At 35.1% G+C, this 288,358-nt stretch overlaps 1 protein-coding gene across 2 annotated transcripts; it reads right to left on the bottom strand.

The window, feature by feature from the left end:
- Positions 1–61,473: 61,473 nt before the first annotated feature.
- Positions 61,474–183,342, bottom strand: LOC149541999 (GATA transcription factor 27-like). Of its 2 annotated transcripts, XM_089797049.1 has the most exons (8): positions 181,987–183,342; positions 164,687–165,061; positions 119,658–120,063; positions 119,442–119,493; positions 119,127–119,230; positions 118,687–118,912; positions 118,436–118,571; positions 61,474–62,352 (listed from the first exon to the last, which is right to left on the bottom strand). In XM_089797049.1, the coding sequence occupies exons 1-8, from the start codon at positions 182,024–182,026 to the stop codon at positions 61,808–61,810; spliced, it is 1,884 nt and encodes a 627-aa protein (XP_089653175.1). In that variant the 5' UTR covers positions 182,027–183,342; the 3' UTR covers positions 61,474–61,807. The 2 variants fall into 2 exon arrangements, with proteins under 2 accessions (XP_089653175.1, XP_089653176.1); XM_089797050.1 differs by lacking the exon at positions 164,687–165,061.
- Positions 183,343–288,358: the final 105,016 nt, after the last annotated feature.

Genomic DNA, 288,358 nt, shown 5'->3' with positions numbered 1-288,358 from the left:
AGGGATAAAACATGCAAGATCAACACATGACACAGTGGTTTACGTGGAAACCCAATTTGGGAAAAACCACTAGTAACATGCTACTTAATTTTCACTCTTCTAAAGTGATGCCCTGTTAAAGGCTTACAATACGCTGTTAAATTTGACCTTGTTAGAGGATTTCACCATACTGTTAGGAATGGGCTTGGTCAAAGGAATTTTGAACATTCACTTGGAATGTCACCCTGTTAAAGGATTTATAACATGGCTATTAAACCAACCTAAGTTCATAGGATTTAAACTATCTGTTACAACTGTTAGAGAGTAACAATAATAGCTTTTTGATATGATACAACTTACAACATATTTTTCAGATTTCAGATCACATTTTAGTTCAGTCCTTTTGCTTGGCTTTAATCACTTCAGCTTTGAAAGCTTGTCATCTCAAGCTTTGTCTCCTTAAGTCTTCTTACTCATCATACCAATGCAACCATATCTGTGGTCATCTGTTGAAGCAGAGTATCTATGCTTTCTTACTCCTTAGCACTTCCTTCAGCACTTTATGCTTTCATGCTTGGCCTCCTCTCTTCTACTTTGTGACCTTATTACTCCTTAAATAAAAATGTGGATTGCCTTTGCTGCTCGATTCTCCCTCTCCAACTTTAGGGTTTCAAATGGATTAGGTAGGATACATTGTATCTACCCCATATCTTGCTCTTATCTAGAAACTTCGTCTAAAGTCCAGTTGTATTCTCCAAAAATATTCTACATGGTGTTCTATGCCACCAGCTCATCACTCTTATCTTCTATTTAATTCAAAGAATTCTAGATAACAACCTTGTCAGATTAGATCTGACAAATCTTCGATCTTAGAAATAATGTGCAGCAACTCGGCATTATTGGTTTACTGATGCTTGGCACCTCTGTGTTACTCGGCACTTGTATCTTGCTCGGCACCTAAAGATCACTTGGCATCTGAAGATCACTCACCATTTGAAGTTCACTCGGCACTTACTAAAGTTCACTCAGCATCTGAAGTTCACTCGGCACTTACTGAAGTTCACTTGGTATCTGAAGATCACTTTCTCGACTTCAACTAGGAATCTATTCGGCACTTACTAGCTTGCTCGGCTCCCTCTCTAATAGACTTAGTTAGGCTTTACAAATGACTTAGCTAAAACCTTACATCTTTGATATGTTTCAGTGTGCCCATTCTCTGTGTCTTAGAGTATGTCGTCAATACACTTTTTCATCAATGGCTAAGCTGATCCTTGTACTTCATTACAACATCATAACTTCAACCTTTCTCTAAGTGTACTAGTTACATCTTATTGATTGCCTCCTCCTTGTCAATCAACCAATTGATAGTATTTGGATCACTAAAGCAATTGTCATTCCTACAAGTAGCAAGTTTGACATCAATGACAAAACAATGATTGAGAACATTCGTTACCAGTTCCATTACTTTTTATGTATGATCTCTTCAATCATTTTCAACAATCTCCCTCATGATCTTTTCAATCATTTCCAACATATCTAAGATATGTAGGTGATTCATTTCTATGCTTGAGTAGTCTAAAAGTACAAAGAAGTCAACCTCTTTCTTGTTCCCCATTGAAATTGGTCATTACCGATGTTCAAGCTACAAGCAGGCCAAGCTAGCACAAACTGCATTGTCACATTTCTACCTCAAACCATATGCTCCAAGAGAAAAAATTGATTATATAGGATTTTCTAGGGATAATTTTGGGTATGCATCTTCATTAGTCCATGTTCCTCATTTAGAAGATTACTGGGTCAATTGTCCTGATGAATTTTAAGTCAAAAAAAGATTATGGTCTAGGTTGACAGTCAACCAGATTAATATGTTTAAGGTGAACCTCAGCACACATAGGATAATAGAAGATGAAACTGAGGACATTATTGACCCATTCTATGTTGATCAGATTGAATGCATACCCATCCCTAAGCTTGACTGGATTAGAAGGGAAGAAGATAATATATTTTCTAGTACTTTAGAAATGTTAAAGAGAACTGGAAAAATGGTTAAAGTCAAAGAATATTGAATCAACCACTCCTAAAGCCCCTAAGAAATACTCAAGAGACAAGTACAAAAAGGCACAGCCAAAACCTAAGGCCATTTCTAACCTTGATATTGTTGATCCTATTGCAAGTTCTCCTAAAGCTAAGTCTGAAGTTGAAGTTGAAGTAACTTCAAAGTCACTTCAACTTCAGGTCCCTAAAGAGGTCCCAAAGTTTAGAAGATTAACTCACTCCAGCACTAAGAAGGAAACACCAAGCAAGGGAAAGAGGACAATCACAGTCGACCTAGATACCACTGAAAAGAAGACAAGTTTAGAGTAGTCTCATGTTACTCTCATGGTTTATAATACCCTAGACCCTAAGAAGTCTCCAGAAAACACTGGTGCTTAATCTGACACCTTGGCCTTAGCAAAAGTTTCTCCTATGATAGGTAAAGAACCCCCAAGTGGCTCAAAGTTTCTATTGAGAAGAAAAGGAGCTTGGTACCATTATCCATGTCTATCGATCACCTTGTTAGCAAATGTTTGGGAAAGACTTCAAAAATGAAAAGGGCTAAAACTGAGTCCAGGTTGAACGTTGATAAAAACTCAGGGCATTGGATAGCTGAAATAGCCAAGCCACTAGAAATCAGTTCACTTGAAAACCTCTCTCCTCAAGACTACCAAGTAACGAGAATTGATCTTGGAAAAGGGAGTCATGGGGTTGATATGAAAATTTTTGAAACTTCAAACAAGAAGATTGCTGACAGAGTCTAGAAAGATGCTCAAGACAAACAGGACATGAAAGAAGCAATGAAGAGCATGGCACAATACATTAATGTCATCCTACATCTGGAACCCAAACCTCTAAATGAGATGTCAACAATGGTAGATGTATCCTCTTTAGCCAACCAAAACTTTCTTGATAATTTACAGAAGTGCAAGGCTATTGTAAAAACATCTGAGGACTGGTTGCAATTCATCCTAAATGAAACTGAGAAACAAATCAAACTTTTGGACAAAGCTTCAATAGAGACCACTGTCATTATCAAAAAGGTGGAGTCCAATAATGAGGGTTTTGAAAAATAAAAAAATAACTAGGCAAAAGTGGTGCTCTAGATTGAGGAAATTCAAGGTTTCTGACTGCAAAAGTTTTAAAATGAATGCCTTGTCGCTAGTCTAGATGATAAAACCTTACATGTGATCAAAGATGGCATTGAATGGAGAAATGAAGCACTAGTCTAGGTAGTCATTGAAATCAAATAAATCTTGGACAATCTCAGGCTCATGGATAAAATTATCCAAGGTCATTTGAAATGGTTAAGAATTGCATAGGAAAGGAAAGTGACTCCATTGCCCCTATAGAAGAATTGATAAGAGAAATCCAAAAGAAGTTCCAAGAAGTCTGTGATAAAAAGATACCATGTAGATAGGATTTTTTGAACATTTCCCATACCAAAGCTATGTTGATAATCAATTTGAAACAATTGGAGATGCACAAAGAAAAGATAATAGAACTGAAAAGAGAAAAGGAAATCTAGAAGCAAAAGATTGCATACATTGGCTTACCTCACCAGTCAGTTATCTCCACATTTTCCACTGCATACGAGACATGGAAGGCCATAAGGATCGCGGCTAGTGTGGATGGTTCCTCTTGACATGGCACATGATCAATGGGCAACTGTTTTTCACTTTCCTATTTATTTCTTTATGCATTTTAGTTAACATGATTGTGTTAACTAAGAGACAATTTACTCCTAGTAGGGTGATTTTGCTAGCCCCATGCCCTATATATATGTAATAGATAATATTGAATGGGGTTAATCTCTCCATAGACTAAAGCAAAAATACTTTTGTTTTTGATACTCTGCACTTTGAATTTTGAAATAGAATATTTTTGAGTTAGCAGCAATTGAAGTAAAACTCTATAGTTTTATGTACTAAAAATTCGTGAAGTAGATCCTACTATCTGCTTTATGGTAATGTGCATTCCTGAGAGTGTATGCTATATGTGGAGGTGAAGTTGTATTTTACTGTACATTCTGGAATTATCTATTTTCAAATTTTTAAGGTTGTGGGAGATTGAATCTGCGTTACTTTACCGCCGATCTTTTGTTTTAACATTCAATCATGTGTATGATATTGATTGTTAAGATCAAATGGCTTTTCAACATTAGCATTTATCTTGTGTTTATGAGATGATAATGAACTTTTAAAGTATTTTTAGTAAAAATACTTACTGGGAAGATTTTCCCTCAGTTGAGAAAAAAATGATTATCTTTTCATGAAGGTTAGCTACACCTTGAATAATATCAATTAAATCTCTTAAGCAGAGAATTCCTTATCAATAAATAGGAATTCAATTTGTTAGTTTACAATTTTACCCCTTGTTCAAATTTTCAATAATCTTGGGAAATATTATTACTAACAATTTTTAGCGACTCTGTTGGGGAACTTGGAAGGTAGAGTTTTCCTTTTTAAGTTGCTACAAGTCCTCATGGTTTTGTGAAATGGTGCTTCCTAATCACAATCAATTGCCTTTTCCTACAACCTAATCTAGGGTTTCAAGACACACAAAAAGATATTGTCTCTGACCTTAAGGCTTGTACCTGGGTTAACAAAAATAGTAACCAACAATACCTTCTAGTACAATTGGTACTAGAAAGAGAAGAGGAAATAGTTGAGAGGATTAGAGTTTTTCCAATCATTCAAGAAGAAGATGTGGTAGAAAGAGCTGCCAATGCAAATCATTGACTAGGTCAAGCTGAGATATCACCCTGGCTGCAAAAAGGTATACACAGACCGATAGATTTTTTGGCTTAGTAGATGAAGATTTTGAAGCTTTAACTAAAATTGACTTCAAACCTGACCTTTCTTTGAAAAGAAACAAAGCTAAAACTACCAGTAGACCATCATCACCTCCTAAAAGTGGGAGCCATGTTACTTCTTTACAATCTCTAATCATCCCTAGAACTTTAATTCCTTCTACTATCACAATCCTTCCTATTAGCTATAGATTACTAGTAATAGCTCACAATCAACCCTAGGGTGTTGCGATAGGACCTCTACAAGTGGTAGGAAATTTGGGTAGATTGCCTAAGGGAACATGAGAAATCCTACCTAGATTCAGCGAGGATGGGAAGAAGTCACCCAAAGGAAATTTGAATGATTTTAACACAAAATGTGGAGTCTTGGTTGTAGCAATGGAAGATGTGTTATAAGATTATTTATTCAAACCTTGACAGACTCAGTGGAAGATTGGTTTCATCATTTACCTAGTGCATCCATTACTTCCTGGGATACTATGAAAGATGCTTTTGAAGCTAGATTTAAAGTAGTTGAAGATGAAAATTTGTTGCTTATGCAATTGAGTCAAATGAAGAAGGAGATTCATGTGCCCATGTAGGAGTTTGTGGCCCAATTCAATAAAGCATTGCACTAGATACCTACGGCCAGTGTACCAAATGGTGAAAATTAGAAGGTTTCCTTTTAAACACAATGCCTCCAGATATTGTTTTCCCATTGAAAAGAGTGAATTCTCAAATGCTCATAGCCTCCCAAACCCTTGATATAGAGTTATAGGATGACCTCATTATATCAAGAAAATGGAAGAAAGAGGTTCAAATTTCAAATTCTTAAGCCTCTACATCATCTTCGAATGATGCACTTGTTCAGAAGTTGGTCAATGATCTTATAGCAGTAAAGAAGAAAATTCCCCAAGGCCTCTTTTTCTTATAAAGATATCCCAAGAAAGTATTTGAATCATAATGCCACTTCTCAACAGAAACAATTCACCTTACCCCCTAACCAAAAAAGATTGCAAAGTGAGCCTCCTCCCAACAAAAACAACATGTGTGTCTTTCATCTTACTAATGATCATGAAGGAACCACGTGTCTTGAGAATATAAGACATTAGCAACTTGAAGCTGAAAGGTCAATAGCAGCGAACATAGTAATAGAAGAAGCACCTTCTGAAGAACCTGGTGACTTCGTAAAAATTGCTACCTTGAGTATGAATCTAACTCTAATAGAGGTAGTAACATCCTTTTAACTTTGGAAGAAGCTTCATGTTCAGTACTCACAAGGGGGCAAAGGATGGGAAAAGCTATTTTTTAGCCCAAAAATGCTATGAGCTCAGCTCAAGAAAAGGATTCTAATACAAGAGAGGAGGGCGAGGCTAAGTCGCCATAGTCACAACCTCATATGCCTCAGACTATGAAAAGGTCTGATCCTGGCTCTACATTTGATATAGTTGAATTTTGTAAAACATCTAGAATTTAGATATCTCCTGCTGAGTATTTGAGAATGAATCCTAATGAACTCAATAAGCTAATTGAATATGTTCACCAACCTTCACCTGATATATTTTCTAAACAAGCTAATATAGCCTATTTCAATGAAGAAACCAAATCTCCAAAGCTTGATCATCACAAAGACTTGGTCCAACCTGATAAAATCAGTCTAGAGTTGTCATATCGAGAAAAGCCAGATCCATTTTATGTATCCCTTTACCTCCATGGTTTTAAATTAAGCAATTGTATAATAGACTTTGGCACTTTTGATAACATAATGCTAGCTAGAGTAGCAAAGGCCCTTGATCTCCCCTTAACTAAAACCTTTGGCAAGTGTTATTCAATGGACTCTAAACAGGTACCTTTAGTAGGTCAAATCAAAGATGCCCAAGTTTCTTTAGTAGCTTTCCTAGAAAAGAGAATAAATCTCACCATCATAGTAGCTAACATCCCTACTAGTTATGGCATGCTCCTTAGCTAAATTTTCTGTCGAGATTTGGGAGGAGAAGTCAAAATGGATTGGTCCCAAGCCATTACACCCATAGGAAAGGAAAAAGTTACCTTGCTCCCTGAAGCCAAGTCTAAATACACAATTTTCCCATTTGATGATCTGAAGTCTCAAATTCATTATCAAGAAACTAATTTTTCTAATTACTTGATTATGCCTGAAATTGAAGAAACAGATATTCAGTTAGAGGTAGTGGATTTTCCTTGGATGTTGGAATTTGATGGAAGTTATTGCTCAAGTGGGTCTGGAGCTGGTGTTGTGTTGGTATCTCCTACAAGTCAAACTTTGCCCTCTTCTTTCAAGTTAGCTTTTGAAAATACAAATAATACGACAAAGTACAAGGCTTTACTTCCAGGATTAGAAGAGGCAAAAAAGAAAAATGTTAAGTTGTTGAAGGCCAAGGGTGATGCAGAGCTGATACTAAAATAGGTTAGAAATCTATTTTCTGTGAAAAATGGAAGATTGAAGCATTATATGAATCGTGTATGGGATGAAATTGAAGACTTTGAAGCTTTTTCCATAGAATCAATTCCTAGGGAGCAAAATTTCATAGCAGACTCCTTAGTAGTATCAGCTTCTCTACTAATCCCTCACCTTGATTTTGCAACTAATAAGTATTCCATGGAGATCACTCATAGGTTGAGTGTCCTAGACAACAATAATTCTTGGCAAGTATTCAAGGATGATGCACATATTAATGCTTTCTTTCAAAGTATGGAAAAATTTGCCACTAATAATTTTGAAGGCTCTGATTTAGAATGTAGAAAGTTTTGTCCTGATTGGGTAGATGGGAAAATAGAGGATACACTGCAATTGAAAGGAAATGTAATACCTAAAGGTATGATTGAACTTGAGAAACTTTTGATAGGTGAGATGCTTTCCTGGCTCAAAACTCAATTCCCAAGAAAGTTGAGACTGGTGACTATGAGAAGGTCAACCTAGGGGATAATCATAACCCTAAGATGATAAACATAGGAAGCTGCTATGAGACAGTAGAAAAAACAAGATTCATTAAATTACTGATAGAGTATATTGATGTTTTTTCTAGGTCATATGAGGATTTGAAGACATTCAGGAAAGGATAGTTCAAACATCATATTACCCTGAAGCCCAATGCTTCCCCGTTTAGATAGAAGTTAAGGACCTATAACCCAAAGGTATCAGATGCAATATTCAAGGATATTGATAAGATGCTTAAGGTTCATATAATCTTCCCCATACATCACTCCACTTGGGTGGCGAACATAGTACCCATGAGAAAGAGGAATGAAGAAATAAGAATATGTGTAGACTTTAGGGACCCAAATCGGGCAAGCCTAAAAGCTAACTTTGCTCTACCCATAATGGATCAAATTCTTCCAACAATAGCTTGCTTAGAAATGATGTCATTCCTTGACGATTTCTTAGGCTATAATCAAATAGAGGTTGCTAAAGAAGACCAACATAAAACTATGTTCACAACCCCCTAGGGCACCTTTTCTTATAAAAGAATGCCTTTTGGTTTGATAAATATAGGTGCAACTTTCCAATGTGCCATGAGCAACTTTTAGATACCTTTTAGACTAGTGCATCATAGTTTATCTTGATGATATGACTGTATTTTCAAGAAGATGAAAGAAACATTTGAAAGATTTGAGGAAGGTTCTTGAGAAGTGTAGAGAACATGGCATCTCATTGAATCCCAAGAAATCAATCTCTGTTCTAATAGAAGGAAAGTTATTGGGACATATAGTGTCCAAGGAGAGAATTAAGATCAACCTAGAAAGAGTAAAAGCTATTCAGCAGCTCTACTTTCCTATTAACCATAATGGTGTAAGTTCTTTCTTTGGCCAGATCAACTTTCATAGAAAGTTTGTACCTGACTTTGCTGAAACCATACAACCCATGACAAAGCTTTTAAGCAAGAAGCAAAACTTCAAATGGGATAACCCATTGAACAAGGCATTTGAAGACGTAAAGAAATTTATTGCAAAGGCACCAACTCTATTTCATCCAAATTTTAAGAAAGACTTCATAATGTATTGCTATGCATTAGAACATACTATGTTAGGTATACTTCTTCCAAGAAATGAAAAAGGTGAAGAAGTACCTATCTTCTTTATGAGTGTCCCTCTTAAGAAACATGAACTGTGTTATTCCCTAGCTGAGAAGCAAGCATTTACTATTGTAAAAGCTGTGAAACATTTTTGATACTATATTTTTCATTCATGTTCTATAGTATTTGTACCATCTATAGTGGTTAAAAGTATTCTTACACAACAAGATGTAGCAATAAACAACAGAGCTACTTGGGTATCAAAAGGACAAGAATTTGACCTAGATATCAAACCAACTAAACTAGTTTGCGGTCAAGGTCTTTGCAAGCTTATATCAAAAAATAAAGAGGAAGAAGCTTACCCTATTTTTTTACTAGTAGGCTTGAAAGATGAATGGTTTTCAGATATAGCTTATTCTCTAGCCTATGGGGAATGCCCTAAACATGTGAAAGGAAAGGACCGAAGGAGCCTTCAACTTAGAGCAACAAATTTTGTGATCATTGATGATATCTTGTATGAGAGAGGACTAGATGGCATGTTCTTGAGATGTTTCGATACTGATCAACAAGAAAAGCTATTCAAAACTTTTCATAATGAAGCTTTCGGAGGATTTTTTTCATCCACAGTGACTACCTTTAAGATATTAAGAAGTGGATATTATTGGCCAAGTATGTTTAAATCTTCCTATAAATGGGTAGGTAATTGTGAAAAATGCAAATTATTTACAAGTAAACCACAATTAGCTACCCTACCTCTAAAATTAGTTGTCATAGAAGAGCCCTTCTAGCAATGGGGACTTAACTTTATTGGCCCAATCATATTCTCACTGCCACTGATTACTTCACGAAATGGGTTGAAGCAATCCCTATGAAATCAACAACATCTAAGGTAGTTTGTAAATTCTTGACAAAAAACATTCTAACATGTTTTAGGGTTCTAAGCAAGATAGTAACTGATAATGCTCAAAAAATTTCATCCTAGGAAACTTAGTTATTTTGTTATGATCATGGTGTTAGATTATCACATGCCTCTAATTACTTTCCTCAAGGCAATGGGCAGGTCGAGTCAACTAATAAGAATCTGATTAATATCATGAAAAAGCTGGTGGATGAAAAAGGTAGAGATTGGCATAAATGACTATATGAAGCAATATGGGCAGATAGAACCTCTCCAAAAAGGACTATTGGTATGACCCCTTTTCAGTTAGTAGATAGAGTTGAAGCACAGTTGTATTTACCTCTAGAACTGGCTACTCTAACTCTATAGAAAGCAATTGAAGATGAAGTGTTCTCTAATTCTATTGAAAAATAGATACTATACCTCTAGAAGATCAAAGAAGAAAGGAGGGAAATAGTGAATCACATCACCAATCATCAGGCAAGGGTAAAGAAGATTTTTGATCGAAAAGCCAGGCCTCAAAAGTTCATGAAGGGAGATCAAGTGTTACTATGGGACATGAGAAGAGAGCTAAAAGGAGCTCATGCTAAGTTTGAAAGCCTCTGGAAAGGACCATTTGTTATATCAGCTGAGTTGGGTTCCAATGCACTCAAACTTAAATACCTTAATGGAAATGATTTACCTCTGTGATATAATGGATAGGATCTTAATATTTTTAAGTTTTAGGTATGATTTTTTTGTTCATCCTCATTGTAATTACCCATTTTCCCCTGCTTTGTTTCATTTTTAGTTGTCTTGTCATGTCTTCCTTGTTTTGTGTGTCTTTAGTTTCGATTTTTTCTGAGTTGGTCTACAAAACCAGATATTTTAAGTTCACATTTGATCCTTCTAGTCTCATTCCCCAGTTGGAGCAAATTATTACTCTACCTTTTCCTAATGTGCAATACTGTCAATTAATCCTCCCTTTTGCAACTTGAAGTTGAACTTGAAATTTGAAAACTTCAAGTTCAAGTTTGATTTCACTTGTCTCCCTTCATCCTGAAAAAGTTCTCTCTTGTCAGCCCAAGATCATTTTCTTGAAGTTGAATTCGAAGTAAATTTTGGTTCAAATTTCAACTTCAACTTCAACTTTTAGGTTTGCTGATGTTTTCTTGTTTTCTCGCAGGATGTGCGTCAGGAGATTATAAACCCATTTTTATAAGGCAAAGATATGGATCCCACCTCAGGGTGATATCAGAGATGTGAAGGGAAATAATTATGGTAATTATGAGAAATCATGCTAAAGTACAGTTACTTTATGGGAAAAGGTGGCGCGTAGATTTTGTGACATCATGAAAGGTTGAGCTTCACACGGATGTGATGGATATTAATTGCAAATAGCCTTGCAAGTCTTGTCAAAGTATAGATGGCACGTTAGTAATAAATTATTTCTATCCGCTCAAATCTTCCCTTGGATTTCCAAGAAATCATCCCCTATAATTACCTTATGTCCTGCATGAGTGCTCATTTAACCATCTTGAGCTCACGACACCAACTGGTAAGCCAAAAAAGTGGAAGTCTGAACTCTACCAAAAATTGTAAGTGCATTATCTCACACTCTGTCATTTCTATGTCTGGTTTTCATTTGAAGTGTTTTGGTTTAATTCTATAAATCTGTATCTTTCAAATTGAACCATGACGCTTTTGTTAGAGTAAATAATTAATTATTAATTATTTATTCTATTTACTTAAGCTTACTTAGGTAAATGCATTTATTAATTAGTTGTAGCCTAGGAGTTAGTCATAAGTTGTTGACAATACAGGAGTTTGTTCTATCTTAAGTCATACTTATCCTCTCACATTGTTTGAGGACTTTCCACCTTATGTGGATGTATGCTTAGTTGTCACACTTATCTCCTAGCATCTTCTAGCTTGTTCTAGAAGATTCTTGGAGCTCTGTATATTCGGGCTCCCTCATTGTATTTTCATATCACATCACTTCTTATTGTAAATACATTTTCATTGTGTTTCCATACTTGTGGTCTCTCGTGTCCATTTAGGGTTTTTCCCTTGCTCCATGCTCTTCCTCTCCTTGGCTTCTCTTTGATAGGTTCTCGCATGCAGGTGATCTTGGGCGTCTTCAAAGTTGGCTTTCATCAACTCCAATAGCTTTTCCACCTCAAAATGCCTACGCTTGAAAAACCTTTCTTATTGATTTCCTTACCCAAAATTCAAGATACTTTCATGGTAAACAAAAGCCTATCGGATATAATTGAGCAGGCAAGGAACATCCAGTTTGGTCCTATATATTAGAAATTAGTCAGTAGTGGGTTATTAGAAGCTGTCGCTTTCCCACTGGCTATAGAATGCCCTAAATTGGTTGTGGAATGTGCAAATCGCTATGACCCCAACACCAGGTGTATAAAGAAAGTTTTAGGAGAGGTGTTGGTTAGGGTAAACAAAAAAAGTGTCATTTTGGCTCTAAGAATCCCTCATAAAGAACCCTATGATCCTTGGACCTTTGAGGAGTCTGAGCATTTGTATTGTGACAGAAAGAAGAACTACGACAACATTGTAGCTAAAAATTGGCTTTAAGGCCAGTTGAAGGGGGTTCTAGATTGCCTAAGCCTTTGACAATTGAACATTTCATTAAGGAAATTGCAGACATTGTGTTACTTTTGAACAGGATCAAGGTCAATGACTATGCTTTCCATTGGGAAAGCTAAATATACCTTTTCATTCAGAAAATTGTTGAAGGGGAAAAGTTCATTGATTGGGTAGATTTAATAGCTGAAAATCTACATAAGAGTCTTATAGTAGTAAGTAGCTTCAACCCATTCTTTTTGTACTCCTTCTTAGTCTATATTCTAGTAGCAACCAAGGAATGGGAGGGACTTCCACACATACCTTGGACTGAGGAAATGGCCATCTACCATTACTACAAAGATCTTTAGGCAACCAAATCTTGCAAGGAATTTAGGAGTGTCAATGATGTCTTTCTTGGGAGTTTAGTCTTTGAGCTTCAAGGTCATGAGAATCACAGATTATCAGAAGAATCCATGCAAGTTATCAAAATATTTGGTTATTTCTATATTCAGTTCCCTAAATTTACGTATCTCAGAGTTGGGGGTTTCTCTGGTGAACCTCTTAAGTTGCCACGCTATTATTTAGACAGTATTGACTTATTTGAGATATGTAGGTAGTTTGTTTCTACACTTGAGAACTCTAAAAGTACAAAGAAGTCAACCTCTTTCTTGCTCCCCATTGAAATTGGTCATTATCGATGTTCAAACTACAAGTAGGCCAAGCTAGCAAAAACTGCATTGTCATGTTTCTGCCTCAAACCATATGCTCCAAAAGAAAAATTTGATTATACAAGATTTGCTAAGGATAATTTTAGGCATGCATCTTTGTTAGTCCATGTTCCTCATTTAGAAGATTATTGGGCCAATTGTCCTGATGAATTTGAATTTAGAAAAAGATTATGGTCTAGGTTGATAGTCAACTAGATTAATATGTTTAAGGTGAACCTCAACACACATGGAATAAAAAAAGATGAAACTGAGGACGTAATTGACCCATTCTATGTTGATTAGATTGAATGCATACCCATCCCTGAGCTTGACTAGACTAGAAGGGAAGAAGTTAACCTATTTTCCCATACTTCAGATGTGCTAAAGAGAATTGAAAAATGGTTGAAGATAAAGAATATTGAATCAACCTCTCATAAAGCCCATGAGAACTACTCAAGAGCTAAGCATAAAAAGACAGAGCCAAAACCTAAGGCCATTTCTAACCTTGATATTGATGATCCTATTGCAGTTTCTCCTAAAGCTAAGTCTGAAGTTGAAGTTGAAGTAACTTCAAAGTCACTTCAACTTTAGTTTCTTAAAGAGGTCCAAAGTTCAGAAGAGTAACTCGCTCCAACATTAAGAAGGCGACAACAAGCAAGGGAAAGAGGATAGTCACAGTCGACCTAGATCCCACCAAAAAGAAGATGAGTTCAGAGCAGTCTCCTATTACTCTCATGGCTAATAATACCCTAGACCCTCAAAAGTCTCCAAAAAACACTAGTGCTCAATCTGACACCTTAGCCTTAGCAAAAGTTTCTCTTATGACAGGAAAAGAACCTACTACTCCCAAGTGGCTGGAAGTTTTTGTCGAGAAGAAAAGGAGCTTGGTACCATTATCCATGCCTATCGATGAACTAGTTAGAAAATGTCTAGGAAAGACTTCAAAAACTAAAAGGGCTGAAATTGAGTCCAGGTTGAACTTTGATAAAAACTGAGGGCATTGGATAGTTGAAACAGCCAAGCCACTAAAAGGCTATTCACCTAAAAACCTCTCTCCTCAGGACTACCAAGTAACGAGAATTGATCTTGGAAAGGGGAGTCATGGGGTTGATATGAAGATTTTTGAAGCTTCAAACAAGAAGGTTGCTAATAGAATCTGGAAAGATGCTCAAGACAAGCAGGACATGAAAGAAGCAATGAAGAGCATGGCACAATACATTAATGTCATCCTGCATCCAAAACCCAAATCTCTAAATGAGATGGCGGCAATGGTAGATGTATCCTCTTTAGGCAGCCAACAATTTCTTGATAATTTGCAAAAGTGCAAGGGACTGTCGTCATTGTGAAAAAGGTGAAGTCCAATAATGAGGGTTTTGAAAAAGAAAGAAATAACTGGGTAAAAGTGGTGCTCTGGATTGAGGAAATTCAAGGTTTCGGACTACAGAAGTTTCAAGTTGAATGCGTTGTTGCTGGTCTAGATGATAAAACCTTACATGTGATTAAAGATTGCATTGAATGGAGAAATGAAGCGCTAGTCTAGGCAGTCACTGTAATCAAAGAAATCTTGGATGGTCTCAGGCTCATGGATGAAATTATCCAAGGTGATTTGAAATGGTTCAGTAAGAATTCCATAGGGAGGGAAAGTGACTTTGTTGCCCCTGTAGAAGAACTGATAAGTGAAATCCAAAAGAAGTTCCAAGAAGTTCGCGATAAATAGATACCATGTAGACATGATTTTTCTAACATTGGCCATATTGAACCTATGTTGATAATCAATTTGAAATATTTGGAGATGCATAGAGAAAAGGTAATGGAATTGAAAAGAGAAAAGGAAATCTGGAAGCAAAGGATTGCATACATTGGCTTACCTCACCAGTCAATTATCTCTGCATTTTCCACTACATATGAGACATGGAAGGCCACAAGGAGCGCGACTGGTGTAGATGGTTCCTCCTGATGTGGCACATGATCAATGGGCAACTATTTTTCATTTTCCTGTTTATTTCTTTATGCATTTTAGTTAACACGGTTGTGTTAACTAAGAGACAATATACTTCTGACGAGGTAATTTTGGATAACTATCTAGCCCCATGCCCTATATATATGTAATAGATAATATTGACTAGGGTTAATCTCTTCGTAGACTAAAGCAGAAATACCTTTGTCTTTGATACTCTACACTTTGAATTTTGAAATAGAATATTTACAAGTTAGCATCAATTGAAGTAAAACTCTATAGTTTTATGTACTAAAACTTCTTGAAGTAGATAATACTGTCTACTTTATGGTAATGTGCATTCCTGAGGGTGTATGTTATATGTGGAGGTAAAGTTGTATTTTGTTGTGTATTCTGGAATTATCTATTTTCAAATTTTAAAGGTTGTGGGAGATTGAATATATGTTACTTTACTGTCGATCTTTTGTTTTAATCAATCATGTGTATGATATTGATTGTTAAGATCAAATGGCTTTTCAAGATTAGCATTTATCTTGTGTTTATGAGATGATTCTAAAATTTTGAATGGGAAGATTTTTCCTCGATTGAGGAAAAAATTATTATCTTTTCATGAAGGTTAGCTACACCTTGAATAATATCAAGTAAATCTCTTAAGTAGAGAATTCCTTATCAATAAATAGGAATTCAATTTGTTAGTTTACAAATTTACCTCTTGTTCAAATTGTCAAAAATCTTGGGAAAAGTTATTACTAACTAACTAATTAACTAACTATAGAGAGAGAGAGAGAGAGAGAGAGAGAGAGAGAGAGAGAGAGAGAGAGAGAGAGATAATATAATAACTATAATATTATATCAACATTGTATCTTATGATTAAATCAATTTGATTGTAGCTATAATCTTAACACTCCCTCTTAGCTAGGGATGATTTGAAATGGAACACATTATGCTCTCAAGTATATGTAGAGATATCATCTCAATATGATATTCAAATCACTATAAGGCTAAATTTCTCAACACTCCCTCTTTAGCAAAAAAGAAGAATTGAAGTAGTTATAATACAAGATTTAAACACCACTTTAAGTGTGGTCTATGACAAAATTGAAGTTATGGTGTTTAGCGAAATCCAGCTCGAAAGACCATAATAATTGATTTTCATGGTATTTGGCAATATCCATCTCGAAGAACCATGATGAGTTGATTATCAAGGTATCTAGCAAAATCTAGCCCGAAGAACCATCATAAGTCAGTTATTAGGTGTCCAACAAAATCTAGCGCAAAGAACCACGATAACACTTGCTTCAATACATTTTGGTGTTAGGAGATAGATCAACTATTGCTAAAGTCATCACCTTACAATAGTGACCTCACACATATTAAAGATCATCACCTTTCATAACACACAATTGTAAAAGTTTAATCTTTCTGTGACAACAATTTAATGAAGTTTGTTATGATACATTTGTTATCATGACTTTCAACACTTTGGAACAATAACTTAATGAAGTCTGTCATGATAACAAGTCTACCATTTATAATATTTTCATCTTACAATGATTACCTTTTGTTTATATGTTAATGAAATATTGTCACCTTCATTACACATCATATGAAAAATAGTAATCACCATGAACCAAGTCAAAGGGTGGTACAAAGGGTTTCACCTCAACTCTCTCTCATAGAGAATAATACAAATTAATTACAAAGAAATTCACTTAGAACTTCTCCTCATAGAAAAGATATCATTTATAAAGGATTGCACCTTAAAATTCTCCCTCTGAACATCGATCCTAAGAAGTTAGGTCCTTTAGTTACTTTCTCAGAAGCTCTCTTCACCCAAGGATGCCTATCAAAATTACTCTAAATCTTATATCAATCTTTTAATTTTCTAGTGATAAGTCAATACTTCCTCATGATGCACTCAAGAGTAGGCCCATCAAAATCATGCAGTCATACACATGTATTTCTAGACTCCCTTTGAGTATTAATCTTCTAAGCTCCCATGTTGCCTTAGAAGAAGTTTCATAGTCCCTCTTAATGTAGAAGAATCTCATAATCTCAATCATCAAAGATGTTTGCTTCAAGAGCCTCATTTATCCATCTTGATCATTGGGGTCATTGGAGCTATTGTCATTAGATTGAGTTAGCAGAATATTTGGTAGCATACATAAAATGCCAACCTTCCTTTCCTATAAGAATATCCTCAAACATGAAGGAAAAGACCAAGGGAAATAACCCTTATAGTGTGTATATAGAATTACAAATAAGAGAGAAAGTACAATGAGTAGATAAATGTAAAAGATAAGAATACTTATCTGCACATGAAGATTTTAAAAAAATCTTCTTAAATTATTTGAGAATGGAACATCTCCTCTCTAAAGAAGGTTCAAGTGAGAATGAAACATTAACTATTATTCCCCCCATGATGTAAAATTCTCACTCATTCTTATATTGTTGAACATATTTGTATCAACCTTCTTTCTGCTTAATAGATCTCAAAATATTATTCTTTGATCAATATCTCATATGATAATCAGTATTCCTTTCATATTACATTCCACTTAGATTACTTCTAATTCAGGACTGCTAATAATCCATTTGATCAATAAAGACATGATCCATCATTGCTATTATTCCTCAAATCATCATCTCCTTGGTGTGAGTATGTAATGTTCCCTCTATATAGTTACTTTCATTCTATCTGATTTCCCAATTTTAAGAGGGTCCTTGTAGTTTCCTTGTAGAATATTTCTCACTTTTCACTTTGATATGTAGTAGGGTTTGCCTTGGTTTTAAGGAGATCATATATGTTTTACTCTTCAAAATACATGTTTCCTCTATTTTCTCCCTCTCTTTCAAGGTTGCCTCTAATGAAATGTCAAGCTCCCTTCAAATCTCAATCTCCCTCTTTCCGCAATAACATTCTCAGAGGAAATGATCAAAGCACATAACTCTTATAATACAAAATTAGAATGTTAACATTAATTAATGCTGATGGGCATTCTACAATGGCAGAATGGGTAGAGTGGGATGGTGTGAGTGTGTTAATGTTAACTTTCATCTTTTAAGGTTAAATTTGACAATCATCTACACGTCAAATTTTTTAATTTAATTATAAACATAATATAATAATTTAATAAACACCACATAAAATATTTGATAAAATTATAATGTTTGGAGATTTTAAATTCATCAATTTTCTTTACAAATTATAATAAAAAGCTTAAGTTAATGAAAAAATAGAGATAAAAGAAATATAAATATTTTTGGGTGTTACAAATTAAATTGTAATCATTTTTTAGTGGATATCTATCGATATTCCTTTAGATAGATTTATTAAGATATCTATACTAGTTATAATATTAGTGATTTAAGACCTATTACTAACAAAGACATAAATGATTATAACAATTTATTATTTTATATTTTCAATAACATAGTACTTAATGATATATAGAACTCAAAATATAACTATACTTCATCTTTAACTCTCTTAATTAACCTCTTTATGTTTAACAATATTATATCAAATTATTAATTATCATTCTCAATCAGAATCTCATCATATGTTTAATAATGCAAGGAAGTAAAATATATATAGATTTCATAATAGTATCAAAAGAAACATAATTAATAAACCTCCATACTTACTTGGTTGGAGGTGGGTCCCTAGTTCTCAAGAACTATACGTACCTCTTTCAAATATTAATGGCCTGCTTGCACGTCATTCCTTACATACGTCTCTCCTTTCAATGCATTGTATGGGTTCATAATAATAGATCATCTTAAAAGTATTTAGTAATCATTTTATTAAGACTAAAGATGTAAATTATCCTCCACCAATCATAGTGGATCACCTTCCCACTTGTCGTGCTAGGTAAGAATTTTTATGGTTACTTATTTGTCACCTTGACATGCCTTTGATTATTGGGTCACATGGTAAAACCAAAGAATAAAAAATCATCCAATGGATGGCCATCGAAATGTTTCAAATTTTTTAATATTTTTTCCACCGAGCACTCCTTGAATTAACGAACGGCTTAAACATCACACACTAAGGCTTCATTCCTAGAGTAAAAGTGTTAAATAGTCAAAGTTTGACTTACTTTTCCAAGCTTAATTTCTTCCTTAGTGTGTGATGTTTAAGGCTGGCCCTTGAATTATAGGTTGAAGCATGAAGAACACTTTGAATGTCTTACTGGGTTCATTTCCTTATGTCCTTGTAGATCTATTGGTAGAACTTGTGAGCATTATATAGGGCGGTGGCAACTCCACTATTTCTATTAAATATAGAATCAACACAAAAACACATGAGTGGTGGATTTTCGCTCTGTTGGAGTAACTTCCAATATAAAAGTCCTTGCTAGCATGTGCAGGGTGTTTATTTTATCTTTAGTGTATCTTTTTGCCACCTCGAGTTCATATCTTGGACGTCAGTGAGCCTACAAACTGTATAGTTGAACAATTTTCAGAAAATTGAAAACATCATGGATTTTTCCAAAAATTTCAGCATTTGATCTTCATGATCTGCATAGTTTGTAGTAAAAAACAACAAAAAAAATTGTAAAAAATCACTATGTTTTCATGAGTCTAGAAAAAAACAGTTTAACTTTGTTTTGTCTTTAGTACATTTTATCTGGAGATTAGCCTGTCTCGTAGATAACTCATGTGCATCATCCATGTGCACAGTATTGGAGGCAGCTTTATAGTATCTCTTTAATATATTATATGTAACACACTCGATAAATATTGAAACCCATAGTGCCTCCTTTGTATCATGCTATCAGGTTGCATTACATTATAATTTATTGTCTTTCATCACTGCTTATTCGAATATTGATGTCTCTAACTTAGTTTAACACAGGCTTGAAGAAGTTGTTTCATTTTCTAGCCAATTTGTCCATTTAGAGTTGTCATTTTGACCATAGCCTTCAATAATACGTTGGCCTGTATCATTTATCCCTGTATGGAGCAGAAGCTTTTGTCCATGTCGCTGTTGTGGATTTTTGAAAAATCTACTATCAATGTTCTTGAATCCCTGTTGTCTTTATTCAACCATTCTCTCTTCTACAAACTCTTCAATTTCCATCAAGTAGTAGGTAAGATATGTTTCCTGAAAGGCCTTGTCAATTTGAATGCAAATTCTACATCAAGATTGTAACAAATTTGACTGTAACATGCTAGATTGTATCAATAACGATCTCACAGGTGGAGTGTATTCTTGTATCAAATCCCAAGTCTTTAAATATCTTCAATTGCTATTTGAAACCATATCATTAATGAAAGTGGAGGCAAACCTGGAAATATATATCCAACATCACTAATTATAGTCATTGCTTGATCAAACCTATGAAGTCTATGATTTGTGCACAATTACTAACACAGTGTGAGCAATTTCCAGACACAACAAACATTAATCATGGATTAACAGTTCACTTTAGTGACTGTTATACTAATGAAACTCGGCTTTTACATCAATCAACATTTACATATCTTATACTAGATAGAAGATCACATATACTGTGTTTTTATTGGTAACACATATGTTATAACATTGGTCCATACTTTTATACTGGGCACACAGTGATTTGGAAACACGCAACTTAGTAATATAGATACCAATCAGCCTGAGCACACGTAGCACCAGCATATATAAGTTTGTTAGTAATCTTCGACACAAATGAGTGCTCATTAACAAATATGTCCAAATATCAACAGTCATCATATATCATTGTGAAGACATGTCATGATGCCAATATCATCATCTTATGGACAGAAGTTTTCCTTCACCAAACCACATTCTAAATCCTATATGTTTTAACCATTCATGTTATTTTTGGTGCTCTTCATCACATGTATTTGAATAGTTTAATACATTTGCAGTTGGCTCTAATTCCATGTTAGAAAACATAGATCGGTTTTTACAAATGTAATTGTACTGCCATGGTTATTGGTATGTTTCAAATGTAGATCCCAATCTCTTATAAATATAAAAGTAGGAGACATGTCTCTATGATTAATCATTATTATTTAACAACATAAATCACAATATAACATACACACACACACACACACACACACACACATACCATAAATGACTTTGATTCCATGAAGGTTCTAAGACCATTAGAAACATTGATAAGCCTTCCAAAAGCCTCAGCCAGAATGACAAACAAAAAAGGGGAGATATGGTCTCCTTATCGAAGACCTTAGACACCTCAAGGAAACCTTCGGGTGACCCATTGACAAGGATAGAAATCTTGGGGGATGAAATACAACTGAAGGTTAGATGAATCCAATGCCTTGAAAAACCAAAGGCCTCCATGCATTTACATAGAAATCTCCAATCCACCTTGTAATATACTTTTTGAATATATAATTTTACTAACATACAAGGGGTTTTATTTATCTAGACTGAATGAATGATTTTCTCAATGATTATAACCCTATCCATTATGGATCTACCAGGAATAAATCCAATTTTCTCTACTAAGATTATAAGTGGGAGAATGGGCTTCAGCCTATTGGCCAATGCTTTGGTTAGAATCTTATAGATTGTGTTACAAAAGAGTATAGGCATAAAATCTCCAAAATGTGGCACCTCATTCTTTTTTGGATGCATCTAAAAAAGAGCCAATATGATTTTTTCTTCGGTAAACTTCTTATTAATTGAAGCATTGTGTTCATTTGTTATTACGCAAGGAATATTGTTCAACAAGGTTGATTGGGCTAGGAGGTTATAGAAATTTTAATTATTGAGAACCTCCTCAAAATAGTGAATGGCTTCTACCGTAATACCTCTAGGTTCTTCCACCAGAATACCTTGTGAGTTACTAATTTTAGTGATTTTATTTACCAATTGTCTCATTTTGGAGCAATTATGGAAGAACTTGGTATTTCTATCCCCCATAAAGAGCCATGATTCTCTAGATTTCTGCTTCCGGAATCTTTTTTCTTTTCAAAGGAGATCAACTTTTTCTGTCAAAAAGTCTCAAAATACACATTTATCCTTCAAACTCAATTATATTTAATGTCATTTGTGCCCTATCTTCCAAAAAAATGATATAAATAGTGAGCCAAAGTTTGGATTGTAATACTAGATCTGATCATGAAATCATTTGCAATTCCAAACATAGATTTTTTGAACCAATCTCCAATCATATCCTCTCCAACCACAATTTGCACCAAAATATTTTCTAACAAAAACTCCCCCTTAGTTCTTATGTCCTAATCAATTTGATGAAGAAATGTTCACACTAGATGTTGGTGTGATTTATCTAATCGAGTCAAATTTTTCCTTCTAATGCAAGTCTTGTCCATTTATTTTCCAACTTCATAAATATCAATACCTTTCCCTTTAAAATTAAAATCAATTAAGGTTGAAGCAACATTATTCGTTTTCATATTCAAATTTTAGATATATAAAAGTACATAAATAAAGAATAAATATCAATTTGGAATTTTTTTATAAGAATAAAAGCACTAGCTACATGCATCAAACAAGGACAATTAAAATGTAGTGCAAGTAAAAAGTAGCACGCACGCACCTAAATTCAAATTAATGCTTGATAGTGGTATTTCGTTCTCATTATTTTTTGTATAATTCATGAAGATTGTATTGTAATGGATGTCCCATACGATTGTGATCATGGCATAGAATTTGTACTTCTATCAAAAAATAAATGTCACTTAATCATGAGAGATTTACTAAAAAGATTGTATAAAGACAATAATTAGCTATTTCAGTCAAATTATTCTGAACTATCAAGATCCTTTCCATTTGAAACACCTTAATCTAAAAGAAACAAATGTGGAATATTTTTTAGATTCATTGAAAATATAAGTCATCTGAAGTTCAATTAAGGGTAGGGAATTTGTTTAAATTTGTGTCACTTAACATAATTTTCAAAATATTGCACATGAGAAACGACAAATCAAGTTCAACATACATGCCAAGATTTCTAATTAGATGATGTCTTCCCTCAAAATTCTCTTATTGTGTAATTAGTTATTATGATTTTTAAAGTAGGTTATCTACTTTTTCCTTTGAATTATGTATTGGCATATAACACTTGACATAAACCAATCAAAAACAACTTTTAAGAAATCATATGTATATCCACCTACCCTCAAGATGTTCACTTTGAAATGACCATATTTGATGCCAGACTAAAAACAATTTTCACATACCCTAATTTTTCTACAACATAAAATAATAAGAAGAAGAAGAAGAATTGCCATCTCAGCACGATGTGCTAGATTGCACATGAATAATTATATATTTATATGACATGTATAAATTCATATTTATTTGTATATATTTTATAATGAAGTGAATAGATGCTAGGAACTTAGTATCAATTTATGATTTGTGTAATAATCTCAACCATCATAAATTTATACACGTGCTCACTATTAAATATGACTATATGATAGTATCTATGCATGGTTGTATATGTAGAACTCATACACTTCAATGATCACACACACACACACACACACACACACACACACACACACACACACACACACACACACACACACACACATGTATGTATGTTTACGCATAAATATGTATATAATTGAACAAAAGTGAATAAAGAGTTTACCATAGTTATCACTTTAACTTGATATGGAAGGATCTAATGCACTTAAGTTAGTTAAGGGTCATTAATTCTATTAGTAAACACAAAGATGAGAAAAGATGTCCAAAATGACATAAACAAGGCAATAACCTAACCCAAACTCTAATGAGTAAATATCTAGTTATCAATTCTTGCTTGGATGACATTGACCTTCACCACATATTTTTAGTCTCTCTCTAATGATATGATTTCAGCCTTTGTGGGGTTGACCATCTCCTACATCCTCTAACGAGGAAGAATTAGTCATCTTCATCATCATACTCTTATGAGCAATAAAGCATTCAAAACATTAGAAATCATTGTCCATTTTTTAATAAATCTCATATATATATTACTCACAAAATATTCCACATAAATAAAAACATGATCATATTAATTGTAGTTTCTTAATTAAAGAAACTAATCTACATAATTAAATTCATACATCACATGAAATAGTAATTACATTTATTAGAAATATCCTCATGAAAGGGATGTAACAAGGCCCAAACTATACTATAGATAGATAAAAAATTATAATAACCATAATCAATTGAAATTTAAAGTAATAAAGAAAAAATTGATCACAAACCACTACTTGAGAAGAAAAAACTCTTAAGTAATGTAGGATATGTTAGGAGTAAAAACCACCTCTACATGAGTTTATCTAGGGTAATTAAATTAATGCACATATATAAGATAAAATCTACTAATTAAATAAATGCAACATAGGCACTAGGGGAAGTTATAAGTAGACCAATTTCTCTCTATTCTTCAAGAACTAGAAACCTGAGATAGCAAACAAATGGCCATTGTGATAATCTTTGACCTTTGTAATCCATGACATTTCCACCAAAAAATCAAATTCTCCTATGTTATAAGTTTTGATATCAATCTTTTTCATATCCAAGTAACATGCAAGAGTGGAAAACTTTGTCCACATAATGCACATTGATGGGGTGTGTGTTTGTGTTTCTTTTAAATATTTTTACCACTCTTTAAGCCTTCCTACTCTCTTGCATGCCATTAATCATTCGAGGAAATTAGTATATCTGATAAAATGTAAAGGAGAAGATAATTCCTAAAATCTATCAAAATTGACAATATTTTGATCAATCTTTTGCTACAAGAACTAAAACATGGACGAGTGAACAAGTACAGGAACTTTGTAGCGATTGGATCAATTGTATATACATATCATAGCTCTATTTTGATATCTTATTTTAGGCAAATATTTTGTTTCATAATCTTAGGCCTAGACTGATTTTCGACCAAAATATTATATTGTTATTACTATGTTTGTTATATGGTAAAAAACATGTGGCCTACGACCAAGATAGCATTCGAAGAATTTAGACCAATGGCATGCGGCCATAACAATTCGATTCAACCTTATTTTGGCATTTTGGAAACTATATAAGCATGTGTATGATCATAAGAAAAGACAGAGAAATATATTGATGAAAATGCTATTATAAATCATCATTTTTGTGTTATTATTTGAATTGATTTTGGTCAATTTGGCAATTTCATGTTAATCTATTGCTCACCATCAGAATCAAAGGAAGGGCCCCCTCTTGGAAATCTTGGTGAGATCATTTTAGTTTGTATTGTGAGTTTGTGTATTGTTGATTATTTCATCTATTTTCATGATGAATTAATTACAAAGTAGAAATCAATTGTGTGTGTGGAAAGGTCTATGGTAAAAAGAAAATAAAATTTGTATAGTTCATGTTATGTGTTTAGTCACATTTTGATTTTTTAAAGAATTAATTATCTATTGGATTGTTGGTTTGCGATCATTTATGACTTTCCACTTTACCAATCATCATTCATCCATTTAATCTCCTATTCCAGCCAAAGCCAAATAACACAACTTGTTTAAAACTAGCATCCACCACATTACACTTCCTATCACTTTCTTTTATCTTCCCCAAACTTCCTCTCACTACCCATCATTCTTAGTGAGCTTCCAGTCACACATTGTTACCTAAAACTTCTAATTGGTATTAGAAATTTCCTGTTGCAACTGAAATTCCTATAGAAAACAAAGTCTAACTTAAACTTCATTTCCTTAGAACATTTAAAGATTGATTTTCAGTCTTTGATTGAACATATTCATGAATGATAATTCTTAATGTTTAATTGAATGGTGTGGCTATCATGTATTTTGATTATTATTATCGATAATGAATTAGTATAAGGATATGTTTTAGTAATTGTTTGGTTAGAAATTGTTTGATTACATATTTATTCTTCTTTAGTTTCATTTGTTAATGTGTGAATGCCAATTTTTTAATTAGAGGCCTCTTAATTTGATTTCTTAATATATAATAATTTTGTGTTCATAATCACTAGGATTTTTATCTCCATCCCTTGAGAAAATAGCTGTTATATCTCTCACTAGTTTATGAAGCTCGGATTGACACTCTTAGGGTATAGTAATTCAAATTATGTCCAAAATAAATCCATTAAGATAGACCTCAACTTTGCCCTACATTTTTGGCATAGTTCCTAGGGAGAGATATTAAAGGTGTGAAATCATAGTAATTCAAGATAGGAACAATGTGTCTATGGGCATGTTTGATCAAGTGTTGGAATTTCTTAGTCTAGTACCTTGGGTTTGCACTACAGTAGATCATTTAAGTGCATGAATAGGCCTAGGGATAGTCAAGGTAGGTTTGTTACGAAAGTGTTAGTAGGTAGTTCAAAAATTCAAAAACCATAAAAAGAGAAAGGGCCATTAAAAATCGAGCACAAACCAAAGGAAGAATTCAATTTAAAGCTACCTTCTCAATCACTCTCTTCCACTATACCTTCTAAAAAATTTCAAAAAATCAAGAATTCATACAAAGCTAGGTGCAATAAACCTGTAGATCCACCAAAAAAGCCTTTTAAGACATACCACATACCTTGGGCAACAAGAGTCTTGGAAGAAATCATGGCTGATAATACAAGAAATATAGCAATAGGTAATAATGGTGGAAACAATCGTAATGCAATTTCTCAACACAATATGACCTTTGAGTTTCCTATCCCACCTCCCCAGGAAAGTGCTCCTATGAAGAATATCCCTCACTCAACACTTCCTATATTTAGGGGGTTAACCTATGAAGATCCTGATATGTTCCTATTCAAATTTGATGTCCTTTGTAATAGTTATGATTATCAAAGTGATGCACAAAAATTAAAGCTATTCCTAGCTACATTGAAAGAGATTGCATTACAATGGTTTATGAACCTCAGGGACATTAGAACATAGGATCAAATGAAAGATGTTTTTCTAGCAAAATATCAAGATATTGTAAGATCAAGTATGGGATGATATCTTTCACATGACTCAATGCGAAGAAGATTTTTTTGAAGATTTCCTAGAGCATTTTTCCTTTAGTTTACAACATTCAAGATGCCCTAATTTAACTATAGGCACCATCAAAATGCTCTTCTTGAGGGGGATTTGAGATGAAACCATGGATGCTTTAAATTTTATTGGTAAAGGTGATATTTCTAAATAATCCTTCGATGATATTTATGATATATGTAGGAAATATTCAATGTCTCATAGATCTTTTCATGGATGCCCAATTAAGTTATCCACTATGGGTAATGCACTATGTATCTCCAAGCAAGAAATTGTTGATTTACTTAAAGACCTCAAACTAATCAATTAAATCATATGGGAAAGAAAATTGACACTTTGTATACTCATAGAAAACAAGAGGAAGATGAAAAGGCCTTGGCAGTATATTGCCCGACTTGCCACAAGAAGCATGGACCAAAAGACTGCCCCTATAACCGGACTCATGTGGCATCCCTCAAAGAAGCTAACAAAACTTTGTCACTATGACCTTTTCCTAAAGGGTTGGTTCCTATGAAGTATTTCAAAGAGCCAATTTACTTTATAACTCCAAGACACCAATTCCCACCTAGAGGGTTCTTCAATGAACATTTTTCCAGACCATATTAGCAATTTTCTAACCAATGTCCATGGTGTTAGGATAAACCACAGACAGAAATAAAAAACTACATGCAAATATAACCAATAACAGAAAATAATAGAACACACAAAAATGAACACAAGGCACCAAGATTTAACATGGTTCACCCAATCCCTGGGCTACGTCCACCAAACAGAAAGTCCGATCTTATTACAATCCAGTGATTACAACCTGATTACAATCCGTAATCCCTTACAGCTCAATACCGTCGCAAGAACCAATTTCGTATCACCACACATGAAAAATACCCAACCCTAAGCCCTTTTTATACAAGTATTAAACCGCTTTCAGTCACCACAATCTAACAATCTCCCACTTGGGAACTGATCAGGCTCCACACTAAACAACAATCTCCCACTTGGAGACCGATCCTGTAGCAATACAACTACCGCAGGGGGCTCCCACTGGACCAAACCACCCTGGACTCTGCTGTTCTTTTATTCACATTTAGTCTAAAAGACCAACTGAAGCTGAAGAGGAGTTCAGCTTCTCCCTTGTTACAACCTTTGTCAACATATATGTTGGATTTTCATTGGTATGTATCTTCTCCAGCTTTAACTGTCCATCCTCCAAAATTGACCGAATGAAATGGTACCGCAACTGTATGTGTTTGGTCTTAGAATGCAGAGCTGAATTCTTAGCAAGATGAATGGCACTCTAACTATCTGTGAACAAATAATTATCCTTCTGAGGATGTCCCAATTCTTCCAAGAATAACTGAAGCCATATCATCTCTTTGGTTGCCTCTGTAGCAGCAACATACTCTGCCTCTGTAGTGGAGAGAGCATTAATCTTCTGTAGCCTAGAAACCCATCTCACGGTTGCCCCACCAACAGTAAAGACATAACTTGTAGTACTCCGCCTGGTATCAATATCCCCAGCCAAATCTGAGTCAACATAGCCCTATAAATCAGTAGTAGAGCCCCCAAAGTGTAAACACTTATTGGATGTTCCTCTCAAATATCTGAGAATCCACTTGACAGCATTCCAATGCTCAAATCCTGGATGACTCATATACCTGCTAACGACTCCCACTACATGTGCAATATCTGGCCTAGTGCATACCATAGCATACATCAAACTTCCTACAGCTGAAGCATAGGGTACTTTGGACATCTTATCCTCCTCTTCTTATGTCTTGGGACACATCTCCTTAGTCAATTTCAAATGACCAAGTAAAGGTGTGCTGACAGCTTTAGCATTCTCCATAGAGAAACATTGCAACACCTTCTCAACATAATCAGCTTGAGATAGCGTCAATGTTCTGTTCTTCCTATCTATGCAAATCTTCATACCAAGGATTTGTTTTGCTGCCCCCAAATCCTTCATAGCAAATGCATGTGCTAATTGGCGTTTCAGCCCCTTAATATGATCCATGTTAGACCCAGCTATATGCATATCATCAACATATAAACATAAAATAATGTAGCTATCATCATCCAACCTCTTAAAATAAACACAGTAATCTGAATGACACCTATTATATCCATGCTCATGCATAAAACTGTCAAATTTCAGATACCATTGTCGAGGTGCTTGCTTCAAGCCATATATATTTCTTCATCCAAATCACCATGAAGAAAGGATGTTTTAACATCCATCTGCTCTAAATGCAAATCTTCAGTAGCCACAAGACTTAAAACAGTACGAATAGAAGTCATTTTAACAATAGGAGAAAATATCTCATCAAAATCAATTCCCTTTTTCTGTGCAAATCCTTTTACAACTAACCTAGCCTTAAATCTTTTCTTACCTCCTTCCTCTTCTTTCAACCTGTAAACCCATTTATTCTGTAAAGCCTTTTTACCTGCAAGCAACTTGCACAAATCCCATGTCTTATTTTTCAGCAAAGAGTCCATTTCATCTTTCATTGCAGACTCCCACTGAATCTTAGTATCCACCTGCATAGCTTCATCATAACTTTCAGGTTCACCAGCATCAGTAAGTAAAATAGAATACAAAGAGGGAGAAAACCTTTATGGAGGTCTAATTGCCCTTGTTGACCGTCTAACATTCACTGGTGTGTGTGGTATTTTTTGTTGCAGTTGTTGCACATCATGAGGAATGGCTGGAACATCAGCTTTTGGAGTATCATCCAACACTACATAATCATCTTCTTTCTTCTCATGTTGCTGCAATAGATCTTTGTACAACACTTTTTCATTGAATATGACATCCCGACTTCTTATAATTTTATGATTTTCAAAATCCCAAAGCCTATAGCCGAATTCATTAATGCCATATCCAACAAAGACACATTTCTTTGTTTTAGCTTCTAGCTTGGTTCTATTTTCAGAGTCTATACGAGCAAAAGCTTCACAACCGAAGGTCTTGAGAAAAGAATAACTCACCTTCTTACCAGTCCATGCTTCCTCTGGAATACCACAGCCCAAAGGAGTAGAGGGTCCTCTATTAATCAAATATACTGTAGTATTGACAGCCTCTGCCCACATGTGTAAGGGCAACCCAGCATGCAACCTCATGCTCCTTGCGCGCTCCATTATAGTCCTGTTCATGCGTTCAGCCACTCCATTTTCCTGTGGAGTCCTTGGAACAGTTTTTTGTCTACGAATACCATTAGTGGAATAATAATCTTCAAATTCATGACTACAATACTCACCACCATTATCAGATCTGAGACATTTTAATTTCTTACCAGTCTCATTTTCAACCAAGCATTTCCATTTCTTAAAAGTTTGAAATACATCATATTTCTGTCTAAGGAAATAAACCCATACTTTTCTAGTTGCATCATCAATAAATGTAACATAATAATGAGAGCCACCAATGGAAGATACCTGAGCCGGTCCCCATACATCTGTATGCACAAGCTCTAATTTCTCCTTTTTGTTTTCCTTCCCAATCTTTACAAAACTCACTCTCTTTTGTTTTCCATACACACAACTTTCACAGAAATCCATATTCACACATTTTAGACCTGGTAAAACTTTCCTTGAATGAAGTACTTTCATGCCTTTTTCACTCATGTACCCAAGTCTATTGTGCCACAACGCTGTATCAAAATCTACAGCAGCTATTTGTTCTCCCTGCTCAACTGCAGTAATTGTTCCTGAATATTCATTTTTCTCTGAAACAATCAAAGTAGAAGGAACAATATGACCTGTACAAAGATATAAGGTGCCTACTTTCACACCTTTTGCTACTACAAGGGAACCTTTTGAAACCTTCCAATTTTTATCATTAAAAGTAACTACACAACCCTCATCACCGAGTTGCCCTGCTGAAATTATATTCCTACTCAACTTTGGAACATGTCTTACCTCATGTAGTAGCCAATGATTCCCATTCTGCAACTTAATCTGAATTTTTCCCTTTCCAACAATCTGACAGGGTTCATTATCCCCCAAATAAACAAGCCCAAAATCCCCTTGGACATAATCAATGAAATAACCTCTATGAGGTGTAGCATGAAAAGAAGCACCAGAATCTAAAACCCATGAATCATCAACACTTTCTAAAGACAGAAGCAAAGCATCCTCTTCGGATTTGTTACTTACCACATTTGCCTCTTTGTCTCCATCTAATTTATCTCCTTCATTTTTCTTTCGAGTCCAGCAATCTTTCTTTTTGTGCCCTGGTTTCCCACAGTACCAACAATCATTTGGTCATCTCGATTGAGACCTCCTCCCCTTTGACTTTCCTCTTGATTTTCCACAATTTCCAGAGTTAATTCCTCTTTCAGTCGTTCTGCCCCTGCTTTGTGCATTTAAAGCACTTCCTGATGTAGATCCACCTGAGGATTTTCTACGAGTTTCCTCACTTAAAATAACACCGATCACATCATTATATTTTAGGGTACTAGATCCAGGAACAGAATTACTCACCGCCATTACCAAGCCATTCCAGCTTTCAGGCAAAGAACACAAAATCAAGAGAGCCCTAATTTCTTCATCAAAATTGATACCCACAGAAGATAATTGACTAGTAATTGTATTAAACTCATTTAAATGATCTGCAACAGATCCACCTTCTGCCACTTTCATATTAAATAAACACTTCATGAGAAATACCTTATTTGAAGCGAAGGGCTTTTCATACAATGTCGCTAGGGTTTTCATCAAATCTTCTGTCGTCTTTGCTTTTGTAATATTAAATGCCACCGATGGTGCCAAGCATAACCGAATGCTTCCAAGTGCCTTTCTATCCAAAAGATCCCATTCAGCCTCTGACATAGTTCCCTGATTCTTGGCTTTTCCTTCCAACGGCTTCCATAAATCCTTCTGATATAAATAGTCTTCCATTTGCATCTTCCATAACTGGAAGTTCTGCCCATTAAACCTGCCAACCCTCAACTTACCCTCATCTGCCATTGCTCCCACTCAACTGTGAGACTCCCACTTAACCGTGAGACTTTCCTGCAGAGGATAACTGAAAGACAACCAGGCTCTGATACCACTTGTTAGGATAAACCACGGACAGAAATAAAAAACTACATGCAAATATAACCAATAACAGAAAATAATAGAACACACAAAAATGAACACAAGGCACCAAGATTTAACGTGGTTCACCCAATCCCTGGGCTACGTCCACCAAACAGCAAGTCCGATCTTATTACAATCCAGTGATTACAACCTGATTACAATCCATAATCCCTTACAGCTCAATACCGTCGCAAGAACTAATTTCGTATCACCACACATGAAAAATACCCAACCCTAAGCCCTTTTATACAAGTATTAAACCACTTTAGGGTTATAACATGTCGGCCATATGTCGGCCATAATATGTCGGCTACTTCCCAAAAAAAAAAAAATCTGGGGCGATGCCCCGAACCCCACTATTTATGAAGTATGTACAGTACTTTCCTGATCAGTCACCACAATCTAACACATGGTATGGAGGTTGGCAATAACCTTAGCCCTATCCTCAATGGTCCTAAGCTTTTCAACCTAGTACACAACTATGGCATCAAGCATGGAGGCCACATGTGCCACAGTCCTCTTATCCATCTCCATAACCTTATACACAATCCTATCTTCCACAACACTCTTTTCCACTGCCACCAGTGATAAGTCCCTATCAACAACCTTAACAATTTCTTCCCCCAATACCCACATCTTCCTCTAATCATTCTTCAAATAGACCACCCAATCTAAATTCACATCCATGCCAACTCAACTAAAACCAAATCCTAATAATAAGCCTTCTCAACTTTTATAAACACAGTTGAGTTGGATGGTGTACAACTAAGATTAGGGAAGACTCTTAAAGGACCTATTATCACAAAGGTCAATGACAAACCTAAAGAAGAGCTAGAGAATGAAGCCCCCTTTCCTAGTCAGTTCATCCCTAAATAAGAGCCTAAATAAACAACACATTCAAAGTTTGATATTATAAATGAATTACGTAAAGTTAATATAAAAATTCCTCTTTTGTAGGCTCTTAAGGATATTCTAGTACACAAAAAAATGGTACAGGAGTTATGCACTTGATGACAGAAAAAGGAGGATCCAAAGACTATTCAAGTTATTGGACAATTAGTAGAATTAATGTTGGGGAATGTAATTATTCCAAAATATAAAAATCTTGGTAGTCCATTCATACATGTAAGTATAGGTTAAATTATTATTCCTAATACACTTGTAGATTTAGATACTGCTATAAATGTAATGACTAATGAAACAAAAATCAAATTATCATTGGATGGACTTAGATCTACTCCTACGATACTTCAAATGGTTGATCAGTCTTTAGGAAAACTATAGGGGGTTATAGAAGATGTTCTTCTTTCCATTGATACTTGGGATTATCTGATCGAATTATTTTTTTTCTTTTGGGGGGGGGTATCCTTTGATTCTAGGGAGACCTTGGTTAGCAACTACTAATGCCCACATCAATTGTTGGTCAAGTAACATGGTTATTTCCAATGGAGAACAAACAAAACAATTGGCCCTATATCCCCCTTCTAAACCCTTGTTAGATACAAAAGATCTTGTATGGTTTGACAGTTATCTAGAAGATTTTGTATCAGTCCTTACCATCAAATAGGCATAACACCTTGAGGAGCCTACTAACGACAACATTTTGGTGAAATTTATTCAAAATAGGTATGAGTCTAATGATATCTTTGAAACTATGGTTTTTCCTTCCCATGCATTGTCGAGTGTCCTTTTGGAAATTTTCCTCTAGTAAGCAATTCTCAATCTATCCAACACTTTCTCATATTACACTAGCTTTTCCCACATCAATATTGTACATGTCATGTCCCCTTTTCAAATAATTAAAAAATAATAATCTTTGCTAAGGCAGGCAGGCCCAAGAAAGTGAAGTTTCAGAAAAAGGGGGTTAATCTTTGGAAACCGTTGGACTAATAAATGAAAATTATTATTAAAATATGTTTCATTAACCCCTCTTGGACGTGATTTATGGTTATGCCCTCTTTAAGGGGTTTGGAGGCATTTTGGGCTGATTCCAGAACTGGATTTTTGCTCATTCTTTGTTATTCTTTAGAGGCTGCCAAACCTGTGGAGAAGGAGACCCAAGAACGGGAGTTTGCAGGTTTCCAGGGAGACCCAAGAATGGGATTTTGTAGGTTTTCAAGAAGGCTAAGGATAGGATTTTGAATCCATTCCATGTGCATGCTCATACAGAGTTTGCCTTTGTGCTGAACAGTGCAGATTTGTGGGTTTTGGGGTGTGTTTTTTGTATGAGTTTGGTGTTTTCAGTTGAGTATTTCATATCAATTTGGCTTTCTGTTGTATTTCATACTTTAAGGTGTTAAAATAGAGCTGAATATATGTATTGGGATGTGATTAAACTTCTGAGATAGATTATTAGTGTTTTTGTGGTGTTTTCGAGCATTTTTGTGTTAATTTCGGGAGCCCGATGAGCATAGTTTTTGTCCTACATTTGAGAACTGTTGTGTAAAGGCTACAAATATCTGGAAATGTCATTTTGTAGGATTCTATGCTGCTGAAATTTCTGTAAAAATTTCCACTTTTAGATTTATTAATAATAGGTGAAGCTGTGAAGCTTTTGGCACAATTTTCGGCATACCCGATTTGGGGTTTCTTGAGAAATTTGGTGGATCTTTGTGATATTAGTTGTTTGATCTTGAAAATCTGATTAGAGGTTGGAAATATCATACAAAATCAGAAAAGGGACATTTTAGTGGTATCAGAGCCATGATCTTGCCAGCCTGAGGGTTTGTAGAAGTTTTCATGTCAGTTTTGACAACTACCCAGATCTTGCATGTCAGTTTTGACAACTACCCAGATCTTGCATGTCATAATTTATGGTTGCATGTTGCTTCTAATCAGTTGCATCTCAAAATTTATGGTTGCATTCTACTTCTAATCATTTTCATGTTAGTTCTTGGTGAATTTGGTGGTTGTACAAGTTTGCATGTCAGTTTTGACAACTACCCAAATCTTGCATGTCAGTTTTGACAACTACCCAAATCTTGCATGTTAGTTTTGACAACTACCCAGATCTTGCATGTCAGTTTTGATAACTACCCAAATATTGCATGTCAAAATTTATGGTTGCATTCTACTTCTAATCATTTGCATGTTAGTTCTTGGTGAATTTCGTGGTTGCATGTTGCTTCTAATCAGCTGCATGTCAAAATTTATGGTTGCATGCAACTAAGTGAAAGAGAAAAAAGATATTTGCAGCGAGAAAAGAATAAAGAAATTTTGATCAAACCTCCAGTTGAAAGTAAAAGTACAAAATCCAAGGAAGGGAAAAGTATGGCTGATCCAGATGAGATGGCAAAGAAATTCTTCCAAGACATCCAAAATACTCAAAAGCAAACAGTGGATAGTTTGGCAGAAACTAGAGAGGCTTTGCGAATATTGACAGAAAAACTACAAGGAGTTGCATCTATTAATGAGAAAGGGAGCACTTCAGAGGAGCCAAGAAATCTGAAATCCACACCATCTAAATCAACCAAAACTATTTTCTTGCCTGCAAATGAGCCACCAGTACCAAATCCAGCCATTAATCCTGTGGAAGAGGTTACAGGTAACTTGATTACATTAAGAGCTACTTACAATGGCTTAGATGATGACTTTCATAGTTCGGTTCCTTTTAGAGAATATGTGGATATGATGAACACTTTGATGCCCAAGAAAGAGTACAGAAGGGAGCATGACATAAGTGGAATAAAGCTCAAAAATAAAATAAGCAAGTTTATAGCACCTACTTTTGATGGAACAAATAAAATTTCAGCTAGAGCATGGCTACAAAAATTACAAACCTTCTTCACACTTAACCCCGTGAAGGAGAGTGATGTTGTTCAAATTGTAATTTTACACTTGGAAGATGCAGCCTATGATTGGTGGTATCATGGAATGACTACTCAAGGTCATGATCAGGTAACTACATTTGATGATTTTAGTCAAAGAGTGATAGATAGATTTGACCTCAAGGATGATGATTATGAGGATGTTGTTGTGCATGATGGTGAGATACTTGGTAGAGATGAGCAGACATTGAGCATTCATGACTTTTTTGAGAGAGAGTACCAGGCACAGTTAGATGCTTCATCACATGAGGTTGAGGCTAGTAGTACTTCACATGATTTATCCCGCCAGCTGAAGATGAGTGAAGACAATATTGTGACTACATTATCTCATCATGACAGGTATGTGAAATTAGTTAGTATTGGTCATATTACTCAAGTGAAGATTTTTCTTGAGTTACCAGCTGATTATAGTTTGCGGATATGGACTCGAGATTGTTATATTGGCAATTGGGATTCAGTTGACTGGAAATCTTTAACACTTTTTGGTAGCAGTAATTTTTTGGGTGCTATCATGGATTTGAGTAGCAGATTGCACGGTGTTGTCTTTTCTTGTGCCAAGAGCTTATCCGATGTTGGTATTAGTTTTTATACACCGGTGTTGGGCTTTGCTCATATATCCAGTCGACCATACTTGTTGGAATGTGTTGATGATATTTCATGTTTGGTAGTGTGTACAGATGAGTCCCAGGATCATATTGGCATTGATGACATCCAAGAGGATGCAGTGGGTTGTTTTGAAGACTTAGTTTCCTTGGGTACAGAGGAGTTGGATAGCAGTGCTAATGTTTTTGATACTCCGTATGTTGATATGAGCTTTAGATTTGATTCACAGGATATGGATGGTAATACTCTAGAGACTAGTAACTTTGAGGATACTCCTTTAGATAGTGCATCAGAGGAGGTTTGTAGGAGACAGTCAAGCCAGTGCCATCATGTGTCTAATCAGTTGAGAGCTAGTGATCGAGACATTGCTGTCACTTGCCAGCATTTCGATGCTGCTCGTCAGTTGTTAACAGTTTATGGATGGGGTTCTCCTACTAGTGATGAGCAGGAAGGCAGTTATCTTTCCTTGATAGAGATCCACTCTTTATGGGAGGCTATTCGGATTTTGAGACAGAATTATATGCAGTTGGTAGCCGACAGAGATTATCTTATGGAGTGGGGCAGTACAGCATATGATGCATTGTTGGGAAAGGAAGATGAGGTGAGTGAGCTTACTGAGCAGCTTGAGGTGACTTCTGAGATTCTTGAGAGTACACAGTTGGCTTTCAAGGAGTCACAGTTTCATTTGGCTAAGGTGACCGTGGAGTTAGAGCAGCTACAGTCTTTACCTGATTCTATACAGTCACAAGCTGTAGTGTTTGGTGATCCGAGGATGTCCATGGCCAAGATTTTCAGAGACAGTGGAGATGGGGATGCATCCATCCTTGATACTCACATTGGCATATCAGGTTCATTCCCACTAGAGTCAAGTTCAGTTGAGTTGGGTGTTGTAGCAGATTGTTGTATGCCTGACATGGTGGTGGCCTCTAGTACTAATGGCACAGAGACTAGAGATGTATCAAAGATCATGTGTGATGTTGGTGAGTCGACATTTGGCATGGTTCTTGCTAGTAATACTACTCCCTTGGTGATATCTTTGGAGATAGTAGTCAGTTCCAACATGGTTAATGATCAATTGCAGTTAGTTTCATCTGGATTACAGTCTGAGCCACTGACTAAGATTGGCGCATTCTATCGGCATTACACTGTGAGGTACGCTCATCAATTTACCTTTGATGACCATGTTGATGAGATTATGATACAGAGATGTACTTTGGTTCCAAGTGCTTATCATTAGTTATGGAATAGTTCGATGCCTCGGGATGAGAGTTGTGATGGGCACGACATGGCGATAGGTCCTGCAGTTGATAGCTTGATAATACATGACTTAGAGCAGGAGTTTTGGAGTGATGCTTCAACAGGTGTTGTTATTGATTCTACTCCTTTGGCTATGAAATCTCTTGACTTAGCTAGTGATCAGTCACAGTGGGTTATATCACTTGTTCATGGTGAGTTGTTGACTGAGGTTGGTTTTTTTAATCAACATTATATTGCAAGGTTTGTACATCAGTTAGCAACTGATCCTTGTGTTGAGGAGTTGATGGTAGGAAAATTTGGTTTGGGTTCCATTTTTTGTTGTTTATCTTGTGATGGCTTTTCACCATTAGGGGTGCATGGGAGTTATGGTTATGAGACAGTGGCCGATGATCTACAGAGTTGTGTTGACTGCAGGAGTTGTACAGTGTGTGGATTCTCCATACTTGGTATAGTTTCATTTGAGAGCATTCACCATTGTTGCAGAGTTGGCATTTGAGAGCATTCACCATTGTTGCAGAGTTGGATTGTACATTCTGTATAGGCCAGTGGGATGCGTTGATGGTATTTATTGTGTTGGCAATTTGATTTGTCCACTTTACTTGGGTTCTAATGTTCTAAGAGTTTGTGTCTCGTGGGTTTCTAATTGTGGTAGTGGTGATTTTGGAGTTTGGTTGAGCTGTAATTGTCAGTTTGATTATGGATTCCTCTTGGTCATATTGCAGAGGATATTGCAGGAGCCTATGTTATTTGGTAGTAGTATAGTTCATGACTACATTTGGGATCCAGGTGGATTGATTGGTTTATTGTTCAGCCATTTCTTGAGGAAAAGCAATATTTGGGAGGGGAGGACTTGTCATGTCCCCTTTTCAAATAATTAAAAAATAATAATCTTTGCTAAGGCAAGCAGGCCCAAGAAAGTGAAGTTTCAGAAAAAGGGGGTTAATCTTTGGAAACCGTTGGACTAATAAATGAAAATTATTATTAAAATATGTTTCATTAACCTCTCTTGGATGTGAGTTACAGTTATGCCCTCTTTAAGGGGTTTGGAGGCATTTTGGGCTGATTCCAGAACTGGATTTTTGCTCATTCTTTGTTATTCTTCAGAGGCTGCCAAACCTGTGGAGAAGGAGACCCAAGAACGGGAGTTTGCAGGTTTCCAGGGAGACCCAAGAATGGGAGTTTGTAGGTTTCCAGGAAGGCTAAGGATGGGAGTTTGAAGCCATTCCATGTGCATGCTCATACAGAGTTTGCCTTTGTGCTGAATAGTGCAGATTTGTGGGTTTTGGGGTGTGTTTTTTGTATGAGTTTGGTGTTTTCAGTTGAGTATTTCATATCAATTTGGGTTGCTGCTGTATTTCAGACTTTAAGGTGTTAAAATAGAGCTGAATATATTTATTGGGACATGATTAAACTTCTGAGATAGATTATAAGTGTTTTTGTGGTGTTTCCGGGCATTTTTGTGTTAATTTCGGGAGCCCGATGAGCATAGTTTTTGTCCTACATTTGAGAACTGTTGTGTAAAGGCTATACAGATCTGGAAATGTCAGTTTGTAGGCTGTTATGCTGCTGAAATTTCTATAAAAATGTCCACTTTCAGATTTATTAATAATAGGTGAAGCTGTGAAGCTTTTGGCACAATTTTTGGCATACCCAATTTGGGGTTTCTTGAGAAATTTGATGGATCTTTGTGATATTAGTTGTTTGATCTTGAAAATCTGATTAGAGGTTGGAAATATCATACAAAATTAGAAAAGAGACATTATCGTCTGTAGATAAACTAAATCAAATTAAAGATCTCATAGGTATGCACAAAGAAAACAAAGATGTGTTTGTGTGGGAATATCAAGACATGTGAGGTATTCATTCAAAGAAAGAAGTTACCCAGTTCAACAACCACAATGAAGACTCAATCCTGGCTTGTGAGATATAGTAAAAGAAGAACTCAAAAAACAATTGAATGTTTGTTTCATCTATCCTATCTCAGATAGCAGGTGGGTAACTCCTTTGGTTGTTATACCAAAAAAAAATAGTAAGTGGTGTATTTGTGTAGACTATCTAGCTTTAAATAAGGATACTAAGAAGGATCACTTTACATTACCCTTTATTTATTGGATACACTTGTAGGGAAATAATTCTTCTCTTTCTTGGATGCATTCAGCGAGGTACAATCAAATTTGCATTGCCCTGAAAGATCGAGACAAGACAACCTTCACTTGTCCATAGGGAACCTTCGCATACAACGTTCTTCCTTTTGGGTTATGTAATGTCCTTGCCACATTTCTCAAAGTGGTATTAAGCATTTTTTTTATCTAGTTAATGATTTTGTCAAAGTTTATATGGATGATTTCACTGTCCATGGAAACACTTTTGAAGATGCTAGAGATAACTTGGAGAAAGTACTTAAAAGATGTATAGACACTAACCGACCTCTATGCCATGAGAAGTATCATATGTTAATGACTAAGGGAATTGTATTAGGCCACTTAATCTCTTGAAAAGGTATCCAAGTTGATCCTAAAAATATTCAAAAAATCCAGGACCTCCCTACACCTTTGACCCAGAAAAACATTAGGAGTTTCCTTGGTTATGTTGGATATTATAGGCGATTTAGTCAAAACTTCAATAAGATTGCTTCTCATGTGTTTTCTTTGTTAGTGAAAGATGATGTCTTCAATTAGACGCATGAGTGTCAAGAAGCCTTTGAGACTATAAAAAATAAGCTTGTGACTGCACCTGTTCTCAGAGGCCCTAATTGGGAATTGTTTTTTCATATTCACACCAATGCTTCTAATTTTTCTATAGGAGCAATACTATGACAAAAGGATGACAACCTCTTTTATTCTATCTACTACATTAGCAAGAACTTTACTGGTGCAGAATTAAATTACATGATAACTAAAAAGGAATTTTTAATTGTTGTTTATGCTACTAATAAATTTTGGCATTACATTACTAGTTTTAAAGTGTTAGTTCATACTAATTATTCAGCAATTTGATTTCATATTGATCATTCAACGATTCAATCTTTAATGAATAAACTAGTAGTAACCGGTAGGGTTATTAGATGGTTGCTCTTATTACAAGAATTTGATGTCACTATACTTGATAAGCCTGGCTAAGAAAATGTGGTTGCGGATTCTTGTCCAGGTTGTAGCAGCTAGATAATGAACCTATTCGCATTGATGACACATTCCCTGATCACCTCTTTTCCATCTCTGCAAAGAGTCCATAGTATGCTGATAGTGCCAACTATTTGGTTGCATGCAAGTTTCTGCCACATTTTTCTCCTAGAGAATGTTGAAAGTTAGTCGGCCTCAATGGATAGTACACCTGCATCAAAGGTCTCCTCTTTCGTATCAACATTGACAACATCATGTGTCAATGTATTTCTAAAGAGGATGTCTTAGATATTATATGTACCTATCACAATGAGCCATGTGGTGGACACTTTGCCACTCAAAGGACTGCTTAGAAGATTTTTATTGTAGGATAATATTGCTCTACGCTTCATAAATATTGCAGGTGTTATGTTCATCATTGTGAATAGTGCCAGGAAATGGGTTGTCCTACACGGTCTTATGAAATGTCAGTTCACCCTTAGCTATCTATTGAACCTTTTAAAAAGTGGGATCTCAATTTTGTAGGAGCTATAAACCCACCTTCTAACAAGGAATACATCCTTGTTTTCATAGATTATGTTACCAAATGGGTTGAATTAGTTGCACTTAAGCATGCTTCAGATACCAAGGTTGTTAACTTCCTATACTCCAAAATATTTACTCACTTTGATGTTCCTCGAGAGATTACTATAGATCAAGGACCCTAGTTCACTTCAGACCTCATTGTTGCATTATTCAAAGAGTATCAAGAAGTCATCACCCTATCGCTCTCAAGAAAATGGACAATTAAAGGTCACCAATCAAGAACTAGAGAATATTCTTACCAAGATTGTTGCACTTCATAAGCATGATTGGGCCACATGGCTTCCTGAAGCCGTGTGGACGTATTGCACTACATGGAAGACTACCACTGGTCTAACCCCTTATGAAATGGGCTATTCTAAGAATGTTGTTCTTCCTATTAAGTTCAAGCTTAAGACTCTTTCAACTGCACTTCAACTCAGTTTTAGTCTCTCTAATGTTAAGTGGAAACACATAACATGACTCCACTATTTGGATGAACTTTGTCAAGAGGCACTCCTCCATACTGAACTTGTTCAGAATCAATAGGCATTATAGCATGACAAACACATTCACTAACAATCCTTCCAGCCAACTAATTGGGCTCTTTTGTATGACCCTCAATTTTAGGATTTCAAAGGTAAATTTCATACTCGATGGTTGGGTCCCTATGTAATTGAACATGTATTTGATAATGGTGTTGTACAACTCTACTTGGTGGACTCTGTCCATCGTAAGCTCCTTGTTAATGGTCATCATCTTAAGTTGTATTGAAAGCCTTTGTTAAAGGAAGCCTTTTTTCTCATTGTAGCCAAGGAATTAACCATGGTTCCTTTTGGGCTCCTTTGAATGTTAAAAAAAAATCAATAAAAGATCTGACAATGAAAATTGGAGTCCTGACATTGTTGGCCAACTATGGGTTGACAATTGGCTTGCCAACACCTCCTAGTTGCAATAAGTCTTGATTATGAAAATTGGGTCACAAGCATAATCAGGTGGTCCTAGGTTGCCAACTAAGTCATCGAAGGCCTACCATCATTTTCAAAAATTAAAAAAATAAATAAAAACCAAAGCACCTCCTACCTTCTTTTTGTTGGGGATCCAAGATGTTCTCTTACTTCATGTAACCTCTTCCATTGGTGGTTGTTGCTTCCTTTTCTAATTCTTGTCATTATTATTTGTATTGCCTTTGTTCATGTCTCTATTCTCCTTTTCGTCACTAGGCTCATCGCATGGCTATCTTTATTTGTCCACTTTCTAAGCTCTCATCACTTATTGCGTTGTCCTATGTCGAAGTCATTATCACCATATCCTTCATATCATGGCATTAATCTTCACTGTTGCCCTCAAAATTGTTGTGCACATGTTTCAATGTTATCCTCCTCATGCTTTCCAACGACTTTAGGAAGTATTTTCTTCTTTTGCATTTTATTCATGTACTTTTCTTTTTTCTTTTAATGCTATGTGGTATGACCGAGATAGGTCATCCCTTTCCGTCGAGGGGGGGGGGGAGGTAGAATCATTTTGCACATATCATCACTAAATTATGTGTGCATATTATTATTCATTTTCACCTCATTTTCTCTCATTGATCACTCTCAAATATAATAGTTTGTGTGGACATTAACTTCCCATATTACTCCCTATCACCATACTTTTTCCTTATTTCTTCCTATCATTTGTGTTGCTATCCTTTTTCTATCACCATTGTTGTTGGTTTTCATACCTAGTTTGAAATCTTTGCTTCCCATTTTAGTGTGGTTGTTAAACACTATGGGAGGACACTACCTTCATTGTGAACCTGATTTGTTGGATAAAGTAAGGAATGTTAAGAAGATTATTAAACATGTTGAACATTCAGGATGGTTACGCTAGTGTGAACGCTTGTATGAGTAACCTTTGAATGATGTTGTGATTGTCAAATTTTCCATGAATCTTCAAGGTGAGGAAGTCACTATGAGAGGGTTACGATTCTATGTTAATCTTCAAACCATTGCAGCTGCCACTAGCCTTCCACAAGTTGGAGACCTTTATTTTCCTACAAGATCATCTTAGGTTATAGATTTAAAACCACACAAGAGGCAATTTAAACAAAGAGGTGAGTCGATTGAAGCTACTCAAGGGTAGGGGATTGTTTGTAAGTCTTTACTAGAGCCATGGGATTAGGTTACTCAATTCCTAATTAATTTTTTCACCAATGAGGGTTGCTACCAATATGTGTATGCTCACCATCTTTGCCTCATGCTACATTTATGATATGGAGTTTTGGTTAATGTTCCCTATTTTATTTTGGGTTCTTTGAAATGTTCATGCAGTCAATATGAAGAAGGCCATGTTGATTCCCTTTCCCACCATGGATAAATCATATTACTTTTCATTCATGCCCTTAGGTCTACTCAACCTACCTTAGAATGGGACAAGTTTGTTGATTTATCCCATATAGGAGACCTTGAACCCGCTACCATTGGAAAAGAATTTGCAACCAACTCTTCTAAAAAATGGCAAGCAAAACCCTTATCCACACCAAGTTCCAAAATTCTAAAGCCTTCAGAATATGTCAAACCCTCAAATAGAGAAAAACCAGACCACCTCTCACACGGCAGCAAGGATCCCTAGGTCCACATCTTATGGTTACTAGGAGGAAACAAAATACTTTTGATAAACTACAAGTACTTGTTGTGGTAGCCCATTCAATTCAATATTTAGTTGTCATAGGTGTCCACCAATCTCCTGAGAATGATTGTCTCCTCTGAGAGTTGTGATCACAATAGAGACAAAATAAAAACCAAGAAAAATGAAAGCAAATGGTGGAACAAGAGGAATTTCTCATAGAAGAAAAACAAGAATTTTGAGAAGAACAAGAAATTTAAGGGGGTGGTCAAGAGATAGACAAAGAACAAGAGGCTGAAGATGAACAAGAAGCAAGAGATGAACAGGAGGCCAAACATGAGCAAGAAGCAGGCGATGAACACAAAGCTGAAGAAGAGTAAGTATTGAATGAAGATGGCCCTAATAAAGGAAATAATCATGTTCCTAGAATACAACAAGGATGCCCTATTGAATGTCTTATTAGTTGAACAAGGAAAAATCAATAACTCGATTTTCCTAAAGAGTTTTCAATTGAAACAATGCCTAGTGCAGGTATAAAGCAATTCATCAAGAAAGCTAGTAGTGACCCTCTTAGCAATGAAATTCCACAAAAGGGGAGACATCATATGAATTTCCTTTCTCAGCTATTGGTTTACCACAAGAACAAGATGTCATAAAGGAAATGGAGTCTCCAAAGTTAGACAATGCATAAGTTTTCACTATAGTATCCCAACAGAGTGAAGATGCTTCAAGAACTCTTGAAGTTCCTAAAGAAATGAAGTGTTTATCCCCTGCACAATGGTTGCAAATATTCATCCAACTTCAACAATCTAATCCACAATTAAGGGAATAGATACAAGAACTATCTACCCCAAAGCTTGTTACTATTGAATAGGAAGAAGCTGCAACAAATGCACGGGTCTCCAGAAACCTAACAATTGAATTCACCAAAGCTGATTTTCCATCCAGAGTGCATGAGGACATGCATAATCCTTCAGTTAGGGGAATGATGGGGTGTGCACTTATGTTTCTTTTATATATATCTTTTATATGTTTCTTTTACATATTTTTACCACTCTTTAAGCCTTACTACTCCCCTTCATGTCATTAATCGTTAGAGGAAATTAGTATATCTGATAAAATGCAAAGGAGAAGATAATTCCTAAAATCAATCAAAACTGACAATATTTTGATCAATCTTTTGCTACATGAACTAAACATGGGCGACTGAGTAGTTAAAGGAACTTTGGAGCAATTGGATTAGTTGTATATACATATTGTAGCTCTATTTTGATATCTTATTTTAGGAAGATGTTTTGTTTCATAATCTTAGGCCTAGAATGATTTCCGACCAAAACATAATGTTGTTATTACAATGTTTGTTATATGGTTAAAAACCTGTGGCCTACAGCCAAGATAGCATTTGTAGATTTTAAACCAATGGCCCATGGCCATAACAATTCGATTCAACCTTATTTTGGCATTTTGGAAACTATATAAGCATGTGTATGATCATAAGAGAGGATAGAGAAATCTATTGATCAAAATACTATTATAAATCATCCTTTTCATGTTATTATTAGAATCAATTCTAGATCAGCTTTAGCAGTTTTACATTAATCTGTTGCTCACCACGAGAACTAGAGGAAGGGCCCTCTCTTGGAGATCCTGGTGAGATCATTTTAGTTTGGATTGTCAGTTTGTATATTGTTGATTATTCCATCTTTATTCATTGTGAATTAATTGCAGAGTAGAAATCAATTGTGTGTGTGCAAAGGTCTATGGTAAAAAGGAAATGAAATTTGTATGTTTCATGTTATGTGTTCAATCACATTTTGATTGTTTAAAGAATAAATATCTATTGGATTGTTGGTTTTTGGTTGGATTGTTGGTTTTTGGTCATTTATATCTTTTTACTTTATCAATCATCATTAATCAATTTAAACCCTTGTTCCAGCCAAAGCCAAATCACCCACCTTGTTTAAAACTATCATTTGCTACATTACACTTCCTATTGCTTTCTATTATCTTCCCCAAACTTCCTGTCTCTACCCATCATTCTTAGTTAACTTCATGTCACACATTGTTACCTAAAACTTTTGATTTTTATTGGAAACTTCCTACAACAACTAAACTTCTTGTAGCAAACAGAGTGTTAGTGAACAATTTTTCCCATTTTTAAAATGAAGTACAAATGGTAATGAACAAGAAAAACTTCTACAACAATTGAGTTCCTTTGATTGAAGTCTCTCTGTTTTGAGGCATAGCTCCCTCCTTAAATGATGAAAAATAATTTTCTTTATTTCAAAAGAATTGATCAAGTGAGATATTTTGACCAAAAAGAACTAAGGCTTTTTAGAAATACTTTTCCATCTCTTATGTAAAAGTATTGCAAGGATAATGTTGTTTCAATAATAAGCCCAAAGTCTTAATAAAATAAATATCAAAGAACAAATGAAAATAAGGATGATTGATTCCATTGACAATATACTTAAGAACCATTTAAAGAACAAAGCATATCATCATTAATCATGATCAAGAAAACATTCCTTATGAAACGAGTTCATATTGTTAAAACCATATGATCACAAATGACCAACAATGTATAACCAATATCAAAGGATTCTTATTTCTATTTCATGTTCACGTAAATAGCATTATCAACCAGTATCAAAAGATTCTTGTTTCTATTTCTTGTTCACGTAAATAGCATTACCAAAATGGTTCAGTCTGAACCTGCTTTAACAACTTAAGTTCCTATAGCAGAATCACCAGAGTATCAATCCCAAAATCATTTGAAATCTTACAATATATAGTTGTGCAAGGCTTATAAAACGGATATAAAACTAACTCCAATCAGAGTTGATAAAACTAAGTCTAGAACCATAAAAAAAACTAACTTATGAAACTAAAAGATTAAATAGTTGAAGCCTTAGTTCTAAGCTAAGCAATTAAAATATTGACTGGATTTTCTAGTTGTCCTTGCTCAAAAGTCACATTGTCACCTGCATTTTTCAAATCCTTATAGGCAACTTTGAAATCCACAATCTCCTTTTGTTGCGAAAATCCCAGTTGTTTTGTTCTCAGCTGTCAGATGGTGATGACTCGACGAGCGTGCTCCATCTTCTTAATTTGCAGCATCAAATGATCATCACTGATTATGATCATTGAATCTATTTGGGCAATGACTACAAAACTCATAGTAGAAACCTCCTTGGCATCCTTGAAAGCTTGTAGTTTATCCTAACAAGTCATTTCTATCTCCTTCAAATCCTTACTAGACTGATCTTTATTCCCTAAGATCTCAACATTGATACATTTCACATCATTGTGTAGGATTTCCTTCAAACAATTGAGCTCTTTGACTAGCTCTGAACACTCCTCTAAGCATTGTTCAATGACCATGTTCCTCCATTCCAGGTTAGTTCTGGAGACATATAAGAAATTTGCATCAATCCTGAAATTTTTCTCTTCAACCAAAAACTTATTTGCTCCATACTCCTGAACTTCTATAATGTGGGCCATGACATCCTCCCATCTCTCCTTTTCTTCATCCCATGCACTTAACTTTTCTTCCAAACTAGTTATCATCTATTCATCCTTCACCTTCATTTTGGCTAAGCAAGCTATGTAGTTCACTTCATGGGAAACTACCGACTCAAGCCATTCATCAAAGGCTTTAGAGACTACCCTATCCCTTTTCACTTGATCTATGAATTGTTGATTAGTCAGGGAATTCACATAGATCATCGAAATGGCTTGGGGTTGGCATTCTAATTTTTCATTTTGTAGATTATGGATGTACTCTACCAGCATGCGAATGGACTATTTCAGCTCTTTCTTCTCCTTCCAATTTTTCTAGACACGACTGGTGACCTTGGCATATCTTGCATGAAATATTTTCATATCCATGGCTCTGGAGGCTAGCCCGAGAACCCTTTTCTCTATAGTGTAGTTTTGAGGTGTGATATCCTCAAGAGTTTTATCTTCGGACAACTAGAACACATCAGCAACCCAATCCCGTATCTGTTCATCAACTCCAAGTATAATTTCTATCTTTGGCTTTTTTATAATGGTTGTCTTTCCCAGACATTTCCCAACCATGTCCTCTACTGAGATGCTTACGGACACCAAGCTCCTTTTCTTGTTCACTAACAAGTCAAACCAATTTGGTGCTGAGGAGGTACCTTTGGATGAAGGGGTTTGCAAGGTAGGGGAGGCATAATTGGTGATCATTGAACCTAAGGCATTAACATCACCTGATGCTAGTTTATCACTCTAATCCATGGCCTCCTGTGTTCTTTGTTTGGAAGGTTTTGGCACAGCTTTGACCTTGATTGGGTATATATAGGTATCATTCACAATAACCTTTTGTATTTTCTCCTCCTTGGTGCAAGAATGAGTATGCCTTGTCGGCCTTGCATGTTGAACTAAACTTTGAACCCCGGTTGCAACTTCAATTTCAAGATTCAAAATACCTACAGAGGAAAAGGTGACATTTTATCGATATCATGAATAGGTGGAAGTGAGCTAGAGCTTATGAGGGCTTCTTGTGAGGCTCGCTCTGCATTTTTCATTTTTGACTACCTTTTCTCCTTTAACAAGTTTTTAGTTCTCACTATGATTGGGTTAGTCCTGGACTATAAGTCATCTTCCTCGGGTGAATCCCAATCTATTTCTAACAAAGAAAAGACTTTAATCTGTGCTATATAAAAGGGATCAACCACTTCTCCATCTTTGTCCTCCCTTACCCCTGTTACATTCATCTGAAGTTTAAATTATTTTATCTGCTTCAAGGTAAGTCTAGACCACCACCTCTTCCTGACTTCATAATCATCATCACAGTCAGCCCATAAGTCTTGTAATTGAGGGAAATGTTAGAACTCTGGTCATAACTCAAATAGAGGTTGATAAAAGTCTTTGTCATCAAAATCAAGATGAATAGTATGAGCTTCTAGGTTCATCAAATTCAGTTCATGTTTGAGATCAAAGTCATCTTGTATAGTTTTGCATTTGTAGCGGCCAAGTTCTATAGGGAAGGTAGAACCAAAACCTCTTTGAACCTTGCAGCTTCTGTCAACTTTAGCTACCCATCTATAGGCTTCCATTAGAACATATTTGTCTAAGCAATGTCTAGGGAGTTTAAGTGGTTTTCCTTCATACCCACTGATTGAGATGTATGTGAACTTAGAGAACTAGCTGAAGAAACTACCATAGATCGATATGAATTGTATTGCCTCCTCTACCAATCTCTTATGTTCCTTCCCTTACAGCTCAAAGACCAATTTAGCAAGAAAAGTATCTTGCACTCTCTTGAAATCATCTCAATTCTTTGCTCTTTGCAAAGAGGGGAAATATTCATATGTAGGGATATCATTTACCCAACTGGTATGAGGAAGTCCAACCCATTCTTTACAACACGGCAAGACATAAAACAAGTATGAACTTATATAGAAACCAGACACTCCAAATGCTTCAAATAGCTCTTCATGCAATCTATCGACTATGATTTTCGCCCAGTCAATGTGTTTTTTTTTATCACTCAGGATGGTTTGGACAAAAAAATACATCTAGTTCTCCTAGTGAAAGGCATGTTGATTTCCTTTGACCCTATTCAAGAGGGTAATCACATCTTTGATATCAAGAATCATGTGTTCTCTTCTCAATGAGTGAGGAAGACAAGACCCCCCTTTCACTGGCTTGAGTAACTAGGTTTTGGCAATAGCATTGTAGAACATGTTTGGGTCTACTGAAAACTTAATGTCCCAAAGAACAATTATCCAAGCTTCATATTCTTCATGTGGTAGAATCCTTGAAGCACCCATGATTGTAGCTCTGTTTATATAGACAAGGACTTCCCCAAGATATGTCCTAATGCATCTTTGGGTAACATCATACCTATTTCTGCATTCTAAAACTAATTCTGGGCAAAGTACTAATTCTAGAAAACTGGCAGTGTGCACCAATCCACTATTAGCTATATTTTTAGTAATGGAATAAGGATTTGGCTTAGAGAACCTATACAATAGCTTGTTAATGTTCTCATCAGTAAGGAAGGTACCCTTTAGTGCAAGCAAAAAGTTGGTAAGGGAGGTGACAGGCTTTTCTTTTGGTAACTTAGGGCGAGAACCAACCATTGAAACAAAACTCAACAATCCTTTTTAAAAATAGTTAAGAGCAAATGGAAATGGAGGAGGTTAATAGAGTTACTTTCTTAAGTGAAATAAGTAATAGTAACCATTGAGAAGGTAAAAGAAACTCACTATGTTGGAGAAACAAAAATGTACTTCCACGAACAATTTTGTTGCAAACCGCCTATGGCTCTATACAAGGGTGATTATTTACCTTATTATTAGTATCATAATGAAAAATAAAACAGCCTAGAAAAGCCTTTAAGCTGATACCCACATCATAACTTCATATGGGAAGTATCAATTTGATAGGAGCACTAAATCATTTGATGAGAGTATTTGCCTTCGCATGTAACAAATCTTTCTGCCACACTTCGTACCAATCATTTATCACAAGATGTCACTTCAACCTTTTTAGAAAGATTGTGACACATGTCGTACTGCCACTTGCTAGTCTCCGTGAATTTTTTGACCTCATGAATTGAAACCTTGAACTATTTAGAAGTTAAAATTTCAAGTTCAAAGCAAACGATTATAGAAATTCAGGCGCATGAAACCATCATCGAATTCATCAAAAAGGACATGAATGAAAAACCATGAAGTTTGAAAGAAAATGATTGTTTGAAGTTCAGCTTCAAAAGTGCCAAATATTTGATAAATTTAATGTTAACATCAAGCCTAGGCAACCATTTGGACAAGCTAGTTGAACTTTGAACTTTGAACTTAATTAGTTCAGAGTTCAAGTTCGGGGAAAAGAAAAAGATTCGCACTTATAGACCCAGTGGAAAAAGGAACTAGTAAACTTGAACATGAACTCAATTGAGTTCAAGGTTCAAAGTTCAAAACTCAGGTTTAAAAGGGATTCGTTGAATATCATTGAGAAAAATTATATGGGGCATTTACGCAGGTAAAACAAAGCCTAACTTAAACTTCATTTCCTTAGAACATTTAAAGATTGATTTTTAGTCTTTGATTGAACATATTCATGAATGATAATGCTTAATGTTTAATTGAATGATGTGGCTATCATGTATTTTGATTGTTATTATCGATAATGACTTAGTGTAAGGATATGTTTTAGTAATTGTTTGGTTAGAAATTGTTTGATTACATATGCATTCTTCTTTAGTTTCATTTGTTAAAGTGTGAATGCCAATTTGATTAATTAGAAGCCTCTTAAATTGATTTCTTAGTATATAATAACATTGCATTCATAATCACACAACTTATTATCTTCATCCCTTGAGAAAATAGTCGTTATATCTCTCACTAGATTATGAATCTCGGATTGTCACTCTTAGGGTATCATGATTGAAATTATGTCCAAAAGCAATCCATTTGGATAGACCTCAACTTTTCCCTACACAAATATTGCCAACAGATTCACTATCATACATCTTACCAATACAGCTAACGAACCTTGCCTTCACCTCATCATCATGAAGTCATATAACTCTACTAGGCCTAGTCATGTGTCGCTTAGGATTCAATGCATAAGTAGCCATGTGCAAATGAGTGTTCCAACTTGTTCGGTATTTTTTGAATGATTGGTTGAAAATGTTCATTGTACAATGTTAAACTGGGATCCTCATGCAAAACTGCCCTCATTTGCCAAAGCATAGAATCAATGCACTCATTAACCTCTCCAAAGTTAGGTGCATTCTCATCCACATATCTAATGACCAAGAAAACTAGAAATATGATAGACTATATTTTTCATCACTCCATAATGTATCACTCTTCATATCTCCTTTACCCTCCCTACCCTATCATGTTCCCATCCTATCGATTTCATTATTGTATTATAACCATGAGTTGTAGTGGCTCTTGCAACTCAAGCATTTTCTCCAAAAGAATGAAATAGAATTTATGTATAAACTAGTTTCAAGATCTTTGTGAATCTCTTGAAGGGTGCATGTGCAGTGTGGTAGTTGTAGATATACATTTGCACGTCTCACATTTTTTACCTTTCTTCATATTCAATAAATCTTTGTTGTGTCCTTGAGTGCATTGTTCATGGCATTCACACAACATATAGTCCACTAAATTTGGCAATAGATTGCCTCAATAAGATTCTTTGAAGTTATGCACATGTGTTGCATCTATAACTAATTACACCACAGTTTGTAAGCCAGCCTCTTCAATAGCCTCCATGAGGGCCTGAAACTAAAAATAAGCATCTTTGTGATGCCTTGAGCAATCAATGGCCCTCTATGATTCCTCTGCATATGTAACCATGATGTTGATGAGTGATAAACGGCTAATCTATGTCCACCCATCTATAACAATGTAGTTTATCCAACATGCCTTCATCTACTGCACCAAAATATTGATCTTATACTTGTTATCCAAGATTGTAGTCCTCAATTTGTGCTTACCTAGTGGCACAAATGAAGTTCCTCCCTTTTCCACCATCGACATCATCTCCTTATAATGAGGAGATTGAGCTACATGCAATGGTATGTTATTGGCAAAGAAGAACCTGCCAATGAAATCCTTGATCTAAACCTTCAAAAGCACATTAAGCAAATCACCTATAGGATTACTTAAATTGCTTGCCTTGTGTTCCCCTTGTTCTCATCCCTTGTCTCTAACACAGGACATAGGTAGAAGTATGTGGCTGCCCCTATAACTGTTGAATTGCTTGAATATGTTTCCTAGCAAAGTAGTAGGCACTAAAAGTGCACTTTTATCAAAACACCATAAAGTTTGTTTATCTCAATTTTGTACTTGACATTTTTAGTGTCTAATAAAAAATTGCATGCACTCACACACCATCCTATCCATAAGAGAAAGTGTACATTAATGATTCTCCCAAGCCATCTTGCACCACAATTATTTCATTCTTCTTTTCTTATGCAAACACTTGTTGGCAGTGGGGTTGTTAATCTTTTTGTAAATTGTTTGAGACACTTGGGATGAAAAGAACCACCAACAAACTATGTCAAAATTTTCCTCATGATCAAACACATAATCTAAAAGACCTACACATTAAGACTGAACTTCCATTTCATCTCCACTGATACGATGAATATGAATGTGAGCTCATTGTAGCAATGTGTTTCACAAATAAAATATTTTAAAAAAAACAACCTAGTCAATGATTTGAATATAATTGTTAAGAAACTAGTTTCACCCTGGGCCTTAATTAGAAACAACAAGAGTGAAATTACAACAAAAGTGAAATCCCAACAAAAAAACAAGAAAAATGAACACTTACAAATTTGGACTAAAATTTAGATATTAGAAACAACAGTCAACATTTTAGAACAACGAAGATTTTTCTTTAAGAAATAAAAATATAAAAAATAAAACAAAAATTTTTTTAAAAACCCTAACTTGTGCTTGATGAATCTCTTCAAGGTGTAGAGTATTTCTCTTTTTCTTGCTCATCTTCCACTTGCAATCACTTCTTCTACTCCTACAATCACTCTTTGCACTCTTTTTCACTCTTCTCTATTAGTTGTAGCAGACAAGTGGAAATCCACATATGAGGAAAATGAAGCTTGGAGTTGAAGGTTTAGAGGGGCTTATGTAGGCTTAGAGTGGCAAAAATAGGACCTACCTCATATTAAGGTTTAAATAAAATCTTATTATTGAACCTTTAAAAAAAAATTGAAAACTTTTATTCCATGTTACACATACCAGCAATGAGGAATGTTTAAACATACCCAAGACAATTGAGGGACTCATGGGTGTCCCCCATACATCTTAGGGATGTCTAGATGTCTCTGCATCTCAATTGCACAAAGGTAGCACGAATGGTGGTGGTGGTGGTGGTGAGAGGGGAGGGGAGGACTTGGGAATACCAAGTCCCCATCCTAGGGACATCCTCAGTTGGGGTGCACAGGGGTTTGAAGGGGGAAATATACCCATGTGTTACATTGAATTGAATTGAAATTGTATCGTGGAGAGTCATAGCTCTAAGATAAGAGAGGAATAACAAAGTTGTTCCAAATAAAAACACCACGTCATAAAATTATTTACCTCAATCTAGTGAATTTTCTTTATTGCAAAAAATAATCATCAATCTTGATCTCAACTACCATGAACTTAAATCTAAGGCACATTAATGCAGCATGTGAAAACTAAAAATGCCTTTACCTTCTAGATATGCAGTCCTATTAAGGAAGTGTCCAAATGAAAGTTTTAGGAACTTTGCCTATATAAATTAATAGTGATGACAAGCATCAAAAACAATAGTTGCAAGCATGCAATTGGCCCATCTAATGATCCAACTTTTATTCTCTTATTTCTCTTAAATAATGAATCCTGCTCTACTCATTTTTACCTATGAAGGAAAATAAGTTCAAATTTAATATTTCTAAATATCATGAAATAGCAAAATGTCACATAAGTATGCTAAAGTTGACTCAACAAGTAATATTTGTAAAGTTGGAATTCAAATCAAGGATATGATGTTGATATTAAGGGGGATGTGAATGACAAAAATTAAGTGCCTTCAAATTGATAGCTAAACTTGCAAGAATATACCACTCATCAATATATTATTGTATTAACATGTTCTCATTTCATCAAGGAAGAGACGATTAAGTGGAAATAATATATGTATGTAAGATTGGCATTTGTATGTTAAGTCCATCATTATAATCTTTCATATACCTACAAGCTGTCATGATCAAAATCAAGACACGTAACATCTTGAATACACTCAATAATCATATTGTAATATATCCAATGATTTGGCTTATGATAAACTAAAATTCCAATATATATATTGGTAAGAGTAAGTAAAAAAGTGTGACAATACAACATAAAATTATTGTAATAGCATTCAAGGGCCCTTTTTGCTCCATCTTCCTAGTCGTATATTATTGTATTAACATGTTCTCATTTCATCAAGGATGGGACGATTAAGTGGAAATAACAGAAGTATGTAAGATTGGCATTTGTATATTAATTCCATCATTATAATCTTTCATATACCTACAAGCTACCATGATCAAAATCGATAGACACATACCATCTTGAATACACTCAATAATCATATTGTAATATGTCCAATGCTTTGGCTTATGATAAACTAAAATCCCAATAGATATATTGGAAAGTGTAGGTAAAAAAGTGTGACAATACAACATAAAATTGTTGTAATAGTATTCAACGGCCCTTTTTGCTCCATCTTCCTACTCATATTTATTTATTTATTTATTTATTTATTTATTTATATTTGTGGGTGCGCATGTTGGATGACAAGTGTGGCAAAGATAAAGTTTGAGCTGAAATTAAATAAATGTTCATAGGAGAAAATTGTCTCCTCTTGAATAATACAGCTAAATTGTATAAACTATGCAACCTAAGATAGCTCACAAAGAGAAGTCTAACATTTAGTTCATAGCATGTCTGAGACAGGGATTTTGAGAGATTGATTTTGTATAGATTTGAAGATATTCACATAATTATCACACGTAATGAAATATGATGGCAAATAAGAGACACGCGTAATGAAATATGATGCAAAATAAGAGATTAACTCATATAATTAGCCGATAGGCTATTATAGGTAGAGATTTCACTTAAAACCTGTCCGTTCATGTCAATACCATCAATTGTTTCAATGTTGTTTAAAACTGCTCAACTAATAATAAATAAAAATATGTTTGCAATCTCTTTTTGAGATTTTTGCAATCTTATTAATATCTCAACGAATCTTTTCACGATTCATGAAATCTGTCGGATCTTTTTATGATTCATGAAATCTGCACTTGGATTATATTTGGGTAGAAATTTGCAATGAATTAATTCAATGTTAGCTAGATCAGTGAGTAGATGAGTGGATTTCCATTTTCCTCTGCCCTCTATAAATGTCCTTTGCCATATCAACTAATTTATGAGAATGTGTTAGTCCAATTACATGGTTTGTTATTGAAGAACGCAAGGCAGTAGGGATGTTGTTCTTGATAGATTTTTATTGTCCCTTTTGCGTATTCTTTTCAGGTTTGGATAGGTATGGTCATTCTGGAGGTGTAGATGGTGAAGAATTTGGGCAGAACACTGTGGAGGAAGATTTGAGTAAACATAGGTTTTTTAGGCATGGGAGGATTGAGAGAGGGCAATAGTGGATGTGTTACAGGTATATTGGATTGAGCACCTAGATATTTCTGTGGCTTTTTGTTTACAGCTCTTGGATTACCTTTGATTGGAAGCCCAAGAAAGTTTGAGGATTCAAAGGTACGTAGTTCAAACCTAGGGTAGTGTAGTGGTGGAAGAGAGCTACAACCCTGGTTGCTTCTCTCATGCATTTGGTAGGGGATTGTTGTGTATTTAATTGATTTTTATGTAATATTTGTATCATTTTAGAAAATCTTATGATTCTTTTTGCAAATTTGTGTTTTTATATTTTTGAGATCTGTACTATTTTTTTCTAAAATTTGTGTTTGATGTTATGGTATTTTGGTGTAGGATTGTAGAGCAATGTGAAGATTTATGTGTAACTATACAATCTTCCAACAAAATATAATGAAGACTAGCTTGTGAATAGCCACTGCAATAGCCATTTGTTTGTCATTGAGGTCGCCATGCATCCTACTCTTTTGAAGAGCTTTGTGAGGGTTTTCAATTTCGAAGAAGTTGATTCCCTCTTTGTCCCAGTCTATGTTTTGTGTAATTTAAACATAAATAAATTAAACAATTAGAGGATGAGATAACATAAGTTACTTTGAAGAAGAAAAGAACCATTGTAAATGGGTCATAGTAGGGCCATGGTATCGACTTAGCAAGCTCCATAACCTTTGTTAACAGGAAGACATTGAAGCTTGACACGTTTGCACAGGTAGAATTAGTGGATGCATGGCTTTCCAAATGTACTTAAGTGAGGACTTCATTTGTGTAATGGGTCTCTAGGATTTGGTCGTAGCAATAACTAGTGAATATTTAATATATTCCAATTTGATTTGGAGTATTATTCTACATAGCATGTTAGACTGATTATATAGAAATAAAAATAATCTCTTTTACATAAAAAGAAGGAGAACATTTTTTTATTTTTTCCTCCCAACCTTCATGTTTGATCACTCTTCTATTGAAACTTTCTTCTAAATTTCCTCCTCTTCTTCCAAACAGTCCATTGCTTGAGTATATTTTCTTGTGTATTTCCTCCTCTTCTTCAAACAATTTATTGCTTGAACATATTTTAATGTTATAATAGAGCAGTAAGAAACAATAATTACTAAATGACATAAAATTGTACTTTTAATGGTATGAAAAAAAAAGTAACAAAAGAATGCCAGCTATATGATCTACATCTTATTGGTTTAAAAATAAAGCGATAAAGGACAAATTTTGTGAAAATGGCCACCTATTAAATTTACTCCTAAAATTTAACAATAATAGTTAAACAGAGAAAGGAAATATTATTGTGGTGGCCAATGATATGTTTTACTGCTATTAGATTTGAATTTTTTTTTTATAAAAAGTATTTTATATTTAAAGATTTTTAAAAAAATAGATGTAAAAATTATAATTAATATTTTAAAAATTATAGCATTATTAAAATTAAAAATATATATTAATATTTATTAGTTTTAAATATTTGACCATCTAAACACATAGTCTCAACTATTTGATGTTTATTGTATAAAACATTGTTGTCTTTCTTAAATCAAAACAAAGCAAATAAGTTTTAATAACTTTTATTTAAAACTTTTTGGCAACAATTGAATTGCTATGCAACCTTGTTTAATATCTTGATATGACACTAAGAAATATTAAAATTACAAGAGTTAGAACTTTTACAATAAACATTATTAAAAAAATCTAACAAACTATATAATATGTAAGAAAGGAAATGACAAAAGAATAGAAACATATTTATAATTTTCATTTTGTGACCTGTTTATAAATCTAGTAAAATAGAAATGTTGCCAAGTATCCTCCTAAAAAAACGCTTATGTTTTAGGAAAAAAATAACAATGGAATTTGTATTTGATGTATATCTATTAATATAATTGATGGCGACTTTTTCACTTTTGAGCATCATGAATGACAACTAATGTTTTTAGAAAACCATAAATATGACACTTGAATTTTTACTATTTTATTTAATAATAAAAATATATATTAGAAAATAATAGATATTTCTATCTTGATTACTATATATTCATATTGATTTAAAATCTTTTTAAAAGAATATATGAATTTTAGCAACTTATGTTTTACTAATTTTCTATATTAGTATGGAATATATTAGAACTCTTTTAAAACAAAGCATATGAAATTAGAAATTTCCATAGTTAACATGAGATTATGCATATTACTAATTTATAGTTATTTTTTAATTTAATATTAATTATATTGATTATATATTTAAATCTAAATCATTTATCAAAATATTATAATTTAAAAAGAAATTGACAATCAATTTTTTTTTCAAATGTAAAATGAAAGGCATAAAACTAATCAAATTGTCATAAAAATTGATATGACATATAGGGTTGATCGTCAAATTCCTGATGGTGACTTAATCACTTTTATATGATGGTGACTTAATCACTTTTATATATATATATATATATATATATATATATATATATATATATATATATATATATATATACACATGCAATTTACTATTTTATGGATTTGTCAATGCCACCATGTCAATTGTGATGTCTTTGTTTATCAAAATTTCATCGTATATATTGATGTGGACATCTACTTCATTTATGCAATAACAACCCCCATTGTATTCATCTACTACCCCTATATAATTACTCAATTCCCACTGTCATTAGTTTATTGTGTTTTCTTATGCACAACACTGAAACTATTTTAAATGATCTCTTTAGCATCAACTATAGTGCCCAAGAAAATATTGTTGTATATTTCTCAGTCATAGGTGTGATTATAGTCTAATGAAGATCAAATAGAGGAATTTAAGCTAGATTCTTAGCGACTTGATGATAGCATTTGTTCTTAACCATAAACATATCTAGTGCATAAGTTCTCTATGACCATGAGAGAGAAAGTCATGTTGAACATTGTTCACAGAATTATAGAAAAAAATAATCCCACAAGTGAGAAACACCATTGAATGTTCACTCACAACCTCAATAGTATTCATCCTTTTAGTTTCTATTGCATCCCACTTTTCTGTAGTTTTCATATACTCATTCTCCACTCTAAAATTAAGAGTTTATCATTTCATTAGGGATATAGGATTGATATATAGTTGTCACTTCCCTAAATGATATGTAGAACAAAAGTTGGAATATAGATGATGCTCTTAGAAAAATCACAGACACTTGCACAAAATATTCTCATGGAATGCAATGATTGCAGGTTGCATCCAAAATGGTAATTGTGACCATATTCCCAATTTTTTATTATAGAAAAATTCAAATAAAATAAAATTAGACGAATACTTAGATACTGACTATTCATTCAAACCATCTTGTACCCCAATCTAATACAAACTTTGCACATGTAAAGTATGCAATGAATGCTACCTTGGGATGCATGTCACTTCAATGGAATTTGGTATGGTTTGTACCATATACATGCTCATGAAAAAGGAAGGCCTTTATTATTTATGTGTAATAATATGGACCCATGGAAATAACTAGACAAATAAAAAAATTGAACCAAAATTGAAGAGATGCTTATCACATGAGTAAATCCAAAGTGCAAGTGATCTAAACTCATGGCAAACAGTACAAATATTGTCAGCACACAATTATCTTCTCATAAGTCAATTAAAAAATAGAATATCTCCCATGTAGAATTAAAAATTTTGAAGTCATAATAGTTTGAAGACTCCATACACACAAACACTATTATGATTTGTATGTAAGTAGAACATGTAGAGCACATTAAAATATAAAACCAAACATGACCGATACTATAAGGATGTTTAAATAGATGTTGAAAAGCTACAACTGCTTCTAAAAACCATTGTATTGCATCTACTAATGAGAAATTGCAATCAAGGATTCTCTTTTGCGTGTGTTAATAAAAATCTAGATGATTGCATCCCAACCATTGTTGAAAACATTTGCATTCACATACAATAATTTCACAAAACTCAATTGGTTGAAGAATTGATTCATTTTGGATCTTCCTTGTTGGGAACCTAGGCATATTGGGGAAAATGTCATGGTCAGATTTCAAATACGATTAACCAACTACGATCCCCTACTCTATCTTCATATTTAGTGTTGTGGATACTAAATGGCCAGAATTCCAACAATTATTTTCAAATGACATTCCATCTATCCTTCAAAGTAACAAATAACACAAACAATATTATTAATGACGTACATATGACATCCTTGTTCTCCCACCAAAGGTTTCTAATTTTTGGCAAAGAACTAATATATTTTCTATGACAAACTAATGGTATAAATAAGAATGAAAAATGAATTCAGGATAAAAAATCGTGTATGCCACCCAACCATTTATTATTATTTAACTATATCTATTTTACTAATATATTTATCTTATTTTTCTCTTTTACTTTTCCTTTCATATTATATCAAAACTAATGTCTAGGTATCCATCTTATATGTGCATACACTTTTCGTCACTATCGGCGTACCCCTTGCCCCTCAAGGTGCAAGTGCTAGTAAATAAATATGGGTTGCTTATAATCCTATTTACAAATGCATGGGCATGGGCAAAACCTGGCCGGCTGACTCGTCACTCATCAAATGTCATATACAATTCCCTCTAGAAGACAAAAACCATTACCTTTCACACAAGTGATCATGCATAAAGTAAAAAATAGTATGATCGTCCACGCAAGTGTTTGCCTCATTGGACAGTCTTGACTGCACACGAATTATACATTAGTTTGACACTGCTAGACGGCCTTCGAGACTTAAAACTCACAACTTTATTACTCGTAGGCCAAACGATCAAGATGGTTAGCATACAAGCTACTTGATCTAGCAATTAAGTGAGGCATGAATTACAGATTTAAACCAATATTAAAGCCTTGTGTAAATTCTTTAAAAGAAACAAAAACATCTGTCTATTGAGATGAAAAAATCCCTTAATCTTTAGTACCAAGAATGCAACATAACAACATTAGTATAAGGTAGATACATCTTATTACATCCTAAACCCTTTGTGAAATTTACCAAGATCTGGGAATCCGCCTTGTCATTCTCATTTATAATTTGATAATATCAACTCGTTTTTTAGGATTATTGTGATATAAACTGATTAGTGCAAGAATCAATACATCTGTACCACCTCTCTTTGTTTTATTACTCTGTAACAACAACATTTCATCTAGTCAATGGCAATTTTATAAATAGTGAATTCACAAGACAGATAAATCATTCGTGGCAAGATCCAGTAAGCTGCTAGAGATTGCGATCAGAATCCATGCACGAAATTACAATCAAAGGCAAAAACTTAAGTGAAAAACTGTAGCTGACAAGGGACTTCCATGTAGCAGTTATCTGGTAATACAAAGAAAGATTTTTTTAATATTCTAATTTCTGAAAGAAATATCAAAGCAAAGCTGCTCTGTTGAGGAACCCCATGGGTATGCTCTCCAGTTTTACTCAAACACTATTGAACAAGGAACCGAACTAACTATCATACACTCTTGACCAAAGATCTATGAAACATGCATCCCCCCCATTTAGACAAAACAGGCTTTGAGGACTCTCAGTTGAAAAAACAATTTGAAAATAGCAAGCATTTGAAATAGCGACTCAAACAATTCATTGATGGGTCTTCCCTGGAAAAAGCACAGATCCACCAGGCATTGTTTCACTAGATCCAACAAACGAATCATTCCAGAAGAGGCTGTCCCATTCTAGACTTTCCTCAGAAATCCAAGCATTATTTGTAGTGGGTGCACAAGTTTTTTCATTCTCAAATTTGCTGTCAGTGGCAACGACATCCTTTTGAGTTTTACATTTCAAAGGACTCTGCAAAATCTCTGCCTGTGGAAAGGACATGTTTGAAGGAACATTGAAAAGCAAAACTGAATCTGAAACTTCGTCTGCAAAGGCTTCTATAGACTCTAATCCAAAAGGTGAGCATTTTTCTAGAGGTGAAGAAAATAGATTGTTAGGACTGAAGCATGGGCTGTTTTTCAATCCTGTTTCATATGCTGCAGCTTCCTTGGATGTACTCCCTGTGTCTATGCTATCGTGATGCATGCCATCCGTGCTAAGCAGTTTCCCAGGTGGAGTGAAAGGATGCACTGCTTTGGGTATATTCTTCAGCCAGCCCTTAAAGGTTTTCGTACACATTTCTGATCCTGCAATTGCAAAAGATAACTATTTTTCAGATCATTGTATACCTCAATCTCTACATAAAATAAAAATGCCAAAAAAAAAAATCACTGAGAAGGATTAGATTAATATTATAAACATAGTACAATAAGGAATAGTTCACAAAAAATGTCATATAAAGTATTCACAATAAAAGATTCTATGCCATCACCTGAACTCTTTGAATCAAGGAAATAATATTCCATGCAAAACATTCCAAATAATGGAAACGAAAGAAACAAACCAGATGTGCTCAATTGATTAGAGAGCTAACACAACAGATGTGAGACGAAGGCAATCCAGCCATGCTCAATCAAAATGCTAACTACAAGCAAGTTTCTTAAATGTGGGTACTCAGTATGACTCGAAACCCACAAGATTGTCATAAAAGCTGCAATGCCCATAAGTAAACAGCCAGCATGTTATTTGTTATTTTGGGGTTTGGATGGCTTAAATAAAAAACCAGCATGTTAATTGTTTAAGCTTCCCCTAATGAAATTTTTTAAAATACACTAAAGTATATAGTTTTCCTTCACATCTACCATCAGAATAAATAATGCTGAGCACACAGTTGTACGTGTGTTTTTTCTTGCTTACAGAATGTCTCTGGCTATGGGTAAAATATTCAAAAAGCATTGATAATGTTCCAATGACCACTAAGCACCATTGGGGAGAACAATACACCTTATAAGATGTTTTTTACATTATGTACTGCCACTTCTTGGAATTAATACATAATATTTATCCAAATAATTCAAACAGTCTACATTTTGAAACAGTTTTTAGCTTATTTTCATGGCACTCAAATTTTGCTTATTAAAAAAAAAATCATAAATTAATAAAAAATATATTTGTTCCTTCTCCTTGTGATATTAAATGTTTAATATTAGTCAAAGAACTATACTAAGTTATTCATAAGAGCATAATTTAACACAAGTCAAACTTTGATAATGACTCAAACTTGAAACTGGATAATATTCCTAAACAATAACAAAACACATCTAAAAAATAAATGACAACCTTCAAAATTGTTAATATTTAGAAGATTGACATGCGATTTTTCATTCATTTCTAGATTAAGATAGAAGTATAATACATATCATAGTATCATATAATAACAAATTATAAACCTGTATACACGTTTTAAATTATTTTTTAAATATATGCGAGGCAATGTGGGTGCACTGAAAGGGGATTGTAATGATCCCACTTGATAATTATTTTTCCCTTAGGCATATCATGTGCAACTGCATCCAATGAAAGCCCCAAGTGAGGGTTTGCCTGCCACCTCTTCTGCTGCTAAATCTACCACCCATTTTTTTGCTTCATTCTCAAGATCAGCAACCTTATTTGAAAAACAAATGGGTGCCACATCACCGACTATCCAATACAAATAAGAATGCAGATTATCAGGGCAAATGGATTTGTGAGTTTGGCATTGAGCCTGTTCCCTCCCTTCACTTTTCAATACATAAACCAAGGTTATACCACACAAAAAAAGGGTATTCAAGCGCTTGCTTGGAGTGAACATGTCGCATTTCTTGGTGTTAATGGCCTCAAACGTGCTCACCTCCAATGTCACTACAAGTAAATTGCCAAGGAGTTTTGAAGATTAAATATTTTGGCACCATTATCTTCCAAGCCCGCTGCAAAGTACTGATTTAGAACTTTGTAGATACCTTAGTAAACTAAAAGATAAACTAAAATTTAACTTTGTAGGCAACTCCATAGGTGATGAGGAAATCCATGACCTATTAATTAATCTTTGAGGAATTGGAGAAGAAAATCTTTAGGTTCAAGTCATTGGTAGCTGAATGAATATATTTGTTGAGTTGTTTAATCAATCTACAATCAATAATTCACCTAATGGGTTCATATCTTATTTATTCGACCCAGAAAAAGTTTACATTGCCTCCTTGCCCTTGTCAAAAGCTTCATTTATGATACCATGGGTTTTTTTGTGGCTATCAACCAATAATACAACCTTCTACAAGTTCCAACATCCAAGAAAAAACCTAAAGTTGCCAATTTGGATTTGAGTTCATTTTGAGGGTGCATTGTACGAATAATATCATGCACACAAATTCAGCCTAAAAATGGAATTTAAGTTCATATATACATATTACTATATTAGAATTTTGATTAAAAAAATATTAATGAAACTGTAAATGTTTTTTTTTTTTTTAAATTAGATTAAAATTATTAAAAGTTAAATAGATTATATTAAATATTTATGTTCTCATTTTATTTTTCTTGTTTAAAAAAATGCCAAATCTAGCTTAAAATGTCTCAACACTAGCTAATGACATTATTCTCACTGTTATGGTAAATTGATGTTAGACAAAGGAGATGAAAGCTCCTTATATAGATTTACAAAGACGATGCTTCTAAAAGGAACAATCATAAACTAAAGACTAAAATAGAAAAATACCTATTAAACTAAAGATTAAGTAGATGGCCATTATAGAAACATTACAATATTCTAATACCCTCCTTTAATGGTCATCATCTAATTACTGTCTTTCGATCTAATAAATGCTTTTGAACATTTTGTTGCTATTGAGACCATTCCTATATCTACAACATGTTAATGACCAAAAAGTCATCCAATGTAGGGTAACAAAGTTGTTACTCCCTATAGTAAGAGACAAAGAGATGAAACTAAAACCACAATTTTGAGGATAATTGCCAAACCCTTTTTGCAAGATGAGTACTACGCCCCAAAATAGACTACAAGATGATTCACTACTTTTGTAGATGAACACTACCACTCAAAATAGATTGCAAAAAACCACAATTTTTAAGAGAAGAAAAATAGGATCTTTGATGTGACAAAATCATCAAAAACAGACAATAGAATCCAAAACATGGACTAGATAATACAAAGCTTCAGTTTATAAAACCCAAGAAATAGTTTTCGAGGAAAATATTATTAAAAGCCAACAAATATTTTTTAAGGAAAAAATTATTATAACCCAATAGATAATTTTTTAGGAAATATTATTGAAACCCAATAGATTATTTTTTAGTGGAAAAATATTATGAAAACCCATTAGAAATTTTTTAGGGAAAATTTATTAAAACCCATCAGTAATTTTTCAAGGGAAAAAATTATATAAACCCATTAGAGACACCTTCATGAAGTAAAACACAAGACTCCGTGTGGTAAAAGAGCAGATGCAAGTACACACAACTCACAAAATGCACATGCAAGCAATATGCAACTCACAAAATTCACATGGAAGCAACATGCAACCTTCAAAAAATAGAGACTTTTGCTCAAACCAAAAAATCACATGATTAAAACCCTCAACCCCGATCACAATTTTCAGCGTAAAATTTCAAAGATGAACCAAAAGATTTTATAAAATACCTCCACCAGGTTTTCAATTAAAATATATCAAAATAAAAAATTCTGCAAAAAATTTGTAATGTCCCCATTTAGGACATAAGATTATAAAACCCAACTTTGCATATATTTTTCTATATTTTCCTCTGATTCCCTTTCAATTGTAAGAGTCGTGTCTTTTCACAATAAAGTAATTATATTAATTACATAATTATATTAGTAATACCATATATTATATTAATCTATATATATTATATTATATAAGTTTAATTATACATACCATATATTATATCTATAGTGATATCATTGTATAAATAATATTTATTACACACACACACACACACATTGTGATACACGATTAATCATTCTAATATTATAAACTTCTGTAAGAATTTGCCTTAGGGCAAAATTCACCTAGGAACTAAGAGCTCAAACACAAACACAACCGTAGACTAGAAAGAGAGAGTATGATCAGAATGATGATATATTCATTCAATATGCATTAACCTAAGTAAACTTAAGTGTAAATAGTGAATAATTATTTACACCAACACCCCCCCTTAAGTGCAACTTAGGGGAATGCCCTTAAGCTTAAGAAAACTAGAATGAAATGCATAATGGGTCCCAGCTACGAGGCCATGTTAGGTACCCATGTACAAAATGAAATGCAGCCTCTCATAAAGCGGAGAAAAAGGGAAAACCTCATGGGAAAAACCCTCCCCCAAAATGAGAGGTAAAAATAGGATCCATAGATGGATGGAGTAATCAAGACCCCCCATTACGACATACATCAAGTATATACAAGAGAGAAATGGGAGGACAAAACTCCCTAAGAGCAAAAAGTCCCCCCCCCCAAAAAGGAGGAGACAACGTCGTCCCACCCCCTAAAAGTAAGGTGCTAACCAGTGAGAAATGCTCCAATGTAGAAGTTGATCCATGATCGTTGAATGATGTTCCTCCCCTTTGGAAGAAACAATGGCAGTGGTACTAGTGAGACGCTTCCCCTAGGTGTGGAAAGAATTTCAATGATATAAGGTGTCTCTAAAAATTGTTCAAGTGTCCCTGTGTCAATATTAATGATGGCTTTTTCCAAAACTGTTGAGAAGAAGTGCAAATCTAGCAAGGATTGTTGTAGAACCTGTTTCAAAGAACAATATGTCTCCTCAAATGACAAAGAGACCTCCGACAAGTGTTGTACATAAGTATTCACAATCACATTAGCTTGTAAACGCTGATCATGTAGAGAATGGACATGAGGGTCAGAGTGAGCCCTCGCAACAATTGTAAAAGGATCGTTCCCAGCAAAGAGAAGCAGAATATCATCAAAGAAGTCCTCCAAATCTGCTATGTGTGACTCCATGAAAAAACCTGAAATGTCAGTCAAGAAGTCATCACCTGGAAGACAAAGTGTACCCTGTTGTGCTGAAGTACATGAATCTGTCACTGCGGCAATGGATGAAGAACTCGCCTCAAAGAGATGATGAATATCATCGAGAATGTCTCCCACATCTTCAATATGAGAATCCACAAACAGCTGTGCAATGTCTGGAAGGAAGTCGTCGCATGAAGGTAAAGTAAGAAGACATGAAGTGTCCTGCTGCACTGAATTTGAAGCATTTGTGGCTGAAATAGGATTAATAGGAGCAACAGGAGCATCTAGAGTTGTGATCTCATCTAGAGAGAATGCAGCTACAATTGGAGGTAAAAGATCTTTTGGGAATGGAGGAATTTGTGGATCTCCAAAAAGCACCCAAAGATAGATCCAACTATCATATGGATCAGTTGCCTTAAGGTCAATAAGTGAATCCAAAACCTCCATATCCGTTTGTAGAAAGAGAACACTACTAATGAAGGAAAAAGTCTCAATATCATATGTAAGTCCTCTCGCATATGGTAGTGTATTGTGCTGACTGAGATATTTGATAGCCAATCAACTCCATTCCTGATAGCTGTCTAGTGTCAAGTAAATCAAATCTTCCCCTTCCATGATATTCCAATCAATGTAACCCTCAAAAATGCAAAAATTGTCAATCAACCCCCCCTAATATATGATTCGGGCATTCTATACTTAGTGCGATTACAATAGCCAATTTAGGGTCTATTCTAAAAGCAATATTTCTGTCCACATAACCTATAGTCTGATTGCAGATCTGGAAAGTAGACAAAAAAATATGCACTTTCAAAAAAAATGGAACCTGATTATGTGTCCAGATGAACCTGTACTAAGCATTTTAAGTGGCAAAATTCGAGATTTGCGAGTTGCAGAAAAATTCAAGAACAAAGATCTCAAACTACCTGCACCAATGTGTAAATCATGAAATTCTACCCCAAAGCAAAAAAAATTGCTCGCAAAAAGGAGTCTGTATGAGGTAGATATCGCTGTTTGAAAATTGTTATTACTGTTTATTTTTTCCTGAATCGCTGTCGTCGCGCCTCCAAAAATCAAATGGCTCTAGATATTGCCTTAGATGTCCAATTTGGATGAAACAAAATCCGATCTGAGGGTTTTTTAACCTTCTGAATGTGATGCAAATATCTGATTTGCACCAACAAGCACCAATCTTCACCTGCAAAAAATCTCTCCTATGGCCCGATGGCCAAAAAATTTCAAGAAAATAATGCAATCCGAAAAAATAGCAGAGATGCAAATGAAAAAAATGCAGATCTGAAAACTAAATATACAGATATGAAATGATCATACCAATTTTGCAAATCAGTCCTTTGGGTGCCGATTTGCAAAAAAATTTGGCCTAGGGTAGGCAACTTTATAGCTGATTTTCACCGAATCGACAATTCGGACACAATGGCGAGGTCAAATCTGGTTCTAGATGCTCTCAATTTCTGCGATACTCTGGATTCAGGCCGAGGTGCTGAAGCAACAAGATGATCTCGAACGGCTATGTGAAGAGAGAATCTCCCAGCTCTGTTACCATGTAAGAATTTGTCTTAGGGCAAAATTCACCAAAGAACTAAGAACTCAAACACAAGCACAACTGTAGACCAAAAAGAGAGTATGATCAGAATGACGATATATTCATTCAATATGCATTAACCTAAGTGTAAATAGTGAATAATTATTTACACCAACAACTTCATATATGATACATACTTATTATTAAACTATATATGTCAAAATGGGGATATCGCAGCCAAGATCCTAGGTTGTCCGCTCTGGATAAGCACAACTACACTTCGGTTCAAGGGGTAATTCAGTAGATATAGTCTTAAAGCCTAGGTTGTGGTGTGTCTTTTCACTTTAACAACTATACTTGTTTATGGTGTCTTGCATGTGTGAATAAGATTAATCAAGATCAAACCAAATTTGCAAATTTACACATTGGATACTATCAAACATTACCAAAACATTACACCTCTTGTCAAAACATTGCAAACTTTTGTCAAAAACACTTGAAACTTGGAAAACATGGCAACTTGTAACCTTAAAAGTGCTTGGCCTTACTTAGATTCCATCTTTGCATAACATATCATTGCACTTATCATTCTTTGACTTCATGCTTGCATCCTCTAGGCCTCACTTTGCATCCTATTAGTCCTCATTTTGCATCCCTCATCTTTCATTTTGCATTCCTTAGGGTTCACTTTGCATCCCTTAATCTTTGCATCGGCCCCAAATCTGCATCTTGTATCTCCCCACTTGCATTCTTGCATGCCCAACCTTCATCTTGCACATGTAATGTCCCCTTTCTAGACAACTATTTATTTTGCTTTTTATTCGTATGATTCTTATTATATTTCTAACCTTCCCCCTTTTCATTATTTGATATCCTATATATATATGTGTGTGTGTATCTCCAAAAATCATGCCCATTCATTATTAAGATTAATTATATTAATAAGATAATTATATTATATATTATTATATTAAATATGATTATATATTATATTAATTATATAGATCATATTCCTTGTAATTAATAATGCTATTTTAATAAGTAATTAAGATGTAATTGTCAATAGTTGATTTATGTGTATATATATTAATTATTTATATTCAATAATATAGTATTTTAATATAACTATACGTGTATACAATATATATATATATATATATATTGTATACACGTATAGTTATATGATAATATTTATGATATATATCTATATATAATAATTTATATACATTATTAATCATTTTAATAATATATAATACTTATTATTAAATTATATATCAAAATGGGGATATCACAAAATTCTAGACCAAAAGGGGCTTGACTATCTTAAAATAATTGCCAAATTTTATGAAACCCCATCAACCAACTCTGATACCATGTTATGGTAAATCGATGTTGTATTAAATGGACTAGATGAAAACTCCTTAAATAGATTTACAAAGACGATGTTTCTAAAAGAAAAACAATTGTGAACTCAAGACTAAAATATAAACTACCTAATAAACTAAACATTAATGTGACCATTTTAAAAACATTACAATATTGTAATAATAATTGTCATCCCTCCTCTTAAACTCATATTGTAACATTTGATGTGACTTTTATGTCAATCCAATCCATTTGGTAACTTTCCATCATGTCTTTAGTTCTCAATTGTTTCCACTATAGAAAGATCTTGTAATCTCTTATATAATGAGTATTCCTCACATTTGTTTAATATTGAATATCAATCTATTAACATATCATGGTATCATAACCCATAGGTTAGTTTTTGGTGAATTTTGATATCCTAAGTTTCATACCTAGGGTTTATTCTTGAATTTTTTTTAAAAATTTTTTTTGGAAAAATAGTGAAGTTATACAAGAAAAATGTTGGAAATTTTTAAAAGATATTTTTTTATAAAAAACAAAGTTTTTGCAAAGGTTTTTTCAGGTATGCATGAAGGTTTTGAGCTTTTGGCCGCAATTTTGGGTTTTGCTACGAGAGAGGGTTTGCAATTGTGTCAAAAGAAGAGCTTGAGCCTATGGTTTTTTGTCTTGCATACTACAAAGTTTTTCTACATGATTTTTCAACAAATCATGGATTATCTATGGGTAGCTCTTCTATAATCTAGGTTTTAGCATTTTTTTTTTCCCAAGAAAATGATTTTTTTTGGGTTTCATTTGATTTTTTCCTAAAATTGTCAATTATTGCAACTTGTTTTGGGTCGCACCTAGAATTTCTAGAGCAAACATCCCAAGATTACTTCATCATCTTCATTGTTAAACTTGTGAGCAAAGAGAAATCACGTGTTTCAAGAAATGTCAAAGCCTATATCAATGTCAACAAAAAGTTGATGATAACTGCAACTAGAATCATAAGTAGAGTGCAAATTTTTGGTGAATCATTGTTTCCCTATTGACAAAAAAAGTTAGGATTTTTTTTCATTACGGGGTGGGGGTTACACAAATTAGGTTGAGTCGGCCAAGGTTCTTTCCTTGCTCATCTCAACTAAGGTATTCTAATTAGGATACTAGATAGCTCCATGAAGGTATAAAACCAAAATCCAAACCTTATTGAATTGGACCCAAATTTGAGCTTATTTTCTAGCATATGGTAGCTTCAAAGAGAATAATATAAAAATATAATATGAATTTGAATGACAAGAAATGAGTAAAGAAACACCACAAAAATATTGTAAGGAATATCAATTTGATAATTTTGCAAGTTACCTTGAAGATTTTTTCCATGTGTTTGGCAAAATGCTCATTAAAAACAATCTTGCCACCATCCCTCTTTTGGCACTCTCCAAATAAGTCCCCCTACCTTACATTCACAAACATATATTTAAGAGATGGTGGTCAAGGTACAACGCTCTACAAATTAGCTATATTGGTATCAAACCATGTTACACCTAACCACACAAACTCTTCGGCATTATTTTCTCATCAGATTAAACACACAAGGGTGGCGATAAATGTATTTTATTATGTTTTGTGCATCCTCCATCATCATTTTGTCCCATTGAAGTTAGAAAATATCCACAACGAGAAGCGCGATGCAATGGATGACAACAAGGCTCCAAAACATAGTAGATGATCTAACCTCTAGGAGCATATTAGTTGTTGCCACATATGGTGATACATTGTATATCACATCTTGGAAAACATTCTCCATAACTACCTCATCCAAGATGTTACAAAGTGTCTTGGCATTTTCTATTTCACTAAAATCATTAATTGGGTTCAAGAACACCAAATGTCCACTAGAATGCAAGAGGAAATTAATAAGAGTGTGAATCCTACCATCCATCCACCCATCAAAATAAGTAGTGGAGCCCTTTCTTTGTTTTCATGTGTTCCTCCACAAAGACCTTCATTTATCTACTAACATCCTTCAACAATGGTCCACCCAAAACATAAAGGCTCAACGACTTAAACCCTTTGCTTGTCACTATCAATGCAATAGCAACTAACTCCCATTAAGGGTTACTGACAACCTAGAAGGGTATCTTATTTAAGGACCAAAAATTGGTTATTGCCAACTTTGCTCCATTATGCTTATCTTGGTTTCATGAAGCGCCTTTAAAGGAAGGCATCATGATGCCTCTTATCATCTTCATGTTGAACTAACATACCATGGGTCCTATTTTCCCTCGTAGGATTCCATATATTCAAGCAAGATCTCCAACTTCACACCTAACACAATTCCCAATGCCGTATCTCAAACAAAAACTAAATTTGAAACCAAAGTATAAAGAAAAAAATAAGATTGTAAATATGCCCATAGCAACTAGCAAAATAGCCCAAAAATTTTTGAAAAGGAATAATAAAATCCCAAAGTGAGACAAAAGCAAAACAAAGACCAAATATTGTAAAACACAATCAAGGGCATTGTCACTTACCTTTTGCAAGCTACCAAAAAATTTATTAAAATAGTCAAAAAACATGCACAACTCCTTGAAATCACCCACATATACACTATGTCAACAAGTTGAAGAAAAGTGAGAGCTCAAAAAAGCAAATACGAAAAATAATGGATTTACTGCTACTTTTTAAGCCATTGATTGGCACCATGCATTAGTGGGTATAGGATTTGGCTACAAAAATTGCCCCCCAATATCTAGAACCTAATGAAAAGCACAATAACAAGAGAAAATCAATATGACAACAACAAATTGTATTCTCATCAAGAGTGCAATAGACCAGTCCAATGGAATAATTGTACACAAGAGACCCATTCATCAAATAGGCCAAGGTGAGACATACGAAGATAGAAGATTATGACAAGAATTTGCTAGACTATGATGTTGATGCTATCTATCTTGTCTTTAATGATTGTCATTGATTTAAAAACTGTTCCAGCCTCTTGTGTGTCAGTTTTGTATCAATTGATCTGCACCAATAGATCCGGTATATAGGTTCTATATTGGAAAATGTGTACCAACAATCATTGTATTGGTTGATGCATTCAACGATGGTTGTACTTAAATTTTTTCTCTTTCTATGTCTTGGTGGTAGATCTACTTGGCATGCAACATATGTTGAATCACATTTTTGGGTCGATTCAAGGTGAAGCATGTTACTTGTGTTTTGGTTCCAACAACTCCATTATAACATGTTAATCATGTCCATTGGCAACAAAGATTGTGTTAATGGTGTAATGCGTTGGAAAGTTCGAGGTGGTTTGTTTGGTCAAGGTAGTCCACGTTTTTTTGCTTTCCTACATTGGGAATGTCTTGGTGTGGCCTATTTCAAATATGTTTTGACTGGCAGGTTTGAGGGAAACAAGCAGTTCCATAGAGCAAAGATTTTCATTTGTATCTAAGGTGCTTGTATGCGAGGTATATGCAATGTAAGTGTGAGTACTTCATACTCACAACTTACTAGAGGCATCAACCTCTTACGCAAATATCCATCTTGCCAATCTTGCTTCTATAGTGGATGAAAAGGATCTTGATCTACAGAAATTATCAGAAACTTGTCATTCATCTCCCTTCACGAATTTTGTTTAGTGTTGCTCTTTATTACCACCTTTATCTATGCCCCAAAATTCACTTCACAGTCTACTACGAATGTGCTTTTCTAATACCATTGAATTTGCTATGCAAGTTGCTCTTATATAACCTTTGAATTTGCTCGGTTAGTCCAAAACATTATTGTTATGTAATGCCTACTCTCAATCTGGTGTGTATATGTATTTGTATCTTCACACAACACAACACAGTCCTCTTCATCACTCAATCTCCATATATATCGTTTCTTTAAAGGGGCATACCCTTTCAAATTTAAAGGAGACGCAACTTTATAAAAAAAAGCCCCGTTCTAATTATTATTTAAAATGAAATCATGCCTCTTTGTTTAAACAAATTGCACCCTCCTTAATAAATTGGCCACCAATTTAAAGAAAACTAATTTGATGAAAATTGCAACATTTGAAGAATAATTACTAACTAGTCCACTACAAAGCCTAACTAATCCTTATGTCAAATGTTGCATATAGTATGTTGCGTCCTTGTCCTCAACCTCTCACTAAATTGCACCACTTTTCCTTTACTAGTTCAATTCGAAGTTTGAGTTCAAAGAACCAATTTGTTGGCACAACAAAATTTTGAAAAGGGGTTTTGGTTCATTCATACAAAAACATGTAAAGATTATAAAAAATTATATATATATATATGAAGCCTAGAAGCATGAGTCAAAATTATAATGTCATATGTTATCATAAAATCATATGATTTGAACAACAAAAAGACCATAAACTTTAAAACTTGTAACCATAGCATCATGAATCGTGATCATACCATCATAAAAATTCAAGTTCAACATCAAAGATTGAAAACATTAAAACTAATCATAACAGCAAGTTCAAGTATAATGGTTTCAAGTTCAACTAATGAATTAAAAATTTATTAACATTCTTCTTTTTCATCTTCATATTCATAGTCAGCATCATCATCGTCTTCTTCTTCTTCTTCTTCTTCTTCTTCTTCAGCATTAGATGACCCAGCAATAGAGCTAAGGCCAATCGCATCAACAACAGCAATAATAGTAGTGGTGCCAAAATCTTCAATTGCAAGCTAAGAAGCCGAAGCATCCAAGTCTACAAGCTTTGCATTTATGTCCCAACTCTTCATCTACCCTTCCTTATACTCTTTACGCTTGTGTGAGAGGAGACGCAAGTTATAATGCACAAATACCAAACTCTTTGTTGTTTCTTATAGTAACCTATTCTACTTCACTAAGTGGATAAAAGAATATCTTTACGCTTCTGTGAGAAGAGATGCAAGTTATAATGCACAAATACCAAGATCTCCACTCTTTCTTATTGCAACCTATTCTGCTTCACTAAGTGGATAAAAGAATATGTGCTCCAATTTCTCTCTGATACCTATGAACTACCAACCTATGAAGTCATGACAGAGTAAACAATTATGAAGTCGTGACAAAGTAAACAACTAAAATAGAATTAATAATCTTGATTCTTATAATTTCTAGCAATTTATGAAGATACGAAAAAACTGATAGTATATTTTTTTATACTTAAACTTACTTGTGATATAACTTTGATTGCAAGGGGTGTAACTTTTGGAATCTTTGGCCATGAAGGCGCCACCAACTATTAGCATCCTTCCTAAACCGATGACGAAGAGCATCGTTACTTAGACATTTTGCGTCCACAATTTGTATGAACTCATCCATAATCAAATCTCCCATATCATCATCGGGAATAAGTCTTTCAAATGTTACCTTGTATCCATCATACACTTATAAATCTCTATTAAGTGGTAGCATTACTAGTAGATCAATGTATTGGGTGCTATATTATTTAGGCGTCAATGTAGAGGCAAGCAAATGTAGAGGAGTGGTCATTTTGTTCCATCTTTCTACAACAATTGCTTGCAATTGTTTGTAGGAGGTCTCCCGAGAATCTTGCTCTTTTTTCATTTACAATTTACTTGATATTCTCAAGCATTGAGTCTATACTATCATAGATCTCTCCAAGAAAAGGCCTATCCACATCAGTGTAGCTAAGCACGCTCATTATGCTCTCATTGAACTTAATGAGATATACCACAAATTCTCACCATAAGTCGTCCAAAATTCTAAACTTTATTTTAGCTGCTTTCTCACTATTTCTTTGCCCCCACGGAGCCCAATTATTGTTGATTACCATGTTGGAAATTGCATCTTTCACTTGCACAAGTCGTCTCAAGACTATTAAATTTGCTGCAAAACGTGTCTCGACAACTTGTAACATAAAATAGGACAAAAATATATATAACTATTAGATGCATACTTCAGAAAAGAATAACCATTACACAACCAAAAAATCAGAAATTGTAAAATACTATTTTTTTAATTAAATTACTAACTAGAGTTCAAGCTCACTTACCTTCACTAACTCCAAATGTGAGAACATTCTGAATATTCCTTGAATCATGTGGTGGTTTGTGACAAACATCTGGATGTCCTTAGCCTCTAGATACACCTCCTTAATCGACTCAATATTGTTCTCAAACTTTTGTAGCATGAGATTGAGTGAATGAAATGCACAAGGTGTACCAAAAATATGTTGATATCTCTCTTCAATCAACAAACCAACAGTTCTACAATTCATTGTGTTGTCTCTTATGACTTGGACAAAGTTTCTAGCAAGCACTTCTTCAAATGGCAAAGATGAGAATATTAGCAATAAATGGCCATCTTTTACTTACCCCTCACAATCTACTACTTTCAAAAACATTGCCCCTTTAATGGACGTTACTGAAACATTGATCAATGGACAAATTTTAGCATCTTTCCACCCATCTAAAACAATTGTTACCCATGTCTCAATTCCATGAATTCTTTATGGGCTTCAATTGCTCATCGATCAACTTTACCTCTTGATCAAACAAAGTGGTATGTACTCTCTCTAAGCCAGGGCTTGAATATCCAGAAGGAGCTTCATTAGCACTTCTCAACGTCCTCTTCCAATATGGAGAGCAAAAAACATTAAAAGACAGCCCATTTGCGTACAAGCATCTTGCTGCATCAAAGTTGGCAATTTCCCTACTCTGGTTTTAAAATGCAATTTCTAGTGGTTCCTTTCTTTTGTGTGTAAGGGGTGCTTCATTTTAAGAATCACAAGTCGTTGAGGTAGTATAGAATAGGTGATTTTCTATCACAACGTTTTTGCTGGATTTCATTCCCTTTTTTTTCCTTTCTAGTTTTATCACTACTACCATCAATCGTATTTTGCCTATGTTCTTCTCTCTTCTGCTTCCTCATGCTCTTGAATATATCTTACTATTCTTGAATTTGGTACAGATAGCTTTTTTTCCAGAATACATATTGCCTCATTTTCCAAGATATCCACACAAATGGCCTACCACAAAAAAATATAAACTATTCCTTTCTACATCAAAACCTCAACATTTCCAACAAAGAGCACCACCTCTTGGAAGAGGACTTATAATATCCACATTCTTCCACAAAGGAGAATCAAAATGGGGTTTTATTCTTTGTTCAGTATTGCCTACTAAAGAAGAGTTAGATTCCATTGCAGTTCCTTTTCCTATGGCAAGAAAAGGTATACATATTGAGAATAAAAAAATTTGGATAACCATGGCCTGAGCTTATGGACAATGAAAGATAAATGAAAAATAAATTAAAAGGTTAAACAAATTAAAAAAATAAAATAGAACAAGGACTTACCTCTTCCACTCATTACAAGTTTGCGAAAGTGTAGGAATGAGGCACTAAAACTTCAAGATAGCTCACAAACCAATCTTCCAACTCCTTTCAAGACAAAATAACCTACTTGCAAACCACAAATTAGAGCTAGAAGCCATCGTAAGTCTTTCACTTACAATTTTTAGGGTTAAGGATATAAAAAGTTTATTCAATTTGCAAATAAACAAAAAACTTTTTGGCCATTTGCAAGCCCCGGTTGACCGAAGTTTGTCTGTGGTTCAATATGGCTAGACAAATTTGCCCAAGTTTGTTCGTCCTTGCTTCTTGTTCAAATAAGGTTACTCAAAAACGAACCCTAGCCAGACCAAACTACAAATTGTACCTAATCTTGGTACCAATTCATACTAAGGTCAGTCCAAACTGAGAGGAGGTGAACTAGTGTAACTTAGCTTTTCCTTAATCAAGCCACTTTTTTATTGTCCATTGCTTATAATTAACATAAGTGGCAAAGTTGCCTCTTTTACAGAAGTAAACTTGCCACTTTGTTGCAGTAGTCTTTTATCGACTTGAATTTGTCTCATGCAATATAAATAAATTTATATCAAGGAAGATTGGTCATTCTGATTTTATTGTTGCTCTTTTTACGTAACTCTCAATGAAATAGCTATTTTAGTAATCTCTTTTCACTAGTCATCAGTCTTCAACATGATTGGCTAGCATTATCTTTATCCATGACATTAATGATGAATCTTCAACGTTAACAAGCTCTAATACCATGTAAGTTTTCACTATGAAGATAGCCCACCAAGTTCTAGACGCCTAATGGAAAGCACAATAACAAGAGAAGATCAGTAATAAGATAATAAATTGTATTTTCATAAAGAATGCAATATCTTAGTTCAATAGAATGAATATATATAGGAGACTCCTCACACAAATAGGCCAAGTTGAGAAATAGGAAGGTATGAGATTATGAAAGTGTTTTAATCTTATGACATGATATATAAAGTGATAACTTATACTCACCTAAGGTAGAAAGTTGATAGTGTGATACATCCACTAAACGTGGAAATTTCACTTAAACTGGAAAAATGATGAAATGATAAATCCCCTAAAATGTGGAAATGTTCCTATGCGGTCCCTAACTAGACTTAAACACCATGTGTTCGTAGAGCTTAGGAGAAGAACTTAATAGGTACAAGAACACACCAATAGCATCCTCAAATTCCTACTTCTTTGTTGTAGCTTTTGTATCATGCTCAATGATATCACAATCTTGAGAAAGGACATTTTCTATTTTTTTTCTCCTATTGGAATGTCAATTTGTATCTTGTGAGATACAGAATAGTCCTTAATAACCTTTGCTAATCTTCTTGTTGATCCGCTTTCTTTTTCCTTCTCAAGATTCTCTACGATTTTTAAATGTCTTCCACAAGTTTGATATTAACTACTTCCTTTGCTTATGGCATCTCTCTCAACCAAGTAGGTGTTGTACACTCTCCCAATTCCATGTATGGTTCCTTATTTAATTGTTTTTGTTTCCATGAGTTTCCACCTCTCGGTCTTGACCTTATGCTATAGAAAGTCTTTGTTTGTCCTTACATTTGGGAGTGGATCTTTGCCTTCTTGAAGAGAATCTTCAATATCTATTATTCCATTCTCACTTATAATTTGTGGAGGATTTTCGCAATCTTACTTGGACTTAGAGGAAAGTAAACCGATAAAACCATGGAAATCAGCTCATTATCCATCATACGATCTTGAAATTTGTTGATTCTATGCTTAATTACTTCCTCCACATGCTTGAAGGCCACTAATGAGAGCATCAACTTGAACAATCCTTTGCAATATTTATGTTCCCTCCAACAAGCCAACAAGGTTGACTGCAACATCTTGCAGATTTTAACATCTACATCAAAAATTGAGGATATAATGGTGTGCATGCAACCTTTTACTTTTACTGAATGGTGCTTCCCAATTCCAAACAAGAAGCAAAATAACAGCTGAAAAATAAAATTGTTGCATTTAAGAGCAATCATAATGAAAATGATTCTCTTCTCCACCATAATATCTAGAATCTTAACTCTCTTGGAAAAAGCAGGGTCTTTGTCATCATGTAATCCTTCTAGGTTTTTCACACGCAGCTGCAAAACTTACCTCAACACATCATCGTTATAGGCTTCTATAGGAGCTGTTATTCGCATAATCTCACTGAGAGATAAGACAATTGCAAGACTGACATGTTTGTCTGGATGCTCGATAAACCTGGGCTCAACCAAGGTTACCAATGAAGGGTGTAAAGCCCAATTCAGGAGCCTACAATCTGCCTGTTCTACTTCGATCAGAAATATTTCCATCATCTCCAAGTTCGAAAGAATGGCTTCTAATGAATCCATGGAGTTTAATTGTGATTGAGTCACATATAGCCAATTTCCCAATTTCTTTTCTTTCTGTGGGTCTCTCAGCTGTTCACCATTAAAGGTGTCATTATTTCTGAAGAAAACACTTGATTTTTCAGATTTTCCATTTTTCAAATTGGATTTTTGCCTCTGCCAATTCTGATGCACTAAATTTTACCCCTGTTTCCAAAGAAAATTTCTGTACATAACCCTTTGTTCTGCTCTCTAATGCCAATAATCAAGTTCCCAAAGAATAGCAAGATAGGTTTCTGCTTCCTCTGTTCTAAATCAGGCGAATTTCTTTGTGTGATATCTATGGTTCAACCCAGCATGAACCTTTCGGCGCCCAGATTAATCCAAATGTCACAATTCCCAACAAATTTATAAATCGTATTGAATACGAAAGGTTGTAAAATCACTGTGCCTAGCCATTTACCATTAAATCCTTTTATGAGCACAACAATCAATCTTCAACCCACAATAACCCAAGATACAAATAAGAAATGCAACTGGAACAGCCTTCTCTAATTTTTAGCCTAGAGAATTGTCTTCCAGAATTACTTCATTTGCATCTGCCTGTATTTTTTAAGATTTTTTACTGTTAGTGTCAGAACTTATTATATATCCATCGTGGAATACAATGGAGAGGTGACCACTGAATACACCAGACCTGTGTTGATCGTTGAGGCATATATTTGCTTCAGACTGAAAAATGAGGAATAATATTTTGCAGAGGATTCAATCGTGGATTTAGCAGCAACAAGTATTGTGTTGAAGCTGATATTATACTGGGAACCAGCAGTAATTGTACAATATTTCTGCTTACTAACTATGTGCATTGTTAACAGTTAAAGATCCAATCTCCTGCCTTGACTGTGTTGACTTCTCTGCTGCTAGAATTCTACGAATCACATCAAATTCACTTCGGTGAACTATAATGCCCGATGCAAAGCCTTGAATGATTCACACAATTATCTTATATTATCGTTCCACAATAATTATCTCCAGTCAGTAAATTATATAGGGTATGTGTATAGTCTCTGCTCAATCAAATGATGTTTCTGATGACGAACAGTTGCCCAGTAACGAAAGAAATCTTGAGGAATATTTTCCCAAACTCATCAACGTTACTAACCGTTTCTTGTCTCTCTTAAAATGGCAAAATTATAACTAGACAAATTTGACATCAACGATTCAAGCTATATTCCACTTCTGATATTTTTCCTCAATATTAATTACCCCGCTACTTCTTCTATGTCCTGCCACTTTTGCATTCGAAGGCCAAAATAAATAGTCTTCGCCAATTAATGGCCAAGATACACAATTATTTAGCACAAGCTAAAGTTTTAATCCAGCATTTATACTTTGCAAACGTAACCACTCTCAATTGCACGACACGTCCATGTTTTGGCATTACTATGGTGGTTTAGGACTTTAGGTTGGGCCGGTTACCTACGTAGAAGACACGAATGAAAGAGAAGAGTTGACGTTTCTTTGCTCCCCTTGTGCCATTTGGCTTCCCACAAATCAACCTCATTCTTCAACTATCGTCCCTATCATAGAAATGCTACTCCATCTTCAACATGGGCTTCTCCTTAACTATCTTCCCTCTAGAATCAATGCACAAATGTCATCAATCTCTATGCAAATCTCAATGCACGAGTAGAATCCTGAAAATGATTATTCACAAGAAACAATTTGGTGTGTATAAAAGACTACAATCCTTCATACACCAGAAACATTGAAACCTTCACAACAAGGATTGTTAAGGTTGCAGCTTCTGTCAAATTGATTTCATCATGAGATACCTTGTTGATGGTAAATCATCTTTAAGATAAATATCTTATAGATATAATATATAAATTATATATGTAATATAATATATATTATACATTATATAATAATATAATAATATATTATATATTAATATATAATAATATAATAACATACAACATATGCTTAAAGATGAGTTATACATATGGTGATTTATATTATTAATATATTAACTAATGATGACTAACTTAGAAACATGTCTCTTCATGAGACATGTATCATCCTCTCATATTTATGAATCTTCAAATCTGCATTTGGAAGACATCAATCAAATTGGTAATGTTAGTACATTTGCAGAAAACGATCCATGTTACTTAACATGGTAGCAGAGCAAGGCTGCAAATGCAATGATAGATGCCGTAAGAAATTTAAAGACAATTAATAAAATTGAATTGGTCAAATGAGGAGAGGCAATGGAGTCAAGTGAGGTAGAAGGAATTACTTACGGTTAGTAGGTGGGAATGCAATTGCAGATCTCTAAACTAGACCTATTTCGATGTTCTATAAGCCGAGTCTCAACGAAATTAAAACAAGGGTTGGAAGAAAGTTGTCATTTTTCTATCAAATCAGAATGCTTCCACTATTTTTGAGTGGACCCGTGAATGTGTGAAATGAATGAGAAAATATCACCCACTACTCTTCCTGTACAAAAAACTAACATTTGTATATGAATTAAACAAAATCACCTAAAATTGTGTTGTGAGGTTTTCACACATCGCCCCAAATTCTTGGGGACCCCCTTTTTAATCGCCTTTAGGGCCAGTGGAGAGGGTTAGATGTATTTTTCACCCGGTTTCAACTTGATTTTCCAGAGCTATCAATTCTATCCTTACGCCGAATAAGTTCAAAATTGATTTCTACTTGGCAGGATAAGATTGTGAATTTTGTACTTAGACGATTTCTTTTGAAAATTTGGATTTAATTGTAAATTTGAATGATTTTCAAATAAGGAAATTTTTCGTTAGATTTAGGTTCTTGGAAAATCTTATTTTTTTTGGTGAAATAGAATTTAATTTTGTAAGATGAAGTTAAATTGCAAAATCGATTTTTACTCTAGAGGCAATTTTATTTTTTGTCATAAAATTTTAATTATTTAGCAAAATCGATTTAGAGGAAAATTGCAAAAATTGGCTTTAATAGATTAAATTTGCCTTGAAAGCTTTTGGTATTTAATGAAATTGGTAAATTAATATTAAGAAATGGCTTTTGGTTAGCCAAAATTCAACTTCAAGGATGTATTAATTAGCAAACCCTCATTAAATAGAAATTTTTAACATCCCCAAGGCACCATTCAATTTCATTTTGCAATTTGTGGTTAATTAGTAAATTAAAAGTGCAGTTTTCATTTTAGAAAATTAAAATTTTAGCAAAGTATTTAAAGTGGGCCACTAACTTAGCTTTAATTTTGTGTTTTTTTTTTTCCTCTATAGGACCAAGTCGGCCAGCCTAGGAGGAAGGTGAAAGCTGCTATAAAGGGAGTCCCCTCCCATTTCATTTTCATCAATTCATTTGCTCCTCATGCTTGGGCGAATTTGAAGCAAGGGCAGATTTCCAAACTTGGGCGAAATTGGTGTAAGGCAGTTTTTTGGCGATTTTTGGGCAATTTCTCCATTGCCATTGTTGGGCGATTTGTCTAAGGGCCAAATTTTTTGCGTTTTTGGGGATTTTTGCTCCACTTTGTGGGCTGCGATTTGTGCCGTAGGTGGCAGATTTTACAGATTTTGCTCCTTCTTTGCTTGGGCGGATTTTGTGGAAGGGCAGATTTTTTTTTCATGCTTAGCCGAATTTTGTGGGAGCCGAATTTTGTGGGGGCCGAAATTTGTGGAAGACAAAATTCTGATTTTCTAGAGGGGCTGCAATTTTTATATCAGATTTGGGCAATTTTGTTGGGAGAAGAGATACATATGAAAGTTTGATTTTTGCATAGAAGGCAAGTGTTGGATAAGCTTAGAGGCTTTGTTTTCTAATTTGCAAAGGGATTTGTAATTCTTTGATGTCATATCCCGAGTTCCGAAAAGTTGCTGTAAGATTATTAGTTAAGGTGAAAGTCATCATCTAGAGTTGCAAGGAGTGCTTAAGCTGACATCCATTCTTTCGCTCTTTTCTAAGAATTGCACTACTTGGTTCTTCTTGCCTTTTGGTCCACCACTCTACCATCCCGTAATAGGGCGACGAGCATGGAGGATGATAGTGCAAGTAAGAATCCCAAGCGGGCAAACGCTAAGAAAGACAAAGAGGATATGACGCCCAAAACTTCCTTCTTCTCGAAAATGAAGAAAATAACCGATACTAATATCGCTACAGTGGACATGATACGGATGAGGGACAGACTAAAGGAAGGACAATCCCCCTTGGCAAAGAGGATATACAAGAGCGGAATTGTACATGCAGCAGCTTTTCCTCCTACTTTGCCTTGTCCGGAATTGATTATGGAGTGTGCATCCAGATTTGATCTAGACAGTAAATCCATCATTTTTGGCGAAGGGAAGAGAGTGTTGGCCAACATTGGCGAACAAGCAATTGAAGAGACATTTAATATTCCTCAGAGCAAGGGCATGACAGTTGTAATGGTGGATCAAGCGGCCAAATCATTTCAAGGTAACCAAGAGGCCTACTTCTCACATCTAAAGCGGAATTGGATACACGAAGGAAGGAAAGGAGTTAACAAATCAACAAGGCTTACAGTGGCAGATTTCAAGCCGGAATATGGCGATCTCATTGTTCTTCTCAGCCGGATCATGGGCCTAGCTCAAGCTATGCAATTCGAAAACTAGATGTACTTCTTCATTGATGAAATTGAAAAGGGAAAAGGAAAATTTGATTGGGCTAGGATCATAAGTGAAAATTTAGAATTGCAACTTAGAACAGTTCAAAACCAAAGGCAATTCTACATGGGATCCTATCTGTTTTACTTAATTGTTAGATTGTATGAGAGTCCGGGACTTAGGGCCTTAGGAGAGATTGGTAATGGGCCGGGGCAATATTTGGTGCATGAATGCTATCCGCAGCTTCATTTGCACAATAACAAGGATTACAAGATGTTTTGCGATGCATTCGCCATGAAGACAGTAAGGGTATTACAAGGGGCGCCTGCTAAGAGACTTTCATTGGAAGCAGAAGCAAGGATTAAGAAGTTTGGGAGTTGGTTCATCCAATTCCCGCAATTCACATACATTAGAGTGGCAGGAAGTACAGTTTGTCCCAAGAGGCTTCCAAGATACCCGCCCGACAAGGTAGTTTTGATGGAATTGGCTAGGCAGCTTGAGCACTATGATAGAGTAATGAGGAATGAGGGGAAAACAGGCGTTTCCTTCTCAATTATAATTGGCAATGATAGTTGCCCAAATCGGGCCGCCTTTGAGGCTGCGGAAAAGGAATTGGAGTGGTATCATCTAGGATGGTACAGAGCAAGGCAAGGATTCGACCCTGTTGGTCTTATCAAGGCATCTCATGGAAGCAAATTTAAGCATGTTCCCACTATAGAGGACTTTTGGGCCAATGCAAAGGATGATTTTCACGTGAGAAAGCTAGCTTTCTCGAGATTGTCGGTGAACATGATGAGAGATATCAGATGGAGAGGCCTTGATATTCCCGATCAATTGGAGGATGATCGTAGTGTGTTGAGAGAAGACTATGAGACAGTAGTTGGAACAGAGTTGAATCCAGTGGATTGGGACGATCATCAAGATCCTTCCTTGGAGGCAGTCACAAGGACAGTAGATTTGCATACCGAGTCGTGGTATAATGCCAAGTTGAGAAAGCTACAAAGACAAAAGGTTCTCCTTACTTATGAGATGATGAAACCGAAGGAAGGTCTAGTAGAATCAATCGGACAGAAGGGTGAAGGAAGTGGTCGGCAATCGGAGACAGTTAGAAATAGCAAGAAGAGGGCTTTGGAGGTAGAGAAAAGCCAAGAACGTTCGGAGCCTCCAGCCAAGAGACAGCGGGCAGCGCCATCAAGGGAGAGTATAACTAAGGCTAGAAGCCAAGAGGTCAATTCGAGTGATAAAGGGGCCGCAGTGGAGGTGAGCTCTGATTCGGAATCAAGTGGCTACAGTGAAAGTACGGAGTACTCCCCTCTCTCGGAGAACCAGCAAGGAAATATGGCAGAAACTAGTAGAGAAGAAGATGGGCCGATTGATATTGAAGAGATAAGTCAGGCGTCTAAGGCCGTTGGTGATGCTTTGTTGGTCGAACCGAATCCGGATTTGGGGAGATGCACTGCACCACTATGGTTAAGGCAAATGCTTATGCTGAGAGGCGAGGTGGTAATGGCTCACGCAGTTGATGATATCCAAGGACTAATAGAAAAGGATGATAGCGAGAACCAAAAACAAATGGCAAATACGGTGGCAAGGGTAATCAGAAGCGACAGTGATGGTCACCGAAGGGTTCAGATTGCTATACCAACAGTCAATAAGGCAGCGGATGAGATTGCAGCCCAGGAGTACGAAATAGTAGAACATAATTTGGGAAGAAATACAGATGATATGGAATGTGAGGAGGTTCAGGAAGGCATAGCATCAATCAGAGAAAGATTGAGGAAGGCAAACGAAAGGATAGTAAGTTGGAGGCCGAAAACAAATATTGGAGAGATTGCCAGCCAATCCAACAGCTGCATCAGGCAGCCCTTCCTCAAGACAGCGGGAGCAATTCAGAAGAGGTATCAGCTCAGTTACATGAAGTAAGGGGTTGGATCTATGATACAATCCAAGATGGGCGAAATTTCTTACCCTCCTTCATCTCAACATTCCAATCATTGGTGATTGTTAGAAACAAATTCAAATTATTTGAAGAGGAATGGAAGAATTTTCTTCCCATCAAGGATTTGGTTATTCCTAGGCTGCAGGCGTTCATTAGGCTACCGGAGGCATATTTGGAAAGAGCCCGGTTGGTTGATGAGAGAGGATTGAGCATAGTTGAATCTTGGTATGTCGCATTGACTACCAGATTCAGAACACTTGAAGAAATTCATGATGAGATTGCACAACACGGCCCAAGCGTCGACACTTCCATTTCGACCATGATGGGCGACGTTGGGGTGGCGCTTGATTTTGAGGGTATTAGAGAGGAGGATGTCAGTGAGACAGGATTTGGATCGAGATTGGATGAGTTAGGAAAGGCTGCCGTCAAAAGGAAACATCTGAACACCCTTTCCTCACTCAATGCTTTTATTGGGTTTGCAAAGGAATATGAGAAGGATCACGAAAGGATACTACAAGCAGCAAACAGCGTGGCAAAGTCAGCAGAACTCCGAGCGAAGCACACACCTTGTCCGCCTATGGAAGAAGTTAACAAAAGGCTAGCTAAGTTCATTGCCTTAGCTAAAAGAACAAAAGAAAAAGGAAGAATTATATTAGAAGATCATCTTATGTAAGCCCAAGTGGCAACTTTCTCTTTCTTCTAGAATAGGACAAGTGTTTGTTTCTGATTGGCCACCATTTTGGTGCCTTCTCATTGGTTGCCACTTTTGCACTTTTTTCATTGGTCCATTGATGAGGTGGCCTCTTCTCATTGGCCGATGGGGTGGCAACCCTAATTAGGGTTTTTGGATCCAATCTGGATCGTCGATCTTGTTTTGATCTCTACCGTCCATTGTATTTTGGACCTCTATATAAGGCCATTGGCTCTCATTTGTAAAAGGGGGGTTGGAGAAATTGTTGCGAAAATAATACCAAAGTGCTCTCTTTTTCATTGCATGTTGACTAAGAACATTGGGTGTTATTGCATGTTTTCTACTTCCACATAGTTAAATTTTCTTTTCAAGTTGAAGCAATTTCATTTCAAGTTGTTAGAGTAAGAGTAAAATAAAATGGATAGTTGCATGGTAGCTTTGGTAGATGTTTGATAGGGGTCAACACTAGGCCACTAGCATCCTAGCGGCTGGTTGGGAGGCTTGGTGTGGTGATCTAGTTTAGTTTCCTTTGAAGCGTTGCATCTATGGAGGTAGGGCCGCTGGTTAGCCTTCATCAGATTCGATCCCCGTCCATCTGCTAACCTTCCATTCTTAGGAGTAGGAGTAGTTGAGCAGCCAAATTTCATGCTTAGAAGAGGTTAGTTAGAGAAGTAAACCAAAACATCGGCATTCTCACCTTCCATCGCCATTCACCCTACATTGCCATCATCGCGCCATCAACTAGCATTCACACCGAACCACCATCTCCATTTTCTCACCAAGATCCAAATTTTTCTCAAACAAGAAAACGTAAGGCCGCCTACGTGATTACCAGCAAATCACATTGATAAAACTGAGCGAGTATCCAACGGTGTAAGGAACATTGGAGTTATACTCATGTCCCATGAGAGAACTTTTCAAGAGAGGAATTGTGTATTTGATATTCTGTATCAAGCATCCAATTACTAATATGTTATGTAGTGACACAAAACTCGCATCAACAAATTGGAAGCTAGATTCTAGTGCATATCTGCCATTCTACATTCTGTGACAAATCACAAATGAAGGGCATACATTATGCGTTGCGGAGTCCACAGCTCTATCGCACCTAGAAGCAAGAATAAGGAGCTAGTGTTGTTTCCGTCAATTGAATTTGGAGAAGAGTGGCGTATGATTTTTGGTTCAATTGAAGGACATTATTTTTTGTTGTCTACTGTAAGGACATGTAACCTCTGTTGTGCGTAAAAAAAAAAAAAATTGGATAAAGTCATTATCCGCGAACATAAAAATTAAATAAAAGACAATGCCAACACTACATCCTACGGAAGATAAAAGGATAAACATGTAAAAAGATTCCTAAAACACAATTAACCATCTTGTCATGGATAATTATATAATGGTCTTGGAATTGATCAAATAGAAATATATATATATATATATATATATAAGCAATACCCATGTGATCGAAAAGAATAATGGAGTAGCATGGGAAATAATATATATAGGAGCAGACATGTATAGTACTCCCAACGGCTTAATGGAGGACACGTGTAAGATAGATGTTGTCCTTTACTACAATCATCATCTTCCAATCACCACCAATGGAGAACAAAACAAATATATATTGCAACAAATAATGAAGTGAAAGATATGACATAGCAGAAGGCAAATGGCAGCATAGACCAAACAAGGTTAAAAGGAATAGATATAATATAAATTGTGATGGGCGAGTGAGAATCAATAGCAAGGAAAACAAATATTATATAAGTGGCAACTGAATTGCTATGATGTCAAACAAGGAACGAAGTAATAATCTGCAGAGAACATCACAAATAGTACACGTCAACAAAAGAATACATTAGTTATAATACTAAGCGCCACCCGCGATGCCATTGGTCGAGAATCAAACCATAGCAGCATTCACGTTCATCCACGATATCACAGCAACTACGTGGAAAGTACACACACTGCCATCAACTCCACATACAAGTAGGTGAGGTAAGTAAAATTTGATTTAGGCCTATTTATATTGAAAGGATGGAATATTGACCATGTGGTGTCAAAATTAAACAAGGCATATTCTTCGCACAAAATACCAACGGTTATTGGGTATAGGCATCCACACTATCAAAAGGTCATCGACCCATGAGATTATAGTAAGAAATTATTAAATATTTGAAAAAGAAATAATATAGTAAGTCTCTATTGTGAAGGAAACAGTGGGGACTACTAACAAGGTAAGTATAAATATGTTAAATAATATAATTTATTAGTAGTATTTTGAGTTACTAATATTGTCATCTAATAGAAGGAAGATAATCACTTTGAGTTCAAGATGTGAGAGATAAGTATTTACAAATTATCACATTTTGCAAACTACCTCATTTATTTTGTAGTCTCTCTCTTATTCATATTTCTATATGTACTATAAAAATTATTTTCTTTGATCTTTTCCTTTGAGAATGTTCTTGCAAGAATTTTGAGATTCAAAGGGAGATTGACATTTCAGACAACCTTTAAAGAGAGGGAGTAAATTGAGGTTAATGAAACTTTAAAGAATTCATCTAAACCATCTACGAGTCTCTCCTTGATGAATAAAAATCGATGTATGAGTTATAGATTCATTCACGTGGCACGTTTATACTCAATCAAGACATCGGCGTATCGTAAACAAGTTTAAGAAAATGAAAGGACATGTTTGCTTCTACTATAAAACTTAATGAATGTTTGGAGCTTCAATGGATGCAAAAATGTTCAAAGATATAAGAGTGGGAATTTTACATTGTTGGGGGGGGGGGGGGGGGGGGCGGAATAATAACCAATGTTTCATTCCCACTTGAACCATCTTTAGTAAGGAGATGTTCCATGACACTCATGGGCAAATAAGTACTCGTCTAAGGATATTCTTACGAGAAAAGAAGGTCGGTACTTTACACATGCTACCAAATATTGTGTAGATGAGAATTCATTAGTCATTTGATGAGCATGATAAAGTGACAATCTTGAAGTGAATATCTTTAATGATTGAGATTATGCGTATCCTTCTACATTAAGAGGGAGTATGACACTTCTTCGAAGGCAACGCAGGAGCTTAGAAGAGGGAGTTTAGAAATACATGTCTATGATTACATGATTTTGTTGGGCCTAATCTTGAGTGCATCATGAGGAAGTATTGACTTATCACTAGAAAATCAAAAGATTGATATAAAATTCAGAGTGAGTTTGATATTCAGAGTGAGTTTGATAGGCATCCTTGGGTGGAGAGAGTTTCTACCGAAGCAACTATAGTACTTGACTTCCCAGAATCATTGTACAGAAGGAGAAATATTGAGATACAATCCCTTGTGGATGATATCTTCTCTATGAGAAGTTCTAAGTGAAATTCTTTATAATGTGCTCTCCTCTATAAGAGAGAAGTCTGAGGTGAAAATCTTTGTTCCACCCTTTAGTAGCAACTATGATGGTTCATGGTGGATATCATGTAAGTTACTACATGATGTTGTTATGATATGCAATGAAAGGTGACAATCTTCCATTGACATATATAAACAGAATGTAACCATTATAAGACGATGATCTTATAAATGGTAGACTTGTTATCATGACAAACTTCATTAAATTGTTGTCCCAAAGTGTTGGAAATCATTATAACGAACAGACAAAAGGTAACCATAGTAAGGCAACGATCTTATAAATGGTAGACCTATTATCATGGTTCTTTGAGCCGAATTTTGTCAGACACCATGATAACCAACTTGTTATAGTTCTTTGGGTCGGATCTTGTCGAAAAACATATAGACCACACTTAAGGTGGTGTTTTTAAAGTTATGGAAATTGCTTCAACTGTGCGTTATGAAAGGTGAGAAATGTAGCCTTATAGTGAATTGAATATCATACTGAGATGATAACTCTTCTTATTCTAGAAAGCATAATGTGTTCTATAAATCCTCCCTAGCTAAGAGGGAGTGTTAAGGTTGTAGCTTCTGTTGGATTGATTTTATCATAAGATACCTTGCTGTTGGTAAATCATCTTTAAGATAAATATCTTTTATATATAATATATATTATATATATTCTACATTATATATTATTATATAATAATATAATAACATATTACATATATGCTTAAAGATGAGTTATACATATGGTTATTTATATTATTAATATATTAACTAATGATCATTAACTAAGAGACATGTCTCCTCCTCTCATATTTATTAGTCTTCAAATTTGCATTTAAAAGAAACATCAATCAAATTGGCAGTGTTAGTATATTTGCAAAAAACGATCCATGTTACTTAACAAATTAAAGGCGCAACAACCCATATTGATGGCATATACAACCCATTCTTAGTCTTCTGCAAACTGTTGATTCCTTTTGCCAAAGAATTTATTGTTTCAACTTTAATGGAAGCAAGTGATGAACGTCCAATACTATGAACAACAAATATTGAATTTTATTAAAGACTTCACAATAATAGGTGCCCAGTTATCCGAAAAATCATTTGATTTTGCCTGAACTTTTCATGGCAGCTATGAATATTGATGCCCACCAACTCGATGTTTCTCAACACGACAAATATATCAAGTTAGATGCACTTGGAAGGAGAGCTATTGTTGTAATTTAGTAGCAGCAATGAAAGTTGTCCCAATGTCTTCTCCGACAGCTTGATTCACAAGTTCACAGCAAGAAATATTTTGTAAAGTCTTATATTCTTCTTGAGAAGTCTTCAGCGAGCAAAATTTGAATGCTTCTGTAATTGATGGCAATGAGAATCATATGTATCGAGCAAGTTAAAACCACAATCAATATTCGTGGCAAGCAACCACATATATCTAGCACGATAACCATACATCTAAAACCACCATAATAATGAGATTATTCAATATTTCAATCTCGAACTATACGCAAATGGCAAACATATATCAATATTCATGACACGCCATTATTTTATAATGTGGATTATGTATCTTGAAGCCCAAGGTTTTAATTTTTGCAATATGTAGTTCACATGATTCATGCACGCAACAAAGGAATAGAAATAACTCCACTGCAAAACCTTTCCTATACAAAAACTAACGTTCGAACTTGATATCCTATCACAAATGTCTAGACACTATATCTTGTATACACTGAATAAAATATTTCTATTCCTCACACCATGTGAAACTATACAGAGTTGTAAACACCTTGATGCTCTGATATAACTCCACAGGATGTCAGGATTTTATTGCTCTGATACCAATGTAATTACAGCAATACAATAACTCTTATTAGCACAAAAAAGCAATCTTACAAACATAAATACAGTTGGATTGGATGTACTGAAAATCAAAGATACAAGTAAGCACAAGTGAGACACCAAAAATGACGCCTCCACTACGATGGATTTTCATCCACTGTCTTCCGTCTTATGAGTTTTCGTCCTCCAAGAGGGCCGAAAGCTAAAGCTTCCATTTGAATCTCCGAGAAAGCTCAATATCCAAATCAAAATAATCAACAAATATCCAAGCATATCTTGAAATGAGCTCCTACCCTTTTTTAAACACAACTTGGGAACTTTTAATATCCCTCTGCTTGACTCTTCATTTTTGAAGACAATCCTTATCCTTTTACTAGTTCATCTCTTATTAACTCCTTCTTTTAATTATTAAATTGACTTAAATAACTTGTATTAAGTCCTCAAAAGGCAGTATCAATATAAATAGTGTTGGGCAATTAATTTTCAAATGTCCCAAAAAAAGGGGACATTACAGCTTTTGGAACTTATCATATGCTTGCAACTGTCTTTCCACCTCCATCAATACTAGCTTGTTAGTCAGATACCTCAACCACCTTTTGGGACATGTAATCCTCACCACAGTAATATGTGTAAATTTTGGAAATTAGATGTACCATGAACCATACTTCTTGATAAATTTCTCTACTTCAACAAAAATCTTTTGTAGGTAGCCTTCTGCAAAATCCTCACAATCTTCATGGCAAATGCATCCTTAAATATCTTTAAGTGTTTATTCTTGAAGAGATGCAAATGTGTATAGCATTTGTATGCCCAGTATTGTCTTGTGCTTCTCCCAACTTAACCCAAGTATCTCAACGCTAAATATTTGAACATCATTGCTATCATATAGAACAAGTATAATCCCATGTAAAATGCCTTTCAATCATTTAGCATCCCCAATTGAAGGTCTAAGGTTGTTGTTGGTGATTTTGGCCCAATCAAACATTACCTCTCCACTTGAAATTTTCTCCATAAAGTAAAACAGCCATGGCTTAAAAACACTCCCTGGAGGAATTACCATTACCCTGATTAGCCTAACAATGAGAAAATCAAGGTCTTCTTAGAAATCTGAAATGATTAACCTTGGCAATTTTCTAATACGCTTCCTTGCTTCTTTTACCCAATCAGCACTAATCACAATTGAACTGCTATTTGGTTTACTATCATAATATATCAAGGCCTCGTCCTTCGTAGCATAAATAGCCACCTTATGGTGTGGAATGTCAAATGCCTCTTCGATTGCTCTTTCTATGAAGGTGACCAATATCTTCTTATCCTTGCGCATATCGAACTGATTTGGTCATTCGGTTGCAGTGTTTGACACACTCCATTATCAATTCGGGACATTGTATTGTAGGTGGGAAAGCTACAGCCTGTACTATCCAATTCTTTGTCATTCTTTTTGCCAACTTGCAAGGATTGCCTCTCATCATGCAATCTCAAACTTATATCATATTCACTAGTCCCAAGTTTATATTGCCAATTCTATTCCACTTTCAAGAAAAGCTTGATTTCTCTTTCTGTGAGAGTGGCCAATATCTTCTTATCCACGACATATTGAGCTGTTTTGGTTATTGGGTTGTAGTGTTTCGCACAATCCATTATCAAATTAAATTTGAATTGGAGGTGGGAAAGCAACAACCTGTACTATCCCATTCTTTGTCATCATTTTTTCCAACTTGAAAGGATTGCCTCTCATCATGCGGCCTTGAACTTGTATCATATTCACTACTCCGACGTTTGCATTGCCAATTCTCTTCCACTTGGAAGAAAAGCCTGATTTGGGTATCATTTCCTTCGTAGCACATTTGCAATCTTTAGTTATGCCATCCTTCATGTACAAGATAATTAAGGTAAATTAGAATTTTGCAATCACAATCTTTTTCGAAAATCTTATGGAATTAACATTCCCAAACCGAACTTGGAAAGAAATAAACTCCACTATCTTCAGATTAGATTTTTTTTTTTTGTCAAAACAATGAAGCTAGACTAAATCTGAACTTATTGAAATCATTTAAGTGACTCCAAGTCCAATATTTTCACCAAAGATTACTCACTAGTTGCTGTTACCAAATTTATGGGCTGTGCTCCCTGAATTTTGTCAAGAAAAATCAGATTTGTGCCAAATAGAACTTAAGTTCTTATGAGTCCCAAGAAGTCTTATTTGTTCCCAGCTGAATGGAGTTATGATGATTGTATGAACACCTCCCAGAATTTCTTAATATTCACCCTTCAATGGATGAAAAATGTTGCAATTAGAGGCCTGCTCTGCCTATCTTCCTAAGCACCCAGCTTATTTAATTTTGGTGTTTAAATGGAGTGGTCTGACCTCTCATGCATAAGCGTCAAAGACCCAAGAGGTGTCTCTCTAGGGCTGGCTGACCTCTTTGAGCAACCAATCAAAATAAAAGGGGGTGAATTACTTGGACTGGGTGAATTTTCTTTCTGCAAAAAATAATGAAGTCAATTTTATTTGCTTATGAATGTGAACGTAAGGGTGTCAGAATCCAACCTTGTCCCAATCTCATTGGAATGAGAGGTCAGATTCATTTCAGACTCAGATTTGGCATCTTACAACAATGATTCCCTTTCTTCAAATTGGCAACTTTCAGATCTTGTGAGTGCAGAGGTAAATTCATTTTGCCTCGGGAATCTACTTTTAATCATCAAAAGAAAAGCCTAGATGATCTGAAGATGGTCCAAGACAAAGGAGCAAACTTCTTTGAGGGCCCGTTTTGTTGCTGGAATATGATTTAGGAATTGCAATCTAAAATCCTTGATTTGGGATTTTGGAACTTGAAATCCATATTACATTTCTAGAATTTATTAGGGACTGTTTGGTTCAAACCCAAAAAAATTTGATATTCGAAATTTGTTATTCCAAGCCTGTTTGGTTCAAAATACAAATATAAAAGTTACAGTGAGAAAGGTGATTCATATCTCCAATTTGTTCAAAGTCCTATTCATGGTGCTTCCAACTCCAAACATGCCGAAAATGTCGATGTTCATTGCAAAATAAAAATTCAAGAAAAAATTGAAAAAAAAAAGAAAGAAATTAGATATGTGTAGTACTAGTTATTTTATTTAATCCAGGCATATGAGCAGGTGCAACAATAGTCGAAATTTTTTCCCCAATTTAAAAAAAAGTGTATTTGTACGAATTTCTGCAATAATCTTTCTAATTTCTTCAAGCGGCACTTGCTAATTTTTACAAAATGACGTCCAAAGGGTGCCCAAAGTAGATGCAAAGGGTATCATTTCTTGAAACTCCTCACTCTCTCAATTACAACTCAATTAAATTTCAAAAATATGTGCAAAAATAGGTGCTCCCAAATGGGCATCTAGATGTCAAACCCAATTAAATTCCACTTTAGTTGAAATGCTCATTTTCAAAAAATTGGAATTAAAATGGGAATTCCAAATAACAAGTATTTTAAGGGGAGACGGAATTCCTGTTTTGGGGGTCAAATGGGGATATCGAATCCACATTTCCCTGAATTCCAATTCCTATACTGTAGTAGACCCAAACAGTGGATTAGGAATTTTTGAGGATACTGAATTCCAATTCCCACTCAAATCCACAATCCAAACGGACCCTGAAGGTCTAATCCTAGGAATGAGATATGGTCAAAATCCAACCTGCTCTCAATCCCACGGGAACGAGGAAAGGTCAGATTTCAAACTTCTCTCAATGCCGTACAAAAAAAATGCAGCCAAAACACCATTTTCAAAATTTAACCAATTTCGTTTCATGACCAGATTTTGCTTTATTTGAGGCTCAAGTTCATTGAAACCCAGATTATGATCGACTCTTTGGAGAGGACTCATTAATTAAAGTCTTCCCTTTAGTCCCCTTAAGTCTAATTCTATCCATCGCAGATTGACTTTTGTGTCCTCAAACTCACTTGTTTTCAGCCCAATAAATGAAATCTCACCCTAATGGAATGGTGTAAACTTTGGTTGTCTTTTGCAATGGGAAGAAGACAAGGTTGGAATCCAACCTTATTTAAATCCCATGTGAATGCGGGCACGTCGAACTCTGGCCTACTCTAAATCCCATGCAACCTTCTTCAAGATTCATCTCGACATTACACACTAGTATAATTTCAATTGATATTTTTTCTCAACATTTTTGGTTTCAAGTTCTCTTTATGATTGCCTTGGTTGATTTTTCTCACTGTTTGACACATCACCCAAAAGTGTTGGGTCTAATCTGCATGTGTCTTGAGAGGTTCAACCTCCTTTTGCCTTCCCAAACCTACCCTCACTTACGAAAAACATCCTAAGTCAAAGGGTGCAAACTTGTACTGAATTTTGAGTTGGAATACGAAAGGGTCGTAATCCAACCTCTGAACTCCTTACAAAAAAAAACAGCACTTAGTTTGTAATTGATTTCCGCCATTGTTGCACAATCGCCTTGTGAGTTTTACAAAAAACTCCACATGCTGTTTCTTATAATTGTATCAAATTGATCCTTTCAATCATCATTTAGCCTTGTTCATCAACTCTCAAACTCGGTTGCAAATTTGAAACCATGATCTCCCTCTTATTGATTTACTTGTCAATCCCAAAATTCGCCTAGATCTCAAAATCCATCCCCATGGTGCCTTTATTTATTTCTCATCAAAACCCCATGCCTCTTGGTGTTGATCTCAATGTTAACTCTATGCCTCTTGGTGGTGATCTTGATTTTAACTCCAAAGCCTTACTAATTCGATGCTCTCTTTCACCCTTCAAGACATGACTTCCTAAAAGGATTGAACTGATCACAAACTCGACTCTTTGAGCCTTAGGCAACTATCTAAACTACTGTCAAAACAAAAAAGATGGGGTTCCCAATCATCGAGGTGATGGGGTGAAAACCTCACAACAAGTTGCATCAACGAGGATCAAATAATGGTCAAAATCACAAATTGCATAAACATATTCAATACAAGGAAGACGCTTGACATGCTCCTATTATATTGTTGCAAACCTAATGTTCAAATCTCTAAAAAGTAACTATCTATGTTGTTGGATCTATGGGTTTGCTATCAAATGCGAGCCTAATTTGAACCTAAATAGTGGTACAATACAACACATATTTGGAGTCAAATATGAAGTGTATAGAGGATTGTAGGCTCATCCTAAGAAAACCTTGTGAAAATTCCTATTGCAGTCACTGATTATTAATCTCCTATCGTAAATGATTATTAAACTGCCGAAAAAATAATTCACGGCTACTATCGAAAAATAATACAACTACAACTTCACGAATAAAATACAGAAAGAAAGTCACAACACAAAGAACACAATATTTTTGGACAAATTGTCCCTGGAAAAACCCCTAAGGGAAAACCAGTTCTGTAGATGGAAAATATATTAACTTCAGCAAATCAAGAGATACAAAATTCCTTTCCTCTCACTGATAGAATTCAAACAGCCTCATAATTTCTCCTGCAGATATACCCCACTGCTATCTCCAACGCTATCACTATGCCCTTGCTAACACTGCAAGATTGTTTGCTATCACTGCAAACTCATTTGCTAACACTGCAAATGCTTCTACAACTCTTGTTGTTCTCTATTTTGTTTTGTTCTCCAAATGTCTCCCTTGGCCCCCTTTTATACTACCTAACCAAGAGGTTTCTACTTGCTTCTTGATCAAGACAACCTAACCAAGAAGTTTCTAGTTGCTTCTTGATAACAATCTAACCAAGAACTTTCTAGTTGCTTCTTGACTAAAACAACCTAACCAATAGGTTATTAGTTACTTCTAGGAGTCAATTAATTAACAAATATTTGCTAATTAATCACATATGGAGGAACAACTGTCCAAGCAACCTAAAACTAACACTCCCTCTTAGCAAAAAAGTTGTTTTGAATGACACCTAACTTATCTCTAAAGAAGATGAATTGTGCCTTCCCCGATGCCTTAGTCAGAATGTCGGCTACCTACTCCTTTGTAGGTATGTATTGTAGTTGAACAACCCCCCATTGTACACAATCTCTACCCCCATTGTACCTGCTCCTCTAGTTGCTTCTTGATAACAACCTACCCAAGAAGTTTCTAGTTGCTTCTCGATTAAAACAACCTAACCAATAGGTTACTAGTTGCTTCTAGGAGTCAATTAATTAACAAATATTTGCTAATTAATCACATATGGATGAACAGCTGTCCAAGCTACCTAAAACTAACAAACCTAAAGTGAACCACACTAGACCACAACGAAAATGCAAATAAGCCATCTGTTACATTTACATCACACATGCTTCATTTCCCCCATCATGACAAGTGCTAGATTTCATTTTCCTTGCTACCCCCTTTGCCAAATCCCAACCCTAATTGCTCCTACTCATATTCCACTCAAATTATAGGGCTGTCAAACAACACATAAAAGGTTCTCTATATATATACATCTATCATATAATATGTCTAGTCTTGCAACAGTTTTATTATATTTTTGGCAAACTTCAATTCAATGAGCAATCACTTTTCAATAAATTAACTTCACATAACCAAATTAATTCTTAAGTTTCCAATTTCCACTAATTTATATTCTTTAATGCCCTTTTTACTCTCCAACACTTTTTCCCATCTTTTCCAACATCCATTAATCACAAATACAAAATTTATTTCAACTATGCACTAGGGATGCTTGAAAAATCCATTAATTTACTTGCATATGGGGACTCTTTGATTACAAAAGGGAGGACACAAATGCCTTCAACTAAATATAAGTATACAAGGAAGTGCTTCATAATCCATTAAGTGTGTAAAGGATTGTAGGTTCATCCTAAGAAAACCCAAAGTGAACTAGAGTAGACCACAACGAAAATGCAAAGAAGCCATTTGTTACATTTATAGCACAGATGCTTCATTCCCCATCGTGACAAGTGCTAGATTCCATTTTCCTTGATATCCCCTTCACCAACTCCTAACCTTGATTGCTCCTACTCATATTCCACTCAAATTATAGAGCTATCAAAAACACATAAAAGGTTCTTTATAATTATATATCCATCCTATATTCTGTCAAGTCTAGCAATAGTTTCATTATATTTATGGCAGACTTGCATTCAATGAGCAATCCCTCTTCAATAAATTAACTTCCCCACATAAACAAATTAATTCTTCAAATTCCAACTTCCACTAATTTCAATTCTTTAATTCCCTTTTTACTCTTCAACACTTGCAAAATAATTGTTCAACTTTTTTCCACCTTTTCAAAAATCCATTAATCACAACTACAAAATTTATTTCAAATCCTTATTTCAACTGTGCACTAGAGAAGCTTGAGCCCTCTTTTCCACTTAAAACTTGCATATGGGGAATCTCTAATTACAAAAGGGGGGACAAAAACACCTTCAACTAAATATTAAATTACAAGGAAGCACTTCATAATCTCAAGGATACGTGGAGGCATGATACCTAGCCCCACATCCCAATCACCACCACTAGGGTTTCAAGGCTTCATCTTTTGTAAATTGTGGTTTTATAACAAGCCAATTCTTTCAAAAATAAATGAGAGAAAAAAGTGTGCAAAAGAGCCACAAGCCCTCCCATGCCGCTTATTGAAACCTAAACATGCCCTATTGTAATGCAAACACCCCATTTAAAATTATAGCTGTTATTTTTGCACTTGAAGCTATAAACTTAGGAAGGAAAGAAGAGTGTGTATGCATGTTTAAGACTAATCATCCTTGAATTATTCACATTGCTAACACAAGCAACACTTGTGACTTTAAGAAATGAAATTTTAAAGCTGCCCTGCTCAATGTCCAATATGATGATTTTGTATAGAGTTTTCAGTGCTCCCAGAGACGATAAATTTAGATAAATCAGTTTGCATGATATGTTTTGATGCTCTCTAAACAATGTGCCATTGGAACCATATGTTGAAGCACTCTTATTCAACATTGTGTTATGTCGATTCAAGGTCTTCCTCCACCCTCCTTTGCTCCTTTCCCTATAGAGTATTCCTTTCTCAATAATCCACTAGGTCTTACAGATATTACACTTGATAGAGCATGCACTGGGCACGATGGCACCCTTTTCCTCGAGATTTTCACACTTGTTGGTTATTTGTCAATTCTTTGGGATAGGAGGAAGCTCTTCTCTCTTCCCACTAAGATCTATCATAACATGATCATCTTCATTGCAGTGTGTTATTTTCCACAATGAATGGCAACCCTTTTGAGGAACTACATTACATTACCAAGTTTTCGGCCATGGGTCACATCATCATTCTAGAAAAGGTTAATGCACAAACCAAAGACCTTCAAACCTCCTCAACAAGCATGGTTCACATTCGAGTTGTACAGCTAGATCAAATCTAGGCACCCTTGGCCTACAATGTTTCTCAAAGGATACTCATGGACCCCTCACTAGGTCCAGTCACCATCTCCTACAGTTATGTGAGTCCTCGGACTTGGTGGTCCTGAATCGACTTCCTTGTTTTCCTAGTTCCTGTCTTTTCACCTGCTAGCCTCATTGCGGCAGCACAAGTGTAGTTGACTATGCTCTCTCTTGTACTTCCTACATCTACTCTATAAGTCGCTTCATCATTTTTTGTCTTCCCCTGGCCAATCACGCCCATCTTAGACTTACCCTCACGATCTCCCCTCCCCCTCTCACCCCTCTACCCCTCCTAAGGCAAATCTCCCCACCTGCACCTCCTTTTGCTTCACTGAGAGTGACTATGACCTCTTTGTATCACCTTAGACAGCTACTCCCCTAGGATTCCTTCACTAACTAGGGATGCCCCCTTCATGTTTGATTCGCCTTAGACCGTAATGTTGGAATCCACCCTCCTCTCCAATCCTCACCGCACTCCCGTAGCCCCAAGCGTATGAGTAGTTGCTCCATGAATTAATGGTTTGACAAGGGTTATAAGTCCTTTCACCTCTTGATTAACTTAGCTTTCTCCTCCCATTCCCCTTCTTTCATCTAGTTGAGGTTTGCCTACTATCACCTTCATCACAAGAAGCTAATGTTCTTCAAAATAGAATGCAAATCTCTCTGAGCCTCTCTCATACAGTCTTCAAAGTTTTTTTGGTGCACCTTATTCCCTCAACCCCCTCCCCCTTTGAAATGGACTGCAACTCCCTTATTTATCACACCTCCACTCTTTATGAGATCCCCAGTCAATCCCCTCTCCACCTCACCTCCCCCCTACCCACTGCCTCGCTACCATCTCTTCATGTTCTCCAACATCATTGAGGCAATTAGATGCATGAACAGTACCAAAGCAACATATGAGGAACAATTCCAAGTGGAACTCTTCAAGCTTGGTATTACAATTTTGGGCCACAAAGTGGTTCGCATTGGCTTAGCTGACTCTTGCTCGCAGCATATTATCTAGATGATGTATAACACTATGTAAGTTGCAACTGCAAGACCATTATAATTAGGCATATGTTTGTCGAACTTTATGTCACTATGCTAAGGAGCTTAACTATCAACATTGTCAAGCTAGGGGGTGAGTCGATTTTCGTATAGATTTTCAAATCATGGAGCATATTCTGACTCTATCGACTATCATTGAGGAGACTCGGCACCACTCAGCGAAACTCTACTATTGCTCTCTAAACTTTCTCAAAGCCTTTAATTTTGTTCCTTGGACAACTCTCTTTCAAAGACTTGGGGACACTAGAGTTTATGAGACTCTTGGCGGCTATCATGAGGTTATATGAGTGGCGTGGGCAAGTGCAAGACTCTAGAAGGATTTTCGAATCCTATTCAGAACACCATTGGGATCAAGTAGAGTTGCCCTCTCTCCCCCACTCTTTTTGGTATCTACATTTACAAGCTCAAGGCATTCCACTTAGACCTTTCACTCCATGGTGATGGCTACTACTTCCACTAGGTTTTGATCTCCATTTTTCTTTTTGTCGACGATATGGTTCTTTTGGCTTCTTTCCTAGGGCGCTTCTACTTCCACTAGGTTTTGATCTCCATTTTACTTTTTGTCGACGATATGGTTCTTTTGGCTTCTTTCCCAGAGGGCTCAAATTGCTTCTTGATGGGTTGGGCTCCTTTTGTAACTTGTGGCAATTAGTTTTGAACCTAAGAAAGACTCAAGTGATGGTCTTCAACTACTTGAAGACCTCGCATCTCCACTTTTACTTTCACAACAAGGAGATTGAGATCACATCCTCCTAAACTTACCTGGGGGTTAAGATCTCTTAACCCTATTTCAACTTTAGATTTGCGATGCAACCTTGGGTTAATAACAGCCTTGGTTTCCTGTCCATGCATGAGAGACAGTGCTTCAAACATCACTTCTCGGATACCACAACCAACATGTCCCTCTTAGACTCCTTGGTTCAGTTGACTATTCTCTATTGCTATATTGTGTGTAAGCTCTCTCTCCCAGAGTCTGATTGGGCTTTGACCAAGAGAGTTCAATCCCTCCTTCAGCGCATTATTAGATTTCATCGGTCCACTCCCCACTGAATCATCTTGGTCGAGTTTGGACCTTGTCCTTTTTGGCTTGGGACCATTATAGATTTGGATTGGTTGCTCCATCAAGATTAGAGCTTTGCGAACTCCACAAAAGGTCATCACAAAATATCCTTGTCGAGCCTATTGCTCTACTGAGGTGGTGACAAGTGTTGATCCTGTTGACAACACTCCCTATTGGTTCACCAAGGCCTATGCTCTTCTTGGCTCAATTGGGGTCACGATGGACCACCTTTCCCCGTTTGAGTTCTCTTTGGCTGCCCACGTTCACCTCCTTCCTACTCAACAAGAATTGAATGAGCACATCTAGATCAACATCTATAGACAGTATATTATCACGACATGCAGTAACCGTTCAAGGGGGCTTTGCCCAAGGATGACTTTTTATGCTAAGCATTACATGGATATCTAAGACAAGATTATTATGCCCCCTCGATTCCTCACTAGCTATTGAACTCATGATCTTCGCTTCTCCTTGGGATCTTTTATACAAGGCTCCCATCGGCTACGCTTACAAACAAACCATCAGATTGACACCGATCAGCGACGTCTTGCCATGATCACACTTTACAGCTTCAATTCTCGTTGAGACAGAGTTCAAACCAGCTCATCACCTCCTCCTTCACAATTGGGTCTCTTGCTCGAGAGACGAAGCAATCGCTTGATCTTACGTCAGGTCACACCAGATTTGTAAGGCCTCGAAGAGAATACTCTTCACAGCACCACCCTATCTCCATTGGTTCTCTAAGATGCTCGCCTCGAAGCATATTCTTTAGTTGTGGAGTACTTCTTGAATAAAGAAGATTTTAGTCTTTTCTTGTTTTGTTGTTTTGCTTTCTTGTTTGTTCTTTCCACGAACAACATTTGGTGCTCCCACTATTGGTTGTTGCCTTCTTGTACGTTTTGGTGTCCCTTAGACCGATGTGATATCTCGTTGGACTAAAAATTCAATTTTATCTTATCTTATCTAAACAAGGAATCATAATGGTTCCCATACTCATTATGGAAACATTTTGGATTGTTAAATAGTTCAAACTAATAGAATGGGTACCTCGTAAGTTCAATCTTTCCTATTTCTTCTGCTAAAGTAAGTGGCCATTGTAGCTATTCAACATACATTCTCCTCTTATTAATTATTCAGTGTTAACATACCATGTACTTTTGTAGCCTTGTATTTTAGATCCTTACGATACATAATATTTTAGAAGTCTTAAAGCGCATATATGAATTTCCCTACACAAACATACATGTAGATACAAGTTTGGCATGTGCATACATCTTCATACATAAATGTTTAGTCCCCTAAAAATCGCCTTCAAATAATTTTATGGAATCCGTTCTTTTATAAACTGTTATGTAAGAAATCACCCACCAAAAACAAGTTTCTACATTGAAAACCTTCGAGCAAAATAGAGTAAAAGAAGATTTTAGTTTAATTTATGCAAAGGTTGTATAAGAATGTCTTCAAGATCTAACATGTATTACTAAAGGGCATCAATTCAATTAGGTTACCAAGAACTAAGAATGCAAACCAAAAAAGCAGTTTGAATAGAATATAAAATGTTTATATATATAAAATGTTTAACTCATTAAAATAAGGATTCTTCATACAAGGACTTTAGCCTTAAGATAGTTAGATGGTCTAGAATGTTTTAAAATGGAATATAAAGGCCAAACATGAAGTCTCTCGTTTGTGCAACACTTCACACAATGGACAAATAAAAGATGAAAAAAAGATAGCGAGAACTTCCTCCCATGTGTAAGAGCCCTTGACAATGATGTCATAGATATATCTAGGATTCTGCTTCATTGTAGCAATAACAACCTATTTGAATTTTTTCATGTTTGTGGCAAGCTCCAAGAATGTAGGAATACCAATGAAACTTATGCCTTACACTCATGGGGCTAAGATAAATCTCTAATAACCCAAAGTTGCTCCCCTACTCCTTTAAATGTCAGTACTCTAGTAAGGGATGTTATCAACATTCTCTACCCAAAGAGGAGGGTTGGGAAGAGGAGCAGAAAATGAGTTCCCAACAAAAGTAAGTGGTTATTGAAACATGGAGAACATGATATGATCTTTAAGGACAACCAAATCCTCAACTGAAGATTTAATACCATCTCTAATAGAATCCTTTACATTCAACCAATTTGCCCTAAGAGAATTAGCCAATCATTATGACACCAACCATAAATATTTATTTCTATTAAATGGTTGGTCTATGCTTCCTTGCCAAATTTCATCTCCCTCGTGATTATCTAGAAGACATTCAAAGAAGTAATTAAAGTAAAATATATTCAAGTTGGAAGCAAGTTTGGGGTGTTTAACGTGTGCAATACTTATAAAACTTAGAGAAATATGCAATGCCCCCTTTTTGCTAGCATGTCAATAAATAAATAAAGACTAATACTAGACTACTATCTATTTTTAAGGACGCAAAGCTATATTTATTGTTAATATGAATTTAACTATTTAATGACATTTTTTTTTAGTTGGTAATAAGAGATTATTTTATTAATATAAAGGAGATTACATTACATAGAGAGCTTACAAAATTGGTCAACTTGACTAAGGCCTAAAACAACTAACCCGACCCACACACTAATCATATCATTACATAATCAAGGTCCCAAAACTCGACATATTGAACCCATTGTCCAACTTGCCATCTAGAAACATCTTTAACAAAACCAGCAATTCTATCAGGTTGCATCCAAGAAACCATTCTCCAGTCACATTTGAGTTACGGAACATCCATCAAATTCCCCTCAACTCCATCGCGTTGCTCACAAACTGGGCACTATCTATCTACTAAAATTGTTGCCATAATCGTTTTTCCATTTCCAGCCACATTTAGTTTAAACATTTCATACCCGGATCCATTTTACTTATCGAGCCCTTCAAAACAAACCATTCCCCTACGACATCCAAAAAAGCATGGTTACAAAAAAAACCGCCTTCGAGCATCTTCACGTCATCCTTCCCCATTGTCATCAATCCACCCACCAACATCCTTACAACAAAACCATTTAAGTGTGCAACACACCTATTATATCAAAATTCCTTTAACTACACTTCATTGTCACTGCAAACAAAAACCATCCTTACACCAAAAAACTTCCCACCACAATTCACTTTTAAGACAAGTCCACTAGCACCACCAACCATCTTCGTCGTAGAGTAGCACATAGTCGCCTTCTCGGAGGAGTCACTAGAAACCCTATTACACAGCAACCATTATCTGCTTGAAAATGTTGAATTTCTTCCTTCATCCGCAACCAGGCTTTGGCAATTTCCTCCTTATAGGCCCTCTGGTCTACACACTAAGGCCCACAAAAAGGAAGACATTCCCACCTCATTCCCTTTTTCCTCATTCGCAAAACACTATAATTGAAGCCATGGCCTAAAAAAGCACACTCTAGAATAGAATCAATCCCAACAATCAAATCTTAAGAGAACAAAACCCCAACCACCCATTGATTTGCTAGTGTGTCCTCTTTCAATTTTATCCCCACACCTGTCACCATTGCGCTACATTTGCTTGCACTTTCCAATGGTGCATCGCCTCTTGAAACAAACAACCCAACATTCGATGGACAACATCAATCACACCAGGCATCGGCCATAATAGGAGCGACTTCAAGCATGAAAGTTGTGTAAGGAAACTTGAAACAAAGAATATAACCGTTTCCACATAATACATAATAGATCTAAAATAAATACGAAATTAAAATCAACATGCAAGAGAATAGAAAACATATCCACAAAATTGTGACACAAGATATACCCTGGGAAACCCTCATTGAGGGAAAAAACCCAGCCTCCAAAAGCATCCATCACCATGCATTATTCAACAAAAATACCATTGCAATACAACCATGGAAGCCTTCAAAACTATAGCCACTACCAAGCAATCCATGTGAACAAGCATGAATCCACACATCCCATGCCATGCTTCCAACCTTCACAAATGCTCCCTTGGCTAACCTGTCAAGCCTTGTCCTGCTCGACTCTTTCCCTTTTTGCCTTTTGTCTTCTCACCTTGTCACACCAACAACTACCCTTGTGGCTACTTAAATAGTAGCAAGTCCCACAAAATCACCAAATGGTATTACACAAATCATGTGCTACCTAACCCATTGACCTCACATTTAGTATTGAAAATTTAATTATTTTCCCCAATATTAAATAATTACATGAAATATTATCACAATGTTACAATACAACTCATCAAGTATATCCCATGGGAATTTTTACATGTTGCACATCCATCTAAATGCAACATTACATAATAAAATAAAATAATACAATAAACAATATTATGCAATGTGTGCAACACCCATTATCTCAACAAGTTGGCTCCATAACTACAAACCATCTTTCATTTTGCCAAAACCATTTGTGGCCTCGCACTATAAAAGCCTCACGTAATTTCCTAACACTCTTTACCTATCCCCGTAAGTCTCACACACTTAGATCGCCATCATTTCTAAATTCCCCTTATTCAAAAGATCGCCTAGGCCCTTGTACTAAGGACTTATGTCATCATGCTCACCCCTTGAAAAGTTAAGGGTTGTCCGTCCCTTTATTATTAACACAGCCTCGCCCAACTTAGTAACATAAAAGACAAAGATAACAATGATTAATTAAGAAAGCTATCACTCCAACAATCACGAAATTCAAAATGACGTTTGCACCTCTTGAAAGTTTACAGCCCATTTTGACAATGCATCTACCTACCCAATTCCCTCTCTATAAATGTGACTAACTTTGAAATCTCCCAAGCTCTCCAACTCCTTTCTAAAAGCTTCAATATAGCTTTCCAAATGCAATGCCTTAATTTTGTTTGATCAAAAGGCTTCTATTACAACTAAAGAATCTCCCTCTAAATGAAGTCGTTGAACCCCTTATTCCATAGCACATTTCACTACCAAAAAAGTTGCTTCATCTCTGCAATATTATGAGTTCCCAAAATTAGTCTTATCCCCCCATAGGAAAGAGTCTCCCCTAAATGATTTCTTATAATAATTAAAGCCCAAGAAGGACCTAGATTACCCTTTGAAGCTCCATCAAAATTTTCCTTGAGCCATTCATCATTTGGGGCACTTCATTTCACTAAACTCCTTGAATTTGCATCAGATTTATCGTGCTTCTTACAGCCCAAACTTGTGATTTTTATCCCCGGCCATTGTTGTTGTATTCCTCCATCTTCTTTGGAAAAAATCTCTTTCCTAGAGTCATGTCTAAAGGCTGCAGCACTCATTACCTACTCTATGGAGTAATCAATTCTCCACAACAACCTCTCAATCAATTCTTCCTTTTCTTGAAAAATGCATTTGTTCCTTTCCTTCCAAATTTCTCATATCACAATAGAAGGAATTACAATCCACATACTGGATAGCATTGCTCCCTGCCTAATCCGTGGCCAACTTAGAAAGAAGTTGTACAAAGTTACCATCCATGGACCCTTCCATCCAATTTCCTTGCACCATTTGCTAGCATTTTGTTGCCAACTCACAAATGACTAACAAATGATCAGCCAACTCTTCAGCCCTAATAAACATAACACATTTAGTTGGGACCTGAAATCTGATTCTTTTCCTTCTTTCCCCTCTAAGGATCCTCCCTTGCATTGCCAGTCAGGCAAAAGTTCTTGCCTTTGGGAGGCAATCTTTGTGCCAACACAACTCTCTTGCTTCGAAGGCTTCTAGCCTACTTCTTGAGAGCAATTCATATCCCAGATAGCCTACCTCTTGAGAGCAATTCATATCCCAGATAGCCTACCTCTTGAGAGCAATTCATATCCCGCCTTGACAAAATTATCTCTTGAGGAGGCACACCACCTCACTTTGTACTCACAATTTATTAAGCATACCTCCCTATTACAAAATAAATTTCTTAAAAAAGCTTGTTGTTGATCAGATAAGCCATCAACTCTCTAGTCTATCCATCTCCAATCCTTCCCCAAAGGTGCTTGAACCTCCACCAAATAATCCCTCACCTTCGAACCCCCATCTAGCATAGAGAGTTCTTTTCAAATCCCCATCCCGAATATCCTCATCTACCACTAGGTAACCATTCCATGAGTCTTCCCAGAAATTTCCCTTTCTTCCATCCCCTACTTTCTAGGAAACATGCTTAGTGATCACATGCCTACATGATTGTTAGAATCCTTTTTGCATCATTTGAATCTAGATATTTAGATCTCCTAATTTAACCCATAACTACTCCGCGCTTCTACATAGATGCCATATTAATTTTGCTCCTAAAGCTATATTCATCAAATTGCAATCTCTAAAGCCTGCATCACCATACTTTTTTGGTTTACAAATTTTGTCCCATGCAAGGAAAGGAAGCTTATATCCCTCCCCTACACCATCCCAAAAGAATTTCCACATTTTTGCTCCAGCATTTTAATCACTTTTTTTTGGAAGTTCAACCACATCATTTTGACAAGATGGGAACAACAGACACCACAAATTTGAGCATTAAAATGCACCTTGCTGAAGTCAGCCATCCACCTTTCCATCCTTCCATCCTTCTCAAACATTTTTCCACAAGACCTTTCCAAAAATCAGCCTTATTTCTGCCTAGAAACAAAGGGATCCCTAAATATCTACTTGGCAAAGCCCCATTCCTTATATTTAGGGTCCTCCTAATTGCCCTTTGTTTGCATATAGGGGTAGTAAAAGAAAATTCAGGTTTATGCCAATTAAGTTTCTACCATAAAGCCTGGTCATACAAATCCAGTGTCTACTGCATTATTTAGGCCTCCCTCTCTCATGCCTCCCCTGTTAAGAAAGTCGCGTCCACGAACTAGAGGTGAGAGAAAGCATCCACACCTTCCGCAACATTAACACCCTTCCAAAGCCCATCTCTTCTTCTATTGCAAATTAATATTCCCAACAATTCTACTTAAATGATAAATAGGGAAGTGGAAAGACGGTCCCCTTACCTAATCCCTTTTTCAGTCTCAAAAAAACCTTGGGGGTGCCATTAACCAAATTTGGAAAATGAGAAGTAGATATACTGCTTTCACCCAATTCACCCACCCTCATTTAGCCATGTTTCTCTAGAATGTTGTCGCCAAAATATCTCTTATGTCATCAACACCTCCCCATATTTTTTATTAAGAATTTTCTTGCCTTCAAAATTTTCCTCTTGTGTTGCATGCCTTGTAAAATTTTCACTGAGCTCAAATTTTCAAACTCCAACTTTCTTTTAAAAATATTTGAAAGTTTTTCCTAATCCACACTTTCAACTTCTTTTTAAGAATTGCAATTTCCTAAAGAAGATGAAGGCCTTATTCCCCTCATAGATTGGAGGAGAAGACCATCATGCTCAAGCAGCTCCTGAAATCCATCAGCTCTTAACCACATTGTTGAAAACTTAAAAGTGTATTTGTCCAAAGAAGAGTCCTCTTGCAATCTGAGTCCAACTGGGAAATGATCAGACCCATGAATAGGAAGGATTTCAGCTTCCACCATCCAGTTTGCACTTACCCAATCTCCAACCAATAAAAAGCTATCAAACTTTTCTGCAATATTAACAAACCCTTGTCTCCAGTTTGTCCATGTAAATTCTCCTCTCCTGAAAGGGATCTCAAATAGTCCAATCCCTACCACAAAGTTTGTAATGTCAGTTTGACTTGCAAATCGCCAACCCTTTCCTCCCTTTATCTCTAAGGGATTTATTAATGCATTATAATTCCCCCTAGCACAAGCATCTCATCAATCAAAGCCTCTACCACACTAGAAAGAGATTGTCGTAGCAACTTTTTTTTCCCTATCTAGCATAGGCCCATAAACATTTAACACATTAAACTTTGTCCCTAATTGTTTTGAGCTCACCTTAAACCATCACCAATTTTGTGTTTGTTGCATAACCACCACCAAAGTAGATTCCTCCTTCCACATTACACGAACATCCTGAATCTCCCCAGAGCACTCAACCACATACACTTCCATCTACTAAACTGTCTATTCATAACATCAACGTCCTCATTTTTAATCCTTGTTTCTTGCAAAAGAGCAACATCTAGCCTAACTTGACCAAGACCCCTCTTGATCAAGTAAATCTTGTTAGGGGCATTGCAACCCCTGACATTGCACGATAGGAGCTTCATCACCTTTGGGAAGAGGTGTTCCCTCTTCCCAATATCATTTTACTTTGCCCTTTAGCACTTCCTACAATCTGGATCAAAGCATTGATTGTTCTTCATCCTCTTTTATGTTTTTCCCCCATCTTTATCCATTTGTTTGAGATGAGGTTCTTTTTTCCAACAAAAACACATTCTTTGATAGGCCCAGAAAGTCAGCCCCTTGCTCCTCATTCACCTTAGAATCCCTCTCTTCTAAGTTATCACAAGAATCCCTCTCTAAGTTAAAGGAGCTTTCTAAATTCCTTATTGGTAAAATTTATATATCCCTCACACAAGCCTCCTCCTGCCCCTCATCAATGTTCTCAAGCAGTTGATCACCAACATCCAACTCTTCTGAACATAACAGGGACTCGATTTATGATTTCTCCATTCTCCCTGAAAGTCTAGCCTCCATGCTTTGTCCCTTTTCCTAATCCATTTCTTGTTTTGTGGTGGCCAACCTATTCTCCATATAACTCTCCTGTAAGTGAGTCTGGCCCTCAAATATTTTCACACCACAAAAACCATCAATCATCCCTCCATCCCTTAACAAACTAGCCTCCTCAGATAATCCAATTCCTCGCTCGCTAATCTTCTCCACTCCACAATTCTCCTTATCTTTAGCGAAGGCTGACATCAACTCTAGATCCCCCATCCTATTCATTTCACAACCTTCCAACCCTGAAATCCACCCATCCCTAAAAAGATTATCCTCATCTTTAAACAATGATTCATATTCCCCCAAGATCATAGAGCGATGAATCATGCTCCTCACTCAAGCACCTCACACACACTTGTAGTTCTTCATCTATAGATAGAACCTACCTCCACACCCCTTCTACTGAGTGTAGCTTCACCATCTCAAGTAGAGGATGACATGCATTCCAAAGAATACATAGGCGAGGAAACATCTGAAAAGAGACCTTATCAACCATCTCAATGGCTTTAACATAGGATCCCAACTTGTTCCCTATTAGTTGATAACAGTCCTCATTCCAATATTCTTAAGGAAGATCCCACAAACCTATCCATATAGGAAAGTTTGAATGGTTTCTTTTGTAGGATCAAAATTTTGCATCCGTAGTTTCACATAAAACCCTTGTCCCTTCAAGAAATAGGGACCACTATTCAGAATCCAATCTCTATCAAGAGCACTATCCACAATAATAATGCAAGAGCCATTTTTTAGAGTTCAGAGTTCCAAAATCTTTCACCCGACCCCATTTCCCATCACATCAATCTTCAATCTTCCAAATAGCTGGCCATTTCCCACAATTGGTTCTCCACTTTTATGCTATTTATCATGCATCTCACCTCTGCAAGGTCAACAATCAATTCCTTATTTTGTTTCTCCACAACCTTTGGTCTCCAAATCTAAGAAATTGCACTGAAGTGCACTCTCCCTCCCAAGTTTGTTGAGGTGAACCTTTGCATCGGGTGAGACTTTTGCAACTGTTTTTTGTCCCTCCCATCCCCATTTCGAATTAAACCCTTCTTTACAGGTTGAAACTCATGTCACTTCTCCCTACCACTACGCCATCTTCCAAAAGGTTGTTTGTTCCTCCTAGAAAAGGGCCAATGGGTTTTCTACTAGGATGCCTAAGAATACTTAAGTGTTGCCTAAACAGTCCTCTTGTTTCTCTCTCGAAATCCCTCTTGAAAACACCTTGTGCATAGCTGCCATGGCTCTGCCTAGACCCTAAACCTCCACGCTCCACCATCGCGCTGCTTTGTCTTCAATTTTATTGGCAATTGTTAAAAAGGGACCTTCTTTCCAGGCCATGGGGGTGAATTATTAAATGTGAGGCAAATATTATTATTTGCCGAAGTTGCTAAATAAAAGAATTAGAGGAAGGAAATCAATAGCTTTTTGGTCAGGTTTTGAGTCTCGTTCTATTATGAGATGTTGATTTGTTACTTAATAATTTCTCCAATCTTGCCGGTTTGACAGTGGCAGGCATACCCGAGGACAGAAACCCTTGGATATTCGTAAATTGAATGAAAAAACAGCATTACTCAAGTGTTGCATTCACCCCACGTTCATCAATGAGCAAACCTCCATTGTCTAAAACAGTTTTTGGAATAAAACTTATGCATGTTCTAGTATTGTAACAACAATATATTTGTTGTAACAGCCATCTATGTTTTATATCTGAATCATAAATTAAAACATTTGTGTTCGTATTTTCTAGTTTCCTAGTGAATCTATATTGTTTCCTTTGCACGTTATTTTGCAATGAAGTGAAGCTAAACATGGCAAAAATTGAAAACTCAAATCAGATTTGAGGGACATCCTATCACTGAATATTTCAGTGGAATCAAAGCTACAAACCCTACCAGCATGTAGAGGGTTTCAATTGCATGTCAATTTTTTCAGTTTTATGTCGAAAATTTTCATTTGCATGTCAACTTTGTCAATTAAATGTCAGCTTTTTCCAGTTGATGTTTGAGTTTTCAATTACATGTCATATTTTTAGATTGCATGTCAGTTATATCCATTGCATGACGAAAATTATGGGTGCCTTTTGCTCCTAATCCAATGCATGTCAGTATAAAGTGATTCTATCCATCCCAGAGATTTGAACCACACAGTTATAATACAAGAAGTAGGTTGGGTAAGAAAGGAGGTGCTGAAATCAACCCAGCTGAAGCTGAGATGGGAAAGTAGAGATGGCAGCCTACAAAGCAAACTGAATAACTAACTAAATGACTTTCTCACAGTTTTTGCCCAACAGCGGCAGCAGCAACAAATGTTCCAACAATTCCAAGACAGACTGATCACAGAATGATCATAACTATGGGGTAACTGAGAATTGATTGTACACAATCAAGAATGTCTAATAGTCAAGACAGTGGAAGCAAGTTGGACAAGGTAAACCAGGCAGAGTAGCTCCCAATGTTGTGAGGACAGCAGATTCAAAGTCTGATCGACCATTGCATCCCGTATTTTTCCCTTGTCAAACCGAAAGAAAACCAATTCCAGAGGTAGAGGACGAACATACTACAAGAGCAATAGGATCCAGCTCATTCAATACTCTTCAGGAAAATCTTGAAGCTTTGAATGAGAGAAAAAAACAAGTTAAACACTAGAGTTATTGAAGAATATTCTGTTAATTTTTCTGCAGTTACAACTACACCATTAGAGGTTCCTTGTCCATGCCTTGTAAGACGAAAGTCACTTGAGGATTCTCCAATTTCAACTCCTCCTGAACAAAGGGTAAGAAAAGTTGAAGAACAAATAAAGGTACTGAATATATATAAATCTGATTCATTAGATATTATCATGTTACCTGAATTGGCATCAAAGAAATCACTAAATCTGCTACTCTGCATCCTTATATGGGATTTGATAAGTCTGCACATGAAAGTTCATCTGATCAATAAGAGCTTTTTCCTCAAGATGCAGATCATTTAGCTTTTGTGGATGAATAATTGCAAGAGGATAAATCAGATTTTTCCATTAATGACAATGCTAACATATCTTCTTATCCAACTGATATGCCAATCGTGATACACAGCGTAGGCAGTGATATAATGTCTTCATATGATGGTACTTCACACTTAGGAATGGGACTTAATAAAGGTGTACACTCAACAATTTCTACCAAAGCCAAAGAATTACATCCTCCATTTACAACTTTAATGAATTCAGCCCTTCAACCAGACCTTGGTATAGTCAATATGCTTGATGGCATTGCTGGTCAGATACAGCTGAGTATAGGGATACTCCTATGGGATGAAATATCATTTAACAAACAGATATAAACAAAAATTCTATTATAAGCACAACAATAATTATAATAATTGATTTACAAACTTGGGCTCGAATTGAATTAAAATCAGAATAGTCTAAAATTAAAAAATATGTTTTGAAATAACTATTTTCCTTCAATACAGACTGAGACTGATTTTCCTCTACAGCATTTGAGCATAATAGAGTACCCAGGTACTGCTGCTAGACATTAGAAGTCTCCTTGAATGTCTGAGAAATAGCAGCCTCTTTGACTCAAGAGATGGAATCATTTAACCTACAGATTGGTGCCTACAGGTTGAGAATTTAGAGGGGTTGGCCGAACTTCAACAAGAGCCTGTGATGTTTCTATGCCTTCGGCCATACATGCGGGCCTTGGATGATCATCCAAGCTGGGATACCATGGGTTTATTGTGTGATGAGTCGCTTCACTACTCTGGGTATACTGTTGTTATTAGCAGAGTAGCACAGCGGACTAGTGGAGCAGTGTTCCTAAACTTGATCTGAGATCCAGGCGTTTGGTTTCAGCATGTAAGTGTGGATCGCTTGAGGGTAAGCAATCTCAAAAAAGGGAGAGCTGTAATGTCGGCTTTTTGCTAGCGAGTCAATAAATAAATTAAGACTTATGCTAGCCTATTATCTATTCTCCCCATACTCTAAAGCATTAAGCTAATAAAGGGGTTCCATGATAAATTAAATTGAAGGAGGAAAACACTATAATTATTGCTAATATGAATTTAACTATTCATTGGCAATTTTATTGAGAAGGGGCCAACTTAAGTTATGACTTAAGTCTTTCCTAGGCCATGAGGTCAAATTATTAAATGTGTGGCAAATAATTTTTTTAGCAAGAATCCAATGCCAAGATTCTATTAATAATCAGAAACAGTAACATCCTGACTCAAAGGGCCACTGATAGGACAGAGTCAGGTGGAAGTCCTTCAATTTTGCCCAGTAAATATTTACAACACTATAAATTATAAACTTTTTTCAATCCCAGGCGACAACTGATTTACTTAGACCCTTTGGCCAGGTCGTGCTACCTGAAAAGCATCAACAAACCTTCTACCACAAGAAGCCAACAATCTATCGCTCCCTGAAAAGCATCAATGACCCTTCTACCACAAGACGCCAACAATCTATCTTATCGATAAGTTAGTCCATTAGTTGATTAAAAGTAATAAATCTTGAAAACTAAGCATAGAAGTAAGGAGGATAGGTCCAAACAAACCCTTTTCTGCTTGTCTTCTAGCTACCCATACTAATCATAATCTGAAAAAAGAAAGCTTGTTGTAATCTAATAATTACACGGGAGTGAGAGAATATTGAAACCTATAAGACCACTTATAATAATTTCTGTATACATTTTGATGTAAACTTATTAAATTGATGCAGCCTTATTAGAATAACTTTATGCATAACAAAGATTGAGAAATATTGAAACCATCAATAGAGAACGGGAAAATTTTGGACTATAATTAATTAAAATAACTCACTCCGACTGCTTAAGCCTTTGATCCAATTCATATTCCCATAAAATAAAGCATGTGTTATTGAGAAGGCAATTCTTAGTTGTCCAAATTTATGGCGACAACAAGTCCAGGATATGAATCATGAGAATTAAATGTTACTGCCGATAACCAAGAACCATGATGGATAAGTGGATGCAGAGAAAAGACTAGGCATCAGCTTTAAAATAATATATCATGCTAATAGGTACGTCCATAAGATGGTAACAATTCACCAAACATGCAATGCTTAGATAGTGTGGCCACCTAGGGAAAATTCTACAGAAGGGAAACCATCTATACCTTGATTGGCTAATTCTTCAGCTCTAATGTTGCCCTCTAAGTAGATGTGGTTGATAATGGTGTTGTCAAAGACCGTCAAAAGTCAAGAGCTTTTGCTGGGATCGAAGGGCATTGATGATAAATGTTGAGTCTCCTTCTATTTCTACATTCCTACAACTTAATTCTTTATACAAGGCTAAACCTTTCATGAGAGCTGTTAGTTTTGCCCAATTATTGGTCTCTTCTATCGGTTTAGCTAGCTTGGCTACCTCCAAACCCTTTGAATCATGAATACTACATCTAATGCCCGCTTTGCCCAGGTTACCCCTAGAGGCACCATCAATATTAAGTTTAAACCACCCATGTTTTAAAGGATACAATATACACTCCTTCCTTTTAAAATTTGGGACGGAGATTGAACGTATAACAGCAGGAATCTTGAGACCTATCCATCTCCCTCTCATTTTCTCATTCCAATGTGACATCACTTCGTCTCTCAAACAATAGTTCACGATCCTATTGTTGGTCACTTAAATGACTGAAGACTCAATCTTGTTAATAAGTTGCTTAACATTCATCTTCTTTTCCTGGAAAATCCTTCTAGTGTGTTCTTTCCAAAGTTCCCAAAGCATAATCGATGGGGCTGACACCCACAGATTGCCATAGATACTATCTTGCTTAAGGAATGGCCATGTCAAGACCATTTCTGAGATTGAATTTGGAAAGGCCAAGGTCCATCCTAATTAGGAACTCAACCATTTCCAGCACTGATTGGAAAAAGGGTAATTCAAGAATAAGTGATCAATGGATTCATCCTCATTTTCGCATAAAGGGCATCTACTAGGGCCAAGTAACCCATCCTCTTATTATTTGCCTAAGTTGCTAAATAAAAGAAATATAAGGAAATCGGTGGCTTTTTGGCTAGGGATTTCTATTAAAAGTTCGTTTGGGGTTTGGATCTCATTCTATTACGAGATGATGATTTTGTATTTGATAATTTATCCATTGTTGCTGGTTTGACAGTAGCAGCCATATCTGAGGACAGAAACCCTTGGATATTCATAGGTTGGACGGAAACCCAACACTACTTGAGAGGTGAACTAACGCCGGGTTCATCCTTGAGCAGATTTCCATTGTTTAAAACAGATTTTGGAGGAAAATTCACGCATGTTCTAGCATTGTAACAACAATACATTTGTTGTAACAGCCATGCATGTGTTATATCAGAATCATTATCAATATATTTGTGTTTTTATTCGCTCATCCTTGGAAATATATATTCGTTTCCTTCTAAGTTGCCGGTTCGGATTCTGGTTCAGATGCAGGTTCGACATTTGGGTTCGAAATTCGAACAAAATATTTTGAGGCTGGGTTTGGGTTAGTTTTGGGTTCGTCTGTACAAGAAATTTTTATTTTCTATTTTTTTTATATGTATGTAAAAATTATGCTGCAGCAAATAAGTTCATACACCGCTATAAGAAGTGCAGGCGTGTTTTAGGATTGGGTCGGTTGGATAATAAATCAGATTATATTTTAACCAAAAAAATGCCTTTTCAAAACAATAAAAACATCAAAAAGTCAAACTTTTTCGGTTGCACACCCAAATTCGCTCCAAATTCCTCTCGGGTTCTTATGTCAAACTACAAAATTTGCTCGACATTCGCCCAAATTCTTCCAGGGTCCGAAAAAGAGAATGCACAGGGAATTCATCAGACAAATGACGAATTTGACAAGAACCTGACCCAACTTCGAATCAGCTACAAATCGAATGTCAAATTTGCATGTTGAGAGACGAATTTGGTAACTTAGGTTTCCTTTGCATGTTTAGTTTACATGTTTGCATGTTGTTATTTTGCAATGGGATGAAGCAAAACATGGCGAATATTGAAAACCCAAATCAGATTGAGACAGCATCCTAGTGTGGGATATTTCCAAATAAAGAAAATATATTCCATTGAAGTTACTGGAAACATTATTCTTGAAACCAATTTTACTGAATAAATAACCAAAATGAAAAGAATTCTGAATCTCACTTAGATCTGAAATTATTCCCAATGAAAAATAAAGAGATACATTCTGTATCTTAATAGATAACTACCAATGAATCTATATAACATACCTGCAGCAACTTGCCCAGGTGGTTGTCCAGAAGAATTTGTGAATGCCTTGTCCGTTGCAGGTTTGTCAGATTCAGATATTGAAGATTCAAGCAAACAAAAATTCTTCGGTTTTATTGCCTCTTTGCTTTGTAGCATCTGACAAGCCATATAAGATGCTTTGATTTTCTTTTGATATGAAAGGATGACAATATCCTCATGATATATTTTAGCTATTATGTTAAGGTGTTTCCTTGTGCACAAAAACAATTACCTTGGAAGTTTTGACACACACCCTAGGCTTATACTTCTGAAGTTGTGAATATCTCTCCATCCATTTAGAGTTTGTCAAGTCTGTCACTTTGAGCAGCTGTTGAAAAAGATGCTGAACTTTAGGGCTTATCCTAGACCCATGTGTGCCAAACATGCCTTCAGATAGTAAATGCTGAAAGTTTGATAAGGCAGCCTGGAATTGGGCACTATTAAACATGCACTCCAGACTGCCAAAAAACATGCCCACAAGATGATTGGATTTTTAGCTGAATACAACTCCAACAACACTACCATAAAATATCATGGCCATGTGGTGCATGTTTACTCTTACGAAAGAAAGAAGTTTACAAAAATTTAAAAGCGTACCAAACGACACAAAAAAATTGCATATTCAAAACAGAAAAATTGTAAACTGGTTTAAGGGGTGACTACAGGACTAACCTTCCAGGAATGCTGGGATCGTCAACAGTAGAAAGGTATTTCATTAGATGTCCCTGTTCTTCTTCACTTAACTGTCCCATAAATGTGTCAAAATTTACAACATCCTATCATAAAATTGAAAAACTGCAATCATGTCAGAAATGTTACTCAATTCAAAATGTACTTAAAACAGAGTTAATAGTTAAAGACAATAAGGGCTAGATTAAGATTTCCCCAGAACCAATTGTTAACATTAAAGCTAAATCTACCAAGATAATAGTAACATTAAACACCTAAAGCTGAATCTACCAAGATACTATAAATGTGGACTCTTACCTCCAGTTCAATGAATTTGAGTTGCAAATGAAACCCTTGAAGGAATCTTTTCCTGTGAGATTGAACACTAAACCATAAATACAAATGTACCAAAAACTTAAAACAAACTATCATGACAAAGAAACAAATCAATATTTCTGCTTGGATATGCACTGGCTAACATAAATTAGTAGAACTAGATCATGTGCAAAAATAACAAATTAATGTTTAACTTACAGTACTTCATCGTGCATGATAGAGTTTGCTGACTTTTCTGGTGACAAATCTGAAATTTCCTTCCATCTTTCAGGTAGAACTATGTTATCAGTTAGAACATTAAATGTACTATAACCTTTATTGTCTATTAGAAGAGAACTTGCTTCTGACTCTTCCTCTATCATAACTGAATGTTGCTGTCTCATAAACACACTGCCAAGGCCTATTTCTGCACCATCCAATGAAGATTTGCACTCAAAAAGCATATTCTCTTCTGAAGAACTTGATAAGGAAGATGACTCCTGCTCTTGTGAAATGTTTTGCATGCTTTTGGTAAGCTTTTCAAGAGATGACGGCCGCTGGCGGAACATACAAGTACGTTTCTTGGAGGGTACCGGAGAGTCCCATACAAAAGATTGAACTGGAACTGCATTACCACACAGAATCAGTAACAGAAAGACTCAATCAAAAAAAAATGAAATCAACTATTAGAAGGTCAAGGTTTGCAAATAAAATGTAAATTTATTTCAACTTTAAAACATGTGGCCTTCTGCTTGATCCACTTTTCGCTCCTCATTTATATATGACATCATGACAAATGTCAAAAATAACGCTGGAAAGGACAACCTCTTTAAGGCAAGCTTCTGTCGCGAGATACGGTGCAAATTTTGGACCATCGATGACAGATGTTAGCCGCCTATATAATCACAGCCTGAGGGACTGGTGGGTCACAGTTTTGTTCGCTAGAGTAAAACCTGGAGATATGGATACCCCCATTTGTCTGGAGCCTACAAGAAGCATGGTGTCCTTTTTTGGCAAAGTGTCAAACAAGCACTTATTGCAAATGCAATCTGTTAAGGAACCACTCATTCTCTATGCAGTGAAGGAAGTATTGGGCTGGGAGAGCATTTGGACTTACCACAGGTACAGGGTGAATACTGAAATCACTGCCATGTTCCCAGCCATCACTCTTACCAGGGGTATGGAAAAGACCAAGTCCAAGAACTTGTGCCATAGGTTCTTCATGCACAAGTATCTGGGTGAGTTAGATACTGTATTAAACAATGTCGATGGGCAAGATATGATTGTAGTGCCTCAACAATACTACTTAGGACTCGACAGGGTTACAAGAGGTGGTTAAGAACTTTGCCCTCATTATCACGATGGAGTTAGAAGAGCTAAAGGATAGGTTGGGTGACCTTGGGAGGAATCTGTATTTTCTGCAGAAGGCAGCTGCCATCCTTTGCAAATAAAACACATTTAAATTTATAATTAGTGTCGATTAATGAAATGTCAACATTAAAAACGGGATTTTACAGTTGTGTATCTCATTAATAAAAGCTTTTCCAATGATAAACTATATATATTATAAAACTATTACTCCCCATTTCAATAAGCACATAAGTCATCATGCAAATTTACCCCATAAACACAGAAACATCTGTTTTCAGCACAGAGGAGCCCCTTACCTCAAGACAATCACAAGAGAAACCCTTGTCTTCAAAAAACCCTACAATCATTGTCTCGAAAAATTGAGATCTAGGATTTATTTCTCTTTCCTAGAGGGAGCTTTCCCTTATTTAGAGCAGTCATCATACACAATATCATTTCTCACATAAATAACGTCAACAAGCACCCCATCTACCAAGCACAGGTGTGTCTCATTAGAAACAGGATTTTACTTTGTCTACCTTGCACATATAGAGACAATTGTGTGTCACACTAATCCAAGAAAAGCTTTTCCAATGATAAACTATATAAAGCTATAACTCCCCATTTCAATAAGCACACAAGTCATCATGCAAATTTACCCCATAAACACAAAACATCCATTTTCAGCACTGAGAAGCCCCTTACATCAAGATAATCACAAGAGAAACCCATGTCTTAGAAACAGACCTAGAATCATTTTCTCAAAAATGTGAGATCTATGATTTATTTCCCTTTCCTAAAGAGAGCTTTCCCTTATTAAGAGCAGTCATCCTACACTATCATTTCTCACATAAATCACTTCAACAAGCACCCCATCTATCAATAACACATCTATCTCAATTTAATTTTCATAATTAGTAAAGGGCCATAGTTGTCCTATAATTATCCACCTCATATCCAAAGGGATCAATAGATTGTACTATCAAATGATTGATAGGCCTATTAATCAAAACATTACTTGAAACTGAAATACTAGTCAGTTGTCAAGTTTTTAATACTACGTTACCTTATTGGCTAGATATATCCCCGTTTTCAAATATCAATTGTACCAGAATCAAGTACAAAACCCAATTGCCTTTGGAATCAGTTAAGATTCAGAATTCAATTTATTTTTTATGGTAACCCTTGGAGATGACAAGTCATACCTGGGTGATACAGCCATCGAGGTGGCAATTTTAACTCAAATCTAAGTCACTTATAATGCATTTTATGCCTTTCCCAAATGCTAAATGACTGCCTTATTTTGGATTTTGTGTGAAGGAAAACACTTGCAATATGCACTGGATTAAACATAGGGGAAGCAAACTAAATATGCTTGTCATTTTATCCCATTTGAAGCATTTTACCCCAATCTCTATTATATTATGCCAATCTCGTGGCAAGGGCCAAGGATATCACTGGAGAAATAAGGAAAGAAAGATAAATATATTACTTTTCATCTGTATACATAGCTTAACGATACTTGTCTGTGCATTTTGCATATGTATTTTATAATTTAGCTTCTTGCACATGTATTTTCTTTACTATTAATTTATTTAAGTACCAGTCTAAATAGATGTGCACTATTTGTATACTATGCACTTGTGTATGCATAACAAAAGAGAACTTGTCTGTGCATTTGTGTATGTATTTTATAATATAGCTACTTGCATTTATATTGTTTTTAATATTATTTTATGTATGTGTTAAACTAATTAGATATTCACTATTCATATACTATGTACTTGTGCATGTACTATTTTTTAATATTATTATTTCTACTCTTCTTTTAAATGGTAATAGCTACATAATGTTTCTTTCACTTTATATTGTTTTATAATATTTTTATGCAAAATAAAAGTCTAATATAAATTTACAAGTTTATACATTTATCAATCTGCCCCGCCAATCCTATAGCCATCACCCGCAATCCGTGCACATGTATATGCACGCCAAACACACCCCAAAGAAGGGGAATGGGACAAGAAGCAACCATAGTTGTGCACTTCCTCGTCTGAGCATTCAGCACATGCATAGGTGGAGAAGGCTCGTACTTGGGATCTTCCTCCCCCTCATCTTAGCTAGGTCTGAGGGTTCCGAGTTCATTGTTGTGCTTACACACCAAGCTACCCTTCTCTAAAAGCTTCGCAGAACCATCTACCACTCTTCTCCAGATCAGGTTTACAGCATCCCCCCAAAAACTCCTTCCTCTCTATAGATAAGCCTTGCCCACCCCCCCAACACCCCCCCCCCCCCCACCCCCCACACCATAGTTCTAGTTTCATTTAGTACAGTCTAGTCATTCCCCTACCATTACCCTTGCACCACCCCTGCCCTATATCTAGCAAGTCGTGGGAAGGTAGAGCCCCTACCTATATTATTGTTTCCACTCCAGGCTAGCCTATTGGGGGTTCAAATGGATGGTCGGTGGTCTTTGTTCCGCTTGCTTGTGGTGGCTATCGATCTGGATCTGGTGCTCCATAGAATTTTAGGGAATGTATAAATCCACAAATTATATACTTTTTGAAGTTTATATTACAATCTAAATTTTATTTTTTATTTTTCTATTTAATATTATACATGTACATTTAAAATTTTAAAATTTGCAAACAACAAATTGTTTTAATTTCTCATGACTCTTAATATTGAAATGTTGATATCAAATTTGTAAATAGTATTCCAAAATTGTAATATTTATGGTAGTCTCGTTTAATATGTGTACAAGATGTCATATTCACAGTTTAATTCCTAGATTCAAGCTACATGTATATAGTCATGAATTTCATGTTTTTGTATAAACACACAGAAAGCATACCAAACCCTCAAATTTTCTATCAAATATGCTTCTAAAACCTAAACATTTTATGCTCAAAATATACAACCAACAAATGAGAGATCTATTAAGACAAAACCTAAAAAGATTTGGCACAAGGGAAAATTAAATGATGATATTTTATGTTCTTAAGTTGTGAACATCAACAAGGCATAGTAAGTAAGATCTAGCAATAGAGAACAGGATACACACAATTTCATGTGAAAACCCTTGTGAGAGAAAACCAAAGAAAAATATTACTTTTATATATATTGTCTTACAAGCTTAGTAAGCAACAACCCACCTGAGACAACAATCCCCTCCACTAAGCATCAACTAAGCAAGAAACACCATTGTTTTAGATGAGTGTAATGTCCCTCCAGGACTATCATAATAAAGATATAAAACATATATATTATATTACTTATTTTATACTAGTTCTAATTTCAAATTTATGAACTAATATTAATTAATTAATTACACCAAAGGTGTTTCCCTATATGAGATGGAAGAGCCAAATTAGATCCACGATTCGGAGCATTCTAGGAGAGTGGACAATCATTGAAAGCTTGGGCATTGTTAGATTCCAAGAGTTTGTATTTTTATCTCCTCCAAGCCCTGTCTCTCCCTTTGTACAAACTTATTTCTTGCACACAGATCAATGAGTCAAAATGCATCAATACAATTCAGATTTTATGACCAGCATTGTATCATGTGTCACCATTCCAATGACGAACCGGACTGAAACTTATGGCAGTATGCGTCATTGAAGTTGACCAGAATACCATGTTTTGTACAGGATAGAGTTTAACTAAGTTTTTGACATCTACAAGAGCCACATCAATAAGGATATCACTAATGCAGACCCGTATTAGATTTTTGTTTAACACTTTGAGTTGCGCATATTTGGTAATTGTGTTGATGAGTTGGAATGCAGTTGAGGAGGTTCCAGAGGGGTTTCTGGAGAAGATAAATATGTTGATGGTCCCTGATCTCAAGAATATGCCCAGCAAAGTCTGACCAAAGTCCATCGAGAGAATGAAGCATCTCCTCTATCTCCAGCTTTCAAATACCCAAATTATGGTAATCCCTCATCGAACATATGAGTTGATTTCACTATAGTTTTTAGATCTGTCTTTTTCCCCTCTCATGAGCATTTAGTCCATGGTAGAGAAGCTTAAATGTCTCCAAATACTCAAGTTATCCTAGTGTTATGATTAGGATTTTGTTTCATGTAACATATCAAAGCTGACTGGTTTGGAAGATGTTGACATGTAGTAGTCTGCAGTAGTGTTTGCATATCCACAGAAGGTGAGAAAAGGAGGAGAATTAAGGAAGGCTTCTTTTCAAGACATATGCAAACCTCATCGTCGCAAACATCTGCATGTATCATTTAAATCCCCAATTGAGGAAGCAGAAATGGAGAAACTATTAGAGGGTCAAGAACCCCAATTGAGGCATCAAAACCAACACATCAAAACATTCTATAGTTTTAGGCATTCATTGATTTTCATTGGAGCCTAAGGAGGATGACTTAGTGAATAAGTCAATTTTACATGATGGACAATAAGTCAATTTACTATTCTTTCCGCAATTGAGCCCAAAATCCTGACCTTCATCGCAACTATTAACACGTGAGCGTCTACAATTAATGGTCAATTTAATATCCAGCATTGAGATTCGCTAATATTGTTGTGAATCTTGTATTACTAAATATGCTTGGTGATCCAGAACTCCTTGTCAATGTGTTATGTATGATCTTAGTCCCCAAACATCCTACTCACAACTACCAGAGAATAAGAGGAGTCCAATTTACAGAATACCCCAAGAACATCAATCTGCATAGATACACCTTAGTGCTAATTGATATTAGAACTCAGATTGTTATTATCAGGATGGTTCGATATCAAAGCGTCACAGGATTATTACATCGATCGTGTCACTCATATTTCAAAGTGCTATCAAAGCATAGTACGATCAGCCATGCAACTGCTCCAAAACCAGGAACTTATTATTTAAAGATCTGAGGTGTCCCAAACTCAATGACGGAGCTGCTCCAAAATGGATGACAAATCCATTGCTTCCAGCAACAAATGCCTAGCCAACAAAGTGAAAAATACCTAGCAAACAATCAAAATATCTACAAGTAAATTCCACACCTATACATGATACAAAGTACTGCGTTTCAATCTTATTTCCTATCCTTTAGGCCAGAATGCCATAACATCATAAACCTTTTTCATTTGCTAGAGAATTTTGGAAAAAATATAAGATGCAACAAGAAACTTGTAGATATCAATAAATGAAGTGGGAGAAAAGGAATGAAGTTTGTCTTTTTCTAGGTATGCAAATGTAGATAAAATATGCAGACAAACAAATGTTTGTTACTTGTTTGAAAACATGTCTCTAATATAGTATTTTGTCTAGTGAAGGTTTAATTAAGATTTTATCGGATTTTGGATGATCTTACTAGCAAGGCAGATGAATGTGGAGGGCTTGGCTGACCTATGGGACAAAAACTCAACTTCTAGGTGCATATAGATTTGTAAATTTCCAAGGGTATAGAAGTAATGAATCTAAATATGGAAGAGCTCATAACAATTGGAATCACCTCCTAATCTACATCTACCCTCCTTCATGAAGGTTCATGTTGCAAGGTTGGGTTCACCTTATTAGATCAATAAATTATTGTCCCATTTGTCACATTATATTAGTTGGATATTTCAAAATCCCCAATAATATATTAACCTTTGTGGTAGGCACGTGAATTTATTCATGTGATGGTTTTGTGCACTTCTTTTTGTTTCAAATACAGAATTGTTCTACATTTTTAAAATCAATGGTTAAGAAAGATCACCTAAATGATCGTAAAAAATGCAAACTTTAGGATTAGAAAAGATAACCATTTTTTCAAATCTAGGATTACATTAACATGTGTAAATGGATCGTCTATTAATGTCATTCACAACTTCAACTTCCTAAATCTCTTCAACAGTGAAATTTGTCTTTTCATTTATGCTATGTTGTTATCCTGTAATTTCTTAACTCTTTCTTATTTCATGAAGTTAATGTATATAAGACTATACTCAACAGATGGAGTACATTTTTTATAAGTTTAAGGAGCTTTATAATAAATAGTTCATAAGGTATAACACTTGTTGAATGTTTTGTGAATGGGCTTTCAAGCGAATTGTACTTAACATTGGAGGAAACTCTCTGGTTAAGCATGCCTGAGATGGAATAGTATTAGAATGGTTGACCTCTAGGTAGGCATGAGAATCACCTAGATGTGATGAGTACTAATTATTCCATTTGTGCTCATGAGAGATGACTTCTTGTGAAGTACTACTTGTGAAACATGGGTCAATGATTTTGCCTCAAAAACCACACAATGAATCCTGGTAGAAATATTGCAATTTCACTTGCTCTGGATAATACCTCCTACTTATCAATAGGTAAGCTTAAGGGGTTTTATAATGAATGGTTTCTAAGGCACAACACTTGTTGAAGGGTTAGCAAATAGAGTCGAACGAAAAGTGAGATTGACCTTGGAGGAAACTCTTTGGTTAAGTACACTTGAGCTAGAATAGTAGTGGGATGCATGACCTCCTAGGAAGTCAAGTGCTTCACCTGTATGAACATCACCTAGATGCAATAATTTTAAAGTGTTCCATCCACTCTCATTAGAGATAGGTATGGGTCAATGAGTTTCACTAAAAAATCACATAGTTGAAACATTATAGCAATGTCACAATTTGACTTGCTATAGAAAATATCTCATACTTATAAATTTAAATTATGGAAATACATTTGACCTTTGTTCTTAATCTTTAAGACTTCTTTCTCCATTATCGATGTCTTTTTATTTGGATTTGAAGTAATCAAATGCTTAAAAATCAACCAAAATGCCTAGAAATTTTATGAAAAAATAAATGAGTCCAAGTGTTTACAAGTTATAAAATATTCAGGAGGGTAGGACCCAACTTCTAAGGGTTGTTCATTTCAAAGATACCAATCATAGCATACTTTAAAACGGTGACCCCATAGCTAGCCTAGGGCACAAGTTCATCCTATCTCTTTGAAATTTGAACTCGGCATTTGAGTTCCTTTAAATAGGTTTCAAAATATAAGCTAAAAGAAGAAAGGGATGAGAAAAATGTGTACAATTGAGGAGCTTTTGACTGCTAGATATCTCACTAAGCATTTTCCCTTGTGCACACAAAAAATATAGGAGCGTAGTTAGATTAATAATTTTGTAATGGTTATATAGCATATTATTCAATTTAAGCTAATATATGTCAACTCGTGCATTATTTAAAATTAATCTATACAAAGAAAAAAGAATTAAATTATTATTTTTAATCAAACTATACAATATATTTTGAATTATTATTAGATATTATATTTTATATCAATAAACTTCATTTTTTTATAGGAGTATTATGATTATATTTATTACATCTATTTTTATCATATTTTGTAATAGGAAGTGAATAAAGTAAGAATGAAAAATGACACCAAAAAATACTATCATATATCATACAAGGAGATTGTACTTAATCAGGCTAGAAGTACATTAGGTGGATATCTATATAGGTGAAAAGATGACAATGAATTTAACAAGGGTCATGGTAAGGTGTATAAACTATCATAAGTAATTCTCACAACTTTCCTACTGACAAGGTTACTTAGTTCATACATTATCTAAAAACAATCAAGACAAATCAACACCAATAGATCTAGCATATCAATTAAAATATAATTATTTATAATAGAACTAAAAATTATATCCATTTTAACATGTTTAAGCATAAGTTGTAAATTAAAGTATTATGGCAAAACAAAAATTGTCTATAACAACGATAGGCATCATTGTACATACCAATAAAATGACAATCATTTAATGTTACAATATCTACCAAGATCTTCATGAAAAAGATGAACAAAAGGGAGACATATCTAGAGGTAGAGATGAAAATAGTGTGAGATAAATAGTGGCATAAAAGATTTATTATAGATAGATAGAAAGATAGATAGATAGTTATACGTATACGTATATATAGATATACGTACGTGTATATATATATATATATATATATATATATATATATATATATTGACAACAAGAGGGTAAAGGAGAGAAATGGAGATGGAAGAGTGGAAATAGGGGGAAAAGTGATATATTAAAAGAGCCCAAGTGTTCATAAGGTGAGAAAATTAGGTAGTTACTTCAATAATGTATTTTATAGGTTCTCATTTAATGTACTTCATTAATTTATGCCAAAAAAAAACACAAAGTAAATTAATTTTCCACAACTCTTCGGCATACCCATTACACACATAGGTGTGATTGCTAGTAATAAATGATATAAAATAATATGGATTGGAGCAATCAGTTTTGGGAGTTACGGAAATTTTACCAGATTATGTCAATTTAAAAATATGTCGTGTGCAAGCAAGAAGGGGCGGGAATAGTTATAAGTTTGTTGGCCACTGACTACAGTCAAGGAAGTGAAGTACATTTCGCCAAAGAATTAATTCTGACCCAGTGGAAACATTCTATGATCAGTGGTATTTGCAGGCGGAGACTCTTGCCCGAGTTACTCAAAATTTTGCAGACGTGTTCATAATTGCAATCAATGACAAAGTTATTCAGAACAAGGAATGACACTAAGAATGTGTTTCTGAATTATATATTCAAACTTTGTCTAAAAATGTCGTCAACATGAATCCAAGGCGGATTGTGATTTGAGAATTGCTAATTGTATTACTATGTTTAAATGGCAAGAGCTTTCAGAAAAGACAAGAAACAATTGTCTTTCGGTTTGTCCATATCCATCACATAACAGACAAATCGGGCAGAATTGTCCTAGCAGCAAAGGAGTTTGTGATTACTCTTCTAACGGCAGAGAAGTAAGAGAAGGTTCAGAAACCATGTTCGGAAGAGCCAACTGATGGGATCATCACAAGCATTTTCAAAGAAGTGTCAGGAGTTTGAGAAGAGACTATATTATTCACACAGTCAGAGATTTCCAGAGCTAGACGTTCATCAGCGGCATTATTAGAAATAAGATTGGAAGGAGTTTTCTTGTCTTTCACAAACATAGAATTCAGGTACACGTCTGGATTTAATATTTAATTACTCATCTTTGAGAGATAATTCAGATATTGTTTCTGTATTCAGAGTTCCAATTTTCTATATATTATTCCTTCTGCAAGAAAATAAATTCAGTTGAATTCAATGAATCTGTATTCAGAATTTTATCTGCAACAGGGGAATCTACTGAATTTAATAATTAAAATTAGATTCAAAGAACTTGGGATTTTACAATGAGAGACACCAACCTCCCAATAGAAGGCAACAACCTTAAATGAGTTACAATAATTCGATTGTAACTCTTCTAGAATCTGCCCTACATCACCATCAATCATAAATGAAAAAAATTGCAGATTACTCGCCAAGTAATCAAATACGAGTACTTTTCACTAGCAAGTTTTTACAGATTATACTCACAAGAAAGTTTGCCAAAATTGCAAAGATTCTCGTAAAACTCGCCAAGTTTTTCCAAATACTCATTGAGCCCGAGCCAAATACTCAGCCACAGCAGAATAAAGGTTTTTGACATCAAAGATAAAGTTGCATTTGTTATTTTTTTTAGAATTCCTGTTTGCTGTCCAAGCCACAAAACACCCTCTCAAGCTATTGCAAGGTCATTTTCCAGAATTAAAGTCGATTTGAAGTGGATTTTGAAGGAAAATCAAACTCTTGGGTAGGTTTCCAGAATTTTATTTTATTTTTTATCATTTATCTCCTTTATGTTGCATCTAGGTTTATTGAAATTGAAAATAGCATTTTCTAAGTACTCTAAATTGCTTGAATGTAATGAACAAGACTTAATGCCATTTTTTTCTGATTTTGTCACTGATTTCTCAAGAACCTCACTTTTTCCTAAAAATTTCAAACCCTAACACATTTTTCTACCGAGCTGTTCTGTTTCATGCTAGAAGTGGAAGCGGATTCTAGGAGAGGCGGATCCAGAAACAGAAGCTTTGTGGCTGCCTCTCACAAGTGCATCCCAAGCTCCTACGTCCCCAAGTATCTGAGAGCCCAAGATGGGCTTTTGGGAGGCATTAACAAGGCCTCCAAATGCACCCAAGTGCATCTAGGCATCGAACGTCAAAAAACATGCTTTTTTGCAACTCAAAATCACTTGAAGCACATTAAAACATGTGCTCTTTACAAAGGAGTTTTAAGCATCTCATGTAAGCATTTGATCTCATTCTTGAGTCCTTTAATGTTCTTTTTGATATTTTGATTAATTTTTTCAAGTTTTTTTCATTTTTTTTAAGAAATTAAGGAAACAAGTTTAGCTATCTATTTTAGTAGTTTCGTATCATTTTTTGCACTTGTATCCATGATGTTCATAGTTTTATCCTAATTTAAATTTATTTAATTTCTTATTATAACAAGAAATTAAATTGTATTGTGAAAAAGAAGTTGCCACTGGAAGTCAAAGTTCAGTGGGAGGACAAGGAGTTGATAGTTTCAAAATTAATGTAGGATCTCCTTTATGGAGACATACCACAAGAATCTTAGAGGTCTAAGGAGGTGGCTCATAGCTTTCGAAATGTAATTATGGTCAAAGTAACAAAGCCCAACCCTTCATAGCCCATATTCCTGTGTCAACTTCATTTTATGGCATTGCTAACAATGGAATGGCAACGTGCAAAGGCATAGATGGGAAGGGGATGTCTAATGCACAAATAGCTTGATATTTAAAAGAACAAGAAGCTACTAATAATTTGCTTAAAAGATCAACCTCCATTTGGAAAGAAAGCAATTGTATCCTCTAATTGATTCCTTCAAAAATGATGTGGTGTTCTTGAAATTGGTGGATGCCTCTAGCAAGGTGAAAACTAACAAAATGCTAGCTCTAATGTAGGAAAACAAAACGCTAGCTCTAATGTACGAACCAGTTGTCATGGAGCTAGGAATTAAAAATGTGACACATATAATAACAACTAATGCAGCAACATAAATGGTAGATGGTAGATTCCTCCAAAATAAACATATTGCAGCAACATAAGTGGTAGATGGTAGTATCCACCAAAATAAACATAGTGCACTTTTTTGGACACCTTGTACAATACATGTTGTTGACCTTCCTTTGAAGGACATAAGAAAACTAGATTGGATGAGACCAAATGTAGAGGATGCAAGGAAAATCACAAAATACATTTACAATCACCCTTGGGTTCTTTGCTTGATGAGAGATCACACCCAGAAGAAGTAGTTGGGTAGGAGTGGGTGTCACAAGGTTTGCAACAATTCTTTTTACATTGCATGGGATTCTTAGTTCTTTGATGGCTTTGAGTGAAGCATAGCTAGACTCAAGTATTTTGAAGAAGCCTAAAGAAGGTAGTGTTGCATACCTTGTCTTTGACAACCTATTTGCACAAAGAGCTGCAGATATTGTGAAGGTAACTTGAAAACTTGAATATTTGTGACTTTTATTATTAATTTGAAAGTTAAATGATTAATCTTTTTGTATTTTCCAAAATGTAGGTGTTGATGCCCTTGGTAGATGCAGACCAAACCCCAATGGGGTATCTTTATGAGGCCATGGATAGGACCAAAAAGTCTATCAAAAATTACTACGAGGGGGTCACATTACAACCTCAAATTCGACCCTACATAGAAAGCTATTGATAATGGAACAATCAGCTCAACCAACACATTCATGCAATAGGATACTTCCTCAACCCTCATTTTCGCTTCTCGGCATCTTACTTGGATCCCAATGAAGAGGTAATGGAGGGCCTTAGTGCACACATTCAAAGGATGATACCTGAGCATGAGGTGAGAGACCTCATTGTGTTCGAATCAGAAATTCACTTTAAAGCAAGGGGTAAGTTATTATCTTCAGACTTGACCACAAGAGGAAGAACCAATTAAACCCCAAGCATAATATCTAGAATTTTGTAGTCTTTAACATACATGATAAGTACACAAAATTTTTAAAATGTTTGCACCTTGCTTTCTAAATATTCAACATTTTACTTTGCAAATACTTGGTGGTGAAATTGTGGTGGAAATGCCGCAAATCTACAAAAAATTGTCATTTGAATCTTATACCAGCCTTGTAGCTAGGACCTTGTTTGAAGCAATCCACACGAAGAAGGGGACCAAGTTAGCTCAAAAACACCTTAATGATCTTCTCTTTGTGCAGCATAATATTTGGTTGTGCACAAGGAAGCTAGAGGAAACACTAGATGATTCCCCTTGATTTGGATGATATAGATCCTTACAATCATTAGACATCACAAGAACAGCCTTCATTGTTTACATAAGATGAGATCTATGATTTGGAGAGTCAAGCTTTGAAGGAAGGGGGTACATTTGAATCGGATGGCATTTAGGAGGATGTGAAGGTCGAGTCACAGTTAGTTGTGGCAAGCAAGAAGGCACACCCACAGTGGATTCCTAAAACTAGACCCCCTGCTCCTCCAGTACTTTTTACTAGAGTTGTTGTAAAGGGAAAGAGGAAGATGTAGATTGTTTTGATGTTGTGTTTGCTTACATTTTTACAAAGACCATTTGCTATTTTAATTTTGCTTCAGACTATCAGGCTTCCAATTGGCAGCATTCCACATGAGGATATTATTTTGAACCCAATTTGCATTTAAATATATCTAGACTCCGCTGGTTTCTTTTGTTTACTCATTTACCGACTCAGTGAATGCATCTCCTCAGTGAACTTTGCAAAAACATGCATTTATATTTAAATTCAAGCAAATTAAATTTGTAAAGCTTTCTCTGAATTTTTGCCAAATTTTCTTTGGCCTTGTAGAGTTTTTACGTAGTCCAAGTTTTTCAACTATGCCCAACTGCTCACAACTTCAAAATAAACTGCCTTAAAACTTTGCTTTCTCTGAAAATTTGCAAAATTTTCTTTGGCCTTGTAGAGTTTTTACGTAGTCCAAGTTTTTCAACTATGCCTAACTGCTCACAACTTCAAAATTAGCTGCCTTAAAACTTTGCTCTCAAATCTGCAGTAACGTCCCCACTAAGATCTGTAATATAATCTTCAGTAAGTGTTCATAAATCTGAAGCAAATCTACTCTATATCTGCTCCAAGTATGCCTGCTTTTTACACATAACTTTGCTCTCAAGTATGTCTCATTTTTTTCATTAATCTGCTCTCAAGTATGTCTCAGTTTTTTCATTAATCTGCTCTCAACTATGTCTAATTTATGCTTGCAAACTATTCTCAAAAATGTCCTCTCAAAGATATCTTGTTTATACCTCCCAAAATACCTCTTCAACAACAGTCAACCCCAGAAGGTAGATCAGCCTGTAGCTGAAATAAATGTTTTTTATTTTTTATTTACATCCCCATGATAGGACACCCATCTCTAGGGGGTCGGCCCACTTGGAATATTTCATTATAATTATAAATTCCACATGAAGTGGATGCCAAGATAGAGAGGGGTTTGGTCCACTTATAATATTTTATTATAGTTTTAAATGCCAAAAAAAGTGGATGCCAAGATGGAGAGGGGGTCAGACACTATTACCAAATATAAAAATAAGTATTTAGAGCATTCTAAATTCTCATATGGGTGCCAACATTTGCAGTAGTAATCAGCCTAAGTTGAGTGGAACATGATTTGCATTAAACTATCTTTGGCATTGACGAAAACTTCCAACAAAACCCCCCTCCTATTGTTGCTATGGCTGTTCAGGTCAAATTAGATGGGGACCCTCGCGTACCAAAGCACTCACTCTTTCAGTTTGTGTAATTACCAAGTACAAATAAGCCCCCTACAAGTTGGTCACACATCCCTACAAGATTATCAAGTACTTAAAGACATCTTCATAAACGGGGCATTATCGACTCAAATAACACACTTGTGAGTGAATTTTGATCCAATGAGTAATACTAAGAAGCCTTGAGAACCAAGAAAAAATTCATCTCTCCCTCAAATCTTACACACAACATGAAGTGGAGGAGCTTCAAGCCCGTGCTTTAGTTGTTGCCGCCAAAATGCGACCAAGTCGACCATTGTCAAGGTGTGAAAAGTTATTTTTTATTCCCCCCTCAAGTTTGCGCACAAAACAAACCATCTTCATCATAACATTATCAACTCTCAATTAGTTAAGTGTCCCCGTTGACTTTGGAATGGTGATGGTTTTGTATGGTCTTCTCAAGTACTTATTTTACTAAGATACATACAAGGCCGAAGTGGTCTCTCCCTTTGGTCATAAGTTATATTTGGGCCTAAAATTAGAGTGTTACACTAAGAGATCAAGGGTGTTCATGGTTAAAGTGGGATAACTTACCTCTTCCATGACTACTACCTATTTAGCATATTGTGATTGGGCTATTTTACATTATGTGATATATGTATTTCCAAGTCTGATGCAGGAACATCCAGAGGTATAAGGGTAATCCTGTGTCACCCAAAAAATGTACTTAGACTTAGTTTTTGTTTCATGTGTTTTCATTTTTGGACACCCATTTGGGTCAAATAAAGGTTCCAACTCTCATAGTTCCATTATCAGTGGGTTAGAAAATCCCGAAAAAATAGGAGCATGTAACTGGGCCATCATTTTGGTGAACTAGAAGGTGTGAATTGGCCAGATGAATGTAATTGTAATTTAGAGCATTCCAGAAAAAGAATCAGGTCAAAACGCCCCACGGTTTGAAAGTTATTGCAGTTTTTCGGGTTTTGGAGACCTCCTAAGAATCCTTCAAAGTCAGGTTAGGGGCATTAAATGACCTCGAAAAGGACCGAAAAATGGGGGACAAGCGAAGCTAGTCCATAGGGCTATAGAGCGCTTCGAGAGCTTTCCGAAAATGTAAACGGTTCATCAATCGGAGCTACGGTTCAAAAGTTATGCCTCCCGAAAGTTCGATTACCGTTTCTGGATTCTTCTAAATTTGTACCGACTTCTAACGCAGCTTCTTGAACCTTCTATTTGGTCAGTGGATGCCTACTGGCACTTTCTAGAATGTACTCCTAGTCCTTAACCCTCCGGAGTCTATTTAAGGAGATTTCGGGCATTGTAAAAGGCAGTTTTGGAGTGGAGTTTGAGAGGAGGTACTGAAAGGAGAAATTATCTCCAGATTTATGCTATTGTAAGCCCTTAGAGCATGTTTTGAAGTTTATTTTCTCTGTACTGTTTGTACTAGCTTATTTTCTCAGTTAATATAATTTTCCCTTTTCTGTTGTGTCCATTCTGTTCTTGGGATGTGTCCCCATCAAGTGGTATCAGAGCTGGTTTTCCTGAGTGTGTAAACAGAGCGCCGACTGTGATGCAGTTTGCACCAAAACTGTGTGGTTGTGGGTTTGAGTTAAGAAGATGCCTCCACGAAGAGAGCGTGGCGGAAGGGCCAGAGCTATTAATCCTGAGGAGGTTAGAGCCCTCCAAAGGTAGGTACAAGCATTGCAGGAGGAGCTCCGTAGAGGAACAATTGTGGCCGCAGGTGATGAAAGTGAAGATGACAACGAAGAAGACGAAATTGGACCAGAAGGAGAATTTGACGGGGAAGTTCTAAATCATGCAGAGGAAAGGCTTTTTAGAGTCATTACTAAGTTTGAGAAAAGACCTACAATTGAAGTGGGTGTATTTTCAGGAAATCTGAAACCAGATGAGTTGATCGATTGGATCAATGAACTAGAAGAATACTTTGAGTATGAGGATATCAGGGACCCAGATAGGGTTAAGTTTGCAAAGGCCAAACTGAAAGGCCATGCCAAAATCTAGTGGCAAGAGGTCCAATTGGAAAGAAACAAAAGAGGAAAGGAGAAGATCACAAGGTGGGATCGCATGGTGGACAAATTGAAGAAGCAGTTCATTCCTATGGACTACGAGCTTGATTTGTTCAAGAAGATGCATGGGTTAAAGCAAGCAGGAAGATCAGTCCAAGAATATACAGAGGAATTTTACCGACTCTTGATTAGAGCGGGGCATGCAGAAGCAAATAAGGAGAAGATTTCTCGTTATATCAGTGGGTTGCGACCTAGCATCCAGGAGGAATTAAGTTTGGTAAGAATGACTAGCGTTGAAGAGGCATACCAGTTTGCCCTATGAGTTGAAGAGAAGCTAAATAAAAGGTTTGAAGGAAGACAAAGAGGGCGCGGTCAAAGAGGAAGGGGAAGCGGTAGATCATCTGGAGGCCGCAATGAAACCCAAAAGAAAAATGAAGATGTGGGTACTAGCAGGAACCAGAGGAATGAGGGTTTCAACTGCTCCCATGATCAAGACTTTGGAGATCAGAGGGGAAGAGTTAGAGGACGTGGACAAGGAAGAGGCTACTTCCGTGGTACATGTTTCCATTGCAATGAAGAAGGTCATCGTGCCTTTGAATGCCCTCAACGACAAGGAACGACAGATAGGAGAGGTGAAGGCCAAGCTAGGGTTGCTCATGTGGATGAGGATACACAATCATCACATTCAGAGGATACAGAAAGAGGAGAGACCTTGGTAAATGAAAGAGTCCTACTAAGTGGTGAGATTGAACCAGGACAACGGAGGAGTTTGTTCCGTACCAGATGCAAGTATGAGGATAAATGTTGTGACGTGATCATTGATGGTGGTAGCACTGATAACTTGGTATCAGAAGAGATGGTCTCTAAGCTGAAGCTCAAGAGGGAGAAACATCCCCAGCCCTATCGGATTGCTTGGGTAAAAGATGATCATAAGGTCCTGGTAAGTGAACAATGTTTAGTGAAATTCAAAATTGGGAGTTACCATGATGAAGTTCTCTGTGATGTTATTTCGATGAATGTTTGCCATCTATTGTTGGGTAGACCATGGCAGTTTGATAGACATGCAGTACATGATGGGCATGCAAACACATACTCTCTGACAAAGGATGGAGTTCGCCACAAATTGAAGCCCATGAAAAAGGAAGGTGAAAAGGTATGTAGCAGTGCTAGGATTTGTCTTGTTGATGAAAGGAAGTTTTTAGATGGCATGAAACATCAGCATATGTGCTATGCTTTGATTCCTAGGAAAGATAAAGAAGGTAGTAGTGAAATACCACTGGAAGTTTCAGATTTACTAAAGGAATTTGGAGATATTATCTCTGATAATGTTCCAGATGGATTGCCACCAGTAAGGCAAATCAGTCAGCAGATAGATCTGATTCCAAGAGCTAATTTGCCTAACAAGGCTGCTCATAGGATGACTCCTACTGAAACAGAGGAGCTAAATAGACAGGTTCAGGAGCTGTTGAGGAAGGGCTTGATTCGAGAGAGCCTGAGTCCATGTGCAGTACCTGCAGTACTCGCACCAAAGAAGGATGGAGAGTGGAGGATGTGTACAGATTCTCGAGCTATAAATAGGATAACCATCAAGTACCAGTTTCCTTTGCCAAGGATGGATGATCTTATGGACTGCTTGAGTGGAGCTCAGTACGTCACAAAGATAGATCTCAAGAGTGGCTATCATTAGATACGGATTCGAGAAGGAGATGAGTGGAAAACAGCCTTCAAGACCAAGGAGGGTCTTTATGAGTGGTTAGTCATGCCCTTTGGATTGACGAACGCCCCAAGCACCTTCATGCGGCTCATGAATGAGGTACTTAAGAAGTTCTTGGGAAAATTTGTTATTGTCTATTTCGATGATATTTTAATTTTCAGCAAGACTTTGGAAGAACATCTACTGCATATTCGTAGTGTCCTTGAAAGGCTAAGGGAAGAGAAACTATTAATTAATCTAAAGAAGTGTAACTTTGCAAAAAGGGAGTTAGTCTATTTGGGGTTTGTTATATCACCCGAAGGTCTCAAAATGGATCCGGAGAAGGTAAAAGCCATCTTGGAATGGCCTACTCCAAGGTCTGCTACTAAGGTAAGATCATTTCATGGTCTGGTTAGTTTTTACAGAAAGTTTATTAAGAATTTCAGTGGCATATGTGCACCCCTAACTGATACAATAAGAGGGGATAGAAAAGAGTTCAAATGGACTGCAACAGCTGCAAGAAGTTTTGAATTGCTGAAGAAGAAGGTAACAGAACAACCTGTGTTGGCACTTCCAGATTTTAGAAAGGTTTTCCAGGTGGATTGTGATGCTGGCAGCGCTATTGGGGCTGTATTAAGCCAAGAAGGTAAGCCTATTGCATATTTTAGTGAAAAATTGAATGATGCAAAGAAGAAGTATTCTGTTTATGATCAAGAGTTCTATGCAATAGTTCAGGCCTTAAAGAAATGGAGGCATTATTTATTGCCAAAGGAATTTGTTTTGTATACTGATCATCAGGCATTACAGTACCTAAATAGCCAAGGTAAATTGAATCAGAGGCATATGAAGTGGGTAGAGTTCTTGCAGAGCTATACATTTGTGTTGAAGCATAGAAGTGGAAAATCTAACAGGGTTGCAGATGCATTAAGTAGGAGACAGTTGTTGCTTACAGCAATGCAAGTTGAAGTAGTTGGGTTTGATGAACTCAAGAATTTGTACCTTGAGGATCCTGATTTTGCTGAAGCATGGAAAGCTTGTAAAGAACCTGCTACTGTAGAGAGAACCAAGTGGTTAGACTATTTGATTCAGGATGGCATGTTGTTCAAGGGTAGTCAATTGTGCATTCCAAGGAGTTCCATGAGGGAAAATCTGATTAAGGAGAAACACAGTGGAGGGATGGCAGGACATTTTAGTCGAGATAAGACCATTGCCATTCTTAGAGAACATTATTTTTGGCCTCAAATTTCACAAGATGTGAAGAAGTTTGTACAGAGTTGCCAGGTTTGTCAAGTTGCCAAGGGGTTTAGTCACAATACTGGCCTATATCAACCATTGCCTGTTCCATCAAGGCCATGGGAGGACATAAGTATGGATTTTGTTCTTGGATTGCCAAGGACACAAAGGGGTAATGACTCAGTATTTGTGGTGGTTGATAGGTTCTCCAAAATGGCACATTTCATTCCATGCCACAAAACTCATGATGCTGTCCATATTGCCGACTTGTTCTTCAAAGAGGTGGTAAGACTACATGGACTTCCAAGGAGTATAGTTTCTGACAGAGATACTAAATTTGTGGGGTATTTCTGGAGGACATTGTGGAAAAAGTTGAGAACAGACTTGAAATTCAGTTCCACGCATCACCCACAAACTGACGGCCAAACAGAAGTAGTAAACAGAAGTCTGGGCAATTTGCTGAGATGTTTAGTTGGGGATAAGCCCAAGGGATGGGATTTGATTCTACCACAGGCAGAGTTTGCTTATAATAACTCTGTAAATAGGAGTACTGGAAAATCACCATTCCAAATTGTATATCGGAGTCGCCCAAGGACTGCACCAGAATTGAGGAAGATAGAACAAGGGGAGAGGACAAGTGTTGAAGCTGAGGAATTTGCTAAACATATTAAGCGTCTACATGAGGAGGTTCAAGCACACATTACCAAGATGAATCAAGAGTATAAAGCTAGGGCTGATCAAACGAGAAGACATAAGGAATTCCAAGTAGGGGATCTAGTCATGGTGCACTTACGAAAAGAAAGATTTCCAGCCGGTACTTACAACAAGCTGAAAATGAAGAAATTTGGCCCCTGCAAAATTTTTAAGAAACATGACTCAGGAAATGTAGATGAAGTGGAGCTGCCAGATGGAATTCACATTTCTCCCATTTTCAACATTGCAAATTTAATAGAGTATCATGATGATGGTGCAGATGAGGAGCTGGTGTTGGAGCCATGTCCAATTCCTACTTCTAAGAAGGAGGAGATAGAAGACATTCTAGATCATCATGTGGGTAGGAGTACCAAAAACAGGCAGTATGAAGAGTATTTGGTCAAATGGAAAGGACGACCAATCGAGGACTCAACTTGGATTTCAGCAGCTGAGGTTTCCCATTTGGGATTTCCTCTACCATTCATAAAGTGACAGGGTCACTTTTCAATCTACCCTGGGTGTCTGATGCAGGAGCATCCAGAGGTATAAGGGCAATCCTGTGTCACCCAAAAATGTACTTAGACTTAGTTTCTGTTTCATGTGTTTTCATTTTTGGACACCCATTTGGGTCAAATAAAGGTTCCAACTCTCATAGTTCTACTATCAGTGTGTTAGAAAATCCCGAAAAAATAGGAGCATGTAATTGAGCCATCATTTTGGTGAACTAGAAGGTGTGAATTGGCCAGATGAATGTAATTGTAATTTAGAGCATTCCAGAAAAAGAATCAAGTCAAAAGGCCCCACGGTTTGAAAGTTATTGCAGTTCTTCGAGTTTTGGAGACCTCCTAAGAATGCTTCAAAGTCAGGTTAGGGGCATTAAATGACCTCGAAAAGGGCCGAAAAATGGGGGACGAGCGAAGCTAGTCCATAGGGCTATAGAGCGCTTCGAGAGCTTTCCGAAAATGTAAACGGTTCGTCAATCGGAGCTACGGTTCAAAAGTTATGCCTCCCGGAAGTTCGATTATCGTTTCTGGATGATTCTAAATTTGCACCGACTTCTAACGCAACTTCTAGAACCTTCTATTTGGTCGGTGGATGCCTACTAGCACTTTCTAGAATGTACTCCTAGTCCTTAACCTTCCGGGGTCTATTTAAGGAGATTTCGGGCATTGTAAAAGGCAGTTTCGGAGTGGAGTTTGAGAGGAGGTACTGAAAGGAGAAATTATCTCCAGATTTATGCTATTGTAAGCCCTTAGGGCATGTTTTGAAGTTTATTTTCTCTGTACTGTTTGTACTAGCTTATTTTCTCAGTTAATATAATTTTCCCTTTTCTGTTGTGTCCATTCTGTTCTTGGGTTGTATCCCCATCAAAGTCCTAAGATGGTTATCTCCTACTTCAATATGTTTTTCAAGTTTGAATGTTATTTCCAAACAATCTCTTCTATTGATGGTAAACACCTTGGAAAAAATCCTTGAATTGATCTTTATCTAAAACTTGCCTAAACTCTCCCTACGTGTTGTTATTCTTCTTGGTAATTGATGCTTGTACCAAGACCCACTGGATGCACATAAATGTTTCGTCAATGATTAGCTTTGCCTTCAAGAGTTAATTGCTATATGAGTTTGGCTTGTTGAAGAATTCATCTAACAAGAATTACCATGTCACTAACTATAAAATATATATACCCTAGCTTGAAGAATTTTAGAGTTTCCATAGACTTAGCTCCCTCCATTGTGATGGTGCTAGTACTGTGGACTATGTACTTACTAGCAAACCTTTCATGAGAATTTTATCATGTCTACCAACTTGTCAGCAATGTACTTACTAGCAAACCTTTCACGAGACTTACCTCCAACCTCCACGCTCCTATCCAAATCCTTCCCCCCTCAAGTCCAATATTAGTCGTACCACAATTCAATTTGATGATGTGTTTGCTTATGAATTTACTCAGCTTAAGTCAACTTTCAGTCTGTTCCACCTTCAAATAGTGTTATCTTTTTCTTTCAAAAATAGCTCTTCACCTTTCAAAGGTAGCTCTTGATCTTTCACCATCCAATTTCTCACTTAGTTGTATTGTATATTCATAAACTTTGCCATGTTAAATGCTGATTTGATGATGAGTAAAAAGCCATCCAACATTTACAACATTTGTTCACAACCCTCCTACATTTTCACAACCCATAGAGATTATTAGCATCTCCTTTTGTATAAAAAAGTAAAGGGACACCTCCAATGTTCATATCACCATACTCATTTGGCATAAATGTTAAATCTCATTATGACAAATGTTGAGATGGGCATTGTGGATGTTGGTAGTTTTTACCAAATTTGTAATGATTAGTTCTATGCATGACTGGCAGACTCTCAAAGTACTCTACAAGTTTTGTAGAACTCATCGAGTATCTCTGGTTTGCAAGTTTTTCACACTTTAACTCGCCAAGAAAACTCAACGAGACTATATGAAAGACTCAATCATGGCTGAGCATAAACAAATATAGTTAAAAAATCATAAACTCAATTTTTTTTTTTTGTTCACAGTTTGTCTACTTGGTTGCCAGGGGAGAATATAGCCTGACAAGACCTTGGTACTCACTATAATCGATTAGAAGTAGATTTGAGTGGATTTCAACTGGTTTTTGAAGAAAAATCGCATTCCAGGACAGGTTTTCTGATTTTGTTTATATGTTTCTTTAAACATTCTATTTATATTTTTTTACATTTAAATGAATATAAAACATTCCCAAGTAGTTAAAAATTATCTAGAATCATTAGAACAAGATTTAACACTATTTATGACAAGTTTTGTTGAATCTTTCACTATTATTTGAAAGATCACTAGTTTTTTTATAATAATCAAACCCTAGTAGCTTTATTAAAAAAATTTAAACTTTGAATGATGACTAATAATATTGAAGTTAATTTAGGTAGTTTGCTTAATTGATTAACTAAAATATTTTTTTTTCTTTTCACTTTATGTTAAATCCCATATTTTATTTTACTTAAAGACATTATAAACATAACTTATGGTCGTTGAGATTTCATGTGAATTGGAAATGGTTGGTTAAATTGGTTGTTCATTATAATTTCATGTGAATTGGAAATGGTTAGTTAAGTTGGTTATTTGTTATGATTAAATTACTTGCATTGGAATTTATTAGAAATGTACTTTCACTACATTATTTTCTTTGCAGGTGTGCAGCAAAAGGGGGGAGGGCATGACCACCAACTTGCCACCTAGTTTGTCAGGTATTTATCCAAACTACTTTACCCAGGGAAAAACAAACTAGCACAGATTAAATAAAATAAAAAAATGAATAGATCATCTAATCCAAATATATATATATATATATATATATATGTATATATATATATATATGTATATATATATATATGTATATATATATATATATATGTATATATATATGTATATATATATATATATATAAATAATAAACGAAGCAAAATTATTACCTTTAAATTGGAATTTGGATGTTTTGTATTATTTGATGTTGGATGTATTATATTATAAAAGTGTTAGTACCCGATATGGTCACAATTTCAAAACTTCAAGTTTAGAGTTGTTGAACCACTTCGAACTAAAGTTCAAAGTAGTTCAAAGTAGTTTGATGGTTCAGAGGTCCAAGTTGGTTTGTTGGTTCAACATGCAGACTCAGATCAGGCTTAAGGTTGTCAAGTTCAATGATTCAAAGCAAAGGTATAAGGATCATTTAATCCAAGTTCAGAGGACTTCACAAGAAGTTTCACAATTCAGAATTCAGTTTCAGATGTTGAAGCTCTTCGAACCACTTCGAACTAGTTCAAAGTAGTTCAAAATGGTTTAATGGTTCAAATAACCCATCCTGCAGGTTCAATAAAATTGAAGTTCAAACTCATTGGTTCAAGGTGGCATAGCAAGGACATTTAGATCATAATTATCAGAGCTTAGCAACTTCAGCATTGCCACACTTCATTGTTTGGGTTCAAAAGCCAACTTGATGGATGGAAGCTCAGCTTTTGTATTCTATAAGGATATTTTAGATGAATCTGTTAAAGATGACACAACCGAGCCTCAATTTGGGAATGATGTGACCAGAAGGATATCACCAGTGATGTCATGTATAACAGCATTGAAGAGAAGTTTGAGTTGTTGGAAAGGAGAATCACAATGCTCGTCACTGCATTAACCCGAAATCAAATATTGGTTGGGTGGGTACATAAGATAGCACCCAGAGAAATATTAATAATGTGCACCATTGGGACTGTTATATAAAAGAATGTCTACCATTTTCCTTCCCCATCACAAGAATGATAAAACTCATAAATGAGTATGAGTAATCAACATACAAGGGATAAGGAAGGCAGAACGTATGTGCATTGAATGGTCAACCTTTATTAAGAAACATAGAGGAACTAAGACCCCCAATATTGGTGCGCGCTGCATAATTGATGTAGGATCTGGTCAAGTTTATCTTTCTCAAGTTCTATCATTTGAATATCAATTCTGCGAAATGGCTTTGGATGCTTCTCTTCACCACGCAACTGTTACAAATGAATGGGCAGAATGAATTAGAAAACACCACCAAAGCATTTGTGTCATTGTTGTGAAGAAAGAGAGAGCACCTCCTTGTGTTTCTGAATGATTGGGGCAGTCTTGTTGGTAAACATATTATCTTTGTGTTGAGGAAGAAATTTCATCATGCTGAATTCATATCTGATAACAGATCCACGAATTTGAAGTTATAACATTCTAACATTCATGTTATACTGTGCCTACTTTAAAACCGAGCTTCTTGGTTTTATACGAACCCAGGGAATATGTGCAGATAGGGAGACATTTTCAAGATGGTGGATCAATGATCAGTAGCTGGGAAGTGTAATTCAGCAAGTCGGATTTTCTGACAGTCATATAGACCCTCAAACAGTGACCTGTAACTTTTGACTGAGACATTAGTTTCAAAATCGCCTTGGTGAGAATGTGGAGAACTAGGATTCTAATAACATATCCAAAATTCAGCAAGATCTAACGGTGCAATAATTAGTTATGCCCCCCGAAATCAGGCCTATTTTTACTGCCAAAATTACATCAAATCCGCCCAGCATCTTAAATATTTTGTTTTAAAATAGATTATTCAAATGATAGGTGGCATATGTAAACTTTTCACATAATGCAGATATATGGCAAGTGTCTAAGTAAGAGTTTGGAGAGAAACAAATAAAATTATAATGTTTTATTAAACATTATAATTATCAGGATATATAAAAATCCTGGGTTATAAACATATCTCCCGTATAATCTTTTTAGGACAGAATGGAAAGGGTTATGTATTATATCACAACTTTAATGATATATGTCATTAGACTTGTTACCTAATGTTTAATAAAGAGTCAAACATTGTAACTACGAGGAGATATTAAAAAGGGAAGGGAAGATTAAAAGGAGACTTCCAAGAATCAGTTACGAAAACAGAAAAGCCATGGGAAAGAATAGGTTAAAGAGGCCAGCAAAAAGACAACGGGGGATAGATCTTTTCTCTGTGGGATTGCAGACTTGGTGCTACAGCCAAGAGGGAAATCTTCCAGATTGTTTCCAGCATTAGTCCATTTTCTTGAGAAGTCATGAGAAGCAGAGACAGGGTTTTCTTTCTTTTCTTTCTGAACTGTGTGTCAAGAGAGTTGTATTTTGTTTAAAATGCAAGGAAAACCTCAAGATTTTATTAATGGTCATTGTAATAGCAATGCATTTTTATGCTTTTAGAGGAGGGAGACTTGAAAGTTAATTGTTTGTCAAAATTTTGAGTTTGAGCAATTACTTTCCACTAATTGTGATCTTTGTGTCACTTTAGTTTTCTCTGAAACAGGTTGTTATATCCCCATATTTTCATTTCTGCACTTTCTCAAGAAGATGGATAATGTGTTTCTTGATTCCATCTTTTGTAGCATGTCAGGGTGAATGGACTTTGTGTTATTTACCATTTAATTTCTTGTAGTTGTTTAGTTTTTCCCGCGTCTACGTTGTATTTACAGGTAGATGTTTGATATCCTTTCGTGCTTTCTGGTAAAAACACCCACATTTAATTCATTGAACATCTTGTACGGGGAACTGTACCCGATAAAAATTCAGAGGAAGGTTATCAACCCCATGATAACCTCTCCAACTGTTGCTGTTAGTTTGTCCTTTCATTTGGGCATTCAGGGTCAGATTTGCACACATTTCCTCAAAGGACAATTTGTTCACTAACAGATTTTTAACAACTCTGCTGGGAAAGAAGCAAAGATTTAGGTGCCTAACAATTGCTTCCTCAGTTTTGTGATTATCTCCGTGTGCAGAAGATTGGCGACTCTACATTTTAAACTCATTGAATTTTTGATTGTGGGGTTTTTTTTTACATTCTTCTTCTTTCTAGGCAGGAGACTTTGTGTTCCAGAAGGGAAGGAGTTTTAGCAAATCATTTTCACTTTCCTTGAGAGGCTACGAGAGGCAGAGCATGGGCTTTATTGTTCTTTTCCTCTTTTTCAGAACTTTGTAGCTGAGATAGGGGCAGGATTTTTGATAGTTGATGTAATCTTGTGAAAGAAGTTTCTGTCTTTTTTGAAATAGTGGTTTGTTTGTAATGAGTAGAAGACATTTCATAATCTTTTACAGTCAGGGAAGGGAGACTGAAGGTTAATTATATCAGAGCTTTGATTATGGTATATTTTCCTTCCACTGCTAATGAACTTAGCATCATTTTCAGTTTTCTCTGAATTACATTTCGATATCACTGTTTCCCCATTACATTATCTTTTCAAAATATCTTTAGAGGCTCTGATTTTTAATTCTCTCAAGAAGGTGAAAGATACAGTTATGTTCTCATTGCACTATGCAGCGTACAACAAATGAACTTTGTGTCATCTGTTCTTCTTTATTCTCTTTTATGCAGTAATATAGGTTTTCGCATCTACATTGTATTTACAGGTAGATGTTTGATATTCTTTCATGCTTTCTAGTAAAAGTACCCACATTTAATTCATTGAATATCTTGTACGGGGAGCTATACCCGATAAAATTCAAAGGAAGGTTATCAGTCCCATGGTAACCTATCCAACTGTTGGTGTTAGTTTGTCCTTTCATTTGGGCATTCAAAGTTAGATTTGCATGTATTTCTTCAAAGGACAATCTGTTCGCTAACAACAAGTAATACCCATAGTATTCATGTATATTTGTACATATTAAAAGTATATATTACAAATATATACTTGTATTTTTTATATAATGTATATACATGTATATAGATAGAATAATACGTAAATAGTATAAGTATTATTTACATAATAGTATGGGTGAAAATCTTATTCCCATATCAAATTTAATTTTAACTTAAGAAAAGTCCATCGACCTCCTATAAATCTTTTATTATTAAGGCCTTTTATTTTTCTTCCAAAATTGCATGTTCAATCAGCCGAGATCGTAACGTACACATGCATGTCTCCGCTATCCTGTTCTTTCATGCAAAACATAACTCTACTTTGATCATTCTTTTCCCATGTTGGCTGAAGGAAAAGGGGGGATCATTCTCATTTATAATTATTAATTGCAGTCAATCTTTGGTAACGCAACTCCCTCATTTATCAATTATGTCTACAATTGTGAATCGTGTTATCTCATTTATACTCAATTAGCATTGCAAAAGGCTGCGATTCCAATCAAGAAAATTCATTGAAGTTCATTGATAATCAACCAAGTCAAGCTAGAAGAGCAAGTGAAATACAAATCAGAAGCTCCTTATTCAAGTCGTAATTCCTTTTTGCTTATTTTATTGTCACAATAACAGTCAATAGATTATCATTCATAGCATGCAAACAAAAGGTTCAGTCGGATCATTGCTTGCGGTATGAAAAGACCGTTTGAGCCATATTTGAACAATTTTACCAGTCATGCCAAGAGCACTCACAGGTTGTTTATGTCCTCCATTACATCATGTTTTCTAAAACTTATTTATGTGTCAAGAAGAATTCATTGAGTATGCCATATATATTTCCAAAATATAGTGACATTAAAAATACATCTCCCTTAGCTTTATAGAGTATTGTCCGTGGCTGATAATAAATCTAGCCATACGAAAATCATTATCTTTCTTTCTTTCATCTCTGAATTATTGAGATAGAAAGATATTACTTTACATAACTGAGAATTATATAATGCAAGCTGGAAAATCACAATTGAGATCATCAAGGATAGCCAAGAATGGCTGAGATGAGTGTTGTAGTCCATATGAATCGGACAGATTCATAAACCTATAAAATCATAAAGATCTTTCAGAACTATGAAAAAATTACGAATAATTAGAATTAGTAAATCAAGTCAGTTCAGAGTGGGAACTGAATATTAGTTAAGTTTGTCAAGATGAACGGTTGGTGATCGGGCACAGTGTCCTTTGGAAATCCTTGGCCAGTGTAGACTTAGTGGCGAGTAATGCTGCTATGATCAACAAAGATCAAGATAACGTGTAGTTGGATGAATTGTTTGTTGGGAGGTATCGGCAATCTATTTGGCTATGTCGTTGACAACACTATCACCAAGTTGCCCATGTGGCAAGACAAGATGGTGTACATGTGCCTTATCCCATGTGAGGTAGGGCCATTCTAAATAGAAAATGAGTGGGATTACACTAGCTCCATGGGAGGTTAAGCCTCTATCAATGTTTCTCCTCTCCTCCAAAATGCCTAGACTTGCATAAAACAAACTAATTCCTACTTCTCTTGATGTGGTCCGATCTAAACCTTGTTAGAATTCTATTATTTTCTTTCAAATTCATCTTTATTTCAACTTCTGCATTAGCTTTATATTCTATGCAGTTACTTACATGTTCATATGAAATGGTGGTTAAGATTTTTCCGTTAGATGTTATTTTACATTTTATGTGTAATATAGATAATTAGCTAATCTATTATGATTGTTCTTTCTGGTTCATCAAAAAGGCAATTTAAATATTTCAGTTAGTAGTTTAAATCCTTTCATGAGGATGCAGTTGTGATTTAGTAGTTAATCAATTATATTTTGTTATTTCCTTTTCATGTGATAGATAGTTGTTTCTTTCTATTCGGTTAAAAAAGCACAAGGTTACTAGTCCTTTATATTTTATGTTGTTCAATAAGTCATTTAAATTTTAAATTGTTACACTTTCTATGTGTAAGTCAACAGGTAACCATTAATTCGGCGTGGCAGATTCAAGGAATGAATGACCACTAGAACCACATCCATCTAGATTTATAGGAACCTGTCCTAAAGGTGGTAGAGATAAGACATGGAGGTATCCCTATGAAGGACCAGAGCATGGGACAGTGATCTGCATAAAATGGTGAGATAGTTGTTTCTTTCTATTCATAAAAAAAACTTAAGGTTACTAGTTCTTCAAATTTTACGATCTTACATAAGTCCTTTAAATTTTGCATTGTTACAAATTCTATGTGTAAATCAACGGTCAACCATTAATTCAACATGGCAAGTTCAGGGAAACAATGACCACTAGAACCATATTCATCTAAATTTATAAGTATCCATCCTAACGGTGCTAGAGATAAGACATAGAGGTATGCCTATGAAGGACACCAGCATGGGACGGTGAATTGCTTAAAATGGTGAGAAGCTAATTCACAAAGGCATAAACCGCCTCAAATACCATCTTGCAGGCATAAACAGCCAATGATACTAGGAAATGTGGTAAAACCACAAATGAGATAAACAAATTTGTTTGTCATACTTGCAACTGGGAAGAGAAAAATTTGCAAAGGGAAAGGGCAAAATCAGCTATGAGGTTGGTCATAGCTAAATCTCAAGGTGCTTCAATTGACATTAAAGAAGAAGCAACACTTGAGGGCATAGTTGGCTCTCATTGTGGCCTATGTATCTGCAAAACGAGCACTCCCTCTTTAACAGCTTATGCTTCCACTAGTAGAGTGTCTACTTCTACATCACAATTAGATACAACAAAGAGTTATTTTGTGCCTCGGAACACACTTGGAGCACAAACTTCATTATAGGCCATTGGATGGAATAGGTAGGCACATGAGAAAATAGACATTGCATATGCTGATATTTGGTACTTCAAAAACATCCTATTGAATCTGGGTTGAGTCTTAGCTGAGTCTTAGAACACCAATGCACCTCCACGCCCACTTCTCATTTGGAAGACTCAAAAGTCAAAAAATAGCAAACAATTGAACCCAGAATAATAGATTATCATAGATGAGCATCACCATAGATTTTTAAGAAAATTCTCTAAACCCCTCAGATCCAACGAACAAGAATCCAAGCCATGCAAGTTAAAAGCATCCAACAAGAAATCGTAGTACAGAAATTCCAGGCCCACTTGTAGACCAACTCCACAACCACTGCTAGCACATGCATCTAAGAGAGATAGGTTATCGAAAAGCTTCTAGATCATCCAATGATCAACTCCATAACCTCTATGCAATCTAGGTAATAAAAGAGATGACTTCCAATACCCATGCAACAAGAATTATTCAGCTATCAACCAAGAGCTCCAAATCAATGTCATTTCAACATAGCCAACTCTATTTTTGCTGGCTTCACCATCCTTCAAGAAATGTTTGTTGTCTCCTGAAAAATAAATCAACTGCAAGACATTCACTCATCAAAGGATTAATTATTAGCCAATTTCTTCAAAACAAATTCCTTCAAGCTTTGCAAGTTGAGAAATCTTAATAGAAGAAATACCCAAAACCAGAAACATTGTGAAACCTCACATTCAAGAAACATTCAATTCGCAAAACTGAGCTCTAATACCAATTAAAGGGAAATGAGAACACCCTAGAAAGTCATCTGAGATCAGTACGCACATCCTATATCCACTAATTTATTGAATAGCTTCTAATAAGCAAATACAAGTACATACTAGTATGCCATAAAAGCAGAAATAGACTTAGTTGATTTCTCACAAGTAAAACCTTAAAGTGATTACAGTTTATCACTCTAAACAAATTTCAGCAGCATTACGATATACAAATTATTATTCTACAATCAAGAAACTAGAAGAATGAGACAGAATAGAGGACATAGATATATGTGGAGAAAACCTTTCCAAGTAAAAACCCCACCCTCCAAACCATCAAGCTAATGTATTAAACAACAACGAGTTACACTGTATTTTCAGCCTTAACATGGAGATTTACATCTTGCTCCATTCTAGAGAAAATCCAACAACATAACCCTGTGCAAAGAACTTCACATCTCTCTCTTCATCACTTAAGCAACTCATTGTATTTATAAAGCTTTCATACAAAAAGGAAACAGTTCCTGAAGCATCTACATTCAATGTATTTATAACTAATTTAGAAACTTCGCTTTTGTTGAAGATGGTAGCTGCGATATAGATCATTATCTCTAGAAATATGAACATTATTACCGTTATTGTTATGTTCAGCTGAAAAGGACACTTATGTTTAAATTGTAATATTAAAAGTAATGACATGTGTCATTCACATGCATTAAGGCATGAATATTCGAAGTGACTTAATTAATTACAGGAGTTATGAGAATCTCAAGAGACCTTCAGTTATTATGTGAAGAGTCTCTCCTATTGTTACATAATTGCATCAAGCAAAGGATATTGTACACTTGAACATTTTCATTATCAATAAAGATATACTTTTGTTGTGTGGTTGGGCTTTTCCCTTTATTCTTGAAGGGTTTTCCTAGGATATTTTTGGGGTTCTTTGTTTCAATTTTGTCTCTTTTTTATTGCTGATTATCTTCATGGATTTCTGGGCTTTAGTTTAATATGGTATCAGAGCCTAGTTTGATTTTATTATTGAAGGAAGCCTATTAGTGTTCTTGGTGCCATCAACTTTTGCATAAATATTATTATATTTTATTCGTGTTATGTCAAGCTTGAAAGATAATTTTGTGTCTTCCATCTAAGATACTTGGGCAGATGTGCGTAAATTATGCCCAATTTGATTAAGGGAATTTTATTTTTTTTATCTTTCATTTTTAAGTGATGCCTCTCTATGACTTCTGAAGTATTTTGTATTATGCAATTTCCTCTTCGTTTTTGTGTATCTGCAATAACGAGAAACTGCAATATCCTATATTTCTTTAGATTTTTGCAGCGTTGGATATAGTTTTCTTTGGCATAAGTTGAGATTTGTATTATTAGGGAGCCATCTGTAAATGCTTTCATAAGTATATTTTGGTGATGTCGTCTCTTGTATTCAAATTTGTTTTGTGATTTTGTTTTATTCATTGCTTTTCCTCTCTGCAGTTCAAGCATTACTTATATTGGGGTAACTTTTGCTCATTTCTTTTTGTCCTTAATATCTTTTTAATGCATGGGTCTCAATTTTAGATTATCTAAGAGTTTTTGTTTCGAGGCATGCATATCTCAATATCTGTAGAGATTCGTTTTTCTTTGCATCTTTCGTAATAGTTTTTCGTGTGCTTGGTATTTCTTCTATATATTTCCTTCCATAAGTTTGAGGCATTACCTGAGTCTTTTTCTTTGCATAATTAAAAGTGCTTGGGCACATTACCTAATAGATGTGCCAATTGCATGTGTGTAATGTCTTACGTCTTATGTGTGTAACGTCGTGGAGTGAGGGAGTTGGATAAAATTCTAGGATGATCGAGTTTTGTATCACATCTTTGTGATCGACTTAACGGACTTGCACTACTTGACTACTGATGGAGACCGTGGAAGCTAAGTCACCGGAAAATGACGTAGAGGCGAAAATTATTTCCATCAAGCTTCCACCTTTTCATGGTGAAAGTCACAGATGAACCGCAGGAGATTATTTTCTCAAACTAGGAACTCGTAACCCATATATTTTGTTAGTGGTAGCTTTATTTTCTTTTCTTTTTTTAAATCCTGGGTTGCCGTATTAAGATTCTATTGCATCAAGCTTTCAAAAGGAGCCCGAATCCTCAGGATGCTTCTCATGCGATTTGATCCATCTTAGGCCGTCGTCAGTGACATTCAGATATGTCATTTTTCTTTATCTTTTATTCTTCCAGTCTATATGATATGTTTTCTTTGCACATACCATCTAATACACTTCTTTGAAGTCGTTTTGTAGCAGTATTATGGTTTTGTATTATGCAGACGACGTCCTTGACTTCTACCGGCATTGGTTATATAGCAATTTGACAGGTGTCAAGAGTTATCATGATTATCGTAACATTTCTCCATATGTCATTCCAACAATTTTTCCAGCTCATCAACTATGATTGTGCAGTGTTTTGTATTGCATGTCTTTCAATGGTGGTAACTAAAAAGGTCAAGAGCATTCATGAAGAGTGTTATTGTTGGTCTCCAGCACTAGAATTCATAACGTGTGCCAATCTTGGAATATTAGAAGTTAACGTCTACAAATAGCGACAAAGAAGGGATTCCATCAAGATGATGCTCACAACATCCTATAGGGTGACCCGCAAGCATGGCGGAAGCACAAAGCCCTTCTTCTTCTTTGTGTTGGTAGATCAACAAGAAAGGTTACTCTCAGGATGCATGTCGGGTTCCTTCAGCTTTCTCAAAGACTAATTCATTTATTTTTGCTAGAAGAGGATAAAGCGACCAAATATGGATTATTTTGATTGACATCTTCTGTCCGTAGTGAATTCTTTCTATACAAAGTATGATCCATCTCTTTAATCAAAAGGAGAATCAGTTTCTATAAAGGTGATGATAGAGTAAAGGTCTTGTACCTTGACTAAGTCACAGAAATATTTGGACCAGTTTCTATGGTTGAAGGTATTTTTCTATAAAGGAACAAACTGGATGCATTGTTTGCAGCAGTTGATAGATATAACTGAGATGTTAAGGAAATTAAGCTGCTAGGGAAACCGGATAACTTGGAGATAAGTATTTTGATAATGAATAGTTATTATATCATTGAGAATAGTTTATCCTTTTAGCATTAATCTATTTGATGGGTTGATTTTGTGATCTCTCTTTGTTACAGGATGAAGCAATGAGATTATGTTGATTTGCATTAAGATGGAAATGTTGAGGGAGATTTTAGTTTCAGAGGGAGACTTCATAATTAAGAGGGAATGCTTATGGAATCTCCTTCATTATGCTTGTGATGCGTGGATATTTGTAAAATTTGAGACTTAAATGGAACTAAACCTTATTTTGTTATGCTTATTTCTATTCTTGTGTGAATAAAATGAGATTGTAAGATTAGCTATGATAACTCTTTCACTATGTGATAGTGAACATCATGTTGAGAGAGTCCATGATGTCATCATGTTGAGACATTCTGTGATGAGAGTTGGATGTCATGTTGAGTGATTCCATGACAGTTCAGGTTGAGAGAACCCGTGAACAAATGCTTAGCTGTGAGTCTTGCAAATCCTTTCATGTTGAGTGATTCCATGAATATGATTGAATGTTACAGGTTTGCATGTTGAGTGATTCCATGAATATGATTGATTGTTACAGGGTTTCATGTTGAGTGATTCCATGAATATGATTGATTGTTACAAGGTTTCATGTTTAGTGATTCCATGAATATGATTGATTGTTACAGCTTTTCATGAATCTTATACGATATATGGAATGAGATTTTATCATTAACATTTGGTTGCAATCTTGTGTGATTGTTCAACTAAAGATCTCTCTCTAGCTAAGAGGGAGTGTTGAAGATGGTAGCTATGATATAGATCTTTATCTCTGGAAATAGGAACATTATTACCGTTATTGTTACGTTCAGCTGAAAAATTGTAATATTAAAAGTAGTGACGTGTCATTCACATGCATTGAGGCATGAATATTCGAAGAGTCTTAATTAATTATAAGAGTTATGAGAAACTCAAGAGACCTTCGGTTATTATGTGAAGAGTCTCTCCTATTGTTATATAATTGCATCAAGCAAAGGATATAGTACACTTGAACATTTTCATTATCAATAAAGATATACTTTTGTTGTGTAGCTGGGTTTTTCCCTTTATTCTCGAAGGGTTTTCTCAGGATATTTCTGTTGTTCTTTGTTTTAGTTTTGTCTCTTTCTTATTGCATATTATCTTCATGGATTTAAGGGCTTTAGTTTAACACCTTTATGCACAACTCTTGCATAAAAAACAAAGCAAAGGGAATAAAGCCCAAAAAACAGACTTTATGCTTTTTGCTCTGAGTCTATCTATGTAGAAGATTTGATCTCATTTACCATCTTCCAAAAATGCATAAATTAAAAACTATAAAGCATCATAAGGTTGAGTCACCTTATCTCAATAATCTCCCACTTACTGATGAAACTATATCATCACATCCATCCATGAAACCACATAAATCTTAACACATGCTCTTGTGCTCCAACTAGACACATGTCCAAACAACACAAGCATAAGATCCCGGTGATAACAAAGGCTATAAAACACTACCACCACTCCACTACACTCATGAGCTACACAAAAGCATCAAAAACATCAACTTCTTAGCCCAGCACAACTATGAAGTAATCCTCCAGAAAACAATATAAAACATCAGCCAGAACAACAACCAAACTAATTGGTCCAATTCAACTCATAAACCCACAAGATTGAAAATAACATCCACTAACCCATCCAATCACCCAAACCTCAAAGGTATCCAACATCTTAATACTGATGGCAACAACATGACCAACCCATAATCTACAACCTCAAGTTACATGTGCAAACCAGTCAATGAAGAGCAAACATATTGTTCAGACCACAAGATCAAATACATATATATTCCTTTTCATTTCAAAGACATGACAAGACAACAATAGTACTATCCTGTCCTTCTATTACAATCAATCTGCCGAAAAATAAAACAACTCTCCCCTCCATATTACAAAACTCTAACTCCCTTTTCCTGTAGCAGCTATAGAACTGCCCCCGAAAAATGAAAAAGAACCCTTTACAAATGTTTTTGCCCCTATTAAATAAATTTTCCAAGAAGTTGGATAACTACCACAACTTCTTACTGAACTTCGTAGGGCAGAGAACAAAGAGAGTTGCTTGCAGAGAAGAAAAGACCAAGGGAACACCAAAAACACAAAAAGCACCAGCACCACAAAAACGAACAAAGCAAACCACACCTAGCCACAACAAAAACTTTATGTACAAAGAGTAGGGTAAGCAACCCATACTCAGAAGAATTTACCTGGCTGCTCACGGAAAACCATTAACTGCTTGAGAGAAGTATGTGCCAGTGCGAAACAATGGTTGGTGTGCAAGTGAGTCCATTCTTGACAATTGGAGAACAACCATTGAAAAGAAAAGCTCCATAGCTATAAGCTTTCCGAATAGCAGATTAAAACTAAGAAGCCAGCCAGCATTATAGCTCATCAATTGTGGCACCTCATGTCTTCTTGCGCAAGTTGTTTCTTATCAGCACTCTTGACATCTTCCATGAGATTCTTGGCAAATAAAATGAAGTCTCTATGGTGATAGTCTTTCCTGAAATTATTGAAGTGATAACCCACATAGTTCTCATTTGAATCTGCAACTTCCTCCTTCAAAGATTCAAGTTCCAAGAATCTGTCTATGAAGTCTATCTCAAAACAAAAAGATTCCAGCATAGGACCAAAATCCATTAGCCCATTTTCACAATCAAACCTGAACACTTCTAATTTGGGTTGTGTGCATGGAATTGGTCTAGAGCTAAAAGAATTTCCTTTAACTTCCATCTCATCTTTCTCAATATCTTTGAATGCTTTGGGCTGAAAAGACTCTTCATTCATTTCAATGTGATCAAACAAAAACAATTCATAATCAGCTTCAACCTTTTCTTGTGTATGTTGATCTTTCATACCCTCCTGAATAACATCATTTGATGAAATATCAATAGCAGTCCCAAATATAAAAGAACCAAACTCTGCATTTGAAACATCCTCTGACAGGTTTTCATTTGATCTTCCACCTTGCAACCCTTGTTCATTAGGAGGTACATCTAGGCTAATCATTGAGTCAAATGATTGAGAGACATATTCATCCTTAGACTCAACATGTAGATGGTAGGCTCCAACTACACTACAGGAAGTACTTTCACTCACCAGAGGGATTTGAAGATCTTTATCATTGAAAACTGTTAGACTTCGATAAATAGGAGGCGCTGATTTAATTGCTTTGAGAATGAGCCTTTTTTGTTTAGGCTTTACCTCTAGACAATTCTATTTTTCACAGAGATAAACTCCTTCCTGTGCAATGTCTTTACACTTCATTCCACTTAGAATCATATCATCATCTAAACTAATAGCCTCCCTTTGTGCATCTTGCAATGTTTGCACTTTTAAACGAAGAAGCAAGAATTTAATTTCTGTTTACATGGCAGCAATGAAAACACACAACTGATTGTTTTCAGTTGGTTGGCTGGTTAGGGGTATCTTACCAATAGTTCTATTAAATCTATCGATGAAATCTCTCATGACTTCCCTTTTTTCCAACTTGATTTGAAAGAAATTTGAAAGAAATTAAATAACAAATTAGCTACATCAAGTGCAGGCATAAACTTCTGAACAAATTTCACCTCAAGGTCATTCCAACAGGTGATGCCACCGTCCGACAAATTCTAGAACCAATCTGCTGCACTTCCAATGAGGCTTCCAACAAATAATCTAACAAAGACATTCTCCTCCTGCACACCAAGAATCCCGCAAGCAACTGTAAATGTTTGATGTGGTCATTAGGGTCTTGATTTGCATCATCAGAAAACTTCGGAAGATATTCTAATGAATTCTTAGGTAAGGTTGAGTATTGAGATAAAGAAAACGGCCCAATCTGAACCCCCCATGGTTGGGCTGCAACCAAAGCCATAACACCAAAATTCTTTCACCACAATCAATTAGAGTCGCCAACCTCCGTCCTCGGGGAGGTAAGCTTCAGATTTCCAAGAAAAGAAAAGCACTGGAACTTGCTTTCTTTCCCCAGCGAAGTCGCCAAAAAATTGTTAGTAAACAGTTTTGTCCTTCCAAAATTAAATACAAAGAATGACTCAAGATGCCCAAATAGAAGAACAATTGTCACTAACGATTGGATAGATTATCATTTTATTGATAATCTTCCTCTGAATTGAGAGGTACAGCTCCCTCGTAAAGATATTCAATGAATGTGATATATGCTTATGTCTTTAACCTGAAGACACGAAGGATTTTCTGACATTCACCCATAGACATGAAATGAATGCAATTTCAAGATTTAAAACTGGATAGAAAGAGAAAGATGAATAAGCAACCACAGGATTACTTAATCAATCTTTCAAATTACAGAAGGGAGAGAAAAGAAGCTAAAAATATGTTTATGCAAAAACGTGAGTACATAATTGCAAAATTACATACATTACATTCAATGTAGTAATAAAAGACTATCTGAAAAAGGAAATAAAGAACATAGTATTCTTCAAAAACCAGAAATATAAATGTTCAGACTACAAGATCAAATACATATATATTCTTTTTCATTTCAAAGACATGACAAGACAACAATAGTACTATCCTGTCCTATTACAATCAATCTACCGAAAAATAAAACAACTCTCCCCTCCATATTACAAAACTCTGACTCCCTTTCCCTGTAGCAGCTATAGAACTCCCCCCGGAAAATGAAAAAGAACCCTTTACAAATGTTTTTGCCCCTATTAAATAATTTTTTCAAGAAGTTGGATAACTACCACAACTTCTTACCGAACTTCTCTTCTCTTCTCTCGAGTACATTACTATGATAATTAATTCATTAAAGAATTAATTATTTACATTCTTTTGTTATATCTCCCACTTTAGTTTCACAAAACTTTTATGCACATTATGATAATTAATTCTAAAAGAATTAATTATGTGAGAGGTTAATGCTCTTTTTAAATTAATTTGAAATTTAATTATTTTGCATTAAATATATTAATATTTAATTCTTTTAAGAATTAAATATTATATAGAGCAAAATAATTTTTAAATTATTAATTTAAAAAGCTTTCCTTTTCACTGAGTTGAATGGAAAAAGAAAAAAATATACTTAGGGTTCCAAAACCCTAGCTAACACATATACAAGAACTCCCACTGCATAGGTAATGTCAAATCTGAAAAAATCAAAAGAATACCAAGTCTACTAATAACAACACAAAGAAAGTGTAACCATGTAGTACCAAGCACCATCCACGGAGATATGCAAAATCCTATAGCAAAAACACTATAAGAAACATCTCTCTCATTCAGTCTCCACAACTCTCCCATGTTCTCCACATCCAACAAAGAAAAGAGATAAACAAACCACCATGTCATCACCAAAAATTAATGAAGTACAAGCGATAACATATGACCACAAAAAGTGACCACCATAGCTCCAACAGATCTCAAAAAACAATGTTATGTTAATCCAAACATACAAGAAGATAACCAAGACCAAAGAGAGAACTTGCAAATCATAAGCATGTAGCATGTCCTTCCACAAACACCTCTAAATGTCAACTATGCAAAGTATGACCTCCTTCACAACTCCAAGAGAAAAGCTATCACCAAAATCCAAAACCATTTAATCTCAAGAGATTAAATATAATATGATATCATGAATCTACATGGATGTAAGCCTCTCAGAGAAGACCACACAACTCCATTTCCCATGTCAAGAAATCAGCTCACTACCATCTCCTACTATCATCCTAAATGAAAAAAACACCTCAAGGAGATAACCATGATATCCATCTCTCGTAATGAATCCTCCAAAACCATCTACTTGTAGCTCAAGATCCATCGATATGAAAGAAAACATAAAGCACTTGAAAGTATCATTGGGCAATACCTCTCAAGTGATAAACTATCAACTAGACCAACAGTGGGGAATGAGAATGCTCCTCCAAGATATGCGAGTCATTATGCCTTATCCAAAAACAATCTCCTCCTAGGTCTCTATGAACTCACGTCCAACCAAAGTGTAGGCTCTTCGGACTTTTTGTTGAAATCTCATCAAGAGTATACATGTCAACATGTCTCTCATATCAAGAGAACTCTAGCCTCACCTAAGTCTCCTATATCCATGAGCACCTGTAATCAATCAATCCATGCCAAACTTCAATGAAACATGGCACTATCATGAAGTATCAAGCAAATTATCAAAGTACGCAATACCAAGAAACTAAACCAAGATCAATGTCAAAGCTCCAGCCGTAAAGCAAGGAACATAAACATGACAACATGATCTAAACCATCTCCTCCAAAGAGATAACAGAGTCCATGTGATCATATCAAATAACTGTATCATGTCACAACTCTAAACCAGTAATCAAAAGAAAAATCATGACATAAAAGCCACCATGATAACATATCAAATAAAAGCATAATCAACATCTCTACCAAGGACGAATCCTAAAGATGTCAACATCTCCAATCACGCAAAGATACCATCTCCAACTGGTGAACCAACAAATATGAAAGATTATCCATCACCATTTGCAACACAGACAAAGATCATCCATCACCATGTAATGAAAAAACACAGCCACTATTATAGCTCCCACTGAAATCTGAAAATCATCCATGCCCACACATCACACTAAGTGAAGCCAAGATTTCACCATGGTATAGGACACCATAAAGCATAAATAAAAATCCAATAAAGCATCATTAAGGTTGAATCACCTTATCCCAACAATTAATAGGGCAAATGAAGTGGTGGACCACAAAAAAAGAAAGGAGAAAACTTAACTACACCATTCTTTTTGACGAGTGGACAAATGGCCAAAACTACATTGTTATTAATTTTGTGTTTGATTGCAAGGGCAATGTTGTGTTCTTGAAATCGGTTGATGCCTCCAATAAGGTGAAAAATGCAAAAACCTTCGCATTAATGTTGGGGAACATTGTCATGAAGGCGGGAATAGACAATGTGGTATAAGTCATCGTAATTAATCCACCAGCATATATGGTTGTAGGTAGAATCCTCCAAGAAAGGCAACCCATTTTGTTTTAAACACCTTGTGCAGCACAAGTCCTTGACCTTCTTTTGGGGGACATAGGAAAACTTGATTGGATGAGTCCATTTGTAGATTGCAAGTTGGATCATAAAATATATCCATGATCATCCTTTGGTTCTACATTTGATGAGAGAGCACACTCATGGGAGACATTTGGTGAATTCCGATGTTACAAGATTTTCAACGATTTCCTTGACATTGCAAACCATTATTGGTGCATTGTCTTCTTTGAAACAAATGTTTGTTAGTCACACATGGCTAGAATTACCTTATTGAAAAAAGGTTGAAGGAGAGGTTGTCGCGACCGTAGTCTTTGATAACCATTTTGCATAAAGTGTTACAAAAATTGTGAAGGTAACTTCAAAACTTGAATTTTTAATTGCCATTGATTCAAATCTCTCATTATTAATTTATAGTTACTACATTAAAAAAAATTATAATTTGTAATTTTCACTTCTACATGTTTGAGCCCCTAGGTAGAGTTTTGCACTTGGTAGATGGGGATCAAACCCCAATAGGGTATCTTTACAAGGCCATGGATAGGGCCAAGGAGTCTATTAAAAATTACTACAAAGGAATGGACTCAAATTTGATCTCATTTGGGAAATTATTGATAAGAGTTGGAACAATGTGCTCCACCAACTCATTTATTCAGCAAAGTACTTCCTCGACCCTTGTTTAAGGTTTGTTGATTCTCATTTAGATCCTAATGGAGAGGTCGTCATTGTATGCATTCAAAGGACGATACCTAAGGTTGAGTAGACAGACCTTGTTGTGGTCAACCTCGAAAACTATGTAGAAGCAACAAGTAATTTATTTTCTTCAAAGTTGCTAAGAGAGAAAGAGGTACTCATACCCTAGGTAAAGCATTTTTCATTCGGAGTTTGAGGTCTAAAGTAACCGATAAATTATCTTTTTGCTTTTCTCTTTATATTCTAGTTTTCCAATATTTTATTTTGCAAATGCTTGGTGGGAAAGTTGAGGTGAAAATATCCAACATCTCAAAAAAAATGCCCTCACAATCTTATGCCAGCCTTGTAGTTCATCCAATTGTGAGCGTAATTGGAGCTTATTTCAAGCCATCTATGTGATATCCCCGTCAATATAAGATCTATATAATTAAGATATAAATGAATAATTAATAATAAATAAACAAAATAATAATATAATATTAATAATGGTATAGTTATAATTTATTATAATCATAATCATAATATATATAAAGTGAATATATTATGCATTATATATGTAATAATATTAATATTCATAATAAATAATAACATAACAATATTAATGTTAATAAATAAAATAATTAATTAAAAGAAAAGACACATCTTTTCTCATGTCAAGGTATTTAAAGAAATATCAATCACCCAAAAAGATATACAAGAGAAATATGGAAGAAAATACACAAAACTAGTTTGCCATCAAGAAATATAAATAAAGAAACGTCCCAATAAGGGACATTACAATCTAACCGAAGAGAAACATCGCCTCAACAACCTTGTACTTATGCAATATAATCTTTTGTTGCACATGAGTCAATCACAAGAAGAAACAGTTGGTCCAATTGATTAGGACCATATAGATCCTTACAGTGATTGGATATCACAGGTCTAGTCTCTATTATTTATGAAGCATGACATCACTGATTGGGAGAGGTAAGCTATGGAAGATGGGGGTGGATTTGGCTTCACATTGGATGACATTGAAGACAATGAGGATGTTGGATTAGAAATCATTGCCGATGCCTAGAGGAGCTACATCCAGGATGGAGAACAATTCATACACATCACCAGAGATACTGAGTGTGGCACAACCACGCCCAACCCAGGCTTCTAGCATTGGACCCTCTAGCTCTACCTCTCCCTTATTTTTTAGTAAAGCTGGGAAGAGGAAGATGTAATTGTAATGATATATTTACTTTTAGTTTTACATAAACTATTATTATTTGGCTTCCTAGCTTTCTAGTCATCATCAAGAGAATACGATTTTGCACCCACTTTGCACTTGAATATATCTATAGACTCAACTTGTTTCTTTTGTGTTCTCATTAATTGACTCATTCAATGCATTTTCTCATTTTAATTTTAGCAATTTTTTCAATTCCCAAATTTTTTTATGAAAACTGGCCGAAATTTTCCCGATTTTTTCACGCCTTGGTTAGTTTTCTAACTATGGTTCTATGTATATTGTGTACTTCTAATCTTAAATTGAATTAATAAGCATGTTTAGAGTATTCGATCAGTGTGCATCTTTTGCAAGCAGCAAATTAGGTTTTTGCACACTATTCCGCCTTGTTTGGGTCTTACTTAAAGTTGGGTTTTCTATTGAGAAAGAAATGATAAATAACTTCAAAGCTGATTGATCCACGAAAACAAGGATGTTTGAGACTAAAGTGTAAGACACAATTGCACATATAACTAGCACATTGTCATTTTTAAGAAAATTGTTGTTTATATGTATAACTATGTCTTAGACTTTTGTACCGAACATCATCCTTTTAGTAGATAGGTTTCCAAGATGTTTATCAGTTATTTCTCAAGAGAAATCCCAACTACAAGGAAAACCCAAACAAGGCAGAATATTATTTCATTTATTGGTACCATAATTTAGAAACCACTTTGCTGCAAATATATGTTTCCTCTTAATTCCTCTGAACTTTGTGTTGTACACATACATGTGCATACGTAGCTATATATATGACTGTATGTATATATGTATGTGTTATACACAGATATGTGTTTGTACATAGGTATATATATGTCTGTATGTATATATGTATGTGGCTATGTGTCCTGTATACATGCATACATACAGCTACATACCTATTTATCTATATACATACATATATATTATATTACTACATGTACACGTGCATATAAACATACAAATATACAAATATATACACCTATATGTATGTGGGTATGTGTGTGTGTATGCGAATATGGCATTTATACGCATACATACACATATATGTGTGTGTATATATCTCACAAAGTTTTAAGGAATTATAATGAAAAATATTCTTGCAACCAAGTGATGTCTAAATTAGATTACCATCAAATGAACTAAAGTGGTGCTTTGACAAAAAATCCCTTGGATGCACAAAACTATAAGATCACGTTTACAAAAATTAGTGTAACAACTCAAAAAGGCATTGGAATTGACTTTTCATAAAACAATACATAGAACTAGTTTCCTGTTTAGATAAGAAAGCCAAGTTCACTTCTCCAAACAGAGACAATCCAAACCTTGATCTATGACCCAAATGCTATAACTGTAATGATTCATGAATGCTTATTTGTAAAATGTGGACCATGTTTTTCAAGTTGGAAGCCATTGAGGAGCCTCTTTCAAAGAACATAATAAAATGTGGTCATGTTTATTGAAACATGAAAAATGTAGTGCAGTCCATACGGGGTGTGGCCAAGCTTGTAATATGCAAAATTATATTCAAAACAGGGAGAAAAAAAACTTTAATCTGAACATACTTTATGAATGTACTTAGCAAAAAAATTCAGATACTAGTTTTAAAAAATCATGACTTCCTTAACAAACAATCCCATTAATAATCCTAAAGTTTTAAATAGCAGAAAAGAAACTTTATTATTAAGGATGAACTTACATTTAATACTTCGAAGGTTCTAAATTTTATAAGTCCATTACAAAAAACTGTGAAGCTGCTTAAGAATATACCCACATAAATAATTGGTAGGCCCAAACCTGTACTGTAATTTTCAGTTACACCACCATGGTGCATGCATCCTTCTGAATATGATATTCCTGACACAGAACTTGATCTGGTACTTGCATCTTCATCTAAAACTTTGCCATATTGTGGGTTGGACTTTGTCACTCCAAATTCTATTTGGCAATGAACATCACAGGGCTCTTTCTTTTTATGTGATCTCTGCTCCTTTAACTTCTGCAATACTTTTTTTCCACGGGGCCATTTGTAATCCAATGACTCATTGGCCCCACATCCTCCAGAATGCATCGGCATGTAATTTGCAAGAGTTCCCTTTGTCCTCCATCTTGAGCCACATGCATTGCACAGCACTGGCTTCTCGGGTGGACCATTACGCCACAAAGGAGTAGCTGCATTGTCACCATTCATTGATAAGATTCCATGAAGGTTAAGAAGTAACTGCAAAAGAACTACTTATTTGATTTTTGACATCTATCTGGGAAAAACCATGTGTTATACTTTCTGTTTATTGACTCGGTTGCAGATACTTAGGATACACTCTGATATAATAGCATATAGAAGAGATGAAGAAACATTATGCACACTAAAGCACGATACTCTTGAACTATTCCAAGAAAAAAAGACCTGCCTCAAACATTTTACATGGTTAAAGCAATTCTCAAAGAGCTTGAACTTCTGAAATTGTATTCCAATATAAAAAATCCTGATGGCAAAGATCAAGACTGTTAATAGGATAGTAATACATTTCAATAACATGTTTAAATGCTTAAGTTTCCAATGGATCTACTGATATCAACCATTCTTTTCAAAAGGAACTTCCAAATATTAATTTTATCCGACTTCCCAAAATTTCAAGCAAAGCAACAGCTTCTTAGCAATACTTCTTCAACAATGTCATATGTTACTATAATCCACCAACAATTTCACATACATGTTAATAGATGCCTTGCCAGCATTTTCTTCATGAATGATACTCTCACTGATCTACAAGCAATATCAAGCCTATAGATCTTGGACTCTATTGAACCCCATTGACAAGTAAAATCTATGAATCTTATGGTCCCCGCATTATTGCTTCTAAGCCATGAATCTACTTATTAAATCATATGTATGCCCTACTTTATGACCTCCAAATGAAAAATCTTGGTTCTGATAACTTAAGCACTAGTGGTCAAATGCTAAACCTTATTTAATTCAAAGATCGGAGATGCAGGAATTTTCCAACAAGAGATACATACTAGCCATTATATCCCAAGAAATCCTCTATATCAAATCATTTAGTAAACATAAATAGGCTCACCTCTACATGTCAATTAGAGGTTTCATCTCCCCCTACTTGGTGTTAGCATGAGGTAAAAACATATGAAAATAAATTTGCTTATGCATAAAGAGAAGTATATAAATCAAGTGTGAATTTAATTATTAATCAACAAAAAAGCATGAGCACTAATTACAACTTACACAAAAAGTGTTATTTAAGTCAGGTAACTTTTCATTTGCCAAGAAATTGTTACTTCTCATCGCAATAGATCTACATGCATAAAGTTTGCTTGATCTAGTAGGGCATAAATTTGTATCCATCCCACAAAACTAAGAATCATTGTCGGAGGATAAAGTAAGTTCTTGTTTGTAGTCATTATCTATAATCTAGATCCAATCACAATGCATCCTATGAAAGATATGTATTTGTGATACAATCATCAAACCTACAATTTTATGTGTGTTAGAGGATTGGGAACCTAGCTTTCAAACATGTTTATTGTCCAAGTCAGGTTTATCACCCAGTCATCACATCTACAAACTATCTTACAATTTTAAGTGAGTTAGAAGATTGGGGATACAGCTCTAGGCATATTGATTGTCCAAGTTAGTCACCCAACCATCACATCTAGACATTGTTTCTTGATTTCCTTTCTACATCCAAAAACTCAAATGCGTGGAAAATACAGCTCTTCATCAAGCAAGATATGCATCCATAATCCTTGGTCTTCATTTCTCTAGAAGATTGCTTTGCTAGATTACGATAGATACCAACATTGTGAATTCTAAGACTAGCGTGCTCCTCCTTTTTAGTGATGTCTATGTTGATAAATTACATCCTTTCATGTATTTCGCCAATACTTTTGCTCAAATCTTTCCTTTGAAGGAGACAAATCACGAGAGTTGCTAAAAATAACATTTATAAGTAGTGCATGAAGTTGCGTAGACCACCCTTCCTATGCCACTTAGCACAAAGATTTCTTTGCAAAGCATTTCTTATAAGCAAATGATAGTATCTTATGACATTGCCACTCTCTTTAGCACGATTCGTCATATGGCCTGAAGTGTCCCTTGGCCAGTTAAGAATTGAGATGGATCCTTGTATTTTTGCCATAGCTGAATCTACCTTCTTTGCCACTTCCAAGAGGTAGAGACGAGGTGAGATATTATTGCTTCTAAAAGGACTTGGGCAACATTCCCTCTACTTTCTTTGGATATCCAAACCAATAGTGCTTGGCACTTAATTTACAAGAGTTTCTCACGTTTGTCACAAATATTTGCAAGATGTCCCTAGGGACCTTAAAGCCCCCAAATCAATCATCTCCATCTCCTAACTCATCAAAATAGCCAATGGCTCTCAAAGGCCTTTGGATACAACTACGTCACCATAAATGTGCATCCACCTATGACACAAAGTTTCTCACAACTTACCACTTTTGCTTTGATGCCCCAACACATATCCCCTTAGCAATATGGTTTGCTTTTTTTTATGGCACAACTCAACTTCTTCTCAAGAAATCCATATATTTATAACTTCCCAACCACAAAGACAATGCATATTACAAGCATCTTGATTACTACAAAAAGTCTTGGATGTTACAAGTGATTCTATAAGGAGTGTCTTTCTTCCTCTCGAAATGCCTACTTATCCATTATGACCTGAAACACTTCCTAATGAGCACCACACAATCAGCAACAATGACAAAACTAACTCTTCCATTTTGAGCCAAGATATAGATATTCAACAAGACTTGTGTCTTCAATACTCCTCAATTTATGCTATTTGGGAAGGTCTGTAGGTGTCAGTGTTATGCAATCGTAATGAATTTTTGGTTTTGCTCCTTCCCCTCTTTGGGCCTATATAGGACTCTCTTCCTAGAAATTTCAATTGTAAGTTGATGTAATTTTTGTTTTACCATAAAAATAAATATAATATTATTTATTTCAAGAGTATAATAGCAAGAGCTTAACAAAAAAAAAATGGCACAAAGATTCAGTTAATGTTTCAGCAATTCCATGTAACCTCCCTCTTGAAAAAATCAATCCAAAAAATAATGGCATCGAATGACAACCTTTAGCTATGAAGCTTTTGGTAGTGTCATTTACTAAGATTCAAAATTCCTTGCTCATTCTTCCTAATTGTTGGGGTCCTTCCCTCTTGAAAAAATCAATCCAAAAAATAATGGCATCGAATGACAACCTTTAGCTATGAAGATTTTGGTAGTGTCATTTACTAAGATTCAAAATTCCTTGCTCATTCTTCCTAATTGTTGGGGTCCTTTCCTCTTGAAAAAATCAATCCAAAAAAAAATGGCATCGAATGACAACCTTTAGCTATGAAGATTTTGGTAGTGTCATTTACTAAGATTCAAAATTCCTTGCTCATTCTTCCTATTTGTTGGGGTCCTTATATCATGTCGCAGGCTTATAGATTCAAAAGCTTGTGAGAAGAAATAAATTTGAACACTTACTAGTGACATAATATTGGAAATTCTTCTAGATATATGTTACAGACGTGTACACTATCAAATTATGGCTAAAACTTTATTTATGCATTGTTTACCAAGGTCATTTTTTGGAGACAGTGAGTGGCAGCAATATGTGTATGAATTTTATATATATGTCTACGTATACATACATACATACATATATATATATATATAGAGAGAGAGAGAGAGAAATCTACAAGTTAATGGACAGCACTATAACATGACACTGTTAACACAATGCTTGACAATATCTGCAGAAGCCTCTACACGAACCACATTCCAAAACGATTATCTGTCTGCCCTTCTTACACAATACAACACTTGTTCCAGACCATGGCCAATGCACCTTCAATCTCTTTTGAAACTGACAATGATAACTGATTATAAAACCATATCATAACAAAATTGAAGTTTGAGTCTTTAAAATTGAACAATGGAATCAGAATTTTAAATCACTGATGTTGGTTTTAACTATTACATAACATGTATCACTGCTATGTATATGAATCATGATATATTTATTGCTGTTATACTACTGCAAGTGCTATCATGGATAATTTTATTGCTGTTAAACTGCTGTCATGATATAGTTATTGCTGCTGTTATAATGTTGTCATCTTATACTGATGTTTTAATGCTGTAACATTATATTTCACTCTTTTTTTAATGTGTCGAATGATTTTTTAAAACATTATTAAAATTTGTCTTGCCATCTGTATGTCTGGCAGTCCTTGGGACAGTCCTCAGATACCCCTAGCCATCTGGGCTACAGCAAAGCACTAAGTTGCCAGTTTAGGTTCGGTTTCAAGTTCGAAGTTTGAGAACCGGTTCGCAAGTTCGTCAAAATTTTGAAAATGGGTTTGGGTTCGTTTGGGTTCGTTAGTACAAAAACATGTAAAAATTACTATATATACATATTTATGAAGAATGAGTTAAAATTTAAATATAGCATAGTAGCATAAACACATTTAAACAATAAAAACACCATAAACAGTTAAACTTGTAATCATAGTGATCATACCATCATATAGTTCAATCAACTTCAACATCACAGATTCAAAACATTATAAATATCAAGTTCAAGTATCATTGTTTCACATTCATTGTTCAACTAATGGAATGAAAATCAGAAAAACTATTAATATTCTAAGTTCTTCAATCTTAATCTTCTTCTTCATATTCATCATCTTCTTCTTCTTCAGTATTACTTGAGCTAAGGCCAATGGGATCAGCAGTAGAAGCAACAATGGTATTGACATCAAAGTCATTAAAATCATCCATTGTAAGCCAAGCAATGGAAGCATCCAAGTCCGCAATCTTTGCACCTATATCCCACTTCTTTGCCTCCCCTTCTTTGTATTCTTTACTCTTGTGCGAAAAAGGGCGCAAGTTGTTATGCACAAAATCCAAGTTCTCTGCTCTTTTTTATTGCAACCAATTGCGCTTCACCGAGTGGATGAAAGAATAGGTTTTCATTCTGATTTTAAAGAACTAGCAAACTATGAAGACAACACAAGGTAAGCAATTAAAACAGAATTAATTCAATCTTATAAAAAAATAAAAATCACTTTCTAGCCATGATTCTTTTGAAGATAAAGTGAGCTATTTTCTTTAAATAAATAAAACTTACTTGTGATATGCTTTTGTTTGCAAGGGGCTGCAATGTTTGGAATCTTTGGCCATGGAGGTACACCAACTATGAGCATCCTACTTGAACCAGTAACAAAGAGCATCATTACTTAGACCTTTAGCATTCACAAACTCTATGAACTCATCCATGACTACATCTCTCATATCATCATCAGGAAATATTCTTTTAAATGTTGCTTGGTACTCGTCAAACACTTCCATATCTCTATATGGTGGCAAATTTCCTGGTAGACTACAATATTGAGAGAGAGATATGGTATTTGGGCGTCAAGGCATAGGCAAGCAAATGTAGTGGAGTGGTCATTTTGTTCCATCTGTCAACAATAATTACTTGCACTTGTTTGAAAAAGGCCTCTTGCAGATCTTGCTCCTTCTCATTTATAATTTGCTTGATCTTCTCAAGCATTGAGTCTATGCCATCATAGATCTCTCCAAGGCAAGGCCTATCCATGTCAATGTACCTAAGCATGCTCATAATGGGCTAGGTGATCTCAAGGAGATGTTCCACACATTCCCACCATGACTCAGCCAATAGTCTATCCTTGATTTTGTTTGCTCTATTAGTATTCTTTTGCTTCCATACACCCTAATTGTGGTTGATTACCATACCTTGAAGTGCATCTTTCACTTGCACAAGTCGTCTCAAGATGACTTATATGTGATGCAAAACAGGTCTCAACAACCTGTGACATAATTAGTGCAAAAAACATCAACCATTAGATACATATTTTTAAAAAGCATATACATTGTACAAGCAAAATATGAAAAATCAGAAATTGCCAAATATTAAAAATTACATTACTAGCTTGAGTTCAAGTTCATTTGCCTTCAGTAGCTCCAATTTTGAATGGTTTATGATAAGAGATTGAATCATGTAGTGGTTTGTGACAAACATTTGGATGTCCTTAGCCTCTTCATACATCGTTTTGATCCACTCAATTTGGTTCCCAATCATCCATAGCATAAGATTGAGTGAATGGACTGCACACGGTGTCCAAAAGATATGTTGATATCAGGCTTCAACCAACAAACCAGCTGCCCTACAATTCTTTGCATTGTTTGTTATGACTTGGACAACGTTTCTTGCACCCACTAGTTCAATGGCCTCAATTAGAATTTTAGCAATAAATGGCCCATCTTTTACTTGGCCCTCACAATCCGCTGCTGTAAAAAACATTGCCCCTTTAGGGGACACAGTAAGGACATTGATCAAAGGATGGTTCCTAGAATCCTTCCGCCCATCTGAAACAATTGTCACTCTTGTCTCAACCCATGAGTCCCTTACCAATGAGTCCCTTATGGAATTCAATTGATCTTCAATCCGTTGGACCTCTTGATCCAACAAGGTGGTGTGCACTTTCTCATACTTGGGGACACAATACTCTCTTCGAGCTTCATTGGCACCCCTCAACATGTCCTTCCAAAATAGGAAGCGAACAACATTAAAGGACCAGCCCATTTGCATACAGGCATCTTCCCACCTTAATATCAGCAATTTCCTGACTCTTATTTTGAAAAGCAGTTTCTAGTGCTCCCTTTCTTTTGTGTACAAGGGGGGCAAATTCAATGTCAATGTTTGTTGCAATACTAAAAAGGGGTGGTCTTGTATTATAACATCTAGGGGGGTTGCATTTCCTTTGTTCTTTTACTTTTACTTTTATTGCTACTGAATTATGTTGCAGTATGTCCTTCTCCCTCTTCTATTGCCTCATGCTCTTCAATATATTTTAACACAATTTCATTTTGTATAGGGACACCTTTTTTGCCAAGGCATTTCTTGACTCCTCTTCCAGTGAATCCCCACAAATGACCTATCACATGATAATAAGAACTATTTCTTTCTACACCACAACACCAACATCTCCGACAGAATGCACCACCTCTTGGAAGGGCTCTTATAATGTCTACATACTTCCATAGAGGAGAAGCAGAGTTGGATTCTATTCTTTGCTCGATATTGCCTATTGATGAAGAGGTATATTTCATTCCTTTCCCTATGGCAAGAAATTAGATAAATGTTCATAATTTATATATAGGGAAAATGACAAAGTCTGAAAAAATGGAAAAATGAAAAAACTAGAACAAAAACAATAGCAAATAGAATAAGATCTTACCTTTTCCAGCCATTGCAAGCTTGTAAATGTGTATGAATGATGCACAAACACTTGAAGAACACCTACAAATCAATCTTCAAACTCCTTGCACAACCGAATGCTTACTCAAAAACTTATGTGCTCTTCCTTAAGACAAAATAACTTGTTTGGAAACACAAAATGACAATGAGAGGCCACCAAAAGCAATTCATAACAACTTTTAGAGTTGTGGACGACAAAAAACATTTAATTTTTGCCTAAAAGGGCACTTTCCAGCTGTCTGCATGGCCTAGTTCGCTACGGGTTCGAACTTTTGGACATTGGTTCACCCAAGTTCAAACCGAATTGAACCCACAGGGCAAAATTCGAACCACCAAACCAGTACTGCAAATCGGTTCGAACTTTTCCTAGAGCGGGGGGGTACCATGGTAACTTAGGCAAAACATCCCCATGGTGTTTCCTTAAACTACAACACATTTCAGAAAAGTTTCAAAGATTTGAAGAATTTTGGGGATGGCTATGTATGTCCCCTATTGTCCTACCATGTCTAGAATGCAATTGTGGATGGGGACAACAGTTTGAGAGTCCAAAATGCATACCCATGAAACACAAAACCAATGTGATTGTTATATCCAAAGCTCAAAGGCCTTTCTAGTTAGGTGGAATGAACCAGTTCAATGCAAAAAAATTGCTATGCCCTACAAGCCTAAAATGAGAAAAATCATCTCAAGGATGGCAATGGAAACACAATTGATAGCATGTTCCAGAAAAACACAAAATTGGAATCCAAAATCTAATAGTTGTTCGTAATAGAAACTCCATCAGCAGAGCTCATGGCAAATCTGCATGGAATTGTGGAAAAAGTATAAATTAGAAGAAATCAAGGTAAACATTGCTTCTTTCTTTAAGAAACGAATGTTACCGAATTAGAAGAATAATTATGCATATTCGTGTACAATTCAATACAAAATTGCAATCCAATACAATTTGTAGGGGATGGATTTATTTGGAATCGTTGATGAGCATACCTAGAATGAGGCACTTGTAACTCAATTCTAATGGTGGACAAAACTTTCAATAAATTTCATTTGATGTTTTGTTGCGAAAAGTTTTGCTCAAAACCCTAATCAACTGTTATTTTCATTTGCATATTTGTGTTGTGCTCGTTAAGTCAAGAGATAGGAAACAGAAGCACTCTTGGAAGTTAATGGCTCCACTTAAGAATGTTTCCTTGACACAAGTTTTGCATGATTACAAAAACTTAGTCCATGCTCTACCTTTCCTCCATTAGCATTAGGCTTGGTAATAGATGGTGCTTACTCTTTTTTTGCTCTTTTGTATTTACTACATTCTCTCGACATTACTGGCTCAACCCTCTAGGCATCTAAGTTCTAGTCCAATCCAACATGGATCGTGGTCAAGGTTAAATACTTGCGAAAAATTATGCAAGGTTCTATAAATGCCATGTGGTTTTATCCAAATCAACCCTAGTGAAACCACGTCGAATCAACAAACACCTTGTCTTGATGTAATGAACCCATCACTTTTTTGGACCTTTTTTAACAATTTTGCCATTTCACTTATACATGCTTTAAAATGGCCCCTCTAACACAATAACACTAACACATGGATTTCGGAAACTTTGAAGAAAAAGAACAAAGTGATTTCCATAATTGTGAATGCAAAATAGAAATATCATTCATCATTTTTTTAACTTCAATTCTTGCTTGCCATAGTACAAATAAAGTTGAAGATCAATCAATGTTCCAAAGAAGTTGGTTTGCTATTCCCACATATATGCAAGCACCCATTTATTATCAAAATTCTTAAAGTTGTAGCTTCAGTCAGATTAATTCGACCTGAGATACATTGTTGTTACTGGTAATCATCATTTCCTATATATACTTATCCATGTTAATAATATATATTATTGTAAATAATATTAGAGATATATATATATATATGGTTACTATTACATTAATATGTTATCTAATTATGATTAACCATAGAGACATGTCTCATCCTCTCTTATTTATAAGCCTTCATTTGCATTTGGAACACAATCAATCACAATGGCAATTGGTAGTACATTTGCAAAGATCTTAGATAACAACATGGTGTCAGGGTAGGTTCCTTCTAAAAAGCTTAAATAACTTAAAGGTAGATCTAAGACATAGATCGCAGAAGAGTTATTGAGTCAATCGATGAAAGATACAGTGAAAATGGAGACAGAGATATTATTAATCAATAAGAGTCACGATTGGCTCCACCCGAAAATACCCAACCACCACATATGAAAGGGGCGAGGGGAGTATCGAATAAGAAGAAATGAAAACTCAAAATAATGACCGGGAAGTAACAGTCACGTATGCAAATGATAAAAGAGCACTGCATAAAGAGGGTACAAAGCATATTAACCTCAAGTAAGATTATAATGCACGCATCATGTTATTGTCTCCACCATGATCCATAACCTCTTAGTACAGAAAATATCACCACTTCGAGGGTGCCTCCAAATGAGAAGCATGATATGGCAATTTACATCAAGAAAACCAAATACTACATAGTTACTCATGAAGTCAAGCTTCGAACTCGGTATCGATTGCACAGAAGGCAACAAGATGAATGAAATTATTAATTTCCTATATATATAAGGGTGGTTGACAGAACATTCAAGAGGGACAATGAAAACATAACAAAATAAAATAAAAGGAATCTAGCATATGACCCCACAAGAATATCATGGAACATTGACAAACAATGGTATTAGTCAATGATATCACCAGAATACCTAATATTGCAAGGGTATAGGGCCAAGGAAGGAACAATATATAGAAAAACATAACAATCTATTGGAATTGAACCAATAACATATGGTGAAGGATTTTTTCTACAATTAATATGGTCTGACATTATCATAGAAAGGAGATTGAATATCAATGAAGGAGTTACCTTAAATGAATCAGGCATATAAGTCTGTACGATCCTTATTCTAGCGACATATCTGAGATCGGAAAAACATAATGGAAATCTCCTATCTCCTACTATTGATATGATGGGTGACATGGATGCAAGTAAATATGTACAACAGATCAAGGAAGAAGATCAAGAAGAGGGCTCGAATCGATAGCGATCTGAGAGAAAATCAAAGGAGACCAAACTGACTCTACATGTATAAAGGGTTATATACTACCATTGCTTCAAGACCATTTTACATCCATGGCCATTTTACATCAATGAGAAAACAATTACACCTGATTGACAATAACAGAAAATGTGACATGGAATGTTAAACACGTATATACTAAAGTGGATGCCTATGTGTCACTGTAAAGTTTGAGATTGTCTCTATAAAAATGACTAGATGGAATCAAAATTAATGTCGTAAAATGGAGAGTTATTTTATAATTATTTATGTTGTTAGTCATAGCCATGAGTTAAATTACTAAACATCATAACTAATGTTAAAAAAATTATTTGAATTATAAGATATATGTGCCTTGATCTTTTCTCTGAGAATGTTCTTGCAGGACAATGATAATTGATATCAGATTCAGAGGGAGACTAACACTTCATCAAAAGTAACATTGAATGAGGAACTCTAAAAATTGATGTTTAAATGGAGATTGAAATTCAGAGGGAAATTGATATTTCATTAAAGGCAACCTTGAAAGAAAGGGCGCAGATAGAGGATATGATTCAGTCACCCTTCAATGATCTCTGTCATATTGATTCAAAGGGAGTAAACCATATTGGAATGGATTCTCCAACAATCAATAAATTGTAGCAGTCAAGAGGACCATGATTCATGATCTTACCTCAGGTCTAGATAATATCAACATATGATATTCACCTATGATATAAATTTGGAATAGACAAATTGCAAGATGTGCATAATATAGGTTTAATCAAAAGATCAAACAAATACCTTTGCATGAACAAAGGAAATTTGAGTTGTTGAGAGACGTTAATAAAGCTTTTCAGAATTCATTTGAACCATCTACAAGTCTCTTTTTGATGAATGAAACTCGACGTATGAGTTGTAGATTCATAAATGTGGCACAATCATACTCAATCAAGATATTAGCATATTGTGGACGAGTTTGAGAAAATGGAAGGACATGTTCACTTCTACTGTTAAGCTAAATGAATGTTTGGACCTTTAATGGACAAAAAGAGTAAGTTGGAAAGGAGTTGTCATATTTGATACAAAATTGTTCAACAATATAAGAATGAGTGAAAATTTTACATTGTGGGGGGAATAACAGTCAATGTTCCATTCCCACTTGACCCTTATTTAGAGGGGAGATGTTTCATTCTCAAATAATCTAAAAAGACAATTTCTGAATCTTCATGTGCAAATAAGTATTCTTATCTTTATTTACTCTTTGTAGTCTCTCTCTTATTTGTAATTCTATACATACTATAAGGGTTATTTGCCTTGATATTTTTCCTTGATGTTTGAGAATATTCTTACAAGAAAATAAGGTTGGCACTTTACATATGCTACTTAATATTATGCAAACTCAATCTAATGATAGTAGCTTAAAAGACCCTAATAATCAAAATGCATAAAATGAAGTTCTTGAAGCAAACATCCTTGATAATTGAAATTATAAAATTCTTCTACAATAAGAGGGAGCATGACACTTCTTCTAAAGTAATACAGGAGCTTAGAAAATTGATACTCAGAAGGGAGTCTAGAAATACATGTGCGTGATTGCATGATTTTAATGGACCTACTCCTATGCATATCATGAGGAAGCAATGACTTATCACCAGAAAATCAAAAAATTGATATCAGACTCAAAGTAAGTCTGACAAGAATCCTTGGGGGAAGAGAGCCTCTAAGGGAGTAACTACTAGACCTAACTTCCCAAGATCATTGTTCAAAGGGAGAATTTTGAGGTGCAATCCTTTGTAAATGATATGTTCTCTATGAGGAGAAGTTCTAAATGAAATTGCTTGTAATGCATTCTTCTCTATGAGGGAGAATTGAGGTGAAAGCCTTAGTACCACCCTCTGACTTGGTTCATGGTGGTTACTATTTCTCATATGATGTAATGAAGGTGACAATCTTTCAATGACATATATAAACAAAATGTAATCATTGTAAGATGAAAATCTTATAAATGGTAGACCTGTTATCATGACAGACTTCATTAAGTTGTCCCAGAGTGTTGAAAGTCATGATAACGAATGTATCATAACAAACAGACTTCATTAAGTTGTTGTCACAGAAAGATTGAATTTTTGCAATTGTGTGTTATGAAAGGTGACGATCTTTCATGTGTGAGGTCACTATTGTAAGGTAATGATTTTATCAATAGTTGATCTATCTCCTAACACTAAAACGTGTTGGAGCAAGTGTTATCATGGTTCTTCGGGCTGGATTTTGCCAGACACCTTGATAACAAACTTATCATGGTTCTTCGGGCCGGATTCTACTAGACACCTTGATAATTCACTCATCATAGTTCTTTAGGCCCGATTTTGTCAAACACCGTGAAAATCATTTTTTATGGTTCTTCGGACCGGATCTTGCTAAACACCATAACTTAAATTTGTCATAGACCACACTTAAGGTGGTGTTCAAATCTTGTATTATAATTGCTTCAATTCTTTTTAGCTAAAGAGGGAGCATTGAGAAATTTAGCCTTATAGTGAGTTGAATATCATACTGGGATGATATCTCTTCATATACTTGAGAGCATAATGTGTTCTACAAATCCTCCCTATCTAAGAGGGAGTGTTAATGTTGTAGCTTCAGTCGGATTAATCCAATCTAAAATACATTGTTGTTATTGGTAATCATCATTTCCTATATATACTTATCCATGTTAATAATATATATAATTGTATAATATATATATACATATATATATATATATACATATATATATATATATATATATATATATATATAATATGTATTACATTATATTATATTATATATATTGTTATACATATTATATTATATATATGGTTATTTATATTACTAATATATTAATATGTTATCTATTGATGATTAATAGTAGAGACATGCCTCTTCATGAGACATGTCTCATTCTCTCTTATTTATAAGCCTTCATTTGCATTTGGAACACAATCAGTCACAATGGCAATTGTTAGTACATTTGCAGCGATCTTAGATAACAACAAAAATGATTGTAATGGAAGATTTTGGCGAGAGAGGTAGGTGTTACTCTTAAACACGTCTTTGATTTGCTTTTCTTCTACATTTTTTTTACAAATGAATTCTCTTGTTTTGTTTTCATTCTTCTATATATCTATGGAATATGCTAAAAAAAATTAATCTGAGTTAAGTTGCATATGTACTTTCTTTCTTTTCATTTGTCTCAAATGTGTTGGTTCTTGAACACATTGCCAATAAGTATTAAAGTGACAACCACAATTACCTGTCTTATTCAACTTGTTACAATTCAGAAGACTTGTCACATGCTCGGTCATTCTAGTTGATGGTGAAGGCCCTCACATACACTGCATTAAACAAACTCACTTACAAAATGATCTGATTTGTTACAACTAGATTTCACATTGTCTTATAGAACATTTTAGCAGAAATTATATTCATGGTTGATGCATGCTTACTCTTATGTATGTGTTCAGGGGTTAAGAATTGCATAGGTAACAACAAATCCAGCTAAAGGTAACAGAAAATCACATCCTAGGCACTAGCCCCATCAAATGCAAAGAATTTATTTACCTATTTCTCACAGAATTTAGTCATTGGAAAGAATAATGTTTGTCTGCACATAAATTATCCAGGGTTTTGCCATAAGTGAGCCACCGCAGAAATGGAGGCTTCAAAGAAGATAGATACAAATGTGAGCCACTGTAGAAATGGAGGCTTCTAGAAAGGTAGATACAAATGTGATCCAACATAGAGATGGAAGAGTAAGGAACTTAAGTGCCATTGAGTGTATGATTTTCCCTCTAAAGAATGTGTACGACAACCATAGCTGATTACCTGTCAGTCTGGTTTTCAATAGGGGCCCAACGCATAAGGGTGCTATATTCCCTAAGTCTGCAGAGGTTTACATTGCATAACTTGGTATGTTTCAAGACCTTTGTAAAATTATAGATGTCTCAAAGAAGGATAAAACAAGATAATCCTAAAAGTGAGGTCTCGAAGTCTAAAATGCTAATTTTTTCACAAGGGTATATTTCTTCATAAATGAAAGCCACAGTCTCTTGTCAATCAGCTTTAAGTCAAAATAGAACTCAAATTTGCAAATGTCTTTAACAGTAATTTTTTTAAAAAAATTAAATACAATATAGATATACAAAAATTTAAAATACAATATAGACATACAGTATACCAGTAGCTGCAGCCAATGAATATGCCAATCAGTGGATATGTGGAGGAAAACACATTTTATATTACATAGGAAAGTAAAGAAAGAGAACCAACAAGTGATGGCTTCTGCATTAATAAAATTGCTTTCCTTATTTGCTATCACATATATGCACAAAAAAAACATTTAAAATGTCACAAAGTAAGGCCAAACTGATATTATCACAAAGAATTGACAGATCGAATAACAAATATCAGTTTTTACATTCTGAGACCAAGCTGCAAGTTTTCACAACAAAAATTCTGAAGTGCTCTTCCACTGATCTATTTTCTCCCTTAATGAATTTGAGAAGCTTGAACTGGAGAAGAAAAACAACAATTGGTTGTTAGTGGTTGGAATTTGACTTCCTGAATGCTTGCTTGATAGTGTTATTCCACAATTTTGAAGCCTATTTCATAGCTTCTAATTAGGGTAACCAAGTGAGGGAAGAATAAGTAAAATTGCTACAATTGTCAATTTTAAGATTATCGGATACACGGTGAAATTTAATAAATTGCCAAAAATGAATATATTACAACTTCTAGGCTTCTACAAGGTATAACATGTTGCTTGTCAGGCTTGAAATGAATCAATCACTTTTGCATTTTTACATATCAAAAATAAACAAATGAAATCCTCCAAAAGCACCAAAAATGGTAAAGAGCAATAGAAGGCTTGTATGCAGCTTATGGTGCAGAACTTTAGAACTGCCAACTAGGAAAGAGAAAATTGACCAAGAAAATGTATTACCATTTTGTTTCAGTTGTACATATTTCTCAGTTACGTCTCTTTCCCTGCGATTGCCTTGTGGAAAATTCTTCTCACACATCTGAATTTTCTGAAATATAAACTGCAGAATATACACTTATTCCCAGACATCCTGGTAAAATTGATTCTAGGCATTCCAATGCGGTGATATTTTCAGTAAAACATATTTTTACATTTCTACCTATAATCATTGCAGATCCCATGCAGTGAGTACCCCAAGCTTCTTTCAATACCCACTTATTTCAGTACCCAACTGCATCTTGTCATTTACCACTTTCTTAATCTCCGTATATCAATGCAATATTAACTTATAAACGCACTACCAATTAATGTGTTTCTTCCAGATTTGTCCAGTATGAGCTCTTTCAAATATACTTGTACTAAGAGAGTTAATGAGCACAAATGGAGAAACGTGCTGATGTTTTAACATGTAAATCCCGACCTTTATATACTCACTTATTTCAGTACCCAACTGTATCTTGTCATTTACCACTTTCTTAATCTCCGTATATCAATGCAATATTAACTTATAAACGCACTACCAATTAATGTGTTTCTTCCAGATTTGTCCAGTATGAGCTCTTTCAAATATACTTGTACTAAGAGAGTTAATGAGCACAAATGGAGAAACGTGCTGATTTTTTAACATGTTAATACAATACTTGGATCATTTTATTAAGAATTATTTCTCATTTCAAATTAAATAAACAGAAAGATGGGAAAACGTATCATGGACAGACTTAGTTATATTCGCATTACAATCCAATTTATCATGTGTAGCAGCAGCTCAAGAAATTTTTCAGCTAAGACAATTAATACTATCTATACCTTACAAATAAATTGCAACATGTTACCTTGTGACATTTTAAGCTCTCAGATTTGCAATAGTTAAGGTAAGAGTATAATGAATGTTACTTTAAGGCAACACAACCTCAGAAAACATGGTCTTTGTTGATTTGACACCTCGGTTGATGATTCTAATTTCTAACAGCAACTCAATTGCCCATTAGATACTGACCAGTTCCCATGAATGAGTGGAGGTGAATGTAATTCACAACTCCACTGCCATGAGCAATAATAGGATCTTATCTCTATGGAAAATTTTAAATTTTACTTTCTAAGGAAATTTCCCTTACAGAACTTTATCCATTCTTAGCATGACCGTTACTGTTGCATATCATCCATTTCCTTAGATGGAACTGATTTTATCAGGCAACTGTAAACCAAACCAGCAAGCACTGCAAAGCATCACCAAGGAATTTTAAATTCTGCCCGATGTCAAAACCTTCTCTGATGCTTGCATGCACCCCTTTACAGACAATTTATATAGTATCATATATTTTTCTATTTTATATTGAAAGCTTTCAAGGTAATGTTGTTTTCTATCATTGCCTAGTGGCAGTAAGCCTGGTTTTGAAATTGGCATAATCCCTGACAGAAACATAAAAGCAACCCTGGACATATTAAAACCATCAAGTCTTAAAATGAGCATATAGCCTATTAGGGTACCTTAGGCCAATCCAATATTAACCACCACACATATACACAATATTAATTCCCTTTATGCAAAACTCTCAAGACATGTATTTATATAGATATGCATTGCCAATTCCTCAGCACCCAGATATCAACAGTTCTTTACATCAAGAGGAACTGAAAAACCCACCATGAAGAAGTTAAAAGAATAGAAACTCACTAGAAATCCCACAATGGTAGCAAGGACCCTGCTTGCCCATGTACTTTACTGTGAAATTTCCTCAAAATCGTGTGCAAGAGTCTAAATCTTCCGCAGAACAGATAATGCAAATATTATAATCCCTCGCAGTCAATTTCAGCTTTATTCGGAACCCACACTGGATGGGCTAAGACCCGGGAATTAGCAAATTCGAAATAGCTCCAGTGGCAAGTAAGCAAAGATATTGAGCAGTGAAATATTTACAAAATGAGAAGGTTTGCTAGGAGTCTGGGCAATGCAAAAATTATTTACTATTGCCAACAACGTACAAAAGCCAACAAATCCCTCTTATCAACGCAGACACAAAAGCGCACTCAAAAAAACACCTAATGGCAACCATACAGATTTAGAAGCAAGATATGTACAGGATATAAACTGAGCCAGGAGGAGTCTACGAAATGCAAAGGTTGTTCTCTATTGCAAGCCAATGCAAAAAAAACAAATTAAAAATTAAACATCTGAAAAACTAGCAAACCCCTCTTCTCAATGCAGATACAGTCTGGAATGTTTCCGCAGTTGAATGTACAGATATGTCTTATACAATGAAAAGCTAAGTTTAAGAGTCCATTTTATGACAAGCAGGGCAACAAATGCTTGCATGAATATTCAGATTGGGCTTCAAAAGAACAAAAATGCCCTGCATAGGAGGGGTAGAGAAAAAGAAGGGGCACGCAAATGCATGTGTCTTCGCACTCCAGGGCAAAATGGATATTTATAAAGCTAGAAATAGCAATTACAGACCCAAGAAAAAACAAAAATAGTAACAAAAAAAGGGCAAAATGAAAATCAAAACCTTAAAAAATTATAAAATCTATATAAAGAAATTTGAAACTGAAATAAGAACAAAGCAAAGCAACGAACCAGCAAATATTTGAATTTTTTATAATAAAGAGGACCAGTCGAAGCAGCGAAACAAAAAAAACTTTACGGGGTTTTAAGATTACAGACGTGTGTGGCAGTGGCTCTTCCAGGCTTGTAAGCTCAAATGAGAGTTGGGGGAAATACCCTCCGCACTAAAGAGGTTGGGTTATGATCCATCATCCGACACAGAAGGCTTCAAAAAATCACAGAAAATGGCACAGTCATGAAAATTCGCAATTCGACCGCCAAACGAAAGGTGTTGAGATGAGGAATCTGGAAAAACAATTGCGGGTCGCAACTGTGCGAGATTGCAGCATGAATTTTCGGGTTGAATGTGTCATCAGTTCAATAAAAGACCTCGATATTTTGTGTCTGTTTTTGTTATTTTCCTGCGGTCAGGCTAGGGTTTTACACTCCACCCGCCCATTTTTTTATTTATTTGTTTTTTTTTTTCTTACTTTCTGCTATTGCTTTTGCCAACTTATTCTTTTGGGTGTCGTGAATTCCACATGTACCATGTTGTTTTTTTGACCTGTTTAAATTTGCCCTGGATGTTTTTTTTTTGATAATTACGATTAAAATTTTAGGATTGGTAATTTTTATTTTTATTATTTTGAATTACTTTTGATTTTTTTCCCGCGACTTGAGGCTATGATTCGTTGTTGGGTAATTAATAACCTAGTTTTAGGGCAATTGATTAAATAGTGAAACAGAGTTTTGGAGATTTTAAATTTTAAAAAAATATATTCAATTGGTCAAAGGTATTTTCATTTACTTTTATTGGCAATTGATTAAATGGTAAAATAGTTTTGAACATTTTAAATAAAATACTCAATTGGTCAAACCTTTTTTTAATACATTTATTTAAATTTATCGAATGGATAAAGTACTTGTCAAGGGGACTAAGGGCTCCCCGAGGAGAGAGTTTCCAAAATGGACTCGATTGGCTGGTTGACCATGTGTTAAATTTGGTGGCCGTATCATTGTATTTAACTTTATATATACTTTGTCTTTTGGGATTGTATTTATAGAATGAGAATGATAAACTTTAGATAGAAATTGAAAATTCACAAGATTTAAGGTTTCATTGTATTAGCATGGGTAGTTTAAATAAGTTTATTGGTGATGTTAAATCTAAAACATTTAGATGGAAGTTTTAAAAAGTGTTTGTTTGATTATAATATTATAAATATAAGAAGGGGGGAAAAAAATTATGTTAAATGGATTGGAAAAATTTGAAGTTTGTGGTAGAAATTTGTAGAAGCAAATCTAAGAACTAAAATTCAAGAGTTTCTATTTTTGAATAAAATTCCAAGCTATTGTAAATTGATTGTATTTGTTTAATGTGATCTTTAATTTCATGATTTTGAATGTTGATGAATCATGCATGAGACTGCTTTCTAACGATATAGAAAATAATATATTCCTAAGATAATTGGTTCGGATAAAAATATCTTGGAAGGATGGAGGTGGGATGATTGAGGAGAACAAAAAAAATGGTCAAATTTAATAGACAAGTAGTAGGAAAAGCGCAACTTTTAGGAGGAGTTCGAAAATTTAGTAAAACCAATGGCAGAAGAGTCATCCTACGAGAGTGAATGTAATTCAACTTGGTGGTAGAAGGTGGTGTAATGATAATGATGGGGATCAAACTAATAATAATTTCCAAAGAGTAAAATAAGTTACAGTTGGCACAAACAAGAATTTGTAAAGGCCAAGAAATAGGAAAGTAGGAGTATGGTAGAGAAGGGCTCCTCGTAATAACAATTCTAATGCAATGACAACCCCCAATAAAGGATAAACAAAAACAATGGTGATTCCCACAAATATCATTAAAACCACAATTGATTGGCTTAAAGTCGGTGCATTTTTTGTCAAGTGGTATGCAGAAGGAAGATCAATCAAAGAAATTATTGTAATGTCCCCATCTTTTTAGCATCTTAGTGGAGTTCTTACCCTTTACATTCTTTGAAGGTTAGGTGGAGGAATAAGGATAAATCGATTAAATTAATTTCTTATAAAGTCATTAAATAAATTAAAATTAAAAGATAATTTACATTTAATTAATTTAATTAAAAGTGACTAAAGTTAAATTAATTAATTAAAAGAATCTTCTAGAAGGAGGAATTAAATATAATTTTATTTCTTCTAGAAGGAGGTCCATCTAGTGGAGGAAAAGAATAAATAAGGAGGGCAGCCTCATTGTTGATCATTGAATGTGTTGCCATCTACTCTATCGGATAACTTATGGAGCCAAGGGTTTCTACAGTGGAACAGACACTCCCATTGATTTGCATAACTAAGGTGGTGAAATATCTTCCAAAGGGTTGCAATTATTGGAGAAGACAAATTAGTCTTTTCATTATGCCAAATTTGTGGCCTAGGGCCATATTTGTGGAGTAAGATTGAAGGACTAAGTCGGATATTGCTACAATAACTTTGTTATAGTACCGCTACTACAGTGTCGTTGCTACAGTGACGGTGCTACAATGTCGTTGCTATAGTGACTCGCTACAATAAAATTTAGATTTTTGGAGCAATTCCAGGTTTCTATCTATTACATTTTGTATTGTTTGAGAGTAGATATTTAGGGCATTGGTAGGGTTTTTTTAATATGTTATTGACTGATTTATATTAGAATTTCATTTCAAGAGTTATCAAATGGAATTAGAATTTCATTTAAATCATAGCATGCATTGCCTTAAGTCTCATTATTGAAGATGCATATTCTCTCATTTGTAACCAATGTTTATATGTTCAAATAAATACAAAAAAGAAATCTTTGCATCGCCATTATTAGTCATTTGGAGTTTGTAAGCATATCTTTTTAGTTTGGCATTTAGGAACAATCAACATTTAGATCAGCGTTATATTCCTCATGTCCAAAGTGTTTGACAAAATGTCAAACGACTGAAGTATTAAAGAATTTGGTATTTGTTGAAGTTTAACCGGTTAGGGTTATTACAATTTTGTACTAGTGGTTGGAGATATTGAAGGAAAAGGTAAGTGTAAGAATCATCATTTCTACTAATTTAATGTTTGGATTCTAAAATGAAAATGGAATTTCTGTCTAGTATGTGTGTAATGGGAAGCTTTAGTTTTCTTTGCATAGAATGATTTGTCAATTTTGATCCATTTTCATACAAATTAAAAAATTACCAACATAGGTGAGATTGAAAAACCTTCCTTAAGAGCTCTTTAGGTCATTAACTCATTAGTAAGAACTGGGGATACATTAGGAGAATTATTGGGAATCGTGAGGATGTCTTAAATAGGAAGATATTAATATGTAGACATTCATATAGAATTTGATTTAGATATAGGTTTACTAGAGGAAATAAAAATTACTATGGAGTTTGGATCATGGATTCATAAAATATTTAAAATTAGGAGGCTAAAGACTGACAAATGTCTCTTTAGGGAAAGTATTTAAGTGAGTAGTTCAAGAAAAGGTTAGGAGTACGAATGAATGGAATGTGAATCATATATAGATAATAACCCCCTATAACAAAAACCAAAGGTTACTTTGAAGGACCAACAAGCATCCAATAATGATGAGAATTTTTAAAAAAAATATTACTACAACTGAAGAGACATCTAGGGTTTGTAATTGTAGACACCTAAATCTGATTACACCACTATGTAATTATATTTAGTCATCTCCTAGGACATTATTGATTAAATATTCATTATTTAAATAATTAATCATCATCCCCTAGTTTATTTATTTATTTAATTAACTATAGTCCAATTGATAAAATCAAATGATAACCCAAAATCAACTTATCAATTAAATCCCTATTCCTCTATTAAATTAAATAAATCCTCAAATCTATTTAATTTAATCTCACATCCCTCATTTATTAAATAAAACATTTAATAAATTATCTCAAATCCCTAAAACATCCCTAAACCTAACCTTTACCTCTAATCCAACCCATTTACCCATACTAACCTCACTTAGCCACCTAACTAACCCATCCCATCAAAGCTAAGCCACTTGCCCCGTAACCCCCTTCCTAAGGCTGGGGTCCCATGGGCACCTGCTTGCTTAAAAATAGAGCGGGTGTAGCTGAGCTTTTTTAGGAGCATTTAAAGGGGAGTGGTCCCATGGGCATTACATATAAATCTGCTTTAAAAAATTAGCTCCTAAATTGAAGGAAATATTTAAAATATAAATTGTTGTTTTTTGAATTTTTGGCATGATGATTTCAATTTGGAGGGAAAATGAAGGGTAGGTTCTTGCCAAGTGGCAGAATTCTTCCCTAAACAGTAGGGGCTATTTCCAGCCCCCCACCTTTTGCATCCGCTCAACTAAAAAGTAGGGGCTCCTAGTTAATAGGAAAAGATTCCAAATTAAGCTTTAGCCTCCCCAAAATATTATCATGGGACCTCCAACTCCTTAAATATAGAGCCCAAGCCCCCCTCATGGGACCCCAGGGTAAGCTAGAGTCTAATCCCCCTCCTAAACATGTGCACAACTTTAAGCAAGGGTCAAGACTTGCTAACCCAAGCCAAAGTCAACAAGTCTCCCTTGTCCCCTTCCATCCCTATCCAAGAGCATTAATGGCTCTTACATGCCATCAATGACTCTTACATCCCTCTTAATGCCTCTTACATCCCTCTTACACACTCATCTTCCCTGATTACTCCTCATTACTCCCTTTGACCAACCATTATCTCATCCCCTCACACCCATCCTCCTTGTGACAAGTGCCATTCTCGTGTTGGCTCTAAACAAGCACAATCCATGTGCTCCGCTTTGAATGCATCTTAACCCTCCCTCACCATTCTTCCATCCGTGCATCCTGACCATCCATCTCTCTACCCAGTAGCCTATAAATGAAACCCTCTCCCTTCACAAATATCATCCACTTTTATGCAACCTTATAATGCTCTGCTAATTACTCCATCATAGCCATTTTACACTATCATAATGTTGAAATCCATCTATACCTCCATTGTTGAAAGCCTCATCCATGTACACACTTGGTAAAAACCCCCACCCTTTGGAAGCTTGAGCACAACATGAGCACACATCTTCATCCATCAGGGACACATCCACATCATCATGGGTTATACCATAAGGAGCCTACCATTCTTGGTTCGCCTTCTTTTTTGGTGATAACCTTGGTCCTATCACAAGTATTTACTTATTTAGTATTGTTAATACTTTCATTATTAGTTAGAATTAAATTTGTACTACTAGATTAAGTGATACATTTTTACAAGATCGTGATCCACTAATCCCTATAGTGATCCCGCCAGACCCATGTCTGTGGAATCGCGTTTTCTAACTTGTGGGAATGCTATAATTGCTCAAAAATAAAAACATGAAATAATGGTTTTTGACCCTACCAAATGATCTGGTGTCTATCACACTCATACTCGTTATACCACGTATGCCTGATGCTCTGGTCGTCCATGCACAGTCATCATTTTGTCCAGATTAGAAGTCCTAGTAGCAATATCTCCTCGTTCGTATGAAAGCAAATTACCCTTTCTAGTGCCCTTCCAGCCCCTTATAGGCCCCCTTGGATGCCCTATATCCCCCTATGACTCCTCTAACGACCTCTTTTTTCCCCTCGCCTTACTTTTTTTTGCCATTTACTATCCTTTTCACCTTCTTTTTGTCCTTCTATATCCTCCTGTAACCCCTGGTTTACTACAACTTTTGAAGAAGTTGTTGTACCTCATTTTCTTTCCCCGCCACCTTCTTGAGGGGGCATTATACAGTCCATTCTCTCCCTTTCTACTCGAAACTAGGGCAATCATGTTACTTTAAAAAGTCTTATTCGCGTCATTTATATTCAAACTTCTTTGAAATAGTGTTGTCCCAACACTATGTTAAAGAGGGGCAAAATATAGACACCTAAATCTGATTACACCGCTAGGTAATCATATTTAGTCATCTCCTAGGATATTATTGATTAAATATTTATTATTTAAATAATTAATCGTCATCCCCTAGTTAACTAATTTATTTAATTAACTATAGTCCAATTGATAAAATCAAATGATAACCCAAAATCAACTTATCAATTAAATCCCTATTCCTCTATTAAATTAAATAAATCATCAAATCTATTTAATTTAATCTCACATCCCCCATATATTAAATAAAACATTTAATAAATTATCCCAAATCCCCAAAACATCCCTAAACCCAACCTTTACCCCTAATCCAACCCATTCACCCATACTAACCTCACTTAGCCACCTAACTAACCCATCCCATCAAAGCTAAGCCACATGCCCCCTAACCCCCTTCCTAAGTTAAAGTCTAATCCCCCTCCTAAACATGTGCACAACTTTAAGCAAGGGTTAAGACTTGCTGACCCAAGCCAAAGTCAACAAGTCTCCCTTATCCCCTTCCATCCCTATCCAAGAGCATTAATGGCTCTTACATGCCATTAATGACTCTTACATCCCTCTTAATTCCTCTTACATCCCTCTTACACGCTCATCTTCCCTCATTACTCCTCATTACTCCCTTTGACCAACCATTATCTCATCTCCTCACACTCATCCTCCTTATGACAAGTGTCACTCCCCTGTTGGTTCTAAGCAAGCACAATCCATGTGCTCCCCTTTGAATGCATCTTAACCCTCCCTTACCATTCTTCCATCCTTACATCCTGACCATCCATCTCTCTACCCCTTAGCCTATAAATGAAACCCTCTCCCTTCACAAATATCATCCACTTTTTTCTAACCTTATAATGCTCCACTAACTACTCTGTCATAGCCATTTTACACCATCATAATGTTGAAATCCATCCATACCTCCATTGTTGAAAACCTCATCCATGTACACAATTGGTAAAAACTCCCCACCCTTTGGAAGTTTGAGCACAACATGAGCATGCATCTCCATCCATCAGGGACACATCCACGTCATCGTGGGTTATACCACGAGGAACCTACCATTCTTGGTTTGCCTTCTTTTTTTGGGGATAACCTTGGTCCTATCATAAGTGTTTACTTATTTAGTGTTGTTAATGTTTTCATTATTAGTTAGTATTAAATTTGCACTACTAGATTAGGTGATATAGTAATGAGAAAAGAAAACTAAATGTAGAGTTTGAAGATACAACTAAAGATGATAATTTGGGAATAGTGGAGCCAATGAAGGAGGAGCATGACACTCAAGCAAAAGAATGAAATTACATTGTAATTACTACAAATGTTAGAGAATAAATTTTTAAAATTTTCATTGGAGAAGAATGACTATCAGGAACAACCAGTCTTGAAGAGACCTTATTACCCAAGGAACATAGTTAAGCTTCCCTCTTCAAATAAAATATTTAAATGTTATCCTAAAGCCACTTGTGTGGAAGAGGAGGACCTCAAAGAGGACAAACATTTAAATATTTTCTAGATACATCCCATGAAATGGAAAAAGATTATAGGGGATGAGTCATCTAAGTCACAATTGGCTATCCAACAATAGAAAGCTACAATAATTAAGCCTAATTGTGGTAAAAGAAAAGAAATGGGTAGGAAATCCTTGGGTGGTCCCATAATAATGTGTCCCATGATTTTGTCGACTTTGACATTGAAATGAACATTGTGAAAAAAAAAAACACTTCTCATTCAAACACCTATTGTTGCAAAACCATTAAGTATTTGAAGATGATGTTTACAATTGATTTTTAGCGTTTTGTGTCTAGTTTCTAAATATATTTTTGAAAAAATAGAATTGACTTATATCCATTTTTTCATCTCCTTTGAAAAGTAGTTTGTGTCAAAAATTAACTTTTTTTAAAGAGTGGCATTTAATTAGATTAACATAACTATTTTTTTCTAAAAAGGATTCAAATTGTGTATTATTTCAAATTTAGATTTGTAACACCAATATCTAGTGTATCCATTTGGATTCAATTAACTTGATTGAATATTTTATAGTTTATTGAGTTTTGAAGTGACATTAACTATAAGTTAGACATTGGTTCATTTAGAGGCCCCTAATTTGACCTCTATTTATCAAAATTCATTTATTCTTTTTTTGTTAGAAAGAGAACATAAATATCTTTTTTTTTTCTATTATACAATTTTTTTATATGTGTTGAACAAAGAAGTTACTAAAAGGTCACAAACTTATGTTTAATAAAACTAAAAATAGAAAAATTGTAATAAACTCAATATATATTAAAATTGCAATCATTGAAAAGCTTGTTTTGAGTAGCGCCATCTTATATTTGGTTTCACAAGACTCTTCTATTGGGCCCTTGAGCCAGGTCTTTGAAGGTAAAAATCTATAGAAATAAGTTGGATATGGGGGAGAAGTTTGTCATAGGGATCATTCACCCAAAGATACCTTCATGTGAACCACCTGCGTTTGAATTTGTAAGCCTTTGTGTGAAGCAAAACACAAACATGATCACTTCTTTGATTTTTTTTGCTGACATTGTGTTGATTCAAAGAATAATTGATGTTGATAAGACATTGTTCCTAGCATTGTTGATGTTGAATCTAAAAACTTGATGCAATACGTGATGATAGACTAAGATTAGAATAATTAATTTGATGTGATGTGATGAAAGTGATTATATTATGATACTGATACTAATAATGTTTGTGATAATGCATAACCAATTTGATGAGATGCAAATAAATTGATTACTATCATAAATATTACAAATGTATTGATGTTGATAATATTAAATAATCAGTTTTATGTGATGCAACTTAATTGATTAGCGTTGAAAGGTTGATTAAGACAATTAACTTGATTTGGGTCTTGATGAAGTTAATTGTCCACTAATTTCTCATATGATGAGATTATAAATTTGATGTGGTGTGATGGAATTGATATGCTCTTGTTGATTCTGATAGTGATAACTTTGATAAGAGCAAGCAATTGCATACAAAATTTATTGAAATTGCTTGTTCCCTGAGATTGATTGATTCAAGACAACTAACTTGATACAGATTTTGATGAAGTTTATGTGCCTTAGTGATGTGATTTAATTACTCGATTTGATGTGATGACAAATATTTGATACTTTGAATTGATTCTAATGTCCCAATTTTAAAATTTGATGGTGTGTTTGATGCTTTGATATGATGTTTCTCTAGTGATTATACCCCGTTGGGAGTGGAAATGAAAGGAAATGATGATCGTTAATTGAATTTGACTAATTTGATTGAACATAATCTAATTTGGATTAACAACGACATGAGTATGACTAGTTTTAAGGTAATTTATGATGAGTTTGACCAAGTTTAACTATGACTTGACTTGGTTTGACCAATTTTTACTAAAATTTAACTTGATTTGACCAGGTTTCACTAAATGTAGACTTGATAAAATGATTGAGAAGTGATTTTGATAATTTATGAGTTGATTATGCACCAAATTTTTATGTGTTTGACCCTAGTTTGACTAAACTTTGACCAAAGTTGACTTAGTGTAGTTAATTTTTTATAAATTTGGATATTGACTTTACTAAGTTGTATTGATTATCCGATTTTGTTTTAGTTTCTATGTAATGGGGTCCAAATTAAGTTAATGAAATAAGTCAAAAGGGTTAAATAGATGAAAAGCACATTTTTACTATTTATTTTGATATTTACTTTGTTGTGATTCCTGAGCATCTAACTTGAGTACCACATTGATTCCCCTTTATAGTCATCAGTTCGAGTTTGAACACCACCACCAACATCCAACACATTACCCACCTCTAGTAATTCATCAATTTGATGCCTTGTTTCAATTTTTTGTATGAATTTGAGCATTTTAAAATTATTTTTTGTTTAGGTATTTCCCATTTATTTCCTTATATGCAATAGTATTTCTTGTTTTATAGTGTGTGTTTTTTTCATAATTGCATGACCTCATGTCACCAATCATATAATGGTATGCCATATAGCATACAAACCATTTGTTTGCCTCTTTCTTTGTACAAATACCTGCCTAGAGTTGTTTTATGTGACTTAAGTTGTATGAAAACCATTCCTATATCGTATGACATGTCTTAGCTCATACAATTAACTGCTTTGTGTTGTACAGTATATTCTTTCCTTGGTTTCTTATTTTTCATGATTTACTTAGTCAATTTGCTTTGTTAGATGCTTGAGTTGATTTCGATTGATTTTATGATGTACTTTGATGTTGTTTTTTTATACCTAGATGGTGAATTTTTTCTATTGATATTGATACACTTATAATTTGATATCTTTTGTAGGTGCACCTCGATGTGGTATACTACCGCATTATTTATCCACATACCATGACTATGATTTCTCGGTGATCTAAGGAGGATAAGGTTGTCGCTAGATGATGTAGCCTTGGTAGATTACTTAATATGTATGACATTCAAGTGAACAGAGGTCTTCTTACTTTCCTTGGTGAGTGATATAATTTGGAACATAATACGTTCTACATGCCAACGAGTGAGAATATTGTTACATTGGTGGATGCATACTACATCTCAAGGATTCTTGTGACATGAGAGTTGGTGTATTACGGTGTTTAACCTATATAGAATAGTATTATAGCCTCAAGGTGAGTGTTTGTTGATGATACCACTGCTTAAAGATGCATCACTTGCAAACTCGTGGAGAGGTCATGTATTCCACTTCCTTTTGTACTTTATGGATGAGGTCATATATTTGAGGACATGTTGGTGAGACCTTGTAGGCTCTCTTAGGGATTGTTTTTTAGCACATCTTTACAAAGAGTTGCATAAGGTTGTGTGTCATTATAGTAAGAGCATATTTTATGGTGTAGTGATTTGTTAGATCTTAGCATGTGAGAATATTCCAATGACACAATTGATTGGAGAGAGATTAATGGGATAGATGCTCATGTATTCATATCTATCGACGTTATGTGCAGTAACCCCACTTAGGAGAGGTAGATTATTGGAGGAGATTCCTTGACAAATGCATTGTTCTAGAGTGGTGAGTATACCATGATCATGAGGATTGGTTAGATTCTTCTAGAGAGTTGTCTTTCATATTTTATTAGGAGGTATCTAATTGTTAGGACACACTCAATCATTATGAAATTCTTGGTCACATGTGTGATGAGACAATTTAATTGGCCATAGGTAATTTCTCAAGAGATGGCTACCTATGCCTGAATTAGAGATGTTGAGGCCCAATGGGCTATAAGGATCTCATATGGCATCATAGTGTAGAAGTTATAGGGAATATAACTTGTATGGGATTACTTACCTAAAGCGGTAGATGTAAGGATTTCTAATGAATGACATTAGTATATTCAATAACATTCATTCCCTAATTTCACTTTGTTCAACGAGGTTGAACCTCAAATCGATAATCTAGAGGATGCTAAGGTTGGAGGCTTCTGAGTCATGGGTGTCCTCAATGGAGATGGTAGGCATGCTAAGGATGGTGGTAATGGAGGGGATAATATCCAAGATAGAAGAAAAGTTATATCCAAATTATATTAGGTAGTCAGTAACCCCAAATAATTAATTAGATGAGATAGTGTAGGGCACCCTATTGGTGGAATCCAGGATCTTGTTGGAAAGGGACAAAGTGTAGTGTCTAGGTTGACATAGGAGAGAGATGAGCCATGGAAATAAGTATTAGTTTTGGAGTATGTGTTGGACACTTAGACGGTTGAGTGTGGGAGAGTTGCTACTGAGATGGACAAATCTCTTAGTGATACAAGATATTAGGTAGTAGGGCAACTTATTATTAGGAATTCTATGTTAAAACAATTTTAGATCCAGTTGCAAGGATTCCCTTTTATTATCATCTAAGAATATAGTCAGAGGGTGTGATGTATGCACCTACCACAATAGATATTCTACTCCCCACACCACCTCCACCTAGTGCAAAGAGTGACAAGGAATCTTGATTTTGTATTTTGATGTACAACTAACATATTGATGCATTTATGACATGCCAGTTGTTTACTCGATGTAATTGATGATATATTGATGATGTACTTATATTTTCACCAATTTTGGTGATAGTTGCATATGTTTGTATCTCATTATACTCAATACATTGCCAAATTATTAGATATTTATGAGATGCAGTTGATTTGATGGTCAAAATGGTTATGATTTTCATGTGATGCTCATGTGATTATGACTGTGTTCTCTTTCCACTATTTTTTTTCATGTGATGCAATGAATGTATTTCTACCATGTTAAAATGGAAGCACCCACCATTTAAAACCTTTTAGCTTTCACCCTTTAGTGACTTTATTGGTGCAAGAGCACCTGGGGTTTGGCTAAATCCCCATCATTTTTGGATTGTAAGTGGTCTTGGCCTCATTACTGAAGAATAAAGGACTAAAATTAATTCCATAGAGTGTGTTTGAATTCTTAGGAAGTAATTATAGGTATTGGTAAGCAGTTGGCTAAAATTGGGAAAAACTTGTCATGTATTGGGAAAACTTTCCTAGTTGGGTCAAACTTGGTCAAATGTTGACCTTGACTCCAGAATGGGTAAAAATGTGTAAAATGTCTTTAGATAATTATTAATACCTAGGTGGGTCCATTTGAGGCAATACAAAGTGATAGAATGCTCAAAATGCAAAAGTTGTCATGACAAGAAATGACAACATTTAAGCAACGATCCAAGATTTAGTTATAGATTAGTTTAGACAGCTGAGACATGCTCACCTAAGATTCATAAGCTCATTTTAGATTATATTGAGGGTTTGGAATTCCTATTGTACAGTTTTGGAGTTTGAAAAAAAAAAAAATTTATTGCATTTCCAGTTATAGTTGTCTTGCAACTCAGACATCTAAAGCTTAATGGATTGATATGAGTAACTTGAGTACATATTTTGGAATTGTATTTTAAGGGATAACTCTGAGCATGATTGGGGATTCCTATCTTGTAATTTGGGTAGTGTAGAATGAATCTTTGTGTTTTGCATAGTTCGTTGTCCTTATTGGAGTGGGTAGCATAGGAAGGGCTCTAGAATGATTTCTATTGGTTAAACCTCCATGGCCAATGGAAATCTGTTACAAAATATTGCATAAATTGCAAATATGTTTTTTGGAGTTGTTGTGTCGTGGTTTTCTATTTTGATCATCAATCTCTAAGCAAGACCTAGTGTGCCCAACTAGGAGACTTGACACTTGTAGAGTTCAAATGAAAGGGCAATCTGATTGGTTTGTGCTAATCAAGAAATATCATGTGTAGTGCATTGAGATAAGGCCCTGTAACTAGAAGTTGAGTGAATTTAGAGCTCATTTAAATACCTCTTGAATCTATGAAAGATCATATAACAAGGGTAAACTATAAACCCTTAAAAATAGGCACATTTATAGGAAGGCATTGTACAAACACTTTGAGGGTCCAAGACCTAGAAAATATTCAAGCACTTTGAAAAAGGGTATCAAGAAAATATATTAGTTTGTGGCCTTGTTAAGGAATTTTGTGAGTTAATTGAGAAAATATCTATAAGGAGGCCTAATTAAGGCTCGAGGGCTACTAGCCCTAAACAAGGGTTTTGAGGATATCAATAAGAAAATATGGAAAGCTATGATCTAGAAGGCATCAAGATTTTCCAAATGAATCCAAATGGGAGCCCTGTGACCTAATATACTAAGGTTGAGACCCTTGGAGAAGCTAGTGTAGATGTGGTGCATTGAAGTGGTGACTTGGAGTAAGTGCAAAATGGGAAGTAGATTAATAGTGGGAACCTTTGGAAGAAGGGGTGTTGTGTTAGAGACATCTCCTTGAGCGGGGTCTAGTGAGAACTCTAGGAAGGCCAAAGAGTGAGCCTTGAGTAGTCCTAGAGGTGAGCCAGGGCAAGTAATAAGGTCTCTCCCTATCAAAGTGGCATCAAAGCCCCTAAATATTTGGTCTAGGTGTATGTCAGAGTTTGGAAGTCAATCTGTGGGTGAAACCACCATGGTGAAAAATGCAAAATTGGAAAGAGAAGTGACTAAGAAAAAGGAGAATAATAAACTCCTAAATGAAGCCCTAGAGGCTATGAAGACTAAACTTGATGAAGTTATAGAGACAACTAACAAGGTGCAAGATAAATTGGAAGACAATGAAGACAAGGGAAAGCAAATAGATGAGGAGGATATAATACATGAACCTGATCCTCCACTGTAAGAAGAACCATTTCTTGAGGCCATCAAAGCATTGGATGGCAAAGCTCTTGAGGAATACCCCTATTTAATAGCAAGATGGATTTAGAATTAGTAATGGAATGGATAGAGGGAATGGAGAATCATTTTGAGTGTGAGGGAATTATGGAGGCTCAAAAGGTGAAGGTAGCTAGATCAAGATTGAGGGGAGCAATCCTAACTTGGTGGAAATTCCTCCAAGAAGAGAGGGAAAGAGAAAGAAAGAATCCAATACATAGTTGGAAGGCTATGGTGGCTAAAGTCAAGGAGAACTATCTGCCTAAGGATTATGAGATCCAATTGCAAACTAAAAGACAATGTTTGAAATAAAAAGACATGGATGTTGCTTCCTACACAAAGGAATTTCAAAAGATATGCCTGAGATCCAAAGTTCAAGAAGAGGAGAGTATTGAGGTCGAAAGATACTTGAAAGGATTACAATGGAGCATCCAAGAGGAGATCAGTTTATGGACCCCTACTATTGTCCATAGATATTTTCAATTGTCCCTTAAGGTGGAAGAGAAGAGTAAAAAGAGGAATGATACAAACTCAAGAGGAAGAGGCAGAGGAATGGACTCAAGAGGAGGACATAAGGGTGGATATAATGGTAGAAGCAATGAAACCAAATTCCAAGGAGACTTCAAATTGACTTACCAGGGTAATGAATCTAGCGGAAGAGGCAACTAAAATAGAGATAGGAGCTACAATAATGGTAAAAGAGATAGGTTTGGAAGTTTTGGAAGAAGGTCACAGTTTGCCAGCATGAGGTGTTATAGCTATGGCAAATTGGGTCACCCTGCTTATAGATGTCTTATAAGGCCTCATCTTCACAAGGTGAGAAGAAAATAGCATATGCATAATATTAAGCTACCGACATCAAGTCACATGAGGTTAATCTTGATTGTGAGAGTGGTGAGAATCTTATGTTTAAGAGGGTGTTGATTAGAGAGATTGATAAGGAGGAGGCTAAACAAATAAAGGCATTATTTAAAATCAAATGCAAAATACTTGGAAAAGTGTGCAAGCTGATCATGGACTCAGGGTCTATAGATAACATCATCTTAGAGGAAGTAGTACAAAAGTTGAAACTTGTCAAGATACCTCATACTCGCCCTTATAGAGTCACTTGGTTGAACAAAGGTCAAAATGTGCTTGTAAAAACATGCATGGGTTGAGTTTGCTATAGGTGAGTGTCAATACAATATACTTTGTGATGTGGTGCCTATGGATGCTTGCCACTTGTTGCCAAGCAGACCATGGTAGTATGACTTGAAGAAGGAGTCCACCATGGAAAGAAGAACGTGTACACTTTCAAGAAGATTGGCTCTACCTATAAAATCCAATCATTGGTTGAAGAGGAGTTATATAAGACAACAGAATCCAATGTACTATTTATGAGTGGTAAATAATTTCTAAATAATCTTAGGAATGAGAGAGAAATGGTTTTTCTATCATAGTGAGGCCTAAAGAGGAAGGTGAATCTAAGCACACACCTAGGCTTGCAAAAGTGAAGCAATTATTGGAGCAACTCAAAGGCATCCTCTATGATGGAACACTAGCTATACTACCACCTCCAAGAGTTGTGAGTCATCAGATATACTTCATAACAAGGGCATCATTGCTTAATGTTGCATACAAGGTGACACCTGACCAACATAGGGAGATTTCAAGGCAAGTTCAAGAGTTACTGGATCAAGCCTTGATTAGGAAGAGCATCAACCCATGTGCAGTTCTAGTTGTGCTAGCACCTAAGAAAGGAGGTAAGTGGAGAATGTGTATTGATTCTAGGGAAATAAATAGAATTACAATCTGATATAGGTTTCCCCTACCTAGGATAGAGGATTTGATAGGTTGCTTAGAGGGTGCCAAGTACTTCTCCAAGATTGACCTTAAAATTGGTTACCACCAAATTAGGATGAAAGAGGGGGATGGATGGAAAAAATCCTCTAAGACTACAAAGGGACTTTATGAGTGGTTAGTTAAGCCATTTGGCCTCACAAATACACCTAGTACATTCATGAGGTTAATGAATGATGTGTTGAAAGATTACATAGGTAGGTTTCTAGTAGTCTACCTAGATGACATCCTCATCTTTAATAATACCAAAGGAGAACACATAAAACACTTAGAGCTAGTGTTGAAGAAGTTGCAAGAGGAAACTAAACATCAATTTGGAGAAGAGTGATTTCTTGAAACAAGAGCTGGTGAGCCCAGATCTTGTGGCATAACAAGGTGATCTAAAGATGAAGGGACTGAAGTGAGAAGTTTTCATGGGTTGGCAAAATTCTGTTGGAAGTTTGTTATCATATTTAGTGAAATTTGTGCACCTATCTTAAACACCATTAAGGTAGGTCACAAAACTAAGTTCAAATGGACCAAGGAAGCCAGTGAAAAATTTGAAAGGTTGAAGTAGGAAGTGGCCACACAACCCATTCTAATGTTGCCAAATTTTGAGAAGTCATTCATAGTGGAGTGTGATGCAAGCAATGTAGCAATGGGAGCAATTCTAAGCCAAGAAGGAAGACCAATAACTTTCTTTAGTGAGAAATTGAATGAAGCCAAGTCTAGCTACTCGTGCTATTACTTAGAGCTATATAAATTGGTTCAATCCCCAAGGAAACAGAGGCATTATATATTGCCTAAATAATTTGTGGTCTATACAGACAATCGGGCTCTAAAATTTATCAATAAACAAGATGAGTTGAGGCTCAAGCACATAAAATAGATGGAATTCTTACAAGCATATACCTTCACCATAAAGCACAAGAAGGGGAAACACAACAAAGTAGAAGATGCACTCAATAGGAGGCTACTCATTGTTTGAGATATACAATTGCAGAGTATTGGAATTGAAGGTTCAAGCATCTATATGCAAAAGATGATGACTTTGCAGAAGCTGACAAGGTATGTCTTAAGTTGGAAAATCATTTTCATAATCAAATTTATTATTATACTTTGCAAAATGTATTATTATTTAGATGCAATAAATTATGTGTTCCAAGGGATCTATGAGTGAAAATCTTATTCAGGAAAAGTACAATGGAATTCTAAGCATACATTTTGGTCTAAACAAGACCCTAGAATTGGTTCAAAGGTTCTATTTCTAGCCCAATATGCAAAATGACATCAGAAGGTATGTAGAATAGTGTGTTGTTTATCAAAAGGCTAAAGACACATCTTCTAATGCTAGATTATATCAACCTCTACCAACTCCTATTGGGCCTTGGGAGTGTTTAAGCATGGATTTTACAACATGTTTGCCAAAAATAACCACTAGTTTTGATAGTGTGTTTGTAGTAGTGGACAGGTTTAGTAAGATGAGTCATTTTCTACCCCATAAAACTTCACATGATGCTAGTTACATAGCCCACCTTTCTTTCAAGGAAGTTGTCAAAGTTCACGGGTTGCTAAGAAACATGGTTTCAAAATGAGATGCCAAGTTTATGGATAATTTCTAAAAGACCTTATGGAAAAGGCTTGGAACTATTTTGGCTTTTGGCTCAACCTACCATCCATGAGTAGATGGTTAGATGGAGGTGATAATATAGTACTTGGTAACTTTCTTAGATGTCTCACTAAAGAGTATGGTCAGGTGTGAGATCAAGTCATTCCCAAGTAGAGTTTGCCTACATTGATAGTGTAAAAAACACCGTAGGGAAAAGACTGTTTAGTGTATGGAATATATCCTAGAGGGGTGTGTGAGCTCTAAGAATTGAAGAATCGAGGAGTCAGTGGGCATGCTGATGCTTGTGCACAATTAATGAAGGAGGTCCATCAATAGGGGGGGAAGACTCTAATGGATGCTAATCAAAAGCTAAAGTCCAAGGTAGATGGGAGGAGAAGGAATCTTCAATTTGGGGTAGGTGATTGTGTGGCGGAACACCTTAATAAGGATAGACTCCAAAAGGGCATTAAGTTACAAATGAGAAGGATAAGACCTTGTAAAGTCTTATAAAAGTATGGCTCAATGCCTACAAGATAGACCTTCCTAAGGAATTGTTTATCTCCCCCATATTCAATGCTCAAGACTTAGTCCAATACAAATGATGTGATGTAATAGAGAGGGAGTCCAAGTATAGAGGTAGATAAATACACAAAGAATCTCAGTGTACCTAAGCAAAGCAAACCTCAAGCTAAGAGGGTCCTTGATTCAAGAGTGAACAAGAAAACTAGACACCAAACTTACATGAAACATATTGTGAAGTAGAAATTACAACCTGAGTCAGAAGCTACTTGGGTAGTAGAGAATTATTTCAAGAAGCTTGGTATAAGTTTGGACCTTATTCCTCATGAGGTAACTTAACTTCTTTGCTGCAAGGGGAGAATGGTATAGGAGAAGCTAGGGTTTGGCTAAACCCTCATCATTCTTGGCTTGTAATTGGTCTTAGCCCCACCACTAAAGAATAAAGGACTAAAATAAAGTCCCTAGAGTGTGTTTGAGTTATTAGGAAGTCATTCTAGAGGAAGTTTCCTAAAATTAGGAAAAAGTTGTCATGTATTGCAAAAAGTTGCCTAGTTTGGTCAAACTTGGTCAAATGTTGACCTTGACTCCAAAATGGGTAAAAATGTGTAAAATTTCCTTATATATTCTATTGATACCTAAGTGGGTCCATTGAAGGCAATCTAGAGAGATAGAATGCTCTGAATACAAAAGTTGTCATGACAAGAAATGACAACATTTAAGCAACGATCCAAGCTTTAATTATGGATTGGTTTAAGTAGTTGAGACATGTGCAACTAAACTTTATAGGCTCATTTTAGACTATATTGAGGGGTTGGAATTCCTATTGTATGGTTTTGGAGTTTGAATAAAGAAAACTATTATTGCATTTCTAGTTATAGTCGTCTTGCAACTCAGACATCTAAAGCTTAATGGATTGATTTGAGTAACTTGGTTACATATTTTGGAATTGTATTTGAAGGGATAGATATGATAATTATTGGGGATTACTATCTTGTAATTTGGGTAGTGTAGAATAAGTCTTTGTGTTTTGCATAGTTTGTTGTCCTAGTTGGAGTGGGTAGCATAGGAATGGCTCTAGAATGATTTCCACTAGTCGAACCTCCATGACCAATGAAAATCTATTAGATAATTGTACATAAATTGTAAATATGTGTTTCAAAGTTGTTGCATCATGGTTTTCTATTTTTACCATCAAGTCTTAGGTGAGACCCAGTGTACTTGGCTAGGAGACTTGATGCTTGCAGAGTTCAAATGAAGGGGGAATCTCATTATTTTTTGCCAATCAAGAAATGGAATGTGTAGTGCATTGAAATAAGTCACCATGACAAGGAGTTGAGGGAAATTGGAGGTCATTTGAATACCTCTTGAAGCTATGAAAGATTAGACAACAAGCATAGATTACAAACCCTTATAAATAGGCATATTTCTAGGAAGACACTATACAAACACTTTGAGGGTCCAAGACCTATAAAATATTCAAGCACTCTAAAAAGGGTATTAGTAATATTCATTGGTTTGGGGCCTTGTTAAGGAAATGTGTGAGTTAATTGAGAAAAGGTCTATAAGGAGGCCTGATTGAGGCTTGAGGACTACTAACCCTAAACAAGGGTTTTGAGTATATCAATAAGAAAACATGGAAAGCTGTGATTTAGAAGGTATCAAGATTTTCCAAATTAACCCAAATGGGAGCCCTATGACCAACCATAATAAGACTGAGACCCTCATAGAAGCTAGTGTAGATGTGGTGCATTGAAGTGGTGACTTGGAGTGAGTACAAAGTGGGAAGTAGATTGATAATGGGAAACTTTGGAAGAAGCGGTGTTGTGTTAAAGAGATCTCTTTGAGTGGGGTCTAATGAGAACCCTAGGAAGGCTAGAGAGCGAGCCTCGAGTAGTCCTAGAAGTGAGCTAGAGCAAGTAATAATATCTCTCCCTATCACTTATGGACCATGTATGGATTTTTCCTCAATCAACTCTTTCTTCTATTTTTTCTCGCTTCTTACATTTTCATTTGCATAGTTTTTGAGACCTCGAGGTTAGCTCTTTATGGGCTAGCCTTGAAACAAGTCAACCTATTATGGAAAAAGCCAACTCAAATTGACCTTTTTTGGAATAGGTCAACCTATTCCCTAGGGACTTTAGGTCCTGAGGCCGGTTAATCTTGGGGTTGAAAATTTGAAAATCAAGTGACCCAATCAACTTGCTTTGTTTTCATGCCTAACAACTAGTATAAAAGATAACCTAGGCACCTCATTCTCACATCACAAGACATCCATTAAAAATCACTACACATCAAGAGAGATCCAATTGTGATCATCCAATTTGGTCTAGTAAACTATAAGCTCCCTTTTGACATTTTAGATCTCTATGTCAAACCACGTAATTTAGATCCAATCATCACTTGCTCATTTATTTGATTTTATCTTATAGTTTAACCACCTTATGCCAAGTTTAATTTATTTAGAAGAACATGCTCCCTTTTAATTAAATATAATTTCCATTATCTTACATGTGCATATTAAAAGTAAGTTCTAAAATAAAAGCAAGTTGTCTACAACTTGAATGCACACTTTCTAAGGTGAGTGGAATTTCTTTTTCCTCTTACCCTCCACCACTCATACTTTTCCTCTTAATATCATCCATCCCTTGAGCACTCACTTGCATACTAGATTATCATTTCCTTTGTTGCATTTAGCTTAGCTCAAATAACTTAACTAGGAGGATTTTAAGCTTCATCTTGTTAGCTTAGCTTACTTTCCTTGTTCTTGCATATTCTAGTTAGTTTACACTGCATTCTCATTTGAAGTTCTTGGATACTAGAATTCTTGCTCTCACTCCTTGAATCTTCCATTTTATGGTATACCTTGCAAGGGTCTCCATCTTAGATTCATTTGAGAGTCTTTGTGATATCATTTTGATTCTCGCATGTCATAAATATGAAGTTATAAGCCACCTCTTGAGTCCCCTAATCAATGGGATCACTTGAGAATAAGGGTTTATTGAAGTGTGCTCACATTTTGACATACATTTTTGACACCCACCATGGGATAAGAACTAAGTTTCTAGCTCCATTTGCATAATTTTTGGATTTTATTATCAGAGGTTTGTTATTTGCATTTTCAAAGTTGAAATATTGTGCGATACTTCCTTGTATTGGGTGCAATATTTCTTTGTATCACAAGCGATATTCTATAGTTTTAGTTTTGTCACCTACCTATTTTGTGAATTATCATATATAGTCTATTAGATTATCATATTAGTTTAGGATCTCTATCACCTAGGCCTAATCAATCACCTAATTTCTAGCAATACATCACATAATACTGTGGTGAACTAAACTCCATTGTATAGATCTATTAATTTTCATATTATGCATTGGATAGACTAGTTTTCTTTCATCTAACTTGTATTTTGGGTTTTATGATTTTTCATAGCACCTAACAAGTAGTTTTGAAAGTTTTATTATGCTTCAATTTCATACTTTTATGCCCTAACTTGTAGGTTCTCTTATCAAAGGATTACATTGCTAGATTACTAATAAGGCAATTTGATTATGTTATGGTATCAATTGCTAGGGCCGTCTCAACTTTATCGCTTCACATCATTCTAAGATCCTTTTAACCTTTTTGCTTGACACAAATACTTGACCTAATCTAATTTCTCTTGGCCATAGTAGTTCTCATTGCATCACATCAATTCTGGTACTGTCTTATGAACCTTGTCCTAATGTTTACTTTTATTGCTTCACATAACTGTGCATTCAATATTATCAAACTTATTGCAATTCATTTGATCAAGTTTGGAGTTAGATCTCAATCAGCTTGACATCATCATTCTTTGACTCAATGTGCTTACTCAGATCGCTTGCACATTGACTCAAACAAGAGAAAAACTAATCACCCAATTTTGGTGTAGTAAACTATTAACCTCCTTTTAAACATTTTAAATCTCTATGGTAGACCACATTATGTGCTTAATCAATTTTACATGGTTAGTTAATCAATAATCCTTGATCAAATCATCATTTTATTATTTATTTGATTTTTGTCCTATAGTTTGACCACCTTATCCTAAGTGTTATTTAATTAGAAGAACATGCTCCCTTTAAATTAAGTTAAATCCCCTTTACTCCATGTATGCACATAAAAAAGAATTTCCAAAATAAACATAAAAAATGAAAGCAAGTTGTCTACAACTTAGATGTACACTTTTCAAGGTCAGTAGAATATTTTTTGCCTCTTAACCTCCACCACTCATCTTTATCCTCTTAATCTCATTGACCCCTTTTGCCTGTTGAGAATCTCTTACAGACTGATCAACTAAAGAACAAATCTTTACTATTGCTTTTTCCTCTTGATATCTAACCAATAAAATCTCTTTAAAAGGAGGCTCTCTCCTCACTCTCTTCATCTTTGGAGTTCATGCTATTTTTATGCTGTCACTTTGATTTCTTGAGCACTTCAACACTCACTCGAACTCTTACATACTGGATTAGTATTTCCTTTATTGCATTTAGCTTAGCTTGCATAGCTGAACTAGGAGGATTGTAATCTTCATCTGGTTAGCTTAGCTTACTTTCCTTGTTCTTGAATTTTATTCTAGTTAGTTTGCATTGCATTCTCATTTAAAGTTCTTAGATAATGGCATTCTTTCTCGTAATCCTTGAATCTTCCATTATATGTTGCACCTTGGAAGGGCCTCCATCTTAGGTTCGTTTGAGAGCCACCACCATATCATTTTGATTATTGCATGTCATAGATAGGAATCTATAAGCCTCCTCTCGAGTCTCCTAATCAATCAGATCACTTGAGAAATGGGTTTATATAAGTTTCCTCATATTTTGGCACACGCCAAGCAATTACAAGGCATTTTCAAGCACTCAAGCAAGCATATTTTTATCAAGCATTCAAGATTCAAGGATCCTTTGTGAGTATTTCCTCTCCAAGGTCTAGTGTTTTTTTTTGCCGTCAAGGGATGAGATCTAAATTGAGACATTCATAATCTTCTTAGTTGATGTACATTTACATCTATGGCTCCATGATACAATTTTGGTAGATACATTGCATTTGTGGAGATCTCCTACATTCTTCATTGCAAATTCAATATCTACAACACATAAACATTACAAAATCCTTATTGACAAGGTTTTCTTCAAGAAAGGTGAATATTTACATTTATATTTCTTTCTTTCATGTTTACATTTCAGTTTCAAGGTTGATTCTTCAATCTAGGGCTTGACCAAGGCAAGCCATCACCAAACCAAGATAAAAACCAAGTTTGACTATGTGTAGGAGCAATATATTTGAATTGTGATTGCTATTGTATTTCAGGAACATGTCCATCTTCCCATAAAGTGTCCAAACACTTTACCACTATGTCAAACTACTATTGGAGGTCTAAGAAAATTAACACTATTTGTATTTTTTGTTGTGATTAGGAATTCATAGTGAAAAGTTCAATCAGAAGTTCAAATATGATTTTTTCTGAGAAAAAACACATATTCCCTTGCACAATTCAAGGTAAGTACTTTATCATTCATTTAATTTTTTAGTGTCGACCTGTTTCCATGTCTTATATGGGTTGATTGCATGTATTTAACACCCAACCTATTTTACACTTCTCATTTACTCAATCAGTTCAATTTCAAATTTGCATTGTACATCTTTAATCAAAATAACATTGCATGAAAGTGGAATTTCTTACGTACTCCACTGATATAATCTAGGTTTAGTATTGGCATCCATTTATCCCTCTAGGTTCTTCCAATCTAACCTGGATTATAACAAGAGTTATGTTTGGAAGCCCCTCTTTCTCTTTTAGCTTGAATGTTAGTGTGGAAGTGGTTGTTAGAAAGTAAAGCCCACCAAGATAACTGATGGAGGGGGGGGGGGTGTGTGAATTAGTTATCAAATCAATGTAACTTTTATCAACCTTATAAAACTTTAAACATGTGAACAATATAATCAGCAACCATAAGAAGATACACACACAGTAACACCAGATATGTTAACTGGGAAAACCATTGATCAAAGGGAAAACCCCGATGGGGATTGTACCCACAAAATGATGTACTAATGTAAACATTCCTTGTAAGAGGATGATCTCTGTTAAGATACATTGAAATAAATTCAATACATATCAATCCCTGTCTGGAGATTCCAACCCTGTTAGGAGTTGTGCCAACCCTATTAGAAGTAGTAGAAGGCAGATGGACTCACTATCCAAACAACTTTAGGGTCAAGATCACCAAATTCACAGTCCAACTGGCCTTTGTATTAATCATTTTAGAATAATAGAAATGAAACTAATCTCCTCAACTTGAACTCTTTCTCTATCCTCTTACTGTGCCAATACCATACCAAATACCTTCTCAATTCTCAATACCAAATCTTCAAATTCACATTACATTGATCCCTTTGATCACTTTCTCGCATTTACTAACTTCGCATATCACTTTCTTAATTAGACAATTACACACATTCATAAGGAAAATAACCTTCCTTTGTACCATATCCTCAAAATAACTCACCGAGTCAGCCTTGATGATTTCTCAATTAATTATAATAGGATCTCATTAAGATATTGCAATTCATTAAATCTTTTTGCAATTACAAAGCTCTATCAGCTCATAGTAATTACAACTTATAACATGTGCAACCTCAAACCTCATGCATTTGTTGATGTTATCATCAGTCTGTCTATTATCACTGTCTAACTTTTCTCACCACGATTCTATCCCTATTAAGAGATACAATCCAAATACTAGAAATGACATCTCAGGTACTCTATCTGCCCAATGTCTTTTGTAAATCACAAATAAATTTCACATGTCTTTGACTTTTTGCATGCACACTTCTCCACATCATCAAAAAATACTTTATAACATATCCTCAATTACGCTTGAACTCATCATCAATACACAGTTTGTACGAGCTCATTCTCTATCTGCTACTTTGTCAGTCTTTACATAAATAATACTATGTTGATATCAATGACAAACACAATCATGAATGAAACAAGTCAATCTCCTCAATTGTTTTGTCAATGCTTATGATACTTCCCAAAGGAATACCATCAACATTCATGCTAATAATCTCCCCCTTTGGCATTCATGGCAACATATATGAAAAATATCTAATATCTAATAATACCAAACTCAACTCTGTTGCCGTCCCTACTCTCATCTTTTCAAATCCTCCTAATCAACCAAATTTGAAACTTACAAGAACAACTCTTCATTTGTCCTTCATCATTCTTATTTTAATAACATCAATTGTTCACACTTCTCCCCTATTGATATATCTTAATGCGGTTATCTTCCTTCAACACATCTCTCCCCATCACACACTCTCCCCCATTCATAAGAGCTGGTTTTCATGCATTCTCTCCTTCATTGACATCGATGACAAAGACATCATTCTGTCAATGAATTTCTTAAAGCCTTCAACTAGGTCAAGTGTCCAAAGACACTATTTCATATGAGCTACTAAGAGTCCTTAATGACTCTTCTTAACCACATATACTCCCCCATATAGGAAGCATCAACATTTAGTGCAGATAAACAATAGTGCTCTGTACCACTTGACTGATGCATTCTCCACATCATCTACTCAGAAGTAGGAAGGGGCATAACCCCAAGCATACCTCACAAATATTCAAATGCATCCTTAGGAAAAGGCTTTGTTAAAATATCTATAATATGTTCTTTTGAATTAACATACTCTAATATGATTTCTTCCTCTACAACTTTCTCTCTCAGAACATGATACTTAATTTATATGCTTAGTCTTAGAATTTAACATAGGATTGTTAGACATACTCACTATACTTGTGTTATTAGAATATATAATAAAAGGTTCTAAAAACTCTATCCCAATAGCCTTCAACATCTATTTCATCTACTTAATCTGATTGCAATTGTTTTTTACTACTACATACTCTACTTCTATTGTACTCTATGAAATACAATCTTGTTTCTTGCTCAGCCAAGAAACCAATATTCCTCTAAGAAAAAATGCTTCACTACTTGTACTATTTTTGTTATCCATATTCTTGTCCAATTTGCATTAGTATATGCACTGGATAGTCATTTGATCTATCATACCACAAGCCAAAATCAAGTGTACTCTTCAAATATATGAATGTTCTCTTTATTGTTGAATAGTGTGATTCCTTAGGGTTTGCTTGAAATCTTGCTACTATAGCAACTACATTTTTCTATATTTGATCTAGTGTGAGTCAAATATTGCAAACATCCAATCATAGATTTATACTTCTTCCGCTCAACTATAGGTGTCTCATCTTTGCTAGACAACTTGTGACCAATTATCATAAGTATACCAATATGATTACAACTTTCCAAGTTAAATATCTTCAACGAGTCTTTCAAATACTTAGTCTATGATAGGAAAATACCATAACTATTTTGCACAATTTGCATACCTAAGAAATATTTCATCTCATCAATCATACTCATCTCAAATTCATTCTTAATTTCATTAGCAAATTTGTCACTTGCTTCATCATTACCTCTAAAGATAATGTCATCCAAGAATATCAAAATAATTAACAATCTACTTTCAATTTCTTTCAAATATAATTTACTATTTGCAATACCTTTAGCGAATCCCAACTTTGACAAATACTTGTCCAACCTCATTGTGATGTGGAGCCTAATCAGATTCAGAGGTTTACTCAATCCAAACAAGGGTTTAGGGGCAGTGCCCCCAAGACATGGTCAAGGGGTTGTTAGAGTAAATTATTATTATTTAAGCTTTTACTTAAGTTTACTCAGGTTAATGCATTTATTTATTAGTTCTAGTCTAGGAGTTGTTGACAACACGAGATTTTGTTCCTATCTAAGTTATACTTATCTCCTCACCTTGATCGAGGACATTCTACCTTTTGTCGACGTATGCTTAGTTGTCATTCTTATCTCCTAGCATCTTCTAGCTTGTTCTAGAAGTCTCCTTAAGACCTTTATATTCAGGCTCTCTCATTGTATTTTTCAACTCATTTTCAAGGCATATTGTATAGCAATACATTTTTCTTTGTTTGTAATATCTTCTCTCTCAGTCCGTTTAGTGTTTTTCCAAGCTCCACCTCTTCCTTCATTAGTTTCCCTTCGACATGTTATTTGCATGTAGGTGATCTTGGTGAGCTATGAAGTTGGCTTTCATCAACTTCTACATGGTATCTGAGCCTCCTTGCTGCTTCTTGGTTGAAGGATTTTTGAAGATGTGATTCGAAGACACAAACCCTAGTTTGTTTGTGCATTTTTTCTTCAATCAGGGGGAAGAGTAATTTTTTGGAGCACTTTGGGCCTAAACAGATGCTGCCATTGAGTTCAAAAGGCCAGTTACAGTCAAAATTCATATAAAACTTTTTGATTTTGGCTTTTGTGGCATCTAGAGATTTTTTTTAGCCCCTCACAAAAATTTTATTTGTAGTAGCTACAGACCACTGCCACCGCACTAGCATGTAACCTGCACACTGTCGTATTCGACCTCAACATTGCAGCGACACCGCTGCCCGACCGTTATTGGCGCGTCGCTCTGCGACCATCGCTGCTCCACTTCAACATCTGTGCCACCAATGGCACCCCTAGTCCCCGTTGCTCCTACAATACCTCCACCGGGCTTCTCCACCAGTGCGCCACATCTATAGCCAGTGTGGCTTGTTCAAACAACTGGCACATTTTTTGTGTGCCACGTGGCACGAGTGCCATGTGGCCCCTGCCACATCAACACTTGGACAACTCACCTACCACATGGATGCCACATGGATGGCTTTTTTTTCCTATGATGGCCTCGTGGCCATTAATTTTAATTGAGTGATTTGCTGACATTAGCATGACATCATCATTGCATCATCACACCTATAGGCTCTTTAGGGTCCTTTTTGACCTACTTACATTTTTTTGGCCATAACTTGAGCATACAGAGGTATTTTTCTGATTTGAAAGAAGCGTCAGAAAGCTGGTTCCAAGACAGAGACATTAGTGTAGGTATTTTTTTGTTTTGATGTAGTTTTGTGGCTCATCTTTGTAGTCAAAGTCTGAAGTTCTATTTTTCACTCTAACAAGCATATCTTTTGCATCCCATCACCATTTTTTGAAAACGTTATATTTTTGGAAAGCTAGTTCTATAATCTTTTCAAAAATGTTGTCATTTCCTTCATATTCTACCCCATGCTCTTTCTATCATGTTTTTGACATTTTTTCTCTATGGTGGATATCTTGGGAGTTCTAGGTCTGAGGATCATTTTCATGGCATGGGATCTTTTATTCTGGGTTGTACTACCTTTTGTATCAACTCTTTTCATTTTCTAATCATTGTAGCTATCATTTCTAGGCATCTTTATGCAAATGCACTGAGATAGAGTGTCACTCTTGCATTTTGGGTTCATGAATGTTGTTTTGAGACAGTTGCACTTGCACTATTTTATAAAGCACCATGGGGGGGGCGGGAATAGTTGTTGCCATTTTTGTGCCCTCTTCCTTTGTCAAGTGAGTGTCCCTTCCATGATATTAGCCCCATGAAAAGTTAGTGAACATGCCTTTGTAGGTGTTTGTACCTCTTCAACTCTCTTGTCATTCTTGGTTCTTTTTGCAAGGGACTTTGGCCCACTTTCTCAGTTGCTTGTCATCTCACCCTGTCTACTTAAAGGGGGGGTTATTCTGTTGTTCTAATGCTTCCTTGGTTCGATGGTTCAATAGTGTGAACTATGTATTTAGTACTTGATCCTATATACTAGGCGATTGCAGTGGTTGGCTACCTATGCATTTAGTGAGATGGATCATCTACCATATAGAAACGCATGATTTGTGCCTTCTATTTTCCATGGAGGATCTACAGATCATCAATTTCTTTTTGACAAAGTTTGCGGCTTCTTCATGCTTCAGTGATGCTTTTTGTGATCTTCTCTTTGTTCCTATTTTTTGGGACATTCCTCTAGTTGGAGGCTTCTTCAATCCTTCACTAGGTTTTCTTACTTCTTTTTGGGGGAGGGTTTTTCTCATGTGGTTTTCTCTCTTTCCTTGTTTTCAGAGGTTGTATTTCATTGCATTATACATGGGTACCTAACATGGCCTAGTTGTCGGGACCCATTCTGCATTTCATCTTAGCTGTTGTAAGCTTAAGTGCATTCCCCTTAGGGGGCGTGTTAGAGTAAATAATTATTATTTCAGCTTTTACTTAAGTTTACCTAGGTTAATGCATTTATTTATTAGTTGTAGTCTAGGAGTTGTTGACAATACATAAGTTTTTTCCTATCTAAGTCATACTTATCTCCTCACCTTGATCAAAGACATTCCACCTTTTATGGACATATGCTGAGTTGTCATTCTTATCTCTTGGCATCTTCTAGCTTTTTCTAGAAGTCTCCTTGAGGCCTTTATATTCAGGTTCTCTCATTGTATTTCTCAACTCATTTTCAAGGCATATTGTATAGCAATACATTTTTCTTTCTTTGTAATATCTTCTCTCTCAGTCCGTTTAGTGTTTTTCCAAGCTCCACCTCTTCCTTCTTTGGTTTCGCTTCGACAGGTTATTTGCATGTAGGTGATCTTGGTGAGCTGCGAAGTTCGCTTTCATCAACTTATACAGGGGCAACACCCCAAGTGCGCTCCTCGCAGTACAAGGTGGGGTCGAGGGGCAACTGCTGCCCCCAAAGCCAAAAATGTCCTTATATTGTAAAAGGTGTTGACTGCTATTTTTTCTATTGGATGACTTATTCTAGCCCTAATTTTGTAATCGGCAAAAGCTTGTATAAAAAGGCTTAGGGTTAGGGATTTCATAATGTAATGGTAATATTGTAGCTTCTTGTGGTAGTATTGAGTTGTAAGGGATTGTAGATTATAATCATTGGATAATAATAATATTGAACTTGTTATTGGTGGACATAGCCTAGGGATTGGGTGAACCAAGTTAAATCTTGGTGTCTTGTGTTCTCTTTTGTGCAATGTATTATTTTGTGATATTGGTTCTATTTGCATGTAATTGTTATTTCTATTTAAGGTTAATCCTAAGAAGTGGTATCAGAGCCAGACGATCATCATTTTTTTAAAGCTCAAACTGTCGTCATTTTTTTTAGCTAGATAGACGCCATTTTTTTTAGCGATCCTCTACAGGAAGGTCTCACGGTTGAGTGGGAGAGATGGTAGACGAGGTTAAGCTAAAGGTGGAGAAGTTTAATGGGAAAAACTATTAGTTATGGAAGCTGTAAATGGAGGACTATCTTTATCAGAAAGATTTATGGAAGCCGTTGGAAGGAAAATCTAAGAAATAAGGAACTATGTTAGATGAGGATTGGAAGATTTTAGACAGGAAGGCACTTGGAAGCATTCAAATATGCTTGGCACCATTGGTGAAATTTAACATTACAAAAGTGAAGACGATGGAAGAGTTGATGCAAACCCTAGCGAAACTGTATGAAAAACCCTATGCTTCAAACAAGGTATTTCTCATGAAGCATTTATTTAATATGAAAATGATAAAAGATGGATCTATTGTGGATTATTTAAATGAGTTTAATACTATTACTAGTCATTTATCTTCTGTGGTTATTAATATTGATGAAGAAATTAGGGCTCTCTTGATTTTGTGTTTGTTGCCTGAAAGCTGAAATGGCTTGGTAATGGCCATGAGTAATTTTGTTTCTGAATCTAATACCCTAAAATTTGATGATGTGATTGGTGTTATTACGAGTGAGGAAAATCATAGGAAAACCTCAGGTGGATCTACATTAGGAAGTGCTTTGAATGCACAAAGCAGAGGCAGAACGACTGAGAGAGGAAGCAATTCTAGAAATCATGTGAAATCAAGAGGAAAGTCAAAGGGGAAGAGGTTTCAATCTAGACCAAGAGATTGTTGGTACTGTGGTAATCTAGGGCATAAGAAAAAATATTGTTTGACTCGAAAGAACAATGAAGGAGATAAGCCAGAAGGGAACAAAGAGGCAAATGTGGTAAGTAAAAATTATGGAGAGAATGCTTTGCTTCTTTCTTTAGAAAGTGTTGATGATTCATGGGTTTTAGATTCTAGTGCTTCATTTCATGCTACTCCTCAGGTTATTTTATTGATTATGTCCAAGGGGATTTTGGGCTTGTTTATTTGGGGGATAATGAAGCCTATTAGATTGTTGGAAAGGAAAAAGTTAAGATAAGTTGCATAATGGGAATCATTGGCTACTACATGAGGTAAGACATGTTCCAAGGATGAGTAGGAATTTAATTTCAGCAGGGCAACTCGGTGATGAGGATTGTGTAGTTACTTTTAATGATAAAATTGAAAGGTTTCAAAAGGTTCCCTTCTAGTAGCAAAAGGTGTGAAAGTAGGGACCTTATATCTTGTATAAGTCATAATGTTCCTTCTACTTTGACTGTTTTAGAGAAAGATGAATGTTCAGGAACATTTGCTGTAGTTGAGCAAGGAAAACAAACAGTTGTTGTAGATTCTAATACAACGCTATGGCACCATAGACTTGGGCATATGAGTGAGAAAGGTATGAAAGTAATTTATTCAAATAAAGTTTTACTAGGTTTGAACTATGTTAATATGGATTTTTGTGAAAGTTGTGTGTATGAAAAACAAAAAAGAGTGAGTTTTGTGAAGATTGGGAAGGAAAAGAAAAGTGAGAGATTAGAGCTTGTACATATAGATGTATGGGGACCAACTCAAGTATCTTACCTTGGTGACTCTCGTTATCATGTTACATTTATTGATGATGCAACTAGAAAAGTATGGGTTTATTTCCTAAGACATAAATCTGATGTATTTCAAACTTTTAAGAAAAAAAGATGCTTAGTTGAGAATGAGACTAGTAAAAAGCTAAAATATCTCAAATTTGATAATGGTGGTGAGTATTGTAGTCATGAATTTGAAGATTATTACTCTACTAATAGTATTAATAGATAGAAAATTGTTCCTAGGACTCCACAGGAAAATGGAGTGGTTGAACACATGAACGTGACTATAATGGAGCATGCAAGGAGCATGAGGTTACATGTTGGTTTGCCCTTAAACAAGTGGGTGAAGGTTGTCAATACTACTATATATTTGATTAATGGAGGTCCCTCTACTCCTTTGGGTTGTGGTATTCTAGAGGAAGCATGGACTGGTAAGAAGGTGGGTTATTCTTTTCTCAAAACCTTTGGTTGTGAAGCATTTTCTGATGTAGATTCTGAAAATAGAACCAAGCTAGAAGGTAAGTCAAAGAAATGTGTATTTTTTGGATATGACATTGATGAATTTGGTTATAGGCTTTGGGATTTTAAAAATTACAAAATTGTAAGAAGTAGGGATGTCATATTCAATGAGAAAGTGTTGTACAAAGATCTGTTACAACAACATGAAAAGAAAGAAGATGATTATTTTGTGTTGGATGATACTCCAAAAGATAATGTTTCAGCCATTCCTCGTGATCTACAACAACCACAATAAGAAATACCACACACACCAATGATTTTTAGATGGTCAACAAGGCTAAGTAGACCCCCAGAAAGATTTTATCCCTCTTTGTATTCTATTTTACTTACTAATGTTGGTGAACTTGAATATTATGATGAAGCTGTGGAGATGGATACAAAGATTCAATGGGAGTCTACAATGAAAGAAGAAATGGACTCTTTGATGAAAAATAAAACATGGGATTTATGCAAGTTTCCTGTAGGTAAAAGGGTTTTACAAAATAAATGAGTTTATAGGTTGAAAAAAGAGGATGGGGGTAAGAAATGATTTAAAGCTAGGTTAGTGGTAAAGGGATTTGCACAGAAAAATGCATTTATTTTGATGAGATATTCTCTTCTGTTGTAAAAATGAATTCTATTTGTATTGTTTTAAGAATTATGGCTACTGAAAATTTGCATTTGGAGTCAAAATGGCCTTCCTTCATGGTGATTTGGATGAAGATATATATAACACACAACCACAAGGATTCGAGGTCAAAGGTACAGAGAACTTAGAGTGCAGATTGAAGAAAAGTTTATATGGCTTGAAGCAAGCACCTCGGCAACGGTATCTAAAATTTGACAGTTTTATGCACAAGCATGGATATAGTAGGTGCCATTTAGATCATTGTGTTTATTTTAAGAGGTTGGATGATGATAGCTACATTATTTTATGTTTATATGATGATGATATGCTTGTAGTTGGGTCTAATATGGATCACATTAAGGGGTTAAATGAACAATTAACACATTCATTTGCTATGAAGGATTTGGGGGCAACAAAACAAATCCTTGGTATGAAGATTTGTAGAGATAGGAAGAACATGAAATTGGCATTATCTCAAACTGATTATATTGGGAAGGTGTTGCAACGTTTCTCTATGGAGAATGCTAAAGCTGTTAGCACACCTTTACCTAGTCATTTAAAGTTGACTAAGGAGATATGTCCCAAGACACAAGAAGATGAGGCTCAGATATCCAAGGTGCCTTATGCTTTAGTTGTAGGAAGCTTGATGTATGATATGGTATGTACTAGGCCAGATATTCAACATGTAGTTGGAGTTGTTAGCAGGTGTATGAGTCATCCATGAATTGAGCATTGGAATGCAGTTAAATGGATTCTCAGATATTTGAGAGGAACATCTAGTAAGTGTTTACATTTTGGGAGCTCTACTACTAATTTACAAGGCTATGTTGACTTAAATCTGGCAGGGTATATTGATATCAAGTGGAGTACTACAGGTTATGTATTTACTGTTAGTGGGGCAGTAGTGAGCTGGGTTTCTCGATTATAGAAGGTTAATGCTTTATCCACTACAGAGGCAAAGTATGTTGCTGCTAAAGAGGCAACCAAGGAGATGATATGGATTCAATTATTCATGAAATATTTGGGACATCCATAGAGGGATAATTATTTGTTCACAGATAGCTAGAGTGCCATTCATCTTGCTAAGAATTCAACTTTGCATTCAAAGACAAAATACATATAGGTGCGGTACCATTTCATTTGGTCAGATTTGGATGATGGATAGTTAAAGCTAGACAAGATACATACAAATGATAATCCAACAAATATGTTTACCAAGGTAGTAACTAGGGAGAAGTTGAACTCCTCTTCAGCTTTGGTTGGTCTTCTAGACTAAACATAATAAAATGATAGCACAGTCTAGGGTGGTTTGATATTCTAGTGGGAGCTATAGGTTTAGTATTGCTATGATTAGTTTCCAAGTGGGAGGTTATTGTTGTGTAGTCTGATCAGTCTCCAACTGGGAGATTGTTGTGATGTGGAGCCTAATCAGACTCAGAGGTTTACTCGACCTAGATTTCTCCCCATATTATTTCTACAGGGGTTTGAGGGTAGTGCTCTTGTGGGGCCATGGGGTAGCGCCCCAAGTATGCTTCTTGTCATAGTATAGGGTGGGGCCGAGGGGCAACGTGCTTGTGAGGGTTTTGGTGGGTAGCACCCCCGAAGCTAGAAATGCCCTTATATTGTCAAAGGCATCTACTGCTATTTTTCCTATTGGACGACTTATTTTAGCCCTATTTTTGTAATCAACAAAAGCTTTTATAAAAAGGCTTAGGGTTAGGGATTTCATAATGTAAAGGTGATATTGTAGTTTCTTGTAGCAATATTGAGTTGTAAGGGATTGTGAATTATAATCATTGGATAATAATAATATTGGACTTTTTGTTGGTGGATGTAGCCTTGGATTGGGTGAACCACGTTAAATCTTGGTGTCATGTGTTTTCTTCTATGTGATTTATCATTTTCTGATATTGGTTATATTTGCATGTAATTATTATTTCTGTTTGAGGCTAATCCTATAAAACCTTGCATACTAGTTTCTAGGTGCTTGCTTTAGTCCATACACCATTTTCTTTAATTTTCATACCATGTCTCCTTCTATTGTCAAAGGAAATACTTTAGGATGCTCATTATATACTTCTACTTCAAGTTATACATTTAGAAATGTTGACTTCACATCCATATGATAAACTTTGAACTTCTTACTAGCTACATAAGTTAAGAACATTCTTACTGCATCAATTCTAGCAATAGGGGAAAATGTCTCTTCATAATCTATATCTTCTTACTGTGGATATCCTTTACATACCAATCTTTCTTTATTTCTCACAACCTCACCTTGTTCATTCATCTTATTTATGAAAGCTCATTTAGTTCCTATAACATTCTTGTTTTTAGATCTAGGAACCAATTCCCACGTCTCATTCTTTTTAGTCTGATCTAGTTCTTCTTTCATTGCTTGATTATAATGATCATCCTTTCATGCTGCATCTCCACTCTTTGGTTCAACTTGAGAAATCAAAAATAATTCTTAACAAACTATGTTTCTTGTCATAACTCCTTTTTCTTTGCTTCCAATAATATAATTAGTAGGATGATTCTTTGTCAAATTCTTGTTAAGTGTAGGTGTCACTGACTTAATTTTTTACTTCTTTTCTAGGTTCAGATCTTAGTTCTTATGTCTGTTCTACAATTGAATATCATTATGAAAATCATTATTAGTCTCAAAGAAAGTTTCAACATTTTCTATTATAGGCGTAGTGTTAGCTTCTTCTTCATCTGAATTATAATCAAGCATTCTCTCTTTAACTCCAAACTTTTCATCCGCTTTTACATTTGCGCTCTCAACAATAATCTTAGTTCTCTGATTAAAACATCTACAAGCTTTATTTTTTGATGAAAAACCTAGGAACATACCTTCATTGCTTCTTGCATCAAACTTACAAATTGTTGACATTAAGGTGTTAGTGACTCACACTCAGTCAATTGGCTATGTTGCTACTGAGCTATACAATTTCTACCAAGTTTCTCAATTGCTACCGAACTTCAAAACTTGTGTACAATTTATGTGGAGTGTAGTAGTGTTTACCGAGTTATTTAGCATAAGTAATGGAAACTATGGTGTTAATCGAGTTCCATAGTGTTAACCATGTTCTCCAGTGTCTACTGAGCTAGCAGTGTTAGTGATGTGAATCTAGTGTTGACCGAGCCATGGAGTGTCAATCGAGTGATTCAGTATATGTCAAGTTTCACAGTATTCACTGAGTCACACAGTGCTAACCGAGTTCAAGCTACTTGGAAGTGATCAGTATGAACTAAGCCTCTTTGTCAATCGAGTGTCAGATGATGCCAAGTGTTGACAATGGTTGCCGAGTATCATGACATCACCGAGTTTGTCTGAAAAACCTGAGTTACAGTAGTTGGGCCTACTTTGTGTATTTTGGTGAAACTTGTATTGTAGCCAACTCCAGTAAGTTGTGATTTGGATTGGTATATATGTAATACATTATATCATATCCAAACAAGAGAAGAGTAAGCATATGATGAGCAGAAATGTGAATTAAAGAAGGCTACAACCAATACAAGGGACAACAAAGTATTATCTATCACAAAAAGGTGATCATTACAATTCAAAGAATCTTAACCAAAAAATCAAAGTTGTAGATCAAAGATTAGCCATTGGTTCATCCTAATAGGTGCATTAGTCAATTTTTTTAACAGGGTAGACTTAATAGTCTTTGATAAATCTCTTTACCGAGTGCATACTTCATTGTATGTTTTGTAAACCCTTTAACAAGGTGGACCTCATAGTCCTTATTGCTCCTAATAGGGCAGATCATCAAAAATGATCATTTATGAACCTTAACAGGCCAACTTTATGCTGCAGTACTAAAGCTTGTGGGTATCATCCCCACCCCAGTTTTACTTTCTATTTGGAAGGTTTTTGGGTCACCATATCTTGTGTCAAATTGCTATGAATGTTTATTTGCTTTCATTCTTTCATGCATGCAATTATATCATAATATTATATAAAGGATTAATTGGTGAAATAAGATTAAGTTTTATTGGTTCCTAATTCACCCCCCGCTCCCTCTCAATAACCTCACTTACCCCATATTTCCAAAACCAATGTCATCATCTCTCTTGATATAACATTTATTTCTAAAAATTCTAAAATGCTTCATTGATGGTGCATGTCCAAACTATAGTTCATAAGGTGTCTTGTTCGTACTTTTTTCTAATCTATATTATGTTCATTGTATACGCTATTGTATTGATTTCTTCTCTTTGAAATGTCTTTGATACATCATGGCTCTAGCTACTTCTATTTCTTCTCTTAACCACTCCATTTTGCTTAGGAGTCTTAGGAGTTGATGATAGTCTCTTAATGCCATTCACTTCACAAAAGGTGTTAAACTCATTCGAGGTAAATTCTCTACCTTTATTTGATCTTAGACATTTACTCTTCAATCCAAATTCATTCTCAACTCTATTCTTAAACAACTTAAAATTCTTAAATGCTTTAGAGATTTATTTAAGTAATGCTACCCACATCATCCTAGTAAAGTCATCAACAATAATCATGAAGTATCTTTGACTGTAGAATTGTCTTGTCTTAGTGGGACCACTCAGATTTGTATGAACAATCTCCAATTTCACTGTTATAGTAAACTCCTTGCTAGGAAAGGAGCTTTTCTTTTGCTTAGCCATAACACCTTTCTTTCACACAACATTAGTAGGCTTTACAATTTTTAGTAAATCTCTAACAAAAAAATGTAGTACTAGTCTTCACAATATTATAAAAGTTTATATGACAAAACCTTCTATGCCATAACCAACCATTATCAACTTTTGTAACGAAACATGTCATCTCTACAGGGTTTTGCTGAAAAATATTACCTTTGGATCTTGTACCAATGCCAATCAACTTACCATCTTCGTCCTTAATAATAAATGTATTTTTTGTGAATTTTAATTAATATCCCTTATTAACTAACTCTCCAACACTCAATAGGTTATGCTTTAATCCATGAACAATGTAAACATCATCTGTGTTAGTTTTCCCATCAAGAGTAATACATCCTATTCCCTTGATACGACAAACCACATTGTTACCAACTTTGACAATACTTCCATCATGACTACTAAACTTAACAAATTTATTCATGTTACCAATCATATAATGTGAACAACCATTGTCTATGATCCAATCAACTTTCTTTTCAACCTTTGAAACTAGGTTTTTTTCTTCTCTGACTTCTATTTCAGCATTTTCTTCTTTTATAGCTAGAAATCTTAACTCATCATCACTCTCACTTTGAATTCTCTCATTAGACTCATCATCTTCATTTTCATACAAACAATCTCTAGGCCTTCTAGACATTAAAAATCTTCTTATACATTTTCTCTCTTTTAGGAAACTTAGAAGCATAATGACCAAATTCATTACAAGTCCAACATTTAAAGATTCTCTTACTGCCTAGTTCTCTCCTCACAAGCAAGGTAATTCCTTCTTTAATCCTTCGGTCCTCCTCAGATCTGGATCTACTACTACTAGGATAATCTCCATTGGTGTTTGCACTTCTTGACAATGAAGGGCACCCACTCAATGCACTAAAAGTAGTTTCCACTCTAGGAAATGCTCCATCCTACTTCAAGCTCACTTTTGTTTCTTCCAATCTTCCAAGAAGAGTCTCTTTGGTAAATTTATCAATGCAAGGTATCACTTGCTTAATCATCTATGTTTTCTTCTTGAATGGTGGTGCCAAGGTTTTCAAGATTTTCCATATAATCTCATCTTCATCTTTAGATCCATTACAAGAGTAAATTTCTATAACAACTTTTGATATTCTACCAATATAGCTTCTTACAGATTCATCTTCCATCATCTTAGAATCTTGAAACAAGCATATCCAATTTTGTAATATGATTCTCTTAGCATGTTTATCACCTTCAAAAGTGGATTCCAAAGCTATCCAAATTCCATGAGACGATTCTAAAGATTTTACATGATTGTACTCATTTTTAGAAAGAGGTGACAAAAGTGCTTCTTTGGAAAACATGTTACACATAAATAGATCTCTTTCAGCTTTGTTGCATTCTTCAAGTTTTCTTTCTTCCACAATATTCTTTCCATTCTTTGTCATCAGTCAATATCCTAGACCCATGCATAGCAGATGTGTCTTCATCTACTCTTTCCAGTTGTCATAGTTAACTCCATCAAAATTAGGACTTTATTTTCTAAAATGACCTACTATTATCTCCTTAAGTTGTTAATCTTTTCCTCCAAGGACCTAATGCTCTAATACCAATTGTTAGAAAGTAAAGCCCAGAGGGGGGTGGGGGATAAATCAATTATTAGATCAATATAAATTTTATCAACCTTATTAAACCTTAAACATGTGAATAATATAATCAACAAACATAAAAAGATACACATGCACAATAACACCAGATATGTTAACTAGGGAAACCCTTGATCCAAGGGAAAGACCCAGTGGGGATAGTACCCACAAAATGATGTACTAATCTAAAAGTTCCTTGTAAGAGGACATGTTAGAGTAAAGCATTAATTTAATTTAATTTACTAAATTTTCTTTATTCCCTTCTTAAGATTTCACTTTATGCACATTTTGCATTCATATTTAATAATTAATTAGTAATTATTAAATAGCATTTACTTTGTAGGTTACTCTTTGTACCTTTTAGGTTACCCTTTTCGAGTTTTGATCTCCTACTATAAGGATAGATCATTTGTAATTATCTTATATCTTTTTCATTTTCGAGAATACAATTTGCATATTTTCAAAGCAAATCCCTTACCTCCTCTCATCTTTTTCTTCTATGACAGGCTTTTTACATGCAGGTATTCTTCAGGCTTTGTGTATTTGTATTGATCAAATCCTTTATGGTATCAGAGATAGATCTATTGTAGCTTGTTTGATACTTGGAGAAAAATGAGAATGAGGTTTTTTGAGAATAGATATAGAGTTTTTTTGAGTATTTCTTGTGCAAATAGGGGGTCACTATTTTTGGAGCAGTTTGAGGCCAAACGGACCTCACGGTTGGATCCAAAAGGCGTCAAAATCCCTATTTCCATTTAAAGTTTGTCCATTTTGGACAACATTGATTCGGGAGGCAAAAAAATTACCCAAAAGGTCGTACAACGTCTTGCATGCACTACGAGGCAATTTTTTTTATATTTTAAAATTCACAAAAAAGGCCTGCAAGCCTTTTTTGGGCTACAGGACCTTTTTTTGGCATGGTTTTCACCTTTTTTGACATGGTTTAATTCTTCTTTGGCCCACTGTTAAAATCAACACTGATTTATACTTCTCGATTGTCGATCTTTCACTTTCTAGGTGGCACTCTCCCATGTTCGCCATGCCACTAGTTCCTCTACTCCACTTCACTACGACCCCTCTACCACCCTCAACCATCAGGCCACCACCACACCACTGGTAGTGTTTGAATTTAAAAATAAATAATAAATAAAATTTATTTTTTGGTGCATTTTCGGGGGCCTTGTCATTTTTTTGCGATATCTTGAGCATAGGAAGGTATTTTTCAATCTGAAAGAAGCGTCAGAAAACTAGTTTTGAGACACAGACAATGAAGTAGGAATTTTTGGGATTTTTTTCCAGATTGATACCTATTTTTGTGCTTGAAGTCTATTGATGACTTCTATCTTCTGGGGGGCATAACTTCTTCGTTATAGCTCCATTTTTCGTTCTGAAAAAAGTGTTGGAAAGCTCTTCTCAAGATCTTCATTAAACCTTTTGCATCCCTGCAGTATCTTCAGTTGCACCCTATGCTTGGGGTAAAGGAAGTTGTCCTTGGGGGGTCTCAGTGATGAGTCCTTCCTTCCTTCTTTTTTTGCTATCTCTTTTTGGAGTAGAGTTTTTTCGACTGGGTTTTCTCTATTTCTCCGTTTCATAGAGATTTAGTTGTGATTGGGTACCTCATCAGGACTTGTTGTCGGGACCCAAGTTTGCTTTTAACATTGCATTGTAATTTCATTCTCTTTTTGCATTGTTTGTAGCTACATTGTTGCTCATCTTAAGGGGGGTGTTAGAGTAAAGTGTTAATTTAATTTAATTGATTAAATTCTCTTTATTCCCTTCTTAAGATTTCACTTTATGCACCTTTTGCATTCATATTTAATAATTAATTAGTAATTATTAAATAGCATTTACCTTTTAGGTTACCCTTTTCGAATTTTGATCTCCTACTATAAGGATAGATTGTTTGTAATTATTTTATATATTTTTCATTTTTGAGAATACAATTTGCATATTTTCAGAGCAAAACCCTTGCCTCCTCTCATCTTTTTCTTCTATGACAAGTTTTTTACATGCATGTATTCTTTGGGTTTTGTGGATTTGTATTGATCAAATCCTTCAGTACAGACTCTGTTAGGAGCCAATGAAATACATTTCGTACATATCAGTCCATGATAGGAGACTTTGAATCCTTTTTAGGAGATTCTAACCCTTTTAGAAGTTGTGACAACCTTGTTAGGAGTTGTAGAAGGTAGATGGACCCATTGTCCAAACAACTTCATGGGCAAGACCACCAAACTCACTGTCTAATTGGCCTCTATATTATTCCTATTAGAATTATAGAAATTAAATTAATCTCCTCAACTCAAACTCTTTCATTATCCTCTTACTGTATAAATACCAGACCAAATACCTTCTCAGATCCCAATATGAGATCTTCAAATTTGCATCACACCGATCCACTTGATTGCTTACTCGCATTTACCAGCTTCACATATCACTTGCTTAATTACACAACTACACACATTTTACAGACATTCATAAGGAAAATAACCTTCATTTATACCATATCCTCAAAATAATTCACTACATCAGCCTTGAGGCTTTCTCAATTAATTATAATAGGAACTCATTAAGATATTACAATTCATTACATCATTTTGAAATTACAAAGCATTGTCATCTCATAGTAATTACAACTTCTCATACGTGTAACCTCATACCTTGTGTAATCGTTGATGTCATCTTTAGTCTACCTAATATTAGTGTCCAAATTTTCTCATCATGATTCTATCCTTGTTAAGAGATACAATCCAAACACTAGAAATCACACTGTAGGTACTCTATCTACACACTATCTACTATAAATCACAAATAGCTTTCACATGTCTTCGAATTTATACATGTGCACTTGTCCACATCATCAAGACATATTATAGAACATATCCTCAATTGTGCTTGACCTCATCATCAATACATGGTTCGTATGACCTCGTTCTCTGTGTGCTAGTCTGCTTGTCTTTATAGAAATAATATTGTGTTCACATTAATGAAAAACACAGTCATGAATGCAACATGTCAATCTCCTCAACTATTCTATCAATTCTTAGGATATCCCCCTCAAAGGAATACCATCAACATTTACTCTAACATTGGTTAGTTAACAAATTAATCTCACATAGTTTGTATTGTTAAATTAATTGCATCCATTTCTCACCTAAACAATATGATTACTCTCTTAATGTATGCTTTTAATATTATGATATAATGATTCAATTGGTATGGTATGGATAATTTTTTTTCTATTCTCTTAAATATTTAATGCAACGGTCACTTTATGCTTATACTTACAATAATGCAAATGAATGAAATGATACTTATAAATAACATAAAGTGTTATTCTATGGCTAATGTAATACAATGATAAGAAATTCTTATAACATTTTATGCAGGTATGTTTTTCATGTCAGCATTCAAGATACTTGATCATATCAGAGAGTTTGTGTGATGATGTCCCCAAATTAAATTGATACCATAATGATGATGTCATATTATTTTGATTATGTCCCATAGGATAACCTTGTTAACTCTTTATTAATTAATGTAAAATAAATTAAACACTAAATGAATGTAGTTTACTTTACAAATTTCATGACGACATGTTCTTTTCAATCTCTAGCTGTGCTTTTCATCATTGAGTGTTTTTGGTCACTAAATATAGTACAACCCTCAATAGTTAGATTTCAACCATGAGAATATGAATAATTCTTCCAATAGATGTAATATCAATAGTAAACACAAGCATCAAGGGATATAAATATTCTAGGACCCCTTAAGACATCACATGACCCCTTAGTGCATCCTAAAATGCCTTTTGAACCATTAATGTGTCATGGGACTTGTTCAAACCTAGTAATGTATCTTAGAATCTTGTACAACCCATTAATATATTTTGCAGGGCCCATTAATACATATAATGACCGCTTTGAACCACCCAAGGCACCTAGGACTCTATATTCTATATTATTTGACATACAATATGTTTCAAATTGACCCCCTATCTCACATAAAAAAATATTATTCACTTTATATTATTAGGACATAGTCCTTTTACTTTATAGAATTAGTACATATTATGTGAGATAATACATATGTTAATCTCTCTCTATCTATGTGTGTGTGTGTGTGTGTGTGTGTGTGTGTGTGTATGTGGTCATTTTACTCTATTTAGGAATGCCTAGTGTCTTTTTAGTTTCTTAATATATGTTTTTAGTCACTCCCTCCCCTTAACATGATCTCTCTCTAGTCTATTTATTATATTTATCCAATATTTTTATGCTATTTAGGTCTACTTATATATCCTTTTTACTTGTCTAGGTTTTTCTACTCCATCTATGTCTTATTAACAACCTCTCTCTATATCTACCCTCGAACCTCTCTCTCTCTAGGTTCATTTACTATGTTTAGGTCTCATATTTCTACTATACTTAGACATCTTTAGTATATTCTTAGTCTCTTTACATGCCACAATTTTTATTTGTATTTCTAAATTATTCCAATTCATTTCTTTTTTGTGTAGCTCACAATCAACAAGTATAAGTTGAAGGATACGCTCAAGTAGGAGGGTCAACCGAAGTTAAATAAATGGATGTTAGAGAAGGCACAAGTGAAGTTCACGTAATGGATATTTTAGAAGATCCTACAAAATCTAAAGAAATGGGTGTTGGAGAAGGGTTGTGATCACTTCCTCTTACTCCTATGGATGAACACATAAATCTAGGTCAAAATATAAAGAGAAAAATTAATCATAGAAAGCTGGATCATTTGCTTAAAATGGGAGAGGACAAATTGAGACCAGTGGTTGAAAAACCTTGTTATGATAAGAAGAGGTCAATGAATAGGATGGAAACGTAATTAATGGATAAACTTGATAATATTGAAATACTTGAACAAGCCCAATTGCTTTCAATTATACTTCTACAAAAAGTTACAAGCACCATTAAAATTGTTGGGCATTGATACATCACTAAAAAAGGGAAAATTTTATGACATACAAAAAGATATTATTGAAAATGTTAAGAAAGTTTCCAGCTCTCTAGGGAATAAATCTCAATCCAAAGATAAGGCCATTGCAAGAAGAGTGATGTTTTTGGATTAATGTTAGAGTGATGTTATTATCCCTTGAAGGTAAGAATATTCCACCAAAAAGATAAATCTCTTAAGTTTAATCTAAGATTCATTTAGTAAGAAAAAAATCACGAGTATGTCAAAAGGAGAATTATTTTGGATGGCAATACCTTGGAAGTCAATTGAGCCATTATGTGTAGAGATTTTCATTTTGATAAGATTGAAGATGGGATTAGGAATTTGGTCACATCATTTTGGAATGACAATACTCATCCTTCATCAAATAATAAAGATACTATTAGATATAAGATTATAAATAATGAATATGAATTATATACAAAACATTAGTCAGACACAATGCAACACTTCAATACAATTTTGAAAATTTGAAAGAAAGGGTGCATACAAATTGATAAGAATTTTGTTTGTTCAATGGAGGTACGACACAATTCAAATCATCTAGACCAATTTATGCATTATGTAAATATCATCACAATGAAAACATACCACATATTTAGAGTTTCTTAAGTTTTTACATGGAAAGGATGAATATGATGGTAATGGAGCTTACATCAAATGTACTCCACAAAAGCATCAAATAAATTAGCAAATGCACATGATCTTGATGAATGGTGTAGGACACATTTTGCAGCTAACAAGGTTGATACATCATAAAAAATGAGTCAAGAAGTATTGAATAGAATATTTTGGGAGATAATAGGTATGCACATGTCTAAATTGTACATGTAATGTATTCTTGTTTATTTTACATTATTTATTTAAAAATTAAAATTAAAATTGAAAATTTTCTCGTTTTATGTTATACATATGTTTAAGTGTGGGTAAAATATATATGCATGGTTGTAAGAGGGAATAACCGACATTATATTTGTATTCATGAGTACAAATTATCATAATTAGACATTGAACACAAGGGATAACTCATGTTTTTGTTGTCATTGCATTGCTAAAAACTATGATGAATGTAATAATCAGGAATATGGATATGCAGGTGCATGGAATTCAATACCACTTGTTTTTACTGATATAGTTGATGGAGATGGATATAAATACTTTGATGAAATTCTATTTATTTATACTAATTATAACCATATTTTAAGATCGGTCAAAATTGGTAAGTATAGTTTTAATTTACACATGTATATCTATAACTATAATGAAGTAAGTATTTTTCATGTATAATTATTTGTGTAAGGGACATCACTATAGTGATTGTGGGGCCTAAAAATATAGTATTTAGTTATTATTTATTGTGTTTCACTACAAAGAGGATGAATTTAAATTAACCTAGAGAAAGTAATGGAATGTTTTCTCCCACAAGTTTTCATGCTTAAGATCTTGTACATACACACATACATACACACACATATCCCATATTGGATATTTTGATTTTAAAGAAAAATAAAATAGTCCAACACGAGACTCATTATGTTGATTATCAACCTAATAGTATAGCGTATCACTATACCATTGGTTGTGACGCAGGGAGGGAGCAAACTTAAGCAAAACCAACTCTGCTCAAGCTTACAAACAACCCTGCTCAGAGTTACACACATAAGCAACATAAAATAATGTTCACAAGGCAAGAATCTATACTTTTACTTGGGTGTAATTAATAAGCATCACATTTGAACATAAGGCTCAACAATTGATAGCCACACTGGTGTAATAATTAAAAGAAGTCTCTTAACTTGTTCGACTGTGAGGCCATCTAGGTTTCAACCATATACAATGAAATTATGAAATTAGAATCCATGTTCGCATCTATTTGCTACCTTAATATCTCTTATCTCTTCTTATCTTCTTCCCCCTATACTCTTCTATGTCTAATCAAGCTTTTTATATAGCCAGCTAAATCGCAAGTCAGCTAGTCAAGCATTTAATTATATTATAGGTCCAACCTAGGAAGAGTAAACCAAACCCAACCTATTTATAACATAAGCCAATGTGCACTAGAAGATGAATCCACACGTGTCCTCAGAGTTGGATCCTAACTTTGTAACACATCACGGTACCATAAAAAATCATGCCCAAGGAAATAACACACCTTAATATAAGAAAAATGACAAAGCAAAGACCACAAAGAATGGTTCATAACTCTAGAAATACAAATGACCAAAGCTTGCGCTCTTAAGAGGAGGATCAAGGATAGGTCCTTATCAACATGTTTACTATGTATAACATGACACAATAGCAAAAATGACTACTTCATGATCAACAGACTGGTACAGAAAACAATATATATTTTTGGTTGATGTAAGATTTCTCATAAGACCCAAGATCCTCCTACATCAAGTTGTTTCTCTCCATCTAGTTAAATCTCAATACATACGTCGTAAATGGAGACTAGATACCGAGGATCATGAGAAAATATTAGATGTTCTTCAATAAATAGTTGAATTATCTAGGAGATCCTAAGACATTTTAATGTTATTTGGTGTGTGATGATTTTTTTGGATGTAATAATACTCAAAGGAAACAAATATAGTAAGATTGAGCCTATTGAAGTTCAATTTTGGTTTGCAAGTCCTAAAAGTTACTCATGATAAATTTTGGGTATAGAGCCACCAAGAGTGGTCAATGTTGGAAATTATTGTGAATATGATGGTTTGAGTTTTTTATGAGTTTATAATAGTTTCTAGGTGATTTGGACCATTTTGGATAAGTTTGGACTCATGGAGATGAGAAATTACAAAGTTGCTTGAAAATTGCAACTTTTGCATCTTTTTGCAAAATATTGTAAGAATGTAAAAAATGAATGGAAAAATAGTTGGGAATCATACTAACTAATCCAAGGGAACATATAAGACTTGGAAAAATGATTTTTGAGGTAGTTGATTCAATAGAGGCAAGTTTAATTGGTTTCTTCTCTATTTTGTTGTAACTTTCTATACTGTGACTGTATTCCATTGTGACATTTTGTGAAGTTTGAGTAGGTATATTGTAGTGTTTTTTCTTGTATTTATTTTTCACTAGGTTTGAATTCTTGAAGTTATTTGGTTGAGGAGAACCATTTTTTTGAAGTCAATTAGCTTACAAACCCTCACAAACTAGGATTTTGAAGGAAAAATGGCTTTAGCCTAACACTCCATGGTTAAAAATCCAAATGGATTTGTGGAATGTTAGGTAAAAATTTATTTCTTTCATTTATTTTAATTTTATCCTTTCCTTTTTTGGTTTTTTATTTTTGCATTGATGCCCTAGGCTAATCACTAGGTAGTGTTGAGTTAGGGAGTGATAGAAATATAAATTCCAATAGGGTGCAAGGGATTGAGTAGAGGATTTTAATGGTGAATTAGGCCTCTCCTATCTTATATAGATCCCATCCATATGTTGGATTGACAGGGTGGTATTTTGAGAGCAATTTGAAGCTATTTGTTGTGAAGTTGTCGAGGAATACCTAATAAGGCTAGAAATTGCTCAATTTTAGTTTTGAGACTAAGTGGTAAAACCCATATCCACTTCTTTGATATTGTAAAGAACCTCCAAATTGGCATCAATAATGGTGATTATTTATTGTTTTTTTCAGGTGTTATGAAAGTTAAAGGCTGAAAACTCAATTAGAAGGGCTAATCCAATTAGGCCCATCACTTAGTGCAATTATTTGCATCTTGCAAGTTTGCGTAGAACCCATTGTTCCAATGACCTAAAGGTATCAAATACACCTAGCTAAACATAATGGAGATTGGTAGGTATGGAAATTATGGTAATTGACTAAGTCATCAAGAAATTTGTATTAGTATCAAAGTGCTTAGGCTCGTTCACAAGAAACCTTTGGAAGGTAGGAAAAGGCCTTAGGAAATTGGGAAGGATCCTAGAAAGCTATACATTGGATGGTCAAAAGATAGAATTAGTTAAGGGAAACCTTGTGTTGGGATTATCACGAGTTGATCTATATCATAATGGTATCAAATCCAAGATTGAAGTCAATAGTTTGTTGTATGTTAGATGCCCAAGAGTTAGTATTTTTTAGAGAATATAAGGTTGGCACAATGTTTCCTAATATAATGAATCTAGAAGTTGTTAAGAAGTTGGTATAATAAATGCTTAATGAGGTGCAAGATAAAGATGCCAAGAATGAGAAGGATAAGGAGAAAGGTACTTTGAAAGAATGGGAGGTGTGATAGATGACGAGGAAGAATAGGAATCACAACCCTTAATGATAGTTTTTGTATCACTAGAGTCAACTGCAGAGCAGAAGATGTTTCTTGATGCCTTTAAATCTATCAATAAAGACTATTTTGATGGATTTCCAATCTTTCATGGTAATTTAAATGGATAAGAACTATCGGACTAGATAGATGCAACATATAACCATTTTGAATTCAAGGAAGTATTAGAAGACAAAAAGGTGAGTGTTTCAAAGGCTCGATAAAATGATCAACTCTAGTATGGTGCAATATTATGCAAGAAGAAGGGGTGCAAATAGGAAAGAATAAGATTACTTCTTGGGAAAAATGAAAATAAGACTCAAGACTCAATTTCTCCCTATAGACTGTGAAGTCCAGATACATAGGAAATTGTGAAACTTCAAGAAAAGAGACCTAGATGTTAACGCCTACATAGAGGAGTTCCATAAACTTAGTTTGAGGTCCAAGAAGTAGGAAAATGAAGTGGAAATATTATCAAGATAGTTGAATGAATTGAGGAAGAGCATACAAGATCAGATAAGCATCTTGTCTCCTGAAACTATTCACAAATGTTTCCAATTGACCTTGAGGGTTGAGGAAAAAATTAGGAGAAGGGGAGAAAAATCCAAAGAAGTAGGGGTAATAGAGGTTATAGAGGTAGAAGTTCATTTCGTAGGAGTCAACCATTCAAAAAATGACGAGAAACCCCATTTACAAATGATAGTGGAGAAAGTAGAGGCAAAATCATATCATATAGGGGAGGTTATAGGGGAAGAAGTATCTCTAGGGGAAGATTTAGAAACCAAGGCATAGGTGTTATTGTTTTCACTATTAAATTATATAACTATGGTGAAGTAGATCATATTATGAGTAGATATCCTAAAAAGGCTTTCACATGTGGGAGAAAGGAGAACTCGTGTAGTGTGAGAAGAGCCTTCATAAAGGAAGACACTCTTTAGAATAAAATGTAAGACCCATGGTAAGATTTGTAAAGATATAGTTGACTCAAGTTCTACTAAGAACATTGTAGCCTTAGAAATGGTAGAGAAGTTGTAGTTAAAAAGACTCCCTCATGTTAGTCCCTATAAGGTGTCATGGTTGAATAAGGGTCAACATCTCTTGGTAGATAAACAAGCTAATGTAGATTTTGAGATAGGAGAATATAAGGATAAGTTCTTGTGTGACATCCTCCCTATTTATGCAAGCAATTTATTTTTAGGGCATGATGTAGGAACATCTTGGGCTTGCTTGCAATCCTACATGATTGGAGGTATTTTGGCTAAGTTTTGTGGATTCGGTCACCAAACAGTGGTGCTCAGTCCTTGAAGGGTCTAGTTTTGTTCGAGAAGTTCAATCATTGAAGGGGCTTGATCATTGTTGGAGCTCAACATCTTATATGTGCTTGACATGTATTGATTGCTCAACATGTGTTGGTTCCTTAATAGTTACTGTGATCAACATGTTCTGGGAGCTCGACAATGCTTGTAGTTTGTTTGGTGCTCGACTTGGTTTTTCTGACACTCAGCTTGGTTTTGGTTCCTATTGGTGCCGAGTTGTCTGTGAGATGAGTTTGGGTATTTAATTCATATTGTAGCCAACTTTGGGTATTTAATTTGTGTTGTAGCCGACTTGTGGTTCAACATATATTTAATGTACGAGTTTTAATTTAATTTGTAATGAACTTGGCTGACTTGTGGCTTAGTTGGGTATAAGTAGGGGGTCTTGTGGAGTCTTTAAGTAATAGGGATCCATCTTGGAGAATAGGATGCAAACTTTGAAGGGCTAGTGGTTGCGGCTTGAGAACCAGAAGATTGCTTGGTGGACTTGAGGGTACAAGTGTAGATTCTTCTTGTTGTTCTTATCCAGTTGTAGATTTGGACTAGCTAGGATTAGGAATTGTGAGTTGGATCTTGTAGAACTATTTTGTAATTGCTATTGTATTTGGTCCTAACCTAGAAGGCCTTACAACCTGGCATATTGCATGTGAACAGTTATATTTATGAATAAAGTATTATGATTTGGTATCAGATCTTACATTGTTATTACTTTATTATTGTGTTTTTGATGTGTGGTTATTTATAGGGATCCAATTTACCTACAATGGGGGTACTTTCAGATTCTTGCTGCATCAGGTTGTGTCAGAGCGAAGGTTTTTTTGAGTGTGTAGACAAATTGTTGAAGCTGAGGCAGTTTGCACCAAGACATGGAAGTGAAAGTTGATATAGTGGAGTTGATTGATCTTCTGGATTTGTGGATCTATTACTTAGGGTTTACAAAATTTTTGGAAGATGCCTCCAAGAAAATTGGACCCTAGGGAAATTGATGATCTTAGTGATGTTTTTGAAGAAAGGATCTTAGAGAAGATTAGAGTAGAATTTAGATATGAGATTGTGTTGATGAAGAGTGACATGATTGCTAAAATTGTGAGTGCTTTAGGTGGTGTACATAGGCATGTGGGTATTGAAGATGGTTACGAGGAAGTTACTAAAGACTTTGAAATTGTTGGATCCAGTGGCAAGGAAAAAATTGATTGTGTGGAGATACCTATTGGAACTAGGGCTACTCATTTTTCTAGACCTAGATCTCAGTTGAAGATGAAGCATAAGATGGAGGTTTTTAATTTCTCAAGTACTTTGACTCCTGAAGACCTGATTGATTGGATTGGTGAATTAGAAGACTACTTTGAGCTTGAGGATATTAAAGATCCACTCAGAGTGAGGTTGACACAAACTAAGCTGAAAGGACATGTTGCTCTTTGGTGGAAAGAACTATAAGGAGATAGAGAAGAGGAAGGTGAAATGAAGATCACTAGATGGATATTGACGATGACCAAGTTGAAGGCTAAGTTCATTCCTATTGATTATGAACTTGAGTTATTTAAGAGGTTTTAGAATTTGAAGCAGAAAGATATGTCTGTGAAGGATTTTACTGAGGAGTTCTATAGGTTGACTATTCGGTTTAGGCATAGAGAATTGTTAAAGGAAAAGGTAGCTCGATACATTAATGGTTTGAGATTCAATATTTAGGATGAGGTTGGTAAGCTGAATATTTCTTCAGTTGAGGATTCTTATTAGTATGCTTTGAAGGCAGAAGACAAGTTGAAGAGAAAAGTCAAGGTAATGCTAGAAGGAAGGAGAAGCAAGACAGCTCAGCAAAATCTAAAATAAGTGTGGAAAGTGAAATAAAATCTATTGATCAGAAGAGAAAGAAAGGTGGTGGTAAGTTCAAAGGTAATTATTTTAGATGTGGTGAAGAAGGGCATAAATCATTTGAATGTCCTCATGGTAGGAAATTTGTTGTGAATGGGGTTGTAGTCCAAGATAGTCAACTTGAGCAAGGAGAGAGTTTGCTAGCTCGACAAGTGTTGATTGATCAGAGGACACTACATTCTTATGAAAGGACTAGTTTGTTTATGACTTGTTGTAAGTCTAGTGGTAAAGTCTGCAAGGTGATTGTGGATGGTGGTAGTACTGATAACCTTGTTGCTGAGGAGATGGTTCAGAAACTTAGCTTGAAGAGAGTGAGACACCCTTATCCTTATAGGATTGGCTGGTTGCAAGTGTTGGAAATGTAGATGGAGTAACTCAGGGGTGGGGGGGGTGAGCGAATCAGTTAGCACAAAAACATTCCCATAGATCCTTTTAGATGTCTGATAAAACTAATTACTGCTGTCACTCGGTAAACATACTGAAAATGCTGTAACTTGGTAAATGCAACGTATGTTATACCTTTAACTGAACTTAAACATTCACAGTGATTAACTTGCAAGCATAAAGAAATAACATGAACACATGAGACACCATTTTTAACGTGGAAATCGAATATGGGAAAAACCACCAAGTAACTAGCTACTGATTTTCACTCTTCTAAATTGAGCCCTGTTAGGAGCCAACCTAGTTAAGGGTTACACAACACACTATTAGGTGTGACCTTGTTAGAGGATTTAATCACCCTATTAGGAGTGGCCTTGCCAGAGATCTTAAAACAATTCAATGGAACTATCACCTTGTTAGAGGATTTACAATTGGCTATTAAACCAAATCTATTAAGAGATTTTGGATTCGATGCTACAATGGTAAGAAAGTAACAATGAAATGACCTGAATGAGATGCAACCGAATTACTGATTTACAGATCTTTGTTTTGCTTCATGCTAGATCCTTCCTGATCGAATATAACTTTACTACTCCTTAAGGATATCTGACCATCCTTCAAGTTCACTCACACTTTCCTTCTCAAACAATCAATACACTTGCATACTCACTCATACTTTAGAAACTCAACTTGACCTTTCATATATACCATCTAGATTATCAAGCTAGCTCATTTACATCTTTTAATGACCAATAATCATTACCTTAGTCAGCTAGAAACAATACTTGAATTAATTAAACTTCATAACCCAAACTCAACAAAATCCTTCATTGGTCAACCTTGCTTGGTAAACACTGATCCTGAAATGATTTCTTGTGTTCACCAATAGACATTTGGTTAACACTGCGAACTTGCAAAATCCTTTGGCAATTGAGTGAACTCAGTAGACACTAACTCTAGCCAACTTTTCCTTTGTTACCTATGAGAGCTCAGTTAACGCTACTTTCTGCTATAATCTCCTTCAACACCCGAGTGAGCTCGATAGACACCGTCTTCACAGAGTAATCTCCAGGAATGCTCAGTAGACAAGGAAAATTTCCTTGCTGACCAAGTGAACTTGGTAAGCATAGACTAACAACTGACATGACATTTGTGTAACATCAAAGACAACACACGATTAGATAATTGTATCCAGCAATCTCCCTCTTTGGCATTGATGACAACACAACATGTCATAGCATAATGAAATTTGAAAACAAGATTTTCTCTAGTAGAAAGTTTCTCCCTCTTAGATCTTATACCACAAACTTCTCTTATGTAGTAATTTTCCTCTATGAAGGAATTACATAGCTTCTTCCTCAAACAAATGATAGTAAACTCTCCCTCATACAAATTTCAGAAAGATATGATAGTAAACTCTCCCTCTCTGACAACACATGCCAAAGACAACACATACCAAATGAGTATCAATGTACCTTGAGTACTGATTCATGTGCAATGTTCTCTTGATTATGCTGCATCAACTAATAGATCTTCAACTTGGTTCCTATTGATGCATCACTAAAACTTTATTTTAGTGAGCTTTAGATAGGGGAATGACCCCTAACTTACCTCTTAGATACAATAATGCATCCTTAGGTAATGACTTGATAAATATGTCTGCAATTTTTTCTTTTGTATGGACATATTCTAATATGATCTCTTTGTCCTGCACCAATTATCTGACAAAATGATATTTTATAGCAATATGCTTGGTTTTGGAATGCATCATTGGATTCTTAGATATGTTAATTTCACTTGTATTATTACAAAACATGAGAAACTGGTTCTTTGATCTCCACCTTCATACCGTCCAACAACTATTTAAACCAAACAATATTAGAACAACTCACTATTGCTGCAACATATTCTGCCTCTACTGTAGATTGAGATGTGCAATTTTTCTTTTTACTTGTTCAAGATACCAATCTTTTGCCAAGAAAGAATGCTCCTCCACTTGTACTCTTTCTGTCATCCAGATTTCCAGCCCAATCACATCAGTAAACACTTTTACGTCTAGATTTCCTCCAAGTTTATACCATAGACCATAGTCTTTAGTACCTTTCAAATATCTCAAGATTCTTTTGATTGCCATTATATGATTTTCTCTAGGTTTAGTTGAGAATCTTGCTACTATACCAACTACAAGAGCAATGTTAGGTCTTGTATGAACCACATACTATAAATTTCCAATCATTGATCTATATAAGGTCTGATCTACCTCTTTTGAATCATTATCTTTGGCAAGCTTTAATCTAGTACACATGGGAGTTACAATTGGTTTACAATCTTCCATACCAAACTTCTTGAGTATCTCCTTTATATACTTAGACTGAGTAATGTAGATACCATTCTTTCTCTGCTGTATCTATAAACCAACAAAGAACTTAATCTCACCAAAAATAGACATTTCAAACTCTTTGTTCATTTTCTCTGAAAACTCTTTGCATAGATCATCATTCCCTATAAATAAAGTATCATCCACAAATATTTTTGCCAATACAATCTTGTTATCTGTTCCTTCCTTGATGTACAAACTATTGTTATCATTTGTTCTTTAGAAACCAATCTGGATAAGGTAGTTGTGCAACCTTTCATACCATGTTCTAGGGGCTTGTTTCAGACCATACAATGCTTTGTGTAATTTGCAGACCATGTTCCTTCTGTCTGGATCAACAAAACCTTTTGGTTGTTTAATGTAGACTTCTTCATCAAGAATACCATTGAGAAATGCAGATTTAACATCCATTTGATATACCTTAAATCCTTTATGTGCTGCATATGCAAGTAAGGTCCTGACACCTTCCAATCTTGCAACAGGAGCAAAAGTCTCACCATAATCAATGCCTTCTTCTTGAGAGTAGCCTTTACATACCAATCTAGCTTTGTTTCTTGATACCTTACTGTCTTCATTCAACTTATTCCTAAATACTCATTTTGTTCCAATCACATTTTTATCTTTGGGCCTAGGTACAAGAGTCCAGGTTTTGTTCTTCTCTATTTGCTCCATTTCTTCATTCATAACCTCAATCCAACTTTCATTTTCCAATGCATCTTTAACATTTCTAGGTTCAAAATCAACAAGCAAACATGTACCTTTTAGCTTACTTCTTGTCATGGAACCTTTTGATCTATCTCCAATAATCTGATATGGTGCATGATGCCTCCTAACATACTTGGCCAATATAGGTTCTTTTCCTTTTGACTGAATTCCACTGTCTTCATTTTGAGTTTCAACTTTTGGCTCTAGTTTTTTTGTTTGTAGCTTAGGTTCTTCAAACTCAATAGGTGTTGGCTCGGTAGCTTCAGACTGTGACTCAGTTTGAACTTCTTGCAACTTGGTGACTATGGAAGACTTGAGAGTTGAAGTCTCCTTATTGATAGATGTGTCTAGCAATGTATCAGGTTCTATGTAAACAAATCTCCTGTAGTCTTCTGGTTCCTTTTTACTCTCTTCTTCAGTTCTTTTTGCAAACTCATCAATCCTGACATGTGCACTTTCTATGATTTAATGAGTAGACAAATTCAAACATCTATATGCATTACTTTTGCAAGAATATCCTAAGAATATACCTTCATCACCTTTCACATGAAACTTGGCTTTTCTAGATTCTTTCAAGATATAACATTTACTTCCAAATACTTTCAAGTAACTTACATTGGGTTTGTAACCATACCATAGTTCATATGGAGTTTTAAATGAGTCATTCTTCAATTGTACTCAGTTTAAGGTATGAACTGTAGTGCTGATAGCTTCCTTCTAGTATTTTATAGCAATGTTCTTTTTAATCATCAAAGTTCTTACACAATTCAAGATAGATCTGTTTCTCCTTTCAGCTATTCCATTATGCTCAAGAGTTCCAGGGGCTGATACCTGTCTTTTGATTCATTTTTCAATGCAAAAGTTATTGAATTCATTGGAGATGAATTCACCACCTCTGTTTGATCTTAAGCATTTTAGTCTTTTCCTTGTTTCTTTCTCTACTCTTTCCAAATACCATTTGAATTTCTCAAATGCTTCTGACTTTTCTTTAAGATACATAACAGTCATCATTCTTGAATAGTCATCAACAAAAAGAATAAAGAATTTTTCTCAAGTATAATTTTCTATTCCAATAGGTCCACATACATCAGTATGCACAATTTCCAAGATATCTTCAGATTGATAGTTTTTGCTTTTAAAACTAGTCTTTCCCCTTTTGCCAATCTGACAACTCTTGCATAAACCAACATCTGATTTTTTAAAACTAGGAATGCCTCTTACTTTCTTGAATTTGCTTATTTTCACCATGTTATCAAAATTTACATGAAATAACCTTCTATTCCATAACCAACTTTCTTCAACTTGAGCAATAAAACATGAGCAATCACCAAGATCAAGATAAAACAGGTTACCTTTTGTTTGTTTGCCTGGTCCAATTAGTTTTCCTTTGTCATCCAGCAGTCTTACCTTGTCATGCATGAATTCCACCTTGAATCCAATGTTGATTAGTTGTGCCACACTCGGCAGATTATGTTTTAGTCCTTCAATCCAATAGGCATTGTCACATACAAGTTCCTTGGTTAATGAGATTCGGCCTCTCCCTTTTATGCAACAAGGTTCATTATTTCCAAACCTTACACTACCACCATCATAGTCTTCAAAGTGTTCAAACTTTGTTTTGTCACCATTCATATGATGTGAACATCCACTATCTATGATCCATGTATCATTTTTGCTCACATGAGAGATAAGTGCCATCTTATCTTCTTCATCAATATCAAATTCATCTTTCACAGCAATGTAAACTATTTCATCTTCACTATTATCAGAATCTTTAGCCATAAAAAAAGTTTTCTTACCTTTGTCCTTGAATGATTTGTGATTTTTGAAATCCTTCTTGCCATTGCACTTGTGACTCTTCTTTTCATCCTGGTTTTCTTTGTTTGGGCACCTAGCAGTAATATGACCAACCTCTTCACATGAAAAATAGATTAAGGGAACTTTACCTTTGTATTTTCCCCTACCTCTAGAATATTTTCTTGCAAGTAGAGCTTCAACAACTTCAAGGTCACTATCAAAATTTTCCTTTGATTCTTCTTCACCTTCTAACTAATTGTCCTTTATTTTCTTGCCTTTCTCCTTAAGTGAAAGCTTGGCCTCAAATGCAGATTCAATATTCTTGGAAGATGGAACATAAGTGTCATAATTATCTAGCTCAAAGGCTATCAATATTCCCACTAAGGTATCCAAAGTTATCTTATGATTTTTCTCACATCTTCTTTCTTGAATAGCAGATACTCTACTTGCATAGATAGGAAGCAATGTTCTGAGAAGTTTACTTAGAACAGTTTCCTCCTTGATTTCTCCTCCAAATGCTTTGATTGAATTCACACTAGTTTTGATTCTTTCCACATATTTGAAAATATTTTCATCTTCTCTCATTCTCATTTGATCAAACTATCATTTAAGTCTTTCAACTTTGGCTCTCCTCACATTTTCATCACCACCATATATGTCCTTTAGCTTGTTCCACATTTCAAAAGTAGTTTTGCAGTCCTTGATATCATCAAATTCTTCAAGGCTAAGAGCAGATGCAATATCTATCATCATGGTGTTATGGTTCTTTTTCTCAGCAATATCTCCAATAGATAATGTGCCACTAGGAGTTGTATATTCTTCATCAAGATATTTGCATCTCGAATCACCAATGGAAGCCAGATGAAATCTCATGAGTCCTTGCCATGCTGAAAAGTTTTCTCTATTAAGCTTTGGAATTTTTCTTTTGTAAGACATCCTAATCTTTAGCTTAGGTCCTTGAAACCTTTCCTTCAAGCACCAAAAGCTCTAATACCAATTGTTGGAAATGTAGATGGAGTACCTGAGAGGAGGGGGGGGGGGGGGGGTTTGAATTAGTTAGCACAAAAACATTCCCACATATCCTTTTAGATGTTTGATAAAACTAATTACTACTATCACTCAGTAAACATACTAAAAATGTTGTAACTCGGTAAATGTAGTGTATGTTATACTTTTAACTGAACTTAAACATTCACAGTGATTAACTTGCAAGCATAAAGAAATAACATGAACACATGAGACACTAGTTTTAATGTGGAAATCCAATATGGGAAAAACCACCAAGTAACTAGCTACTGATTTCTACTCTTCTAAAGTGAGCCCTGTTAGGAGCCAACCTGGTTAAGGGTTACAAAACACACTATTAGGTGTGACATTGTTAGAGGATTTAATCACCCTATTAGGAGTGGCCTTGCAAGAGGTCTTAAAAAAATTCAATGGAATTTTCACCTTGTTAGAGGATTTACAACTGGCTGTTAAACCAACTTTGTTAAGAGATTTTGGATTCATTGCTACAATGGTAAGAAAGTAACAATGAAATGACCTAAATGAGATGCAACTGAAATGCTGATTTACAGATCTTTGTTCTGCTTCATGCTAGATCCTTCCTGATTGAATATAACTTTGCTAATCCTTAAGGATATCTGACCATCCTTCAAGTTCACTCACACTTTCCTTCTCAAACAATCAATACACTTGCATACTCACTCATACTTTAGAAACTCAACTTGACCTTTCATATATACCATCCAGATTATCAAGTCAACTCATTTACATCTTATAATGACCAATAATCATTACCTCAGTTAGCTAGAAACAATACTTGAATTAATTAAACTTCATAACCCAAAATCAATAAAATCCTTCATTGGTTGACCCTGCTCGGTAAACACTAATCCTGAAACGATTTCCTGTGTTGACCAATAGACACTTGGTTAACACTGCAAACTTAAAAAATCCTTTGGCAATCGAGTGAACTTGGTAGACACTGACTCTGGCCAAATTTTCATTTGTTAACCATGAGAGCTCAGTTAACACTGCTTTCCGCTATAATCTCCTTCGATGCCCGAGTGAGCTTGGTAGACACTGTCTTCACAAAGTATTCTTCAGGAATGCTCGGTAGACAAGAAAATTGCATTTTTGACCAAGTGAGCTCGATAAGCACAGACTGAAAACTGATATGACATTTGTGTAACATTAAAGACAAAACACAATTAGATAATTGTATCCAACAACAAGGTGAGTATACTTTGGAAGTGAGGGAGCAATGTCTTGTTGATTTTTAGATTGGGCAGTATAAGGATCAAGTGTTGTGTGATATTGTGGACGTGAATAGTTGTCATGTATTTCTTGACAAACCTTGGCAGTATGATTACAGGGTTGTGCATGATTATGTCAAGAATGTGTTTACAATTGAGAAAGGTGGTAGGAAGCATGCCTTGATTCCTTTATAGAATGAAGAGATTAGTAGGAGGAACTTGAGTATTGGTAGTCAAGTTGAGTTGAAGGATTTTGAAAAGATTCGAGATCAGCATGGAAAGTAGACCTGTGGAACACCTAGGATGGATGTGACAAAGTAGAAGAAGAATAAGGGAAAGAGTGCAAGTTGAAGACTTCGAGGATATGTATGTGAAGAACTAGTTTCAGATTTATGTGTTGAATCCCATAAGATGTTCTTCCAGTTACTGAGAACATCTTTTCAAACTTGGGGTGTCTGATGGAGGAGTATCTTGGGCTTGCTTGCAAGCCTGCATGATTGGAGTTATATTGGCTAAGTGCTGTGGACTCAGTCACCAAACAATGGTGCTTGGTCACTGAAGGGTCTACTTTTGGCTGAGGAGCTCAGTCATTGTTGGAGCTTGATGTCTCAACATGTATTGATTGCTCAACATGGGTTGGTTGCTCGGTAGTTACTATGCTCGACATGCACTGTGAGCTCAACAATGCTTGTAGTTTGTCTGGTTCTCGGCTTGGTCTTGGTTCTTGTTGGTGCCAAGTTATTTATGAGATGACTTTGGGTATTTAATTTGTGTTGCAACTGACTTCTGGCTCAAAATATATTTAATGCATGACTTTTAATTTAATTTGTAATAAACTAGGCCAATTTGTGGCTTAGTTGGGTATAAGTAGGGGGTCTTGTGGAGTCTTTAAGTAATGGGGATCCATCTTGGAGAAGAGGATATGAACTTTGAAGGGCTAGTGGCTATGGGTTGAGAACCAGAGGATTGCTTGGTGGACTTGAGGGTACAAGTGTAGATTCTTCTTGATGTCTTATCTAGTTGTAGGTTTAGACTAGCTGGGATTAGGAATTGTGAGTTCGATCTTGTAGAACTATTTTGTAATTATTGTTGTATTTGTCCCTAATCCCAAAAGGCCTTACAATTGGGCATATTTCATGTGAACAATTATATTTATGAATCAAATATTATGATTTGGTATCAGATCTTGCATTATTGTTGCTTTGTTGTTGTATTTCCGATGTATGGTTGTTTGCAAGGACCCAATTTACCTCCAATAGGGGCACCCTAAGATTCTCACTGCATTAGGGCATCCATGGCAATATGGTGTAAAATTCATTCATGATGGTGAGAAAAAAATCTTATGTAATTTTTGTTGATCAAGTTTGTGCCACACGTGATATGCAACATCAAGATATCCTATTGGAACATGAAAACACTCTCAAGTTGTAGGTGAACTTGTGACAAGAATGAATCTTTAGGTGAAGGACCAACTTCCCTTGATGAATCACCTAAAACTAAACTTGGATGGGAAAAGGGATAGAAAGACATGCTTGTAAAATTGAAACTTAGACTAATATGGTGATGCACTAATGAATTTGCAAACTTGTAACCACAAATTCACAATATTATTCATAAAAGAACCCTGCAAACTCACAACTCAATCAGACAACCCTAAAAAAATTAATTATATGAAAAGCTTTGGTATCCTGATGCCTGAAGAGGAAAACACTTGTGTTTTGACAGATTCAGAATGAAATGTGAAACACAATTACAAATCTATTCTATGGGATATCAAATGTGTATATATCATTCATAATGAAATCAATTGAATAAAGGTTTAAAACACAATACTTAATAACAAATCTCATAAATAAATGTTAAACACAAAAGAATAATAGAGAAGGAATCAATCATTGCATATGAACAATTAAGAAGTTTGCTATAATCTATATGCCCAAATAGTTAATCACAATTTACTAGGTGCAAAATCATGACCAAAAGTAAAAACCATCAACAATGAGATGAAAAATCAATATATAGACATGCAAACTCAAAGGGTCGGATATAATATAAAAATTAGAGAGATGAGGGGTCAAACTACCAGAAACATGTAGTTAACTACCCTACAACTCCCCTAGACCCAAGTGGAACTGAAGTAGCACCTCAAACTAACATGAAACTACCCATAGTTGCCTAAAAAACTCAAAAATATGCAAAACAAGTGAAATTCATATGGCAAAATAAAATCCATCAAATTATAAACTGAATTGAAAGTAACTACAAGATAACTGATCCAAAGGCCCTCTCAACTAAAATGTAACTAAAACAAAACACAAACTAGCCTCAAACTATCCTAAAACTGCAAAAATTCCCCCTCTAGTAGCCACTAAATGTGAAAGAAAATTAAAAAACTCTCTACAACAACCATGCATGTGAGAGAAATAAAATTGTCTCCAATTACTATAAAATGGACTCCAAATATGTATGTATAAGTCAAAGAGCTGCCAACCATGTAAAAAGAAATCCTAAGTGTATGCAAGATGACATTCAAGTACCACCCTATCTATTTAATTAATTGATTTATAATCACAGCTAATCAATTATGATTAATTACTTTATAAAATATGTAAGAAAATAGGAGAGCCTCCATCCCTAATCAAGCTTATGAAAAAGGAAACAACCAAATTACCCCCTCTTGTCAAAGACATAACTCAAAGTTGAACTCTAAGTCAATTTCAGTGCTAACTCAATCCGTACATGCAAAATGACTCCATGCATCAAACTTTTTTGAAGGAGGCCCAATCCTCTTCCTATATCTCTTAAAATAATATCTTTGATACAATAAAAAAGAAAATATTTAGATTTTATAAGAAATAATAATATTAATTTATAACCCTATAATAGAAATGAATATTATCTTTAAGGTAATATTGGTTTACATTATAAGGTATAAAATGAAAATATTACTATTTAAAAAAAAATCTAAGTATTTTCTATTCTAAATATGATAGATATTATCTTAGAGTTACAAACTTGAGCATCAACTTGAGTCAAAGTTAATATTTTCCCACAAATTACATTGGGAATGAATCCATGAAATATAATAAGTTTTAACAATAGAAAAAACTATACAAAATACCCTACAAAATCGTAAATATTATTTTACTCATTTTTCCTTGCATCTTTTTGGGCATTTTGGATTTTTTGGAAAAAATAGGGCCACCATGGAGTAAATGAGGCTTGGCTTTGGAAACTTTGTTGTAGACTATTATTCTTTTTTGGTAAGGACCATGTTGCCATATTTTTAACCTCATAGTTTTTTTATTTTCTATTTGAGTCACAACTTATATTTCTAGAATAAGGGCTTCTTTTTACTTCTTTATTTAATCAATATCTCTCTATTTTTCTCGCGATATTTGTTTTTGCTATGGCTGATACAATGCCACTGATATATGAAGGATTTTGTGCTTTGTTTTGTCATGACCATTACTGTAGATTTTACATTATTATAAATATCAAATGAGGTATCTTTGTTACATTCATATCCCTTGTTGGTTAACATATTGTTCTCCTCAAACACTTCTTTTACCTTTTCTCTTTGTGCCCATCTCAAAATTTGTTTTCCCATCAATTGGGAAGTTAAGTTATATTGTTGAAACTTCCCTCTGAATTGTAAGGTACAACTCCCTTATAGAGAATGATATGTAATGAATGTGTTTATGTTTCCTATCTAGTAGAGGCATGCTCTTAACCCAAGAGCAGAAGAAGTGATAACCAAGTCTTCCATATTCATAAAAGACCCAGGCATGAATTGGTCTACAACTAAATTTTAACCCATTCACAACCGTGAATGAGTTGAACTTCAAATTCCTTTCTTCCTATATCTACATGCAACTAAAAATACTTCTACATTAATGAATCATAGACCGTTATTTATTTACTCTTAAAAATGTAATAGAGTATTGAAAGTAAAGGTAACAGAGCCATAGTAACTCTCATATTGCTTATTTATTATCAAATTTTAGAAAAGTTTCTACTGTACTAAAATTTAACAATCACCTAGTTTGATTAATATTCCATCCATCTCATGAAAGAAGGAAATAACTACAAGTAATGAACAAAAAAATCTTATAAGATTCTCAAGACTCACTTAGTTGTCCCAGCAACAAAGGGAGAATACACAACAAAAAAATGTTGATTCTTTCTGTTAGATTTCAAAATAGTACATATAGGCCCTTTAACATCTGGTTGTTATTGAATTACATTTCTTTGAGAAGAAGAAAGAGAGGAGGAGAGAGACACTTGTCATTTTTAGACAAACCAATGAGTACAAAAGACATATAAATATCCATGACCTCTATGCTCTTGCTTGTATGAGACTTCATATGCAGACCACTAAGATATTTGTGGATAGTTTCCTGCTCCTTCATCATAGTCTCATGCGGTTTCTTCAAAATTTTCTCATCTTTGGGTATGTTTTCCTTCTTGAATTCAAGGGACTACATCCAATGTGCCAAGGGATCCTGTTTGGTCTTCAATATTCCTAGGTTGACCACATTTCAACCTTTAATCTTATGACATCCATTTTCAATACTTCAATGCCAATAAAGATAACTTCTCCTAGCCTCAAAGCTTCTATACAAAGATTGCAAAGATTCTCAATTATTGGCAATCCCCTTACTTTCATGTCCTTGACCCATCCTCACCCAAGTTTCCCAAAGTGTCTCTCTTCTTTCAGCTTGGCAATTAGGGCCTTTTTCTCCTCTATTGATGGGTCAAATTTTTTGAGGGAGGAAAAATCTTCTGGTAGAATGGAGAGTGGTGCAAAAAATTGGCCAATGTACTTAGATAGTTCTTGATTAGATGCCTTCAGACAAGCCTTCAAAAACTTCATCTCTTCCTCCACCTATTGGTTCATGGATTTATACATCCTCACCATGGTGTCATGCCTCAAAGGCCCAATGTCAAAAGTCCATACATTAAAATCTATCAAAGAGAGGCCTCTTATGTCTCCTTCACCTTGAGCCTAGGCTATCTCCAACACCAAATTCTGAGTGTTAACATCCATGCCTAAGGTTTCCAAGGTATGAGCCTTTTTGGTTTTCTGAATAGGGGGAGGTGGATTTGCCACTTGCGTGATTAGGTCCTTGAGAAGGGAACTCTCCTCTACTCTTCTCCTCTTCATCTCCAAAGTATTTTCTAATCGTGACTCAGTAGTCAGGATATTGAGCAAGGACAAGAGGGAGTCTACATCAAAAAAATTCCTCATCACTAGAGGAGTATGGTTCTATTTTGAAGAAAAAAGGAACACATCTATTTTATAAGAGGTATCAGTAATAAGAGGAGCATTGTCATGGTCTTGTTGTGTCTCTTGTAATTGCAAGCCTCCATCAAGCCTATCATAGGGCTAGTTCCTATTGGGCTCATCCAAGTTGATCACCTCTATTTTTGCATCTTTCTCCTCATCTACCTCTTGCTCCTTCTCTTTCTCTTTATCTTTATCTGCCTCCTCTGTTGACTCAATGTTTGTAGCGAGGTCACCTCCGTAAGTAGGCTAGATTAGAATGTATTTATTTGGAGGTTGGTCTGCATCACTATTAGTTTGTGTGGGGCTAGATGCGATGGATGTGGTGGCGACAAAGTTCGTAGTAGTAGAAAGGGAAGCTTGCATTGGATTGGAGGTTGAGGGTGAGGAACCTATTCTTTTCCTTCTTACTTTGGTCCATCCCACCTATTTATCTTTCCTCTTCATGATGTAAGCCTTCAACTATTTCAAGCTCAAAGCTGTAGGTCCCATAGGTCATATGGAATCAATGGTAGTTCTCTTAATATCCTTTAGATACGTAGATGATTGTATACACAAACCGTCATCCTTGACATCATCCACATCAATTTTCACATTGTACAACTTGATCTATTGCACGGTTAATCTTGAGTAGAACGTTTATCTACTCTTAATTCTTTCAATACAATCTACCTAGTAGTCGTGTATCATGGGGACATTCTTGAAGCTTGAAAAAATTGTAGATGATCCTTGATATAGTTCTCTTGGTCAAATTTATAATTTATTACCTTATAGGAATCTAACTCTGATGGGGAAAGGGATACTCACCCTTCCATGCATCTGCACATAAAGTGTTTACTTGTAGAATCTGGCAAAAAAGATCAATCATTATCATTCTATCATCTGAGTACCTTGACAACTTCTAGGGCAATCCATCAAATCTAGCTATCTTGATATATGCAAATGTAGGGAACTATATGAAATAATTGTAGAGCTATTAAACTAGTGTGCAAAGAACATTTACTAATTAGGCTAACATTCAAAAACTAAGTAAATTAGCTACACTTATGATAAGACGAAGGAAACACTGTTGAGGTAGGAGAACCAAGAATGGTAAACTCCCCAAGTGTGACCTTGATGTTGTCGATATGTCCAGGTATGGATGGATGTGTGCTCGGGTCTGCCCAAGCTTCAGGTGGTGAGTTTGTGATCAAGAATGGAAGTGGATGAAGGATTCAACAATGGAGGTGTGTATGGATTTTGACATGGTGAGGATGTAAAATGGTTATACTGTAGTGGTTAATGGGGTATTATAAGTTTGCATGAAAGTTGATTATTAGTTGTGAAGGGAGGGGGTTTCATTTATAGGCCAAGGGGTAGTGAGATGGAGGGTCAAGAAGCAAGGATGGAAGAATGGTGAGGAAGGGATAAGATGTAAGGAAGGGGGAGCATATGGATTGTGTTTCTTCAAAGCCGTAGCCTTGTGACAAGTGTTACAAGGGGATTGGGTGGTCAAGGTGGGGGGTCAAAGGGAATTATGAGGGAGGAGTGTAGAAGAAGGATGCAAGAGGAATTTAAGGGCATTTATGGCATGTAAGAGCCATTAATGCTCTTGGATAGGAATGCGAGAGGATAGGGGAGACTTTTGACTTTGGCTTGGGTTAGAAAGTCTTAACCTTTCTTAAAGTTGTGCACATGTTTAGGAGGGGAATTAGGTTTGGTTTAGGATGAGATTAGGAGGCAAGTGGCTGGATGGGTTAGTTAGTTGACTAAGTGAGGTTAGTATGGGTGAATGGGTTGGCTTAGGGTAGTAATAGGGTTTTAAAATTGGTGTAGGGTTTTGGGATTGATTTACTAAATGCTATATTTAATAAATGGGGGATGTGGGATTAAATTAAATAGATTTTTTCATTTATTTAATTTAATAGAGGAATGGGGATTTAATTGATAAATTGATTTTGGGTTATCATTTGATTTTATCAATTGGACTATAGTTAATTAAATTAATTAATTAAATAGGGGATGACAATTAATTAACTAAATACAAAATATTTAATGAATAATGTCATAGGAGATGATCTAAATTAGATTACCTAGTGATGTAATCATATTTAGGTGTCTACAATAACAACTAAACTGAGTTATTGCATAGACAACTTCTGGGGTCAATCTCCTTTTTGGGCATCCCTGGAGTTCTTTGCACGACCTCATGGTGATGACATCATTGATTGTGATGAACTTCACATAGCTATGATGCATCTAGAGGCAAGGGTAGAAGTCATAAGCTTAAATGTCTTCATCAAACTCTTCTATGTGAGGGAGCCCAAGCCATAACTGAATAATAGCTAAAGAATATATCACATACGAGGACATGAAGAATTTCCTCCAAGTTTTTACTGTCTGCAACCATCCAGACAATTGCTTGCTCAAGATCTAAGCCCAATCCACATATTCACCTTATGCACATACCACTTACATCATATAATAGTAATTCTCTATGAAGTTTAGGGTATCCTCATCTCCCTTCAACCTATGTAAGAGCACCAAAATGACAACATTTTACCTTTTTAGATTCATGCTAAAGAGAATTTTGGGCATCTTTTTATGGCTATTCTTGGGCACTTGGAACTATGTATCTAGTAGGTTACCCCTCCTAACTATCTAATTCTCATTGTAGCTTTCTACAATGTTCTATAAATTCATCTAGTTGAACTCATCTCCTACGAGCAAGCAAAAATAATTTTGCATGGTGTTTTTGTTGATGGTAAGAAGCACTTCATTGTTTGGAATTTTGATCTATGTGTATTAAGATCATAGTGAGCTACACACTCTAGGATCAACTCAGGGGATTGAAAAACCATTGGGAAGCAAGTTTCTTCCACTAAGCTACTTTCCTTCAGCTTCTGAGTGATGGGGTTAGACCATAATCTTTTGTTCACATCATGCAAACCATAGAACTTGAGTTGGGTCTCACTAATATTCTTCCACTAAGAATTGATCCTGTTCAAATTATCATAACCAAAAAATTAATTGCTATGGTTGAGATCTTATATCAGGTTGTAAGGGCTCTACTTCGTTGTAAAAATTGAAAGTGCCCATTTGGAAGTTATGATGAAAACCTTTCCAAAATCCGTTCTTATGGATTTGTTGTATGATCTTGAGCTTTATATTTTTGTACCACATGAATGAAGGGTGTCGTATTAATTAGGAATTACCTTATTTATTAATGATCAAATTTAAAATAAATGCCCAATTGTTAATGACTAGAAAATACATCAACATTTCCTATCACCTTTACTTTATCTCTTAGAAGATCAAATTTTCCATTAATCTTTATTTTAAAACTGGATCCATAGCCTTTAATATTTTATAATTTTCACATTTATAGGAAGGGCCAAAAGATCCTTTAATCAATGAAAAATCCATGCATGTGCTTTAGATGCCTCTTAAGTAAGTTGTTCGATTTAGAGTATTTATTTTTCATTTTTCTACAAGCCTTACATTTTGTTACCTTTCCTTATTTATGGGATTGTAAAAGAAGCGATTCTTCTCTAGAGAAGCATCCTTAAGGAATCCCCAAAATGATATTCCACCTCCCTCACTTTGCTTGTTGTGTTGCTCACATTACACCTTACACTGGGGATGTACCCATCTCATTACTTCCCTGAATGATGTAGTGCACATAAGGTATCTTTGAAAGAACATTACTACCATTTTCTTACTTTATCATGAATAATGGAATTTCTCTTACTTGTAGGAGCATAACCTCTTTACTACCTCTTTGGCTGAAGTAGTAGTAAGGATTGGGAGAAATCAGAATCCCAAACACTAAAATGATATAATTTACTTGGACTCATTTCTCAACGGGGAGGCCTCACATGACTTACCCATCCATTAGACATGCATGTTGATCGATAAGTAAGATTGACAAATGAGTGTCAACACACTTAACCATCTTCACTATATATGCCAAGTACACAATGGAAGCCGAGCTAGAATTTCTTTATGTGTCGAGTCACAGATAGTGCTGAGCAAACTACAGTTGCTGTCGAGCACAACACATTATAGTATATGCTGAGCTATATAGAATTCAACATGTGCCAAGTGACTCGGGATCCAAAAGGTGCTAAGCAAAGCAAGAATTCAATAGGTGTCGAGTGACACAGTAATCCTATATGAGCCAAGTAATTTAGGAATCAATAGATGCTAAGCAATCCAGAATAGATGGTGCCAAGCATCAGTATTACTTCATGTGCTGAGCAATGCATGATCAGCATAAAAGTTTGTGCAATCACAAGCCAAGATGAAAAATGGTCATGCATGACTCATTGACAGGATACAAGGATAAGATCAAATCCTCACAATCACCAATGCGATCCTCATGCAACCAATCAGAAAATTGGAAATTGCATGCAGCCAATGGGTGAGTTTTAAGGGTTTGAGCGGGAACATTTGAATCAAGGATGCATGAAAGACCACTAATCTTTATAAGGGAGTCTTGATGCCATTGAACAAAGAGAGAGGAAAAAGGAATCATGAGAAGAAGGAAAAGTAGAGCCTATTAAGGTCGTTGCAGAACATTGGTGTCAAAGATTTAGAGGAAAGGACAACATTTACACATCCAATTGATCAAAATAGAACAAGGAACACAATCAGTAGATCAGATCTAGCAGAGATCAGTTAATAGTAAGAGCAGGACAAGTACCTGAGATCAACATTAGAGATTGCATTAGATCAGGTGTATTATTCTAATACTCTCTTACAATTGTATTAGGAACTTGGAAATCCCATGGACTTGGGTAGGTTTAACAACCTTATGTAAATCCTTTAATAGGGCAACATTCTAAGTTGAATGTTCTTAAGTCCTCTAACAAGGCACACTCCTAACAGGGTGTAGAAATCCTTTAACAGGGTCACATTTAACAATGTGTTGTAGCCTTTAACGGGGCAAACCATCAGAAGTGGTTGAAATCAATTACTGCAGTAATTTTGTGGGTATCATCCCCACCCTCATTTTACCTTCTTATTCCTGGAGGGTTTCTAGGTTACCAAAATCTCAAGTGTTATGTGGTGATGCATGTTTATTTCTCATGATTGTTTAATGTTTATATGCATGCATGTTAATTTTAGTTATATGTTATTAAGAGCTTAAAAAGAAGAGAAAAGGCTAGTACTTCTGATTCACCCCCCCTCTCAAAAGCATTCTTCCTATTAAGACATTCCAACAATTGGTATTAGAGCCAAGTTCTCTCAAGAAGAAGCCTAACAACTTGGAGGAAAAGATCTGAAGATGGAAGTTTTCAAACTTAGAAAGATCATTGAGAACTAGGTGATAGATGTGCATCTTGCTCTACACAAGGTAGAGGAAGCTAGAGAGGAATTAAGAAAATCCTTAAAAAGAAGGAAAGAAATAGCTATAGCTGAAAATGATATTCACTACAAGGAGATTGACACCACACAAGTATTTTCCAAAAGAGATTCCAAAGAATTTAATGCAGCAATAGCAGAACTGATGGAGAAAAATAGAGTTGAAATAGAAGAGATAAGAACTCTTAAGATAGCTCATGAATCACAAGCCATGATGCTATGTGAGATAACCGAGCAAAAGAAAAGAGCAGTTGAGGATAAAATCATGATGGAAGATGACAAAGGAAATCTTGCAAACAGGCTTGAAGAAAAATGTACTGAATTAACAAGGATCTCAAACATGTAGATGGATACACTTGCCCAATTGATGAATCTTCATCATGAACTCAATGTGAAAGATATTGAGATCTCTACTTTGAGGATGTAGAATGAACAACTACAGAATGAATTGAACAGAGAAAAAGAAACAACAAAGAATCTCAACAAGTCAAGTGAAGCTATCAAGTACTTTGAACAATTGCTGAAATCCCCAAGATCAGCCCATGATACATCAGGACTTGGATACAATAGCACTGAAGTTGGGGAATCATCAAAGAGTGCTGAGCAAAGAAGTGACAAAGGTAAGGATTCTAAACCCACTTGTCATTACTGTAATAAAAAGAGGCATACTGCTAATGTTTGCAGGAGTAGAAGGATCAATAAGCCAAACACACCCAAAAGCAAGGGTTACTATCACAAGTGCAACATGCAAGGACATATGACACAAGACTACAGGTCTAAAGTCACAAGGACACAAAGATTTGATGGACACTGCCATAATTGCAAGAAGTATGGACACAGAGCCTTTGAATGCAGAACAAAGCCTATGTGGACACCAAATTAGCATGTAAGAAGGGACAACTATGTACACCATTACAATTGGGATTACAATACAAGGCAAAGCTATCACTATTGTCAAGAGTATGGTCACATACCCCAGAATTGCATAAGAACACATTTCAAGGGGAATTATAAAAGATGGTTGAACCAAACCACTTGCTTCAGTTGCTTGAAAACTGGACATGTCAGTAGGAATTGTCCAACAAAGGCCAAGGCACCCAAGATTGAAGTAAATAAGGGCAAAGAAAAGATTGATGTGGAATACATCAGAATAGACATGAAGAAGACATGACAGAAAAAGGATGGACCAAGTACATCCGATGGAGGGGTCACTTCACCCACGAGGTCAAGTGATCATATCTCATCCAACTAATCACAAGATGAGCCTATGGGGCTGATACATATAAGGAAGTATCATAAAATTAGCCCTAAACCGTGATGAAGCACTGTAAAGTATAAATTTGCATGAGATAAGATGTTAAGACAAAACTTGAATCATGATTCCGAACTGTCTTTGGTTGCCGAGTGAAACTACTTTGGATGCCAAGTTAAGAAGTCAAGTGGAAGCCGAGTAAAAACTTCAGTGGTGGTCGAGCTACTAACAAAGTTAGTAGATGCTGAGTGAGAATAGCTGTCGAGTGGATGCCGAGTTGAAAAACCTTTGGAAGTTGAGTGACAGGTGAAGGTACAAAAATGCATTAAATGCAAGGTTTTTGAGACACTTAAAGGGGAAAATCATTTTATTTTGAGTCATTCAAACAAAAAGTGATTACCAGGAGCACGATTGAGTGATTTTCAAGCTTTCAACCAGTGATTTGCAGTGATTCGGCATCTACCCAAGCGATTTTAAGCATCTAACCAGGTATTTCCTTCAGGTGTCAAATTGTACAGTTTGTGAAGTTTATTTTAAATGTCAAACCCTAGTTTAGTCAAAATGGCATCTGGTTCAAAGTCGACCCGAAGGAAGGAAAGCCATGAAATTCAACTTGTTAATAACGAGGTTAAACAACCTGAGTTTAGGCCCATACCAGAAGTTGCATATAAAAATGATCCCATTGGTGCCCTATCCGCCATCCCTGAAAAAGTTGTTATGGTTCAAGATGTGCGAAAGTGTTACAACTATGAAATAGGAGCCATAGGAGACTTGGAAATATTTGATGCCTTTGATGACAAACTCTGTGATAATGGTATATTGAAAGATGAGTTTTCTATCATAGAGAAGAAGGGTTTAACCAAAGCCCTAGTTTTTTCGATCGTATTCAAAATTGAGTGGATATGCATAATGCTTAGCAGAATCCATGATGGAGAATTCTAGTTAGAGCAAGGACCAGTCAAGATTACCAAGAAAATGGTTCATAGGGTCACAGGTTTTCCAACTCTAGATCGACCAAAGACATTGAGAAGTGACAAAAAGGAAACAATTGAGAAGAACACAAGAGCAAAGTGGAATAACATAGGCATGACCATAGACACCATAACTAATCCACTTCTAGACTTTGCTGTGAGGATCATATCACACAAATTTTATCAGTCCAACAGGTTGAATAGTGTACCTTGCATAGCAGTGGATGTGGCATATAAGCTTGTAAAGAAAGATCACACCTATGACCTTGCAGAGCTCATGTCGCAACAGATTAATGAAAATCTTGGAGCTATTAGAAAATCCAAGGGAGCACAATGTAAATTTGGGTCAGTGCTAGTTTGCATGTTCTTTTATGTGATGAAGGAATTTCCTTCATTTGGAAAAGTCAGCTGGAGCCAGAACAAAATAATTGTTGATCAAATAAATGATTTCATTGCACAAATAGGAGATAGATTTGATGATCAAATGTGTATATATTTTGATGATTTCAAGAATGCAATGAAGAAAAGAATGAGGATACCAGTTTCACTAGTAGAAAAGCATGTAAATGACATATGCTTTTTGGTTGACATTGATTTTACTTACATCCAAGCAGTCCTTCCAAGAGCAAGATGGATTAGACCATTGGGATATGAGCTTGATGTTGACCAAGCTTTTGCAGCCATCACAACATTACTTGTAGAGGAAATGGACAAAATTGCAAAGGCATCTGGGACATATGACACTGTCAAATCAAGAGTGGTTACCAAACTCAAGATAGCCACAACATTAAAGAAGAAGGAAAAGTTAGTAAAGAAAATAAAGAAGTAGTTTGGTGTTGGAGAAACAAGTGCAATAGGAGAAGCAGAGGAGATTAGTGATGATGAAGAGGAAGGTGATGGAGAGAAAGATGAAGACAAGCCAGAACATGAAGACAAAGATAAGAGTGCCGAGGAAGAAGAAGCCAAGGAAGCACCCATCAAAGGCAAAGTCATCAAAGGGAAGGCAAAGACACCTCCTGCTCCTCAACCTAAACCAAAGAAAGCTGCCACACCAACATCCAAGAAGCTAACAACCAAAGCTACAACAAGGGCCTCCACACAAAAAGCCAAAGAGGAAGCCACAAAGAAGAAACCAATCAAGAAGGCATAGAAAGAGCCAAGGAAAAGAAAAAGATATGTGGCTCAACTTGATACTAATGAAGAAGATCAGTCTGAAAAAGTAAGTCATCCTCCTAAGTCTTCAGTTGATATATTATGTGAAAATATTAGGAATGGAGACTTAAGTGAAATGAAAAAGATTGATTTTAGTAAGTTCACCAAAGAGGAACAAAATAGAATAGAAGAATCAGTCTATGCATTAATGGCATAGTTCAAGTATACACCTCTTGAACTCGATGGACAATTGCCAAAGGAATTGTCTTAAATTGTAGAGGACAGATGGCATTTCTGTCTAATGATGGAAAAAGAGATGAGGGAATCAACCCTAGCAAGTATACTACCTAATTTGACAAAGGAACAAATAAGTAAAGCAGTCAAAAGGCATAACACTAGGTTTAAACCTAAGTATAGGGCATTCTCCATTCTCCAAAACAAAATTGAAGAAGTTGTACAGAAAACCACCAGATCATGGAAGAATTTGTATAAGAAAATTGAAGATGTATTTGAAGAAGAATACAAAGAAGAGGCTACTACTCAGCCAGAAGAAAGAAGAAAGAGGAGAGAAGAGAAGACAGAAGTCGATAAAAAGGTTGAAGAGGAGGAAGACAAGGATACTAATGAGCAGCAAAGTGTGCAAGACACACAAATTCCACCTCCTAGCCCTCTTCACTCTACTACCACACCTATAGAAATCATAAAGATTAAGGATTTTGTTGACACCTTAAGTCAAAACATCAACCCATTAACTACAGAGGATCTCACCAAGATCCTTGACTAAACAACTCTTCAGGCACAATTGTGTACAAGTCCCATATTGGTCAGTGTAGATAATCTTCAAAAGTTAGTAGATAAAATCAAAGAAGCCAAGGTGTCACCACAAGAACCACCTCAAATCACTCAAACTACTGGACTTCCATTTCTACCACCTCCATCACCACCAAGAATAGCCATGCAAGCTCATCAGGAGTCAAGTACAAAAGTAGGAGAAGTCACAGGTATAAAAGTACAGAGAGCAAGCACACCCCCAACAACAGTGACACAAGAAGAAGAAGATAAGCAAGAAGAAGAAGATAAAGAAGAAACATAGGATGAGGAGGAGTCTGCAATACAAACTTTGGTTGAATTGCCAAAAATAGGTACTCCTACCAAACCTGTTCAGTAGCTAAGTACTAACAAGTTGACCTTACAAGTCAGTACACCAAGCTCAAGTTCTACTAGGGTAGCCAGGACCATTCATTATGGTATTCCTGAGCTTGATGAAGAAATCCAAATACCCTATTATGATTCAAGCACTCTAATTGAAGAAAAGATGAATGAAATACAGAGTGCATTAGATAAGAGAAGGAGGAAAGAGGCATTGAGGAGAGACTACAAATACAAGTAGGCAATGAATGAGATCAAAGATATATTCATGGATGCCTTCAGTCTACAACCTCCAAATTCAAGAAAGCCAATCCTTGAGCAACTATCTGATATAGTTGACCAAGTGAATAATGAAGACCATGATACAATGCGAAACTCCTGGAATGGTCAGAAAATAAGTTTGTAGGCAAGGTCAACCAAAATATACCTAATAACATTATTTTGGGACAAGTTGACCTATCCAAGAAACTAGATAATGTAAAGATTGTATTAGGGAATATCTTTTCCATTTATAGCAAATTGTGTGATTTTTCTAGGTTCACACAAGAAATAAATCAGAAAAATTTGAATCTTGAGAGCAACCTTAAGCTCTCCAGTATGCAACTACGCTCAAATTTGCATAGAGTGAAAAGCAATTTTCTCAAATGCTTCACACTCAGAGAGAATTAGCTGCATTATCAGCAGAAGAGGCCACTATTAAAGAAAAGCTGATGCAAATACAAGCCTCTATCACTCCTCATTTGGAGATATTACATAAGGAGGAAATGTATGTAGAAATAGTCCTGAAGAAAGATCCAAATATTTCTACTCATGAAGGACTTGTTGATCTAGCAACAGAGCTTGCAATCCAACACAAGTCATTGGATATTGCATTGAATAACTGGGATGCAGCTCTCAAAATTCTCCTTGAGGTAAATAAGACATTTTTGGGCAAACATGGCATTACTGTTTAGAACCCTTTGACATAAGTATCAAAAATGGGGAGATAATGTAGGCGATATATTAATATAGAAAAGGGGAGATAATGTATTAAGGGGATTGCCAACTTTTGAAAAATCATGTTCAACTTGAAGTTGATAGCAATAAAGGAGTCAAGGAACATGCAAATTTTGCTAATCACATGAAGAAATGGTCATCAAACATAGAACAAATAGGATCATAAGGCAAGAACAAGACAAAAATAGAGAACATCAGGCACAATAGCACAAGATATTAGAATTCATGACATAATAAGGCATAATCAAGTCAGGGGGAGTCATAAGGTATATTTTCGTTCACAATATCTTCTTGAAATTCTGTAAGTGAAGAAAGGACACACAAGGATTGGATCATGAATGATCAGTAAGTGTTTTTGACACTCATTTCAAAGGGGGAGGTTGTTGATCGATAAGTAAGCTTGGAAAATGAGTGTCAACACACTTAACCATCTTCACTATATATGCCGAGTACACAATGGAAGCCAAGCTAGAATTTCTTTATGTGTCGAGTCACAGATAGTGCCGAGCAAACTACAGTTGCTGTTGAGCACAACAAATTGCAGTATATGTCGAGCTATATAGAATTCAACATGTGCTGAGTGACTTAGGATCCAACAGGTGCCGAATAAAGCAAGAATTCAATAGGTGCCGAGTGACACAGTAATCCTATATGAGCTAAATAATTCAAGAATCAGTAGATGCCGAGCAATCTAGAATAGATGGTTTCGAGCATCAGTATTACTTCATGTGCCAAGCAATGCAGGATCAACATAAAAGTTTGTGCAATTGCAAGCCAAGATGAAAAATGGTTATGCATGACTCATTGATAGGATAAAAGGATAAGATCAAATCCTCACAATCACCTATGCGATCCTCATGTAACCAATCAGAAAATTGGAAATTGCATGTAGCCAATGGGTGAGTTTAAAGGGTTTGAGCGGGAACATTTGAATCAAGGATGCATGACAGATCACTAATCTTTATAAGGGAGTCTTGATGCCATTGAACGAAGAGAGAGGAAAAGAGAATAAAAGTTTGTGTAATTGCAAGCCAAGATGAAAAATGGTTATGCATGAGTCATTGACATAAGATCAAATACTCACAATCACCTGTGCGATCCTCATGCAACCAATCAAAAAATTAGAAATTGCATGTAGCCAATGGGTGAGTTTTAAGGGTTTGAGTGGGAACATTTGAATTAAGGATGCATGACAGACCACTAATATTTATAAGGGAGTCTTGACGCCATTGAACAAAGAGAGAGGTAAAAGAAATGATGAGAAGAAGGAAAAGCAGAGCCTATTAAGGTCATTGCAGAACATTGGTGTCAAAGATTTAGAGGAAAGGACAACATTTACACATCCAGTTGACAAAACAGAACAAGGAACACAATCAGCAGATCAGATCTAGCAGAGATTAGTTAATAGTAAGAGCAGAACAAGTACTTGAGATCAACATCAGAGATTGCATTAGATTAGGTGTATTATTCTAATACTCTCTCACAATTGTATTAGGAACTTGGAAATCCCATGGACTTGGGTAGGTTTAAAAACCTTATGTAAATCCTTTAACAGGGTGACATTCTAAGTTGAATGTTCTTAAGTCCTCTAACAAGGCACACTCCTAACAGGGTGTAGAAATCCTTTAACAGGGTCACATTTAATAGCGTGTTGTAGCATTTAACAGGGCAAACCATCAGAAGTGGTTGAAATCAATTGCTGTAATAATTTTGTGGGTATCATCCCCACCCTAGTTTTACCTTCTTATTCCTGGAGGGTTTCTGGGTTACCAAAATCTCACGTGTTATGTGGTGATGCATGTTTGTTTCTCATGATTGTTTAATGTTTATATACATGCATGTTAATTTCAGTTATATGTTATTAAGAGTTTAAAAAGAAGAGAAAAGGCCAGTACTTTTGATTCACCCCCCACCCCCCCCCCCCCCTCTTGAAAGCATTCTTCCTATTAAGACATTCCAACAATGCAAACTACCCAAAATGGTTCACACACACAAACTTCTATCTAAACCCCCAAAACATGATTGGAAGCAAAGTAGTCAAAGGGAAATTTTGAAAAACTTGCATAATTAAAGGGGATAAACATGATGAGAAATGACTTGACTCAAACTCTAATTCTCGGACCTAGAATTTCATTTGGTGGTTTGAGCTCGGGATTTGACATTCTCCTAAGCAAAAGGAAGGGAGAAAAATGATGAGACTAAAATAAGGGAAACACCCCTTTATACTTGTGGACCTATTTATTTATAATATTGTTGGAGGGTCTCGAGTCATTGATATGAAATGTGGACATATGAGATCTGCACTTTTTGACTTTTCAGAACCCTAATATAAGTTGTAGTCTTTCACAATATGAGCTTTGTCTAATGAATGTGATATCCATTTTGGTGTCACTCTATGTTATGATCTGGCTTCTATGAGTGCCTTGTGTGTATTAGACTTAAGTTCCCTGACTCCTCATAAAAGAATAATTTAATTTGGAATAAAAACAAAAATTTATTCACTCTGTAGTATATGACTCTCTTCTACAAGGGTGTATTGTAGCACTTTGTTTCATTATATTGCAAATCCCTACCATGAAAAACATTATTTTTCTTTTAGTTATGCAAGAGTACCTATAAATTTATAGAAATTAAATGACACACATTGACATGTTTCTTTTGTTGGAAATTTAATAGGGGAAGTGAGATACAGAGAGGGGGGGGGGTGGTGGTGGGTGGGTGAATCAAGATCTATAAAAAAATTCACACTTCAAACATGAAACATGTTTGATATCACCACATAAACCCTTGTCTCAAATCTAATTACATGAATAAAAACTCATAAATACATAACACAATAACACACAGATTTGGTAACACAGAAACCATCCAAGGTGAAGGTAAAATTGCAGTAGGGATGACACCTACAAAATCCTTACTATTGTAGCAATAAAGTGTGCCTATTAAGGGTACACTATTTGATTACTTCTGATGATCTACCCTATTAGGGGTCTGCCTTGTTAAAGGCTAAAAGAACTGCTAGGTTCTACCTTGATTAAAGGATTTTTACATCACAACTAAGTGAGTACTCTATTAGGAGATTTACAAAAGGCTATTAAAGCTACTTTGCCAAGAGATTTAAACCTTGAAACACCTGCTAGAATGTTCAATACTTGATCCTTTAGTTAATACTTCAATGCTTGATAACAGATCCCCTCTATGCAATATAATATCACCTTACTATGATTGATCTTCTTTGTCTCTGCTCAAAACTCTTTAATGCACTACTTGGTTTCTACTAACTTAACAATTGATTCACCTCCTAAAATTTTCATATAATTAAGATCTTGATTCATACATACTCACACACACACACACTCATACATACAAACTAGTTCATAAACCCTTTTTAAATAGATATTTGTGTGAACCTTCTAGATCCGAATCAACGATCTAGATTCATTTCTTTTGCCACTTAGTCCTTGCACTTTTTTGATTGGTGGATTGCCTCATAAAGGGATTAATGATATTCGCTTTAAATGTGTAATCACCTTCTTGATTATCTCCTTGATCTTCAAAACACGCTTCTAGCTCGATAAAAATAGTTTACATAGGATTTATTGTCATTCTAAAAATAAATGTAAAACTATGTTACTCAACAATCACACCATATTGACACTCGACATAAATTTTTTCATCATGCTATCCCTCAACCTTAATCGTGCTCAACATGAATTGAATTAATCAGCCTCTATATCACTCAATGTCAAGTACTATCCATAACAAACTCGACAATCACTAGAGTACTTGGGTATCTTGAGCTTGCTCAAGAGTAATTACTGATCGACAAATAACTTTAAATATTGAAAAGTTTTCAATACTTGGCTTGGCCTATATAGAATGACTCAGTCATAGTGATGACCAAATAACCCTGCCTTATAAATGGCTAATTGTTTATGGGATCAATAATATCCCCCTTTGAAATTAGTGGCAAAAAGACTTCGTCATTATCAAAAACTATTTGTTACAAAACTAAAATATAGGTACTCCCCCTTAGAATATAATCCATACCTTCACTTGGTATACATTGCATAATTTCTAACTCTACACTTGCTATATACATGCAAAATTGCAAAACTTCAAAATTTGCAAACTCCTCTTAATCATCCTTCAAAACTTCAAAATTTACAAACTTTCCTTGATCATCCTTATTACATTTCCCCATTGTTTTCTTCTCATTTCCTCCTTATTTTTTCACTTATGTCTGTTGGGGTGGGGAAGTCAAGCCAAACTTATCCAAATTATCCATGTTCTCTCTCTAATATATTTTGTATAAGTGGAGCTATCACACAATTTTATAAACATTATATTTTCATTATTTGAAACATGTTCCAAATTAGTCACAAGTTTGGACAACTCAACCTTCCTTACAACAAATTCTGCTACTACCTTTTCCATCATTTTCTTTTCAAACTTCTTTTTTGACCATTGCATTAAATTCTCATTTGCATCAACATCACAATCATTTATCTTTTCTACAATATGTACTTATTGATCTATTATAGGTGCTTGCTAATTAAGATTTTCCACAAAAAAAGTTTCTAGGAAAATATCTTTAGTCTCATGCAATACCTATTTCTACTATTGTTCTCTCTTCAACTCTTATTGTCTTGTTTTCCTTTCCAAAAGATCTTGCAAGATTTTCAACTGCTCACATGTTAAGTTATTAGTGTTCCAATTAGGAATCACAATAACTTCATCTAATGTGACTAGCTTCCCAGGTGACATCACCTTCTTCTGAATCCTCTTCTTATTTGAATCAGGAGTACTAGAGCTCATTACTGATAATTTCAAGCTTTGAGTTTGGAGTTCTAGACTCAGTCTTTGAATGACCTTGACACCCTTTGGCTCTTCTACTGATCTCTACTCCTTGATCAACTTGAGTTCAATAGTTGAACTCAGCTGAATTGTCTCATTTGTCCCCTCAATCTCAGGTCCCAAGACATTTGGCCTTACATTTTTAGTAGTAAAATTTTCTACTTTTACATTTTGTCTCTCTTTCTCCTTATGCTCATCTTGATTTCCCTTTCTAGAAACATCTGCCTGGTCTCTCACTTCCTTTGCCGACACACTCTACTACTTGATAATAACAACATCACCTTTTACTTCTTCTGGCATTAGCACATTAGAATCAATAGTAACTGTAGATGTATCAATAAAACACCCAAGAGGTGATCATCCTCCAACCTGGTCTATCAAGAATTTGGTAGAAGAAACTAGACAAATCCTGCTCACTTTTGAGAGGGTCTATGTATCACATGAATATGGAGAGGCAAATCTGATTGCTGACTAGATGGCTAATGAGGCATTCAAAAGGGACACGTCATATGGGTGGATTAATGGTGACAAGTTTCCAATGGTTATTAAAAGAATGATTGAGATTGAGAGAATCTAGGGGAGGATGAGAAATATTAAGAGTAATTATGAAAGGTAATGATGTCAAGTTCATATTATTATTGAAAGCTAAGCACAAGACAAACACAAGTAATCTTAATTGGGAGGCTTTTTGGCATGCTTTATGGGTGATTGGTAATCTTAATTACTATTTCATTCCTGAGAAAAAAGGCAAGCTTTGTCTCAGTGAGTTTTATCATAGATTTTCTCTTCTCTCTCAGAGTTTGTAGAGAATTTTTTCTACTCTCAAAAATAATATGGTGGGTGAAAGACATCGTAGAGAGTTAGAGGATGAAGCAGAAAAAATGGAAAAGGTGGTCGAAGGTTTGGGATAAGCTGAGGGAAGGTGGCATTTTGAATTTCATTGAGAAATTGCATGGCTAAAACCCTAAGGTTATTGAACTTATGGTCGCATCTTGGAAAGATGAGAAAGTTAAGATCAAAGATTACTTTAGCAACGAATCTTCACCATTTGACGATCTCGTCTCATGAGTTGATTTTCATTTGGAAAATAGCGCATGTAATGTAAGTTAACCACATCGCTGGATATTTATCAGATTTGGGTCCAACGCCCATGGTAGTCATCGCCCATTAGTATCGCATGATTTGTCAAAAATATCAGTCTAATCGCCAATGTAATATACATTTTGGATACATTTGTTTTAAAAATTTTGCCATCTTTTGCATGTTGTTTCTCATTGGACAATGTTCTTTTGCCATTACTACAACCACATAATTTTCCCTTGGGTTGGTCATCATACCATTTTCTCAACGTGTGTCAACCACCAGCCCGTTTAGCCAATTGTTTCCTATTGTGGGCTTGCATAGGAAGGTGCATTTCACCTACATTTGACATTCCTACTTGTTAATCTGGTGTAATTCACCAACCTAGATTAGACTATAAGATATTATTATTCTACACAATTCACTCTTTTCTGGTTTGGAGAGTGGCATTTCTTATTGTTACTGAAGTTTCAAAGTGCTGAGTGCATTGTCCATTGACTCGTGGATCATGGTTTTTGTAAAAGGCAAGTGATTTATAATTTATCTTTTATGTGGACAGTGGTACTAGTACTGGTCATTTTTTAGTTTTACTATCCAATGTCTACTGGTGACTGGACATCTCACATGCTAAGATAGCCTAAAGGTTTGCGAATTTTATTGGGTAGTACAATAGACTATAGTACTATAGCAACAACACTCTTTTTATGAGAATGAATCATATTATTGTTATTATATGTAGTCTAAGTAGTCTACTGTCATTGTTCATAGTCTTTGACTCATCACTATTTGAGTCTTTTGTTGAACAACTAATTTGATTTTTTTTTGCAGCCTTTATCACTTTGCAATGTCAAACAAGAGGGGTAAAAGGGGTTCCGGTAGGATCCCTAAAAACCAAGAGAGGCCACCATTACCAAAACACAGAACCATATCAACATATTTTGGTGGTGGAAATGTTGGCAACCTACAAGATTCACAAGTTAGATCTCCAATGCTTATTGAAAAAGGAGATTCATCACAAGTTGGAGACCATATTGAAGAAGTTCAAGTTCATGAACTTGATATCTCAGTTGAGGATGAACTTGAACATGATTTGGAGGCACTTCTCCTAAGTAGGGAGTCACAAATTGATATTATAGACTTGGAGTCGGTTAATGACTAGTCGGGTGAGAAAACCAAAAGTGATTCCATAAATAATGTTCATGCACATAAGGAGAAAAGAAAATTGGAATAAAAAAAAGATCGATCTCGCTAGGATTTGTCCAAAAGGAATTTTCAATTAGAATGGGTGGAAAAGTATTAGTTCATTGAACCAGTGGCCAATCCAATTGATGGTGAGCCTCCTATAGAATGCAGATGTATGATTTGCATAGAGATAAAAAAGAAGGAGAAGAGGTTACAACTTAAACTTGATACCATAGAAAAGAATGTTGGTAAGGTTTACAAAAAGGAAACTATAGATGGAGTTGAAAAATCCATGCTAACTTGGAAAACAAAGGACAAATGTTTGCATATCAGGAATGCCAAAATATATGAGTTACACAAGCAATTACAGGAGAAACGTTCTATAGTAAAAGGTTCCATTGAAGATTTCATTGGGAAAGCAATGAAAGTGCAAAATATGGGAAAAGTAGTTTAATTAAGTGTGGTATTTTATATTTTGAGTAGAGGATGTCCTATGATGGACTACCCTTCAATTATTTCTTTATTATGTTTTTTTAAAGTTTGAAACCATCCGAACAGTCACTCGTTAGTAAATAGTGGGTGGGAATGGGCTAGTTGTCTTGCACAGGTTGAAAAAGAAGATATAAAGGAAAAAATAAAACACTCAAATTTCATTGCATTGTCTCTAGATGAAGTTACAAAAATTGACAATACTTCCTGGGTGTGCATGCATCTTTATACTGTAAATGATCTTTGCTGTCAACCCTTTCTACTATCTATTGCTAAATTGAATTGTAGCGTAACAACTGAAAATTTATATGATTTATTAAAATTGAATGTGGAGGTTTGGATAAAATGGAGATTACCAAAAGGTTGGTGTGTGTTGGAGTGGATAGACCTTTGGTTATGCAAGGTCATAAAGGTGGTCTTTGCAAAAAGATCAAGAATGATTTGACACTCTATGCTATTCCCATTCACTGCATCGCCCATCGAATGAATCTAGCTTTTGGAATTGTCAGCGATTTTAGTTGTGTAAGTAAAGTGGAGTCTTTAATCAAAGAGATTTACCAACACTTTTTTCAAAATCCAAAACAAGTCTGGGAATTTCAATACTTTTCTCAACGACTTACTGATGGGAGGAAGCTTCTTAAAGACAATGATACTAGATGGATTTCTTTGGATGGACCAACGCATTAAGTATTCTTTGAATATCCATAGTTTCTTGGACTAATCCACTCTACATGAGATAGATTCCCTCGGATATATTCAAGTTTAACTAATGTTAAGATACTCTTAACTTTAGTAGCTATTCTCCCCATGCTACAAGACATGAGAAATATTATGAAAAAGGTTCAACAAAGAGCTATGTACGTTGCAAAATATAATAAGCTGCATAAAATTACATGTAATAGCTTGGACACTCTGTATCAATTACTACCATTAGATGAATCAAAGTTTGCAAAGTGGATAGAAATCACAAATTTGAACAATCTTGGGAACTTTTTACATATTGGTGCTAGGGTACATGGAGTTAACATACCAATGTAGTACTCTGCCCACATCGACCCTGACTCTAACCCCAATGAAGTAGGAAGTAAAGTAGAATCATTACTAGAGAAGGTAGTTTCATGTGTTGCAAGTGAAGACTTCAAGAAGATCAAAGGCTCTGTGCTTGGCTCTGTCAAGCAAGTTTGCTACAATCTTTCGTCACAAATTAGATACAAATTCCCTCTAGAGGAACTTCTCGAAGCAATGTCTATTATTTTTCCTCAATATTGGTCTCTAAAGTGTCTAATTGATTTTCGAAGAAGGATGACTACTTTGATTCAACATTTTTGCAAACCTAAAGTAATAAATGGAGTAACTATAAATGGAATTTTAGATGAATCTCAACTGAGAGATCAATCATTTTTTTTGCAAACATAATGAGGGAACAATATGATCTTATGGAGAATCCAAATTAAGAGGGAGCGGTAACAAAGCTTTGGAAAAACCTTGGTCAAAGCAATCAGTTGAGAGAGTCAATACCAGAATATTTCAAGCTTACCGATATATGTTTGACAATGATATTGGGTTCAGTGGAGGATGAGAGAGTTTCTAGTACTTTGGGCTTCCTGAAGTCAAAGTTTAGAAACAAATTAGACAAAAATTTGGATAATATTTTGAGGCTCTATAATTCTAGGTATGAGGTAGATAATTTCCCTTATGACAGGGCTATTAGCATTTGGAGAAACAAATTTGGAAGAAGAGGGATGACCAACATTTCAAACCCAAGTGGTAGTGGCAGTGGTGGTGGCAGTGGTTAATGTCCTGATATTGGAAGCAATGAAGATGATGTTGACTTTGGCATGCATACTAACATTGACAGTGAATCTGAAAAAAATACAATGAACAATGAGATGTTATATGCAATAAATGAGGAGGATTCTAATGATAGTGATGCTAAGCTGGTCCAGGCAAAGTGACAACTATAACAACTTCTCAACTTCAAATTCTAACTTTTATGTGAGTCAAGTATTAGGCTATCTACTAATTAATTATGTTTATAGAAGTTAATTTATAGCCTTCATTCACTGTCCCTTTATAGATGCTTAATTTTTTTTTTTTTAAACATGTTGATGTTACAAACTTACATGTTGAGATTTTAATTGAAACTATTTTTTACTTTTAGAGTCTACACATGTTGAGATTTTTATTGATTATATTTTTAAAACATGTTGAGATTTTCATTGATTCTAGTTTTAATACAACAATACATATTGAACCCTAGATTTTCATTCATTATAATTTTTAGACATTTTTGCTTTTAGATTTTTATTGTTTCTAGTTTCTTTAAGAAATTTTAACATAATGCATTTAACATAATAAGCCTTATTTAAAATAAAATTTTATTATAATTTTTAATTATAAATTAGCCTGTAACATAATACATTTAACAATTACAAACAATTACAACCCTTTGCAAATGACTCAATGTCAAATGACCTTGAATTCCCTTTTACAAATACAACGGAGCAACAATAGTTGTAGGTCGGTTTGTAATTGTATATATAATTAGATTATTACTACATAATACATTATGTGTGTACAATCACATTGCTAATTTGCCACATTGCCAATTGTGCAATTTTTTCAAGTAGCAGTAGAGAATTTTTTTCCATTTTCTCTGCGTAGTAATAGTATGCTAGTGCCTGGCTGTCCAACTATCCTAATATGTTGGCTCTTGATTCCAATAACAATTAACGTTAAACAAAGTTAAAATCAAATCCAAAATTTGAAATTAAAGAGCAACAAGTAACAAAATGATTATAGTACTATTACTTACTAAGTTGTTACTTCTTAGCGCTATCAACTATGACTGTCACTAACAACAATAGTAACAGTTTGAGAAGATGACCCAACTCCAATGATGTTCTTTTGGGTGCTTGATTCTGCATCATTTGGAAGCTCTATTTTTTTAATGTTGTAGCGAAATAGTTGTAACCTTGTCAACAATGAATACTTCGAAGAGATATTTTTACATGAATTGAGGAATTTATCTATAACTGCATTCATTGTTGATAGTGGTTTGATGCAACTTGCAATTGTTTCTGGAGTGGTTTCCTCAGGCAAGTTGTCTAAATCAAGATTCATGGTGTTGTGCAACTTTTTCATGTAATCTTCTTTTCCAATTAATTTTCTGTCTGAGTAAGTTGGATTTGGTAATCCAAAATTTAGCAAGTTAAATATGTTGTGATCCATCTTCATCAAGTCTCTAGAAGCAGATTTGAGAGCTTCATCTATTTTCATTATTTGTTCACAATTGTGATGACAACAAAGGTCATTACAGAGGCATCCAAGCGGTTGTTTACTCCTTGGTTTGCCAAATCCTTGTCACTGGATCTCTGTAATTTATTCAAAATTTGTTTAGCAAGATTTTTTAAGGAATTGGTGAAGATACTTCTTTTACCTTCAACATCTTTTTTTACATTTTCAAAGAGAACTCTGAGATTGCTATTTAAATCAAGCTATTTAAACAAACTATCACCGTTCTTCATTATTTTGTCCCAATTTTCTTGTTTGATAAGCTTAACTGTGTTTATTATAGTATCCTTGACATGATGGTCTTCGAAAGATTTCGTTATATTTTGTGTAATTACATTATCCATCTTTTTCTTCATTTCAAACATCTTTATTTTACTCTTTTTCTATATTTCCTCTAGTTGCCCTTGCCAATTAGTTGCTCTCTTTCTCTTATCCTCCAATTTCTTCTTCAAATCTTGGATTGTCTTTGTAGTAGTTGCCTCTTTTTTCTTCTCATCCTCGAATTCCCTTTTCAAATCATGGATTATCTTCGCAATGGACTCCTCCTTCTCGACATTGTCCAATTCCTTCTTTAAATCATGGGGTTTTTGAGTAGACTCCTCTTTCTTTGCATTCTCCAATTCCTTCTTCAAATCTAGGATTTTCTTTGTAGTTGACTCCTCTTTTTTCTTTACATTCTCCAATTCCTTCTTCATATGGTGGATTGTGTTACTATTTGCAGTAACACCAGACTCCATTTTTTTCATATTGTCCAATTCCTTCTTCAAATCAAGGACTATTTTTGTAGTTGACTCCTCTTTTTTCTTCATATTCTCCAATTGCTTCTTCAAATTATGGACTGTGCTTGCATTGGACTCCTCTTTTTTCTTCTCATTCCCCAATTCCTTCTACAAATTATAAATTATCCTTGCCATAGACTCCTCTTTTTTCTTTTTATTCTTCAATTCAATCTTCAAATTAATATTTTCCTCGATAACAGAGTCCAAGTCAGTTTTCAATTTATTGTTGACCTGTGCACTACTCTCTACAGACTTGAACAACTGTGTAGTAGAGGCTTTTTCATGCTGAATTCTTTTTTTGCACTCCTCCAATTCTTTAGTCAAAATTTTCAATTGTTCATTTATCTTTTCTTGCTGGACAATTGCCTCTGTAGGAGAAGAATTCTTTATCCTATTTTGCAATTCTTTGAACCTATTGTCTACTGCCTCCAGTTAAACTTACTCCACCTACAATTGTATTTTGAGGATTGCCAACATACTAAAGATAGCCCATTCTAAATCTTGGCATTTTAGGACTATTTTTAGGGTTTTGTACAAAAGCTACTAGTGCATATATTGGTGAAGTAACCAGTGACATTTTTTGCATTGTAATTGTCAGAACTTTTGCTCTTTTGCATAAGGTTCATCCATGCTAGTGCCAGTGCCAATGCTAGTGCTAGTGGGATCAACTACAATTGAATTTGAAGATTTAACAAATAATGTGTTGGGATGACCTTCAAAAGCTGAAGTATAATGTTTTTTTCCCTTTCTAAATGAATCATATTCAATCTCATCAGAGTGTCCAATGATTGGTTTACTTCCTCTTTTGGGTGGATCTGGTACTGGAATTGGATTCGAAATCTCTTCATCACTTGCACCAATGGGCCCTATACCTGCATAACCCATTTTTTGTATCATAGTTGCCCCTTTATTATACATTTACTTAATATAATCACTCATTTGAAGATTGACAATATGTCTGCCCTGGTTGATTCAGAATCCTAAATACCTTGAATGTCTCCATTAGACTCGAGGTCCTTCTATCTTTGAATATCACTGTCACTGCAACTACCAAAATCATATAGTACAATTGGATTCTCTTTATTCCAATAATTGCTGAAAAGTTCATCCTCCTCAATTTTCTCAAAAATTGCTAATGTCTTTGGTCCACCCAAAATTTGCCTCATTTTTCAAAAATTAGTAATCTTGGTTTGACACCAAAATTCAGATGCACATGCCTCTTTAATTGCTTTCGGCATAGACCTCTTAGAAGGTTGAGATGCTTTCTTATAGAATTTTAAGTATGTCAAAGGTTTTGATTTGTGTGATTTGGATATGTGCAATGTCATAATTTGGGATGACAATTCTTGTAATGAAATATTATTCTCTGTTACATGTTTCTCCATCTCTTTCTTAACCTCAACCCATGAATCCTTGTTTTTAAACTTTTCTATCAATAACATATCCTGATGTTGACATTTTCTCATAGAGTTCCCATTGGGAATAAGTCTTTTTTTCATTATGTTCAGTGGATCATAATTCCAATGACTAACAAAATCAAAGCCAAAAAAAGTTACCAATTCATTTGCCACTTTGAAAGCCTTTCTCTCAAATGTGAGGCCTCCAATTGCGAAAGGAAAGGAAGGAAATATCATTTTTTGTTGTTGTCTAGTGAAAAGTTTATTTGTACTCTTTATTTATTGTACATATTCCAGTGCAAAAGCCCTTTTTGTAACATGCATTGGAAGTTTGCACGGTTCAACCTTAAGACAACACACTCTTCCATGACAAACCAGTCAACGAATTGAATTTGACTTCCCAGTTGAATGCAATCAAGGCATTGAAGTGCCTATGATTTTTTGGTAAATAGGTTCCAAAAAGAAGTCTACAAAATGGTTGTAGTTATTATTGTTAGCAATCATCCTCATCTTATGTGTCCACTCATATACTGGACTTGGAGTCTCTAATTTCTTTGGGATTTTATCATCAAACTTATAGACCTCAATATCAAGCTTCTTGTTCTTTGTCTCAAATATTGGGCGATGCTTTTCTAAAAGAAGGTAGTAGAAGTAACTTGTGAACTTAAACATCTTCATCTTTTCTAAAGTTGTTCTTTGTTTAATCATTAGTAACTGTTGTTGCATAGATTCAACAATGTGCTGAAAAAAATTATATCTTACATCTACCTTCTCAACTAACTAACCTCAACAATGGATATTATAAATTATTTCAAGAATAATGGCCCCCACTTCCTTGTTACTGTCCAATCCTAGACAAAACTATAACAAAGAAATAGTACTCTGAACCCATGGCACAAAAATATCATACTGATAAGGAGGCTTATGGTCTATGTTTAGTGTAATAGTAACACTAGTAGATGACTCTGAGTTTATTAAACCCTTAATATATGAATCTTAAAAAACTCTTTCGAGTTTGTCATAAGCCTGTGCTAGTTTATTCAAGTCAATGTGCTCGTTAAAGCTTTTTGGTTTAAACCCTAGCCCTAGGTCTAACAAAGTGAAAAATTCACTCTCAATTATGGATAAAATTTCCTCTTGAATGTTTTGACTTACAATTGCCTTTCTATTTTCATCATAATTCTGAGCACATAGCATTACAATTTCAGGGCAAGGGAATACTTTGGGTACAACGAAGTTTGCTAATATTGTAACCAAAGCAACTAGTTTATCTGTATGTGCATGAATACTATTGTTATATTTGTAATAATTTCTCCCCTTTTGTGGATCTTTCCACTTATTAAACAATGAATGTCTAATTCCCATGATTCCCAAATCTCCATGGATAATAGGATTAAAAATATCATGATATTTATTGGTGAAACCTGTACTTGCTAGAGTTCTATATTGTCTTTCTTTTCCTTTATGCTTGTACTCACACTAGAGGTTTTTGACTTTTTTTTGCCTATGCTTGCTATTGGGTATTACACAAAATTCTTCTTCAAGCCCTATTTAAAGAAATTGTAAAGTGTAAACCTAAGATAATAAGAATCAAGATTTCTATTGCTGCAAATTGCACTGAAAAAATTAAAAAAATTAAATACACAGAATTGAGAATCAAGATTCAACAATACTGGTGCTAGTAGATACTCAGATAATTGGTGTTGTCCTAAGATACTCAAGTTTCACATTTTTAGTCTTCAGAATAGAAAATGGAATTTAGTTAGTCTTTAAAAAGTTGAAATTTGAAAACCCTATCATATCAAACTCTTGACTTGGACAATTTTGAACTTCATACTCTAAAAACATAAAAGGTTAATAATTAAAAGCTAAAACATAAGTATTAAGTAATTAATGGTTTTAGGTACTTTACTAATACTATGTACAATGTACATGTAAACGACATAAAGACTCAATACTGTACATTACTATAATAATAAAAAGTAAAAATTTATTACATTAATATACATTTAAATTTTGAAATTTTTTCATTTTAAATAAATAAATTAATAAAAATCAAACTTAATAATCAATATGATTTTTAGGTCAATTTGTGGAATGCTATCGCTATTGTCAAGAGTCATCTGGAATTGTGACGTGTCAAGGACAAGTGTCACAATTCTAGATGTTTCTTGACAACAGTGATAACATTCCCAAAATTTACCCGAAATTCAGCTTGGGTCGTTGATCTGTCTTTTACTTAACAATCACCAAGTCAGGATTAAGTAATATATTTTTTAAGAGACTAAACATAATTATTATGAATATTAATTGAGTCCTGACACTTAATCGAGCTTTGCAATGAGCAGACATGTGTCATGATTCCGAATGAATCTAGGCACATGGGAAAACATTCCCCAGATCGATCTGAAATTCATCTCGGGCCGTCACTCTTTCTTTTAGTCAACAGTCGAAAGTTGGGAGTCAAACATAACTATAACTTATAAGAAAGAATCTTCGACTACATGTTTCCGATTTTGGGTAAAAATATAATTTAACTTCAATCTTATAAAAATTTGGCCCAAAATAGAGCCGCAATCGTTGATCTATCGTTTATTGAACAATCTAGATCAAACCGTGAATTGTTAAACCTTTCACATAACTAATATTAATTATTTAAATTATAATTTAGGGGAGAGGACCCAATGGTCAAGTGGGGTCCAATAGTCAATCACCCTATCGTGAACATAGATTCCATTGTCCAATCTTTCAACACATTTTTACTATATATTGTAATTAATTGATCTATTTGTACATATAAAAAAATCCAAACGTTGATAAAAAATATACCAATACTTGAACACATGAAAACTTATAAATGTTATAGAAAAAATAAATATATGAATTCATTAATGAGTAAAATGAATAACTTTTTGTCTCAAATTAAAATTAATATATCATAGCTATTTCATAAATGTGTGTCACTCAAAACATAATATGCTCAATTAAATAAACATTGATATCTTAGTGTATAAATACTACTCTTATGTGTACAACTATTGGGGTAGCAATGTTTATGCATAGAGTAAATCATATCAATAATATGTCTCATCACAAATATAAAAGGTGAATACTAATAAATGCTTTGTATTTTCTTATGAAATGTGTGAGATTGTCAAAAACTTTTAGTGTTCAACTAATGGTCCCTTTGTGTTGGTTATAGGTTGTATTTTATATAATAATGTGTTATTTTTATAACAACAAATAATTTTTTGTTGTTGAAGTATTTGTCATTTTGTGTTATATATAACAAATATTTGTGATTAATAATAACTATTTGGTCCATTTAAGTTACATATATGTTACATTTCATATAGTTATATAATATTCTATTAACAAAAAATAATAATTTTAAATTTAATTATTAGATATTTTTAGATTAAGCTTTGGTCGAATGTTTAAAAAGTCATTTTTTGGACACATCTCACTAGGTGCACTATTTTAAGGAGTTGTATGATGAGTCACAGTTTTAAACCTTAGTTGTAGCTTGTAGGTAGTTCAATGTCCATTTTACATTTCTAAAAAAAATGAAGATCTTACGATATCCCATGTAGTGGCTACATGTTGATGAAGTTAGCCCTCACGACTATAGGTTCTTCTCCCCTATCTTATTGTTGCACAATGCAAATTAGAACTCAAATCACGAAGTGCAAAAACCAGTTGCAAACATACCAATTATTTGAAGTACTTGACAATTTCCAAAATCCATGATTTGGATGAATAAAATTAAACATGTAAAATTAATGAAACATCAAATTTTCAAAAATATAAAATTATAATTTGTATATTGTAATCAATTATCATTCATCGATCATTAATTTCTTGATAATGATAACTTGATTTAATAATCGTAGCATTTTTACCTAATTAAAATTGATTTAGATTATAATCAATATTTGCTAAATTGCTTCAACTTGATAATGATAAGTGATAACTTAATTTACATTTAAATAACCGTGGCATTTTTTATTTAATTCAAAATATGACAAAAAGTTAAAAATATTATGATGATCATGATATTTAAATAAATTTACATTTCAAACTAGGAAGAAATGAATAAATAAATTAATATTCAATATTTTATATGAACATTTATATATAAGTTATAATTTGAACTTTTTATTTTCAAATCAAATTTCAATATTATCTATACAATTTAAATTGCATGATCATTGATTAGGATTCATGATTCACGATTCATGAATCATGATGTTACATGTATCATAAGTTTAACTTTAACAAACTATTTTATTTATTTTTTGATCAGTAAATGACCAAAGCCTTGAATGATTTTATTAGCTTAAAAATAAAATTACATCAGCTTGACTCCATTCAAACGAGCACTAGTAGGAAAGAACAGAGAAGAAAACCTCCAGTCTCGCCCAGGACATAAAGTCCTATATAATTACATCTTAAAAGGGGCATACCCTAGTGAGAACATAACCTCTCAGATAAAGTTTCAAATTACATAGCCTATCATATAAAGTTTCAAATTACAACATAGTGAGGGGCATAACCCTGCCAACATAGTGTTTGTTATGGTTATTAACTGTCAATAGAGATATCCGAACTTGTAATCTGATGTCCATAAGCACCTTTAAGCACATAGATCTCTTGGCTAGATCACCACTCCTTTCATAAAACTTGATTGATCATCAAGGTTAGTAGATAAATAACAATCATTAGAAAAACCACCTTTATGAATCTGAGAAATGGATAATCTTGTACTCAAAAAATGATGATTAGTAAAGAAAAATAGAGTGCTCAATTTTTGGGTTTCCTTCTAGCCTGTTCATAACACAAGAAAGAGTACTAAAAATCTCATGGAGAAAACAATCGAGCTTAATCCAATCAATTCCGCAAACCCTAACCTCTAGTAGAGATCTCCGTAAGAATGCAGGACGAGTTCAAATTGGATTCGACTTACCCTTAACACCAGTTTCCAATTCATAATCCAATTACCAACCATAGCTAAATTACCATACCAATACCACTTAATAAGAATAAGAAACAAGTGGTCTAGACAACCTCCTTTTATCCTTTCTCAAAACTTGCCACCAAGGGAGCCTGATAGAGATTTTGTTCTATTCCTTGATCTATAGAGACAATCTGACCTAGAACCAAACCCTAGTCTTATGGAGACAAACCCTAATCTGAGACTTTAAACAAATAATATCAAATCTATTGTCAATCTAGGAATATGGGACTGAGTATGGAAGCTGTATCACCTCCTCTCATCGGGTACAGATCCTCAAAACCCTTAACTCAAACGGTTACATTATAATCAAGTCTAAATTTTTCTTAGAACTTGCCCTAACTATAGAGCATAAATAAATTGAGACAAAGTCCTGAAGGGTTCTAAACCTAAATCCAACAAAAAGAACTAATTGAAGGACTACCTGCAAAACATAATGCTAGCTAGGAATTAAGAATAGCTAAATTAAACTTGAATTTAACATATGAACCATTCAGATGTAAAGGAAATAATGCAATAATAAGTAAAATTTAAAATAGAAAACTAAGCCACTTTAAATCCAAAAACATTCAAAATAGAGATTGAGAGACAAACACTAGTAATAAACATACATCTTATATTCAACCAAGTTTCAGTACATATTAGAAGAGAGTATAACTACTGTCATTTACAATCTAGATCTACATACATAGATTGTGCTTACATTATAGAAGGTGTATATAAGCCATTGTTGATCCTCTTAATAGCTTTGTATCAGACTATCTCCCACCTAGACTGTACATGGTACCTAATTTATCCACTTATTATCAAAACCCTAACTATACTTAATCAAAACCTACAAAAAACAACAGAGACCACACCTCATTTCTAGACCACCATGATGACTTTAGAAATGTCATTGGGGTTCTCAACATGAAAGTTAGGAGGGAATTCAATACTAGTCTTGGCCCTACTAGATTTTTTTGAATTCGGCATGTAAAATTCAAGGGCATCCAAGTTGTCAAAGTTCACTCCCAGTTGTATATAGGCCTTGGATAGAGTAAGGTAATTCATTAACCATTCCCTATTGTCTTCAACTATGATTCCTTGCTAGTGGAGTAGAAAATGGATGTTAGCCTCCATTTTAGGCCATTTGCGATAGAAAGCTAGACTCTCCTGAATAACCAGAGATGGATGCCAAAAAGAAGTTTCCAATTCAGGGGCACATAGTGGAAGTTTCATATACTTCTTTGGCAATGGGATATAGACTTTATCATCAGTACTTCTAACAACTTTTTCCAATCCCTTCCTCCAAGTTGGGACAAATATATTAGACCAAAGTCTTATAATGTCCTTAGCTTCCACCTTTGCCCTCACCATGCAACCGATGAAGGAGTTGATGATGTCACTGTTGGTCCTCCAAGTGAATTGGTAATTGAAGACCCCTTCTCTGATGGCTTTGCTAATGGCCAATCGTGATATGCCATCCAGTGGGTAGAGGATCCTACTCCATCGCTTCGATTTTATATTTCCATGAAAGGCCATAGTTCAATTTTCAGGTGCATGAAAGAGACAGATATTTGTTTCCATGTTTTAAGAAATGAGGTCGGCAGATGACAGTGTGAACAAGAGATACTAGATAAAGACAAAAGAATCCTCTGGAAGGTGTTAGTGGTGATGTCATCCAGTGATGCAACCTGCTCTAGCTCAACATTATCTTGCCTTGGTTTTAATATGATGAGAACATCATTGAATAGACTGCATCCAATAATGCACATAAAGGCTAATGAAGGACCATCCCAATTCATGATGGGAAAAAGCTCTACAAGGGGCCCCTTGTATGAATTGAGATGTTATAAAAACTATAACCAAATCAAGACCTTCCGCGTGGAAGTGAATTAGAAAGATTGATGTAACTAATAAAGACCTAACCCGAGGGGATGAGAAAAGTAATATATAGAAGAATGAATAAATAAATAAATAAATAAATAAATTATTAAAAAAATAAATAATAAAAAATAAATAAAATAAATAAATATATATATATATATATAAAATTACACACACACACATAGGATATGAGCCTATATCAATAAGAATGCTATTGTCTTATACCTATGAAAGATCATAGATGAGAACAATAAAAGAGAACTAAAGAATCTATATATATATATATATATATATATAGGGGTATCCCAAAGGAGTATTAATGTGAAAAGATGAAGAAAATCAAAACTAAGAAAATGCTTAGAGAAGAAGAAAGTCAGATGAGAGGGTAGGACACAAATTAGAATAAGTAAAACCATCATTATTCTGGTAGAGGTGAATGATCCTTAATGATAATTGAATTGGCCCCATTTGTCCCTAAATTTGCTAAACTATCTGCTATCTGATTGCCTTCCCTATAAATGTGACAGATCCTGCAATCTGCAAACTCATCTAGAAGAGCAAGAACCTCTTCTAGATTGGAGTTGAGTACCCAATTTGGGGTTGTTCATTTTCTAATCACATTTAAAATGATTTGTGAATCTCCCTCTATAATAACTTTGGTTAATTTCAATTTATGGCACAATTGAAGTCCTTGTATCAATGCTTCTAATTTCGTAAGATTATTTGAAGTAGGTTGAATAGACATAACTTTTTTAGCTATCCAGTGACCATCCTCATCATTAATGATGTATCTGATGGAAACCTTTCCAGGATTGCCTCGAGCATCACTGTCAAAGTTCAGTTTAGCCCACCCATTCGGGGGGGGGGGGGGGGGGGGGGGGGCGCATCTAGAGTTAGCTCTAGCCTCCTTACTATTCTTTAGATTAAAAAGCAAGGGGTTGATCAATTTAGCCCAATAATTCTTCATTTTCTCATCCCATATGGAAAAGGAGCCTTCCTCTTTCCAGGTATTTCTGAGATGCGAGTTAGTAGTTTCCACAATACTAGCTTCAATTTTTGTAATTAATTCTTTAGGTTCCAATTCTTGGTTGCAAAAGAGACGCCGATTTCTTTCCTTCTAGATTTCTCATATTAGAATGGAAGACAGATGTTCCATAATTTATTGTAAACACCCTTCACTTGGCTAGTGGGCCATCCCTTGAGTAGGTTAGGCAAAGAATTTGGGAATGGTGTCGACCATCCCAACGTACTCCTAAGCCATTCCCAACATTTTTGGGCAAAGGGACAACTGAATAGAATGTGATCAAAGTCTCCATTGTTATGCTTACATAAAACACATCTAGATGGACCTTGCAAACCAAAGTTCCTCATCCTATCCATGGTCAAAATTCTATTTTGGAATGCTAACCATAAGAAAAAACTTGCTTTAGGAAGACATGAAGAGTCCCAACATAGGTTGAGCGGAATATCCACATTGTCCCATCTTTGAGAGTCTAAAATAGCCCTATATCCATTTTTTACACTATAATTGCCATTGTTAGAGGCTGCCCATATAAGTTCATCTTTCTTCTCAGATTGCCTAATCCTTCTACATTCTAACAACTTTTGATAGACTTTAATTGTTTTGACATCCACGTCCAGGTCCTCTAAAGATTTCCACACACATTTTGGTTTACCATCTTCATAAATCACTATCCTATAGTCACAAACTCTGATTCCCCATAGAGAAATCAATTTGTCTTTGAGATCCTTAATTGAGCAACTAAGATGCAAAGGGGGGTAACCATCCCACAAGTCTTCCCAAAACAAAGCCTCATTGCCCTTACCTACAGCCCAAGTCAAGAACTTAGAGATCAAATATCGACATTTTAGCATAAAGTTCCAACATTCCAACCCTTTCAGAGGGTGTTTCATCCTGAAAATTGATAAAGGATCCTCCTCATTTAAATATTTATTGTATATTATCTTGGCCCATTTGTGGTCTCTATCCTTATAGAGGTGCCAAATGAGTTTTGCCCCTAGTGCTTCATTTTGCCATTCTAGATTTTTGATCCCTAAACCACCCAAGTTCTTAGGTTTGCAAATTTTCTCCCATTTAATGAGCACCAATTTTTTGTCCTCTTCACAATCTTTCCAAAGAAAATTTTGCATTTTGGATTTGAATTTAAGGAGGTTCCATTTAGACAATGGCAAGCAAGATAATGGGAAGGTCAGGATGGTTGATAATACTAATATGATCTTAGTACATTTTTCAGCCTTTGTTAGCCATCTATCCTTCCAACAGCTGAGTTTGGCATCTATTTTTTCGAAGGTATTACACCATACCTTGCTGGATTTAAGCCCTTTTTCTAGGGAAATTCCTAGATACTTGTAGGTGAATCAACCTTTTTTGTATCCCATGATTTTGTAGATCTACTATTCCAATATTGGTTTCATATTCATAAAGTAAATCTTAGATTTGAGCTCATTAAATTTTTGACCAGAAGCTTCCATATATGCTTTAATAATGGATTTTAGACCCAGAGCCTCATCTATCCTACTTCTACCCAGCAATATAGTGTCGTCAACATATTGTTGGTGAGTGATATTAGGCATAATTTTAGTGACTGAAATACCTAATATTTTTTTCCTATTATATGCGTCAGTCATTGCTCTCCCAAATGCTTCAACCATGATGATATAAAGTGAGGGGGATAATGGGTCTCCCTATCTAATGCCTCTAGATATATCAAAATAGCCTTGCGATGTTTCGTTAATGAGAATCAAGATTTTGGCAGTAGATATGAATTTGTAGATAAGGTTGATCCATTGATGAGAGAAGCCAAAAGCTTCTAAAACCTTACAGATAAATCTCCAATCAACCATGTTGTATTCTTTTTGAATATCCAATTTCATGAACATACATGGCTCTTTGTCAATACGTGCTAAATGGATTGTCTGTTGAATGGTAATAATACCATCTAGAATAGATTTTCCCTACACGAAGCCTGTTTGTTCTTCTGATATGATTTTAGGAAGTATGTCCTTTAACCTATTAGCTAAAATTTTAGAGAAAGCTTTATACAAGGTTTTAGGTTCTGAAGTCTCCTGGGATTTTAGGCTCTGAATTTTTGGGAATTAAGGTGAGGAATGAATGATTGATCTCTGATAAAAGAGCACCCCCATTTCTAGACACTTCAATTGCTTTCCAGAGGTCTATGCCTATAATATCCCAACATTTTTGATAAAAGAAGGTTTGGAAGCCATCTGGGCCTGGGGATTTATTTGGATTCATTTCAAACATCACCTTTTTGACTTCTTCCAATGAGATAGGTTTGTTTAGAACCTTATTATCTTCCATAGTGACAATTTTAGGAATCACTTTAAGAAGATTAGCTTGTGCTGATCTATTAGACCCTTCATAATTGTTTAAAGTGTTATAAAAATATTTAATGAAGGTGTCTGCAATTTCACTCGGTTTATTTGTCATAATGCCTAAATGATTCTTAATAGAAGTTATTTTGCTATTTGATCTTTTATATAAAGTGGAATTATGGAAGTATTTCATGTTCCAGTCTCCTATTCTCTAGATTTTTGTCTCTAGAAGATTTCCTCTTTGGTTAGAATGTCCTCTTGTCTCACTAATAAGTCTTTTTCTTGCATATAGCTAGCATTGTCCATCCCTGTCTTAATCACTTCTGAATTTAAGTCCTTTAACTATTTTTCTATATCTAATTTTTCTTTAAAAGTATTACTAAAGTGTTCCTTATTGCATCTGAGGACTCATTCCTTGAGCATCCTAATTTTGGTAACAAATACGAACATCTTAGATCCTTCAAAATTGTCCCGAGCCCACCATTCTTTGATGTTATTAATAAAGCCAAAATATGAGAACCACATTTTCTCACATTTAAATGGATTCCTAGCAGGTTTGTGTGGTTTTGAAAATTTCAATCTGATTGGAAAGTGATCAGACCCAGCGACAGGTAGCATGGAAGAGTGAAAATTTAGGTTATTAGCATTAGGGTCCCCTTTTATCATGAACTTGTCTAGTTTTTTCACTATGTATGCAAAATCTTGTCTCCTATTGTTCCATGTATAAATACCATTACTAATTGGTATATCTATCAAGCTATGAGAATTGCACCATACCTTGAAGTCCTTAGAAGCTTGCGATAATTGCTGATTGCCACCTATTTTTTCATTAATATCTAAAATTGTGTTAAAGTCTCCTCCTAATAAGAAAAAATTATCTTTAAAGTTATTCATAAAAGAGCCAATTTCTTCCTAGACTAATTTTTTACCAAGGTTGGTAATGGGCCCATAGATATTAATGAGGATGAATTTGAGATCAGATTTTAGGCTTTGAACCCAGCCACTCATCCAATTGTTACTTAAATTAATGATATTTATATCTACCTTCCTGGGGTTCTAGAGGATCCCTAAACCCCCTGAAGCCCTTATTGATTCTTGAAATGCTGAGTTCCATAAACCTAACATTCTATCTAATTTAGGAATTTCTAACTTATTTAGTTTAGTTTCCTGAATGAGAATAATGTCAAAATTAAAGGATTTGAGGTTATGTTTTAATAACCTCTTTTTGCTAGGGGCGTTAAGGCCCCTAGCATCCCATGTCGTGATCTTCATCCCTCCTTGGGAAGGCACTTCCCCTTCCCTACATTAAAAATCTTGTCAACCTTTTGTTGTTCTCTGCTGTGCCCATCTGCTTCTTTGAGTTCTTTTAGTGATTTTCTACCTCTTTTGCCTTTCATTTTGCCACAGATAGGAGATTTAAGCCCTTCTTGGTTCATGTGAATTCCCAACTGATCTAGGTTAGCTTCTGCCATCTTTGCTGCACCAATTTTTCCTTTGGGGCTCCTTTCCTTTTCTTCCTGTACTAGTTCTTTAAGTAGGTGATACACAAGGCCAGAATGATTCTCTAAGTCTGCATCTAATCCCACTATGTTGTTTTTGCTGATATTTTTGTCCATTTGCTCCTGTACAAAACCTTGCTCTTTCATATGAGATTGGCTTAGATTTTTATCTTCCTTTTCAATATTTAATAAGTCTTTCCTTAGGTCTTCATATGTGTAGTTACTCCCTCCTAATTTGAGAATTTCCTGAATTAATTCCTCTTTTTGTGCATTGGTAATTTCATCAGTATTTTCAACACAAAAAACTTGAACCAGCTAGTTGGTAAGATGGTTCAACCCATCTTTTTCTGATTTAGATATGCTCAAATCCCCCATTGTTGAATCCAAGATATTGTCCTTATTTAAAAAATCCTAAAGTTATTTTAATGGTGCTTTATCTGCTGTTCTTAAATTCATATCCCTACTCTGATGGCTACTGTTAGGAGTGAATGGAGAGCTCTTTGAAGTTGTCAGTGTTTGCCAAAACTTGCATAGCTTTCTGGATGCCAGAGATGGAGTTTTGTCTGCCATGTCTTGAACTTGAATATGCTCCAATTCACTTTTTTCCTTTCTATATTATAGAATCCTCTACAATTTTCTCTTCAAAGTTGAATAGTAAATGATTCTCAATATCCTCTATAATACTCCCTTTATTATCCCTTTTGGTTTTTTCTTGTATGCTGCTTGAGATCTTTTCCTGCTCAACACCTTTATTTGCAAGATTTGAGATAGGTAAAGGATGCTTTTCCTTAGGTGCATTCTCTGTCTTTTTCAACATTCTCTCTCTCTGAGGTTCCATTTTCTCTTTCTTTATTAATTTTTTTCTGTTGAAATGGTAGAGGCTCTCTATTTCCACTCTTACTTGAGTCCTTGTTACTTTTAGATGTTTTCCTTCCCTTTTTGCCTTCTATTTTTTGTGGGACTAGCCATCAATTACCGGATCTACTTTTTCCTTGTAATCAGTCAGTATTATTGATTTAAGCCTTCCTTTATCTATTGGAGGATCCTCTATCCTTCTGATGCTTGTCTCTTTTGTGTGAAGTGGCTCTATTTGGAATACATACTCTTCCTGAGAGTTTACTAGAAGGTTTTGCTCTATGTATTTCTGGTTCCTTTTTTTTTTATTATTCTAATCCAAGGAAACTTATTTCTAAAATCAGAAGTGAGTGGGAGGGTTTTGAGTTTGATTTTGTTGATATCATCTAATTTTAAGATTTCAGATATTTTTCCTTCATAGATGTGAAAGTTGAGATCATATGAGGCTTTATTAGTAATTACTTTCTTTTGAAACTTTGTAGGATGATTGAATTTGGATTTGATAAGCAATTTAACATTATTGCAGCAATGATAAGAGGAATCAATACCTATGATTTCCCCCAAATCTGATCCTATAGACTTAAGAATATCTAATTAAAGTAGCTTCGGAGGAAGAGAAGGCATATTAAACCATGTAGGAATCTTACATTCTAACTTTTCTATGCAAAAATCATGAGACCATTCTATGAATTTGACACTATGACCATTAAAAAAACACTTAGAGACTGAAATAAATTCTTTCTTAACAGATTCTTCCTCACATTGTAAGTAAAGAATCCTATCAGAGTAGTGAAAAATACTTACCTGTTCCTTGCAATTTTCTTCCAGTCAATCAGATAGAAGAGGGAAATATCTCAGGGGGCCATTCAAAATCACAAAGATTCCTCCCTTTTGGCACTCAATCTAGGTGTTTTTGACTTCTTTAATGGTAATCTTAATTGGATTATCTGAGGGTTTCATCGGGGAGATCAAACTAGATGGTAATTTAGGGTTTGATGGGGGGGAGACATTTGAAGGTGCTTACCGTCGATGTAGAGGGATTTAGGAAGTCAGAGATTTCAAATCAGATGGAGACTATTTGAATTTCCTATCTAGGGCATCGCGGTAGGAGTATGACAATTTGATATGGGGGAAGGCTTGAGCAGATCATGATGCACATACTTGGTTAAATTAAAGATCCTAAATTGGTTGTCTAAATGTTCAATCATGAAGAAAGATTGGTGAATGTGGGTACCTGGCAGGTATGTGCATGGGAAGAATTTTGGGTATGGCTTCTTGGCAATTGTTTCTCTTCTGATGTGTTTGAATCCCTTCTTTCCATCGTTGATTGTGGAGATCACCTTCAGGTTTTTCAAAATAGCAAATCTGTTTGCAGTTTCTACTGCAAATCTAGTATTATGTGAATCTTGGATAGCCCTGTGGAACCATCTTCGGCCTATATTAGTAGATGTATTCTACCATAGATTTCCATTTGGGAGTGAACGCCTAAGATTTTTCTTTTTCTTTCTTCGATGAAAAGTTTACCTTGTATTTTTCGTAGGTTTATAAAAGTTCGACATTTTCGCTTTTTTGAGCAAAGTAGAGCACACATAACTTTAACAAACTATTTTCTATTTATTTAATATTTTTAAATAAATGAATAATAGTTAAAACTATTATGACTAATATCTATTAACTTGCATGGGCCTGGCCCCTATGTTCATATATTATCAAATTTTACAGGTTTTGAAATTTAAAGGACATATATATACATATTACAAATTTAGAAATTTTCATTGGATAATTTTCAATTGAATAATTTTTTACTATAAATCGTTAATCAAATATGAAACCTTAAAGGGATTGTTGAAACCCTTTTTTTTTGTTTCTAACTTCATAACTATTAATAGGTGATTTTTTATAACAGAGTCGCAGACTAACATTTCAACAGTACATTGAGATGCCAAAAATAGAGTCATAGACTAATAGAAACAATGATTTGAGAAGCCAATTTTTTTTTTCATTGATAATGTTTTAGAGTGTACAATGTACATAATATTGATTCATAGCATAGCTATACAAAATAACTAATTAAATTAGCCTAGTTTTACTATTTCATAATTTATATTAAAGGGCAAGGCCCAATCCAAAGAAATTTAGATAATCTTAAAAACATTTTTTTGCCCAAAGGGCAAGGTCAAGGAAATAGGATTTAGGAAATAGGGATTAGGAAACTAGGGAATAGGGAGGCTGGGAGCATCAACAGGTTGAGGGGTCGATGGCTTGAAGCCTTCAATCAAAAAGGTCTTCAAGCCCCTCTACGAGGAATCTCTTGGAGAAGATGATGTTGCAGAACTCATCTAGCCATGTGAAGTTAGTCTCACTGATGTCATCCAACAACAATGAATTCCATAAAAAATCCCTCCCGAGTCATGCCTAGTTTCGATGGTGAGTCAATTGCCATTCATTCATGCCGACTAGGAAGGGATGCTTCTGTACAATGCTCCCTATGCCTTACTCCCAACACTTGTCTACTATGTCTGTAAAAGGGATGCCAATGCCTGACCTTGGTACCTACTCAACCAATACAAGAATTTTGATGTCGTCTTCTAAAAATATTTCCTTAAAAATGTTATGCATAAGCATCAGAATGTCTACTTGATTGCCTCCAAGGTCAAGAAGAGACGCAGGGAAGTGAGAGGTAATATCTGTGGACACATAGTACTTCTTATCATTTCTTAAGAATTCAAGGCCGAGGAACATGAATAAGGCATGGAAGATAAAAGGACCTTGGTCATCTTCCTTGCAAACCATGGCTAGGACATTGTCAGGTATCATGCTCAAAATGGTCTTTTGTAGACCCATTGTAATGCATTTCAGGCAAATTGGTGTATCCATGACTAAGAAACTCTGCAAATTGAATTCAGATTTGAGAATTCAAGAAATGATAATGAAAGAGGAATTGAAGAGGCTATTTAATGGCAGTTGCATTAAATTGTTCAGTGTTCACGATCTTTCATATCTTATTTTTTCATATTCCTATTAATTTTTAAGTGTGCAAAATGTACTCGCATTAATGTTGGACAATCGGAGTGCCTGCCAAGGTGGCTGTAAATGGAATGTAATAAGTGTAATTGTCAATACCACATTTATGATTTTAATCTTGATTTGATATTCATTACATTCTAGTTAATGGTTTCCGTGCAAAACTTTCCACGTGTTTCCATTCTAAAGAATTTCATGCAACTCCAAGTCTTTTCAAGCAACTGCCCCTGAAATGCATCTTCTGTCATTGATCTCTAATTAATCAACGGTCGATAAAGCTATTATATTAATGATACAAAAGTGATGGTAGCCAACTTGGTAATGGTGATACTGATGTAACGACATTATTAATAATAGACCTAAGACAATACACAAGTTAAGTGACTACTCAATAGTTAGTACAACCACTAGCTAGTACACATGCAAATTTGCTTTCAAGTTAAACAATTTTTCAGTTTACCACTAAAGATTAGCCAAGACCATTATTATTCATTTTCCTATAAAACAAGTAATTTGCCTCTAACATTATTAATTCATTTTTGGTAAGGGAAAAAATAACCATCATTTATTTATCTGTCATCAAGAAAAATAATTCGCCACATTAAAAATGATTTTTGCTAGGGAAAGAAAAAAATTGCCAACATATAATATTTTATTTCCCTACATGGAACAAAAAAATTTCCCTCGACATTAAAATTTTCCCACCCACAAAATTTTGGATTTGCCAACATTTTAAGCATTTTTTTCGGGAGCGATTTCTTAAAGTTATCCCTGGTTAAGATTGACGGTGTTGATTTTTGGGTTAATGCAAGTGTTATTGTGGAGGTCACTGAATCCCCTTCCAAGGGCATTAAATTCTTTAGGGATAAGAAAGTTTTCCTCAATGGAGTTAAAGACTCTACTAAGAATGCCAAGGAGGTAAAAGATTTGGTGAAGATGAGAGCATACTATGAACCGACATCAATTAAAAAACTCTAGAGGTTTGTCCTAAGGGCGATTATTTCTTACATTATGCTAGATACAAGGTATGATAGAATCCATACCCATCACTTTTTCATCCTTGGCCACTTTAGGTATGGCATGAAAATCTCCATCCCCTACTACCTCTTCTTCTATGTTAATAAGAATATCATGGGTTATAAGAAGAAATCATATACTAACCCGACTTTCCATGAGGGTTTGTTGTTACTTATTTATGAGCACTTTAAGACTCAAACTCGTGGTAGATCTATTGCCCATAAAGTGGAGTCCTTGGATGACATGAAAAGCTTCTATCTGCCATCAGATACTAAGGATAGTGTTGGGCTTCATTTAGATGATGAAGAGGAGGTGACCAAGATCATTAAGGATTTGGGGAAAAATAAGAAGAAAAAGGCTGGTAAAGGCTTAGTGGCTAAAAGCATCAAGTCAAAGGTTAATTCTATTGAGGATTATAATGAAGAAGATGAGGGGATGAATGCAGAGGAGGAGATTAATGTGGAAGAGGAGGGAACTAGCAAGGTCCCTATTTGTAGGAAGGTGGAAAGCCCAACCAAGAGGAGAA

The sequence above is a fragment of the Cupressus sempervirens genome, chromosome 8 (genome assembly GCF_028749045.1).
Source record: "Cupressus sempervirens isolate cs-2001-9-10 chromosome 8, ASM2874904v1, whole genome shotgun sequence".
Lineage (NCBI taxonomy): Eukaryota > Viridiplantae > Streptophyta > Pinopsida > Cupressales > Cupressaceae > Cupressus > Cupressus sempervirens.
The sequence above is the reverse complement of the archived record's forward strand: the minus strand, read 5'-3'. Positions and strand labels throughout refer to the sequence as shown.

What these genes read in the sequence shown, in the direction of transcription:
- LOC149541999 (XM_089797049.1), bottom strand. Translation starts at nt 182,026, where the DNA reads ATGGGCAAGCAGGGTCCTTGCTACCATTGTGGGATTTCTA. An exon ending in ATCATGCACGATGAAGTACT is followed by an intron (nt 119,494 to 119,657) that starts GTAAGTTAAACA and finishes TCAATCTCACAG; the next exon opens with GAAAAGATTCCTTCAAGGGT. An exon ending in ACCTGGGCAAGTTGCTGCAG is followed by an intron (nt 62,353 to 118,435) that starts GTATGTTATATA and finishes TTGCAATTGCAG; the next exon opens with GATCAGAAATGTGTACGAAA.